The following is a 288,358-nucleotide window of genomic DNA, read 5'->3' as shown; positions in this document are numbered from 1 at the left end:
TTTACTCTTTCTAGCTTTCTTGGATGGAATTATACTTGCTTCACATTTTGACTTCTGGTAAGGAGATGGGGACTGTGTCGTGCATTGTCTTTTATTTTAGACACTTTATTCCACATTTTGGTAGATTATGCACAACTTTTTCCTAATTCCTCCTCTCAGTTAGACGGGACCACTTGAATGGGACTTAACATTTCGAACGATGTCTTATGATTTATTCCTCTTTTTCCCACCAACGTGAGTGCAATTTAAAGATTAAGTAACTTCACGAGCCACAGACTTGCTCATATATTCAATCCATCCTTCAATAACACTCATTAATTTATTTTTATCCCGTGAATTTGGTTGTAGGAATACTTTTTTGACTTGTCCAAACATAGAGATATAAGATGTTGTACGAAAGACGTTGAAGCCATGTGGATGGAAATGAGCCTTATAATTCCAGGCTACTTATGATAGATAATTAGTTGTTAAATATCATCTAGCTAATGGTTTTGCAAAAGAAAGTGGATAAATTTCTCTTGATCATTATATAAATTGATACTTAGTTCTAATTAGATAAATAAAAAATGTATACTTAGAAAGTTCTTATGACCATTTTTATGAGGAAATTTTTCCAAAGTTGTTTCCAAAATTATTTAGTTTACTGTTAATAGTTTGTTTTTTTAATATTAAAGACTTCGTCATTTTTCCTTCTCTGGACTGGTAGGTTGAAAAAAACATCTCTGTACTACATTATCTCGACGTAAACTGTAATTCTATTTGCTTAGTACAACTTGCATGACGACTTGTTTTCATTTCCATTATTGGTAAGCAATATGTTGTATTCTTTAAATAGTTTAAAAAGGCATTCAAGGACGAAAGGGAACAAGAAAATACTCTTTCCGTTGGTGTTGCACACGCACTAGCACTAGCGGGCCTTTACTCGAAATGTTGATAAAATCATGGAAAATAAAGAGATGGATCGTCATGTTAGTAATTGTAGCATCGCCATGGAGCTGAACATTGATTGTAAAATCGTTTTGAACCATTTGTAGATGTATGGATACAAAAAGAAGCTTGAATAGGAGAGGAATCGTGTTTAATCGAGACAACGCCAGGCCAAACACATATTTGATGACACTCCAGAAGCTCTGGATGCTCAGATGGGAAGTTTTTATGCATCCAACCTACAATTCGAATCTACAACCAATTGATTATAAACTGTTCTTGTATTTGGCCAACTCCCTTGGGGTTACAAGTTGGTTCTCCAATTGTTATGCCAATAGGTCCAAGGGCTTCAATGAAAAGGGCATTATGAAGTTTGATTCTCTTTGTCAACAAGTCATCAAACAGAACAGGGCATACTTGGCTTAAATCTTATATTTGTTCCACTTATTATATAGCATTGACATAGAGCCAGAAATGCGAAATTACTTTTTCCCCAAATCTAATATTTACCTATATTAACCTAATATATTATAAATAAGATGCAGCAAATAACATGGTCTTACTTAAATTAATACTGTTTATATACTAAAAATATGGAAATAAGGGAATGATTGAGCATCGAAGTCATTGCCATAGAAGGCCTTTGTAAGGTATTACACTTTATAAAATAAAATAAAAAATAGGAAAGCATTAAATTATAGATGAACCTTTTTTTATTTTGAGTTAACTTAATGCACACTTTTTATTTGCCTTCCACTATCGCCTCTTAAATAATTAAAATATGTTTTGAACAATTTAGTTTATTTTTTCATAATAATAGCAAAAAATAATCAAGTTTTTATTATTCTTTAATTCCCCTTACACAACTTTTTTAAATTTAGTTTCTCTTTTCTCTCATTCAAAGAAGATCTCATTACATCAAATTGTATAGAGAGTTAATTGAAACCCATGCATGTATCATCAATTAAATCGTAATAGTATGGTTACATTCAATAAATAAAATTATTTCATACTGTTTTGCAAAAAGTTAAGGTGAGTAAACTTTCATTAATAACTTTCTAAATAGTGAGTGTATTTAATTTAAATTCCCTATGAAGAAGCTTTTCCATATAAGTCATTCCATATAAATCAACTAATTTCAAAATGACCTGATTTTCTTACAGGATGTAGATACCACTATGATATTAAACTAATTAAAAATTGAGATCAATTCGTTCATTAGTTTATGAAATATGACTTATGAGGGGCTAACCTAAGCAAAATAAGAAATACTTTCATTAAAAATTGGCAACAAAATTTGACTTAACAATCACTTCAATATCGATTGCTCTTTTAATTTTTATCAAAATATATTCAAAAATCGTATGTAGGTTAATTAAGAGATCTTTCACGTGAGGCTTCTGTTTTCCATTGACTTGATGTTGGTGTCTCTTTTATTCATGTTTGACTTGGTAAGAAGTTGTCCCTTGTAACGTGCATAAGATCGCATTCATTAACTGGGTGACATTCTTCTCAATTTTTTTGGTTCATTTTCCTCAACAGAGCAGGACTTTGGACAATTTTGGCCGCTTCCATATAACAAGTCTTGAAGAAAAATCATTGTCAGTGGATCCTTGAGAAATTATAGAATACAAATCTTCATAAACGATTAAGTAAGGTTATCTAAGTAAATCATAAATAAAAATTTATTTATAAGATCAATAGACGATTATCTGATTATTACGAAGTAGGAATTGTCTTGTTAGATGGTTTTGGATATCTAGAAATGGGATAATGAACGATGTTAATGGGACATATTTTTTCATTTATACGAAGTTCAATGGCATGCACAAATACCGAATAACTCTGAATAATTCTCTATAAAATACCAATTTTAGAAGAACAAACGTGTAATAATTGTTAGATCCAGTGTTGCAGAGAAAAAAAAACCAAAAAACAGAAAATAATATTCGTCCATTTTTTTATTATGCCCTTAAAATGATAAAGCAATCCAATTTTGTTTTTGACTTGAAAAAAAATAAGTAGCTACATATGTTTACAGGCAATTTCCTAATTTCTAGTCATTGAAATAACTTTAATATATACCTGAATCATAAGATTGTGCAATTTGTCGCCAGGTCTTTCTCATTAGAGATAAGAATAACCCCATAAGAAATTATGATTAAATAGATAGTCCTTTAGGATCAGCTGTGCAAAAAAACTTAAAACTCTTGATGATGTTCAATGATAAAATCAAGCTACTCAATGAAATATCCGTTATACTCTGATTTTTTTTAATTTGAAAATTGACTCAAGTCCAGTTGGACTGAGTTTATAAAAGTTTAAGATCAGGACAACACTATTATTCCCTTGTTAATCACCTTAGAAATCATTTATTCTATAAATGTGAAAAAATATGATGTACTAAATCTAAACTAATTGATATTTCGTAGCAATATCATAAAATAGAAATAATAATTTATTAATCGTTGTTGAATCTAAAGAAAGGAATGATTAACGAAAAAGCCAAGAACAGCATAAACCAAGACAATATAAATTAACTAAGGGGTAATATGAGACACCCTAATATATACTTAACTATTCATTCTAGAGTTTCTTTGTTTTGACATATGGCAGTAAATAGCATAATTTTTAGCTAATTGTGCTCCCCATGTGAAGAATTTACACATTTATTATTTTTAACCCTTTTTTTAACAACTTTTTTTTTTTAAATTGCACTTTGATAGGGCATTAAGTTTGTTATGCAATACAATTATGTAATAAGTATTATTTTTTAAGATGATAGCTACAAGAGTAAAATGAGTAAAATTTTCAAAGACACTTCATTTAACTATTTGAAATTAATATGTTGTAGTATAAATTCAGCATATATAGGGTCTAAATTATCTGTTGGCTCCAAGTTTTAATACAATGGAAATTGCATTTGTAATTACATTATACTTGTTGTTATGTTGAAATGTCAATATATTAGTGCATGAAACTGTTTTAATATAAGTTGATTTTTTTTTTTTAATTATAGGCCTCTGTTTGTATACCAGCTATATAGGTGCTCTCTCCTTTTCTCTAATACTCGTTGTTCTAACCACCCATACTTTTGTGACTTTTTAGTACTTCTAGATATTAAATGAAACATAGATTCTTCATTTCCTTAGTCTAGCATTATATTCAATATAAATATAAGTGAAAACCACAGCACAAAATATCAACAATCCAATTACAAAACTTAAAACCTATTATAAATTAATAAAGTATTTGTAAAATTTATATTTACAAAGAATAAAGACAAAAAAATTCATACTCTAGTAACAATAAGCTCCAAAAGGAGTATATTAATGTCGATTCTTGAATAAGGAATTAGCTACTATCAAGAAGCAACGTGAAAGTAATTTTTTGTTCTTTTGTATATGAATCAGTTAGTCCGTGTACATTTAACTTACTATATTATGAATTATTCTTAGCTAAGACTTCGTAATAAAACCCATATTTTGGAATGTGTGCATAAAAATATGCAGTAGAATTAATATGGATTCAATAAACGTAGACAGTATTATACCTACAGTAAACTGTATGTCTTTTTAAGGGTTAAGTTTGTTTTATGATCGCTCATTAGAAGGGAAAGTCTAGACGTATGTTGATATATCGGATCAAAATTGGAAAACCGATATATTGGGGTAAATATCTAATATCTACATCGTATTGGTATTGGAAAAGATTCATAGAATTTTTGATATCTGCCTGATACTCTATATGATGCAATCATAAAAGAGGAGGGAATTGAACATAAATTATTGTTTAATTTTTGTAATTAGGGGACAGAGTACTTAAAGTACACCTTGAAGAATTAATGGACCTATAATGATTTATGTACTCTTCAAAAGAGTGCGATACCAAATTTGCCCATCTGGTCATTACATGAGATACAAAATCAATGATAAGATTTATTCAATAACAATAGTCTTGTCATGTGTGTCTTCTGTTAAAATTGATCTTATTTTTTTAAACGGTCATCTTGCCAACATTACTGAACCGGTATTAAATTGAAGTATCCAAACTTTATAGCTCGAATATTTTTATTAACAGTCTGTCCTCGAAACTTTTCCTAAATATTTGAATGGGTTATTAACCCAAATAAGATATATTGCACATAGCTTTTAAAAAAATTCATATTTTCATAATTACTATATTTACATAAATTATATGTTAACTTCGTTATATGATTCATTTCATTATAAAACAAAATAATAATACAAATAAAAAACACCCCCAATGACGTCACGAGGGATCGATTTTACTTTCTTTCAGCAATGATTAATGGAACTGGAGTGAACAGTGGTCCTGGGTCATAAATAAGGATGGACACAACATTAGTAACCTTTACTAAGGGGTAGCTTAACCGGTGTTCCTTGCTTGGCTCCTTTATACTCAGGTGTCCTTGTCCTGCTGGCGAAATTGTTCCCTGTGTCTGGCATCTTTATTCCATAATTTTTTTTTCTGATTCAGGTAAGAGAGGAGTACTAACTTTCGTTTCAAAAGTGTTCCTAAGCCAATATTTGCAAAAGAATATACAATCGACAGTTATTGGCATAAAATTATTGTTACTATGTCTGGCTGTACCATTTCAGTCATCAATGAATTTGGGCCAAATTCCAAGTCGTTGACTTATTTTCAGTTTATTATTTATTCCCAAACTACTGACAATTCCCCAATGATTTTAATTGGATATTTCAATGTAGATCTGGTTAAGCAGGCGAGCTCTTATCCAAATGCTGCAATATTGTGGGAACTTATAAAAAAGTTTAATATAGTAAATTTGAAGAAAAAGTTCGGTCCAAAGGATAATATTCCTGGAGTATTGGGGATAGATCTTAAAGAATTGATTTAGCCTTAATATAGTCTATTTTTGTTAAGCAGGTAAAAATGCTTCATACAGATGAGATCCGTCGACCGATCACAAAATTATTGAACTAACTCTTCGTTATATTCCCCGCAGTCATCAGTTTAAAGCTCCAAAATGGATATTAGGGGAATGTAATTTCAAAAAGTTTTTTTAAAATCCAATCTTTGAAAAGGTCTGCCTTATCGATGTGCTTACAAGTTATTGTCTCATATTGCTGTTAAAACAGAGAAAAAATTTATTAAATCTCAAAAAAAAAAAAAGCAATTAGGTTCTAAAAGAGTATTGAAAAAGTTTTAAATGGCTCCTCTGTTTTTTTTTTTTTTTTGCTTTTTTAAATACACCACAGATTTGGTGAATTCATACAGAATCTTTGACATTGCTGAAACTGAAATGAGAAGAAAAGTAGTTGGCGAAACTGATCCCATTCTGAGAACCAAATATTTACCTTGCAAACATAATAACACAGCCACTATAATACAAAAAAATTGTTGTTAATAATAGAACAACCGATAAACCTTCTGAAGTATTGCAATATTTCTATAAAAGGTTCTCAGAGATTTTAGGTGGAGAGAGACTCAATTTCCCGAAGAAAAGGATACCGTCAAAGGTTGAAATATTTACCAAGGCTAACATCGTAAATTATATATAAAAAATTATTTCAAGGATTCCAAAGCATCGGGTCCAGATGGTCTTTTTGGAGAATTTTCTCTCTCGCTCTTTAAGAAAAATACGCCATAACTTTTAAAAGTAGAAAAAATTCTTGGAGAAGTCTGGAAGGATTCCCCTTTCTCTTACAAAAGGAAGGATAGCTCTTATTCCTAAAAAGTGTGATAACACTGATTTCAATTACTGGAGGTCCATCACAGTTTTAAATTAAGCTTACAGAATATTGTTGGGTGTTTTAGCTAAGCAAATTGAACCCATTTTTAACAAAATATTAGGAATGAACAAAAAAGTTTCCTGAGAAATAGAAAAATCATGGATATTTCACAAAATATAGCTACAGCAATTGAATCTCTTAATAGGAGTGGCAAGCTTGGAACATTGATTGCAATTAATTTTTGCAAAGTATTTGACTCTGTACGTCGCTGCCACATTATGAGATATGTTAAAAGGTTACTCCCCAAAACGTTTTTTTAATCCTATCGGATCTTTACACGTTAACGGCTCTTCTATAATTTCGATGGACGGTAGAATGAGTGAACCCATTCTATTAAGAAAGAACTGTAGACAAGGATGTCCAGTCTCCCCCTCCATCAATGAACTAACAATGACAAAAAGTATTCAGGATTTGGTGTCTCTTTTTGTGGGACTCCACATCCAATTGACCTATATACTGATGATGTAACGTTAATGATTGAAGCCAATTGGGAAATTCAAATTCTGTATACGATCCAACTTCTTTTGACTTTTTTTACCAAATTTAAGGTCAATTCAGGATTAGAAATGATTCTAATAAAAACCTTCATCCTTCCCCTTAGATCTTGGAAGCCGGATAGTTCTACAATAATCGAAGCTTGTAGAGTTGTACCAAAGGTGAACATCTTAGGCATCGAAGGAACAACCAATGGGGTATCAAGAAGTAATTGGGTACAATTAAATATGATGGTCACAAACAGATCCAAAAATGTCATAATTTATCTCTACAAAAACGCATTGATTTATATAATTTGAGAATTGTTCCTCTTTACCTCCATTCCTTCTCTAGCAGAATCTGTAATTATGCAAGAAGATGCGTGGTTTAAGGGGCTCTGCTATAAAAAATTATATTCCTACTTTAAAGCACCCAAGGTATAAATTAATTGGTGGGCTCTGTCTTTTATCTAGTATAATTCCAAAATTTTACAAAAAGGTTGTGGATGAATTAGGTGTATACCCGTTGAGAGACTGGAAGGGTGAATTTCACGTCCTCTAAATATTATGAACGGATCCAAATGGGAACACCCTTAACTAATCGGGATTTGGAAGTTTTTTCGCCACTTCTAGCGACTATTCAGAGAATTTTATGGAAAGCCTACTTATCATTCAGAATCAACAATTGATAAAATTCACGAAAATAGGACTAAAGTGCCTCTTGTTAAAAGAATACTCTCCATGATAAAATTTTAAGTTATCATGACTTAAGCAGGAATCTATCTTTAGGGGGTGGGAGATTCCGTCTTCCTCTTGAATATTAATTCCTCTTAAATATTTTACTCCTTCGAAACCATTTAACGAATGAATTTTTGCCGAAATTTATCGGTGGAAGTGAAGTCTGTGTCAGATAAATATATGGTACAACTTGATCTTCTTCCTTCATTGGAAAGAAGAATTCACCAATCAATTTCTGGAATTTTAGACGGGCCAAAATTTAAGGCACAATTTCAAATTTCCACAGACAATATCAAATTTTATTATCCATACAAAGATTGCGCTTTTATGTTCAACTCTACCCTACACGCTTTTGCTGATTGCTCAGTTTTGAGAGTAGTCAAATATTTTATCACATTCAACGTTTTTGTTCTTCTAACTTAATTAAGGCAAATACATTATTTCGAGCTTATAAGAGAAATAAAAATACTTCTCCTGTTCACAAAGAAAATATTTTGACATCAGACCAATTCTAAGGAAACTATTTATTTTCTTTTGATTAATAGTAGAAAGAGTTATTAACTTAATGTCAAATGGAAATTATAATAAATATGGCACACTTAATGTTATATTTACTATTTATTTAATATCTTGCGGAGCCTCGGTTAGAAACCACTGTCATAGAAGCTAACAAAGTATTATACAATATTGTAAAATAGTCGATTTACTCAATAAACTATTACATGCGATACCAGTATAAAAACATTTTATATATCTTCACCTTGAAGATTTTGCCATCCAAAGTTTAAAGTCGACGCTTTGGATACATAGTGGCTGTGATTTTATTTAAAAATTTATAAATGTGCTTATAACTCTGTATAATCAGTTATGGGATATCATTGCTACAGTTTATTTCTTGTAACATTTTTTTACCAAATAAGTAATACAACTTTTTTATTTCCAAATCTCATATTTTCGAAAAAGAGAAAGAATGTTGAATATCAAATTGGGAATTGGGATGATCATATCAAGCTATTAGGGCTCCCAGAAAACTGGAGAAATATTATATTAAACTATTTGAGAGGAATTAAGGATAGCAGACAGTTTACTACTCAATTTCAAATCTCCGCTGGAATGATTATGTTTTGTATGCAATGAAAGGATTGTGGTAAGGATTTACAAAAGGATCAGGGGAGTGTCATCTGAAAACAAGGCTTTAGATTTGTCTTCACTAAACACTAAAGCCTTAATACCTAACAGAGTAACAAATAATGATGTTCCTCAGTAGCTGAGAGCAATTATTGTGCTGCCCTTTCATTTCAAGTTCCGTCTTTGGGGGAATGATTCGTGGACTTTGGCTGGAGAAGAAATAAGGTACATTCCGTCAACTTCAAGACACAATTTAAAGGCTTTACAGAAGATTTTACGACAATCTAAAATTTAAATTTGAGACTTGTTTTATTGGGAATGTCGCATTTTTTTATCTCCGATATTATTAATCTTACCAGTTTTATGTTTGAGGTTTTTTTGGTAAATTTTAGTAACATTGGGATATAATCTTATTGCGAAGCTTTAACTTTAGGCTAAAATGTTTATTTATGTATTATACATATTTCGTCTAAACTCTTGACAAATGACATAACTACACTTTAAAAAAGAAGGTTGTAATGAGTGCTTATTACAAAGGTTAAGAAGAAATAACATAGAAAAAGGAAAAATATAATCTGTTAAGCAGTTTATTTACGTTAATATTTACATAGTAATTGGGATTTGACTTTGATTAATTACTCTTTTCAATTTGTAAATATTATAGATAATGAGATTTCAGTCATCTAAAAGACTTTTCTTTATAAGTCCTTATACATAATATTTTGTTCAATGTGTATAAGTGTAAAAATGTTAATTAGTTCACTGCTACCTTTGGAAATAAGGCTGTATATGGTATTTTTATTCCAGTGATATACAGTCAAATCGAGATAAACCTAACTTCTATATTTCAGATGAAAAGTTGGATACATACGGATTTTGCTTATTTCCAAAGAATATTAAAAAATAAGTACATTCATCAAATAAACTAGTTTTGCAGCATATTACGCTATAAAACAGAGGTGTCCCTTTTCTTGCAAATGCAAATATGCAGCCTGTGATCTACAGGCAGACATCCCTACACTAGATTATCAAATTGCTTGTAATGAAATTCTATCTTAATCAAATCCTTAAATATTAAATTGCTTGCAATTAATTGTTTCATTATCAAATAATTTTACACACAAAGTAAATGTACCTAAGATTTTACATATTGCCCAATTTTCACACATTGCCCATAACATATATATATATATATTTAATGACTACAAAAACAGGTCTTTAAAAATGTATTCTACACTTTACGTAATTATCTCATTTGCTTAGTTGTAGTAGGTATGATTTGGACCGCCTACATGGGAAGGTTCCAGCCTCTCGAAGATTATATATTTCTCTTATGGGTATTGCATTTTAAATTATCCTAATACTATGCCTACAATACATTGTAAAAATAATTCCCACATATCTGGATGAAAGTAAAAAAAAAATATTTCAGTAGGACTTTCCCATGATATAGTAAGATAAAGCCAATATAAATATTCAATTTCATTCAAGATATATTTAAATTACAATTCATTCACACGATGAATTAGAAAATTTGGTTTTATTTCCTAATTATGTATTTACTTACATCTTGAATATGTTACATATCAATAAATAATTAAAATGAATGTAAGATATTTTACTTTTTGATTCGGAATATATTAGGGTATTACTCATTGTAATCTGTCATTACTCTATTTATTTAATCTTTTCATGGGTATAATATCTCTACATTATATGTCACTATGATACATTCTCCTGTTATAAATAGTATATTAGTTTCCAAAGATTTGGGTGCATATTCCAACTGTACTGTGCTCTACAGTTTTCCTCACTTACGTTTAATTAAGTGATAATCACTTCTTCCACTCAAATTGCTGTTGTGTGGTTTTTTTTTCCCCATCTTATAATAATTATTTATAATAGTTAATACTACGTATTGTGTCTCTGATTCGAACCCATTTATCATTATATTATTTACATTAAATAAAAGAATGTGATTCTTCTGGCCGGCAAGCTTTATAATAGACAAAATTTCCAAAGGCGAGTATTCCTGGATCCAATATTTCATAAAGGTTGTAGAATTTATTTACCAGAATCTTGGGATCCAGTGTCCCAAATTTTCTCAAGGTTTCACAACTTTTATAAATCCCGGAGAAAATTATATTTCCCTGGAAATCTTGCATTTAATAATTTTATAAAACTTTCTTTATGTAGCTCTCTAAATAAAAAGTTGAATACATATCTTTATAGATTCATTGAAGTTTAGTTTTTAACGATTTATGTGCTAAAAATCAAATAATATGCTTGTTAAATCATCATCAAATGATCCAAAAGAAGCCTACAAACTAGTGATAAGTTATAACTTTAACTTCTAATGAAGGAATCAAAGTTTAATTTTGGATCTTTTACGACTAATTTGAAATATATGTTTTCTTCTTACAATGAATAATAAACTGCTTGAAATGAAAAGAAATATATATTTTCTCTGGATCTTCCCAGGATCCCAACATTGATAAGTTGTCTTTCTAGTATGTTGCTGAATTAAGATTTCTCCGGAAAGGAGAAACCATATTAGATATAAATTATGATTCAAATGTAATATTTCTTTCTAAGCATTTAATATTGTGTAATACCAATAACATGATGACATTACGTCATACATCACAATGCATAATTCGAATCCTTTAAAAATTTATGATCAATAAGCTTTGACTCTAATTTATTGAATATTTTTTTTTTTTTTGCCTGAATGAATATTATTTGCTTGTTTATAAACCAAATTAATATATTGAATTTCTGTATGATTTTATACAATTTTCCTATTCGACTATAAATATATTTTATTCATACAGATTGTGCTTTGAAAATTCTTATCATCGATGTTCAATATTTTTGTACTCTACTTAAATAGATATAAAGTATGCTATTTAAAATTGTGGACTTTGGGTAAACTTTTGCATGAATGAAAAGGAGTACAACATTAACGCTTTATCATTACCACTTATATATTAAAATATCTTTCTATTTTCAAAAATGATTTCCTTTTGCTGCAACCATGGCCTCACCCCTGGGTCTAAAGTCACCGCTGCATTTCTTTTATGAATGCCTGGGACACATCAACCCACTGCTGCTTGAAAGAGGCATCGAAGAAAAGGAAATTTCAGTTAAAAGTAGCACATACTCTCATTTCGACTACGCGCCAAATAATATTGTAGAAGGCTGAACAAATGGGAGGAGGGTGCCCAAATTGACCCAGTATATTTTAACCAAGAATCACTCCAACAATTTTCAGTCTTACGCCCTAATCGAGGTCAAAGGGAAAACATATGTCGTCGTCGTTGACTGCTATTCAGGTTGGCCTCTCATAAGTCAGTTACGAAAGACTTCAACTAAGGCAGTCACTGATATCATATTGACGTGGTTTGAAGATTGGGGGCATGCAATGCATATTCGAGCTGACGATGGACCACAACTCCGGACGGAATTTGGGGACTTCTGCAAAGATTAAGGCATTAAATATGAGCTTGCATCCTTATACTCATCCGTATCCAAGGGCATGCAAAGGTTGCCATCACATCTATGAAGATGATCCTCAAAAATCAAATGACTATGATTCATTTCGTTCATCGCTCCTGGAAAGGAGAAATACAACCAGATCTGACGGACTCAGTCCAGCCAAATGAGTATTTGGCTACTCTCAAATAACTCGATTCCAATCATTGCCCATTGTATAAAACTAAACCGTCGTCTTCCGATTTTAAGGGGGTGAGAGATAGGAAGTTAGAGAAAGACCTCTCAATCAAAAAACATTACGATTGCACCTCTACAAATCAAAACCCTCTCATTCCTGGAGATCACGTTAGGATCCAAAATACAAAACAAAGCTGTGGGACACAATTGGAGTCATGATTAACAATCGGTAAGATGAAAGATACTACTTTATTGATGCAGAAGGAAAGAATACTTTATGTTATAGACGCTTCCTAAAAATATATCAACCTGAATGTCCTTAAAAACGACTTGCATTATATTAGTACTACATAATTATTCGTCCGTTCAATTATATAAAATACTAACAGAGTTGTACAATACTATACAACAAAATGCAGGTGTTAGAACGCCTACTAGATAATTCAGCATTACTTATTGTTATCTAAGCCTTAGAATTTGACAAAATGACCATAAAACCAATAAACTGCTCTAAGTGTATCCATTAGAGCTTTAAAAAAAAAACATTTTTAGACTATAATTTCAATTTAGAGCCATATTTTGGATAAAATAAGAATATAGATGAAAATTAATGGTATTAAAAATAGAAAAAAACATTCGAAAAAATAACATATTTATTAGTTTATATTGATTACAGTTCCTACAATATGTGTGTAATCATACAAAATCAATTTAGCATTATTTGCATCGTTTTTTTTGTTTTGTTTTTTAATATATTTATATTACAGCTAAAACTAAAGAAACCACTAGAAAATTTAAGAATATTGTTATATTATTATTTCTGAAGAGGTATCCAATGGAGACGAAATCGATTAAATGTTACTGCTTCTCTAAACATCTATGTTTTATTGTGTTGGTTGAGTCAAGCCCATCTTCTTTAAAGTTTCGACCTCCTTATTTCGACTCCGAGCATCTTCATGAAGATCCCAGCTTGAAAAGCGTTTGTGATTGCAGAAGAGAAAACACCTAGCTCTCAACCATTGTCAAAAGCTCTAATGCTGCGAAACTGTCATGGTTCTCATAATCAATTTGTGTCAAACCATCACATCATCCAACTTTTCCAATCCAACCATCAAATCATTGTTCCACTGCATGTAAACGGAATATATTTCAATATTCTGTTATTAATATATTCATATACTCATCCATATTATTTTAAATATCCCTAGTTATAATTTTTTTTTTTTTTTTTTTTTTTTTGTGAAAGTTTGAAAATTTGAGAATATTGTTACATTATTATTTATGAAGAGGTATCCAATGGAGACGAAATCGATTAAATATTACTGCTCCTCTAAACATCTATGTTTTATAGTGTTGGTTGAGTCAAGCCCATCTTCTTTAAATAATACACCTTATATTAAAACTTCAAAAGAGAGTTGTCAAAAAAAAAATTATATTTTGATTGATATTTTTGTTTAACTTTGATTTTCTTATAGAATGTTTAATAAATAGGATGACATACATCTAATTAATAAATATAAATAAAATACATTGGGGATGAAATATATTTAAATTAATCTTCCTGCTTCTAAAATATTAGCTACTTATAAAAATGAGTCAAATAATCGACACAACTTTTTTTATTTTTGAAAGATTTTGGCACAACCTTACATTGCTTCTTAATTAAATATTCTATAAGAGAATTAAAATTTATTATTAAATATTATATACTTAGATGTTAATTGGATTTTTTTTAATTGGTTTACTTTTTTTATGAAATAATATGAGGATTCTTTTTGTTTTTCAAATGATTTTTTTAATGTTGATTTTGATAAAGACTTCGATACACTCTCTCACGAGTTCATAGTTGAAATTTTATTCAAAAGTTGATTTGTTGATTATATAGTCAAGATGGCTGGAGCTCTTCTAACTAAATCACGAACCATAGTTTAGTATAGAAACGAATCATATCTATATTTGATAACAGAGGAGATGAGACACAAGGGGACCTTTCTTCTGCTCTGTTTCTTGTTTATGTGCGTCGACCTATTAATCCAGAAAATTCACATAAATTGTGAGATAATTGGGTTTCTGCCCTTTTGTCACACCCAAAGTGTCTTTGTTAGGTGGATGACTTGACTGCAATTTTTTCAAGGAGTACTTAAACAATTAAGTACTTCAAGATAACTTATCGTTTACTCAATGGGTTTTTTTCTTCATATTGGTAGACTAAAAATAAACAATGAGATAAATGAAATACTCAGACAATATCATGGACTAATTGAAAAGGCAAGGTCAACCTTTAAAACTAGAGAAAACATCGAGTTATTAGGGTCTTGGAATGGGACCAACTGTGCTGAAAAAAATCTCGAAGAAATCACAGAAAATATTGGGCAGACTTGTTTTTGTTTTATTATGCGACATTTAACATTAACTTCTAGGACAAAATTCAGGCTGGGAACACGTATATAATGTACAAAGTGATTGATTTTTACGAGTGACTTCCTATAGTGGATAAATTTCAACAAAGATTCTCATGATCTCCATCATCGTTTTTGAAATCAAACAAGAAAAAAATTAATATGTGAAGATAATTCTTAATCATCTGCAATATAATAGCCTTTCAATTATGGCTTTTAATGTTTTATGAAAATCTCTTGAATCCAACTGGATAGGCCAACTTTGAACGGAAGAGTACTAATCTCCCATAATTTTCGAAAAGAGGTACACTACAGAGTTCTTTAAAGGGTTCTGGAAAATTTGAAAACTTACTCGGAAAGGATGCAAACATAATTAATGAGGTCTTTGACTTGTTCTGCTCTTTTGACAAGTCCATTAAGGGGTAATTTCCTACCAGAGGTTATGTTTGTGATATAAAAGTCTGGACGAGGCAAAACAGTAAATTCAAATATCATATAAACAGAATTTCCTTCGAACGAGAAAATACTGCCAAATCGTCATCGATTTTATTTACTGAGTACTTCAAACCTTAGACAATTCTGCTAAATTCTGACATGGGACTCTTTTCATAAATACCTCTATTGCCCTGTAAGGAAAGGCTTGAGTAGTCTAAAAAATTCCATATTATCTTTATTAGAAAAATGGCTAAAATTTAGAATATTTTGTACTACTCTAGAAGTAATGTCCAAATTTTTTACTGAGATAAATGTGGTTTTTTTAGGATCAAGGGCGAGATAAGCAATCATGTTCAAGCCGCTCCAGACTTTTAAAGGATCATTTTGGTTTTTTTTTATAACATGAAGAAAGATAATTTCTGATCCTTTTACCCTGGAAAATGGGGAAGGTTATTAGCGCAGCTATAACAAAGGCTCATAATATTTTGTATGCAAACAGTGTTTCTCAGACTATGATATCTGTAGTGTTTGTCAATCTTTTCATATTTTGTTTTAAGATTGTGTACCCTTTTAACATTTTATGCAATCAAGTTTATACTTAAAATTGTGACTCCCTTTTTAACCGTGGGTTGAGTCACATCTCCGTGTCTTAGCTCTGATATAATTTAACCCTTGTATTTTTGTTAAACTATTTAATATACTCTTTTTAAATTATATACCGTCTGGAGTCACCTCTTCTTAAATTCATTTTACCCGTTGGGTTGGCGACGAGCCTGGATTAATATATTTGTTATAATATTTTAAGTATTAACACAACAATATCTATGTTTCTATCCGCTGTGAAACTTTATTTCCATATTTTAAAGCATTTAGTCTTTTTTATAAACAAACTCCACAATTCAATATTTTTGACAAGTTTTTATTATATTTTTGCGTGATAAATGAATTTTTGTTTATTAGATCTCTTTGCTTAAACTTTAGTGTATTTTTGTTTTGGTGGACTATTTATTTAAATAATTTCATTTTCATCATAATATTAAATTATTAAAAATAAGCTATGTTGGCAAGGAACCAAAAAAATAGTTTTTAAATATTATTTAATTAGATATTTCATCGAATGGTTTTTTTTTATAATATTATAATTATTTTTATTGTTTTCAGGAGTTGTAGAATAGGTCCTTCACATAAATGAAATATCCTTATTTATTTGTATGGTCTTTTTTTAATTTTCATTGTGAGATGGAGTTGAGAACATTATGGTATTAGATTTACTCTATCTGACCTAGGAATTGTCACATTAAGTATATTTTCTTCGCGACGAACGACAGAGAATCGAAACTACACACATGGAGTTCAAGAGAATAATTTATCCTTAGGGTGTAGTCCATTGAAATACGTCATTAAATTGCCTTTTTTAATCAATTGTGTAAAAATTCTTTCGAGTACGGGATTTCCAGCCAAGATCAGGGGCTGGGAAAATGCATTGCCCCCCTCCATAAAACCAGTGACTGAACAAGAGGGACTCATCGGAGGAGCTTATTTTTTTATGCTCTAAATATGAAAAATATGTAGAAGTAGAAAAGGAAAGTTTTGAAATTTTACACTTGTTTAGAAAAAAAGAACGTTTTCGTTTTAATAGTATTGTAAAACATTACAGCTTTTTGTTTAAAATAACAAATTTTGTTCAAGAAAAACTTATAAGAGAATTCCGTTTCTAATCAATATAAATGTTTTATTTTACTATTAGTATGTACTATTTTGAAACCTATGTTTATTTTAGTAGAAAAAGCTCAAGCCATGAAACAGATTATTGATCAACTTGCTCTTAATAAAGACACAATTTGTCAAAAAGGAACTGGGGTTCAACAAGCAAAAGATTTAAAAATAAAAACAAATTTCCAAAGTAACGTTACTCTTGTAATTCATTCGGATGATAAAATGATTCTAATTCTATTAAGGAACAAGAATGTTAATATTTAGTTTCATGGAACAGAATTTCAAAATTATAGATTCTTGACATAATTTTAACTGGGACATGTGACGTTAAAATTATTCCTTTATGCATAACTATTTAATATTAAGGGCAAAGTCTTCAAACTGAAGTTATGAAAAATGTGTTAGTATTGGTATTGTGTGTAATAGTTTATTTAGTAAATTGATTATTTGAAAATTTATTGGTTATTCTGGATGTATATTATATAATTAGTTTGTCAGTCTCTATGTTAGTGGTTTCTAACTGAGGCTCGTGGTGAAATTACAAAAATAACTAAAATTAGCACTTTATAGAGTAAAAAACTCCTCCTACGGTAATTTTTCCTAAATAGGATATTTTGTTTTTTAAAACATTAAGTTAGTTTGATCAAAATTGATATGTAACTTTAGTCGTAATCCTTGTGACTAACAGTCAAACAAATTAAAAGAGGGAAAAACATCGTTGGCAGAGGTAATTAATATAGCATTTAGTGGACCATATTTTTAAAAAAATATTTATTTGGGGTGAAGTTAAATAATTTTTCTATTATTAACCAAAAAAAAGAACACAAATTGTTTTCCTCTTACTGAGTTATAATCGAACTAACATTAGCTATAAACTAATAAGCAATTTGCCATATGTGTAATAATACTTTCATTAAAAATTGACCCACATCAATGTAAAAATGCAACTTAAAACAAAAAAACACAAAAAAAAGTACAAAATATATAATATAACTTACAACAAAGTAGTCATAAAACCATTCTAATTAAAATAACCCCATCTAAAACTTAATTTCCAAAATTACAACTAATATAGTTTTTACAATAATTTTAACAGCAATAACAACTTAACAGTTATTCGCTTTGAAGGAATACCACTGTAAAACAGAATGGATCTTCATTTTCTAGTAAATGGTTTGGTTCAGATCTTAAAACGTAAATATTTGTGTACCACAACATTCGGATTCAGATGCAAAACCAAAATTTGACGGATACTTGTCCCAAACTTAATTAACATTTTATCCCAAATTCGGCCCTCATTAAAATAGGATCGAGATGTCGTTTACATTTTTACTGATTCTGAAACAATAAAAAACCAAAGGTTATTATTATAGAATATAATTATTAGTTATCATTATAATTGTTGTTATAATAATATTTAATACGTTTTTATCTAGTTATACTGTATCTCACAGCCTCTCCTCCGAAAAGAAACACAAAATTTATCACTATAACACAGAAATATTCATGGTATTTTGTGGTCAACTGTCAATATTTTCTTGTAATCAGTGTTCTGAACGTTGATTGGTTGAATTATAATTATCTCCTTTTAAACTGTGAACAATTCCCAACAATCATTAAACATAAGTTCCATATTTGGAAAGAATTGGCTAAATATCAACTAATTTTTAACTCTTTTTTTTCTTTCTTTTTTTTCTTTCCGGCGGGAAAATTGAATGATATAATAAAGGCAATGAAGTGCATGATAACGGCCTGTTGAAATACGCGATGCAATAATTTATGTAGGTGTAGCTCTAATCAATAATCAAGATATATAAAGTGTATGTCCAATAACGATAACATCTTTCTTTATATATAACTAGGATTAAGTATTAAGCAATATTTTAAGCTTTTTAAGATCTTGAAAATCCCTCAGATCTTTTATATGACTTGTAAAAGTTCGGGTACTCGAAGCAACTTCGCATCTTGGATCTTTTCGGATAATACAAGTTTACTTATACCGTAAACGTGTACTTTGAATTCTGGTCCAAGGCCCGTCTTATTTTCTATTGGTAACATATCCGGGACCCTGACTGGTTCGGCCCACTACTTTCTTTTTTTTTTCAATTTTATTGTCAAAAAAGGAAATTATGTTGGAAAAATGTTCCTTTTTTATGTCAGCTTTCGAAAATAAAATTCAATCAACGTTAAGAATAGTGATTAGGAAAAAAGAAACATAAACATCAACAGCTGACACAAAAAAATACCTTTTTTTTTGTTAGTGAGGAAACACATTGTTGAATGACCACAAGTACTGCATGACCTTGCTAACACCAAACTATAGAATGTATGTAGTTGTAAACTGTGATGCTTTTGTTTCTTTTCTGCTTAATATTATTCTTTATTTAAACGGATAAATACAAACAGAAAATTTACGTAATATATGCAAACATAAATAAACATTATAGTTTAAAATTAATTTCCTATTTAAAGACCTAAATTTCTTATGATAGCTTATCATATACTAATCATTTAATCATATTTCATATATAGAAAAAAATTCCAAACAAAAAAAAAAGTCACACTAGGTTATGTAATTATATCAAAAAAACCTTTCATGTATATTCTAAGTAAAATATTTTCCAATAAGGTCAAGCCTCCGCCTAACCGTGAACAAGGTATTTTCAGTGCCGTAAGATATTTACGACTAAATAAAGTGTTAAACCAGTTTTTTCTTCCTCGATAGCTCTCTCCCCGATCGATGGGAGTACAGCTGTGACATATATCATTTGAAATATTATTTTAGTTTTGGAAAGGTCTGCCCTTTTTTGAAGTCTAAGCGTTCTCCAGGATTTACACCATTTTCGTGCTTGCCAGAGCAGAATGTTCCAATTGGTATCTGAAGCTCCGTTACTCTGCCTCTCAATGCCCAATATATTTATCCTTCCCACGACGCTACAACCATTTATTTTACTTGAAGGAATCAAAGGAGACCAAAGGCCTAAGGGTAAAATAGACGTTTTCTCTAAATTAATTTTTATTCCAGAAATTTTATGTAATTCTTTTTAAAAAAAAGCTAGTAAAGTATCGATTATCATATTTATCTGACCAACTAAATATCCATTTCCCTCCACCATAAGAATGATGTCGTCAGCGTATAGATCCAACAGGTGTTTCTTTCCAGTAAAGCAAATGCCAAATCCTCCATACTTCCGTAGCACTACACGAATCATTTGCTCCATAGCAGTAACAAAAAGTAATGGAGAAACAGGGCATCCTTGTCGGCAACTTTTCCCCAACAAGATGGGATCACTATTAAGTCCGACTATAGAAAGAGTGGAGGATCCGTTATAAAGAAGAGGTCAAATTGGGTTAAAGAATCGTCTTGGGAGATATTTGTTAACGGCGTTTAAGATAAAATTGTGATGGATGGAGTCAAATGCTTCACAGAAATCCACTGCTATTATAGCTCCAAACTTATTCCTTTTCCTAGTTGACTATTGCGGTCTGAATTTTCCGAGAAATGTCTTAGATACGTCTCCCTCTTAAAAAAACCTTTTTGCTCCGTACATAAACGTTTATTTAAAATCGGTTCTATTTGCCTAGCTAAGACCCTAGCCAATATTCGATACGCTTCGTTTAATATAGTTAAAGGTATCCAATGACCTAAGCTCGGTCAATCACCCTTCTTTGGAATCAATGAAATTCTTCCACGAGTTAGTACTGGAGGAAGTTTTCCTTTAAGTTCCACCTCCTCCTCAAATTTCAAAAGATACGGACTATGGCGTCAGAACATAGTGTAAAAAAATTTCCTCTAATTTTGTAGGGGCCAGATGTTCTATTATCCTTTATAAAAGTGGGTTATATGATATAAAATATTTTCATACAAGAACACATAGCAAGACTTTATTTTTTTAAATCTTGGAAAAGAATTCCTGTGGCATTCAACGATACTCTGGAAATTATCATAAAATTGTTTCAGAATTGATTTGGATTCTATTATACTTTTGCCTCAATAATAAGTTTCTTTATCCTTTTTTAAGTTTTTTAAAGGCTTGAAAGGATTTTGTTCAATATCAAACTTGTGCCTCATTTCTTCTTTTGAAATCTCTAAAATTGTCAAGTATTTTGTAATGTCCGATGTCAAATGGCGAGTGAACAAGGGACCTTTTTTCATTATTTTCCGTATATTATCATGTAGTTCGCTCATCGTCGCTTCCTTTTTCTTTTTTTTAATAAAAAGGATAGTAGTGTCACGAATGGATGAGACTAAAATTTGATATAATTTTTTACACGAAAAGAAAGAATCTAAAGATTTTTTTTAAAAGATTTTTTTTTCCTTTTCGGGAGCATAGGATTCACTACTGTTATCAAGACAAGGTAGATCTTCAACAAGCTCCTTACAAACAACTTTTTTTCAGTTTCTACTTTCATTGATCCCAAATATTCAAGCCATTTAATCATTTTTTTAGAACAATCTTCTGCAAGATGACCACCTTGATAACATCTAGCGTAGTATTTACCTTAGCCAAGATACGAGACTCTTGTCTTCAATTCCTTTATAGGAAGAAAACTTAGGATATCAATTGTGGGGGTCACCTTTACGAGATAGTTCACATTCATCAATCTTTTAAGTCTTCCTTCTTGAAAATAGCATTCTTTAATAAGACACATGACCTCTCCAAATTCTTTGAAAGTCTCAATAATATCTTCAACACTGATATCCTCATGTGGAGATTGAATTCAATTTATTTTTCATAAATAATAAGGTTCCCATATTTGTCTCTTTGTTGAGCTTTCAGACCTCTAACGCTCTCCCATTATACCATTAATGCCTCCATCTGGTTTTCTGATAACAAATTCGTCGTCCACATTTGCAAATGATATTACTATATCTATTTTTTTCTTCAAATCAATTAAAATCAAATTTTTAGAACCTGAGCATATACGCACTCTCCGTATATTACCCTGTTCTAAATTTGAAGGTCTCCTGGGGTATTGATCATTCTTTGATGAGGTCAAATTAACAATTAACCTACACCTATTGGCTTTATTAACTAAATTCTTCTTCAGAGCTTGTAGGTAACTAGAGGCAAAATAATTTTCCTCTGTCGTTTTTTTATACTTTTAGTAAAAAATTTAACTGGACTTTCTTACCATAGCTCTAAACATCTTCAAACCTCTCAAAGGAACATGGAGGAACCGAGAAGAATCCTCAGGATTCCACTTCTAGCGAAGCAAGGGACGAATTTAGGATCCAAACACCTAAACACTTCACTTAGCACAAAACACTTTTAACAATTCTTAAATCCTTATGAAAAATATTTTTTTAAACTTAAGGTGAAAACTTGTGTATATGCTTATATATCACTTAAGTAAATGAACTTTAATGAAACTTTTGAAATTCAAGAACATAACATTAAAATTCAAACTTTTTAAATTCAGTAGTATAACTTTCAAATTGATGCCTTTGTATCAACTTACAAATAGAGAAATGCTGTTAAAAATTGTCATTTTCAAATAGTCAAAAAAAAACCCATGAGGAGTTAAAATTGACAAACATATTTTTTCATTAAAATACAATAGAAGATTGAATTAACAGGTCACTCTAAAAACTGGACACCCTATTACACACGCTAAAATAAAATTTAGAAGAACTTGACCTTTTCTGTGACCTTTGACCTTTTATATAACCTTAAACTATACTTTATTGAATTAAAACTTTATAGGACTATAGTTATAAGCATACAATGGTTTTATTGATCACGACTTACGACTTTAGGGAGTTTTTTCTTTTTACATTGACAATAGAATAAAGAAAATACGTAATCTTGGGTGAAAAAGTAATTTTGTGGGGGTTTTTTTCTAGAGTGCTTTATAGATGATTTTACATCCAAAAAGTAGGGCAAAAATTTAATTGAATTTTAACATCCCATCCCCCCCCCCTATAAGCTCTTAAGATCCTAAAAATAAGTAAGTTGTAAGTTTTCAACAATGTATTTCATTTGTCGACCAACCATAAATCTTCGTTGGGCGTTGTGTACTGTATCCTGCAGTAAAAAAATACTTTGTACCATGCAGACTTGTAAGTGTTCAAATATAGAGTGTCAACACCAACTTAATTATTTAGTATACACTTTTTATACTTAATAGTTATTGTTCAGTCCTGATATCTGTACAATTCTTGGAGTACTTAACCATTTCCTCAGAGTCATATTCACTCATCTCATATCTTAAACTGTGGCTATGATTAAAGAACTTTATCACCGGAAAGCATTCTTTTCTAAATCAACCTCTTCGTTAATTATAAATTAAAATTGCCTACTTCCACTAGCTCCTCCTAGCTATTTATGAGCTTCTCTGTTTTCTTCGTAGCATCTCTACAAATGCATTTTATAGCAATTCTTGTCTTCTTCAAACACTTGTTTCTCCATACCTATACCCAATTAGACATTGAAGATCCCATCTCTCATTTCCTCACTGCAATCGTCAATGTGTACTACATATGATTTAAATAACCATCTCCTTTTCTGCATTACATTGTGCATTGATTCGAAATTTATTTATAATAGACTTGTTGTGATAGGGCTGTTAAAATGGTCACAGTAGTTTCTTCTCAGTATTTCTCACAGATGGGATAATTAGGACTCACGAAGCCAGCAGGAGACAGGCGTCAAAGAATGACTTCAAGTAATACCTCTATAACCTTCTAAGATTACATAAATTATAAAAAAGAAATACTGAAAGAAAAAGTTAAAACTCTTTAACTGATTCAAATGTAATTTAAATATTTCCATCATTTAATCAAACGAAATTGTTTTTAATAAATTATTCTGGATTGTGATATTTATTTTCTCTTATTAGATCATTAGAAACAAAATAAACTAACTGATAAAATAAAGCATCAACAGATTTGCATCATAAGGTTAATAAATAAAATATAGTACTTTCCAAAATAAACAATTATCAAAATTACGACTTATTTGAGTCTGCTTAAAGTGCAAAAATAATTAACATTTAATTGTCCTTTAATACACTTAAATTCATCCAAGTATTTATAAATGTGATTATGCATAATATTCACCGAATATATTTTAATAATAATTTCAAAGGGGTTTATTAAATATTTTGTAATCTAAAATGTTATATACTCGTACATTTAATAGTGCATTTTATTATTGAATTCAATGAAATCATACATAGATATTACAAGAGTTAATGGAACCAAAAACATTGACAGCCACACCAGAGTGCATCCTAAATTTAGTGGATGATGATTAATGAATGTAGCCGTGGATGGAGCTTCCACAGTTTACTTCATGCCTGTTAGTGCTAGTTTGAGTATGTAGGTTCCTTGTCTTGCTTCTATTTGTTAGTCTACACCATAAGTTCTTTTTTTATGATACGAGAGATAATACCAGTTTATCCGTTTCTGTCATGAGGTATGAAACTTTTTCTTCCTTTTGCATAATTATCTTAGTGAATTCAGTTGAACGATTGCATTCACGGAGGCTGTATACTTAGTTATAGAGTAATATTCCAGTTTACTTGACGCCCCTAGCGGACAAAAAAGTTATTGCATAGCCAACTATGTTTAAATGAATACTGGGAAGGAAATATACATTAATCCTACCCCGTATATAGTAAAGATATAAGCAGGAATTACTCCTATATCCATCCTCATTTCTACTCTCTGTCTAATAAGGACTTACATTTATAATTTCACAGAAAATCATTATAGTCTCTCTCCGTCTGTCATTAGCTCTCACATTTAATACTTTGATAAATTCTTCTCCAAAATTAAAAGGAATGATAACAGCTTTCGAAAATAAAAATACACTCTCCAGGTTTCCAACAACAACAACACTTGTACATTAAAATGCTTAGGATTTAAAGCCCTATTTATAAGTGTAAATCATGATAATACTCGAAGGGGAGATTCCGTCCTATGATCTTGCTAGTGCAGAGTGGGACTTGTGTTTATAATATCACAATTTTCAGAGTAATTATAAATAAACTAGCAAAGGGTTACATGGAGTTGCTTTGTTCAAGGAGGGAGCAGGAAATAGTATGGAGAATGGTTCATGTTAATTTTTCTAAATAATTAGTTTACTTCGGTACAGGAGAGCATAATATATAATATAATATAATATGAAATGTGGTATTAAGATTTTTTTTTCTAAAGTTGTGTTGTAATTTCAAATAATATAACTCCATATATCCATAAAAAAATTTTACCAAATGATAAATCCAACTTTTATTTTTGTCAAAAAACTACCAAATCGAAATTTACAAAAAAAAATGGAAAAAACTATTTGCATTAATTTTGCAAAAAAAAATTAATAAATAGAATTTATTGGCATTTTAAAAAACCAAACTTACCAAGATTTTTTTCGTACTTGCATAAATAAAAAATATTGACGAAAGGTTAACCCTCGATAAATAGTTCATTTTTTACAAATATTGCATAATTAATGAAAAAAAGTGTTCTGGAAATTGAAAATACTACTTTTTTTAATTTTTGAATTTAAAATTGTAAATCCAAAATGCATTGTCTTCTAGGACTTCTTCCTCAAACTTGAAAATTAAGTTTGATGAGAGAAAAAAGAAAAGAAAATTACAGATATTTCAGTGAAACATCATTTTTTATTTATCAAATTTATATGCAAACAAATTTCCAGACAAATTTCTCAAGCTTTATTTTATCTACGAATCCAAAATTGAATAAAAATCTTCTTTTTTTTTTGCACCGGAAAAATACGAAATTGAAATTTTCAGCGTTTCTTTTTTTTAACATAAACAATTTGATTTTGAGTAAATTTAGAATCTAATTGATTGTTTAGTTGTTTTTGGGACGCCAATCACTTTTTAATAATAACTGTACACCTTATCTAGTCTCCTTGAGCTCCAAAAATCATTTTTTGTGTTGGCTATTAAATAATCCCCCTTAAAAATTAATACCCCCCTCAAAAAAGGCACCTACTCAAAGTTTCAGTCTCCTAGGGCGAACGGTGTGGGCACTCAAAAGGACACACACAAAAGACTGTATTTTATATATTTACGAATTAAAAAGTAAATACGTCGTTACGTGTACAATCTTCCCATGTCCTATCATGTGGAAATTCAACTTACGAATATTGTAGCTTGTAGAATTTGTATATACAAATACAATATCTCAACTTGTATACAATGTATACATAAATTGAAACTAAAGAAGAAAAGGATACAAGTAGTGTTCTGCCAATCCTTATTTAGTACTAAAGGCTGCGGTCCTGTCCAGTTGAGTCTTGGTCTGGTCCAGTTTAGTCTTGCATATCAGTCCTATAAACATATAAAGTTCGGTCCATAGTGACGTCACTCACCTTCATTTCTTCTTCTTTTAATAAGTTATACTACTCACAGTCCAAATGACCAGTCACAAGGACTGAAAGAACCGGGTTTAAGACTTGACTGAAGCCCATAAATAAAGACTGACATAAAACTAGATACAAGGTGAGTAGAATGTACATAAAAGTAAATAATCTAATTTAATTTGAATATTGACAGATCCCTTTTTTTGATCGATACTCTGAATTTTCTACAACATAATATAACTGTATGCTTCACAACCTATCTCAATAGATGTAGACAGTAAATATATTAACACATTATCAAATGTGTTCATAGAAAAATGTCATTGTTTCTTAAGCATTGCTTATAAATATGATTTTTATTTTATTTGCCAATCAATAAAAGTATTTATCATTATAATTAAATAATACATTTTTCTTTTAATACAATTTTGGATTGTAAATGAGTCCAGCATCCGTTTTCAAGAACTTTCTTTGAAGTTTCAATGTATAATCAAATGAGGCATAGTGCTCGGGACAGCACACATAAGCTTTAATCTTCAATTCCTTTATTACTTCCAATGTTTTCATTGGGCAAAATTTCACAAATTCGCTTACATCAACAGGATGTTTGATCTCAACCAATTCCATCAAATTGTTATCAAACGTCCAAGAACCATACTTTATATTACATTCATGGACAGCCCATACGTCGGTTAAATTAGCATTGTCACAGTAAAGTCTAAGCTTTGTATCAGGAACATATAGTACCTTACCATTCGAGTAAACGACAGCATTGAACTCCTCCTGAATTTCTGTAATGTCCTTTCTAAAAGGAAAAGAAAAAGATAAAAGAATTATCAGCTAAGAAGGGCATTTATCCATTTACAACACTTGACCCCCCCCCCAGTTTAAATATTCTTACTGTACACCTGAGACAAAGATATATTTTAGGAAAGATGTAGATGATCTTAAAATTTACTTGATATATGGCACAATGTCTGGCTTCCATAATTTATTAATTGGTACTCGTAATTGATTGATTCCTTTATGATCTTCTGGATTCCAGACTAGTCTATCATCCATCCAAGACATATGAATCCATACACGACCTTCCAGAACTCCATCCAGGGATAAATCCATGCAAAGAGGGTTGGCTGTAAACTCCACTTTACCAATGGAGTTTGGAGATCCAGGATGAACGGAGAGGTCATAGTCCGAGAAGAGTTTCTTTACTAATTCTCCTTGAGGGCTTCCATAGGAGACTCCGAGAAAAAATAATGAGAGAAGACAAATCATTTTGCTATTCATGTTAACAACTCAATCTTTTAGTGACTCTTGTTTACCAGGACACAGCTTTTTATATGTACATTCAAATAATTTAATCATATGCTCATCCATATGAGAAAACTTGCTTAATTGATTGTATCCTTATTAGAATCAATTAACTTTTTATAAACTTGCTATATATACAATAGAATCAATCAATCATAATTTAAATTCATAGCGTGAGAAGCTTTTGTAATTTTCTAAATTTTGGGATTGCCCTTTATTTAACTGATTTGTCTAGCAAAATTTTAGTTATTGTCGTTCTCAAATGCTACATTAATAGGATTAACTAATAGATTCTAAATATTTCCGTCAGAAGAAAATCTATCTATCATTGGTTATAGAGTTCGATTAATTGAACCCTCTACTATTTTCCATTCAAATCCTAAAATTAATCATTTCTTGCCCTTTTTTTTCAAGATAAATTTACAAAAGTATTAAACTTAATCAATAACAATGATAAGGTGAATAATTATTTTAATGAAAACTTAAATATTTCATTGAATTTAATACTTTTCAATATGGTTTACACTTGTCTCAATTACATGTTTCATAAAATGCTTGAATTTCATAAAGGCAGCAACAAGTTAGTTTCTGGGTGAGTATCATATTTTTTGTTGTCGTACTTGAATGTTGTGAGAACGTTCACAAACTTGCTTTAAACAAAAAAATCCTGGAAAATTGTAAAACTGAGACTCAGTAACGGGGAAATCATTAAAAATCCAAAGAAGGTTGAAGAAGAGATAAATATTTTTTCTATTTTAACTTGTCTAAGTGTAAAAACAAAATCAAAACTTTGGAGAGTAAAAAAACCAAAAACTCTCATTTTTTTGTTTTGGTTTGTTTTTTGCAACATAATTATAATTATTGGATGTAAAAAAATAAATGGAAATTTGAATTTGTATTAAACATCATTTAACATCATAGCTAAAAAGTTAATTTCCTTCTAAAGACTAAAAACCAAAAGCAATTAAACAATCACAAACTGATATATACAAAGCTTCACATATTCCTAACGACACTACAATAATATAAGAACCAACTAAGAAATTGATTAAGAAACATTTTTTTAAAGCTATAAGACATAAAAAAATGTTATTTCAAATAAGAATAATGGAAAACAAACAATTTTTTTACAACAAATATTATGCCTTCAGATTTACATTTTTTTTTTTGTAATGTTTTCTATAATGTCTCCTGATAAAACTTGAGGTTTTGAAATGTCTGTGACAGAGATTGATGTATATATATTCACTAAATTTGCAGCAAAATTCCAATTTGTGCCGCGCATCTGTGGAATTCTGGTGGAAAACATTGAATATTGCTGAGATCATTATTCCTCGAATATCGTATGGTGTGATAACCTATTCTCATTTAATTTATGTGCCACATTAGCTTTAACGCTCCTGATGGCAACATTCAATGACTTTTCTTGTTCTGTATTATTTACCTAAGTAGAAGTTATCCCAAATAACACAATAGCTTTTAATATATGATTAATATCGTTGATTACTAATGCAGACACAAGTCGCTCAAGACTTTCTAAGAATTAGAATATCCTACAACTGAAAAATGAATTATCTTATAAGAACGAACGCATAAAAATAAGTTCAGAACTCCCGGTACTTTCGGTTAGTCCTTTACAATAAAATAAATATGGAAATGACACCTCTCTTTACGGCTTCTTCTTCTGAAATTTGGACTTTGGGGTTGGTGCCAAAGTAGTTAGTGAAATAATCATGTCTTTAAAAAAGAGTGCTGAGTTATGACGTTTGACAACAACATTTGTTTAACACATGAATAGATGTAAATTGAGGTTAGAGAAGAAGTTAGATCCAAAGGACACAATTATATTAACCTTAGCATATCTCAAACAAAATTTAATTTGAGTCACAAAATACAGACCTTAATCCATGTCAGAATTCTCGCAGGAATGGAGGTTTAGAGTTCATCTCAGATATTCCTCTAATGAAAAGGAAATAATAGAAAGTTACACAGAGGAATGGAAAAATATTCAAGTAAATATTTCTTAAGAACTGAAAGGAGGATATAAAAGACGACTTATGGCAGCTATCAAGGCCAAAGACCATGCCACATATGATTAACTCAATAGAATATAAATAAAAATTGTTCTTGATATTTTCTGTTGACTTGGAAAAAAAGTAACAAATTTTGGTTAATTAATTTAATAAAATAATTATTTTAGTTCTTATAATCTTTTCATCCGTTAATTCAATATACTTTAATAAGCAAAATTTGATAAACACATGAACCAAAATTCCGAGTTTTTTAAGGTGATTTGTGATCATGACCGCATTAAGGTGTACTATTTATTATTAATCTTTGATGCTCGCCGAGATTCCTACAATTTTACATCTTCAAATTAATATATGGCAAATTTCATTAGTATACACGGCTCGTTAAAAACAGAATTGACTGTTTTTATATTTGCTCTTTATATTAGGTTTGAGTCAAAAATAGTTTTGTAAGTTCAATAACTTTTCTTCCTAAAATTATAAATGAAAAATTAGTTCATCAACTTTTTTTTCAGGCCCTTAAGTGTATTTTAGGAAAGATGTAGATCATCTTAAAATTTACTTGTTATATGGCACAATGTCTGGCTTCCACAATTTATTAACTGGTACTCGTAATTGATTGATTCCTTTATGATCTTCTAGATTCCAGACTAGTCTATCATCCATCCAAGACATATGAATCCATACACGACCTTCTAGAACTCCATCCAGAGATAAATCCATGCAAAGAAGGTTGGCTGTAAACTCCACTTTACCAATAGAGTTTGGAGATCCAGGATGAACAGAGCGTTCATAGTCTGCGAAAATTTTCTTTGCTAATTCCCCTTGAGGGCTTCCATAGGAGACTCCGAGGAAAAAATAATGAGAGAAGAAAAGACCCCTTAAAAATTAATACCCCCATCAAAAAAGACACACAAAGTTTCAGTCTCCTAGGCCGAACGGTATTGGCACTCAAAAGGACACACACAAAAGACTGTATTTATATATTTACGAATTAAAAAATATATACGTCGTTACGTGTATAATCTTCCCATGTCCTATTCATGTAGAAATTCAACTTACGAATATTGTAGCTTGTAGAATTTGTATATAAAAATACAATATCTCAACTTGTATACAATGTATACATAAATTGAAACTAAAGAAGAAAAGGATACAAGTAGTGTTCTGCCAATCCTTATTTAGTACTAAAGGCTGCGGTCCTGTCCAGTTGAGTCTTGGTCTGGTCCAGTTTAGTCTTGCATGTCAGTCCTATAAACATATAAAGTTCGGTCCATAGTGACGTCACTCACCTTCATTTCTTCTTCTTTTAATAAGTTATACTACTCACAGTCCAAATGACCAGTCACAAGGACTGAAAGAACCGGTCTTAAGACTTGACTGAAGCCTATAAATAAAGACTGACATAAAACTAGATACAAGGTGAGTAGAATCTACATAAAAGTAAATAATCTAATTTAATTTGAATATTGACAGATCCCTTTTTTTGATCCATACTCTGAATTTTCTACAACATAATATAACTGTATGCTTCACAACCTATCTCAATAGATGTAGACAGTAAATATATTAACACATTATCAAATGTGTTCATAGAAAAAAGTCAATGTTTCTTAAGCATTGCTTATAAATATGATTTTTATTTTACTTGCCAATCAATAAAAGTATTTATCTTTAGAATTGAATAATACATTTTTCTTTTAATACCATTTTGGATTGTAAATGAGTCCAGCATTCGTTTTCAAGAACTTTCTTTGAAGTTTCAATGTATAATCAAATGAGGCATAGGGCTCGGGGCAGCACTCATAAATTTTTATCTTCAATTCCTTTATTACTTCCAATGTTTTCATTGGGCAAAATTTCACAAATTCGCTTACATCAACAGGATGTTTGATCTCAACCAATTCCATCAAATTGTTATCAAACGTCCAAGAACCATACTTTATATTACATTCATGGACAGCCCATACGTCGGTTAAATTAGCATTGTCACAGTAAAGTCTAAGCTTTGTATCAGGAACATATAGTACCTTACCATTCGAGTAAACGACAGCATTGAACTCCTCCTGAATTTCTGTAATGTCCTTTCTAAAAGGAAAAGAAAAAGATAAAAGAATTATCAGCTAAGAAGGGCATTTATCCATTTACAACACTTGACCCCCCCCAGTTTATATATTCTTACTGTACACCTGAGACAAAGATATATTTTAGGAAAGATGTAGATGATCTTAAAATTTACTTGTTATATGGCACAATGTCTGGCTTCCATAATTTATTAATTGGTACTCGTAATTGATTGATTCCTTTATGATCTTCTGGATTCCAGACTAGTCTATCATCCATCCAAGACATATGAATCCATACACGACCTTCCAGAACTCCATCCAGGGATAAATCCATGCAAAGAGGGTTGGCTGTAAACTCCACTTTACCAATGGAGTTTGGAGATCCAGGATGAACGGAGAGGTCATAGTCTGCGAAGAGTTTCTTTACTAATTCTCCTTGAGGGCTTCCATAGGAGACTCCGAGAAAAAAAAATGAGAGAAGACAAATCATTTTGCTATTCATGTTAACAACTCAATCTTTTAGTGACTCTTGTTTACCAGGACACAGCTTTTTATATGTACATTCAAATAATTTAATCATATGCTCATCCATATGAGAAAACTTGCTTAATTGATTGTATCCTTATTAGAATCAATTAACTTTTTATGAACTTGTTATATATATAATATAATCAATCAATCATAATTTAAATTCATAGCGTGAGAAGCTTTTGTAATTTTCTAAATTTTGGGATTGCCCTTTATTTAACTGATTTGTCTAGCAAAATTTTAGTTATTGTCGTTCTCAAATGCTACATTAATAGGATTAACTAATAGATTCTAAATATTTCCGTCAGAAGAAAATCTATCTATCATTGGTTATAGAGTTCGATTAATTGAACCCTCTACTATTTTCCATTCAAATCCTAAAATTAATCATTTCTTGCCCTTTTTTTTCAAGATAAATTTACAAAAGTATTAAACTTAATCAATAACAATGATAAGGTGAATAATTATTTTAATGAAAACTTAAATATTTCATTGAATTTAATACTTTGCAATATGGTTTACACTTGTCTCAATTACATGTTTCATAAAATGCTTGAATTTCATAAAGGCAGCAACAAGTTAGTTTCTGGGTGAGTATCATATTTTTTGTTGTCGTACTTGAATGTTGTGAGAACGTTCACAAACTTGCTTTAAACAAAAAAATCCTGGAAAATTGTAAAACTGAGACTCAGTAACGGGGAAATCATTAAAAATCCAAAGAAGGTTGAAGAAGAGATAAATATTTTTTCTATTTTAACTTGTCTAAGTGTAAAAACAAAATCAAAACTTTGGAGAGTAAAAAAACCAAAAACTCTCATTTTTTAGTTTTGGTTTGTTTTTTGCAACATAATTATAATTATTGGATGTAAAAAAATAAATGGAAATTTGAATTTGTATTAAACATCATTTAAAATCATAGCTAAAAAATTAATTTCCTTCTGAAGACTTAAAAACCAAAAACAATTAAACAATCACAAACTGATATATACAAAGCTTCACATATTCCTAACGACACTACAATAATATAAGAACCAACTAAGAAATTGATTAAGAAACATTTTTTTAAAGCTATAAGACATAAAAAAATGTTATTTCAAATAAGAATAATGGAAAACAAACAATTTTTTTTACAACAAATATTATGCCTTCAGACTGACATTTTTTTTTTTTTTTGTAATGTTTTCTATAATGTCTCCTGATAAAACTTGAGGTTTTGAAATGTCTGTGACAGAGATTGATGTATATATATTCACTAAATTTGCAGCAAAATTCCAATTTGTTCCGCGCATCTGTGGAATTCTGGTGGAAAACATTGAATATTGCTGAGATCATTATTCCTCGAATATCGTATGGTGTGATAACCTATTCTCATTTAATTTATGTGCCACATTAGCTTTAACGCTCCTGATGGCAACATTCAATGACTTTTCTTGTTCCGTATTATTTACCTAAGTAGAAGTTATCCCGAATAACACAATAGCTTTTAATATATGATTAATATCGTTGATTACTAATGCAGACACCAGTCGCTCAAGACTTTCTAAGAATTAGAATATCCTACAACTGAAAAATGAATTATCTTATAAAAACAAACGCATAAAAAGAAGTTCAAAACTCCCGGTACTTTCGGTTCGCCCTTAACAATAAAATAAATATGGAAATGACACCTCTCTTTACGGCTTCTTTTTCTGAAATTTGGACTTTGGGATTGGTGCCCAAAGTAATTAGTGAAATAATCATGTCCTTAAAAAAGAGTGCTGAGTTATGACGTTTGACAACAACATTTGTTTAACACATGAATAGATGTAAATCGAGGTTAGAGAAGAAGTTAGATCCACAGGACACAATTATATTAACCTCTGCATATCTCAAACAAAATAAAATTTGAGTCACAAAATACGGACCTTTATCCGATTCAGAATTACTGGCATGAATGGAGGTCTAGAGTTCATCTCAGAAATTCCTCAAATGAAAAGGAAATAATAGAAAGTTACACAGAGGAATGGAAAAATATTCAAGTAAATATTTCTTAAGAACTGAAAGGAGGATATAAAAGACGACTTATGGCAGCTATCAAGGCCAAAGACCATGCCACATATGATTAACTCAATAGAATATATACAACAGTTGTTGTTGAGATTTGTGGTTGACTTGGAAAAAAAGTAACAAATTTCGGTTAATTAATTTAATAAAATAATTATTTTAGTTCTTATAATCTTTTCATCGGTTATTTCAATATACTTGAATAAGCAAAATTTGATTAACACATGAACAAAAATTCCGAATTTTTAATGTGATTTGTGATCATCACCTCATTTGTGTGTACTATTTATTATTAGTCTTTTACGCTCCCCGAGATTCCTACATACAATTTTACATCTTCAAATTAATATATGGCAAATTTCATTAGTATACACAGCTCGTTAAAAACAGAATTGACTGTTTTTAATATTTTCTCTTTATATTAGGTTTGAGTCAAAAATAGTTTGTAAGTTCAATAACTTTTCCTCCTAAAATTATAAATGAAAAATTAGTTCATCCACTTTTTTTTTCTGGGCCTTAAGTGTAAGATAGGATTTTTGTTTTTTTTTTGTATTAAGTGTAAGATAGGATTTTTTTTTTTTTTTTTATTAAGTGTAAGATACAGGCGTATTATATGTATTAGATATTCATTTCATAGCTGCAAGATGAAGAATCTTTGTTTTCTCAGCTATGACTACATCCGCTTAAAGGTGGGAAAATGAGTCACGGACTGTTTTAAACTGGACTAAAACAATTGAGGATGGAAATTTCATTCTTGAGAAAAAAGATGGCTAAGGACTTCCCTGGGAGACATGTAGCTTCGACTACATGACCCGTTTTCATAACTGGATTGACTCAATCTATCGGCTGAGCAGTGGAGAAGCTGCTGCAGACGTTTGTCAATTGCAAAAAACTATTATTCAGATTCTGACATACGATCTAGGGTACAAACAGCTCTTGAGTATTAGACAGCCCTAGTGGAGTGCAGCTCATGGACCATATTAAATGTTAGGAGACCACTCCCACGACGTAATATCCTCCAAGGGCAACTATGTAATGTGATTGAGTTTTAATAGAACACGCAAATTATTTAGGACTCAACTATATATAATATTTATTTCTCATGCTCATTTTAAGTTTGAAAAAAAAAATCCTTTTAATAGGGAAATTTTGTAATACAAATTCTATAAACTAATCAAAGTATTTTTCTTTTTCTTTTATTCAAAAGTTCGCTTCTTTAATAAAATTGTGAAAGGAACTACAAAAAAAAACAACACATTTATTTCCTTAATCTTGGATATACCTACATAAACGCGTATCAGGTTATGAACTTCCATTATCTAAACATATGTTTTATTGGGAATATACAATCGAGTGTATATTCCGGTAAAAGGAGATGTAAAGGTTGATGGTTGTGCTCTTTCTTCTTTATTATTTAATGAGTTGTGGGTGTGTTCATGTCTCCCTTCTATAGAAGAATCGTCGCCGATCTTTGGTATAAATTGTTATGAAAAAGTATATTAAAATAAATGTATATGAATGTAATTATAAAATTTTCAATGCATTCATCCTATTTTAAAAGTAGAAGGTTCTCCTCTTTATAGTAACAATTCATTTTCGAAATCACATAACAGGCAGCTGATATGAACAATGTTCTTAATTCAAGTATTGTATGTATCGCTCCCGCCTTCTCCTCGCACTCTTACGCCAATTCTATATCTAACCATGGGGCATGACTGCCCAGAAGTAAATTTTATCCTTGATTTAATCCCCCCCCCCCTATTTATTTTTTAATGTTGCTTTAACTGGTTCGATGGAGTTGTACTGATTGAGTAACAGTAAACATTATAGTATTAAATTTACACCATCTAACCTAGGAATTTTTTAGTGAAATCCATATGCATAAAGTATACTTCTTTCTCAAGGAATGACCTGGGCGCGACCGTACACACATTGCATTTAAGAGAAGAATGAGCGCGTTGTCCATGAGCTACTGCGATTCCATCAACTTTTGAATTTTTACACAATACCAAGCTTGGTTTAAGATGTAATCTGCATTAAGCTGTCCCTTTTCCAGTTTATCTTGCCTGAACTCTTAATACAGGTTTGAATATATTTTAAATTACTCATCGGGGGCTTTGACTTTCAAGTCTAGAGTCTTCATAGTGTCTTAATTTCTTATCACGTTTGGTATGTAAACGAAAAGGAACTTGAAAAATAACTTTGTAACCCTAACAATTGGAAGAATATTTGAGAGGGTAGAAGCTTAGGTACGATGCAGCTCAATGGACAACGCGCTCGGGATGAACTATTCTTGCACCTCCGTCGTTTCTAGAGAAGAAAATATACTTAAAGACGATTGAATAGATGTTATACTATATACTTAATCAGTGCAACTCCATCAGACCCCTTATAGCAACATTAAATAAAAAATAAAACTATGAAAAATGCTAAGGATTTACATGAATATATATGCAAGTTGATTTATGACCATTGTATTTATATCATGAGGTTAGTTTCAGGAAGGGGAAATCAAAATCTTATGCAAATAACACTCCTTGTTTGCGGGTTGGAGAGGTTTTTCCATCCTTTGTGCAACATGAATTTTAGACATTGATGTACTTTGTCACACACATGTGTAGGAAGGTAAATACTTACTGATTGTATCAATAAGTGCCTGCTTATTAAACATATTTGTGTTTTTTAAATAATTTATAACTATTAATCATTACATAAATAATTAATGATTCATTTATTTTTAATAGGATTATAATGAACATGAATATAGAATTTGAATACTTCTAAAAATACGTTTTTTTCCACATGCAATCATCTAATAAATCCATTCAACCGATAATTATAATTAAATCATAATGAAATTTAATTGAAATGAGAAGATATGATAAAATAGTATTTGTAGGTAGGGAAAACCAGGCCGAGGGGGGTCAAAAGAAGAATGGCCCTTCACTTTTTGAGAATTTGCAGTAATTATATAGCAACAACAAAATCTAATTTTAATTTTTGAATAAAGACAATATTTCAACATCTCAAAAAAATAGCATCTTATATATCAGTTGACGGGTAGCATTTAAATGCATTTGTAGAAAAACTACAGAATAATATAGCCTTTAAATAGACTTAAAAAATAGCAAACACGGTTGAGTTTAAGGAAATATGCGGCAAGAACTGCATTAATCATGGGTAAAATTGAAGTATTAGTGCTGCAATTAAAATATTTAATAAAATGGGTTAGTTTTGGCGCAATCTTTTATTATTTAAAATATAATTATTTTTTAGTTATTTGGGCTGAACCTCATTTTTGTACTGCATGGCTAGTTGTAGGTAAACATTACAACAACTCACCACTAATTGTCTTTGAAGAAAGTATATAATATGTAGATTTTATTCTCTAGGAGTGACCAAGTTTCGACAATAAAACTTGAGCTTAAAAGAATAATTTCTTACAAGCGTGTTGTCCACTGAGCTACGTTGCTCTATCATACGAACAAATTTTTGTATGTATGTAATTTTTTACCAAATTGCAAGACAATGATAAATATTGTATCTTTTGAGCAATTTATTAACTACCATAATTTATTCTGCATTGTCATTGCAAAATTTTTGGTTAAATAAATTTAACAGCATTGATGTGTTTCCCTCAACACAACTATATGTAAATATTTCATATTATATTTTGAGGTTTTGGAGTCCAATCAGCTTCATTTAATTAAGCCAAAATTGAAATTGTTATGACTGATCCTGTTCTGTCTTACTTAGTGATGCCTTGATTACGAATCTTTAATAAAATTTTTTTATCAAATCTGACTATTGATGAAATATTATGTTAATGTTAGATTAAGTAAATCTACGATATAAAATAGGATATTTGATCCCTTGTACATTAGTTATGTATATTGTAAATACAAGTAGAATACAATTTGTTCAAAGAACATTTACATACATATGTAGAGTTTTAAATTTTATAAACTTTGAAGCCGGAAAATGTCATGGTACTCCTGACAATTGGATTGAGAGGTGAGCAGTTTAGCTATCAAGGATGTTATATTTGATTAGCTATAAGCACAATGAAAGGATGGAAATATACATTCATCCTACTCTGTATCTAGCTTTATATAATTTATAGCTATATGTAGTTATTAATTATATGTAGCAAATAATTGTGTCAGGAATAAAGACAATATTTTGAATATATGATACTTAACCCGATCAATAACATATAAAATGGATCAAAAGCTATCTATTGTTAATACATTCATAAGTTTCTGAAAATAATTTATATAACCGAGGAAAGTAGAATACAAACAACTCTCTCACTGGAACGTTACACTTTGCACTGATAACATTGACTATTCACAAGACTAAGTAATGAAATAGCATGGCTAGTGGCCATGTTCTATGCAAGAAAATAATTTATACTTTAGAGATGTTGGGTCATTGTGATTGTTTAGATAATGTAGCACGTTGGAAATTTGTGAAGTAAAATTAAAATTGAGTTAACTTTCAGGTTTCATAAATTAATAGTACTTAATACCTTTAATTTATCATCATTTAGAAAAAAACGATATTAATACTCAATGTAAGTCATACCGAAAAGAAGTTTTATTATCATAAATCATAATAATTTTTCTACCCGGAGCCAGATGGGTACAAATTTTCCGACTCCGCGCACCTGCTTATAAACCCTCAACATACCCTCAGGGGCACTCTTTCCAGAGCTTTTACTTAGATTTTTCTTTGGAGGTGGGGGATTTTGGACAAAAACTGACAAATTGGACAAATAATATTCTTTTAGGGGGTAAAAATGGACAACAATTTATATTGTTAATTTCAAAATATAACAACATACATTATTTTTTTTTTTTTTTGACAAAAGGTCTTGTGTTTGCGCCAAATTTGACACCAAGATTTTAGTAAGGGGTTATAACATCCCATCATACCTTAGACCCACGATAGTCACTGGGACTGACCGAGTCTTTCATGAGTATACACATTTTATAGTTAAATGTTCTGTACTCTAGAGTTAAATAATAATGTCAACATTTTTAAAATTAAAAATAATGCTCATATTACCAACTATAAAAAACTTTATACGCGAGAAAATCCTTAAAAATTGACAAATCTATTGCCATATATATACATCTGCATCGTTACAATTGAAGAAAAAAAAATTGACCCCAATATATTGATATATATCCATCTTCCTTTTTTCAAAAGTCGTAAGTTAGTGTCATTTTTTATTGTACAAAACCAATTATCATGTGAATCTATATACCAACTCCTACTGCATTCAATATGTAAAGACATGTGCTATTAATTATTTTTAGGTAGAATATTACTTATTATACTACATTATATTATACATTAGAAGGCCTGAATTATAAAATAAAAGGCTTGATAAATCTATTTGTATAATATATGTTCTACCTATTTGTTTAAAGAGAGAAATTTCAAAGATATTTATAGACACGAAATATGCTACTTAAATTAAATACAATCCTTGGGATTAATATAGACAATCTACATTCAGACCAAGACAAGATCAACACTTGGAAGGATAGATTTGATACTTTTAGGTAGTTATTCCCAACTGCAGTGCTGTGTCCGTACTTTTTTATCGGTCTAGTCCAATATTAGCACCGGACTGTGGGTCTTTCGGAATGTCTGTACAACAAATGATTAAAAACAAAAGAAATAAAGTTGATTGACGTCATGAAGGACGGAACTTTATAAGTTTTTAAGATTTATAAGCAAGAATGAACTGGACGGTACTGCAGTATTTATTCCTAAATAGGGACTGACATAACACCACACAACCAGTGATTCAATATTCATCTAGGGCTCCATGAGGTTATTGAGGTCATGAATAAATATATTTACCATGTAAAAGGTGATGAAAAAAGGCCTAAATCAATTATTTGGCCTAAATTAGCTGCTCTCCTCACCCCACCCCACGCCCAATAAAAGAAAACGCTTTGGGGCTCTATTGATGAAATGGTTTGAAATCCCTGCGTTCTGAGTTTGTGGGGTCCAGGCCAAGACCAATTGAGATAATTATATCCCTAAGTACAGGGAACGTTATTTACTTAAATATATCACTATTTTATTTTCCTTACATCTCCAACCATTCCCAAAAAAAAGGCCTACAAGTTATTCTTCTTTCTTTTTTTTATTCTTCGCCCTTCTTTTCGATTGACATCAAAAGTAATAGTGTACCCCACCGGAAGTAGGGTCCACATAATCCAAAGGGAGGACTAATTAGGGACGATCCTACTTTATTAGTTTTAAACAAAGAAGTCATTCTCTGTAGGGCATTTATTTATTTATTAGGAGAGGTATTCATTGATTAAAAATATATGTAATTCGAGTTCAATAAATCAATAAAAAATAAAAAGCAAGAGTAGAGAGATCAACAGTTGACAAAAATAAATAGAAAAGATTCTTGTCAGAAGGATAACGTGATATACATTTGAACAATTTACATACGAACATAAATTACCGAGTTATCTTCTGACATGAAAGTATTATTACAACACTATGGTAATGTGAAAAGTTATCTCCTGACACAGAGATGGTGCTTCAATCAGCAAGAAGTTATGCTTGCAGCTGGATGCAAGGATTGTTATGACTTGTTTCAACTGGTTTTTTCAATTAGTATGTTTATGCTAACTGTTTCATTAAACATCTTTGGGTTTTTTGTGTGTGTGTGTGTGTTTTTTTTTGTCAAATGGGTGAAGTTGAATACTATAAAATTATTAGTTTTGTATGGATTAACCCCTAAGGAAATTCATCCAAAGTTAAAGTGTTCGGAACTCTACTTTTTCCATGGCAACTGTTAAAAAGTAGGCAGCTGAATTTAAACGTAATTGCACATCCCTCGAAGATGACTCTCGTAAAGGATGGCCAAAACTGCAAACGCATCGGAAATTATCGAAAAGTTTATAGGTTAGCGTCACAATCGTTCGTAGAGAAGAAAATATAATTTATTGTATTTGGACTTCCAAGAAGATTCCTAGGTCATATAGAGTAAATTTAATATTTACTTATACTTAACCAGTGCATCTCCATATGACCAACTGAAGGAACATTAAAGAAAAGTCTATGATATCGTGTTGGACCAGAGACGATTGAAACCTTCTCGGCCAGCTGGATACCAAAATTTGTAAGAAGAGGCCTCACTTACAAAAAAAAATCTTCCATCGCCGGGACAGCGCACCTGCACACAAGATTTTTTTGCCATTGGGAAAACGGTTGGGAGATTAAGTAGAAAAATAAAATCATTGTTTAACTAAAAGCCAGAGTTTTTCATTTTCATCCTGATAACTTTTCACATTGCCCATGTATATATATTTTTTAACAATTGATGATGTGTCCATATTGTTGATTTCCCGATTTCAAATTATATAAATAAATAACTTTTTAGTAAAATCCTGATGATGTTTTGTACGGTGTGTAAAAAGCAGTGATGTACAAAAGCTGGGTTTCACATGGAAAATTTGTATAAGGAAAGTTTGTAATGGGATTACTAGTACTAGGGAAATTTGTATAGGGATAAAGCGCGCCGGGAGAGGGGGGGGAAGACTCGCATCCTTTATTTAATGCAAATAATAATCTCACTTATTTAATGACTAATGTGTTCGAACCAGAGTCAAAATAAGTAATATTAATAAATATATGATCAAAAAAAATAATCAAACACGACATCAATTCGAAGGAAATTGTTAATCACTTAATTATCCGTTATCAATCATCATAAGAATTTAGACATGATGGACTATTCATATTGCAAGATACTCATGGTGGGACACACAAGCATAGAGCAGTGATTTCCTCTTTGTTATAAGCCAGGATCTATCAGTAGAAGAGGTGGTTGGATATGGTAAGGCAATTCACTGAGAAGATTCGAGGAGGCACTCAAAAATCGGATCGTAGGAGATCACGAGGAAATGAGAGATGTAAGGGAGGCCCAATGTAGAGCTCAGTACATTTGGGGCAACCTAGAATTGAAATAGAGAGATGAGAGCTATGTTCTTTGTCTCTTCATTAATCTTCTTTCTTATTTGAAGAGTAGGAAGCAGGCTGTACTACGTAGTCATTCAAGGGACTTGAATCACCAGAGTTATATATCTAAACTGGAAATTCATACCTCCAATGGATCTCAAGCCAAGTTATGAGACCTTAACAAATGAGCTATACACTCCATTTGCTTTGATCCACACACAAACTTTCTTGCACCTCTGCAGTCTCCTTTCCTTCAGAGTGTCCGTCAACAGGTGGCATGGGGTCCTTGTGTAAGAGACAACTCCAAGTCCTCCTTCAAAGTCTTCTTGATTGTCCCCTCGTCCACATAAAACTTGTTCGAGAGGTGATTCATGGATTTTGTGGGGGTCTCCTTGATCTTCTTCTTCAGGTACCCCAGAAACTCAGAATCCCTTTTCAAGTTGTGTCCCCCACTTCCTTTTTTCTTTGAGAGGTATTTTCCTTACTTTTTAATATTGGGCACCTTCAAAATGAGGCTCCTTGAGCACTTCACAATGTCCATAATCTCTGCCACCTCAATTTTGGTACCTAAAAGGAATTCCGAATATGTAGAAAAAAATCAAACAACTTCTTGTTTTTAAATTACATAATTAGCATTTATTAAAAGTCCGCCTTTTGCTTCCAACCCCTGTACATCTTCCAACAGGGATTGGAGGAGCTTAATTTACTTGCAGTCTCCAGCCACGAACGCAACAAAAAACATATATAGTTTTTTCATGAATAAATACGGCTTTTAATCGAAATGATATTCTTAAAACGTGAGTTTTAGTTGGCAGGTTTAAATAATAGTAAATTGCGTTTTCAGACAAAATTTATTGCTTATGAAATTTAAATTGAACAATTAGTTGTTATATCATTCCATATGATCTCCCTTGGCATTGATCACCAATTGCAAACGGGACCAAAACTAGCTCTGACCACAACTAAAAATAACACGAGTTAAGCTCTGGGCATTATTCTTAAGAAGGTCCAAGTACACTGAGGAGGTCTGTTTGAGACCGTTGTCCAAAATATGAGCCGGCATGACATTCCCGTCACTGGTGGTCAAGCCAAATCCCATTATCTCCACAAGAACTTGGTCTTTTTTCACATGAGGAACATTACCTCTGTCCTTTGCCTGTCAACGGTCTTTCTTTAAATTGTAGGCAGCGTCCAAGGTGAAATTATACTCATAACTGCATAGCTATATGATTCCTGGATTTGATTTACAAATTTGTCAGAGTTTCCTGTCTCTTTGGAACCTGATGTAGGACTTCCAACTAAGGGCATCCTTGTTGGCATCCTTCTCAATGCATGATCAGCCATTGACAGTGAATGATATACATTGATGGATCTCTTGAGCCCAGACAGGAAGTGGCCAGTCTGCTTTTTGGCTTGTGTGAACCACATAGGGGATGGGAAAGCTCATTACCCGCCTTTAGTCGCTTCCAGACGTCATAGACGGTACTCTTGGGATATTTTTTGACTTTTATGATTACTTTAGCATCTTTGCCGGCCTCAAACGATATTTTAATTATTTTATGTTTGTCCTCTTGCTGATCCATGTTGAAACTGAACACATTAAGTATAAAACAAAAGTTGTTGTCTATGGATAGTAATTTCAGGTAAAGAAGTTAGAGTTAATTAAGATCAATAATATGTGTGGATACTTTGGCCAGCCCCTATATCCGTATATAGTTTACTTTTTTAGCTAAAAAGTAACAGTTTTTGTATGCATATTTGAATATATGATGTAAAAAAAAACAAATTGGACATTTCTCCTTTTAATGATTTTTGTTCCAGATTGTTTTTACGTGGATTTGACATATTTTATTTTATCAGAAAGGCATCAAAAATTACATAAGAGCATGTATGTATGTATGACAAATATCTTGAAAGATTAAAGTCCTTCATGTCCTTCATAAAACTAGGTGTGCTCCTCTACAGAAATGAATGCGTCATCATCATCATCTAGCTATGCGGAATAGTGAAATGTAATTTCAAATAGAATCATTAAACCTTAATCGTAATTAATTAAATTTGCATTTCCTTCGTGGATATGTTCACTTGGTGCATACTTCATATTGTATATCTTAAGTAGTTTGCACTATGGACCGGTTTTACGTCAGCGTTACTTTCAGGAAAAAGGTGTGGTGGCGGTAGTAAAATAAGTGACCATTATGTGGTATACAAGAAAATTACGACTCATTATAAAAACGTTTCTTGACGATGAATTGTGTACACACTATTTAGATATTAATGCGATCATGACAAATAGAATTTACATACATTTGTTTCATGGGAAGTACATATGTACGAAGGGATCCTTCCTATGATATTTGATTAAAATCTTATGACGAATATTCATTTCAGGACTTTATAAACGAGAGTCAGATTCGAGGATCAAAAACTCGAAATATTCGAGTATACAGGGCTCTCCAAAAATCTTTAGCCTCCAAGATTTGCTGCATAAAAATTTGGTGATATCGTATCCTATCTATGATTTGGTTGGATGTAACGCAATCTGGATTCAATCCTGGTCGTCTGTTATAAAACGAATGCGATTAAAGTTACTCTCTATAGTCAAGATGGACTATCTAAAAAAGCAGTATAAAATCGATATTGTGCAGGTTAATCACCGAACCAAATATTTCGAACATTGAGACTTTCAATTAGTCTCAATTCTGTAAAATATAACATCAAGAAGATTTGAACAACAGGAAATGTTCACGGCAACCCAAAAAGTAGACATCGAAGGTCAGTGAGCAATCACAAATACCTCTAGAAATCTCATTCAATAATTTACAGGAATCGTTATAAACTTTCCAAAGATATGGTGGGTGCAGTGTTTTAGGTAGATCTATAGAATAAGTTATTAAATATAGGTTACAGTTAAGGAATTTTTCTGAAAATAATTATTCTATTGTTTTACTCTATCATTAAATTGTTACTGAATAGATAAAAATTAAAAAGGTTTAAAATTATGGGCAACCCTGTATATTAATTAAGAGGATCTTTCCTACGCCTGGGAAAATTATAGGGTCGTATACTACAATTGAAACGATCTATGACCTCATCCAGATCCCGTATGAGTGCATCACAACTTAGTTTTTCTTCCCTATACAAGAAATTAGGTGACTAATATAATAAATTTTTAAAATTCTGTGAACGCGAATAACTTTAGAATTAATTATGCTTAAGTGTTATAGTTGCTTTATTTAAAGGTTCCAAATTGGTGCAATTGATTCAAATCAATTTTTCGGAATTAACTCTGGACCCTTTTTATAAGATTAAATGTTTTCATCAATTCATAACCATAAAATGACTTGCAAATCAATATTACCAACTCTGCGGCCGTTTACGCAATATTAATATTTTTCTCTTGGACATAAAATGGTTACTCCATTTGAGAATTAAGGTAGTGATTGAGAAACATGAAGTTTAGGGTTTATCAGATCCTCCCTGTTGCGTCTTGACGAGGGAGAGACGCAAGCTTATTTATAATAGGAGAGATCCAGGATGACCGAGAGACATGAGGAGAAGAATTCACGTGGAGGAATAATGTAACACTAGATCATGTGTATTCTAATTATACTCTAATATATTTACAAAAGACGACACTATTTATAATACGTAAAACTCAGTACTTATAATACATAGACTAATATACAAGAAGATAAAAACCAGAAAGGACATATTAAATACATAACACTCCCCCTACCCCCGGTAAAAAATATTGCCTTCGAAAAAAGAAATACTATTTGATGTCTTATGTATTGTGCCAGAAAGTATATTTGGGAAATATATTTCTTATGACTTTAATTAATTTTGTTTCATTTATTTAGTTTATAGACATAAATCTTCTAATTATACTCATTTTAAGCAATTGATTTGGTACTTGTAAATGTTAACCAAAATTTATAAAATTAGAATTAAGCCATTTAAGCAATATTTCTATATTAGTAAGCTTGTATTTCTTACTAACTAACACCAAAATAACATATTTTGAGGATTTACATATTAAAAATAATAAACACATCATTCTTAAAAAAACCGAAAAGGAATGTTTAACGTTGTTTCCCATAGTAATATAACCATATGCTATAATATTCTAGCTTCAAAATGCTTAATGTGGCCGTGCTAGACTTTTTTGGAATTTAAAAATATTTCATATGCGCTGTTTTTCTTATAGGTAGAACATTTTCATCATACTGCAAAGGAAATATTTATGACTTGTGATGGCCTAATGCAACCTTAAGGGGTAATATTAAAAAATTAATATGCTGTTACCATATATACTATTTAATAAAACAAGAAAATCGTCACAATGTATTTGTTCAGAATCTGGATGAGTTCAAAGTTTGTACCAATTGTAGTGCACAACCTTGTATATCGAAAATAAAATGATTATACGTCATGGCAAAATAAAATCAATTTAATTTATACTTTGATGTAGTTCTATAGATAGAGCTTCTTGAAAAAAAAGTATCATTTTTTCTAAAAAAAACGTATATTACATTTCTGTTTAAACTGCTTAGAAAGGCATTGCTTTTTTGAAAGAACTTTATTATTCTTCTAAAACTGACACTGTCCCGAAATATTAATTATTTTATCCATATTTATTTTCTACATTTTCTTGTGTATGGACCCTGGTTTTTCAATTACACCAAGGGTGTTATTGGCTCTAAGCAGGGATTTTAAATAATAACTTGTATCAATAGGTTAATTGTATACATACGCACAGAGAGAGCTTCCGTTGCAGGGCTGCACTGAGAGAAATAGAATTAAAGAATGAAAGTAGAAGAAAAAAGACAAAATGGAGGTTCTAATTCGGTAAAAAAACAGCCTCTAAATGACCTTGCAGGCCCAAAAAAATCTGAGTAAGAAGTTTTTCTTTAGGAAATTAAAGGATCCATCTATTTTGGAAGAACATACTTTTAGCAACGGAATTTTAGCTTGACACGATATTCACTCCTCAGATCTTTTCAATGACGGGAGATTCAAGTTTTCTCTTGAGAAGATTTCAGGTCTCTATATTATGCCATGCATTTTGGGATTTGAAAATGGCATTGCCAATTTTGGAAGGTGAGACATTTATACTATGTGATCTACATGGTAGAAGATTGAGTCTCCCTGAAAACTGAAGGAGTAGAATCAATTGATCATTGAGAGGAATAAAGGACGGGAAAAATCAGTGTCCAGTTACAGATTTCCGCTAATTGTATTATTTTCTTGAGACCTTGTAAGGACTGTGGTAAGATATGCAATGACACAGGCCATGATTTTGTAGATTAGCCGTCTTTAACTATTATAATGAAATTTGTAAAATTAAATGTAGAAGGTTTGATGGTTGGAGATGAAAAGTTTCAGAAAGTGATTATGAAACTATTGGACTTTTATGAAGGAAAAAAGGAGCTTGACCCGAAACCAAAGTAATTGACTTTGCTCTGCTAAACTCAAAAGCTCTTATGGTGAGCAGGCTGATGTCATATGAACCGATGGTTGTGGAAGGAGTAAGGGGTATAATTTTGGCTACATCTGCGAGATTTGTACCTTATCAATGAAAATTAAAACCATAGGAACGGATACATGGTCATAAGGGATCAAGTTCATTCCATCTATGGGATTCAACAAGGAAGAGTTTTTAACCAAATAATCAAGAATTTTAGGAAGAGCTTGTCATAGTATCATATTTTAGCGTTTTAATTTTATATAAAGCATATGATTGGGATATTTTGGTTCGTTTTAGTGAATTTGTTCTGCATGTATATTTGTAGTAGATATGGTTCAACTAAATTTAAACTACAAAGTTTTTTTTATGTATCTATTTCTTTGGTGTATTTTTTTTATCCATACATATATTAATATGAAGGAACCGAATAAGATATATATTATAGGAGCATTACTGGTTACTTTGTACGAATACTTGCTAAATTTCAGACTGATCTGTTCTACCGTTTTGGATCCCATTCGTGATAACACCAAAAACAGTCTTACAAATAAATATGAGATATGATAATATTTTGTTGTTTTATTTGGGGGAAGGGGGGGCTTCAGAAACTTTTAAGGGAGTGAAGCTCTGCCCCAAAAAAGGTCCTAACGAAACTACTGTTCCTTAGTATTTCACTTCTATAATCAGCCTTGCAAACAATACATATTTTAAAATGCTTTTTACATGGTATCTATATACAAATATTTAATTAAAGTACCTGTGTTTACCAATTGCATTCATTTAGTTAAATTATCCTTGCCACTATTACTAATTAACCCTTACCTAAAAAATTTTATTATTTTATAAGCATTTTATATGAATAACACCAAGATGGGCGGGTTGATTAATGATGGCGTTACTATTCCATATCTATGATGACATCATTTTGCAACGATTGCTCCATGGGATGCTTTTTGCAACGAATTCTGACGTATCCTTAAGATTTAGCACAGGATGTCACCATTATGGATTGATAGTTACACCAATGGTTGAGAAGTGAACTCTATTTTTACTTTTTTAAAAGTATTATTGCCCCAATGATATTTTTATCTCATTTCTCAGACTTTCCTAGAAAAATGAATTGAAAGTTCTCTGTAGTTATCCTATTACATTCCTCTTTCATTCTGGCCGAATATTCTTTATTTTATATGAAGAATATGCTCACTGCTAACTATGTTATCCAAAACCATGGACTACACAAAAGAAGGATAAGAACATCAAAAAATATTTTTCTAAGTGTTATACACTAGTCGTCATAAGATTCCCTTCTTACTTTGTACAATCAAATATACTCACTACATTGACTGTACTATGCATGGATAAGCTAATATAATTTATTAAAGAGTTTTTTCACAGCTAACATTGACTAAAATTATAGATCTTTGTGTTGTCCCCGAATGCATTAAGCCGGGTTATGAAAAAAATGAAAATATATTTAATTAAGAGAAAAGTAATTTCATATTTATCGCTGTATAATTCATTATAAGAAGTGTTACAATCATCCGATTATAGACAAAAATGTCCCGTTCTGTTCGATAACTTTTTGCCAGGGACAATTTAACTTGATAAAGTTTATAACCTTCTCGTAGAAGCCCTTGTCCCTATTAGCAAAAGAAACCCGGACAACCAATTTTCACAGGCCTCTAGTGAGGTCAAATTTGTACTCCAATCGCGTGGGGCATAGACAAAACAGGTGGTAGTCACTTGGTACCAGGTCTGTACTGTAGGGTGGATGCATAAGCACTTCTTATCTGAGCTCCTGGAGCTTCTCCTGCGTCATCAAAAATTTATGGGGCCTGGCGTCGTCTTGACGGAACACAATCCCTCTACTATTCACCAATTCTGACCGGTTTTGTTTGGTCACTAACTTCAAACGGTCGAAATGTTTGTTTTTTGATCTTTTGGGTATAGGGGAGATAACTCCCAGCCAATCCCACCAAACACACAGCATCACCTTCTTGGAAGTCAATCCTGGCTTGGCCACAGTCTGAGCCATTTGACATTGGCTTAAGTGATCCATTTTCAATCCATTTCCGAAATGGATCAATTTTGTTTTGACTCGACAACGGTTCGCAGATGGAAATTCGGTCCATTAGATTTTTAAAATATGGAGAATTTCTTCCTTTGAGACCTCCATACTAGAAGTACGATAATTTATGACTTAACTAGCTAATCGCAATACTTTTCAAAAGTGGTTGTAGTAGATATTCACATCTTTACAACACCTTATTGTATGATCCAGTGTGATTAATAATGAACAAGATATACAAGATAATGTAGACTCAGCAAATGGAGGTGTAAGAAAAAATAAATATAATATTAAAAAATGCAAATTGAATAAATTTTTCTATAACAAAGCAAATTAGGAAAATGCTTGCTATATTCTTGATCAATTTTGTTACTGAAAAGATCATGTTTGGCAAGGTAATATGTTGAAAAACTTTGATAAGAAAGATATAATGGTGCAATGTAAATATTTCTTAGCATATAAAATATATAAGCGCAATATTATTTAATATTGAAAAGTTTCTATTAATGTAGTTTTTTTGCAATTATTTATCTGTTTTTTTATCTGTGACAAATCATTAGATTAATTTTTGATGGAGCAACGGGCAAAATAAAACTATACCTCATTGTCCTATGGACCCTTCCACTTTCTTTGTACCGTTTTTTTGTGAATTTGTGAAGTGTTTACTCTTTGACCGATACTCCTCCAAAAATAGACCTAAAGGGTCAACGACAAATGATACGGACAATCGGGAAATGCCTATAGGGCTATGAGGCATAGATCTACTTTAATAGTGGATCCACTAAAAATTTACCAATTATCGACCTTTCATTTCCCGAAAAGCATTTTAAAATATTCAAATTTTGAAAAAAAAAAAAAAATATTATTTATTTGCTGCACAGAGCTAGGTTTTTTATGACAATTAATGTATTTTTCTATCTTTGCTCAATCATACCTTGTTAGAGTATCTCATGTCCAATCTGATGTAATCTGTATTGGATTTTTACAACCCTGCCTCCCAAAAAAAAAATGCAATAAATAGATCTTTTTCCTCATGTGATGATACAAATATTCCCAGCTTAACAAGTTGTAATTGGAGTTGAAGAAATCAACATTCAGTATACTAATTAAGGAAAAGAGCAGACTAATTGACAGCTATCAAGGAAACACAATGATTGTGGGATAACGACTTGTTACAAAAAGAAAGAAAACCGCTATCCAATTAATGATATATGTTTTAAGGGGGTCGTCCGCAAGGGGGGTGAGCTGAAAGAGCTAAAGTCTACCCAAATTAAAAAAAAATTATTTTTACAAGAAAATTTAGTTTTTGTTTTTTATCCAACAAATTTAATTCTTGAAAAAAAAATTTACAATTTTTTTTGTCAATAGTTGTGGATTTTCGATTTAATATTTGAAATTAGATTTTTTTTTTTTTGAAAAATTTAATTTTTAAATTTTATTCCCTAAAATTTTAATTTTAAAAAAAAATAAAAAACCAAGCCCCAACCAATGTATAATCTTGGAAAAGCCCCTAGTTGATTATAATAAGATGATTGGAATGATCTACGACAATACTTAGAGTGAAGATGGACACATTATTAATTAAATGTTACAATACGTAACAAGACAAAAATGAGAACCATAAAATGTATTTTTGCGGAGTTTGCGTGATTTTTTTCTTAAAAATAGTCGAAGGTCCTATAGCAGGATGATGTCTCACTTAAACCTCAAATGTGACACAGAAGTTTTTAAAGCACAATATGCCTTTTTGGAGAATTTAAAATAATTAAAAAAAGTTGTTGTGGCTCTTGTACAGCATGTGGACTTCGCCATCCAAGCAGTGATGCCCTAAAGAACAGAATAAATGGGCAGAGTTATTCCGAAGCTTATATTACGACGGTCTGCAAGGACTTCTGTACGAGATTGAAGACTGATTGTTCAACAAATGGGAGATATATGTAGAAGAAATATCCGTTTTTGAGTAAAGTCTACCCAATCTTCTCAGATTTGGATGGTTTTTTGACGCAGAAACTCAAATTTATGAGTAAATCAAGTGTGCCAAATTTTAAAACATAATTCACAGTTTTTCATGAGATATAGATACTCGTTCCAGTCAATTTTTGGATGATAAACAAACAATTTTCAAATCATGTTCAACTTTATAAGTAAGTGATATACCGTAACCTACTCAAATACAAATCCATGTTAGGAATTAATGTAGTTCTATATTCTTTTGTCTGTCTATTTGAATCATAAAAGATTTAAAAAAGTTTTAGATATAAACACGAACGTAAAATTCCCACAATTTCCTAAAAATAAGTAAACTATTATTAAAATCCCACCCTGGGGTATATGATAAAAAAGCCAACCTCATTCTAGGCACATTGATACCTTTACTTATGTAAAACGTGTAGCCAAGATTTAATCTTCATATGATTTGAATCTTTTTTATTATTATTATTCTTCTTGATCAAGTACTTCGCCAGTGTATTTCAGATTTTTTAATTTTATTTTTTCCAAATTAAAATAGATTAAAACTGAACATTTAAAAATTCTATTTTTTACACTATTTCTGGTATTATCATACTTTAGAGTATTCAAGTACCAAATTTCAAGTGATAATAAAAAAATATATAAAAAATAGTAGCGTCCGGTAATAAAAGATTCAAGTGGTGGTGAAAATTTTGCTCCAAAAAAAGAGACTGGGAGGATTATCTATATCTCATGAATGACTAAGATTTAAGAGCTTAAATTTGACAAACTTGATTTACTTGTGACTTTTCTGGTTACATGTCCTGGTTGATATGACATGGAAGGACCGTTTTTTCTTATAGTTATGTAAAAAGTATCAATTGAATGTATTTATTTTCTACAGTTTGTTGTTCTTGATGAAGTCATACTGCAAAAATATTTGCTTTACACTCAGTAGTATATACTCTATTAATTTGTTTATAACATTGAGCTATTATGAGAGATTATGAATTGTGATGACTTTTTTTCTAATCAAGGAATTTTGAGCTAGGGTCAACATTTCCTTCCAGTGGGATTGGTATTGGATTACATTAAAAAAAATTCGAGTCATGTAAATGATCTTTTTTACCTAGAAATGAGAAATAGATTATTATATTGAGATTTACTTATGTTTATTTATCAAGGAGAGTTATGCATATCAACTAGTTTGGGGAATTTATCTTATTGTAGTTTTATACAAATAAATAGATTTAACTTTAAGTAAATTAATAAACATTGAACCTAAATATATCTGAAATTCAAAGAATCATTTTTTTAAAGCCCAATGGACATACCTTTATTTACAATTCTGACAAACTAAAACAAACAAACATTCTAACTGAATATAACACACTCCTTAAACGTAACTGATATGAGTTAATGAAAAAAATAATAATAACAAAAACGACAATAAAAATCACAGCTTTTTTCTTCTTCCAAACAAGAAACCAAATGTTTCAAATGAATAATCATTCTTGGAAAAATTAATCGTCAAACATCGATTTCTTTCTCTATTACCCCTCCCAAATTTGTTGCTGTGGGTTTCCTGTGTTACATCTGCAATAATATATTATAACCTGCACTTTAATGATGATGGCCTTCACTTTAAAAGCCCTGGGAAGATTAGGATCGGTAGCCACTACTCAATCAGTTTCTGACGTCGAGACTTGTAGTTTTTCTTTTAATTTTACTTCAGACATTCTTACTAAAGGACTCACCCAATTACACTCGTAGAAAATATGTGCTGACATTTCTATTTTCTTGCTACAAAATGTGCAGTTCATACCCTCATCCTCGTTATTCGACTTATTCGTACAAATTGAATGAAATTGAGAGTTGGATTAATTGTCCGAAATGTCATCTCAACCAACAACATATCTAAAAAAAAAAATAACTTATACAGACCTGCAACTATTGGTTTATGCCCTGTCTTTACTTTTTTGTGAAATTTGTAATATTTTTATGAAAAATATAAGGATTGTTGTAAAGAAAATGAAATTATGTTGTACTAATTGGAATTTTCTTTTGTCAAAATTAGAACAACATAAGTAAATAAAAGTATCAATCAAATACAAACCATACATTATGAATGTAAATTCCATAATAATCTTTCAAAAGTTGTAAATTTTTTATTCAAAAAGTAATGACCTCCCATATAAAAATCCTAGCCAAGGCCATGAGCATATGCCAAGTCAAATAAAAAAACTGTTAATAAGTCTGCCAACCATTTTCTTTTCCCCAGGTATGTAGTCTTTTTAGACACTGGCCGGGCGTCCAAGGACCTCTCTATTATATCAACTAAATGTTTATTTTTATAAGTTCAGTAAAATCCTTAAAAAATACTTAATTCTTAAATATTAAAAACAAATTAATTCCCTGAATACAGTTAGGTCTGGCAAAAATAGGAAGCACCCCATTTCCTAAACATATAGTCAATGAACATCACTGTGCAATGTATATCCAAAGTTTTTGCAAGGAATATGACGGAAAATTCATCTTTACTTAAATAAAGATGAATTAGTTGGATGTTTTCGTTTCCAAAAAGATAAATTAATCAACATTTATCATAAATATATTATGTTATGAAATAAACATCTTTATTAATTAGATTATATTTGATACCATATTTTATCCAATGAATATATCACTTTACATAAAGATACATTTTTCTGTATCAAATATAGCATTTTTTTATCACATAAAAACACCATCCCTATACAAATACCTAGAACGTCGCAAATAATCCCTTGGTAACAATCACGACCTGACTCATAAAAAAAAGAAGAAGATAGATTCATGAAATCCCTTGAAGAGGAATTGAAAGTTCAACTTCAATTACGCAAAAAAAAAAAAAAGGAATTTCCAAGGACAGTTCAAATCAAAGTATTTTCCTAATTTGTAGACTATTTTTAGTTTTTATTATCATATTTTTTTACGGATATCTCTTAGACAAGATCTCATAAAATTCCATAGACTTTGATATGTCAAGGTAAAAGAGCACCTTCAAATACTCAAAAAGGACCATTTACCTTGTTTTTTTTTTGTATGCAAAAAAGTTATTATAGACATTCACAAGAAATGTCGGTATTTGTATTAGGTATAGTTTGTGCTGGAGAAATATTTAACCTTTCTTAAAGGTTCTGGGATAATCTGATATAGAAATTATAATACAAATGGATATTTTCAAAGTTCATATTGAATAAGAAGCGTAAAATGTTTGTACAGTTTACACTCATTGGGAGAGACAAGTGCAATCCCTTTTCTATTCAAATGCGTCAGTTACAAAATTTACAATAAACTGAGTGAAAAGAAAATAGTTAATCGTTTTTTCTACTATATTTCAGATATTGGATAATAATTTGATTTTGAGGAGAATGTAATTTTTTAGAGGGACAATATTTTGATAATAATAGACTCAGTCTTCTATTGATGTTGCTATAACTTATAATATTTGAATGATTGGTTCTTTTTCTATCAGTTAATTCAATATCTAAAAATTCAAAACTAACCCATAGAGGAGAAATTTGAAATATTGTAACGCTCAATACAATGGAGTCAACAATATAGGTATGATCCAATTTTTATAGCAGTACATATTTTGTTATCCAATAATTGGAACAACGACAGCTCAAAGTTGAAATTAAGCTATCACAAGCTTTTAATAATAAGAAAAGAACTTTCCTAATTGAAGAAATCCAATGCGTCACAAAGGAGAGGGATCTCGACTTTTTCGATATGTTCACACAATTAGCACTTAGAAGGTTGCAAAAGCATAATGCAAAGGATATAAAAACGTATTTTTACTTTAAACATACTGACCTCTTCCAGCCTCATCCCTCAGTCCACGGATCGACTCTGAGTGTCCTGCCCTCCAAGAGACATACTCACAGCCTCCTCTACATACCTTCCATTTAATTTCATGATCATCCACAGTGCTAATTGTCCGAATATATCGAAAAAGTCGAGATCCACGCCTCCTACAACAATAATATACTCTTTGCAACACGACGCATTTTTTTATTAAGTGAAGTTATTTCCTGATAAATTAAAAGCTTGTGATCATTGAATTTCAACTTACCGCTATCGCTGTTGCCGATTTCGAGATAGAAAGAGAAATAAGATGTTTCGACAAAATTATTCAGTGTACCCCAAATGTGTAAAAGTGAATTTCTCCAATCGATTATACTAATCAGTGATCTATAGTATATATCAAATTATACCTTAATATGCTACAATATATTGAAAGTTGAATCTTTTCTTGGAACATTATGTACTTTCAAATTAAAATTTATTAATCAAATATTGTACGGGTCGCATTCAAATGCAATTTGTAGACAGTATAGTATTTACATAATTTAAATATATGTTGGTACGTTGTATTAGATTTTATTGTATCTGAGACAAATAAGCTCAGAGTAATTGAGCCAAATACGAAAAGTGATGTAACTCTCCCCGATCTAGGGCCACTTTACAAATTATTTTCAAGAATAAGTATCATTATCCACATTTTGTAAATAATTATGCAGCGTAAGAGGAGGTTTACATATAGTCTTGAGACAAATTTTGAGGGGGGAATGTAGAAGCATTTTTTCTCAGGTTCCGCCCTTCATTGGGGGCCTACATTGGATATAATAAGAGAATTAGTCTTGCGTGATTTTGATATCTTAGGTCAATTTACTTAATATTAATATAATAAAATATTGGAAAATCGTATTTCAGTTTACAAAATTCGTTTACAAGAGAAAAAGATATATATTCCAACGTAATCTCCACGCAAGAAGGAGGTGGCGGTGTCTCTGAGGGAGCGTATGTCGGAGTCTCCTTAGAGTAGTCAGCTACAGGGGAGGAAAACTCGTCAGCTGAAGACACCAGAGAGCCACAGATACAGCATCCAAAAAAAGATTCAGCTTATCTTAAGACAAAACTTGAACCGTTTTTTCTAACAATCTTTAAAATTATTCTTTCACTCTCAAATTTTTGATGTTATCTCATAAGATGCAGAACCGGAAAAAGTAATACAAATACATATACAGGACCGAAAGTTCGAGCGATTATTTCGCTTTTGCTTTCAATTATTATTCAAAAGAATGATAGCTCTTTCGCTCAAGCATTTTGAGCGCCGCTCACTAATCCTTTGAATACAATTTGTAATTATATACACGAAGAAGAAAAAAATAAAAAAAGTGACCTTTTCCATGAAAACAGGTCATAAAAAAACAACTTTTTTTTTACCCAAACAAAGGTCATTTACAAAAAACAAAAAATATTATTTTCCAAAAAAGGAATAATGTTTTTTTTTAAATCAAATTTTAAAAAAAAGGCTGCAAACATTTATGTTTGGCCCAGGCCCTGCTCAAGGTAAACCCATCCCTTAATATACTTTATAAAATACCTACGCATTTGATAGCAAAAAAAACTCACGTTATCAACATGAGAAATCCGGATTTATAATATCAGAAGTGCAGTTTTGATAAAATAAGTGATGACATAAAAAAATATTTTCCATTATCCCTCCAAAACATTTATTTTTACAAAATAACGATTTCTCAATAAATTATAAAAATAAAAAGTAATAATGTAACAAACTTGGACAAATTTACAAATAATTATTTGCCCAAATTATTTTTATAAATAGGATCCTTCATATTGACTTTCAATCTTTAAAAATATATAAAAAACCTTATTGAACAAGGTCAAATAGAATTAATCCATTTATTTTGAGATTCATTAAATATATCGACAGAGCGTAAAATTGTAGTTTGGGTCAAACATGAAAGTTTATTCTTATACCTAATATACTTTTCAATATAAAAACTATAATGTACAGGACCTCTGGTTCGTGAGTTCGAGTGAACTGTCCTTTTGTTTTCATCTTCCAAATTTTTTCCCTCAAAGTTTAAAAAACATTTGCATTGTCAAAAAGGTAAATATTGTACATTTTATTTGTTTCTATTTTTTCGTACATTGTACATGACCTCTAATGTCCCTTTACTAATAAAATAAAAAACAACGATAAACTAGTCCACGTTCCCTCCCCCGAAAAGCTTGAGTTGATTTCTTTGAGTTATGAGATCAGCCTAGTTATAAACAATTCAAATTTTTAAATATAAGGCCTATCAACATAATAGAAAGATATAATTATTGTTCTCAAAATAGAGCCTAGATGATATTTGTACTCGTGAACAAATTATCGTCAATTTCCATCAACAACCTCCTCTAATTCAGTGGTTCCCACCCTTTGGCCCTCGACCTCAAAAGGAGTCATTAATTGATTTTGAAACGAATGGGAATATTAAATAAAATATGTTGAAAAAAGCATATTAGGAAAGTTATATAAATTAAAACAATGACGCTCAACAAATTATTGAACTTGTTTGGTTTCTGCTTTGCTTTGGTCACACCAACGCTGAACTTTTTCACACCCGTATTGCCAAATTAGCCAATTTCTTACAAAATTTAGTCTAATTTGGGAGCGTTTGAGCGACTACTATTGTATATAAATAGTTTAAATAGGCCATGAACATGGTCAAACTCTCAACAAAAAAAGTCATTACACCGGATCCACCTAATCAATAGTGGCTAAAAATGCCGTTTGGAAGTAAAAAAAGTTTAAGGAGAGGTCATTTTGACTCTCCATCATCAAAGGAATCTTGTAAATGACCTCAAACATCACGGCAACTGCGAGATTTTCTTCTCCGATGAAGAATTTACGGATTTTTTGTACATAAAAAATTAAATGTATACTGGCTATTGGATTGTTAATTCTAAAATGATTTGCTATATTGGACAAGTATATTGGAATTACTGCTCTAATTATACCTTTAGATGCCTCACAAATTGCACTACATGCAGCAAAAGTTATTTGTCACAATAAAAGAATTAGAAAATGACATATCTGATTTAAAGATCATACTGGGGGCTCAAATTAAGTTGCTTTAATCAAATGAATGTGCTAAAATATAATCATTGCTATTATTAAATATTTAGCATCATCCCATAAATTGGAATAAAGTTGTCCGTAAGACAATGAAATATGATAATATTTTTTTCAAGATTGTTTTTACACATATTAACTTGCTACATCATTATATTTCAGCAAAAGTAAATGCTTGAGTAACGAATAATAATTATCCGAATAGATAGAAAAGAATTGCAACCAAAGAAAACAAAACCACAAAGTCTACATACATACATTGCAAAAACAAAAAAATAATAATCCTGTTGTAGTGGTAACCCAATTGAATGGAGTAGTAACCTTCAGACATGGTTTCCTGTTTATGTGTAAGTATAATTCCTACTACCTACATAAAAATAAAAGTATTATCTACTCATCACCTTCTGTTTTTTCCTTGGGCATCATTTCTTCCTTACCTAGAGGCCTCCTCCTTTACTATCCAGGAAGAGATGGAGGGTGGGATGACCTAAAAATAATAATAGTAGGTATTAATACCTTTTAATAATGACACAAAAAATACTTTAAGATATGAGGAATGGGGGACTTTAATTCCTTCCTGGATTGAGTTGAGTTACATTCATTCCTCGAAATATTACTTTCCTGTCTAAATGGTGTGTACTAGGGGGTGGTTACATTTGTCCATAATATGAAACTATAAATAGTATCTCAGATAACCATTTGAAATAGTTTTGTGAAACTTTAAGCCAAAATTTCATATTTGTGCGATCAAAAATGTCTGAGCAAAACGGCATTCACAGCGGACACTGTTCTGAACAGAAGAAATGCTTGCTTCAAAAGATCAGGTCGAAGGAACCTTGAGGGCCAAACATCTAGCGGTGGTCACGGTCCTCGGCGTCGTGGTGTCTGATGGCAGGCAGATGCATCTCTACTTCTTCAAAGCCAACGAGAAAGTTAACAATGACGTCTATTACAAGGTCCTCAGGTACGATGTCTTGCCATCCTTGAAGAGCAAGTTCCCCAGAGACAACTATGTGTTGACCCCAGACGGTGCTCCAGCAATAAGGACTGACACAGTACTACTAGATTCTAACCAAATGTGTAAAAATATGTGATCTTCACACGCTTAAAAATGCGAGCATTTTCACTTCTTTATAACATAATATACAATATGGGGACTCAGTAATAGAGCCAGACGGAAGAACTGCTTCAAAAGAGGGATCAAATGGTGGTTTTAGGCTCATAATATATGTCATATTTATTTCTACATACCTACTGACTGGATCAATAGTCAATATGATTTAAGGGGAAATTGCTTCCTAAAAGTAAGTCCTACCTACAAGGAGCACATAGGTAAAACGAGTAAACATACTATGAGTTATTACACGGAAGTACAGAATATAATATATATGCCTATGAGGGCTTATTGTACCTAAATATCCTTAAATGTACATAACATATATTTTTTAAACAACGTCTGTACATATTATAGAGTGAATATATTTAAAAACTTGTAAAACCCGTAAAATAAAAAAAAAGTATCTCCTGCTTTTTTTAAGAGGGAGAAAAAAGTCCAAGTTCTTCTTCCGGTTTTACCACTATACGTATATATTATAAGATGCTGAGTGTTATTAATATAAAGAGACTAAGGGGACGCTCCTCTCCACCCCCCCATAATTTACACTTACATCCTTTCCGGAAGACTTTTCTATACAAAAAAATCATATATCTGGGGTATTTTATGAACTAAGTTGATATTATTCATTCGACTTAGAATAAAAGTCAAATTGCAATTAAGTAAAGACTAAAAGACAATTTTGTTAGAGTTAATTGAACCACGTGTTCCCCACTTTATTTGGAAATCAAAATAGACTCAATCATGCAACATTCTTATTCTAATTTGTTGTTTTTTTAGTGGTGAATGGCCATGAAATGAAATTTAGAATTGGATTGGAACCGTAGGCTAATGAAGGCCTTCGTTTTTGGAGTTGATCAATTAATTATCTAGGGATTTGATACAATATCGTTTTAAGTCAATCCTTTCTTTCATTTCAGTCCCATTCTACAGATAGATAAATATCCCCAAAGTTGGTCAAAGTTTAATAAGACGCAAGGAGTGTGGAATTTAATTTCTAAAATATTATGAACTTTATTTAGAAAAATCAATAAATAGATAATAAATAATAAGTTACTATTGAAAACAAATAAATAATAATAGTTTAGGAGGAAGAAAAAGAGGTAAATGGTAAGATAATAATAGGCTCATGGTACAAGTAACAACAAAAAAAAAGTATTTGGGGGTAAGGGGGAGAAACAAAGATTATAACAAACAAAAAATGAAACTATCACATTTTTATATTTTTTTTTGTTTTCGTTTCTTGTTGCCATGTGAGCATATATATAAATATATAGATATAGATTCAACAGAAAACGGGACTGTGACTTAATAAGAAAAATAGAAGAAAAAATATTTCAAATAAAGCAAAAGTAAGTCACAGAAATACATAATAAAAACTTTTGCATTTGAAAAAAAAAAAAAAGTAAACTTTTGATTTGATTGCACATTTGGTTTCACCATATTGTGTTCTGTGGGGGATGTGAAATGGTATTGAATATATATAATGCATGTATACCTTTCAAGCATTCTTCATGGTGGGTTTGTCAGGCACAAATTGCATATATATATAATATATATATGCATGAAAGTGTTTAAATCAAAAAAATATTACTCTTTGAGTAATGAGAATATTTTTTTGTTTAAAGCGTTTATGTATATATAAATATATATTATATATCGTATAACATATGTATTTTGGGTAGGGTTTTTGATAATAAAAAAACAGGTATATTTTGAATAGGCACAACTATTAAGAGCATAGTTGGCAACTATACTAGGTAGAGGGTGAAATGCGTCAAAAAGAATTTCCTTTCTGATTGATGTATGAAAAGAAAAGTAAAGAGAGAGAGAGAGAGAGAAATTCTAAAACAAAAATTATAGGAACTAATTTTTTTTTATATAATTAGAGGAAAATAACTGAGGTGGATATGCGTTTGGTTGAAGAGGAGGAATAGAGGTGATAAAGAGTCAGAGGAAGAAAGTAAAATAAATAAAATAATAAACAACAGGAGCAAGAGTTGCCAATTGAATTTAAAAGTTGTTTTGTCTAAGGGCAGACATTAATTCCTCAGCAGTGTAGGGACAGTCAGTGTACCTGCTTCGACACAGAGCTTGGCTCTTGGAAATTAAACCCAATTCAGCAGCAAGGTCATATTCAGCTTTGGGAGACTTGGGGTTGTACTTCATTTTCTTATTGTTTTTGCTGCAAATGATTTAGAGAAAGAGTGAGCATTAGGACAAAATAAGGACTGCAGAAAGACTTACCCGAAAAGACTCAACATGAGAAGCTCATCTTCTTCAAGCTCCGTGGAATTCTTGGCTTCCAATTCACAGATAAGTTGCTTGCCACAAGAGTGGACATCCAGGGAGGCAACAAGAGAGAAAATAGCTTCTGGGTCGGGAACAATTGCTCTAGGGAGTTCAGCAGACCTCTTGCCATAGTGACTGCTGCGAGAATAGCTAGAAGAAGGAGCCGCATAGCCAGAGGAAACACTGCCACCGCCATGACCGCCTGAAGAAGGAGCCGCATAGCCAGAGGAAACACTGCCACCGCCATGACCGCCTGAAGATGGAGCAGCATACCCTGAGGAAACACTACCACCGCCATGACCGCCTGAAGAAGGAGCGCCATATCCAGAGCTAATACCGCCGCCGCCATGACCGCCTGAAGAAGGAGCGCCATATCCAGAGCTAATACCGCCGCCGCCATGACCACCTGAAGAAGGAGCGCCATATCCAGAGCTAATACCGCCGCCGCCATGACCGCCTGAAGAAGGAGCGCCATATCCAGAGCTAATACCGCCGCCGCCATGACCGCCTGAAGAAGGAGCACCATAACCAGAGGAAACACCACCTCCGTGACCGCCACCATGGCCGCCAGATGAGGGAGCACCATAACCAGAGGAAACACCACCTCCGTGACCACCTCCGTGACCACCTCCATGACCACCACCATGGCCGCCAGATGAGGGAGCACCGTATCCAGATGAAGGTGCACCGTATCCAGATGAAGGAGGCCCATAGCTAGAGGTAGGAGGTCCGTAGCCAGAAGTAGGAGGTCCATAGCCTGATGAAGGAGCATCATAGCCATCATCATCGTTTCCCTTCAGCTTGGAAGCAATACCAAATCCTGCAAGTGCTATAGCAGCAGCTCCAATTTTAAGAGCTCCAATGGCTGCAACAGCAGTGGCGAGAACGCCAGGATTGTTGGTGAGGGCTAGGAGAGGTAGTCCAACAGCAGCACCAGTTGTAACCAGTGTTCCAAGAGAATTAACAATGGATAAAATGGCTGATATCACAGCAACACCAAAGATTACTTTGCGATTCATGTTGAGTCGTGATTTATAAGAAGAAGACAGAGGAAGGTTTCGAAGAGGGATAAGGATATCGATATAAAGGTATGTAGAGAACCTATAGAGTTATTTAAAAAAAAAGTATAAGGAATAAATATTTGATTCTTTGATGATGAATCTATCTATGTATTTTTCACCTTGCTTCTATGAATGGCTATTTTCAAGTCTACTAATTTTCTCGATGAATCCTTCCTTTAAATACTCCCAAGAAACGACGACGACGACGACAACAACAACAACAGCGACGATATCAACAAAAAACCTCATGATGATGCTGCATCATGACGTAAAAGTATACGACCGTACGCAACTTTACACCCTTACTTAGTTATGAGTAAAGCGTATACGCATTTTCTACTAGTAGTAGTAGTAAGGTAAAGGGGGAAATGTTTATTATGAGTGAGTAAATACATGCGCTGATAACTCAACCAGCTTCACAAAAATAATCCTCTGCTGCGTAGCGTACTACTTACTACTTCCAACAAAATTTAAAAGATGTGGTCAAAGGGGGGGAGGAAATAAATATGATTCAGTTCCGCTTTTCAGTTACCTAATTCCTGTTTACCTATATCTGTACAAAATAATATTTCTGGCCCGTCAACATAAATGCAAGCACAAATGGTTTTGCTTAAAATTGAACCTGAATTAGAAACTGCGTTCTCTGAAGAATAATTATCGTCCTTTTTCTTTTTACAAATTATTCCCGCAAATGGTACTTCAAGCAGCAAAAATTCACACTCACATCTTGAGGATTAGGAATACATTCTCCACTATTTCATCATAATCATGGTAAATTCATTATGCTGTAAATAGAATGAATAAAGCATCAGAAACTTATATGATTTATCCTTTAAAATATCTTCAAAATCGTCAAAAATGGTCGAGGATTTTTTAAGGTCATTTTAGTACAATACGTTGATATGCGTGGTCAGATTAGGTAGATATTATAATACTTGAATTAGAGGCTTAGGATTTATTCAAACATATTATGTTCAACGTCCTCTTAAGTATAAAATATTGAAATAGTTTGAAGAAACCCAGTATTCAATTCCTCTAAAAACCTTCAGAGTATTTTTTTTAATCAAATTTCCCTACAAATATACATTAATTCCCTCGTCAACTGGTAATTTGAGTAGGTACTTAGTGCTAGTAGCAAAACATCAAGTAACTTTTTTACATCTTTTGTAAAGCAATAAATCATACATTTTTAGTAGTACTAATAAAAACTGGGGAATCATCATGGGTAGACATTTTGATTAAGTTGTTTACTAATTATCAGAAATGAATTTGATATTTTTATTCCTAATCATACACAATTTAAAAAAAATTCTTAATTTAGAATGACTAAATATGTTTCTCCTTCCCGGAGACGTCCTCGAAGTGCATTTTGTCTGGATATTTTTTCCATAAATTCATTAAATGTTCGTTTCTTTTTGCGACAAATAGTTGGATATATGTAGACTCCCTGAAAATACCAGATATCTCTACACACTTAATAATGGATTTGTATACATGTGTGCCCGTCAACATAAAAGAAAGCTAGAATGATTTTTCTCAAAATTGACGCTAGGTTACATTTGTATTCTTTGATGAACTATCGTTCATTTCTAATAAGAAATTAATTTGATTAACCCTTTGGTTCGCTGCAAATTGGACATAAATTAGAAAAAAATCATCCTCACAATAAAATAATTAGAAATTGGTATTTTTTGTTAAAAAGGTCATATTGGAGTCAAATTAAGTTTCAAATATGCTGATAAAATATTTGGTTTCAATGAGGAAACAAGGATTTGAAAAATTAACAAGATTTAAAAGTTCTTGCACTATAAAATCAAATAAGAATCTTTTTTTTTTAATATTTTATTCTTAAACTTTCAAAATATTCACATTCCATATCTGTAGACTCCCTGAAAATACAAGATATTTCTACGCACTTTTAGGGGAAGGGGAAAAAAACCGACAGCTGTTTGTACTAGGATTACTGTTCTTGTAAAAGTTACGGTTTTAAAAGGTCAAAATATGTATAGTAACATTGAAAGACGAGAAATCTTAAGATTTATCACTATAAACGATAGTCCTTTTTGCTCACTGATACGTTCAAATTTTTAAAATAGGAGGATTAAGTAATAATATCCTTGTTAAGACAATATCCCCAATAACCAATATAACCAATATCTCTATATAAAATAAATTATAGAGTAGTGGGCCTAAGGGCTTTGTATTTATAAGAGGCTTAATTAATTCATATAAAAACAATTTCAGACTGAATAGTTCCATGATGTGTAGATTAAATGTTTGTAAGAGTCAAGCAAATCTTGTAATGCTAAGCTTGTTAAATTGTAAAATTTATTGTCATAAATTGCTATTGTTAAAATGTTTTATTGACTCAAAACCAATGCATATTCAGGTAATGCATCAGAAAATCTCGAACTGGTTTATTTTTGGAATAATACAAATATGTATTCTCAATTCTGCATGTATTTACTAATAAGGTACATGTATATTATGACAAATATCACGGAAAATACAGAATGGAGATTCAAAACATGGAGTAACATGACTTAATTGCAAAAAAAAAAATCTGTGATTTTTATGGAATCAAGAAAAGAAAACTCCAAGATAATTTATTGATAGAAATGTAAATCTGGATCTGTTTATCTGTTCATTTTTAAAAAAAAAAATCATTTTTAAATTCTATTTGTTCATTTTTTTTAATACAAAATGCCAACCACATGATCGTTTTTTTCCCAAATTTAGTTGGGTGTATAAAAACTTTTACCTCTTGAGATTTCCGTTTTAAGGTAAAAAAAAAAGTTACCTCCCTGAAATATTTGATATACCCAAATTTGTATTCCTTCTGCGGAATTGATGGAGATGATAATTAAGAATACAAATGTAATCCGGACTCACATTTTAGAAAAATCATCCCAATTTGCTTTTATATTGACGGGACAGATCCTATTGAAGATCCTTTATATAAATTATACATACAAAAATTATGTACACTAATTATTTCATATATTTAGCCCTTAATAAAATAAATAAATAAATAGTTTGTGGTAATCTCTGGGAATAAAATACTTTTTGTTTTCAGGAACTACTTAAACAACCATTTATTTAGTAGAGTTATTTTTAACAAATATACATAATTTGTGGTATTTACAATATTAATATCGATAAAGTGTTTTATCCCTTATAGGCTTAATATGTGGGGTTAATATGGCCAATTATGAGGAAAGGATCTGAGGGTCTCCAAAAAGGATTATTATAATTATATTTCCTATACATATATTAAAAGATGTCATTTATACAGCAATAAATGACAAACTACGTCTGTTAAGAATAAACTAAAATGGGGCTTTGCTTTATTAGTTCTCACTTGAGACATATGTAGGTAAAATTAAAATGAATTCTTTTTAAGATTCTTATTCTCAGTATATTTGAATTAGTCTTAAGCGAGTTTTTAAAATATTCAGAAAGTAATCACATTAAAAAATACAATATGAATCAATTTTGATTCTTTTTAGGTTCTAGGAATAATATATTTTGTAATTTTCATTTTGTTTTTTTAAGTTTGGGGTTTTTTTATTTCTAATTTGAATTAAATTTCTTGTCAATTTTCAACTATTTGTCTCACATAACACCGGACATTGTGTAAATTTATAAGAAAATTATCCGGCCATTATGTAAAATAGAATTTGTGCGTAGAAAATATGAGAGTTAATCACTCTAGGGCCTAGATTGTTCAGTTCCTGGTGCCAGATTTCCTGACCCATGCATACATTGGAACTGCATATTTAGTGTTTACTAGGATCATTCTTTAGTTGGTTTATAAATTATACCTAACATAGATATATTAATAAACCGGAGCAACTGCGTTAAGATTGCATATGCGAATTACCTGGCACTATGTGTTAGAGGGACTGATCGTCAAATCTTAACACAATTGATGTAAGGAGTTCTCGATCACGATGGGCTGAAGGCAGACAAACTATTTTCAGGGGTAACAAAACCAAGTGTATGTTATTTACCAAAAAAGGTACAATTTTACCTTTTACATGAACGAGACTAAGATACAGAGGGTTAAACCCTTCAAGTTTCTTGGGATCGTCATAGATGATGGACTAAAGTGGAATGAACAACTAAAATATGTCATGGCAAAGGCGGAGGGAAGCCTATTTGTCTTGAAGGCATTCATGGGCACTGACTGGGGACTCACCCCACTCAAGTTCAGATGGGTTTATGGAACCTATGTTAGATCGGTAGTTAGTTATGGAGCGATTGCTTTATCAGCTAAACTCCAATCTAGTGAGTTAAGGAAAACGGAGCTTTGTAAACTACAAAGATTAGGTCTTTTAGGAATCTCCGGGGCCATGCGGTCGACGCCATCAGCAACCATAGTAGTTGTATGTGGATTAATTCCTTTGCATCTTTATGTAATAGAAGTCCCTGCTTAACAAGATTAGGAACAAAACCCACTTAAATGCTTCGATCATTCACGTAAAGGGCATCCACAATACCTTGATGGCTACCTAGTGAGGTATAAAGTCCCAATCCCAATCCAATGTACACAGGTCTGGTCATATAGACGGCAGTACAAAGTGACAAGGGTATGGAATATGGAATAATATGATATAGTAGATATACAGACGGATCAAGAATAAATGGTCACACAGGTGTAGGAGTGGCCTTAACACAGCATGGCACCGTTATTGGGGAATGTTCATTCAGACTTGATGATACAAACACAGTATTCCAAGCTGATTTTGAGGCTATAAGAAATCTAGCAAGTAATTTGCCATTTGAAAAAACGAGTTTGCTGATGCTTGGCTAATGAGGGCGCAGAAGGGGGTACAACAGTTTCTATCCCAAATTCCGTGAGTCAAGCTAAGAAAGCCCTCAGAAAAGCCACATTGAATGAGTGGCAAACTATCAGGCAACAGTTGGATAGCTACCGCCAATCTAAGCAGTTTATCGTTGAGCCATACATCGAAACGAAAGTTTACAAATATGTACAAAAGACATCAAATCTCAAGTATAGTCGGTATGGTTAGTGGCCACATACAACTTATTAGACATCTTCGTAAGATTGATAAAACCCTGAGCCCGATCTGTCGACTCTTTGAAGAGGATGAGGAAACCCCATTGCATCTTATCTATGACTGTGACCGTACAATGTAGGAAATGATTGAAGTAGCTATGGAGTCTGTAGAAAAGAAAAGCTCAATGGAGGAACAATCTTTGAGGATTTTTAATATCTTGTGTAATTATGATTTATTTTATAATAATAAAGTTAGAAACTCATAGATGAACCTCTACCAGGTGATACTGGATTAAGTTTCGGTGTGGTGGGGTGCATCTATGAGGTAAACAACTGTGCTAGTTTTTTTTTTTTTTACAAAATCGACTGTATATTTTCTGTCATAAATATCTATTGTGTCTTAAATATACCCCCGAATCTGAGTTTTAAAAAAAAATAGAAAAAGAGATAATGACTTACAAAATGATAAAATGTTTCTTAGTTGACGTAAACCCAGTGTTATGGTAGGGTTTAGATAAATTTCCAAATGTTTCCAAGTTAGCTTCACGATACCCCGCAACTACAGGTACTTCTGTATCAAACAAAATGTTATTATCGACAGCTGGCGATATTGTAACTGCTAATCGGTCTTGGTTATTACCGAATAATTTAGAGATGCTCATTTTTTTTTTTGCAAACTAATTTATAAATTCATTAATAATAGTATTATATAACCCTTCTATATTTTAAATCAACCTTTGTTTTGTAGAGAAGTAAAGTATATTGAGGAATAATTTAACTGTTCAGAAAATAAATTATTAATGAATAAAAAATCGAAGAAAAAGTCAATTAATTATATTTTTTTAAACCACACATTTTACTGTTATGGTGTACCAAACAACGCACCGTGAATGGGTAACTGCGGTTCGTACAGAACCGTAGTTTTAACGTACCGTCCCAGCCGTAGTTTTTTGTCAACCCAACCTTAAAATTGGATTTTCAAGCAACATAAAACTCTATTTGTCTTTTGTAGATGTTACACATGATACTATAAACAATAGTGAGCAAATTGAATACTTTTTCCTCTATATATTTTACACCTTTGGACTCATAATCTAAAATAGTAGTTAGTGACAAAAGAAATGCTCAATATTTTGTAGATTATTTAATAAAATTATTTAAAAAGCCAGACATGTATACGGAATAAGACTTTTCATATTCATCGTTGGGGTGGATAAACAATAAAAAACATTCATTGAAACCTCGATATTTATTTGAGATATTATTAATAACTCAGAAACTTCTAATGGAGTACCATCCCCAAAAAATTATATCTAACAATTATATGATTCATTCAAAATATACATAGAAGGTGGAGCAAAAAAAAATTACAATCCGGGGCCTGGGGTGGCTGGATACCCCGGTGACTTAATGAAGGGTTAAAAAACTACTCCGTATTGACTGTATGTCCCATATAATTTGTGTTCTTTCAATCCTATTTATTCGATCCACTCCAGTCAAAGGAATAGTCCTTTTACCCCTTGGGACCTGTCATTTGGACTGTCAGTAGTAAAACTGTTTAAAATATACATATATATAGTTGAGTAACGTCATCATGGAACGAACTTAATTAGTTTTAGAACGGATATGCAGGACTAAACTGGACTGGACCCTGACTGAACTGGGGGGACGGGATTATTCAGTCCTAAATAAGGACCGACAAAGTGTTACAAATAACTTCTTAGTTAAATACCTTGAAATATTGCATAAAAATCTTTAGTCTGTGTGGGATTTAGATCGTTTATAGTGGTGACCGATAAGAGAAAGGAATAGCATACCAATTGAATCACAAAGAGCATACTGGCTAACTATAGGCTTAGGGACCCCAATCGAAGGAAATGAGCTGCTTCCCATATATTTAATTGAAAAAGTGAAGAATAATTTGATGCTGAAGAATCAATTCCAGTAATACTTATTCAATCCAAAAAGATAAACATCTCTTGGCAAGACCACACAGACAAATTTAAAGAGGCTGCGAGGGAAACAAAAAGAGTTCAAGACTTCATCAAGCGTGTTTGGGATCCTATCCTTAAATCAAAACAGATGCACTTGAAATACCGTATCTCGTCTTGGGTCTTTTTCAAAGAAGGGCTCTTCAAGGACGACCGGGCAATCTGCAAATAAAGCAGTAAAAAAAACAATAACACATAATTTCAGGGATTGCAGCGCTCTGAAGTATATAATACAAGAAATTAGCGATGGGATTTTGCGTAAAAAGGATTTGGCTAGACAAAAAAGAAAGATGTTGAATCCTTGAATGAAGGATCTTATGATTACTATGAGCACACTCCCATATTAATATTTCAATAACCTGCTCTCCGCAGGGCCCTATGCATTGTTGAACCAAAGGTCACTTTCAATTGAGCCGGATTCTCTATATAAATTATGTATAGGTAAATAGGAGTATATAATAAATAGTGTTGTGTCGATCCTTCTTTATTCGGTCCAGTCTCAAGACGGGTCCTATCAGTCTTGGGATTGGTCAGTACTAGAAGAAATAAAGTTATAATGGGCCGAAATATAATAGTTTTAGGACTGATATGCAGGTCTAAACTGGACGACAGTCTTAAAGGAGGATATGCACAACACTAATAATAAATAGATATTACTCATCTTTAAAATTTAAAAAAAATCTCAGCCTTTCATAATGTAGACCTACGAAGGAGCTAGACCTAAAAATATCACAATTTCTTGTTATTATTATTATTATTAGTTTTCAAGAAGAAGAAAAAAACAGAAGGTCACTTGCCAAAAAAAAAAAAATCAAAAAATCTCAAGTTATTCCTTCTCTAGCTTAGTTTTATATGTGGAAGTATTTATTTTTCTTCCTTTTTTTACTTCCTGTTCTTTTGGCCACCTGCTCTCATAATAATATCCAGATAATGATACATTCTTCATATCCAGTGTGAACGGGTGGTGTTGTGTACTACCCATCATTCACTCCCTTGAGGACTCACTCCACTTATGTACATTTTATTAGGCATGTATTAGTACTATTCAACAGCTGAAAATAGCAGCATCCCCTCCCTTAGCTTTGAAACTTGTAAAGGGGTGTGTGTATTGTAGGTATGTGTCAGATAATTTCATTGATAGTTCCACTAATTTCCGGTATGTTTACTCCTTCTAAAACAAATTCCATTCATTGCAGCTAGATCAATATCAGGGAAAACACTCTGAGAGACTCTAAGTGCCCAGCCATTATTGAGAATTGCCTAGAATCCCGTATTATTACATATACTTACCTTATCCGCTTAAAATTTATCCATAAATAATGAAATGAACTATTGCCAGACACAAAACAATGTTATAGCACAAGGGATTACCTCACTTACATGAAAATTTACAGCTTATTTTGATGTTCGCTATCAATATTTCTCCTTCTTTTCCTCTTATCAATATTCTGAATGGTTTAATTGGTTAAACTATAATTAGCTCTTGTTATACTGTGAACAATACATTACAATTATTATCTATCTTAATAAAACCAAGTTTATCTGTCTGTCTGTCTTTAATCGACTTGTTCAAAATTTGCCGTGGGTAAAACTAGCCGGGTGGAAAATTCACTTTCTTTTATTTAATATATATGTTAATAAAGCAAAGTTTGTCTGTGTGTACCAAATGTCTGAATATATGAAAATGAGACGTCATGGTGCGCTGTACATAGTGCACCATGATGTGTATCAGAAACATTTTATGATCTAAGAAATAACAATGTAGTCGTATTATTGAAATATTGCAAGCGTGTGCATTGATTTACCATCGAACGTGTATAAAGTGTATAGTGTTCCCTGATGTATATCCTATAAATATTTAGATATAAAAAAATAACAATGTAGCCATTTAAATGAAATATCACAGACGTGTGCATGTATAACAAGTTTGTTTTTGGTCTCATATGTATATCTTAATTCATGTGTATTTTCAGTGTACGTTAAAATTTGAATTAAATATAAACGCTGTTATGTTAAAATGATTTTTTGTTTGTTTTTATTTTTAAACACTCTAAAATACTCATCAGTCATCCCCAGATATAAATTGTTTTCTCTCAAACTCTTATTATTATACTTTCATTCTTGAGGACATAACCCATGGGTATTTAGTAGTGAGGTCTGAGCGTGCTCATGTAACACTGACTATTTCTTAGGGAGTTATATGTTATATTTTTTAGCCAAGCCTTATTACTACCAGCGATGCCAGTAATACCGCTAGTTTTATAATAATTCCCTAATTTAGGATTAATTGGATAACTACAGACTGATTTTGACACTTTGTTGAAAAGAAGGGTTACAAGATACAATATAGGTTTATAAAAACTACACCATTAACTAAGTGATAAACGACAGATGAGCGTATACATATATGGCAAGAAAATAGTAAACATAAGAAATGGAGTAGAAATTATTAGTAATTAAACGTCATCATAAAACCCTAAAGTATTCTATTTTAAGGCATTTTAATCACGGCTGCTCTCTATTCACTCCTTTTTTTATTATTTGCATCACCACCCATTTTCTTGTGACTATCACGCTGTAGACTCATTTTCTCACAGAACATAATGGATAACGACGAGCAGGGTGATTGGCTCATGCTGTCGTACTTTTGTAAGAGTACGATCAATGTATTCCTTTATCTCTGACAGTTTCTATTATTAAGAAATATTAATTTTGTTACCTTCCTTAACTAAATAAAAGGTGAATTTATCATTTTTCCTTGTAAGGTATGATATTTAGTATTCTGTTAGTTGAGTTTACCTCGTTAATAATTGTCAATAAAATGATGACGTCATGGAGGTTGTGTAATTAGTTGTCATGGTACCTTCAGCATCCTTTGAGGACAAAAAAGTATTCCTGTATCCAACTAAATTTGGACAAAAAAGGATTGTGGAGTTATCAATTCCCCACTTGGCTTATCCCCTGCTGTCTAATCTGCAAATGGAGTGGAGTTTAAGGCCCAATCTCCTATTTAATCACTTGATTACTTTTAAAACCATAGTTAATCTGTAAACATTAAAAATATATATAAAAAGAGTTAAAAAATAGGTCTAAAATTACTATTTTAATGTAAAGAAAATAGTTTACAGAATTATTATTTGCATATAATTGTCGAACGGAAGGAATTTCTACTTATTTCTATAGAAATGTATTATTGTATCTTTAAATTGGTCGCAAATAGAACTTTTTATGGTCTGTAATAGAATGTCAATTGATGTTTCACATCATAAAGTACCTACTTATCTGCATTAATCCATAATTAACCTTATTGTTAGATACAAATCGTAAGCATTTTCTATTTGAAAAAAAAAAAAAATGAAAAAACCCGAAAAATATCATAGTAAGCCTGACAAATTGAAGAATGTTCTGTAGAAGAGCTATCATGATATACATTAGATTTGATGCAAACAGCTGTGAGAGGAAGGAAAAAAACACAAATCCCATTCCGTCTCTAGCAAGGATATACATAGGTCGGAATTACTTCGATGTCGACCCTCAATTCTTATACGAGTCCAATAAGGACTCAAACTCATGACAAACAAATCTTTCAAGTTACTTTACGTCTTCCATGTGCACATTCCCCATTAGGGATTGCTTGATGCTTATATATTCTCTCTTCAAGAACTATAAATATTGATAACAGCTTTAGGTTACGAACGAAACCCAAATCTACACGTCCGAAAATGGTTAGGATTTACAATCCTATACATAGTTTAAAAAATAAGTGTTTATTTGAGTGATTCCTACCCTTTTCATCACTGTAGAGTCCCTACCTAGGCGCAGGAATATGAATATATTTTGCATGAATATTTAGGACTAGAATTTTTTTGTCATATTTTTTATTTTTTTAAAAAGACATTAATTTTCCCCATCTTAACCGTATGTCTATGACAAAGCCCTATAGCATTTTTTAAATACACTCAATAAAATGAACCCTTGGCCAGTGGCAAAGAGGGATGATTCGGATTTACAAAAGTTAGTTTTTTTTTATTTTTCTTAATATACTCTTAGTTACAGAAATTTTAGATCTTTTATTTTTTCGAGCTAATTTGTATTGATACTTTTCTTTGAAGGAAGATATGTATGTTTTATTATTTAAACGCCCATTTTAATAAATAATTTGCATATTTCAATCAATGACATTTTTAATTTTCATAATTTTTTCCGAATTAGGCGCCTTTTTCACTTTTGGCAATCCACCACAGAGCAGTAGCGAAGTGGCACAATTTGTGTAAGGGAAACGATATTTAAATGTGAACACATTTACGTTAAAAAAATTCACAAGCCTATTTCGGAACTAGTATTTACATTTATCTTTAAATTTGGCGCCCTCCAAATATTTATTTTCTTTCCTTTTTTTATATGAATTTTTATTTATTTTGAATAAAATACGAGTCTTTTAGACGTTTTTTTTATGTAAGATATAAATATGATTTTGTGGAAAGAATGGTTTATAAATATTTTATTAAATAACCTTTTTTTAGAAAATAATATTTATTTCCTTTTTTAAGGTCAATCTTTCTAGTCATTTGTATGACCTTTTTAAAATGTATAACATTTTTTTCTAAAAACGGCTTTTCGACGGAAGATCTATACAAAAAGGATTTTCATTTTCAAAATTTCTTATTCTTTTCCCGAATTTGCACCCCTCTCACTTTTGGTGCCCTAAAAAAATATGTCCTTCCACTCCCAATTTACCATCACAACCGTGGGGCTGTTAAGAACCACTAACATAACAGATTATTTAGATAAATAATCCCATTTGTATGTAAAGAAAACTGTTTTCCTATATATACATTGATAGATATATATTATGTGCAATACTTTCTTAATAAACGTATTTTGACTTCTTTCAAGTTTTTGTTAGAATCAGGAAGATGATGTCCTCAAAGAAATAAATACGTCATACATAGATATATTAGTTATTACTTGAATCCCGTCTTATGAAGAATAAAGAATAACACTCTCTGCATTACAGGTAATTCATTCATTCTCGAAACTCTAGTATTAGGGATATATTATTTTGAATCTATTAATTTTGTAGTATCTTTTCAAACGTTTTGACAGATGGGAGTGTATTTCCTAAAAGCAAAAAATACATATTTTTATATTGATGATGTACAACACAATTGTATTGTTTGGTGGTATCCCTGTACTACAGTGATACGAGGGTATTGAGTCATTTAGAACGGCATTCTTTTAGGTTAGTACTAAAATTGATACTTGCACCGAAGAAAAAAAATCTTTAAAGCATTGTCTTTTATTAAAAAGTAAGAATAACAATTGTTTTTTGAAAGTAGTTGAAAGCACAACTTGATACCATAAAAAAAGATGGATAATTTTGAAATAAAGGATTTACAGTACTTGGGATGATGAATATACCATGGATGTTTGATATATTAATGTTGTAATTTCTGACTATTTTAATACAAATTACTAAACTATAACCATTAGGCGGCACATTATAAAGTTCAAATACCCGAGTTACATTACTCAAAAACGTATAATAACCATGCAATACCATTAATCAAAATGAAATGATCGTGTCAATTAATAATTGGTAATTAGAATGATTACATAATGCATTATAAGACGGAGAAATTGCAACATGTACAGTTAACTTATAAAAACTTTAACTAGTTCAGACATTGCAACTTGTACATCACATATACATCAAATTTTGTAGCTTGCCTCAATTCCAAACAAAATCCAGTTGGTGTTTTTGTAAGTGCAAGTGAATTTCTCTTCACGACCTACTTGTTGTATATTTTTAGTCGGAAACGTTTCAAAAATTACCGAAATATCCGTCCAAGTATGTCGTGTGTCTCAAATCTAATTTATTTCTGGGATTTTATCGTCATTTGTCGTAACTGTAACCTTAACATATGTTGTTATATACTTTGATTTCAGCAGGGACAAAGTCCCTCATGGGGAACTTCACTTTAAATTGTCTAAAATCAGTATAAAAGGACGGTTGTTACAGTGGCTTAATTAATGGCTGACGAATAGAATACCGAGTATAGTGATAAATTCCAATGTTTTTGAGCCTAGTGACGTTACTTCATCTATTCCACAAGGTAGTGTACTTGGTCCCACGCTCTTTGACATTCACATTAACGACTTAGTAGATAATGTTTTAGAATATACATTCTTATACAAAGCATAAGTTTTTTAAAAATTTTAATCTGGAGCGTTTCTGAATTGTAATTTATTCAGACTTAAGAAGATATGGGTCGACTTTAGAAGGGGTATTCCCCTAGGCCCAGCTTTCACAAATATGGATATAATTGTGTAAAATTATAATATACGAGAGTTGTAAAAGTAGTGTTCGTTTTTCAATAATTGAATTATGGAACAATTCATATGCAAAGGTCATAAAAGGCTTGGCCCTTTCGAAACAAGTTTGATCAAAAAAGTATATGGGTATTATTTTCGAAACAAAAAAAAATGTCATGCTATAAATATGATTAAAAAGATTATTACAAAAGTATTAAATTAAAGTCACAAGTCCCTTATATTTAATTTTCTAAAAAAGTGAAAATCAAAATATAAAAAAGAAATGGGCGTCACATATTTATCTTTTCTCCAGGCCCTATCATTCTAAAACTGGCCCTGAACTGGCCTAGAGCAAGTGCCCCCAATAAAGCCATTACTGAGCAGAAATCCCCAGCGCAGGGCTATTCATGACCAATATTTTACAAGTTTGAGTCAATCTATAATTTTCGATCCCGAATCGAGTTTACTTCTGTTGGATTTGAGTTACGAGTATGGGTCCTTAGCTTTTGTACCTAATCATAATAACTTTATCAACATCATTTTTACAATCAGGATATTTCATTATAATTCTATTTGAGAGTATCTGTTCTCCAGGATCAAAGTTTCTAATCTCATAACTCATTCAAATACTATTTATTAAGTTATAGGTATACAAATGAGTGTAAGTTTGTAGTAAATAGAAGAAAAGGATTCTTTGGGGTCTTATCCTAGAGCAAGTAATTTAATAAATGTTTGAAACAAATCCCAAACTCTACTCTAAAAAAAAACCAAGTGAATAATACTTAAAGAACTTCATGTAATAGGATCATTGATAAAAGGAGTAGACATACCAAAGTTCTTTGATTATTTATCATTTTAAACCTAGCTGTTATTTTTCCTTGAAATTTTGAACCGTGGGAAGATCGTTTTTATGTATATAAGTACATTAATATTTCGTCAATTGCCTCAAATCGTATTAAATATGTAGTAAATGATTATTAGGGATATGAAAATCGTATAAATCCTAGAGAGTGTGTTAATAAAAACGAACAGTATATGTAGGCAAGTTTGATAGACGACAATTCTTGTTACATATGTATATCCTTATAAAAACTATAAGAATCCTTGCTCATAAATACGTTAGAATTTTCAAAATAGAGAAAAATAATTAGTCAATCCACTAATATCTTGTAGATTACCAACATATATGTGTTTTTTTTTTTTTAATATATGCTCACGAGAATGTCGACAATTTGTAATTCCATAATGATTATATTTATGCATAAGTAACATATAAAGATATAATTACTCAATTGTACATTAAATGTCTCAAGTAAACCAGTTGTGGAGCGGTGTGTCACTAACTTGTTGTGTGACAAGAATGATCTCTAATCTCTCTTTTATCAAAAGACATACATAGAAGAAAAAATGAAGCACTTGTATTTAAAAAATAATCAAAGTAATGTCAATTAAATTGAATTAGATTTAACTCCTTCAAACTTATGTCTATGAAATTGTACTATATAATTATAACTTTAGCATTTAAATCATCAGTTTTACCATTTTATATACGGTAGAGTGAACTTTTAACATTTTTAAGTGGTTACCATTTAATTTTTGCCATTTATTGTAAATTAAGATCTTTGGACTATTATAATGGATATATCATCCATTCATTTAATATAGTCCTTTTTATATTAACTCCATTTGAGGTAGCACGTGCAAACTTTAAATTCATATTTTTTCATAAGCCATCAAAGTATATTATTAATAAAGAACAATGTTTTTCAAATCCTTAAAAAATGACCTTAAAAGGCTTCAAACATAGATAAGGTTGTTTATTTATTTTACTTCACCTCGTTTTCAGTTTATACCACACTTCAAAATACAGATGTTAATTTCCTGATAATCTGTTCGTTAGTTTATGACAATAATAATGGATCAAAACCAATTGTTGTTTTAATTTGACACTGCTTCTTGATGGAAAAATACCGTTCAATGACTTGAAAAGTGGTATGTAGAATCCTCTCTGTAAAGTTAATAAAATATAACAATATATTTTTTTTTTGAAATTGAACGAAAAAAACGTGTTTTCTTTGCTAAGCAAAGGATTTTTTAGACTATGTGTTACATATTTTGAGCTTTTAGTGGTTTATGCAATGGACTATATAACTTGCAGTGACAATATATTAATTTCCAAAATATAAGAGATACGTGACATGATTAGTGTTGGTTTTAGAGGGTAGGGATTATAACTGTTTTTGGAGCTAATATTTCAGATTTGAAACTAATATACACGAAAAGTACTATCTCTTCTGAGAGAAAAAGGAGACTTGACATATTTTTTTCAATAAACGGATCGATTAATGATTTTTAAAAACTATTACAATAAGCAAACTCCAAAAAAATTGCCTCAAAAATACAATGTTTGTTAATTCAATTAGAGGCACTACAGGTATTTTGAAATCTTTGAAAAATAGTGATAATATTTATATTTGATAAAAATATTTTCTATATTTTTAATTTATTTAAGGTCGATTTTCAAGTGTTTGTTCAACAAAAAAAAAGAAAAAACGACCATTGCATGATTTTACAAATAAAAAAGAGAACAACATACTTAGAGAAACGTGGATTGTTGATATATGAAAGTATATTGATTTCATTTTTTACCCCACTTAAGTCATTGATCATACTTCTTATTTACAATATTCGTTGTAAGTAATAAGTTTTCTATTTAAAATTTAAATTAAATTTTTGTCAAAAATCATTGTTAAGATTAAAATGAGTAATAAGATTTATATTAAAAAGGCCGATCCTTAAGCTTCTATTATTAAGATAATATTAAACATAATATATTTGACCCTTATTTTACGCTGATATCAAATAACAAATACAACGGTCCACTCCTTGCTATTTATATGAACATCATCTCTTGCTTTCTTCAATCTAAAAGTATGTTCCATTAAGGAAATTATGGTATTTTATTGTTTGACCATGAGATACAATTTGATTATTTAGTGAATTGATACAATTTGACTGAATTGATTTAAACATCTGGTTGTTGTTGTTGTTGTTTTTTGTTTGTTTTCTTAAATATTGTTATTTGTGATGAAAGAGTCTTTAAGAAGTATTACTGATTCAACTTAAGAGCCATTTAACGATTAAAAAAATAATTTATGCTGGCAATGACGTCACTGGATGTACTGTATATAGTGCTCCCTCATTCATATACCAATTAACAGTATTAAAAAAGATTATAATATACAGTGGGCAGTGTATAAAAAAAAAATCCCACATCCCTTTAGTTCAACTCATATAAAAAAAGAAAAAAAGTAGGAAGTACTTTATATTAAATTAAAAAGAAATACGACTTAAAATGAGGTTTAGGAACGAGCTAAATTACTCTCTGGCCCATCAAAGATATTTTTTCTCAATCTGTTATATCAATTTTTTATTTTTATAGAGAGAATGTTTTAATATTGAGTGAGGAGCTACGTGTGAGTGTAGCACAAATGATTTATTGGGATGCTATCTTTAACATTATTAAAGCAAAACTTGTATTCTTGTCGACACCTAATAACTCCGCTAGTATACAGGGAGCAGGGATCAGATTGTCGCGTATTTTAAACCTTGATAACTTGAAGATGACATTATCAAATAAAAAACCGGTAACCAAATAAGAAAGCTATTCTCGTCAGCTGACGATACGTAGTTCAGTTAGCATCATGCCGTCATCATATGAGATAAAGAGCTATAAGTGGAACGAGGAGCTTTTGAGGTCCGCCGTAGTTATGGCATTGGTTAATAATGTAGGTGAAATCTCCAATTCTACGATTGCTTCAACCTTAGGAGTGAATTTACGGACTGTTCAGCGTATCCGTAAGAAGCTAGAGGACACCTGACAGGAAGGTCAGGGACACCGACTTTGTCGACAAGGTGAAGAAGATGGTTGAGGATTACCCTACCAGGTTCATAAAGGTCATGGCGAGGGATCTAGGCTGCCATGAGAAAACAATAAGGGACTGTGTATCTGAGGATTTAAGGTGCAGGAGCTACAAGATGCAGGTGGGCCAGATCTTGACCCAGAAGGCAAAGGACAACAGGCTCATGAAGTCAACAAAATTGCTCAACTAGCTCAATCACCCGAAGCAGCCCGGGAAGGAATTTCTGTCAAGATCAGAAGTTCAACAAGCAGAACAACAGGTGGATAGCCACCTGCACCAGCCATGTGAGGAAGGTAATGAAGACCAAGTTCCCTGCAACGGTCATGGTGTTCGGGGTGGTCAGCAGTGAAGGTCATGTTATGCCTCCCCACATGTTTGAAACGGGTCTAAAGGTCAATACAGAGGTCTACCTGGATGTTATGGAGAAGGTGGTTCTGCCCTGGATCCAAGGGGTGGCCGGAGACAGGCCCTAAGTGTGTGGCAACAGGACTCAGCACCCTGCCATGTGTCCAAAACCTCCATGCAGTGGTTAACCCAGAACTGTTATGACGTCATAACCAAGGATTTGTGGCCTCCTAGCTCTCCCGACCTTAATCCTTTTGGACTATTTTGTCTGGGGCTATTTCGAGAGACATACCAACAGACATCCCCATAGCACCAAGGCTAGCCTGATGGACTCCATCAAGGAGGTATTCGGCAACATGGACAATGAGATGGTCAGAAGAGCCTGCAGCCGGTTCAGAGGCCGTATTGAGGCCGTTATTGATGCCAACGGTGATTATATCAAATGAATGGCTACTCTATACCTATATGCTCGTCATAGTTTTGATTTTCAATAAAAAAGTTAAGAAATGTATATTTTGTATGGTTTTTTGTAGAAAAATATTTTGGCAACAATTTGATCCCCGCTCCCTGTATAATAGAAGAAAATGCCGTCTTCTTTCCAGGTATATAGAGTTCCATGATTCATCATAATTTAGAAATTAGATTGAAGACATTACTAAACAGCTAACCAGTGCCAGGTTCTGTTTCAACAATCCGTGACAAGGAAGGCAGATAAGTTTCTTAAGGGGGAATATGAGGATAATATAACAAATTTACTACATAAATCTGAATTTTAGTCTTATCTTTGGAGATGTAAATTCAGGAACGCCTAAACCAATTTATAAATGGGAGAGCATCTTTATTAAGATGACGTTAGATATTCATGAGAGCCCAAGTCTGGCATTGCTAAGCAATGTAAACTGCGTAAAAGCATATATGACGTACAAATTTAGCTTTTAAGCTAGTTAATTCTTCATATTAACTATAAAATTGATTTAGTTTTCACATAAAAGGTAGTATTAATTTGGGAGCTCATTCCTATCTATAGAAGAAAAAATGAAGCATTCATTTTTTTTACTCATATATTTTTACCTTTAACCTGTGCATATATAATACTCATAGAACCTTGGCATTTCTATTTATAGCCAATCAATGTAAAAATCTCAATAGTAATAAAAATTTGAGCTGAATATTTTTACATGAAAAACATGGAAATTTATATTTTTTGACTGAATTGATAATTTATTAAATAGGACATGAGCATGCTAAAAAATATATATTATCCATAACGAGGTGTGACAGTCTGTAGATTGGGGGCATTATATATTTTTTTTATAATTAATAAAAAGAAGTCATTTGTAAAAGAAAACTCCTCAATTTACCTCATATGACATATATGTATGCATATGAACAATACCTATTAAGCATACTATAATTTTAAATTGAATTAAAATATACAATAGTATATATTTAGAAATTAAATATAATTTTTGGGTCAAATGTTCCAAATGGTCTTTCAGGTGAAATTTCGTTTGGTCAATTGTCTTATACCCCATCAAATAATATTTAAAAAAAATTATCCAGCTGTTACTATTATTTATTTATTCTTGAGGAGAGAACGTCTAAGTAATGACTAAAGTTGACATGGTTACATAACTATTTAAAATATTTGCAAATTTCGACAAAAGTATAAAGAGTGGGGATCCACCCATTGCTTGAAGTAGTATTCAAGTAAAATTTATCCCCCTGAATATTTAATTACAATGGTTACTGGGGCTACCAAACGACAGCTGAAACAAAAAAATATATATATTTATAGCCCATGTCTCTAACCGTAAAAATATCGGAGCAACAACAAAAAAGACAACATGTGTACGATATCCTCTGCGCCGGTTTCAGTACCAAGAAGGCTACAGAGACTGTTAGCATTTGGACTTCCTACAACATCAAGAAGTCCATTACAGTCATATACAGCCAAAAAGTACCAAAACGTCTACAACAACAATATGGCTGATTTCTGGGCAACCTCCATGTGGTACTCCTCCAGCCCTACCCTGAACCCCCTGAACATTGCAGTTTGGGTATCTTGGAGAGAAATGTCTACCTCAACTCTCATTAAAATTTGGATCGACTCCAAGCGCTCATCATGACAGCGTGGTACCCCATGGATACAGCCTTCATCGTCAAGAGCTGATCATTTGTTCGTCGGCGTGTCGAGGCAGTTATTGTTTGTGAAGAAGGAAATAATGGTTTTGAGTTTTTTTTTTTGATTTCGTAAAAATCACATTTTTTGTGTTTTAGACATGCCCTTGCAAGTTTTGGCCCCCACTCTATATATTGGTGAAATCAGTTGGCTGGGATACGCTAACGAACAGACGGATAGTCAGAAGGCTATATTTCGTTGACATACTAATATCTTTCGTTCAGGCAACTAAAAACGGATTTATTAAAGATATTTATAATAAATATTTATCTATTTTCAGTTGTTCTTCCTTCATTTAATCATCCCAATGTAAAAATCCAAAAATAACAGGGATAAGATTATGTTGTAGACATCTTTTTATATTGCTTAAAATATTTCAAACCTTGTTCATCGTATTTTTCCTGAAAAGGAACACGTTTGAACCTTGAAATGTTTACTTTTTCAGCAAAAGTGAAATATTTGGCACCCTAATACATATATACATAGTTTCAGTTATATAATCCATCCAGGGGGGACAAATTGTGGTTACAATCTGAGCCCATGTCTTTATTATTGTTATTATTTTTTTTTTTCTTACTCAATAATCAAATTACTGACATTCCATTAAGAATTTATTGAAAGTTATCAAATATTTTTTTCCCTCAATATGACATTTAGTATAACACCACAAAGTTCATTTCAAAATATATATATATATCGGTCGTATTCATCTTCTTTTTTTTTCTTTTTTCTTCAAAATCAATAACGGCTACCTAAATACTTTATTTTTATTTTCAAGGGTAATCATTCAACAATAAAAATGTGTGTAGTTCACTTGGTATAATGGGTTTACTACCGTATTTTAAGGATTTATTCCAAATTACCAAGCAATTATCCTCTACCTATGTCATCATTACAGTAAATACAATATTACTTTTCTATCGTTTTTTAAAGAAATATTTAAAGAACAATGGAATGAAAGTTGGGACACATAGTTAACAGATTCTGTCTAACAGAGTCCGTCATGTAATCTATATATTAAATTGAGACCGGTAAAATTCATCCCCGGACATTTAATTCTCGCTTTGAAAAGGGATATTTAGTGACTTCATACGATTTATGTTCCTAAACTAGGAGAGCTTCTAGGGAGGACTGGGCAGTAGGTAGTCGACACTGAAGGTGAGGCAATGGAGGTGAGGGGTGAATGGGAAATGGATATTAATCTTATGGCGTTTATGGATTAGAAATGACGTCATGATACATCTGAATAGTGAGTAGGAATAGAATCCCCATCATTGGATAAAATTTATACCTTGGGAAATAGGAGTAAATCCCGCCGTTTTTTCATATCCATCTCCAATTCCTCAATAGTCATCGATGACTCATCACCCATATCCAGCGCCAACTGCCCTGCTCTACTTCTATAGCCCTACACAAAAACTACTAAGTAGTTTAGAAACATAGAGCTCAAAATGTTTTTCTAAAATGGGTCGCTATGTATGAAAGGCTGTGAATTAAATCATGTTTTTGACAAATAATCGAGGATTTTTACCTAATCTTTCAGCGAAAATGTATTGAAGGGGGGAGTGGTACTCATCAATATAGTCCATATACCTATATTGACTGAAAAGTCATGAGAAATACACATATAGAACGAAAATTTTGGCACCAGCTTACGATTTGTAACTATAAAAAAGATAAATCCTCATGGAAATCCTTCATTCTCATTCATTTCTATGAACTTGATAACGAAAAAGCAAAAAAAAAGTTAATTTGTGTTTCTTCTATGCGAAGATTTTTATGTTGTAAAAAATTGGCATCTGGAGAACGTTCCCTATCAGCTTTTTCGTATTTATCAAAAAAAATTATATGCGTATTTGACTGTAAATTGTATATAGATATAGCAAAAATCCACCTACAACAGCTGATGTTAACTTATGTGATAACAACCTCGATAAAAAAAAATTGATCTGCATATATTCTAACATTCAAACATGCATTTATAATTAACTTCAAAATGCCGGAGTCAGCAAATTATCATCACAATTGTATATTATAATAATATATACATATATTATTATAAAAAAAATAAATAATTTTTTGTCAACTTATGTTCGAGATATCGGATAAAAACTAGATTTGAGGACTAAAAGTAATTTGCTGAAGTAATAATATTTTTGTTATATAAAATAGTCCATTTTTCATTGTTTTTGCTGTAAATGATATCATGTAAATAAAATTATTGATTATTTTCCTACCAGTTAATATATTTGTATCAAAAGTCAAAACTCAATCACTGAAGACAAATTTGAGATATTGTAACACTCAGAAAAAAGGGGACTTAACCAAAAAGTCTTGCAATTTTCACAGTACTTTTTATTTTCTATATATTTATACTTCACATCAAGTAGATATGTTTTTATAGATGGTTCAATGTGCGGAAAAGGTGTTTTTGTGAGTGAATTTTACTGATCTATAATACGGATCAGTGATCTATGATATAAATATTTTATTTTTTAATTTGCAATTGAATTTATATTTAGATTGAAATATAATGATTCAACATGATAAAAAGTCTGGTTATTTATTTATCCAAAAAAAATATTTAGTTTTTGCTTGTTTTTTAACAAAAACAAACATAGGTTGGCATGTTGTGTCCAAATTTTGGCGTATCTTAGACTAAACAGCTCTGTAAATTGAAACTCATACAATAAGTATTCTTTTGCAACTCTTCTAGGTCTCTTTAATTAGTTAAAAAGGAAATCAAGGAGGAAGTGCCGATTTTGAATGTAGATTCTATTTTATGAAATACGAAAAAAACACGTTTCTGCCTTTAAATACTTCCCAAACTGCATTGACAGAATAATAATATTATTTAACTACTAGATTAATATTTTGTTGAGTATGAAAATAAAATTTTGACTAAAGAAGCAACAAATTATCATTTGAACCCTTTTTCCTTCGCTCAAATTAAACTTTGGGAGTCAAATCGTTTTTTGTTGATTTTTTTTCCACATATAAGAGAAGTTTTTTTTTTTATTATTGTTTTGAAAGATCATATTGAGCAAGAAGCACACTATGTACCTACTAAATAGGTCCATAAAGACCTTGAAACAAATATTGACTTGTCCTTCTTTTCTTTTTAGTTTGATGATAATAATTTTGCAATACGGATATGATACATAAGGATTTTTTTTTTTCCAGAATCAATTCACATACATTCGTTTTTAATTGCCTTTTTTTATAGAGAGACAAGTTAATTTATATCTTACCACATAATGTCAAATCTTGAAAATCCTGACAATAAAATTATAACTATGTGCAGTGTCTACCTAGATGTGCCTGTTTCAAATGTCATTGACTTCCAGAAATAATTACCTTTATACATATATTGTAGATGTAACCGTTACGTTATTTTCTTTTCTAGGTTGTTAAATCCTGGCAAGTAGGGTTTTTCATATTTATAGGTCCTTTTGTGGTTGTAAAATAACCTTTTATGGCTATACAATAAGGATGGGCTTTGGTAATTTTTTTTAAACGAATAAGTAATAGTAATTGAACATCAGACCCGGCTAGAATCGGATAATATTAATACCCAGTAGTATTGTTGAATCGGTTTAAAAAGACTGGAGTCCTATTCGTCCAGCCCTAATATTATTTATCAGTCCTAGGAATGGTCCTTAGTCGTGTTTTATGGTAGCTTTAACATCTGAAATGCTGTAGTTACTAAGTCTCTTCAGCTGTTCAACATAACCTCTCTTAAAGAAAGAAGATACGTGAATTTACATAATGTAAGTATGTGGCTAGAACTTATTTTTATATGTTCTAGCTGTTATTCATTATTTTCTTCGTTTTTATATTATTCAGCCCTAGCTAGGAGTGAAGAATATAAAAAGATAGGTGGGACTGAAGGACCAATGTATTGGTATTTAGGACTGTTGAATGGTAAATAAGATCTGAAAGGGGGAAGACTGATCTGGAAATCAGTCCTAAAACCCGTCCAACACTACCCATGAGTAATTTGCAGCTATATAGTATGGACAAGTATTGTTCTAATCACACTTTCTTTGATCATTTCTGAAAAATGCCCGTAAAATGCCCGTTCAGACGCTTCATTTATTTAAAGGTTCATTCGCTCTTTTTTTTTTAACAAAACGCCAACCACGTGATCAATTTTATCCAAACTGGCAGTGGAGATGTCCATTTTGAGGTATCACAAATGGCATCACGTATTGAATGTTGGATATTCTTTACAGAGTGTTGTACTAACAACCAAAAGGAGAAAATGTAGTTAAATCCTTCCAGAAACTATTAGATTATGTCCCTGGACAACAACTATCCATGCAAGTTCAAAAGACTTGCCAGCATCATCATTCTATACCATTGACGTGCCATTAAAGCTGTAATTACGTTCCATGGAATATTAAACAAAAGGATAAACCTTTCTTCCCAGGATACTAAACAAAGCCCACTTCTTCCGCACAACTAGACTCTCTGGTAACAATATACCCTCTACCTTCCAAAACCAAATAAAAACATTTCAAACAGAGTTTTTTTAATAGAATTGGCTAGTCAGTAGAATTCCATGGTTCCATACTTTTGTCAGGGAAGTAATTTCGAGTTCGTTTTTTATAAGACTTATTTAAATATATAATGTTATTTACATTTTATAATTTTTTTTACACATTTACAGTTTTTTTTGCTAAATATTTATAATAATCATACCTTATTTTACTTTTACTCACAGTAATATTTTTATATTTTACTTGAAATATACCTTTATAGACTTGTAATATGACAGTGGGTCGAAATAATTCAATCAATCATGTATAGTTCCTGGTGGAAGATTTCCACAAATTTACATTCCTTGGAACTTGTCTAGCTGGACCTTTGCTCGGATCTAACAGAGTACTAATCATTGTAAATACTGTGCATATTTTTTCTAATAAAAATATAAAACACAAAAAGGGCTTTATTTGAATTTCCCATTCTCTTACAGGGAGCGTCGGATTGATTATTGTTTTTTAAGTTGTGGGGTATTAGATAATCGGCAGTAAATATTTTTATGACTTAATAGTGCTACCATAATATCCATATTACAGTTTTAAATGTGTTAGTTCTGCCGCGCCGCTTTAGTACCCGTATACTGAACAACAATTGACCCAGTGAACATTGATTTAATCTAAGTCCTCCATATTTTAGACCGGCACTGCTTCGAATCATCAATCCATAAACACAAATATTCATTCATCTTTTTTTCTTAAGGAGGATGCTTGTTAATCTTGCATATAAACTCCTAATTTTCCGTTACGTCTCCGGTTACAACTAAGACAAATAAACATTTATAATCAGAGTTAATTACAAAATACAAATGCATTATACATCGTTTGAAATAAAGGTTGAATATAGGCTGCAGTTATAATGTGTACCTACAAAAATAGAATCAATTTACCATTCCTAAATAGAAAGAAAGAAAACACCGGTCACCTTGAACATGTAATAAAAAACACGTGCTTACAGGTTGTCAAATTAAAATACGTATTATTATCGTCTTTACTATTCATTTTGTCGTGTGGAACTTGCGATTTTATACAGCTTGCAATCCAGAAAATGAGATGACACATTTTAATTAAGATTTTTAGTAGGGCTTATGATAAAAATAATTATCATATAAGGATAGAATTTTCAATGAATGGTTGATAAATTAAATTAAATATTTGACTTTTATTATTAAAGTTATTCGTACACAAGTCATAACATGCATTGAGTTAATTTACTTGTAATTACATGATAAATAAGTAACTTTAATACATCCAGATGAAATGATGGCATCAATAAATAGTTTTTATTTTTATATGGCTTGTATTTTAATGGGGCAAGAGCGTTCTTTACTTATATTAGTTTGTTTATAAAACGATCCAAATTGGTGCCATCTTGAGGCAGAATAGTACAACTCCAGGAATGATTATAAATATTTAAATATATATTATTTGTACACATTGTTACTTTTATTGCATCACGCAACCTTTCCTCCGAAAAGTATCCCAAAAAAGGCCCAAAATCAAAAGGTAGCTAGCCAATAAGTCAATCATATCAACTGTTATTTATCTCTTAAGTACTCCGGGACTACCATTCCTATATTATATTACATATATAATTATTTTATAATGTTGCTTGGGAAAAAAATAATTTTGTATTTCCCACTCCTTTTTTTAACCAAGTATATCTTGTTTATGATTGGTCACATTGGATCATACGATAATGTGTTCTAAAAGGTATACTACAAACGCTTTTTGTGAAGGATTGCACTTGGCCGGTGCAGTTGTGAATTATCGTGCGTCGAGTATGAAGGTCTCAGAGGAAGAAATTTGCCGGTTTTTACATTTTTACTACATGAAAGGGAAACCCATATTGAAAGTGACAAAAAAAAATTACGATGTAAATTTGGCAAGATCCTATGAGCAAAAAATGAAGTCAAAAAGAGGATTAGAATTTGTGTGGATATCCAAAGGGCAAAAATATAAACTCATAGGAAGCAGAAGGATGGGTAAATACGGATCCATATTTCCGAATGCTTCGATGCCATACAAATCACCATGAATTACTTTATACTGTTGACGTAGTTCAACATTAATAATTGAATAATAACTTAATGAGTTAATATATATCCACTTAATTAATCATTACCATATATAATGTACATATATAAAATATATTGTGTAACTATAATACAATATTATTGTTATTCATAAATTGGAATGAATCCTTTTGTTTTAAAAATGCAAATCTTCAAAATGGAATGTTAATTCTCAAATAAGGTACATATTAAGGATTGTCCTTTTTTATTAACTTTTTCCCATTCTAAAGGACATAAAATAAATAAACCTTTTAGTTGGTAATTATACCTCTAGAAAGAAAAAAAAGTCATACCCATTAAGCACATATGATATTTGAGACATATAATGACTAATAAAATATATTTATGGAATTGATTTTTTAGAAATTTGTCAAAAAGATGACTACAAATCCACGGCATTTAAATTAGATAGAAACTAATCAATGAAATTAATTGAGTATCTAAAAAACTATTGGAAAAAAAAGGCCAATTTGTAAAATAAGCTCCTTTTAAGGCTCGTCTAATTCCACTGATATGAGTTAAATAGATTTCAAAAATATGTCTAAATGCCTTAGCAACATTGAATTCGATCCACTTTTTTTTTGGTTTTTTTTGGATCGTTTTGGGAAAGCTTTCAGTTTCAGTGTAAATTTGAATATTTATGTTTATATAAGATTTCCCGATGAAAAATAATTTATCAGGAATTTTGCAATAGCAAAAAAGAAAATGGATTCCTGGAGAAAATCTTTTCTTTTATACATTGAGGATGTTATGTAGAATATTTATATTTAAATCTGCAGGTATATACCAATAATTACATATTTGTTAGACATTATGATAATGCAATAATATTTGTTTTATGTAAGGTGTCATGTACATTTTATTCCCACATATTATCTCAAACCGAAGACAAACTATTAAAAACAGTTTGTCTTTCTTTTAAATTAAGAGTATTGTAGGCGGGTTCTCTAAAAAGTTTTCGACCTAACAAAGATACAAGATATTTTTTCTGGATTTTTATTTTACAACATGGTCTCCTTGTAAACTCTAGACACTTCTCCCAGCCATGCTGGCGTCTCTGTAAACAATCCAAATAGTACTCAGCATTTTTTCTCTGCAAGATAATTGTTCACGAGACATCATTTTGTTTTTGGGGCAATTACTCCGAGTTGTATTGACTTAGATGCGGTCAAATTTCAACATAACAAGCCTTTATATGTCTGTCATTGCTTCAATCTATTTAAAGTTTACACTTTCAAAAACAAATATCTAATGATACTCAATTTTATCCATTTTCACAAAAACACTCACATCAACTAAACCAAACAACTGTTACATAAGAACACCGCATCCAAAAAGACTGAAAATTGGGTGAGTAACCTTCAACAGATGCTAGAAAGATGTGACTAACTTACAACTTTACAGACCATCCTAGTATGTATAAATTCCGTTAGCCAAGTTATAAATATTAGGACCATTGTTTGGAGCTTCAGTAAAAAATGCAAATAAAGTACAAAAATGGTGCAAAGCCCAATTTGAGCCCTTTTCTTCCCTCTCTTTTCATCTGAACTTCCTCCCTTGCCCATTGACTTTGCAATGCAGAATATGTTGAAGGGAGGGAAATGCCGTTTCCAGGCTAAAGTAGGACTCCCTTTTGGTAGCTGCATGGGCAAAATATTACAAAACACGTTTTGCGTACTAGCTGCAAGACAGTGACAGGGAGTATCCGCCAAATTGTTCGGAACAAGGGCATGCACATCGCCCCTGTTGTATTGCATTGTGGTATGATTGTAATATACTTGTACAAAAGCATTATTACATATTTAAAAAAATACATATGAAGGTGTAATATTATATAATAAAGAAATAATTATTGCTAATAGAAAATAAAGGTTTAAGCTTTTTTGACACGGGATTTGTGTCTGATACGGACGTGTCTTTGATATTTAGAATAGAACGGATATTTTTTATTATAGTAAATTGTGAATTATTACTATCACCATACCGTGTATGAGCATGTCAACAAAAAACTTAGTCATTTATTGTCAATTAGCAATAATTAATTCTTTATTATATAATATCAGACCTTAATATGTATTTTTTTTAAATATGTTTTTACATCATTATACAATCATAATTTATATTGTGTAGCTAATTAATTAGTGACTACTTTTACATGAGGCATATAGTTATCTCCCATTATTTATTTTGGTCTCTTACTCATATAGAACAAAATTTACTGTAAAATTCCGGCTATTTTACAGGAATTACCACGAGATACTAAATTTGATGTTTAACTATGTTTATTTAGTAAGAAGTTGTATTCTAAACAGGGGTTTAATTTATCCCAATTTAAAGTCATTAAATGAAGTTCTCCAACATTTTCCAGAAAATTTATCAACTGCATTGAATAAAAATGGATTTCGGTTGAGCATCCAATTGGTAACGTTAGTAAAAACGCTCGTTTTAGGTTATTGTGTAACACAGAAGACAACCAAGTGATTTCTGGGAACCTAAAAGATATATCTCTTGGACTCATATCCCTACATTTTTCTATCAAAACTCTCTCTAAACAGACTCTTAGATATTTGCGAACGTCAGTAAATATATGAATAGCTTAGATAATTAGGAACAAGGTATATTTAGTGCTTTGTCGTTCCTTATTTATTCGGTCCTGTAGTCTTAGGACTGGTCCTTGGGACCGGTCTTTAATTGTCGGTCCTTGGAATATTTCATAAAGTTTGTAGATAGTGTATTAACCCAAATATGATATAAGTATTACGTAAGAATATTTGACCTAGTTCTGGTAAATTTAAAGTAAAAAAATATAGTCTCGGTCAACCAGAATTTTTTTTTAAAGTTAAGAGTAATTTGTTTCCTAACTTAATATGATGTACATATTTTATGCACCCATCAAATGAGTGGTATACCTACGAACTAAAACATAAAATACAAGGGTTTTCATGACGATTTTTGATCAAACTTGTCAAGAAAAGAAGTTCAGAACGGAATCGAGTTGCATATCTGAAATTTCATTTGTAAGTGTCAACTTAGGATTTTGTAATCAAACTTCTGGAATGAGTCGAGATACCCAAGAATATTAACTATAGACTTATTTTTTTAATTTAAATTGGCTTCTTTATGACAACTTTCAAATAAAATATATATATTTCGATTTTTTTTTATTGAGACAATGTTTTTATTGATAATTTAAGTGCAATTTCAGGCCCTTCCAAAAAAATAATGAAAATAAGCTGTCTATAGAAACTGACGATGTTTTTTTGAAAGGATACAAATGTAGTCCAGACTCAATTTTGAGAAAAAATATTCTAGCTTACTTTTGTTTTGATACAACAATATGTACATATAAATTCATATGTTATGCATAACTAATGAAAAAAAGTAAAAGTTTATTTGTTGATTGATTTGCATTTGTTGAGGTTATGTCTATTTTTTGCTCTATGAATGGACAAAGAAATACTGAATTACAACTTAAACATGCTCACTATTTATATACATAATATAGGGTCACTTTGTATTTTAAGACACGTGGCCTCGGTTTTTGTGAGATATCATTTTCTAATTAATCATTTATTATTTGGTATTTTTTTATTAAAATAATTTTTATTCTTGTTATTTTTACTTTAATTTTATTTAGGTCGATTTTCGAGCCTCTTTCCAATAAAATCGGACTTATTGATAATATATTTACATATAAACGGTGCAACTTCCTTTTTCCAAAAGCAAATAAAACAAGTTTTATTTATCAGAATAGTTTTTTTTTTGTTTTTTTTCAAAATGATAGTATATATTTAAAGTTTTGTTATACACAGTTTTGAAATCATAAAGTCATATCAAATTGGTGATGTCCTCCATCGGTAAATAAACCAATACCAAAACTTCGGTATTTTAATTACCTGTGATTTTTTTTTTTTTTTTTTTTTTATTAATTTGTATTGAGATATTTCAAAGGAATAATTATTTTATACAAAAATGTAATTTGCAGCATATTGTGTTCAATAGTTGTAGAGATGATTAGTTGATTAGTTAATTAATAATTACCCATTTTGCAAAAGTCTAAAAAATGATTGGTTTCCGGAATAAATTCTGTTACAAACACTGGATTTAAATAAATTGTATAAATTTGCATTTCTTACATCAGAACACATCTGAAGGAATCAATTTTAGCTCTTTAGCACAATTATCCGTAGCGTTCCTTTCGTTCAAACAATTTCAAATTATATATATATAAATTGTGCAATACAGCCTAATTGGTCTGTATTATAAAAAGTACTTATATTGCCGCTCCCAGTACCTCATATAAAGAGGACAAATCCGGAGGGAAAAGTAGAGTTGGTCAATTTAACCCAGTGATTCTTATACATTACGCACCACTTAAGAAAATGTAATATCTTATTCACCCTTTGTTAGTGAAGTGGGATTTAAAGGACAGAAAATTTCATAAAATTGATTCAAATCTGTTTAAAATAACTTATATCGGCAGAACTTTTTAGTTTTCTTCTTAAAAGATGCAACTTTTTGCTCTTGTAAAAATGCAATTTCTAATAATAAATCATACACTTTTCAATCTGTGATGAAGGTTTGGTGAATTTGATTAATTTGCTCCCTCTTAAGTAGTTATTTGGCTCTTTTTTTTTTTTTCCTTTTTTTCAATTTGTTACACGTGTTGGTACTTCCATATATATAACAATCAAACATATCAAAATTAATAAGAACATTTTTGTCATTTAAAGTTCGTTAAAAGTAACTAATTTTTCATCGAATTTTATTATTTAAACTATAATTATAACAATTCATATCTCATTGATGCCACAAACTAAAGTTATTAAGATTATTTTTTTAAATATAATTAGCTCAATATTAGACACTTTTAAAATTTGACCATTATTGATGGAATACTATGCATCTTTATTGCACAAATATATTTTTTGCAGGGAGAGTACGATCATATTTAGGGGGGCTTGGTTATAATTCCTTAATTCAGGAGAGGGGCTACAGCCCCTCCATCCCACGGCATACGGATACCCTTATTCTGGAATACCTTTTTTTTAATAGAAGATCTCATCCGACACACACATCCCCTACTAAAGCTTCTATGCCCCATTAAATGCACTAAGCCACAGATTATGAACAACTACTTTAATCCTATAATAGAATGTTAATTTTATGATACATGCTCATAAGAGAACATGATAAAAAGTTCAACCATTAACTGTTTCTGGAGCTCAAAATAAGTATGGTCCATAGATACATGCGAGAACACTTTGAGAAAAACCTCTCTTTCAAATAGACACTTTATATAATTATAAATATAATTTATGATGAGTCATGCTCCAATACTTTTATAATCATTCTTCAGAAGCTCTAATTTTAATAGATAAAATGTTTAATTAATTATATGAAACGAATTGCAATGGTTAATTCTTCATTGATTAATTATCGTCTCTGAGTCTATTATTCTCTAGCTGTGTTTATCATTGGACAATAAGCTTGTACAAAGTACCCCTATGGCCGTCTGAAGGGGCAGCCCTGTCAAACAATCTACATACCTAAATTCATGTACGGGATCCCCCTTTCGACTTTTATTATACCTTATTTTAAACGATAAGGGAAGATAGAATGGACAGGCTATTATAATTTCCTAATATATTACTCCTTTATTCTCAACAGTTATTCAAAGATCTAAATAGAGGTATTTCTCTTTATTATACAGTATAACCCCTTTAATAGGAACATCACACGGACGACAACGCCATCATTGGAGAGGGAAATGTTTCATGTTAGTATATTGATTTACTTATGAACTGTTGCTTGCGTTGCTTTCTTATAGGAGCTCAAGGTCAATGGATGTATTCTAAAGAGTGTAGTTGGTTGATTATATGTACACGTGTATCTCTCCGTTTCATGAGTGCTCGTACAAGAACCGACTATTTATTTAGGTAGTAGGTATGCCTCTTCTCACAAGGCATGATTTTATAGTATGTATGTACATTTTACTTCCTTGCAAGAAATGCTTCTCCTCAGAGTTGATTGAACTCTCTTTTTTCTTTTTTTTTTTTTTTTTCTCCCATTTGGTGAAATCCAATTAACGACGTAAGATGTTTTTATTTGACTTTTTCTACTGAGTGTATACATACTAAGCAACAACTCACACACTATTTGTTGTAACATGTAGGGATCATTATTTTGACCTGAGTGGGGTGAATAATGATGGGAATTACACTTAACAGCGACGTCAGATTGTCTAGGAGGATTGATGCTATGGAATGTTGGAGTAGGAATGTTATCGTGTCTATGTTTAAAGAAAACATTATAGTACTATAGTATAAAGTTAATAATTATGTATGATATTATAAGACCGCTTGTGTTGAGCTACACACTCAGATGATATTAACATAATTCAAGATTTGAAGGTAGTTAAAGGAAATAATATTATGCAATATTTCCCTAAGTAACAAACTATTTCCATGGTTTCCTTTTTCCCCTAATGTACATACATATATTGAAGCTCCAGTCCATCGGTAGGTTACACTAAATTATAAGCTTTTTGTCCGTGGAAAATCATGTATTTAGAAATAAAACGGGATAAATAACATTTATAGATCGTTCCACTCATATAAAGTTCAGAAAAAGAAGGATTTTTTTTTTTTTTTTTTTTTGAAAACTGTTTCTTCTTTAATTACTACACAGGGGAACAATTAGAGGATGGAGTGTGGGATTTGTATAAATGAATTGAAGACAATAATCAAATTTTTCTATGAGCGTTGAATCCAAAACTGATCTCCGTTTTTCTCTCAGTCATCTGAATTCTGAAATATCGGGGATTATAGTAATTTGGACTTTTATCGTTCCGGAGTACTTTTTTAACCTTAAAAAAAATCCCCAAAATTAAAAGTAGGATTTATAAAACTTATGTAAAAGGGCTTTTTATGATTAAAAAGTGTTTTTATTGACACTATACCTTGTTCCAGACTTAATGTTTTTCCATTTTTAGTCTGAAAAACCATGAAAAACAACACTCTTCTTTAGACCCTTATAACTTATAAATAATACATAGTGATGAAGAATATCAATGCTAATATTTTAGAAAAATATTCAATGTATAATTTTTAAGAAAAGATCTATTTACAAAATATACATCCCCAAGGATTTTTGTTCCATTTGGAATTTTTTAAGTGACTGACAACCCAAAGGACTGACAATCTTAAGGACCGTCCTAAGACACACTGCCTTCGACCGAATAAATAAGGGGCTGATACAACCCTACATAGTCATTTTTTTATCAGTTTCACTCTTTGTTAGTAAACTGGGATATTATACAGCCCGAGAATTATAAAAATGATTCGTATTCCTTTGAATCTACATTTTATCGCCAATACTTTAGAGTATCCTCCACAAACATTCAATTATATGCAATTATTTATTTAGCTTGATTATGCATTGTTGAGTATTTAGTTATTTTTAATCGAGGTTTAGTTAGTTTAATTTTGCTAAAAATTGCTCCTTTATTTGTTCATTGTGATTTTCTGCGTTCTACCATTTTTTCAATACAAGATCTGAGGCTTACGAGCTATTATTACGACTATAGTCGGAAAAGTTTAACAAAGATACAAGATATTTTTTCTGAATTTTTATTTTTCAACAGGGGCTCCTTGTAACTCTAGACACTTCTCCCAGCGATTCTGGCATCTCTGTAAACAATCCAAATAGTACTCGGCGTTCTCCATTACAAAATAATTGTTCACAAAAGTGATTACCGCTTCATTGCCTTGCAGTCCCATGTTTGGTCTGTAGTTTTGCTTTGAACGTATAATGGTGTATCCAGGTTTCATCTGCAACAATTAATCTACGTCAAAACTCGAATGCATTGCATCTAAACAATGCCAACAGATCAATACCCAATTTTGTCAATTTTCAGATTAACACTCACATCAACTCACTCAAACGATTTTTACGTAACAACTGCCCCTATAAAACGGCTAAAACTTTGGTGATGAACTCACAAATTATGCTAGGAGGTTGTTAAAATCAAATTCAATTGAGGCCCTACTTTTTAGATGCAAGAGCATATCTTAAGCACTCTAGAAGAAATAATCTATAATGATGAATATTATATATTGAATGAATCAAGATATAATTTATACTACAGGGTCAACCCCACTGGCCGGGGCCATGGGGAGTATGACCCCTCATTTCTTTGCAATTTATACAGTTACAACAATATTTGTGGAAATAGCTAATACATGGTTTGGACATAGGCTCCAATATATTTATATATATATATCTCGCGTTCCTGACGACCGGCAGGAGCGAACACTATAGGGGGAAAAACCAGTTTAACTATTGTATCATCAATACTTTAGTATAGATGCAAATTATAACTGATGGAATCAATTCAAATGATTTTGAAAACTATTTAGTGTGGGGTTTACCCCCACACTAAATAGTGTTTAAAATAATTATATACATTCATCTATATAATTGATCATTTTACTCAAAACATAGGTGTGACCTAGTATGTTTAGCTAGCATTCCCCCCCCCCTTTAAAGCTAGATAGATATAACTAGTTTTTATTTACAACTGCTCCCATTTTCACATCGTTGAGGTATGAAAGTTTTCGGACCAGGTTCGTAATTACCCACCTTCAAATCCTTAATTATGTTATATTGTTATAAATATAGACAAATCCGTAGTTTAAATATACTTTTTACCCTTAGGCTAAGACATGATAGTCATGTCATTAAAAATGGTTGTTTAGAACCACAATGCATTTGATCATTTTCAGTGGATAAACATACTTTATCATTGTACCTAGATGTACATACATAAATACAATCATAGGTTGTTCTGTAACCTTTGTAATAAGTTTCCTTACTTATTTTTCTATAAATTTAAGAATAATAAATGCTTGAGGTAGATTTAATTAAATTTTTAATAAAATAATTCAATTGCTACATTTATTGAACTTTACCCGAATAATAGGTAAGAAACTATGTCTTGTAGAAAGTGCGTCGATCCTGGGTGACTAGATAAGCCGTAGTATCATTAAATACATGATCCGGAAGCTTTGTAAGACTAAGGAAATTGATTGATATCCAAAATGTGTTCAGAAATCATAATTTACAGCCAACAATGCTTAGGTTAGTATGGAATGACTTGAAGATGAAAAATGTTCACCTAATTAACAATCAGAAACTCACATAGGCTATATGAGCCAGATAGGGTATGTCAATAAAATAAAAATAACTAATATGATGTTTATGCTATCCTAATCATCAATGTAGCCCCCTCGGCAGCAATGATGGCTTCCAAGCGGCCATGGAAGGCCTTGCACCCATTGCGGATGTAGTCCTTAGACATGGCATCCCAGTGTTGGTTGACAGTGTCCTTGAGGTTGTTGATATTTGGGTGACGGACGGCGCAAGCCTTGGAATTAACATACACCCAAATAGTGAAGTCCAATGGATTGGCATCTGGTGAGCAGGGGGCCACATTTCCTTTCGCCAAAAAGGCAAGTTGTCCTCCAACAACTTCTGGGACTTTTTTTGACGTAAGTGTAGGTGCAATATCCTACTGGAGCACACAGGGTTCATGTTGGAGATCCCTAACTGCTTTGCAATATCCGTCGGTTTCTTGCCAGCGTCCGAAAGTATGCGGATCAAAATTCGTTGGTCAAGTTCAACTGGCATTTTCTCGGCTTTTAAGACACTAAAGAAGATCTAGTTTTTTTCCTTTTTTTAGTATTTTACCGGAACAATTTTACCGCATTCACAAAAACCTTGATTTATATAGCAAAAACAAAGTGTAAAGATTTTTTCGCTGCACCCGGTAAAAGCAAATTTATTTTTTTAAATCTATATTGGCCCCCAACAATAGGATATTACGGTATTTTAACATAATATAAATAGTGTGTATACTTCAAACATTTAGAAGGTGATATTTTAGATTTTGTATATAGGATTTTGAAGTTTGTATTAAATTTATAATTCCATGATTTATACAAATTAATAATGTATTGCAAGAAGAAAGTTTTATATTATAAAAATTAAGAATCGTTAAAGTAGAAAAAAGTTCTACGTAGGTACAAAAAAAATTATTAAACGATAAAGTCTCCAATCCAGCTTCGTTATGCTATTAAGGTGTAAACATTTTAGATACTAATTCTGGTTTTTATTCAAGGATAATATTTATAAATATATATATATATCACTTTTTTATATAAAGACGATTATTCTTTATTTGAAATGCAATTAAAATAATTTTTACGGGGCTTGCACATAAAATATATTTAAGGAAATACTAACATATGATTATTATAATCTTGTTTACACTGTTTTTATTCCCTATCTTCATAATCTATTTTTTTTTTTACGAAAACATAATTACCTATATCTTTTAATCATCACTACACCAATAATGTAAAATCTCCGTCCCTCCCCATAACAACGCCCAGAAAGAAGACAATTGGTCAACCTATCCGATGCATAGGTTCCCAAACAGAGGAAACAAAAAGGTAATAATAACCAGTAGAAGAGTGGTACTTAGTTTTACAGGGGAGGAAAATATGAAATGTTTAGCGCCTCTATACTTTTATGGCATTTTGGCGAACGATTTCTAATTTTTTGAGAAAATAAAAACTTGTTTTAAAAAGTTTTGTTTTTTTTTCCAAATTTGACTGGGCGTCAAATTTTGAACACCCTAGAAAATATACATTGCATGGGGCCTTGGATCCCATGCAACTTCACACTATGAAAATTTACGTGTTTGTTGATAACATGTTACGTCATTTTCATCAAACTGAAAAAGCCAACTCTTACAAATTGTTTACGGGGCTCCTGACAAATAAATATGTCAAATTTACAATAGTATGCATCAAAACGCCTTTATTTTCTTAAATTTTCTTACTTATTCTCTCACATGTTAAATTTCATAATAGATACATATATGCAAAAAAATATCCAAAATTGGAGTTGGTCCAAGTTGGTTACCAAGAACTTATATAGTGGGTGGGCCATATTTAGTGGGATGGAAATTTTATTCAATATAAAATGATCGAGGGCAATTTAAGAACGATAAAGAATGTAATAGATTATTTTATAAGATAAATTAAAGTTTATTTTTGATAAGTTGTAAAAAAATATACATATTTGCTTTGTAATGGACCTAGAGAGAAAACGTGCCACGATCATTGACCTTCTCAAGGACAGAAAACTGCCATCATTTCTGCTTTTAAGGTTGTTCAGAGTGTGTGTTTGTTTTTTTTTTTGCAAATAGGAAGAATCTCTATTAGTCCAGGACAATGCAAGTTTCTCATGTAGTCCCCCAACAGTAAGGCAAAATCCTACGAGATCAATCAGAAAGCTTACTAAAGAGCTCCAAGTGAATAAGCGCGCAAAGTTATATGATGAAACAAAAATGAACTCTTATTCTATCCCTACATTCACAAAAGAAACACATACATAATTCAAGCTCAAAGAGTCAAGAGGATCAAACACGCAAAGTATCTCCAACTAGAGGTCATAAACATATATCGAATCCAGAAACCCATATCCGTAATTACCAGGGGAGCCGTAGCTTCGAATGTAAAGAATTTGTCCATTTGTAGGCATCCGGATACTGTTAAATAAATTATACTTGCAAATATATTTAAAGTTGCTCAAGACAAAAGTACAATGTCAAAATCTACTTTCGAGATTCTAGCTCATACAGGAAAAATTGTTCAGAACTGGTGTCAAAAAAAACAACTTCGAGACCCTCATGGACAAGTAATGGTGGCCTCCCGCTTCACCTGATTTAACTCCCCTTTACTTATTTATTTAAGGGGAGGTCGAGAAAAAGACCAACACTATCTTCAGACCAACCAGCAAAACGCTAATACCAGCTGCTGAAGCTCATGGAAGAAAATCCCTGAAGAATTAGTTTGTAAAAGCAGAGACTCTGTCACAAAGACTCTTCAGACTGTAACTAACTAGAGAGGAAGCAAATTTGATTAAATTTTGTGAGTATAAATTATTAGTATTATTCTTTAAATATTAAATAAAAAATACTTTTCAAGATCTTTCATATTTCTCAGTAGACGTGCATTTCTATGTCCGACTAAATATGGACCACCTTGTATTTTACTCTGGGCCTTAACATATAAATGTTTGATACTCTTGCTTAATAAAGTGTCGATATTTGTATTATTCAAATTTAGGACTTTAATTTGATATTGAGCATAATTAAGTTGATTGAAATACCGGGCCGTGCAAAATTATTTAGCGATGATGTAAATATACTTTTTAAGAGGTTTTGTGGCAACCAATCTGATTGTTTCTTATTTTTACTGTTAAAATAAACAAAAAATCCTTCCTGTGAGAGCGTAACAACTTCCACACGTGAGACCATGTCCAATCAGGAAACAAAGAGGATCGAAATTGCAGCCCTCCTCTGAGTGGGAGTGCCTCATAACAACATTAAGGAACTGGTTGGGGCCTCGTTGAAGACAATTTACAACATTTCCAAGCGCTTGGAGGCTGGGGGTGATCTCAAGCATTCCCCTGGGACTGGCAGGAAGACCACTGTCTCAACAAAACAAGTAAAGGCAGTGTTCAAGAGGACTCACAACAGGTCCATTGCCGACATGTCCAGAAAGATGGGAACGTCGACATCAACTGTTTCAAGGGTATTGAAAAGGGCTGGAGGAAAGTCCCTGTGGCGTACTGAACGCCCTCTGCTAACAGAACGTCAGCGAGAATCAGACTTGAGCGTGCCAAGAAAATCTTGAATGATATCAAGAGCTCATCTGGACGCATCATCATTTTTTAGATGAGAAAACTTTTACGGTCGATCCTGTTTTCAACAGGCAAAATGACCGTGTTGTGAGCTTTGGAGATGTTTGGCGATCCGAGATCGTGTGCCCTATACATAGTACAACAATAAATGGAAGGCCATGAAGCCGGTATGGTTCCTCACTGGCTCAGATTAACAGCGAAGGATTATGTGAAGATTCTGGCGTCCAAGGTCCTTCCGTGGATCAAATCCATAGTCGGCAACTGTCCTTGGGTTTTTCAACAAGATGGAGCACCCGCCCACGCTTCCAAGAAAAGCTCAAGAGTGGATCAAGGACAATATGAACTTTTGGCCAAGGACTACTGGCCCCCTCAGAGCCCAGATCTGAACCCACTAGACTTCCCTATCTAGGCGCACGTAGAGACCAAGGCCTGCAAAAAACGACACAAGAACATAAATGCCTTAAAGGCTGTTGTCAACAAGGCCAGGGCCTCTATGGACGGTGATTACATCCAGCAAGTCTGTGGCAACTTCAGACGTCGCCTGACCAGTGTCATTGAGTCAAATGGTGCCTACATTGATTAAATTTGATCACAAACTATTTTATTATTCTAAAAATGTATGAATAAATTGTTTCTCAAGTCATTCAAATGCCATTATTGTACGCGATATGTTCTGAACAAAAATCGGTAAATAATTCTGCACGGCCCGGTATAAGAAAATTAAGGATTTGTATATAATGGTCCTGTATATATAACAGCTAAATCCTGCACTTTTGATCTGTTTACTTAAAAATAATATAAACTTTTACAGATTTTTGCAAAAAAGATATCTCACTCAATGTAGTCAATAACAACCTCAATTAGGGTCCTGAACCTCATGCAGGCCCTGAACACTAGAGCATGATCTAAATTATTGCATTCCAGGACGATGGAGTAGATTGGAGACTTCTTGGTCGTTTTAGGGCCTATGTTGACTTTTGAATCAATGTATCTCCCGACAAAATAATCCCTCGGATACAGATTGGGAGCGCAAAGTCTTCCTTAACTCTAAAACCCTTCCACTATCCATCCCTGTCATCTTTGACCCCTCAGACTTGCTAATATCCAGACGGTTGTTCAAAAATCATCACAATAGTGCAACTACATTCTCCCTCTGAAAATGTAATAGCCTTGAAATCTTCTGTTTTTGACTCAATGGCAGTGTTTTGACTACTAAGTGAAACGTTTATATGTATATTTCAGTCAAGAAAAATCCGGATTTCGTTGTTAAATTCTGTGTAGAAGCCACACGGGACCACCTCACATTTCGTTGACTTTTTACAAGAAAATCCATCAAAAATATAAAAATCATGGGGCATTTGATGCATCCTCATGCACATATTCAGAAGCGTTTGGAGGGGTTGTGCCCCCCCCCCTCAAATTAGGGAATTTTTCCTTTTTACTAGTAATTTTTTTCGTCGTCATTCGGGTAAATTATGCAGCAGAGTCAAAAATATAATATTTGTAGTATTTTTCCCAAAAATCCTTAATTTTTTGTGAATAATTATGGATTTTTAAATTTTTTTTTCAAAAAAATTATTTATCCATACAAATCTATTGATTTTAGGAGAAAATAGGGGAAAAATTTAATATTTGAAATTTCTTCCCAAAAAATTTAATTTTTTGTAAATAAAAATTTTATATTTGAAATTAAGTTTTAATACTTTTTTCCAAAAAAAAATAATTTTTTTTGAATAACTATGAATTTTGAAATTTTTTACAAAAATTTAATATTTAAAATTTACTTTTGAAAAAAAATTGTGAATAGCTCTGGATTTTTGGAATTTTTTTCAAAAAAAAATCCAAGCCCCCTCTCAAAGATATAATCCTGCGGTCTCCCTGATATTATGTAATACTATATGTACATCAACCATGAATTTCATGAGTCGACTTCTATTTCCTAAGTCGTAGACCCATTTTGAACATCTTTTAAGGTAATACATATTATTAATAATACTATATCTGAAGAAAAAAAACAATAACAAGAAAAGAGTCTAATCGGATCTAAATATAGACAATTAACAATTCTACCAAGAACATGTAAATTTACTTCCGGTCTGAGGATTTATATATGTGTATTGCATATATAAAATGAATCCTTTAAGAAGTAAGTATATTTGGTAGATGAAAAAACTGCAAAAAAGGGAACTCTCCCTTTTTCTAGAACATATTAGAAAAAAGTGACAGTACATTAATTTACAAGTTAAAGTATCTTAGTATAGTTTAAAGTATCTTGTGAATAGCTGTGAATATTTGAATTTTTACAATTATAAATTTAATATTTGTAAAAAAAAATGAAAAATTTAATTTTAGAAATTTTATTTCCAAAATAAATATTTTTTGTGAATAGCTGAGGACTGGAAATTTTTACAAAATAAATAATTTTTTGAGTACAGCTTCTTACTTTCAAAATGTTTTTCCAAGATTTTTTTTTTTTTTTGTAACCAGCTGTAAATAAAATGAATGTTTTTCATTTTATCAGAATTATTTTACTTTCAGTGGATATAATGTATTTCTTATTCAAAACTCCTTCATTGAAAAGAAATGTGATATCAGTATAAATGGGACAGTTGTCATATGTGCTGCAATTTTCCTTATATATATATAGTTTTTTTCTTTCTTATTTTAAATAATTACTTTTCACATCAAGCAAATTTATTAGACAGAGTACGGCCCTGAAGAGTTTTTTGAACGTGCATTTTCCTATCTATAATACTGGTCAGTGATCTCTAATATAATTATTCCATAATACATTGAAACATGATCATTCAGTTTAGTTATTTATTCCTGAAAGAATATTATTCCGTCTATATTTTTAAATTTCTAATTAAAATTAGATATATCTTAACTACTCCGGCCGTCCAACAATGAAGAGGGATATTTAATGACGTCATACTGTTGATGTTTCAAAACTAGTTTGTAGTTTGTAAAAAACGGGCCGATGATGCCGCCAGTTCACGTTGGGCACCAAACAGTCGCTTGTTGAGGCCCCCAAATTCGGCAGTTTTGTTTATTGACATCCGCCGAGATGGAAATGCGCCTCATCCGAAAATATAATTTTTGGGTAAAAATGTTCATCTTCAATCAAGCGGTCTTCGGCCCATTGGGCGAACCGAAAACGCATCAGATGGTCGTGTGGCTTCAATTCCTACACTAATTGGATTTTGCCGAGGTCTTTCGTCAAAATTCGTTGCAGAGATGTGCGAGAAATGTCCAACTCCCACGAACGGTGACGAGTTGATGTCGATGGGTTTTCACTTACACTTTCGGCAACAGCAGCAATTTTTTTGATTGAGCGCACTGGACACGGGAACGCGTTTTTTGATCCATTAACGAACCAGTTTCGCGCACACGCTTCACAAATTTATCCACAGACTCCCTGGAAGGCGCTTTATTTCGACCGACGTAATTTTCTTGCAGTTTCGTTTGAAGACTCTCCATTTTGGAAGTAAGCCTTCAGTATTTTCCAATTTTCTTCGAGCATAAACTTAACCATTTTGTAAACCGGAGACCTTTTACAAAATGTTAGACACAATGAGAATGTTACTACAGCTGTTAAACATACTTTGATCTAAGAAAAAACAATGGAGTCGTATTAATGAAATGCTGCAGGTGAGTGCATATAGTATCGAACGTGTACACAGGGTACACTGTATAAAGTGCTCACTGATGTAAATCATATAAAAAAATTTGCTATAAGAAATAATAATGAAATGCTGCATGTCTGTGCACAAAATCGCTGTGTCTGTCTGTTTTTGTTACTAAGCTCTCATGTTCATAAATCATAATTCATGTGCATTTTCAGTATATCTCAAGATTTGAAAAAATATAAACGCTAATATGTTAAGATGAATTTTAGTTTGTTTTTATTATTGAGCCTTCTAAAACTAACGTACTCATCAGTCATCCCAACATATATTTTATTTTTTTAATCTGAAACTTTTATCATTATTCTTTCATTCTTGAGCAGAAAATTCATCATATGCGTTGATATCAGTATTGAGTAGTTACGTGTGAATGTGATCATGAAAAGCGGAGAATAACACTGAGGATTTCTTAGGGAAAAATACCTAATTACTCTGGGCAATGCCGGGTACTACTATTAACGGATTCCATTCCTACTCACTGTTAAAGTTTTATGATGACGTCATTTCTAATCCATAAATCTACAAATAATATCTGTTCCCCATCCATCACTATTCACTAGTCATCTCCAGTGCCGACTGCCAAGCTATTTCTGTTCAGCATTACACAAAAATTATGTGTATCCTGTATAACTTGGCTCACACGTCATACTTTCTCTTTCTATCTCAAATTGGAGACAACGACGGAGGATAGTTGAAATGCAACTCTCGCAACCTTTTAATAACAAGGAAATAAATTCGGTACTCGAAGTGAGGGGAAGAATATAAATTAGCACTTCGAAGGATCACGAAAGTAGATGGAAGGTCTCATTGTGTGGAAGAAGTTGTGAATTTTGCTCTTATGGAGTATTTGAAGGAAGAGGGGGGCTGAGTTCTATGGGAGTCCATCCCTTGACTGAGAGAGGAGGCCGGAGGAGATCATATCTAATTATGTAAGGCATTACGACTTTTTCTTATATCTACCATGATCATGACAGTAGAATTAATTTCAGGAATACATTGCAGGGGAGTCGTAGTGTGCAAATTCGTATTAGCGTTTTTCTCCTTGGACATCCATGAACTTGGATAGGAGGGAATTCAATGGATAATTGAATTATTTGTCCAAAAAAATCGTGGTCCTTATTCAAACTTACTTATTTGTTACCTCATAATAAGTCTTGATATTATACTACATTAATTATCATTTGATTTTGTGATGATTTCATCAATCCTAATTGTCGGAATAAGTTTAGAGGTAGGATTATACATTCACAGTAGTTGGTACTCTAATATTACAATAATAGTAAAATAGCAATAACTAAAAAGTAAACATATCTATAATTAGTAATGTAATTTAAATTAACCGAATAACTCGGAAAAGTCAATATCCTTCCGCTTCACTTCGCTCCTTCTCTTCCAGAGCCAATTATATTCTTCACTTCACTTCGCGTACAAAATTTATTTCCTTGTTATTAAAAGGTTGCGAGAGTTGCATTTCAACTATCCTCTGTCGTTGTCTCCAATTTTGAGATAGAAAGAGAAAGTATGACCAACTTATACAGTATACCCGTAATTACAATTTAGTTTGTAGAGGTAAACAGTATGACGTCACTAAAAATCCTACTTTAGAATAGGAATAAAATGATTGGTGAATATTTTGGAGGTAATGGATGTACAAGAAGTATAATTACGAGTCACGGTAGGTAGATATCTTATTTGGGGAGTCTAAGTTTCATCAACTCTGAGATTAATCATACCAAAAACCGTCTTTTCTAATAGAAAGATTGGAGTAGGTATGTATATAGACATATCTCAAAGCTTCAAATGATTCATATTGTTCAAATTTTACAACTCTGTATTTGTGTGTGAGAGTACGTATTTTTGCAATTTATAGAATTTGCAATGATGAAATTATTATAATCTCCCATCCTTAATTTACCAAGAACTATAGATAGTAAATACATACATTCATGCATAAAGTTGGATACAATAGATAGTTCTGTGAAAAGGGTCGTGCAATGTAAGCTTTTGCAAAAAAAAATATATATGTTTAAAAGCATGAAAGGTCAAAATATACTAGTTTCGGAAGTATGAGGGAGTGAGATAAGTTAAGTTTGTATAATTGCAAAATAATAAATCAGTCATGAGTCTCGGATTTGTTGCATCAAATGGCCTCAAGATGACCTTGATTTGGTTCCCGCCCGGCTACAGGCTCAAGGTGACCAACTTCATCATCCAGTCTAGCTCCAAGTTGATTCCATTGGTCAAGGTCAGCTTCCCCAACAACTGGATGGAGCACCCACACATCTCGCCAGTGTGACCTAGTCTTTTCTCCAGAAGAACATGGATTTTTGGGACAAGACAATCTAGCAACCATACTCACCAGATGTGAACCCTTCTGGATGCACGTGGAGAGTAAGGCATATAGCCCCAACACTGAGGCCCTGAAAGCCTCTATCAATAAGATTTGGGACAATATGAACTAGGAATTGGTTAGGAGGTCAACCTCTATCTTCAGGTCCAGGCTATAAAGGCAATCATTAAGGCTAATGGAGGTCATATTGAGCTGTAATAAACCTAAACTGTACGTAAAAAAGTAGTAATAAGATTAGACTCATAAAGTACATAGTTCTTGATTAAGTTCGGCTTTCTGAATCCGGAAATATTTTTGATGCACCTGCTATTTATATCAAGGTCCAGTATTAGAGTCCCAATAAAGAAACTTAATTTATCATATATTTTGTTGTAATTTAGAATATACAGTGTTGATCTTATGTAGTTGTACACATTATATTATTTTCGATACGGAATGGCATTGGAGTAAAATCAAGGAGGAGAACAAAACGAGATCTTCTTATCTCTGAACAGAGTAAGCTGAGACGGATAGAAAGAGTAAAGAAAATTTTAAATGTTCTCAAGCCCAAAACAAATTAAGACTAAGTTTTTCTTTTTTTTCAGTGAAAAAGGCAACTGTGAATAAGCCGCTACATCCTAGTCGAAGATCCAGACAATGTTTCAGCTTCAGTGAGACTTGTCTTCAGAACAAAATATCCAGCCAGAACCATGGTCTTGTGGGTTGTGGAGTTTGCCCTCTCATTTTTGTGCAGAGGAAGGAGCAGCTCTATGCAGATACTGATATAGAATTTTGGGATAAGAAAATACTACCTTAAACCAGAGAAAAGTTCGGGGACAACTTTGTTTTCACTCAAGACGGAGCTCCGTGTCATCCCACCGTTAAGACTCATGCCTTCTGGAAAGTCAACCTTCTGTACTTTTGAGGCCTCAACATGTGGCATCCTTCCTCTCCAGACGCGAACCCCTGAACTTCTCTATCTAGGTGTGTCTAGAGGAGAGAGTGTGTGCTACTCCTCAAAGAAGCATCCTGTCTTAAGAGGCTTCCATCAAGAAGGAGTGGACCAAGCTCGAATCTGACCAAGACGTCAAGGTTTGTAAAGGATTTAAGTCACGTATTGAGGCAATTATTAGAACTGAGGGCTCACTTACTGAATAAAAGTTGTGCCAAGCACTCTTTCAGATGTGTTTGTTAAAACAATGTCCTCACAAAACTTCTTGTTTAAATTTTACTCTTAAGAATTGAAACAATATAGTGTGTACCACTAGATAAGATCAACCCTGTAAATACTTTTTTACAGGTTTATAATTGTCCTAATTGACGAATTTACCATTCAATGTGCTTCCTCATGTGATAAGCAAATCGGTTGGGACACCTCGTAGCAGCTAAAGTGATCGAGAAGAATGTATTTTGGAGTACTTTCTTCCTACCTACACCATGCAACTGCATTTTTCTCCTGCCTTACCATGGCCAACAAATTTCAAAGGGGTTATTTCAGGTGAAGAGGGGGACAAAAAAAATTTTCCCAAAAAAGTGAAAAATTGTAATTACTCTATTTTTGAACTTTATGTACAGTGAGGCATGGGGGTACTCTTCTGCCTCACAATGTTTTTGACCTGGGTAATGAAATCAACAATACTCATAATTTAAAACGTTAAAATTAATGGGACTCTTAAAGCACGGTGACATAAAAAATTAAATTGTATCAAATTTTTGGAAGAAAGATTGCTAGATAACCCCATGATCTTTATTGGTTATAGATATTAATTATGCAAAAAAGGGATATTTTTCTCATTTATAGCTAAATTGTCCTTCAGCGAGATCTCGGGATAATCAATTTTTAAATTACGGAATCCGGGAAAATAATAAATAATCTGAAGTTTATGTAATTTGTTTAATATTTTAAGAAGAAAATATAAATATTTAGCTGAAAGATCCAAAAGTTATATAAATTTATGAAATTAGAAGAGGAAGTTATAATTAAATATTCATTTGTTGGTTTGTTATAGATGTTTTGTGCTTGATAATTATTTGCATTGAGGCATAACTCGTTACAAACTTTATCTCGAGTTAATTTTTTATATACATATATTCAACTGTTCATTAAATGATTGGAGAAGGTACACAAAGGAAGCTTATATTATGTAATAACTAAAAACAAACATCCTGGGAGATACCTCAACATTAGTATTCACAATAGGGACGCTGGCATAGAGATAATGCAAATGTAATAGGATTGCGACAAACTAACAAAGCTGTTTCAGCAAGTTTAACACCTCGTTACCTTTATTTTATCATGCAACCTTTACTCCAGAAAAAGAAACAACAAAAAAAGTCCCACAATCAACTGAAAGTTAGACAAATAAGTCAATTATACCAATTTATCTCTCAAGTATCATTAATCTAAGTAATCCTAGACTTTCATTGTCATATTAGGTCGATTTTTACTGGACAATGGGAGAAGTAGAACTATACCTCATTACCTAATGGAACTATGAAATCATACTCGACAAAATCCACGAAAAACAATACAGACAATAGGGTAATTAGGTATTGTTCTACTCTGGTTTTTCCACCACCAAAAATCGACCTATTATTTATCCACTACTTTTAAGATGAATTATATAAATGTAGGTATATTTCATAATATTAAAATCCTACATAATATTTTATTCGATACTGAATTATATTATTGCTTGGTAAATTTTTATTAAAAGCGTAGCTATACATTTTTATTTGTATAAAATTTCCAAATATTTCTTAATATATATGATAAGATAGAAAGCGTGTTTTTGTGTTACCTAGGTAACGCCTTGTTAAATAATATGAATTAATATCAAGTATTACTACATCATTGATAGACAATCCGTGGCAAGCTATAAAGTTCAAATGTTCAAAGTTATATTACTTGTAAAACATATTAATAAATTATAATTAATTTTATTAGATCAAAAGGAAATGATAGCATCAATGACTAGTTTGTAATTAAATTGGCTGGGTTGTATTAATTAATTAGAAGTTTATGAGGCGTAAAAAGTGTAACATGTACAAACAGATATATAATTATACATTTTGTGACGTATTATGTTGTAGATCCATGGTTAAACTGTGTGACTGTAAGCATTTATAGAGATGTGAAAAAGGTTTGATTCCTCGTGGGGTTAATAAATTATATGTTGCAAACTTTAAAAGACGATATATCTGACAGAGTTCACTATCGTGTTTTCCATGCTTTTCAAAGTAATTCCAGTACGTTAAAATCGTCTACTTGACTTTAAATCAATCTGGATTATTTTTGACTGTACATTTTATAATATTGGGGTGTGTTAATAAAAGCTTATTCTGTACAACTATATTTAAACTACTTTCAATAGCAACCAATACCAACTGCGTTAAGAGAGTCTATAAATTGTTGACTTGGTTTAAGCATAAAGAGTCCATTTGGCCACTCTCCTCCCCAGACTGTTCCACACTCGACTACACCATTTGGGGCGTATTCGAAAAGAGAGCTTCTGCTACTCCTCGCCGAAATTTGGATGGCCTCAAGGTCTCTGTCGATTAGTAGTAGGCAGCCATGTCCTAGGACTTCATCAAGAAGTTCTTAGTCCTAGGTTGGAGGCCATGGTAGCAGCCAAAGGAAATATTTTTGAAAAATAGAAAGATACATCAATAAATAAGTCTGTGATAAAGCCTCAATATTGTACTCCTTTTCATTCTTGCTAAATTGTACTCCATTTGTTCGCTATCAAAAAAAGTACCCGATTTTATCTAGCACACTGTAAAGAAGTATTCAACCCCTCTGGCCAACTTAAAAAAAAGTATCACGAATACCAACTACATAGGACAAAAAATGACAACATACTTTTAGTTTAGACACTAGGTGTATAGCTTTGGCCAACCATCCACACTAAAAAGATTGAATTTTCAAAAAGGGCGGAATAATTCATAAGAGTAACAATTTCTTGCAGGTGACCAACTTCTACTTTTTTTTTTAATTTACACTCTCAAGGATTCCAACAATTTTTACATCTCCAAACAAATAAATGACTTCATATTTAACTTATAATCCATGATACATAGATATATATAATACCTTAATGTGTAAATGTAGTTTAAAGTGTCAGTGACCTTGAGAAAAGGAGTCCACAACAAGAAAAGTGTGAAGAAACGTATAATTCCCCAATGATTATGAATCATAATGATGGAATCCGTTGCAGACTTTCATAAACAATATAAAATTAGAAATAAACAAAGTTCAATGACTCTTATGTGGAAAAGATCAAAAACACTACATACTATTTGTATTCAACTGAATGTGATAAGAGGATTATTTTTAGGGTCAGAAATGGCGGACAATTGACCAATAGGTAATAGTTTACAATTAGGGAGGATTTTTATATAATTAATATATGTAAAGGGACAAGGAGACTGAATGTTATTTCAGGGATACAATTCGTGAAATAAACACGAATATCTCATATCATATTCTTTCTCACTAAGGAGCAGAGCTGATTGCTAGTCCGAGTCAAGTATCGAGTCTTTGAGTTTGATTTCAAGGCGAGTTACGGCTTTTTAACTTCGAATCCGACTCGAGTCTGAAGTAGAGTTAGAACGGGTCTTGGACTCGGATCTGAAGTACCCCCGTACAGTCTAAGTAAACTTGTATTACTCAAAAAAGATCCGAAACCCTAAAACTATTTATGGATCTTAAGAAATATTTCAAGGACTTTTCTGATCCTAAAAACCTTATACTACTGATTAATATTAGTTTTTTAAAAAATGTTATCTATAACTCTATTTTCCTAGATTAATGCTTGGACCCACATCCATATAAATATTTCCATCGCACATGTCATTAATTGTATTGTATCACTCAACCTTTTTTTCTGAAAATAAATAGAAAAGAGGTCCAAAATAAGATGATAGCTAACCCATTCTTCCCAATAGTAAACTAAATTGTGAAGAATTGAGTTACAGTTGTAAAAGAAAACTTCTAATTCAACCAATCAGAACATTGACTAGAAGAAAAGAAACATCCACACTTGACAATACAATATATATATATGTACGTTTTTATTTTAGCGAGGTAGCTTGATAATTCCACACGGCGTTATCTCACAAACACAAAAATTTACACTATATTTGGTAGTCCAGTTATCGATTTTTCTCATTCTATACCTCTAATCAGTGTTCTTAATATTGATTGGTTGGATTCGAATTAGTTATTATTAAGCTGTTAACAGTTATCAACTATTATAGAACAATTATTCCATAGTTGGAAGAATTAGCTAACTAACAACAGATTTTGGGACTTTTTTTCTGTTTTTCTGTTTTGTTTTTCGCACGAGAGGTTGTGAGATACAATATAGGTAACGTCTGTTATAACTATATTAAATAACTAATATTTATGTTCTAATAGTAATAACATTTGGTTATTCATTGTTTCAGAATCAGTAAAAATTTAACCTTTATCTGGATCCTATTTTGTTAAGGTCCGAACTTCGAGTAATATGTTGATAAACTTTGAGACAAGTATCCCTCTAATTTTAGCATTAGGTCCGGATCCTATTGTTCAGTTACCCGAAATATACCCAAATATTTATGTTTAAAGATTCGAACCGATCCGGATCCGAAAAATGTAAGATCAGTTCTATCTCTAGTCTGAATTCGTAGTTTATTAATAAAGTTAAAAGTGCGAGTATATCATCTCTATTGTTCAACAAGTCATTTTTTAATGTTACTTTAATTCGTCAGATGGAGTGACACTGATTAAGTACAAGTAAACATTAAAGTATTACATTTACTCCATCTGACCGAGGTATCTTGTGTGAAATCCATAAACCTAAAGTATATTTCCTTTTCTAGCAACGACCAGGGCGCGAAAGCACATTGAGTTCAAGAGAATAATTTCTCCCGAGCGCGTTGTCCATTGAGCTACGTCATTCTATTGGTTTTTTCTTTTTTTTAACGATTCCAAGTCAAATCTCAAGTCATTAAGGTCTATTTTAAGTCGAGTCTTACATTTTTTGCATCGAGTCACAGTTTCTAGCCTCAGCTTCCGACTAATATAGTGTGCAATGTTAGCAATCATAAGCATTAAACATGCCTTCTTTTTTCTCTAATTTACTCATTGATCATTGACGTCATAAACCACTTAGTTTCAAAACGGTTTTCAGAGTCAATCTCGTCTTATTCTTTCACATTATGCCTATTTGAAGACTTTTATCTATTCGCCTGTCTCCGACGTATAGATTCCAAAACTTCTGAATGGATTCTAGCAGTTTTCTGAAATGAAAGTCCGGATTATAAAGCTTAACAAAGGGAGTTTGTGTTCATAAATGACGCAAAGTAACGCGGAAGGGTTACAAAAGTAAGTCCTTGTTGAGGATCAAAAATGGATTCACTCTTGCCTATGTCCTTGCTCGATACGGAATGGGATTTGTGTTTATTTTTATTATCTCACCGCTCCTTGCAGCGTATTTAATGAAGTGTCGTGGGAGCTCAGCCATCTCCTCCCAAACATTCTTCTAATTGCTAGGATGACTATGTTATTTTTCGACTTTCATTTTATACATAAAATGCTAACAATTTACAACACTACTTATTTCTATCTATCTTCATATTGTACCATCGTATTATAATTATGTTAACTTCAATTCATTTCATGGCCAATTAGATTTGCATGGATGTAAATGTTGCTAGTCTATTACGGAACTTATGTATGTACAATTGTTACTTATTCTTGTATTCACGTATCTTTCTATGTAAATATTATCATAATTTAAAATCATTGAAGCCAGAACATATTAATTAAATATTGTTTGAACTTTTGTAACGAGTTTTTTAATGGATTACAAAAATATTAATACATTTATAACAATATCATTTCAATTCATAGAATTTTACGGTTGTAATAAAATGAAAAATTAAATCCTTAAAATGGAACTTCAAATTGGTTATCTCGAACGTTCCATCCCTGTTATCAGTCTTTCAAGAACATCTCAAGCTTAAAAACTCCCTTTACAACTCAACATCCTTTTCACTCATAGTAAATTGACATATCTCACAGTACTGTTTGAATTAGTGGCGTATAGCTTTAGCATCTTTCGTGTATATAAAATATTCGGCCAATTAGTCTTTTTTAGGCCAACTTAAAGTATGAACTATTTTATAAACATTGGATCAATTGTGTTTAAAATTGATTGATGATGACATCATTAGAGTTGAGTGACTTGTACTGCAAAAAAGAGCTCAAGGCGAAGGCGAGAGCTAGACATATGGTACACCTGAATTAAGCTGCCTGTTTTGAGATTTCGTGAGGTGAAAATGAATTGCTGCTATACAGATGAGAACCTTGCATATCTAAATAACATTATGGGAGGGGAAGTAGTATTATTTTATTTAAATTCATATATATATTTTTTATTAAGCATTTTTCAATCAAATGAAACCAAAATAAGAAATAATGCTTACTCCAGAGGGAGAAGTTAACACCACGAGGACAGACGAGGACACAAAAAGAAGAAAAAGCAAACAAAAATTTTTCCTTTTCAAATTTTAAAGTGTTTTTTTTCCCCAACTATAGAAGTGTTATTATTATTTTTTTTAATTAATTAATTGTTTTTTTCAATTAATTAATATGACAATAGTGACAACTATTTGCGGTAAATGAGGAAAGATAATAAAATATTACTGAAAATCTGCTCAAAAATTAAATTAAAAAACAAAATCACAAGACAATTTCATTTCCACTCATATCGAATCTCTCCAGCCCTTCGTGGGATCTTAAGAGGAGTAGGTCCAGACTAGTAGAAGATGAAAGAGTTCTTACTTCTTGTTGCGTAGAGAATAAATAGCCCTTTAGTCATTAAGTATTCCATTTCGAAATGAAATCTTTGGGTAGGCGGTGACATTACCAGTCAATCCCAGATCTTTATTTCTGAATTGTAGTATTCCCTCAAATAATCCGTGGTCATGTGCACAATGTTAACCCCACTTGGGCAATCACAAAAGAGAAGTCTTGAAGTATCTAAACTGGACATATAGAATCTACAGTCTCTCTCTCCATCTTCGACTCAATATTTATTTGTAAAAAGGGTTGAAGTAGCCATCCTGTAGCGGAACCACTTTTATTTTGAGTCCATGAAAGGGTTACAAAAAAAAATCTTTAGTTTTTCAGCACATCTTCCAATGGTTTACAAAGGTGGTCTTTTATTAGAAAATACTCAACTCTAGTCAAGGCTAAAAACTAAAGAAGATATAGATTAAAGAAGGGTAATTACTTGAGATAGGGTTTTTCTAAGAGTGCGAGGAGAAGGCGGGAGAGAGACATATGGTACACCTGAATCAAGACCCTCATTAGTATCACCGGTCTGTTTTATGATTTTATTGTGAGAAAAAAAATTGCTCCTATAGAGAGGAGAACGCAAGAAAAATATTGCAATTATATTTAAATTCAAATATATTTCTTTTATCAAGCAATTACATAATGAACAAGATTAAAAAAAAAGAGCACACGTAACAATTGTTTTTTGCTTTTCTAATGTTTAAAGGTAGTTTTTTCATTACAAGCTACTCAACTGAATCAGCGCTGGAATATAATTATTGATATAATTTTCACGTCATCAGGGTAGCTTGTATTTTAACAACAGTGGTGCCCCACCACTGTTGGGGTTTTTTCACAATTTGGACGAGATGTTTTTTATAAATGCCAAATTTTAGCAAAAACAAACAAAATTCAAAGATTCAAAAACATTTTAGCGTAGAAAAACTAAATTTGAACGAAATTGAATGATTTTTTCCCAAAAACTTAGACATTTAAAATTTTTGATACATGAGGAAATTTTTTTATTGTGATAAATATAAAAAATCGGCAAAAAAGGAGGCAAACACCCCTTGACCGCTATGGTTCCGGCAACACTAAATCACGAGCTGATAACTACGATAACATAACTTTGCAAAAGTATATTTTTAGGGACGTATTTTTTATTTGAATTTTAAATATTATTGAATAATAATTTTTTTACATATTTTGATATTGTTCCTGAGCAAAAAGAAATTAATTTTATTACCACAAAAATTCAGAACATTATTTACAAATTCAGATACACTTGAATGCCATCGTCTGATAACTATGCCCAAATTTTTGATATATGTATAAAAAGATTTCCTTTTTTGTGTGTGTGCAAAACTAAAAAAAGTTGTTGAGAATAATGTCGTCGATAAAATTACCCTCGGTTCCTGTTTCATTTTTGCAAATATTGGAAAAAATAATGCAATAAAATATTACGGAAATTGATCAAACTATTGTAAAATGGTTAAGTATTATAAAATTATGTCCAAATTCTAACGTTTTGAGGCATTTCTTCTTAAAAATTGAAAATTGACGTTTGATGAAAAAAAAATTCAAAAATTATTCAGAAAATGACAGATATTTCAGTTAGACATCAATTTTTACGCTTCAAATTTATTTACAAACGAATCTCTAACCAAATTTCTATAACTATTATTCGGAAATTTATTTTGAATAAATTTTACAAACGTCATTATTCGTATAGTTCTTTTTTGAGAGACTCATGCCCCTATTTAGTCCCCTTGAGCTTCCAAAAAACAATTTTTGTGTTTTGTGTATAGAGTAAGCTCCCTTTTTTAACATCTTTACAGGTATATGTTTTGATTATTCGACTTAACACTCCAAACTCTAGAATAAGACTCCTACCAGTGGTTGTATAGGAATCCGTTCTTCTATTTTTAAGAAACACTAGTAACTCGGTTTAAGAATCTAAAAAGGCAGATAATAAGCCATCTCCTAGATCATGTGCAAGAAACAACAAATCTCCCATTTACCAATCAGGAGTTAAATTATCTACAAGAAGTAAAAAAAAGAAAAAAAATCATTTAGTTACAAAATATGGTTTTTGTGAAAATTGTCTAAATCCTCGTTAGTGTTTTAAAAAAAAGTATACATCGGTAACTAATAATTGATAAATGAAAAATGTGGTACGTCGACAAAAGAAAAAGACAATCAAGAATAAGATTGATTTTTTTACTTCATATTGACAAAATAACCGTATTTTTCATGGACATATTTGAGTCACTTACAGGCATTGTATTCAAATGTGTGGGATTAATAAAGATTCCCTGAAAATGTAGCAATACATAGTTTAAAACCTTTATTTGATTTAAGACATATATTGGCCCACATATGACCTTTCAAATAAAATGTATCAAATTCTCATTCTTATAAAGTGACGATCCATTTTGGCTACTTTAATTGCAATTGGCTTCACTTCAATCAGAATAATTTGTTGATAGAAATTAAGGATATATAGTTGCAAAATGCACATTCAATTTTGAAAAAAAATAACTCTAGCCCTCTTATGCTCAATATGGGTGCGAGTAGCGAAAAAAGACACACTCTATTATATACATACAGATTAAACTGCAATGAAGTCTTCATTGTATAACTCTCGCAACCTTCCTCAAAAAGAAAAAAATGTACGAAATATTATTCCATGAATAAAGAAATAAATGCTTTTTCATTGAGGATGCTTAAAAAAAATCCCGTTGGAAAAATAACGACGCCATATTTCTTTTCTTCGTTTATCATTTACAAAATTCATTAGTATACATTTAATCATGGAGCGATATACACTTGATCAGGGATTGCAAATTTTCCAAATTTGTTATCAAAATGATCGTTGAATTACAAAATCGTCTTCAGTGATGAAGCTCATTTTTGACTGGCTGGGGGGGATTATTGTCCAATCTTTTTTTGTTGATGATGATAATTGCCACGTTGTTGTAAATGGAAATTGTTATTGCACCATAATCACTGATGTGTTGTTTTTTTATTTTTTTTGACCCAATTGCAAGGTATGGACTTGGCAAAGATTCAGCTGCAGCAAAACTGTGCCACTTATCACTCAGTAAATGTTACAATTGATTCATTGCAAATCAAATTTGGTGAGTGCGTTATTTTGAGGAATTAATTTTATTGATTGGCCACCTTGATCGAGCTATTTAACGCCTTTAGATGATTTTATGTGTGTTCACGTGAAGTCATTGGTCTACAACAATAAGTCGGCGACGTTAGAAGACCTACAAAAATATATGAAACGCACAATTGCTACAACGTCGATTTATTTATTGGAAAATGTAGGGGTAAATAGGGCTCAGGGATTGGATTTCTGTAAACGTGCTCGTGGTGGTCACGATGAAGAAATTAATTTCCATAAATGTATATGTTTATAATTGGTACTGAAAAACAAATTAGGCAAAATTTTTAATCGTTTGTGTTGTATTAATAAATAAAAAGTTGAATTGCTATTAATGAAAACCCCTTTACATAGACTCCTCCAAAATTACAACAGCCATATTGCTATCCTTAATGTTTAGAAATAAATGGATTCTACTGTGTGATAATAGCAAGAAACTAAGAGTGATACATACAACTGATAAAACAGAAGGAATAGAGTGCAAATGAGATTTTAAAGGTCCAACATTTAGGGTGTGATTGTTTTCTCCAGATAGACTGTTCATTTTCCCATTTATACTCCAGTTCGTGCCTAAATACCATCAGGATAGTTCATATTTATTATTTTCTTGCCCTGATAACAAAACAGCTGTCATCTTGCACTTATTTGATGAATGAGTCTCGTCATATTATATTCTTATGTATCTAGATTAGAATCATAGATTATAACAAAAAAAAAACAAAGCGACAACAAGATGTGTGCAGGATTGTTCCATAGACTTCAGCTGACAAAAAGAGTTTTATAAAGTATGACGTCATATTTAGAGCACAATATTCAACTATTTTTGGAAAAGTACAGTTTGAAACTATCTTTAATGAACAAATCAATAAAAAAAATAATCTTATACTAGCTGTAGTTTATGTAAGCAAACTAAAGATTTTTGATCTATAACTGCCGACCGAATGCCGACCTTTAAATCGAAATCCCTTTGACTCCTTTATGTTTTTCTTAATCTATGATAATACTTACTTCTTTGGGAGTTAGTGAATTATGTTTTTTTTCTCAACAGTCAGACTATAGACAATATTTACTGGTGTCATAGATAAGATTGAAACATTGTCATGTTGCAAGCAAGATTTTTCATAAAGCTATTGCACCAATTAATGAAAATGACCTCTATAACAAAAAAAATATTATGATACGACGAAGTTCAATTGTCGACGTGCTTGGATAAAATTATTCTCTTGAACTCACTGTGCGTAGGTTTGATTCACAATGTTTCGTAAAGAAGAAAATATATATTGAGGGTATGGAATTTTAAGTCACATGGAGTTATTGTAATACTAGTATGTTTTTTCATACTTAATCATTGCAACTCCAATGAAAGGAACATTTTTTTTAAATCTGGTTTTGCGGTTTACAGAGTGCCTTTTGAATAATATTTTTTTTTTATTGTTATTCTTCGCCTTGAAATATCTTCAAAAATGGAAAGGCATAGAGAATAAAGTTTGTAGGATCATTTTTATATTCAACTATTCTTATATCTATTTTTGAATCAGAGAAAATACAAAATAAAAATTAGCCCTTCTTTAAAAGTCTAATAAATGATCCATTTTTGATCGCAATGACAATAATTACAGTTTGTCGTACAGTGAAAAAGCTTATTGATAGTAAATAAAATATTGTACACCATAGACCACAAAAATAGACATTTTTGTACACTAATAGTTATATTCATACTTCTCGAGGTAAAATAAATCAAGAACACATAATCTTAATCCTTTATCACTCATTGAATTGGATCCAATTTTAAAATAATAATTCAAGGACGTTGTTTTCTCATTTAATATGACACAATTTGAATCAAATATTGTTTTTGCAATTTTGATATTTTGTCTAAAATTTGAGCGTAAGAAATTATACAAACTTCACCAGGTTTTTTTATATACTTGATATTGGAATCTGTTATTATTTTATCCTTGCTCTACAGTTCAAATGGTTGGAAAAATATTGATATCAAAGGTTCAATTACTTACGGAAATGTCGTTTGATTAACAAAATGTCACAAATATTATCACTTTGCCAATAAAGGGTTAATTCAACGGCAAAAATGTATATAATAACAACTGAACAAGATGTTATTCGAAATTAACAAATTAACATGCGTAAAAGGATAAAAGTAGACCATAAAGAATGTTTTTTTTTAAGTATACAACATTTAACAAACAAGTTAAAAGTAACTTTTCATATTTGTAGGATAATGCGTATATCACGGAATTACTTCACGAACAAAAAAATACACAGTGTATTTTGTAGTCAGCCGTCGATGTGTCTACTTATTTTCTGTTAATCAGTGTACTGAACTTTGATTGGGGAATTAAAATTAGCTCTTGTTAAACTGTTAATATTCCTAAAAAATTACATATGGGAACACTCATTTTCTACAAATAAATTCAAGCCAAAAAAAAATTTGTTTTTGAGGGCAAAATCCAAAACTGATCTCAGTTTTTCACTCAGTCATTTAATTTTTGCTCCATTTTGTGTTTCTAAGGGATCCCATTTTAAAATATTAAAATGCTCTACACATCGAGTATGGATCACTTTATTGTTTTGATCCTGGTATCTCATTCTGAGAGAAGGTGTCCACTCTACTTCTTTATGAGGTCTGGAAAGTTTTCCTTGGACTCCTCTCGTCTCTTGTGGAATTTGGAATCCGAATTTGAACATCTCTTGAGATGGAGGATCAAGTTAGAAGTATCTTCCTTCGATTGTCTCGACCTTCCTGTTATGATGCATGACGTCCATAATTGCCATTGAAATAGGAAAAAATATGATGATCATGTTGACTATTTACTAGTACACCCCCATAAAAATGGGATCACTACAAAATGGATCAAAAATCATGCATATTATTTAAATAGATCTTTTTTTTTAAATTATACGTTGACAATTTTTCTACAATATAAGCTATGATTTTCCTCATCACTATACATATATTATGAATAATTATAAGGGTCTAAAGAAGTGTGTCGTTCTACATCCTTTTTCAGCCTAAAAATAGAAATATATCGAGTTCAGAACAAGATACAGAATCAATAAAAATACTTTTTTAATCATGAAAAACTCTTTTATATAAGTTTTGTTAATCCTACTTTTAATTTAGGGATTGTTTTATGGGTAAAAAATGACTCTGAATGATAATAATCCTGAATTACTCTAATTCCATATATTTCATAATTCATATGACTGAAGAAAAAAAAATCAGTTTTAAAGTCTGCACTCATAAATAAATTCAATTATTGTCTTCAATTTATTTGTACAATATCCCCTCCCCCCCCCCCTAATTGTTCTCTTGTGTTATTGAATGATAATTCTATAGTTGGAAAGAATTGGCTAACTACCAACTTACTTTGGGTCTATTGTAAGTTTCTTTTTCGTATGCAAGGTTGTGTGATACTATATAGGTAAGGAAGTGCCTCAATTAAAATAATTTTTTAATGCAAAGTAGATGTATAAATAATAATATGTTCTTTGTAAGTTGATGGATGATGAAATGTTGTTTTTATATTAAATATTTCTCTTCCAAAACGCCATTTTCTAAGGAAATAATAACAATAGACTTTTCAATCCTATGGTCAAAAAAAGAATTAATTAAAAAAATAGAATTTTGTTGATGATGGATTTCTTACAACAAGGACTCATTACTTATGCAATTTAAAGTCTCTCAAGGTAGAATCTTGCTCTGAAAGGAAGTACAAATATAAGTTGGTATGATAGTGTTCAAGATTATCTTACCTAAGAATACCAAGATTTAATGAACCAAGATAAAGTCCTTGGCAGATCAAAACGTAGACACATGGGCATCGGAAGAAGAAGATAACAATTAAAAGTTGCGTGACTATTTTGTCAGTATTATGTCATGTCATTTTTTATTGCCAACAGTCAAAACTTGTGAATTAGTTCTATTTTTTGATTAGGGTCACCATATTTTGATATCTACAAAAGAGGGCACTGGGTTGGAGCAGGGGAGGAGTCAAATGAGATATTATATACTTATACAGGGCAGGAATTTTCAATCCAGAACAAGTTTAGACTTCAATATCTTGGTAACCCTGTGGTCTATGTTTATCAAAGTGTGCTCATCAGATTTCGATGACAAAACTGTATAAGTAAATTACAAAATCCTTGAGATATTTTTCGAATAAAAACACTGTGCGGCCATAATCGAGTACCTTTGCACCGGATACACGCCCAAGTACGAGAGTACGCTCCATAGATAATGATGCTGAAGAGCTAGTAATTTTAAATTGGTGTAGTTTTTCCAAATTTAGTCATTGGAAACCAGATTTAATGTGGAAAACCCTACATTTTTAGGACTTTATCTTTTGGTAAAAGGAAATGGGGCCTGCTAGCTTGCCGGATCAGAACCCCTTGGATTATTATGTGTAGGGCTTCTTGGAGAAGGAGGTCAATAAACTTGCGCATAACACTCCTTATGGGCTTCAATTCTCAAGGAAGTTGTAAATATGCACAAATAGTTCCTCATTAGGGTCTGGTTGGAGGATGTGGTTGAAGCTGGAGGCTGTATGTTTTAGTCATCAAGTTCTCTATGGACTCTCCATGTAAGAACAAAATATATGTTAATGCTAAATTAAAACTAAAAAATAAATTGTAGTACATATTATCCTTAAATTTTTCGGATTTAAAATCCCACCCTGTACTTATAAAAGTCTCTGGACAGGATGTAAAAAGAGGACATATCTGTGAAAAGAGAACAGTTGGTCGTCTTATTCTAGACGAGACTAAGACGATGTAATAGAGGGGAGATGAAATTATGGAAGAGCAAAAGAAATAGAGGTCGATAACCTTTAAAAACTTTTATCATTTGGTAAAGAAAAATTTATAAAGGATGAAAACACCATCAATAATAGTAGCTTAACTGAGATAACATAATTAAGTCATAACTAAAAATAAATAACGTTCTAGTATTCAGAAAAAAAAATTAACCCGAGGTGATGTTTGAATTGGCTAACAATTTGACTTGTAAAATTGAAGGATCTACAAATTGTAGCTAGGTTAGGGAACACGGAAAGAGTTCCACATATTGAAACAATATCAGAGAAAATAGCCTGACAATTGGAAGAATGTGGGGGGGGAGCAGCTTAGCTGTGCTGATCTTTTATTGCACAGGATGATTATATTTTTGCGGGGACTTAGTTTTCATATTCTTTCTTTTCTTTTTTTTTATGTTTGAAAAAATATTTTTTTTTGGGAGAAAAATTTTAAAAATTAAATTTTTTGGAAAAAAATTCCAAAAATTAAATTCCAAATATTACATTTTTGTAAAAAAAAAATTCAAAAATACAAAGATATTCAAAAATTTTGAAAAACAATTAGAAAAAAAAATTATGATATTAAATTTATTACAAAAAAAAAAAATATTACATTTATTGCAAAAAAAATCAGATTTTAAATTTATTACAAAAAAAAAATATTAAATTTATTGCAAAAAAAAAATCAAATATTAAATTTTGTTGTAAAAAGCTTTGTTGAAACTCCTTAATTTTGGGAGGGCCACAACGCACCGAACCCAACCCCTGCAGACGCTCCTGTATTAGATTAGCTGCAATCATCTATGAGAGGAATGGAATAAAAAAAATCTTGAAGAAATAAATTACTCCAATGTCAATCCTTAATTATACTCTGAGAATAACAAGGATTTACCATCCTTTATTCATTAGCACACCTCCTTATACTGAAATATTTTTTCACGCTCAGAATGCAACTACAACAAGTCTTGCACTCGTCTAAAGTTCTATTTTATACAACTATATATGTCGTGTACAAGATGTAAATATGTATACAAATTTTAACTTGTACTAACAGATTGTAAAAGTTGAAAAACAAAAAATGCGATGAAATAGTTTGATAGAAGAATTTATAGTACATAATTGAAATGATATAGATATTAAAGGTGTATATTCTTTGAATTTTTTAGTGAAGCATTCTGTGGCATGTTATATGGTTCAATTGTCCATGGTTCTATCGGTCGTTATGCAGTAAAGAAATGGCAACTTGTACAAAACATTGAAGGGCATTTTAAAAAATTGGAAGATTTATATGCGAATTTAATTTTATGGGACACATTATTAGGATAGTGTTACCCCGCTTACATTATCATTTACTGGAAACAAGAAATCCCCCAGGACGACTACCCTCTCCCCGTCATTTTACCCCTAGGATGTATCTCTCCGTGCCATCAACCTCTCTGCACTTCGCCCCATCCCTTTTATCTATATTACTGAGAAATACAGATAGTAAACGATAGACTGCCAAGATCCGAATGAATTTTATTGTTGTAGGGAGTGGTTCTTAGGCTACTTATGAGTTCTAGTTAGAAAGGAATTACTCATTAGGAAATGCAAGCATGATCAGTAAATATTTATGTGTAAAGACCAATTCATTCGACTCTGGGTCTGAGGGACCCCTTCGCAGAAAAGACCCAGACAAAATATGTAAAAAGACTTGAACCCTTGAGCCTTGGGAAATCATTTCTTCATTTAAGTCAATGAAAAGATACATAGTGGGAATTTTTACACAATTAAGTCATCAACGTCTGAGGTTAAGGGCCAATCACACTTCACTGCCTTCTTGCCACTTATTAATCAAAGATGATATAAAATTTGAGCTTTACCTAAATCTCTCATTAGATACGAGCTGTTCTATGGGTAAATAGAAAAAAAAACACTCAATCCTTCAATATTTTTGGTTTTGTTTTTAGCTTGAAAATAATTTTATGAGGTAAAAAACTTTCAGAGAGGATAATATAATTAAGAAAAAATTATTTTTGAAAATAAATATTGCTCCTAGCATGAATTGGATTTGAGGTTATCTATATCCAAAATGAAATTATAATAAAGTTTAAATAAGCTGAGGTCACTACTGATTATGTCAAGGGAAGTCTTATATATATAAAAAATAATAGCTACGTCATTAATTTATTGTACAAGATTGAAGGATTGGTTGTATGGTTGCTATTTATGTAAAAGGGGATTAAATGATGGTGGCAAATTGCTTGAGGAATGAAATCCTAGAAGGTAATTAAAAGGGTGCTCCCTTGGGGTAAAAAGAGGGTGTAGTCGCCGGGGAGTAAGAGCCCTAGACCTGAATTTAATTTAGTATTACTAATTCTCAACAAAAAAAAAGTACAATATAATAAAAAACAATATTGCACATGTGGTACATCAACATAAAAACAATAGGTAAACATCTTTTTTTGAAGGCGTGTTTTTCTTTCCTCTCCAGGAGACTTCTTGTTACACAATAAATATAAAGTTTCCATACTGATTCAATATTTTTAAAACCTACATTACCCTGGGAGTATACAAACAAGATTTTGCATGGAACAACCGTCTTTATCCCCAAAAAAAAGTTGTACTGTTTCCTTTGCATTTCTAAAATGACTTTTTCCAAAAACGGAGTGTACCGAAAGAGATGGATGACTGTTGAAGCACAGTCATGTTCCATATTTTAATCTTATCCAGGATAACTATTTGGGGTTGGTCATACCAATTCGTCACCTTATTGCCAATTTCAATAATCCTCTCACAGTTTAGGACCATAGTGCCGGCCTCACTTTCAGTCATAGATAAACCTAAGAGTATTGAACTGTTGAAGAATTTTAAGGAAGCGAAAAGGGTCTTCAAGGTATAGTGCACTGAGCTTTTATTGACAATCAGGTCCAAACATTCCACAAATTTATCTCATACCAGAAACCCTCCTCTTATCTTTATTGGCAGGTCATCCCTTTCCTCAGAGTAGTAAATTGATTTAATCGTCTGCGTATAGCAATATCAACTGGGCGGACCGGTACTGATTGTAACCCTTTAAGTGTACTTACAATCCGTTTACAGCAATATGAAAAAGATGTGGAGAAAGAGGATCTCCTTGTTTGCAACCCCGAGTGATTTTGAAAGAATATATCTTCTCCCCCGACTCCAGTATCGTTTATGAAAGTCTCAGAATTGTTGCTATCATGTAAATAAACAAAAGTGAGAAGCCGTATTTCCGGAGCTGCGAATGAACAAACTTGAATAATACGGAGTCAAAGACATTTTGGAAGTCAATGAGCATTGCTGTATATATTTTCTATTTTTGCTGTTGTCAAGGTCTACGGCGACTTGAATAGAGCGAGCAATGTCCTCAGCCCTTCTCTTTTTCATAAACCCCTTCTGGGCATATCTGATAAATTTTGGAAGAACGTTGACCAGCCAATTATTTAAAATAAAAGTGAGTTTCTTGTAGAAAGTGTTCAACAGCGTTATTTGTGTGTAGTTATTCTAGATTTCACTAAAGCAACGATCCAGGATTGTAATTTACTAACTAGTTTTGGGCTTCTTTTTTTTTTCATAAGAAAGGTTGCGAGATACAACAATTGTAACGATGTTTGCTTGATTGAAGTAAAGGAAGATAACTATTTAATACGGTTATGACTTATGAATCTTAGATCATGCACGTTCCAAATCTTTATGAGCAAAGACCTTTTTAATATCCCGTAATATTTTTTAACAAAATGGCTGATGATATTTACAAATGCACCGTTTTTTTGTCTTACTCACAGAACAATTGAGCCATAAACATATGCTCACCGGAACCCGATCTAATAATTGTATCCTCAGGCCTAAGAAAATATTATCATCCGCCATAATTATAATGATGATAATTATAATAGTTCATAAAAATTAAAAATGGCGATTCCTTTGAAGTAGAACGTAATATCATGAAATTAATTGTTGGTCCTTTGTTTTTTTGTAAGTAAATACCTAGACTGGAATACGTCATGGGACTAGCAAATTAAAGGTAAAACTAAAAACCTACAAAAAATAATCAAATGTACTTATAAAAACAAAAAAAATAAAGAGGGGAATTAATACTTCCTATTTCCGTATTCTTCAATTTAAGGAACATGGAGATTTTTGTTTTTGAATGTGTGTGTGTGTTTCTCAAAGGACAAGAGAAACAATTAAAAGCACACAGACACATTGTATTACTCTTTTTCTTTGAGGTATCAAAATATGTGTAACAATCAACTTGCAGTCAGGATAGAACAAAGTAATCCAACTATAAAATATACAATGCCGAAGCTTTAAAACAAAGTCATAAAACCCGTCTTTTAGCTTGAGCAAGGAACGTGGGATGTCTGGAATAAAAACGGTATTTTTCCTTTTCACATATGAATAAATTACTTATTTTAATTTGTTTTTAAATAAAGTTTCACTCCAGAGTAAGATCAATTCTTGTTTCCATCAATCCAAAAGATTAGTTTAATTAACAGAATTAAGGTATTTCATTATCTGATCATAATAATCAGTTAACAGTACTTTATTTTGAGAGGCTCAATTTTTGAAAAAAAAATGTTAAATCTTTTGGCCAGCCCCTGAACTACCCAATAATTTTACGCTCTAATTCACTTAGAAAGGCTACACTTACTAATACAGGGACCCTAATTATTAAGAAACTACAAAATTTAAATAACATGCACACTGTGCTTACTCCTTTCCAACTAATTTTAATCAGCTAGCAAAATCATCTATACTTAATATCTCAAGCAAAATAGGTATACATCTATGGAGAGCTCCACAAGTTTCGGGACACTGACCAAAGTATAAACTAGGGCGAAACTTATATATGAATAGAGTATTAATTTGCCTAGGAACAGCGTCTATTTTAGCTGCCAACCTAGGTAAGTCATGTAAAACATCTTTTGACAATACTGTAAGCTACAATGTTCTTTTAATTGGCAAAGTCAAAGCTACATATCTCTCTAAGAAACACATTTGATCAAAAGCTGTATCCTTGCTAGGGACTATAAAACAATCTAAAAGTATGAACTTTTTCCTTTCCCCATTCTCCATTTTTTATTTTTCCCACAGAAAACGCCTCCTCTAGCTCAAACCTTGCTTGAGGCCATGAACCAAAGGTATACTATTAGAATATTCAGTTAGTTAATACAATTTGATTAAAACATATGTGCTTTAGCAAACAAAATCTTGCTAATCCTCGATAGAAACTCTTTAAAAACTAACATTGATTCAATTTAAGAGTCAACTAGCTAGTAAAAAAGTTATTTATCGACGGTTGAAAATATGTATGTATATCAGATTCTTTTTTTTATCTAAAAAAATAAGAACAGTCATATTAAAGAAATCTGACATGAGCTTGTATGTAGGATAGAGTGTGTGTACAGGGTGCACTGCATATTGTGCTCTCTTTTCCATATAATATACCTATTTTTGATCTATGAAATAATAATGTAGTCATATTAATGAAATCTCGCAAAAAAATTACATTTGTCATTGAACGTATATACAGGGTGTACTTTATATAGTGCTTCCTGATGTATAGGGTAGACTTTATATAATGTTTGATTTATGAAATAATAATGTAGTTATATGAATAAAATCTCGCAGGCGTTTTGCATGTAGAATCGAGTGTGTGTAGATACGGTTCAGCCAGGTAGTGCTATAAAGACGTAAGTACTCCCCAGCTCATCCGGGGAGTCATAAAACATCATACTTCAATTTTTTTTCTCAAGCTATTATTACTATTCTTTCTTTCTTGAGGAGATAACATCTATCATCTATGTATTAAGTAACTACATGTGAGGGTGCACATAAAAAACAGTGAATAACACTGAGGATTTCTGGGTTATTTTGTAGGTAATGTCTCAGCAGCCTTATATAGAACAGACGTTCTATATAAGATTGCTGGGACTAACTATACTCCGGTCGATTGTTCAGTGAGAGAGAGAGAGAGGAGAGTTAATTTTGGGGTTCAAACGTAATATGAAAGTAGTGGACTTGTTTAATTTTTTTAGCAGAATATGCTTCAATTATTTTAGAAATAAGTTTATTTGGGTTATTATTATTTAAAAGTAATAGACTAATATTCTATATTATTAGAAGAATAAGTTGTTGTTTTTTTTTTAGATGAGTAACTTATCCACGTCAATGATATTATTGACTAATAAGATTATGCTGAAAAGCCCTTTTACAAAGATTTTTATTCGTAGCTAGGGCTGTAATAATACTAAGAATAAGAATTTAATGTCAAGTATAATCAAGTGGTTATGATCTTGTAACCATAAAAACATTGGTACATTATATTTAATAAGAGGATTTTGATCAAGATTAGTGGGTCTTGCTACATGGGTTATTATTCTATTAGAATTATCTCAGCCGGGTATATAATCAGGATATTCTCAAGTTTATAATTTTATTGTAACTGCTCATGCTTTTATCACATCTTTTTCCACTATTAATTAGGGGATTTGGTAATTGATTAGATCCTTTAATATTAAGAGCTCCTGATATACATAGAGCTTTCCCTTGGCTAATTATCAAACGATGACACACAAATAACATTTGCACTTATCTTTTTGAAATAAAAAAACATATGAGCATTAGTTTGCTCCAAGGTTAATAGAAATACAAGGTTATACCATAACGCGTTTACGATGAATGTTTGACTTCCACCACGCTTTTTAACATTGACGTCATAGTGTATAAGTGGTCGTGTTTTTTTGTTGTTCTTTTTTTGGTTACTATAGTTTATTTACATTCTACAATACAAACAGTGTCAATAATGAATACACACAAAAATTAGAGTAGATCATATAAATAAAAAGCCACAGGACAATTACGTTATAAAAAACAAAAAAAATAAATGAACATTATAGTTCATATTTAATTTCCTGAAGTAAAATAACCTGATATAATATTATGTAAAAAAAAATTATAAACATCAGCTAAGGTTAATAAAAAATGACGATGCCTTGACTTGATGAGATTAAAATATTGATCGGACCTCAAAGGAACAAATTTAATGATATTTCATGCCCATACCCACGACGAAGATAATGACAGAGAGATTTTGATAGAAAGTGCTGAATATCAAGCAGGTGCGCTCATCATTATAGGTCTTAATTCTTCCACATGTAATGGAGAGTCAATCGTTAATTTTTTAGCAATCGATGGTTTAATATTTAATAAAGGAAACTCCACAGCTTTGTGAACAGGATAAGTATTTTTATTTCTCTTATCAGTTCCAAATAATATATTTGCCTTTATTAAGTTAGAAGAAGTATCTTCTGTCTCACAAACTTTGAATTGGATAAAATATTTGACTTCTCTAAATACTGAGCAATCAGCAAAAGTGTGTAGGGTGGAGTTGATCATAAAACTGCAGTCATTGCACGGATAATAAAATTTGATATTGGCAGTGGAAGTTTGGAATTGTGTTGTAAATTTGGTCCCGTCGATGGCGGTTTTCATTAGATTCATTTCTATTCATGAAATTTGATCCTTTACAGAAGTTGTAATTCCGAATTGACTTCAATCATTAATGTCACATCATCAGCATATATGTCAATTAGATATGTAGTCCCACATAAAGAGGCACCAAATCCCAAATACTTTTTCGAAATGGTCCTTGTTAGTTCATCGATGGCAGATTTTAATAGCAAGTGGACGATTGGACATTCTTGTCTACAGCTTTTTCTTAATAGAATGGGTTGACTCATTATTTTATTTTATTTTTTTCAATGTTCCTTTAATTGGTTAATAGAGTTGCACTGATTAAGTAGAAGTAAAAAATTTAGTGTTACATTTACTCCATCAGAACTAAGAATTTTTTGGTGAAATCCATATATGTACATCAAATTGCATTTCAGTTGGGAAACTTCGTATACAAAAAAGAAACCATTTATCTGCGAATGTAATCTCTACAAACGAAGGAGATGACATTGTCTCTGAGTGTTCTTAGAGTAACCAGCTACATGAGAGGCAAACTCGTCAAGATATAACATTTGAAGAAAAAAAAAAGAGAACTTGAACCGTCTTATCTGGGAATCTTTAAAATTATTCATTAACTCTCAATTTTTTTGATATTATCTCATAAGAGGTAGAAACGGAAAGAGTGATACAAATTTATAAATAAGACCAAAAATTTGATCGATTTGATCACTCTTCTAAAATGGCGAGCGTACTCTCACTCAAGAATTTTTGACATATTTCAGCTTTTTTCATGAGTTGGCAATTGTATGATTTAAAGCAGCTGACTTTATTATTTAAAAACCTAAAAAGGATAGTATTTATCGGACTTTTATTTTAGTTTATATATATCAAGAACTTCAATTCAAAGTATATTATATCATTAGATAATGAAATATTTATTTATCAATAAATCAACTGAAGTAGGAAATAAGTTTTTTAAATAATGAAAGACAAAAACACAAAATAAATTATTGAAATAAAACTATAAAGTCAAAATATTTTTATTAAAAAAAAGCGAAATACAAAGTATTGTAACTAAAAAGCCAAAAACAGGAATCATTAATACTTTATTTTAACATATAATTTGCAAAAAATATCTTCTTCTTCCCTTCTATATAGGGATAGGAACGGTTAATACCCGTAACCGGAGCATCAATGTACAAAATTTCCACATATTACCTACACAAAAAACGAGTACCTGACGTGTAATCACAAGACGATATGTACAATTTAAAAAAGTATTCATACTTTTCATTCTTATGGCTTTTAAAAATTGAATTGACTAATAGAGCCCTGTTCTGGGTTCCAACCACTCATTAGTAAATAAGATGCATTACTTTTTGGCAATAGTACAGATCTTCCGAACTAGACTTTCAGAGTCTGTTACTCTAAGGGCACCTTAAAAAAAACAGTAATGTACTCCTCTTTATAAATATCAGAGATACGAGCGGAACCTTTTAAATGTATATGTAGTTGCAAATTACTCAGGAGTATTTTAATACTCACTAGTTATACTCGAGTCCAATGATAAATTACCCGGTTAAACAATACCCAGAACCCATTCCTACTCCAAAGTCAAATGTCCACTTTTTGAAAATCAAAATATGGTCACTTTATAATTGATGAAATGATAATATTAATTAGGGTTTGATAATTATATATAGGTTTTTCCGATTCCTCACTTTACTTTTTCAAATAGTTGAATAGTAAGTAAACACAAAAATTAGATATATACTGTGTATTTACTAAAAATTAATGCGTCATTGGTTATTTATTTTGTTTTTATCATTATTCAAATAAGAATTTGTATATACAGTAAACTCAAAAAGTTTTATTTGATCTGCTAGGTTTTTGTCCTTATAAAACGTTCAATTTTTTTTATTTATTTGATCTGTTAGGTCTTTGTCGATATATAGCGTTCTGAAATTTTTTTATTTTGTCTCCTAAGAGTTTTTGACTAATATGTATATACAATAGCAGTAATTTGAGTTTCCTCTAACAAAAAAGTTTATAAAGCCCCCTAAAAACTTTTATCATATATATATAAATGGGGTAGGGTAACAAACCGGGGACTGTTAATTAATGTTTATTTCAGCATTACTATGAAAAGGTTTAGTGATTATTTTTTATATTCAGTTTCCACCGTCCTTTTTACATAAACAAACGATACTAATATTCAATCATTTCGTCATCATGAGCGAGCAACAAGCAAAAAGGCAGCGCATCTCAATTATGCTGGAGTTAATGTGATGAAAGTTACGGACATTGTTAAGTGTTATAGAAGACCTCTCCAGAATGTTGGAAAGTGGAGGGTATAATTTGAAGAGGGATACAAAGTTCTTGTTAAGTTAGGAGAAGAATATAAAGAAAGATAGGTCCGTAGGACCATCAGGAGAGTTATAAAGCACAACTCAGGATTTGTTTCTTTCACAAGGGCCCCATGCCACATTCTAACAGAGAGCATGAAAGCCAGGAGGAGAATTAAATCCTGACTTGGATTAAGGCAAATGGGTCAATTGTGAAAATTTCCTCGGACAAGAAGATTTTCATAGTTGATCAATTCCAAAACCGCCGGAAAAACCACTGCCTTACGGAAACAAAAGAAGAGTTTCAATGGGTTTACCATCCCAAATATCCGGGTTGGTGCCCTCTGATGGAAAGAAGATACTTCTGTTTCCATTTCAAGGCTGAACAGAAAATCGGCCAGGAGGCCTACTATAAGTTGCTTAGGTACACCATGTTGTCATGGCTGAAAACTAACTAGCAGGAGGGTAACTTGGTATGGACTCAGAACGATGCCCCTTCTCACACATACGCCAAGTACCAAAAGTTCTGAACAGATAAAACGGCTTGATTCTGGTCCAAAGAGATGTGGGCCCTTGCCTCACCAGATTTGAACCCACTGGACTTTTCCATATGCGGCACTTTGAAGAAGGAAACCAACAAGACCTCACACCCAAATGTGGACTCACTGAAGTCCTCCATAGTGCCGGCATGGGACAACTTATCAGATGTTATTCTGGGTGGCATTCAGGCGACATGTAAAGGCTGTGATTGATTATGAAGGTGGCCATATTGAGTGAAAAAAGTTTTGCAAAAACCTGGTCTACATGTTTTGTTAATATATTTTTTTTTTTGCTTATTATTGAAGATATAAAATTATTGATGTATTTTTAAATCCATCTCTCGAATCCACGTTTTGCTGCACATAACCTGAGTGTATATTATAATAAGACTATTTATATAAACAAAAAAATTTACTCCACAATTTTAAATCTCCACAGGATGTTTATTTTTTAATTCTCCTTGCAAAGATTGTGGGAAATTATTTAATACATCAATATATGATTTTGCTGACTGCCCTGCTCTTTGCATTAAGAAGAAATTGATTTCCCTTCACATATCTGGACTGTAGGATAAGTTCGTAACACCTCTGCTATTATTCGGAGTCACTTCTAATGTTGCTAATAACTCCAACCTTGGAGTTTGCTCTCTCATGCTATAAAAGTAGAATAGCTGGGATTTAACTGAAGGAGAACCAGTCAGAAAGGAAGAACTGAGAGCTATTTGCATTGGGACTTCTGCAAGGTATTCAGCATTCACAATCAAAATCCCTGATCTGGATGGTCTATCGTGGAAATATGCAGAGGATCTTATTCGCTACTACCCTTCGAGTTCGAATAAAAATAGGAAGTTTCTTCATCGCCTGATACGCATCCACAGACAGCTTAAGAAATTCTGCGCCTCAAAAGTTCAATAGTTGTCTTTTTTTTTATTGCCATTGAAACTTGAGTTTTGTTTCTCTTTTATTTTTATTGTTAATACTTTAATATGAATTCTTAGGATTATTTTTATGTTTTTTTATTCCTATGGACACATTTTATCAATATTTTAGAGAAAATGTATATAAAATAATGTACGTTATCTGTTTACCATGTTTATAATGATGATGTCTTTCTAGTTTAGGGATTTAATTATAAACTATAATGTTTTTTTACATATTTTTTGCATATGTAACTTGTGTATATAACCAATAAAGAGAAAAAAAAATCTTTCTAGAATACCCTAATAGAAACAAAGAGAGAGAAAAAGGAGAAAAAGAAAAGATATATTATAAAATTTGTTATATATTCCCACCTTTTATTTATTTTTAGTATGTATAGTAATGACGTATGGATTAGCTTTAAGCAATAACCTATGCATGTACCTTTTATCAAGAAGAGTTCAACTTATATATATTTTTTTTATATCATATATATATGTTCCTTTAATTGGTTAGATGGAGTTGCACTGATTAAGTATAAGTAAACATAATTGTGTTAAAATTACATCATCTAACCAAAGAATCTTTTGATTTCTTTCTCTAGGAATCACCGGGGCGCCAACGTACACACACCAAGCTCAAGAGAATATCTCCCGAGTGAGCTGTCCATGAGCTATGGCGATTCCATTAAACTTGAATATATGTTTTTTTTATTATGAAACTATGCACATTCTTTTAAATAAGTAACCCCTTATAAATATAGTCCAGGTTATGATTGTACCGGCGATCTAGCCGTCTCCATAATTAGCTTTGCCTCCGGTCCATTACTTCCGTCTTTTAAGTAGCGTTCGTGGAACACTAAAAGTGGCAACAGAGGTGGTAAAATTATTACCAAGGCTCACGTTTGCGGAGCTAAAGTGTGAATGTTACATGTTAGAGCTTGGAAGTTAGGATGAGTTGAGGGTCAAAAAGAAAATGGACAATAATATGGTCATTTTGTACCACATCTATCAATGGAAGCGTCTTCCCTTCACGGGTTGTCGAAGAAGGACGTGGTCTTCTCGTGGTCTGAAAATAGACAGGTGAGTTTTCAAAATACAAAGTCTGCTATAGCGAACTCACCTGTTCTCACTCATTTTGATCCATCTCTGGCGTTGGTTTTGTCAACCGATGCCTCGCCTGTTGGTCTTGGGCCATTTTAGGACAGTTGGAAAATGGTATAGAGCGCTCTCTGGCGTTTGCTTCAAGAAAGCTATCAAATAGCGAAGCTAAATACTCTCAAATTGACAAAGAAGCAACTGGAGGTATGTATGGGTTGAAGAAGTTTAAAATATAATTGCTTGGTCATCAAATAAAGACCAAGACGTACCACAAACCACTTCAATATATTCTCAACCCATGTAAAGGTGTTGTCTCTACACATCTTGCTAGGTTTTCATTGCTGTTGTCAGCGTTTAATTATACAATCGAACATGTGAAAAGCATCTGTCATTCCCATACGGATGCTTTTCTCGCGTAAAAGTCGACGATCCTCCGTGTCTGGATGCCCCCACAGAGTTACTACAATGAAAAGTTATCTTGAGGTTATGTTCTTCTGAATCGTCCCTCATGTGCCCTTTATAGGAGAATCAAGGGTTTTGCAACGCTGTGGAGACTGCTAAATCGTATGTATGGGACAGTGTCATCCTCAAGGCCTACTCCCAAAGAAAAAACAGTTTGTCTCTCAAGAATGGCTTGTTATTTTGGGTGTCCGCCTCATCGTCCCTCTTCTCTTGAGAAAGAAATTTGTTGAAGAGTTGCATTTGACGCATCGAGGCGTGGTAAAAATGAAGTCCGTGGCTCGAAATACGATTTGGTGACCCAACTTGGATAATAATATTGAAGATTTCGTATCGGCGTGTCGCAAATGCCAGTAGAGTTCTCTTGGCCCGGCATCACTATTCACTCCTTTCTCGCCTCCGAATGAATGGTAGAGAGTCCACGTGGATTACAGAAAAATAAAGGGGAAAAATGGTCAAGCAGAGAGAGGAGTATGAATAATTAAGGACTCTATTTAGAATAATCTAGTAGCATCATTGGATGAAGTACTTTTTGCTTAATGAGCAACAGCATGGTCTTTGGTAAAACACCTGCAAAATTGCTATTCGCACAGCCAATCTGCACACGGCTAGATGGTTACCTTCCTTCTTCTTCTCCTTCCTTTTTTTCTTCACGACTCATTATTGAAAATGAACATGGAAGTTTGGTGTAGGACCTTTATTACAAAATTAATTCAAAAATAAGCCTTGTCCTTGAAATATAGTCGTGGCCTTATCTTAAATTGGCAATGATATAGAGAATTTTTAGAAAAGGTCTTTTTTTAAATTAAAGCTCATACTTTAAGCTATCCAATGAGATACTTTTAAAAAATTTTAATCAATTTGTCTTGAAGCTATGAACCTTTGAATAAAAAGAACCAATTATGCACAATAAATAAAGATAACTTGAGTTATAAGTTAGCTACAGACATTTTAAAAATATTTATAGAATTTTTTTACATTCACTTTTTAAAATGTTTATAGAATTTTTTTACATTCACTTTTAAAATGTATTAATGCAATTTTTAACCCTATCTAGAACACCAAGGGCTTAAAACAGCTTTAAACATTAAAAATATGCCAAAATAATAAAAAATATATTGTCTTTTCCTGAAGGCCACGAGGCTTTGAGAGAAAAAATAAGGCTATATTTGGAATCAAAGGATCAAACTTTATTAAATTGAGCATATACTGGTTTTGTTCTTTTTTTGCTGTTGTACAGTGTTATCTACTTCAAAATCGATGATTTCCCGTATTTACACGTTATAGCAAAGTACATATTAAACTCAGTTAATTTTTTCTTTTTTTCAAAATTTAAATACACCATTACTGTTGAGAATATGGACTTGAAATTTGATATAAGATAAAGAAATTTTTCTAATCTGCATATATGTATATATAATAAATTTTTTCGGTAATTGTCCTTTGTGATTCCCCAAAATTGTTGGGTCTAGCAGGCTGAAATATTGAATGAGTGCCTCTTTGGAACTTGGTCAGGGTACTGACCAATGGAGAGGCGAGTCATATAAGGGGTGCTTATTCTATACCAAAAACACAAAAATTGTGAAGACTATATCGGGGTTGAGTTATAAATCAAATAGTTACTGGCGTCTCAAAAACAACAATATGGGAAAGGACGTTTTCTAAATCAAAAAGTTGTGGGTAAAAAAAAGAAATCGATGAAAATTTCAGGTACAAAAATATGCAAGAAGAAGATGGATTGGATTTGTAAATAAAGTTTTTAGAATTTTGTATAAAATATCTGAATTTTCAATTATATTATACTTACCTATTAAGAATTTTAGTTTATTTCATTAATCAACAGAAAATATTTATATTATATAAAATATGAGTTGAAATATAGAACAATAATACTAATACCTATACTATAAAAGCGGCTCTGCATACTCTAGTCAATGCTCTCATTGGAAGTGATCTCATTAAGATCCCACTCTGAATTTGAGATACGTTTGAAAACATACACTGAGACTTGTTCTACCAAAATTAAAACAACATCGGTTTGTACTGCTTGGCAGGGGCGCCATTTTGAAGGCTGCACCAGAGCTGCAAAGTTTTAATTTTGATTTAAATAAAATTATGATATGATATATATTATAGTTTATGCTCTTGTGCCGTACAAAAAGAAAAGCTCACCAAAAATCATCATATGTTGACATGTTATTTGAAATTTGTAACACTTTTTTTTTAATTCATAATAATACACATATATATGTACCATTATAATACTCACTTTCACAGAAGAGCTAAACATTAAGAAGAAATAACATTGACCATTGGCCCTCCTTAGCCCGGGCAACGCCGGGTTACCTTTTGCTAACATATATATGTATGTATAATGAAAAAAGTAACTTCAAACGCCACATACTTTACAGAATTAATTAGTTAATAGATTATTTCAATCCAGATAAATCCGAGAAAACCAATATTTTTTCATGTGTAAGTCTGTCACAAATTAGTTATTAAATGAGTGAATGACTTTTATGAGTAGTTAAACTTTAAAACCTCATTAAATAGAGCATGAATTAAAAGTCCAAATGAATTAGCTTTTGATTTTTGACTCCTTGTATAATAATTTGATGATACCTTATTTTTTTCACCGATTTTTTTTTTTTTTTGAAAATGATCTGGACAGAAATAAACTATCCTCCAAGGTTGCAGCAGACTGCTCTGAAGAACCCTAAAGTTCTTGAAAAACAATGTCTATGAAAAGTTGCGTCATCATAGTGTGATTCATGGTCATTTAATAATATAGTTTCATTTAGAATGAGCACTCAGTTGAGCGCAAAAACTCTCTCTAAAATCAAATTGAGTGATGTATCTCAATTTGATCCAAAGTTATGTGGATTATGCATTTTGATATTTTGTGTTACCTTGACGTTGACCTCTCAAAATTTTATGACCATTTATTGCCATTATATATCATCTGTGTGCCTAACAAAATCGATAAATAACTTTTTACGTAATCCTGGTGACAAACAAAGGCAAGAACCTCAATGCCGGAATGTATTTGCAAGTGAGGAGTCCAAACCATATAATAATGACCTGAGGGATAGGTACATGCCATTTGATAAAAATAAGTCATTCCTTTGACCTTATTTACGTACACTTGGTGATAGCGTAGAAAAAGTACACCATTCATTATTGAGCGCATAAGCAGCTAAACGAGGGGAATTGAACGATAATGTCAAAAAATCCTTTTTAATTGTTGTCCAAAGACATTTTTTTATTTCAGGGCCAAAGTTAAAACAAAATCGAAGCTACAACCATGTGATCAATTTTTATCCAAATTTAAGTTGATACAAGAATACATTTTTGTTCTCTTGGAAGACTAAGACTATCATAAATTACTTCATTACTAACTATGAAACCTCCATAAATCACAAATTACATTCTGGTAAAGGAATAAAATATTGAATACGTCTAAAATATAATAAAATGACGTCATCACATCAAAAGTGATCAATCTCAAGGAAAAAAAAAATTGTAACCGATTAAATTTGGTCATAAAAATGAACAGATAAATGAAAATTGATTAGCGAATAAGCACTCAAACATCATTTTTAAAGAAAATGACGGATAACAGAAAAAGTATAAATGGGATCTAAGTCTTCCTGTACAGAGATGCCAATTTTACTTAGAACTAACACCTTGTACAATTTACATAGATCAACTATCTACTTATTTTTTAATATATAAATATGATATAAATTCATTAAAACATGTATGATTAAAGATCAATAAATGATTAGAATAAATTACTTAGGCCTAAGAGGAAAATATTCATAATAATTCTGAGAACTGGCACATGAAACAAGATGAGGAAGACTTTTTTTTAATTTTTTTCTAAGGATTATTACATCTGATTGATCATAATAGAAAATGCAAGGGCATTCTAGATCCTTGGACATGATTATTAATTTTATTCCTATTATATTTTCAAATCCCATCTTAAGTTCCAAAATATCGTCATCACTATTAAATCCACTGGATATTAATTTTTTGTTTCAAATTTAGAGTTTGAATCGTGTCCAAAAAGTAAACGCTAGAGTATTGGGCCCAAATCCGATCCGATACATTAGTAACTCGAGTCAAATTTAATTACTTTACAGGATACTGTCGCCGACTTTTAACATATTAATATATATACGACAACTTGAAATATATCGATTTCAAATGAATAATATTTAGTGGGTATGGTCTTAAAGTAAAATCTATCCAATAAAATTAGCTATGTTATGTTATGTTAAGGTACGCCTACAGCCGATTTCGGTGCTGGATTCTGGCTGTCATTGCCACTAACAGCAATAACATTGAATATATAGCTATAGACTGACCATGACTACGTTGGAACTTAAGGCATACTGTATTAATTTAAATGAATATAGTTTTTGTAAATTGCTTCCATAATAGTCGAAATTATTTTGAAACTAGAAGGTAGCATAATGGAACTTTAGAACATTTCAAATCAGTTGATCATAACGTTGTTGTCGATATATTAAGAATTAAAAACGGGAACAGTTGAGGATCCCCTCCCTCGATAAATTTGAAGTTAGAAAATGTAATGGTCCCAGAAATGTTGAATGGGAATATTTTAGTCTGACTTGACCAGAGAAAAGTTTAGCAAAAAGTAAGCCCCACCAAAAAAAACAAAAAAAAAAAACAGAGACGAGTTTGTTAGTAAATTTTCTCTAATCTAATGTCAATTAAAACTATTACGTAATAGTATTTATATCTAAAGATCTCCCAATGCTTACGAATGAGTAAACTCATTAAAAACGGAAAGTAACACTGAGGATTTCTGTAGGAGTTTTCGTCGATATTATTGTAGTAAAAGTCATTTTAATTCCTGAAGATATTTATAATACCAAAAATAGACTTATATAATATGTATGATCTTTTTTTATGGGGGGGGGGCTTTCATAAACTTTTAAGGGGTTAACCCCCCTAGGGCGATGGCGACGCAACTGTCACAAAATATAGCAAATTAATTGCCCGAATATTGTTAGGTATACAGTATTGCATATATGTTGTAATACAATATTGCATAGGTGCCAATTGCCCATCCCCACCCTTAGTAATCTTAACTTACTGTACACTCCAAAAAAATATTTCTCGCTCATATTCCATTTTTTCATGTTATTGACATATCTATGGTAATAGAAGTTATTTCGTATTTCCCGCCCTGTTTATAGTAAGTTTATCTTGTTTATTATTGGTCTAATTCGAACATAGAATAAAACATTGTAAAGTTGTGCGTATATACTTCTAACGCTTGCATGATGGTATTGCGCTTGGCTGGTTCAGTCGTGAATTATCGTGCGTCAAGTATGGAGTTTTCAAAGGAAGAAATTCGTCATATTTTTCATCTTTTACCCCCTCAAAGAGAAAAACACGTCGAAAGTGACCAAGAAAATGTGCGATAAATACAGAGCCGAGGAAAATGAATCGGGTTTCATTAAGACAACGCCAGGCCGCACACATATATGATGCCCCCCTGAAACCCAGCAGCTCGGATGGAAAGTTGTTATGCTTCCATTCAACAGTCCAGAGCTTGCACCAAGCGACTACAACCTGTTCCTGTCTATGGTCAACGTACTTTGGGTTAAAAATTTGGCCTCAATAGAGTCCTATGAAAATGGTTGTCCGAGTTTTTGCTAATAGGGACATGGGCTTCTACAAGAAGGGCAGGATGAACTTAGATTCTCGTTGGCTACAAATTATCTAACAAAATGAGTCATACTTGGCTTAAATTGGATGATTGTAACACTTATTATAAAGCATTGAAATACAAAAACAAAAAAATTGTCAGTATATTTTTCCCCAACCTACTACTTAGGAGTAATTTATATCACTGTGTGTATTGGATCTTTATAATGTGCCAAAGAGTACTAATCAATTAGTAATGATCATAAAAAGGCAAAAATTACATAATTAATAGATCTAACATCAAAGGTATTCTCAAACTTTTCATAACCGCGAAGCCCCTATTAGTAATTTCTTTTTCTTTTGAGAGAATATCTAATTTTGAACGATCATTTAGACCAAACATTACTTTTTACCCATCTTTTTTATGACTTTAAAAGAAAAAAAATCCTTGAAATTTTGGGACTCACTGATCAATAATTTATTCAATTATTGAACTATTTTTCAAAAAAAAACCTGACAAAAATCTTGTCAAATTTGTTATAAATAAAAACAACTTTAATTGTCCACTTTTTTTTTTTTTTGACACAATTTTCAAAATTAAAAATATGATTGCTGTTAAATTTTCTAAAAAAAATATTTAGTCAAAATTGTAATAGTATAAGTTTATCCTCATCACTATTATTTTTTTCTTTTTCAATTATTCATCAAATTTTTGAGTTGCAGCTTGTACAATTTACTTTTATATAAGTACCAAATGGTTTGTGCATGACATAGGTGTCCGTCAACCTGAAAGAAAGCTAAAAGGATTTTTCTAAAAATTGTCTTTGGGTACATTTGTATTCCATGACAAGTTATCAACAATTTCGATGACCAAATTATTAACCCTTTGAATGTATCTCAAACCCAAATTGACCAAATTGATTGTCACAATACAAATATGAGAAATGGATTGATTTTGTTATAAACAGCCCATATCGGAGCTAATATAAGCCCCTTAAATGAAAAAAGTTCTAAACTTTTGCTAAAACTATTGATATCATAACTCATCCCACAAATTTAATTTAAGAAGTCTATAATTGACTGTGGATATATAGGATTTTTAATAAAACCTTTTGAAAGGTGAATAAGAACAGATTAAACAAATGTTCAATATAATCGCCTTTGGCACCCATAACGGTCTGGAATTAACCTTGTATACGGTACCATGTCTTGATAACAGTCTCCTTTGGCAGATTCTAGAATTCGTCCAGGATCCTGGACATCAGCTAATATCTTGTGCCACAGAAGGATCTGTTAGTTTGGCTTTCAAACTACGCCCCACAGAAAGAAGTTCATGACTGTTGCGTCCCGTTGAGCTACGAGGCCAAACACTGTGTCCAACAAAGTTATTTAAAAACTCAGACAACCAGGACAACATTATCGTTAGAGCCTGACATGGAGTCACAATCACCTCCACACTCTTCCAATTCTTTATTGAATCTCCAAACAAAAGATATCATCAGTTGTATGAAGTTTGCAATCTCAACATTGTTTTGTCCGGCAAAAAGGACCTTTTCTACAATTATGGAATAAATGCTCTTTTGATCGATGCCATTTTGTATTTCTCACGCAAAACACTTCTGGTTACCCGCCAAAACAACAAACAACGTCCTACCTACGCAAGTGCAGCTGTTGCAGGTGCTCAAATGAATTTGTTAACCAATGGCCGCATGCTATATCAAGGGCGTCCATAGGATTATATATTTTTTTGGGTGGGGGTAGGCTTGGTTTTAAGATATTTTTTTACATCCAAAACTAATTTTTTGGGAATTTTTTTTCAAAATTCCAGAGCTATTCACAAAAAAATTCAAAAATTAATTTTTTTGGAAAAAAAATCCACATTCAGAGGTCTTCCAAAAAATTAGATTTAATGGGAAATTTTTTCAAAAATTAATAGATATTCTCAAAAAAAACATTTTAAGGAAAAATCGAAAATTAAATTTGGAAAAAAAATTACAAAGAACTGTTAACAAAAAATTTCAAAAATTAAAATAAAAATTTGAAAAATCCAGGTCTATTGACAAAAAATTTCAAAAATTAAATTTTTTGGAAAAAAAAAATCCACATTCAGTGGTCTTCACAAAAATAAAATTTAATTGGCAAAAAATTCAAAATTTCATAACTATTCTCAAAAATTTATATTTTTAGAAAAAAAATCGAAAATTAAATATAAAATATAAAACTTTTCGGAATTTTTTTTTAAAGATCCAGAGCTGTTGACAAAAATTTTCAAAAATTAAATTTTGGATATAAATTTAAAAAATCCATATTTATTCAAAGAAAATTTAATTTTTTTGAAATTTTTTTTGAAAACTTAAATTTAATATACAATATTAAATTTTCTAGTAAAGAGCAAAAATTCCTTTATTTTTTACTTCGGTTTATTTTTATTTTTTAATGGGTTTTTTTCTAAATTTTTCTTCATATATAACGTATTAATATTATGGGCAATGACATCCAAGAGAAGAAAAAACCAATCATAGTAACACTGACGCTTAGAATATAATGAATTATAATATTTCCGATGAGTCACAATTTAATTTTGTGTAGTTATATATTTGTTGGAATTTTTATTATTATTCCTTCAGATTAAATCATTCTTTTTTTTTTTTTTTTGTGTATACTCTTTAGGTCAAATGACTGATTCAAACTTTTATTACAGATTTATACAATATTAATATTATACAAGTACATAATTATGAATAAAATATTTCCTCTTCTTTTCAAATGAAAAAAAAACACCCTCAAGTGTCCATTTGACCTTGAAGAAGAATATTTTATATTGGTACAAACATTCAATACATATAATATCCATCTTGATATCATATAATACATTACTGGGTGTCCACGATAAATTGGAACTATCTTAAAATTCAACCTGTTTGATAAAAATGGAATTTGGAGTGTATTTGTTAATATGAAAAAGTTAGACATGATAATAAACAATAAATTTGTTCAACATGTCCTCCCTCAGCAGCCACCATCTTCTCCATCCTGCCCCTAAAGGATTGGTATGCCCTGATGACTTCTGCGGAATCGACAGCATTCCACTCCCTCGTAATGGAGCCCTTCAGGGTCGCGATGCTCTTGTGGCTGACCTTGCACACCTCCCTCTCCAACTTCCCCTACCAGTAGTAATCACACGGATTGAGGTCGGGTGAGTTGGAGGGCCAGGTGTTGCGATCCCGGAAAGTGATGTCGTGGGAGTTGAAGAGGTTAGTGGTCCTCATGGCGAAGTGTGGGGGAGCTGAGTCTTGTTGGAATATGAACTCCCTCCCAGCGGCCGTATCCTTCATCCAGGGGATGACGAACTCCTCCATGACTTCGCAGTACCTTATCGCGTTAACCCTTTCCTTGGGATTGAAGAAGAAAGGAGGCATCACCTCACCGGTGCTGCAGATGACACCCAGGGTCATCACAGAGGCCGAAAACTTTGTGGTGAAGACTGCAGGGACCTCTTCTATCTCCATGGCAAGCCACCTGTCATTCTGGACGTTGTAGCTTCTGTCGACTGCTCAGTTCTTCTCGTCCGAGAAGAAGATGATTCTTCCTCCATGGCTCTTCAGGTCATTGAGGAGACACTTACCGTTGGTGAGCCTGGTGGCCTTCATGGATGCCGTGAGGATGTGTTGTTTGGCCATTCGGTATGACCTGTACCTGAGGTCTCATTCACTGCCTTGGAGACCAGCTGCTTCCTCACTCCACGGTTCTTGGCTAACCTGGACAAGGAAGTCCCGGCAAAGCCTTGATGGAATTCCGGAGGCCTTCAAGGAAGCGGAGAGTGCGGATTCGGTCACTTCTCATGTTGTGGGCCTTGCGGCAGACCTTCTTCTCAACCTCCCAGGCATTGAACACTCGGTACACCGTGGTCTTGGGGTAGTTAAGAAGCTTGTAGATAGCAGAGGGCTTGTGTCCCGCGCGAGCCAATTCGAGGATGGCGTCTCTCCTTGCTTGTTCCATGAAGACTATTGTTTGTTTTCAAAACAATTGTGGTGAAAGTTATAGTGTATTGTTCATGCAACCTTTTATATTAGTATGATTTAACGCCGAATATCCACATTATGGATATAAAGTAGTTTAAAGTAGTTCCAATTTATCGTGGACACCCTGTATTTTTTCCAAAAAAAGAAAAAGAAAAAAGCATAAGTATATTTATACAACAAGGGATGAAGACATCCTTCACAATTATTCTAAATAATTTTGTGTATATTTAGCGTAAATATTTTAATTAGGAAGATATGAAGAAAAACGAATTACTCCTATAAAGAAAATATTGTAATTATAATTAAATTCATATATGTTAATGTGATTAGTAAACATAACTTATTACCCAAAAAGATGAAAGAGCCCACGGAACAACAGTTTTTCCTTTTTGTAATTTTTAAAGGTAGTTTTTTTATTTCCAAATACTCAACTTTTGGACCATTTCCAATTCAAAATAAGAATACTCAAATTCAAAATAGGATAGTCCAGTTCAAAATGGGAATTATCCAATTCAAAACATAAAAACATGTACAATCAGATTTTAAATATTGCAACCCTAAAATAAGAAAGTTTTAAATATTAAATTTATGATAGATTTTTCAGTACTTATGAAAAAGTTGTTATATTACTACTAAAAATATTTAGGTATATATTTAAATATCTAATTTGACTATTCTCATTTTGAATTTGACTGTTTTCTTTTTGAATTTGATTGTTCCCATTTTAAGTTTGACAATTCCATTTTGAACTGGACTATTCCGTTTTGAATTGGAAATTCTCATGAACAGTATCAAAGTCCGGAGTAATTTTTGAGCTGGCCCGTTTTTTTGGGTTTTTTTTGGAATTGGTAAACTGAAGAATGAATTAACTTTTCATTAGCAGTTGTCATCATTATTTAATTCCTAAGTAATGAACATTCCTTCCTAAATAGATTCAATTATATTCAAAACCTGATTGAACATTCCTGTGTGCTCATAAAAGACGGAGTGTAACCCTGAGAATTTGTTGCAAAGTTATAATTATATGTCCTTGTTGGACTCAGAGTTGAATTGGGTATCGACATAGCAAGTCGTTACCTTTATTGTATAATGAAACCTTTCCTCTGAAAAGAAAGAGAAAAAAGGCCCAAAATCATATGGTAGTTAGCCAAATAAGTCAATCATACCAACTGCTATTTATCTCTGTCATATGATTTCTTCGCCATTTTTAAAATGAATTATATAGGTATATATATATTTCTTAATATTAGAATCTACATAGTATATTATTCGATACCAAATCATAATATTCCTTCTAATATTTTATTAGAAGCTTAGCTATAAATTTGTATTTCTATATGATAGCCGCCAAAATTTCTCCACATAAATAATAAAATGGCCAATATAAGCAACGATGGATCCACAAGAAATTGTATTCTTGTTCTTTTGGAAGCGGAGCATAAGTATAGAACAGCTTATTACTTTGATTATTTATCAAAAAGAATGCATTATGAAATAGCCATGACGTATCAAGCGAAAGGAGGGAATCGATAGCTGACAACAAAATCCGTGATAGGACTAATTTTAGCAAAGTTCTTTGTTTATATCCTTTTCCCCTTCCTCCCTTGTCACAGATGTTTGCAGCTGACCTAATGAAACGTCCATGAGCTAATGCTCATGACGTTTCATTATTTTTCTCCTCCAAAATATTCTTCAAATTGTTAGGGTTGCCACGTTGATTTTCGGTTTCTTTTTTTAATAAGCCCAGACTAGTTTGGTGTAAATTGATTCAAAAACCACTAATCAAATTAATATATAAGAATTGAAATATAATTATAATATTTTCCAAATAGTAGTAGTATTTAAAATGTGGAAATTTCTCCTCGTCATAGCAGTAATTCATATTTATATAAATATAATTCAGCCGAAATTAATAATGGTCTTAATTCAGGCGTACCCAATGTCTCGCTCCAAATATACACATTTTCAAGAAAAAAAATCAATTTTTTTCCTAAAAATGTAATATTTTAAATTTTTTGTAAACAGCTTTGAATTTTTGAAATAAAAAATTTTAATATATGTAATTTAACTTTTGAATTTTTTTTTAATCACACGTAGATGTTTGGATTTATTTTCCAAAAAATTGATAATTTTGGTGAATAACTATGGATTTTTGAAATGTTTTTTCAAAAAAATTTAATATTTTGTTAATAACTCTAGATTTTTGAAGTTTTCTTCAAAAACTTTCAATATTTGAATTTTTTTACTAAAAAAATATAAATTTCATTTTTTATTTATTATACAAAGAATTTAATTTTTGATATTTTTGTTTATAGCCATAGAGTTTTAAAATTTTTGATTTTTTTTTTTTTTTTTTAAAGATTCAAAAGTCGCTGTAACACTGTAACGTCATACACTATGACGTCAATATTAAAATGCGGGGTGGAAGTCAAACATCAGTCGTACACGTGTTATGGTATAACCTTTTATTTATATTCACCTTGGGTAAATAGTAAATACACATCACTACTCACCTCATACTGAAGTTTAGAGATGTCATTGGAGGATTAATTCACTAATTAGCCGGTCTCAGATCTTTGACCCCAAGTTCGATCGTTAGTCTCAAGTATCTGTATAATATATAAAAGAGAGATTGTGTGTGTGTGTGTGTAAAGATGTCTTGCCTACATTCCCACACTACTGAACCTAGGAGGCTGAAATTTTGCAATTTGCATGGGTCCTTCTTTTGAGCTGTGACAGGCTACGACAAGGGTGTCGATTTTCGGGAGGGTCACATAAGGAAGGCTTATACTATACCCAAAAACCGCTTTTTGGAGCTCAAGGAGACTAGATAAGGGGTTGAGTTATTTATCAATAAGTGATTGGCGTTTAGAAAACAACTATACGAATTACTACTTTTTCTAAATTTATTCAAAATCAAAAAAGTTATGCGCTAAAAAAAAATCGGTGAAAATTGTAATTTCTTTTATTTCAGCTGAAAAAAAAGAACTTCCAATTGAATATGGAATTAGTAAATGGAATAAAGTTTGTAGAAATTTGTCTGGAGATTCGTTTCGATATAAATTTGCCAAATTAAAATGAGGGTTTAAATGAAATATCTGTAATTTTCTGAATAATTTTTCAATTTTTTCTCTCTTTCTTTTTCCATCAAACGTCAATTTTCAGTTTTTTAAGAAAAAATGCCACAAGACGATGCTTGTTGCGCTACTATTACCAAATATTTTCAATTTTCAGAACATTTTATAGCATAATTTTTGCAATATTTGCAAAAATGAACCAATTATCGAGTGTTATTTTTTCGACAGCATTATTCTTCATAACTTTTTTGTTTTTTGCAAGTACAAGAAAATGTTGCTAGGTTTTTGTTTCTTATACAATTCCAATAAACGCTATTAATTATTTATTTTTTTGCAAAATTAGTGCAAAAAGTTTTAAGCAATTATTTTGTTCGCGAATTTCGGTTTGAAAATATTTTGAAGTAAATAAAAAATGTACTTCTCATCTAGACAATTTTTTAAATACATAAACTTTTGTATGTTATTTCATGTTTATAACGCATTATTTTTTTTATATTCATAATAATTCTACTAACGTCACAAGAGAAGAGGCAATAATAAGAGGTGTTTTTTTGGGTTTTTTTGAGGGGGGGGGGAGTTGCGATGATGAGACTTTGTAGATTACCTTACTTAATCAGATTGATATTGTGTGAAGAATCCAAGAGAATTTGAATCATTAGGATATTTTTCGACAACGACGAAACATTCATATTATAATTATTAGTATATAGAAGTATTTTCTGAATATTTTTTTAATTTTCTCAATTAATTTGACCATTTTCAATGTGATTTCCCTTTTCCTCCTTTACTCGAGCAACGCCGGGTAATCCTTTGCTAGTATTAGTCGTAGTCAATATACCTCATTCAAAATGATATAGATATGATAATATAAAATTATTTTCAGATAATGTGATTTCCTAACGCTACTCTGAGCTGTCATTTACGAGTATTATCAAATAACAGACTATTTTTGATTTTGTATATTTCAACTATGACAATTATTAATATCTTGTTAATGTATATAAAAGGCGTGAGAAATACAATGTGATGTATGGGATGATCGGGTAATTTCCTTAATGACCTTTTAATTTTGAACATTTTTTTTTTTTTTTTTTTTTGATAGAATTCCTTTTTAATAAATCAATAAATTCAAATCCATGTTACTTCACCGAATATACAATGAATATGTAAGGTTCATTCTGAATTGGGAGAGGGGACATTGTTGCCCCCTCCTCTTAAGTTGTTGAGTAATGTTCCTCTCTAAATTGGTTTAGGAAGACATAAATTAACCTATAAAACCGGCTTTATATCAATAAATAAACTCATTCAATTTGACACAACGTTACTCAATAAAATGTTCCTTCTTGGAATAAATATTATATCCAATAATAATATATATTAAACTATTCTTAAGGGAATGCGTTTTATTTACTTAGATATTTGGCAACTTCATTTTCTAAGATGTCGTAAAAATTTAGTTTGTTGTTAATGTTTAGGATCTATAATAATATTTTTATTTTCAGTACTAGAATAAAACGTCACCAAAAGCCGTTTTAAAATCTTACAATCATGGAAATGATTAAATAATAGATAAGTTTGATTTGAAATGGTCCTTTAGCGAAATTGTTTGGGCCAAAAGTCAATTAACGTCTTAAACAGGTGGCAAGATCAGACTTGACTGTATATATACTTGTATAAAATACAAATATAACTATGCATTTTGTAAAAATGTGTATTTTTTTAAGTTAATGTATGAAGAAATTGTCAATACAGCTAAAATGTACCCCGGAACATATGTAGCATTGAGGTACCAGAAAAATAATTTCCTGTAGAAGAATGTACATGAAACTCTCGGTAAAAAATGTATTTTATACTCGTATGAGCCTTCAGCCTCCTCTTCTTCCACACAAGACAAGATGAAGATAAAACTAAGCACTTTGTTTCGTCAAACACATATCGTCTTGTCACGATTTGTTTCTTTCGTCTTCATTTCAGCAAGAAGATAACAATTTTGTTTTATTTAATCAGACGAAACAGAAAAATAGATGTATCGTCTTGTCTTGTCATGAAAAAAACCTTCATGGCAAATATATATTTTGTCTAATCCTGTCTGAAGTAATTTAAACTGTATTCAACAAATATATATATATATATATATATTCAATGGTCATTTAAGTTTATGTTCGACGGCATTTAAATGATTTATTATATAAAATTAGGAATAAAATATACTCATTATTGAAATAAGGATTACTTATTCGTTTTTTAAATATAAATTAAGTATGATAAAAAAATATAATGGAAAAAAAAGTAGTTAAAAATGAAGTACAATAGTGAAAATTTAGACTTCCGAAAGAAATACGACCTTAATAGAGCTGCATGGAGAAGATTAACTGTTAAATTGGGAAATGATATAATCGGTTGTAAGTTTTCTTGAAGTTAAGATTCTTCTTTATTAGAAAGTATAAGTTACCCCTTGAATCAAATGGATTCAAGTTCATAAGCATTAAAAAGTACAGCTAGGATGTAGTAAAAAAAAAAAAATTAAAAACACAGCATATTACTATAAGCGACGTCTTCAATATATCATTACAATGGACTCGAAAAAAGTTCAGGTTTAAATTGATGTGAAGTAATATCTAAACTTATATTTCCTTCAGAAATGATTGAAGTGTAAATCATAGGGAAATGCTGAATCCGTCCACTTGACCATCCCTGTCATGGAAACAAAAGAAGTAATAATGAATTAAATGGGCTGTAACCAATGCCACTAAACACTCACTATTGTTAAAATGGTTGAATCCGTCTCTTTCAATCGATAATGAAAGTCCATTCCGATGGGATATTCCTCAGGTTCACCACGGATTAAACCAATTAAACTCAGACTAAGTATAGGGCGATTTGATGAGCAAAATAAAGCGATTAAATCCGAATTATGAAAACCCACAGCGAGCCTTTCACCTATGTTATCCCATTTGATGGATTGAACTTGTCCTTTAAAATCCTCTTCGTCAAATGTGAGCTCTACAATTGGGACTGCCGCTGAGGCACTTTCTCCTGATGATCCAAAGGTGATACAAAAAAGCTGACTTGCCTCACTCGTTGAAAATAGAAGATACTTTCCACAAGGGGACCAAACTGCGGAATTTACATATCCATTTTGAATATTCCAAACTTCATCACTCCAATGCTGATTCACATTCCAAAGACGTATTTTGTTGGAAGTGGAGGCTGTGAACGCAAATCTTCCACACGGTGACCAAGAAGCAGTATGATACCCTCCTGAACTAAATCGTCTTAAGATCACATAGTCTTCCTTCCATGTATTCCAAATTGTGATATCCTTTTCACTCGGCGAACAAGCTAAAAGATACTGCCCAGAAGGATCATACTCTAATGAAGATATGGGCAACTCCCTTCCAGGAGAAAGCTTTGTAACACAACTCGCTGACGGACGTGCCACAACACTAGAAGGGTCTACAACCCATATTAATATTCCCGATTCAGTACCAACAGCGAGTTCACTAGAGGAAAAGGGTCTCCAAGCAAGACAAGAAACAGATTTTTGCAACTTGTACTTTAAGATAGGCGATACAATCAATGAAAGACAATGGATTTGTATGGAGTCATCAGAGAGAGCAACTGCAATCTTTGAGGTCTGAGGATGCCAACGTAATGCTCGAATGGGGCTATTTTTCCAGTCTCGTGTTGATGAATAGCGTTCAATAAAAGTAAGAGGTTCAACCTAGCATATTCAAAAGGAGTATTACTAGATATTTGGAATGGACTATGAGCGTCGACTTACAGAAGGATAGGGACTCAAAGAATCCTTTATTTGAGAAAAAACCTGAAGAACTTCTGAAATAATTTTAGATACAATACTCCGTTCTTGATTCGAACCCAGTTTGTTCCCTAAATTTTCGAGTCTATAGGATTAAAACCTCAGTTATAATATAAAGATAAGCACTTGAAATGTTGAATTACCCTCGAAGGATGGAGTGAGCCTTTCCCTCCATATTAGGGGGATGAAGAAAAGCGTCTTTGGAGGAGAGAAACGGAGGTGTGGACTTGCTCGTTGGACAAACATTCCCATTAGGGTTTGTAGGGATCGGTGCAATGTATGGAAGGTGTGCAATTGCATTTTGAATCGAAGGAGAAGAGGAAGGAACGAGACGAGCTTCGATTTCCGCCATCCTTGTTTTTCAATTTTTAAAATAAAGGTTGAGTGAGAAGAAATATTCGTTGCGACATTCAATTAGGGCAGCTAGTTACAAATTTCATATTCCGTCACGCCACTATTGAGTCATATATATATTGCTGGATCAGCCAAAAAAACTAAAAAACTTCAGTCCTATCAGTGGGGTCCTAATAAAATTTGTCAGTACTAGGTCCTAATTGGTCTTTTATGTAAACTACAACAGCTGAAATTATAATTAATCATTCAAATAACAGTGATTTTATATTAACTATTAGAGTACTTTCACAGGCGTAATAAATTCCATCATAATTGAAAGAGACGCCATTTTGGGGCCTCAAATTGATATTTTATCAAATAATATGAAGAAATTTCTAATAAATCTTGATTAATCCTTATCAAAAGCTTGAAGAACATCAAAAGAATGAACCTGCTGTATGGCAATGATAAACACTGATATTTGAATTAAATATCAAAAAGTAATATGTATTAAAAATGGCTAGTTTTGTATTTTTTTTTATCGATTAGGGACGAGAAAAGAAGAGTAAATGGAGAAAAATATCTAGTTATTTCGAATTGTAATAGTTAATTTTTATCTTGTCTATGGAAATAAGATTGTACCACGATGGAATAACTTATTTTTATTACATTTTAGGTCAAATATATAAAATAATAAAACTAGGCAATATAAGGAAAAGATACCAATGAAACACCAATGAAAAAAATGTTTTTATTGTTATAAAACTTGGTTGTTTACGCCCCTGAAGTGGCCGACATCAACAATGATAACGTCGCGTGAAAACACTCAATATTTTCTATTTTTAAAACTTTCAAAATTGAGTAATCAATGTCTCAGGTATTTAAAATGTACTATATATTGTAATAAATTAAAAATAATCCATAATCACTACACAAGTGACAACCTGACTCACAGTAAAATTTGATTCAAATGAAAGAATAATTAATTAACATTAATATCTAGAGGTGGAAAAAATTCCTTCGTACACTACAAGTCCAATGTATAAATACTATATTATTAATCAATATGAATTATACTAAAACAATCTGGGCCTGTCGTCCCTAAAAAATGTGATGATGTTTATATTTGATATTCGAGGTTGCATGATTTGTGGACGGTTTATCATCAAAATATATTAATAATTTATCACATTGATTGAACATTGAAACAATTTTGTGATTCCAATTAATTCCACAGCTTTTGTTGAGAACATAGTGAGGTCATGCTACTACGAGCTCCTCTTCGCAATCATTATATTTCCTACCTCTGGCCACATATAGCTCAGAAACACGGGATAAAGCTGGATGGCTCCAAGCTTCCCCTTTTAACCTCTGAGGCCTTTTCAAAGGCGAAAAGAACTTCTGATAGATTGGCTCTGGCTTATGCAGCAGTCCAAGAGGAGAAACAAGTGTCATTTGTGCCAAAGGCCATCCAAGACATTTTAAAAAAGGATAATTTTTCGAATTCCGGAGACTATCTTGTCCTGGGTTTACTCATGCATACTCAAAAAGATGGGGCTTACACACTGAGTTCCACAGAGGCTTCCATGTTTCAATTTCAGCTCTACACAATCCTTCTGAATAATATATACAGCCCAGCTGAGCTTTGCCTCATTCTCCCTATCTTCAAGAGATCTGATATTAAATTAGAATATCAGGGACTAAGGAAGGAGCTATATCATAGATTGCACCAACTTGTGAAGCAAAGCTCCTTTGATTCAATCACACTCTCTTGTATTGTCAACCTCGCAGTCATATTAAACAAGGATCCAATACTTATTCTCAAAGATGATTCCAAACATATATTGAGTATTTTAAATGAAACTAATTACTCCAAAATGTCTATACAGGCGTCTATCAAAGTGATGTCTTTAGGGGTAACAAGAGGACTTACTATCACAAAGGGTTCGAATATCAATCTTAAAAGACTCGAAAATGGAGAAATGAAACATCTATCTCTTCGTGAGGTAGTAGGAGTCCTGTATTATTACAAAAGAACCAATTTATCAAAGGACTCCGCCATTATTAAATATGCTCAAGAATTACTTCCAATCAAAAGTGTAGACTCAATTCAAGATGCCATTGACATAATTCAATGTTATAGTTATATGGCTGATATGGGTGTAGTTGACGACTTATTTTACGAAAAGCTGGTTCAAGTGGTAAATGGCCTACCACTCATTCCCCAACTCGATAAGGCCCTTGTCTGCCAAAAAGTAATGTCTGTATTATCTCCATCATCAACTTTGAGTGAAGTAGGTTCTTCTGATAAATGTATCAATCTCTTAACATACACTCTCCTATCCTATCGATTCTTGAAAACAAATTTGCTGCCTAGCCCTGATCAAAACAAATTGGCACATCTGTGCCGTTTAGTCAGAAGACATTTGCCAAAGAATGAAATTGAATTGAAAGTGTATCAGGAGTTCTTGAAAAACTATCTTAATTCAGATCAAATTTCTTTTGCTTATATTTTACCTCATATGTCAAGTCCAAATCTTGTGTTTGGTCACTTGAGCGGAAATTCCCTTTATATCCCTTCCTATTTATTAGAAAACTCTGGTCATGTTAAACCTGTTCCTGAAATTGGAGAGTGGTTTGTCATTATGGGGACTAATTCTTCAAAATCCATTGATGAAGGTCAAATTTCAAATGTGGATGAGCTTTTATTTGGGAAAAGGTTGATAAAGAAGAATCAATTGACGGCATTGGGCTATAAAATCATCGTTGTCTCCTCAAATGATTTAATTATACACCAGGATAGAATTAGTGAAACAATTTTGCGTTGGTCATTTGAAACTTAGTCATTATCACCATGTGTTTGTTTTTTCTGATGTCATTTTATTCATACATTCTGACTTTAATTAACCAAAACTTCTGATTAAGTGTACACTTCCATAAGGTAGTATGTTAATGTAAGTTTTACTAATAAGACCATTTAAAATTACACCGAAACTCCATAATTTAATCTTACTCAAAGGAAAAAAAGACTAAACTCTAAAATTTTATCAAATATATATCCATTGTTTTAAAAACTAATTTTTATGAGCTTTCGAGTTGTTTTTGTGCTGCAATTAAGTAATGGTTCCTTTCAAGATATCATTTTAGTGAAAGCAGAAAACAAAATAAGACTAACCTTTATAATAAATAATCTCCTCTTACAATTTACTTCAAACTGACTCTATCATTGAGTATGTATTACTGTTGAGACTTGGCCCCCAAGATAAATTAATTTTAGTCTGTGAAAATTAATTACCTATTAAAAAAATTGCCACTGGAACCACTCTTTTTCTACCCATGAAATTTATTTTCTAAAAAAAAAAGTTATGATCAGAATAAAGCCAAATTTTACAACGATATGAGTCCGAATCGAAGTAGTAAAGAATATAAAGGCGAATTAATGATAGTCTAAATGAATGAATACAACTTATTTCTAATCAAGTCCGAATTGGTATTTTTATTTATGAAATTTAGAATTTTGACAATGTTTTTTTTTTTTTTTTTCAAATGAAGCACTTCCACAATTAGACCCATAATCATATGTGAGCTGCACACAGTACAGGTTGTTTTCTAGATCAAGGAAAATAATGAAAATGCTTCACAGATTTTTTAGGTACTGTTATAGACATATGTATATATATGTTCTTCCATTCCAGCAAGTCAAACACAGCATGATTTGTTTAGCAATATTTAATAAAACGAACTCCACGAAGTCCAACTTCCTTCAGGGTCATATTTATGTAATTAGGGGGTTTGATATATGACACCATGATTATTAAGAGCTTTGAGTTGTTAAAGAGTAAACTTCGATACGTGTTGACTGCATTTCACCAACCCGGTAAAAACCGGATTATTGACCAGGACTTACCTCCTTTTTCCGGAAGTGTTCCTTACAGCTTTATATCCATTACAACCTTAGATATATATACGCATAAGAGACCTCATAATCTGATAATTTCTGGTCAGATGATATAAAAAGTAGTAGTAGTAAATAGGGAGTTGTTCAACTACATAGCTTCACTTCCAATTTCTTTAATAATCGTTCAGAGTGTTATTACTGAAAACCGACAGCCTTTTCAGAAACACGAGGTACTCTTCGTTTATATATATTCAAGTTTGCGGACTAACTTGACAATGCAACGAAAACTTAGGAGCTTGCCGTGCTTTAGATTAGTTATCGTCGTCTGTTCGTGCAATGGTGTCCGAGACACGAAGTGGGAGGGACGGCAGCAAAAGGATTTTCATAATCCTGTGTATATGGGAAATATTTGTCGATACCTGACAACCTGCTTCAATTTCTCCAATCACTAGCAAGCTAAGTATAACAATTATATAACTTCTTCTTCTCGTCGTCCTCTATGTTTAATCTTTCCTCTTAAACAATAAGAACATTCTCTCAATCATCAACCAGGACAGAGGAATATCAACAAGACATCCGTGTCCAAATCCGTGTATAATTTTCATCATTCTCTCTTCGCCGACAATATAATGCAGCTTTATCATCGAAATTCGATACTTCAATAAACATCCGTATCAAATACGCAACAAAATGGACTTATCGTGAGCTTCAACTCTCGTTGCCATTTACGTTTACCTAAATTACAGTCACCTAAAATTGAGAAAGGATAAATAAATATATTAAGTTTGACTAAATATGCCGTTAAATAACACCTACAAAGGCACTGACTATGCCTCTCAGCTAGACATCTTATCCAGAATCACAGATCCCAGTCCCACACATTGACAATTCCACTGGAGAAACTGGTTAGCGAAGTACATAAATTGTACTTCAATTAATTAACCAGTCGGGGTAACTTCCCTCCAGTCGCAATAGTCCATCAAGAACTACTGCTCCCCCTAAAACCCATTATTTATAATAGAATACACCTTCATATGAAAGCTAAATGACAAAATTACAGTAAAACATGAAAAAGATCCAAACAAAATCTCTCCCGACAACTTATGGAATCCTTTCTTACGCAGAAGTTGAGTATTAAGTCAATATTTTGAATAAAAGCAGCATTTATAATATGTACTTGATTTTAAATGCATGTACATGTCTGCTAATGAATAAACTACATTTTTTTAAAAGCATTAAGTCAATCACCTATAAGTAACTATCTAATTTTAAAAACAAGTTATTTATTGAATTAAACCGGAGGAGTCAATTTCAAGCTTATATAGAAAATATATAAATATTGCGGTATTTTTCTTTTCGTCTAAGAGATCTTGAAGATATAATGATATCTTAATGATACTTATAACAGACAAAAGTAAAGTAATATATGCATTCATACGCATAACTAGAGTATGTGAGGACATTATTATTATGTTGTTGTTTTTTTACATGATTTAAGTATTTAAATGCTAATTAGCTTATGATGGAAATGGTAAAATGAAATTTTAATTTTATTCGTTCTCAACAGAAGTCTTATGATTAGTCGACTCCTCGTCGTTATCAGATTTACGATCATCGCCATTATTTCCATGTTCTTCCTTGGGCGAATTATCACCATTCCTTGAACTTGATCTACTTCTAAAATTAATAGATGCTATAACTCAAAAACTAGAATATTACAAAATATTACCTAGATCTACGTCGTCGGGAGCTTCTTCCATTCTCTTTTGAATCATCCACTGATTTAGACCTAGATCGTGATCTAGACCTTGATCTTGACTTGGATTTTGATCGAGATTTTGATCTAGAAACAGATTTTGACATTCTATCCCTTGATCTATATTAGAAAAAAAAATGAAAGTTTTCCGCTTTGTCGATAAACTAAATCTACCTTGTACTTCCACGACTCCTACTCTTCCTTCCTCTAGTTTTTGATCTAGATCTAGAGCGCGATCTTGACCTAGACCTAGAATGAGATCTCTTTCTTTTACGATCGGGGACAAGCTTGATTTTGCGACCATTCAGTTCCGTTCCATCAAGTTTTTCCATAGCTGTCTTTAAGTCATCTTCATTAGCAAATTCGACACAACCCTCATTTCTTCTATTTTTATGCGCATCAGCATATGTAACTTCTCCTGCTTGACGCATATAGTCCTTCAGATCCTTTATTCGCAAAAAATAGATATATTAATCTCCGCCAGACATTTTCACTTAAATTAAACCGGTGTTAAAAAAAAAAAAAAAACTTTTAAAAACAAAATAATACTTCACTCCAAACGGCATTTGTGGTTCATCATATTTAAAGCTAGTTTTATAAGATATTATTTCTCTTTTAGATGAGAATCTTTATAAGAACAAGAGCTAATAATAATACTGAATGAATGAATGACAATAATTGGACTTATGTTAATAACCAATGTTTCAGGAATGTAATATAATCTTGATGCATACCAATATTATAAATAATTAATTGCTTTTATTTATGTCCTGAAATGGTACAAATATAAATTATGGTAGTAAAAAAATATTTAATTTTAAACATAAACATCAAAAATTGTGAATTGAATAAATTTAAAGTATATAATGACTACCATTATCATTTAAAAAGTGAAAACAATGCAAGCTAAAAGGAAGACGCATATGCTATATCATACTACTACTTGAAGTATTTCAGAAACAAAAAAACCGTAGTTTAAAGTAAGTATCATTTTGTGAGCGTTTTGTATTTGTAAAAAGAAGGAAACTAAAAAATATATTGATAGAAAATCGACACCGGATTGGATCAAACTGAATTGACGTATTTTATCAAGTTTTTATTTTTAAATATATCAGACATCATCTGAAATATTTAATATATTATAAATGATGACATACAAAATATTTCAGTTGGAGTTGAGTAGTTTGCATGCTCAATAGAGAATAAACGGTTTTTGGAACAGATTTACCTGTTAGATGAATATGGAAATCATAGAAAATGTTGAATTTCTCTTTTGTCATCATCTAACATCAGAAAGGAAAGGGTGGGTAAATAAGATTGCATCTTTTTCTCGATGATGAAGGCCATCTTTGTTTGTTGTTGCTGACTGCTAACTATGTATTATAAATTGCCCCTTTTTCTTTCCTAAACTATTTGTTCTTTTTGAGACTTCATCATCTGAATCATTGCCCTTAACCTCTTTATAAAAATCCCCATTGAATGCTGGATTACATTTTAATAAATTATGGATTGTGTGTGGAATTTGGCCTCAGATCAAATATTGCTACAAATTGTTATGAACCAAAATAGTGAACATCGCTGGGATTTCGCACACAAAATATAAGCAACCCGGTAAGCAGGAATTGGCATCTAGTGTAACGGATCATTTTGGGGAAATTTCAGCGAATAAGTTGTTTTCCTTTGAATGTCTCACGGCCGGGAAGACTCAGAACACTGCGATCACAAAGTGCATTGTCAAAAAGGTCACAAATACAGGAAAAAACCCTATTTGATTTAAATTGAAATTAAAAAAAAAGTGAATAAAATGACCCATATAATACATACAATTTGGACAATTAATTAAGTTCTAGAGTTAGTCTAGCTAGCCACTATTTTTTTTTTTTTTTTTTTTTACTTTTGAAATTTTCCAGTCCCAAAAAAAAAATAATGTAGATATCTGCATACCTGCCAGCTAACTCTGCTTGACAAATTTTCAACAACAAGACGGAAATCGGTTCGAGTAGGGGGACCATATTTGTCCAGCCATCCTGGCCTACTGCTGGATTTCGAGTCACGGCGTCGCTTAGGACTTCTTTCACGGCGTCCAGTACTTCCTGTACCCCAGCGCTCACGATCACGACCATGAGGAGTACCCCGGGCAAGTTCTACAGTAACCCTAAAAAAAATAAGCCAATTAGTTCCAACTAATTCACGCATATATCCTGTATTATTCTTTGCATAAACATGTTTATATATAAATTAATAATAATGGTCCACCAACACAAAGGAAGGTAGAATAATTACATTAGTACTCTAGGAGGAATTATAAGTCAATTTTCGTCAACAGATAATTACGATTTATCCGTTGGAATTGCCACTAAATACACTACATGTAGTAATTCAAAATTTATCAAAAAATTTATTTGACTTTATCAAATGGTTTTAAGAATAGAAAAGACTCTAGACCTATATAGACTACTATGCAGTAGTATTTGAATTAAGTCAAATGTACTGAATCTACTTTCTACAACTATTAATACTTTTTTAAATCGATTGGCGATAAGAAGAGAAGAATATCTTACTCTATGCATTCTATTACTTATTGTTTAGCCATCAGATAATACATTTTTCATGGACAGAAAGGTCCCATTTTGACATTTAGAATAGACTATTTTCCTTAATATTAATGAGAAAAGGAGATTTCATCCCCAAGTTGCCCAATGCTGACGTGACATAAAAACAAGGCTCTCGATACACCAAAAATAAGTGTAATTCGATGACTGAATTTCTCGTGTAAATGGGTAAAACTGTTCTAAGATGGAACAGGGTTAATTCCAATGTTGAGGCTGACTCATCATTACCTTTCTCCCATGAATTCCTTTCCATTGAGATCATAGCACGCATCATCCGCGTCCCTATAATCGTCAAACTCCACAAATCCGTATCCATTTTTCAACGAGACCTCTCTCACCTTTCCGTATTTCCGAATGAGCTTCTCCACGTCGCGTTCCCTGACACGGTGACTCAAGCCACCCATGTAGACTCTCGTCGACATTCTAAGAGGAGGCAAAAGAAAAGGGTATTAGGACTTAGCACGAGCGAGCCAAGAGTTTCAAGAAGAGACGCAATGACGAGCCGCCATCTTGGATTCATCTCTCTCTAGTTCTTTTTATCTTATTATTACTTATCAGGTTTTTTATGAGAAGAATATAAATCCATGAATGTACCTTTGTGTAAGGGATATTCCTCAACCACTCCACTATAAAACAATATCTGCACTACCTACTACTTCTCCAGCCACTGATTTACAACAAGAAATCAATGAATATCCTCACAATCTCTGTCCAGGAAAAATATTAATATACCAGAGCAATGCCACCAATAGAACAACAAGAAGAAGATGACGCGACTCAGGAAAGAGGCTAAACAGCTAGGGCTACACTTTACTTAGTTACATCTAATAAAGAGAGAAATAAAGGAAAGATAACAATAATCAAAATAAAAAAACTCACACAAAGACTCAAATAATATGTACGTACAACGTAAAAAGAGGAAAAAAAAATCTCAAAAAGAGACACGTTGCTCATTCCCAGTATTACCAACTCCTTTATAGCCAACAAACACTCGGCTATCAAAAGGAGCTTTCTATACATCTTCCTCTAATATACACCAAACATAATGTACGATGATCAAAAACGACATACTTAAATATGCATCACAAGCTCCAAATGCATTTGGTATCCATTCTCCTACTCAATGGTATACGACAAAGCTGAAACGATGTGTAGAGTTAGGAGTCATGGGTGATATATACATCAAACAATTCATTAACTTTGTTAAGAATAAATGACTAATTTGCAACCAAGAATGTGGTCTCTATTATTTTACGTCCTTTATTGTCAACTACACTTATGTTACTTTGGATTCAAATAATATATTATGTATGATTTATGGTGTTATTATCTGAAAGACTTTGAGGAAATATGAAGTTAAAAATATTTACATGTAAATCTCCTATCTACAGCTATACTAGATTGAAATTTAAGAATCAAATTAAGCTAGTAAAAAAGAACAAGTTTATATTTTATTATTCCGGCATCTCAATTTCCTTCATTTTCTTCAAATAATTAATATCTTAGGGGTTTGAAAATACGGATTCGTGTACACGAATACATTAAATTTGATCACTTATAATATTGAGCAAAGTGATAGACTGTTTATGGTTTTAAACAATGATAAATACACCTTTCTGGCTGTTGAGTTAATCTGTTTCAAAAAATATGCTTCGTGTATCATTTTGACAAACTTATGCTATGAAATATATTATTTAATTATCAATTAGAATCAGTCTGAGGTAGTATCATGTTAGTTAGTAATATATTACTGCAATATTACTTTTGTAGTAAAAAATAGTAGAACGAAATTACTTTTTAATTGACTAATAATATATAAATTATTATATATATGTATATTACTTTATTTAAACTGTAAATACCTAAGTTATTAAAAAAGGTCTTAGTCCGATCAGAAGACGAACAAGAAAGAAGTCAAATACTGTCACTATGTTATTCTTAAAGACATAAGTGAAAGAATCTTTATTTTTTAGTTACATGAAAAAAAAAAAAACTTTTTGAAAATACTAAATTATTAACTGTCTGTCAACCAGAGAATAAGTGGTTAAGTAAATTAAGATTGTAAATTCAACAATACAAAGTTAGAAACTGCTGCTTCCATATACAAATACTTTATTATTCTTTAAAAAATTATGTATAAAAATATTTTTTCTTGTTTATTTCTGAGGGCCAAGGACCAAAAATAATTAATAATTTAAAAAAAATGTTAATACAAAATGTACAGAACAGAAATATGTTTTGAAGAGTATATTAATTTACAAATATTCACTTAATCATTATTCAATGTCCAAAACTCGCCAAATTGATGGTAATATTGTACATTTCCTAAGGGGATATCGAAAAATAAGGGATATAATGTAAAATAATACAATTACTCTTGATTCTAAGTAATATAAGTAAATACTTTTCAACGGAACAATACGTAATAAGTTACTTATTACTCAACTAAGTAATACTCCTAATGATGTGCAACGAACAAAGCTCGTCAATTAGTACTTGAGTTGTATGAAGCAATGAAAAAGTGAGAACCAAAAATATTTACTCGAAACTTGTCCAAACTTGGGGTTCCCACTTGTTCTTTTTCGAGCACATTTTAGCATGTAAATCTTCCTAAACTGACTTCCTTTCGCTTTCAAATGTAGAATTTATGTTTTCCCACAGTCAACACAAAGTATAAGTAGTTTGATTTTTGTGCAATGTTGTCCACACAACAACGTTTAATAAAAATGATTTTTTTTTTTTTTCGGATTAAAAAAGGTTTGCGTCCACACGAAGAAGAAATCTGCTTAATCCAATCTGGTTAAAAAAGTTTAAGTATCTAATGGGAATCTTATAATTACTTAATAGAAAACGGTTTTTTAAAATAATGAATAATTATCTCTTTATGAATGAATAAGTAAAAAATAAATGTTATTTATTTAAAAACTTATACTTTAAATACCAAGGGCGTCCGTAGGAGTATATATTGGTTTTTGGAATATTTTTTTCTCTACTGCATAATTTGTTACCTTTTTTTAAAGAAAATAAATTTAAAAAAAAAAAAAAGATTTTTTAAGTAAAATCATATTTTTTTTGATTTTTTTGGAGGCAGAGACTACATCTCCGCCGCCCCCTCCCAGCGGATGCACCTGAATACATATCATGAATATGCATTTATATTAATAAGCAATAGTGTCACTAAAAATGTATAAATTAAATATATAACCCGCCTATAATAAACTATTGTTGTGTTGATTATATGAACTCTGGAATTAAGCTTATGACTACGATTGAAATAAGTTATATACAATTTTCAAGTTTAAAACATAAATTAGGGAGGGGTTGGGGATTTAAATGACAGGTTTTCAAAAATTGATATAAAAAAAAAAAAATTCACGAACGTGTTTGTTAGCACGCAAAAAGTGTTAGTGCGAGTAACGTCTGTAGTTCGTAATTCCTCGAGGTGTTTTTTTTTTATAAGAAACTCGAAAATACTCAAACAGCAAAATTACCCAACAGTGATTTGCATTAATACAATATTAGTTTGATGAAGCTGATAATATTATATATATCTGTTGTGTCTTGACGAGGTGTGTTACACAATTTAATTAATAACAGAATCCAGGACGACCAAGAAAAAGAGGAAGAAGGAGGAGGAATAAGACGAATTAGGAAAACGTGTATATTATATTCTGGATAAATACAAACTGAACTACTTTAAATCATGGATTTCTCAACACCTGGATGCTCAAGTTCCACGCAACTTTTCTTTGACATACCGTTAACAAACTTTGTTTACATTCAGTTCCGTGAATAAACTATGGATTTCTAATCAATGTCTAAATACCTAAAGGATAACGGGATATTTATACTTTTAATATATATGACACAGTACTTTACATATATATATATATATTTATATAACCAGGCTTGTTGATCGGGGTTTTATCAGCTATCAATTGCATATGGTGATATTATATCGCTGATCGTAGTATCGCAATCGGTCCTAATCTTTATATCGTAACAGAAATACCAAAAAAATTGCGATTTGATCAATTTGTAGAAAATTACATATCATGGAATAGTGTTGTAGTTCTCGAGACTGTTTTTTTATAGTTTTTTTTATTAGTCTCTGTCTCGATACATCACAGTCTTGGTTTTGAGTCTAATTAACTCGGTCTTGGTCTGGAACTAAAAACACTGGTCTCAGTCTTGATTTTCGTCTCGAACTTTATAAGCTCAGTCTTGATTTTCGTTTTGAACTTTATAAACTCGGTCTTGACATGATGTCGGTCCTTATATATGCCATGGGAACTGTTTTTGGACGATATTTATAAATATAATTTTTAGCACAGCAAATACTTAAGAGTAATTTCTTCACCAAACTTCCTAAAAACATGGATATGGCCAAGCAGGAATTGGAAAGATAAATAGCTGATGACTCTAAAGGTCTGGAAATGATCTTGGTCAAAATGTATTTCAAACATACAATATCGTGCTTCCCAGTAGGGCAAGTAGCAAGAGTTTGTTCTCCAAGGCCAAACAGATCCTCAGGAGAACTAGACAGAGTCTGAGAGACGACAACTTTGAGAAGCAGCTCCTGTTAATGTGAAACAAAGAGGCAAAAGAAAAATAATTTATTTAGATATTTTATAATTCACTGGCAAACTATATTTAAGTTTTTTTCCACATATAATTTTTTTTATTATAGTAAAATAGTGTAAATAAATACATTTGAAAAAGGTTTATAGATCGATTATTTAAATTAGAAATGTATTGACAAAAGTTGGGAATCGGATATTGCCTAATATTTTTTATTTGCATTTTATTCCTTTAAACAAGAAAATTATCACCAAATGTCCAAAAAACGGTCCTTCATGGACGCGTTTTCATTTGAAAATCTGTAAAATGTTGAAAAAAATTAAATTTTGATGTTATATCTTTAAAATAATTGATTTAAATCAAGTTACAGGATTTTTATTTTATTAAGTATTATCGATGAAACATATATTTTGCAACAATATTTTAATAATTCTTTTCTAACTTGCCTCTTAGGATGAGTATCTTAGTTTCAAGCATGCTGCTAATAAATAAATATTCTTTTTTTGGTACCGCGTGTAACGCGCATTTATTTAGACGGTTTTTCTTCATTTTAACTACTGAAATCTCCTTTTTCAAGGAGAATATAGTATCAAATATCATATTTTTAATATACTTTCATTTTTCATTGATGCCAAATGAGACACCTTATTTTACTAATTTATAATTTTGGACTACAAAAACTCCTAATAAACTTTTAAAAATACAACCTTTTATTTATTATTCCTTAATTTCTGGGGTTAATTTGTGTTTATTTAGAAATATTTTTATAATATTCTATTAGTTTGATATTTTCATTAATTATTCATATTTAATCTTCTTTTTTTCTCAAAGCAGTTGACTTTTAGGAATGACTATCGTGATAAAAGGCTCAGTGGCGTTGTTCCAATCCTGGATATTAATGATTGAAGTAGCATCCCTAGTAAGGTTTTCTGAAGAGTATACCCTACACTGATATCTCTCAAATCACTTCGATAATTTATTTCGAAGCAGATTTGCCGCTGTTCAGGTTCTGGTTTTGCACTTTTTCCTGGATTTTTGGACTGCAAACAGCCCGGAACAGAACCCATGCAATTTCTATCTCTGTGAGAATGTCGAACATGAGGCATGAGTCCAGTATAATTCGTCTGTGGTAGCCCTGAATAAGTCCATTACCGTGCATTGGCATGGCTACATCCGAACGATGTCGCCCGGGCCTGCCAAAGCTCACGGCACCTTTGTGGACCAAGTTATCAAGAGAGGTAGATCTCATTATAAATAATTGAATGTCATTTAATGTAGCTTTCAAATAATAAAAAAGATCCGCAGATTACAAATGTTGGTTCCAAATCCGATCCCAATAAATTGATCCAAAAGTAGAACGGATCGTTCTACTTCTAATTAATATGATCTGTTTTAACATGTATCAGTTGTTCCCGTGAGTATTCCTTCCGGGTATTTTAACCTGGTAAAATTTGTTCGGTTATGGGGTATCATATTATTTATATAAACTTTATACTTTTCTTGAAGTATGGAAAATATGGTATATTAGTTATTGTCCTAGCAGTCATATGTTTAAGATGATATCTCTCCATATACCTATAGACATATTAAATTAATAAATTATAACAAGTTTTTCTATATATAAGAAACACAACTCCAATACATATTTATTAATATTTTCAACAAAACTTTTAGAAAAAAAAGGTCCTTATAAAGAAAAAATAAACCAACGACTTGTGTGGATAAAAAATATTTTGAAAATACACATAGTTGTGACTTGTGATCTCAATTTTTATATGATTGTTTGATTCTTTAAAATGAATAAAAGTGCACAAGGAGTGTAAAAGCATGGATATATAAATACTAAAGGTTTTGTAAATAGTATTATGTATGACACAATGTATGTATGTACACTGGGAATAATATATTAAAAACTTGCAAGAGACTTGTTATGCATGAAGTCCAATGTCGGAAGAAGTTCATATTGAATTATCTCGCAACATAGCTGTATTTTATAAATGGTAGTATATTATTTTATACATAGTTCACACTGCACACATGTACGTATTGTATTGCATTCAATAGTAGTTTTAATAATCTATTAGTGTACAGAAGTTTCTTTATTTTAATACACTCCCTATTTCAATCATCCCTCTCCTGTGTCTAGAACGTAGCTAGGGGGTTAAAGGCGCAATAGCTAAAAAGAAGAAATACAGAGACCCTTTGTGTAGCTACTGCTAAGAGTATGTAAAATTGAGATGATTATACTGTAGATCCTTCATATTGAGCTCCAAAGAATAAATACGTTACAAGCGCGCGAGTGTAACGTGCACTGAGTCAAACTTCATGTTGCTCGCCCAAAGCCCTTTTTTGTTTTCTTCTTCTTCTTTATGTGCTTACTAGTACTGGAGTCTGTCTTTCCCTGTGTATGTGTGTGAGTGAGTGAGGATTTGTTGTGTCTGATATTTTAATTCATCAGTTTCAGTTTCTTTACTTATGTTGTGTTCTGCTGTGTATTTGACGAATTTTAAAATAATATTTTATTAAATTAATTCATTTAATATATGGGGTTAGTTTCTCTGTTGTGCTTCTCTGCTCTTTCTTTGGAATGTTTCAAGCCATAAATGAGGTATGAAGGTGTCCTTATCTTTTTTTCTTTTTTTACCTGTGAATGTACATATAATATTGAGAAATGTTTTCGTATTCCCTTGTCAAATAACAAATAAAAACTACTCCTCAAGAAAATGATTTCTCCTCAACTTTGTCGATTATGATAATGACCTCTACAGTGTGCGCGTTTGAGCCTTGATGATAAACGGCCATGAGACTGCATTCTTTTTCTTATTTTAGGCAACATCTGCACTGAGCACATGTTTCCTTCCGATGGAATTCATTATTATTATGTTGTATTGAATCTTTAGTTGATTGAGCATTGTCAAAGTTAGGTCATATTGTATACACGTCTATTATTATAATCCATTGGACCACAAAGTTTGTACTTTTTTTAGAGATACAAAATAATCTTAAATCTAGGTATGTTTTAGGGATCAAATACCTCTCGTTTAATTTAGTTTTAAATCTATTATGGATGAAAATAAGTCGAAAACGGAATAGGGGATCATTAAGATTGAGTAGAGGTAGAGATAAGGCGATGAGTTTGGTCCGAATGACATTGAATTCTTGAATACACTTGTGTTTTTTTTTAAATTAAGGTGTTAACTTTTCAATGACTGATTAAGTCAATAATCTCTGTCTCTTACACATAAATATTTGTCCATTAAATTAGGAATGTACCCAAAAACAATTTGCCCAATATCAATTAATCGATAATAGTAAATCGGCCGATTATTTATCAATTTTCTAGTAAGTGCTGTTTTAAAAATGTCTGTCAATGACAGAAATACTAATAACATTTACAAGTATCAATGGAAGCACTGTTTTATCATTGCACAGTCACTTATGTAGTTACTTGCTTGATCTCGGAAGATACATGTCACAAATGGATCTTGAATCGCCCCGTTACTTAACCTACATTTCAATTAAAGGAAATTATTTACTTTGTTTTAAATGATTTTAATACATAATCTTAACAGATCATATTCTTAAAGTAAAGTATTTAAACCAGTATTAGATAAACCACAAATAAACTTCATTATCAGCATTTGCCGATTACCAATTAGTTACTGTTTAATTGATACTACTCTTCATGAAATTCAAAACTAACTACAAAACGTTTTCCATTTATGTTACTTAGTATAATAAGTGACATACTGTCTTTATTAACTTTTAAGACTGTAATTTAGATACTTTTAAAGTCAACGGTGAAGTGGGCCTTTGTACTTTGTAGTAACATGTGTAGAGAATAAAATAATTTTTATATCTATTGCTTAATTGATTCCCCCTTCCTTAGGACATTGAGTACATTTAAAAAAATTATATCCTTCCATTAATATATCATCATAGCTTTTTTTTAAATTGAATAGGCTTCATTATTCTAGTTAATTGTTCATTTAAGAAATGACATCATGACCTTTTTTCGTTCAATACAAAACATATCATAATCCTGTGACTCACCCAGATATCTTTATCTTTAATTAGTTTATTATCGCCATATCTTTATAATACTATCTGCAATGCCTTCATTGCTTAATTATATCTTATTCCTCAATAAAAGGAAGGGAAACCTGAATAAGGTGTTTTCACTGACATCCTAAATTCCATCATAATAAAAACGACGCCATCTTGATCTTGGGGGCTCATAAAAGAAACTTCAACAATCGGCTTTTTGAATGGTACTTGATGGCAAAGAAAAACAATGATATTTGAATTGGTACCTGGGGTAATATGAGATGCTTTTTTAAAATCAGCTATATTTTTTAATTTATCATAGTAGCTAGAATTTTCACAGTAGATGTACTTCCATTCTATTCATTATTTCTTTTTATCACTTATCTCTAACCAATCAATACTAAAACAATAGTTGTTTCGATATTATTTCTCTAACACACAAAAATATTCGAAGTAAGACGCCTTTTTTTGAAAACCTGCAATTGGCTCATATTACCACATGCTCAAGTTAATACGGACCATCAAAGTGGATTAGTATAAGGGAAAAGGAATAGGTTAATTGTTAATTTTATTTAGTTAGTAATTAGGGAATAATACATAAACAATATTAAATGATTGATAAAATCACTTAGGCAGCACATAAAGTTTGCTACTTAAGTGTTTGTTAGGCTTCATATAAGCTACACTAAGGTTAATAGAAATACAAGATTAGACCGTCTGATTAGATGCATTGTACCGACTACTGGGCAAGACAGGCAGATTTTCACAAAAAAACGCAAGCACTCATAGTCTATGACGTCATCTTTCTAGAATTGTCAATTTAATGTATTGTACAGACTGCTGAACAAGAAAAACAGATTTTGAAAAAAAACGCAACCACTCATTTATTTACTATGACGTCGAACTTAAAAGCGATTGGACGTCAAACATCCGTCGTATAGTCGTTATGGTATAACTTTTTATTTCTATTAACCTTGGGGTACACCTCTTACATTGAATTTTGTGATAGATCTGTCAAATTTTGCAAAGTTTTGCCAGATCTGGATGCACTTCCAACAAATTGAGGATTTGGAAGACTCATGACAAGAATCAGTAACATCCACAAAGCCAATATTGCCCCAATTAGTGTATCTCATATTATCCCCACAGAGCCATTTCATATATTTTATTATGTTACTAAAAAATGTACCATCTTATAAACTAATGCTTATTACCTGATAATTTTCCACATTGTTTACTATTTCATCTTTGTTTGCTCAAAAAATTTAATCCATTTATAGAGTGCCATTAAAAAATTTAAAAAATCTCTGGAAAAAAAGATAAAAATAGTAAATACATACCTCCTTCTCCTGGGAGACAATTAGCTTGAATGCAATATGGCTGAAAGATTATGTCATTTACTGCCACATGTCAAAACAAAGTAACTCTAGAACAGTGCTTCTCAAACTTTCAAATATAGCGACCCATTATAGAACAAGCAATCCAAAACGACCCCCTTTTTTAGAAAGAATATCTTATATAAAGATTTTTTTTGTATAACCAAATTGTTTTATATTGTGTTTATGAATTATAGATTATTTATTCGTGAAGTAATTATACACTCCACAAATTCTTCAATGGAGAAGAAAATCACCTGGTTGTTATAATGTTTGAGGTCATTCAGAACATAACAACAACGCTTTATACGGAATTGTTGAGTCTTTTGAGTCCAGAATGACCTTTTTTTTAGAAGCCCAATAGGCATACCTTTATTTATAATTATGACAAACAAATATTTTAACTGAATATAACACAATCACTACACATATCTGATATGGCTGAAAGAAAAAACAATAAAAGAAAAACAACAGTAAAAATCACAGCTTTTTCAATTTGTATACACAACCACCTAATAATCCGAAATATTCTTCAAACCTCTTTGAATTCCGCACAGCAGCATTGGCCACTATTGGCACGGTATTCTTATAAAAAATATTTCCATTATGTGAGAGAAAATCTGGCAAAATTTAGTAAAATTAGTTTGGCAATATTCTTGGGAGGAGCAAAATGGTAGTGCGATCAAAACAAAATATAAAATAAACTTGTTCAATACTGCACCAGACGTTATGTTTAGTGACTTAAGGAACTTTTAAATTTAAAGTCATAGTTTGAATAAATATAACTGTCTAATCATGTTTTTCACTGAGGTTGATATAATATTTATATTCGTCTAAAGTCAATTAAAGACCCCATTCGGGGTCAAGATCAATAGGTCAGGAACCACTGCAGGGGCGTCCACAGGGACGTAGGTAGAGGCAAGGTTTTTGGTTAAAAAAAAATTCCAATATTTATTTACAAATATAATTTTTTTTCTTCAAAAATCCACAGTTCACAAAAAAATTAATTTGTTTGGAAAAAAAAATCAAATCATAAATGTTTCGGAGAAAAATTTCAAATATCCAGAATGTAAGGTTAGGTCCTTTTATTTGTAAGTTTGTTATTTTGACATTCAAATGAAAAAAATCTGGAGCCCTTCCCAAATTAATAAATTTTTGCCTTTTACTAGAATTTTTTGCCAGGCTCATAAATTTTTACGCAAAAATACTGGTAAAAAAATATTTTTTTAATGATTTATTTTAATTAAAAAAAAAAGTCATTCAGGTAAATTATGCCAAAAAATTTAATTTTCTGTGAATATCTGCTGATTTTTAATTTTTTTCCAAAAAAAATTTAACTTTTTTTTCAAAAAATTCCATAAACCAAGCAACCCAAAAAAAAAAATAATAATAATTATAATATATCCTACGGACGCCTTTTGTTCAGCCATTTTTGTTAATCAGAATATTAATTTAAAGTTTAAAACCTTAATTTGACTTATAAGACTAGATTATGACTTTTTAAATAAAAAAACATTGAATTTTTGCTACATGAAGTAAGTACCACTTGCGGCTCTTCCAATGGATGTATTAGAATAATTATCATATACGACATTGATGATAATTCGTTGAAGAGTATAAATGTAAATTAGACTCTATTTTGGAAAAAAAAAAATTAATAATCATTCCATTTTGCTTATATATTGACGGGTCCGATTATATTTCCTTGTTGATATCCTTTTCCTCAATAAAAGGAAGGAAAGTTTCAATTTTGTATAAATAAATATTGATTTTATTATTCAGCAATGACTCATTTCCTTACTATTTATACTCTTTGAAATGGGGCCTTTAACTTATTTACACCTATTGTTATATCAGATAAAAATCCCCTTTTCTGTAATAGAAGGATATATTAGTGTTATATTTCAGTTATAACTATCGAGTTCGAGTAATTGAATATTGAGTCGAGTCAAGTCGACTTTGATCTCGAGTAAAGGTATCTGAAATATACAAATATTTGTTCATTGAATTGATAATTTTAACAATCAAGTCAGTTAGGCAGTCAAATAACTAGGTGACAATTGGACTTAAAGACAAAATCTCTGGCTACAAATATCATCATGAAATTTGTAAGGAATTACTCGATAAAAAGTAGTGATGGGACGATTAATCGGAATTGGGCGTTTATTCTGGAATTGGAATCGGGAAAATAATGTTTAATTTGCGACTCCGATTCTTATTTATTACTGGTATTTAACGATTTATTACTCTTGGAAGTTATGAAAAAAAAAATAAATAAAATAGACCATCAAATTAGACAATTTTTGCTTTACACTGGAAAATTTAATGTTTGATATTATTTAAAAAAAAAATTATACATGAAATTTAATTCTTCAATTATTTTTTCCAAAAAATGTAATTTCCATTGAATAACTGTGTTTTTCTCCAAAAATGTATTATATTAATTTTATTTTCAAAAAATGTTATATTAGAAAATAAATTTTTGAAATTTTTTCCCAAAAAATTTATTTTTTGAGAATAGCTGGTAATTTTTCGATTTTTTTTTCAGAAATAATTAATTTTTTGTGAACAGCAAAGAATTATTTTTCAAAAAAAATTTAATTTTTTGTGAATAATCTGGGGTTTTGACATTTTTTCCCAAAAATTTAATTTTCTGGGAATAGTTGTGGTTTTAAAAAATTTTTAGATATTAAATTGCATATTTGAAATTTAATTCCAAAAAAATTAATTTTTCCATTTTTTCCAAAATATTCCAAAAACCAAGCCCCTCCTAAAATATAATCATGTGGATGCCCCTGATACTAAAAGTGTATTTTTCAATTATTATTTAAAATATTTTAGAAATCGAAATCGACATCGGAATCTGCATGCATTTTTTACTTTTGTAAACTTGATTTGTTTTCGAGCTCAAGCAGTACTTGCATCCAACACTAAAATTTATCAAAATACGATTTTTTCCACTGATCTTCTACATTCAGAGCCAATAATACTAACATATTATGTTATGTAGTCCCCAAATGTAGTACTTTTTTTTAATACAGAGAATGAAATAAATAAATAAATATCCCTACTAGGTCTTATTTTTATTGTCATAATCTATACTTTTGTATCCCCTGACTTTGATATATTTATATGTGTAAGTATATTTTCGTAAAATGATTCTGCTTATCGTACTACAACTATGTATATGGAGTCTTTCTGTTGAGAAGAAATTGTTCTCCGTATCAGCTTTATCAGACTCTCCTATCCTCCCTTTGTCATTGACCTTCATATTCCCATTAACTTTTATTATCTCACAATTGACATACATAATATGTAATTAATTTATATTCTTTAGTAGTCCTTCAAATAATTCATATGTTAGCTGCAATTTTCAAATTGTTTAGATAAAAGTTAAAAAGAATGACACATTTTTAAAATATGTGCTGAGGCTAAAAGTTTTCATATAATTAATCACATTAGTCAGCAAAAAAAGTATGACATTCGATACCTAATTATATTTTAGTATTTGGGGAGGTGGGAAAAAGTATGTATCTATATTGCAAGTCGAGTCTCGAGTCTTTGCTTACAAGTCCAAGTCCTGTAATATTTTCATCAAGTCCAGTTAGTCCTTGAGATATATGCAGTGAAGAAATTGAAATGACTGAGAACATTTTCCTGTGGGAACTATATACATTTCAAGTATTTATAATTCCAGGGGGTAGGGACTATTTAAAGTCCAACACGTCTTGTCAGCTGATGTGAGGCACTAGTATCGCTGCAAAACCTCAAAGATTTTAAACGATACGGATGTCTGGAAACATTATGAAATGTAAAAAATCCAGCTCAAAGAACAGTTTATATCATAAGAAAATGATGGCACGAAATAGTTTGAATTTTTCCAGAGAAATTCTACACCCTGTTCAGTGTTCTTCAGAATATGGATCCAAGTCGTGTCTCAATTCTTCAGAATATATAGCCAAGTAGAGTCGGAAGTCTTTATTCCAAGTCCCCAACTCAGGTATTTGGCACGAAAGTTATACATCTCGTTAGGTTAGATAATCTATGGTCGAAAAACTGCCTGTTTTTTGTTTTTTTAAAGGTTTGATTTGGAGATGAGTAACCTTCGATTTTCCCTCTGATTGAATTGTAAATAAAAGCACGAACTTATTTGAAACATTGATCTATATTTTCCAAAAAGCTCCGGTTTAGCAGAAATATTATTTAATTAATTGCTAGTTTTTGAGGCAAAAAATCCATAGTTCACTTTTTCAAATTTATTTCCATTCTTGATTTTTAATACTATTCACTTATGATATCCCTCATTTAATGATCTAACTTATGTTTGATATAAGTCGTATCAAATGTTAAACGATGATTTGATACTTCAACTGAGTTATATGAAAAATTAACATTTTATTTTTAATGTATCAATTGTCAATGATGGCAAAAATATGTATGCTAAAACTACGATTCTTGTTTTTTTGCAATCTTTTATTAATGGACTTTGTGCCTTATGATTCACTGAAGAGGAAGAGATAGACAATATTTAAAAAAAAAAATCATTATTATATAATTATAAACAATTAATTTGCAATTAATTTATATAAAATATGACGTATTTTTTGTGGGAAATTTTGTTTACGTGTCAAAGAAGGACTGTTTATTTGTCACTCTGCTTTTTTGATAAATATTCCAATATGGTATGAGCAGTATCTACTTGATTGTTTGTTAACTAGACTCAAGATACCTGCGACATCTTACGGCAATGAATATATTTTTTAGTTTATTCATGCCCAATTCACTTAATGTGTTAATTTCTGACCTAATTCTACTTCAGTCAATTTTATCTTCTATCTCTAATTTAGATTCATTCTAATACAGGGCTATGGAATTATAATATATTTTGCTCCTTGGAACTAATTGATTATTAAGCAAATATTTTACTGTGAAGTAGTTCACAGAGTGTGTGTTGTTCTTTACTAAACTCGTCGCAATGCCAGGGGCCAGGAAGATACGAACGTCGGGAAGAAGGAATGAGGCTGGATTGAGATTTAACAAAAGGGGTAATATAAAGACACCATACACACGAGGACTGACAACATCCTCGTGGAGATTCATGCACTGAAAGTGTATATGTAAAATAACATAATGCAAGATAAGGTACACATACTCAAGTAAATAAAAGTGTAGACTTATACTAAGAGGTCAAGTGGGTTGAGTGCGTAGACACTACAGTTTGGAGACCCAATACTAGCAATTGCATTGAATTACGATTTTATCCACATCTTGGTATCTCCATCCGGACTGCTTTCAACATAAGGAAGTCCTTTACAGCCCATACATCCAAGAATAACCCAAAACTTCTACACCAACAATATGGGTGACGTTGGGCCTGCCTCTATGTGACCCTCCTCTATCCCTGATCTCAACTCCCTGTACTTGGCAGTTTTGAGGTGTTTTGGAGAAAAATGTTTTCCGCACCTCTCATTCAAATTTGGAGGGGGGCTCCAAGCTGCCGTCATGACAGTGTGGTACGCAATGGACATGGCATTCACTGTCACGTGCTGCTAATCTGTTTGCCGGCCTTCAAGAGTGCTATTGCATGTTAAGTAGGACATATTGAATACTAAATGTAGCTAAATATTGTTGTGAAACAAATCACATATAGTTTTTTTCTTGATTTTATACAAATCACGTTTTTCGTAATTTATTCATGTTACTGCAAGTTTTGGGTATCCAGTCTGTACATATTGTGTAGTACTGGGCTCAGGAGCAACGTTTAGTTTAGGTAAAGATATTTCCCAAGTAATTGCATAGACACTCATTTCATGTCCATTTATTACATGAATAGTTCAAGCAACCTCAACATTGATCTATAGTTGGTGGTGTAATGATGTGCAAGCAAGTGAGGAAAAGCTAACACCTACACAAAACTATTTATTTTCAAAGAATAAATAACGACAATTTATCAGGCCTGTATTTTCAGTTATAACACTGTCTAAATATGTATATTGTATAACACCGTTCTAGTGTTTTTTATTTTTTTTCATCAATCTGATTTACAAACAGTAGCCATTATTTTAATCTTTATTATTTAATCCAACTTCATTGGAAGGTTGTCTCATATGTTTAATGCCCTGGAGCCTTGACGATTTTTTAAAATATTAAGTTAAGATTAGCTATATCACACAACTTGTTACGATGAAAAACTTCATTTTTGACCATAAATTATTGTTGGGAAACAGTAGGAATTTTACACAAACATATAACTGATATAACTTGTTTCAATCATCATATTGCGTATAGCAACAATACGTAATTTTTTTAAACAACCTTTACATTTTGGAGTAATACTTTAAATATTATATTAAATGATATTTATATAATTAACTGGATGACTATTTTAATAAATTTAAATAAGCATGTCACGGAGCACTTAGAGAATCCCTGATGGACTGGAAGTATGTATATCTCTAATCAGAAGGATTTGGAGGGGACTTGATCTGAAACATGGAAAATATTTAAGTTTCGTACATACTAAATGCTCCATTCAAACATATGTTCCTTTATGAACGTCAAGTTGATGCATTTTTAATTGAATTAGAGTTATTTTAAAAGTTGTTTCTTCAGACACTTCAAAAATATAGTATAATACCTAATAATATAAATATTTGTATTTTTGTTGTCAGTTATCAATTTTTCTGTTTTTTTCCTTTACTATCAGTGTTCTGAAGGTTGATGATATTGAATTCGAATAAACTCTTGTTAAAGTGCTGTGAACTATTCACAACAATAATTATCTTCGCCATCCAAGGCACGGCAGTTAGGTAATCGCTTCCATTTGTTAGTAATCCTGTTAGTAGTTACAGACCGATTAGGTAAAACTTTGTAGCAATATATAAACATATATATATTAACAATAATAGTAAATAAATTTTGAGAGGTCAAAGGTCAAAATCCCACACATCCTTAAAAACAAATCATCGATCATAACTTTGAAATGATTTTAGGTAGAGGTTTACGCTCTAACGTGTACCCATTCTAGGTGAAGATTAATTAATTACATTAGTTGGGAGAATGGTTAACTACGAACTGATTTAAGGCCTTTTTCTGTTTCTTTTTGGAAGGAAAGTTGCGATATACAATAAAGGAAACGACGTGCTACATGGTGGTCTTTATTAACACAAAAGTTCAACTGTATTTTGTTATCAGCTGTCAAATTTCCCCCACACACACACTTATCAGAGGGTGAACGTTGTTTGGTTTAATTAGAGTTATCATTTGAAAGTTTGGTTTAATTTATTAAATTAGTCGCTACATCCTGATTGTGGGCCTTTCCACCTTTCCCTCCTGGGTCTTTTTGAAAGAAAGTTTTTGAGATACAACAAAAATAAGGAGACATTAGCAATAAATAATTTCATAAATGGAAATATGTATCTAATATTTGATAATGCGATATTTATTAGTTGATTATTCAGCCAAGTAATATAAATCTTAAACTTCTTATGAATGTGTGTCTAGTCAGCTTCTTTTCTTTTGTTATACCTATATAAATATACACATAATATCAATATAAGTATTGTACATCATCAATATTATATAAAGGTAAATCGTAATTTGAAACCATTGCTGGGAATTAGCGTGTTTTTAAAAGGAATTTTTGTATCAATAATATCTATTTTAACATCAATATTATTTATTATGATCATTTAGCTACTCTTTATTTATGGTCATACAAGCTGGTACCTATTTATGATGAAACATAGATAATGATAATATATGTGGGGGTAGGCACAACAAACAAGTTCACTTTGAATAGAGGTGACTATCATTATCACTAAATTGCATTTATCATTCTGAGGCCTACACAATAGGGCTTTTATAAGGTTCAGGCTAGGGTTTTGTTGATGATGCCTTTAAGGAAAATGATGTGAATATGTTTCTATATCAATTTAATTTTTATAGTGAATTATGCCCATGTAGCCTACCTTCTCAAAAGTTAATATTTTAAGTCTTTGGAGATTGTACTAATAAGCAATAAAGGATGTTAAGTGCATAATAAGATGGCGTGTGGTACTATCAATTATTATAACCAATCAAAAGGAATTGTCAAGTCAATTAAGTCATTGAATTGGCTAATGTGTTTGAAAGGAATGATCCACAACGGAGTTAGTACCTTGCTATCAGCCTCGGTGCTACCCATAGAGAGTATATTGATGCGACAAAGTGTTTACCGAGGAGGGTTTTATCGACTGGAGATGACGTTGTCGTCAGCTGTTATATGCCATGATGTAATAAAATAATCTGTATATATTTTTATCTTTCTTGTTCTATTATTATTTTCATAGAATATATAAGGTATTGAGACTGTACAATAATAATCACTAGGTTGCCCTATATCTAATCGAAAACAGGATCTCAAATTTTAAACAATAAGAGGAAGTGGAATTTCTGTTTAAAAATTCAAATTACTTTGCGGCATCATTTTCTTGTGATAAAAATTTTGCTTTGAGATTAGATTTTTCAAAATTCTCGTTTCAAATCATATTGAATGTGCCGCGATATGAGTGCAGTGCGTCTTTTGCTTGGTTAAATTCAATGAGCTCTCGTTAAGTTGAGAACAATTCCCACCAATTATTGAATCATATTTCCATGGTTGAGAGTGAAACGGGTAACATCTACCAACTGATTTTGGGACATTTTTCTGTTTCTTTTTGGAGGATTGAGTTCATGTCAATGGTAACAACTTTATAATAACAATTGAATCACCAGTGAGATCATATTAATGTAAAATTCAGTTCATTTTTCCCTATAGGACATGTTTGAAGGTCTACTTATCCATATATACATATGTATAAGTATTAATGGTCAAGTCGTGTTTTGTTGTGGACATATTTTTTATCAATATGAAGCCATTTTATGGAGGATATTAATACTTTTTAACGAGAATAATATCCTTCTTTCGTTAATCTCTGGCTCTCTTTTTTTTCCGACTAAGTTCTTATTTAGTATTGTTTTTGTCACACGTATGAGACATGTATTCATGCAGATGGTCTATTTAATCCCATATTTGAAAGGTTGCCGTCGTATCATGATTATTTTTTTAACTCAGCCATTTTTTTTTTTCATTTACTTAAGTAGTTCATATAATTCTTATAAAAAGTATAAAACTTTGATGGAACCCATTTGTTGCATACATTAAATACATTTATTTTTTAGGAATTTGAATGCCCTCAAAGTTGATTTATTTGAAACTTTGAATATCTGCACATATTCTTTCGTTTTTATTGGGTAACATCACATTATATAAATTAAAAAGTAAGGAACGGGGTATGAAATTATATTCAAAAGAAACTTCAAAATTAATTTTATACATTATTTTAACTTTTCAAGTTTTTTTTCTTCAATGCATTAATCATGACCCACTTTGCACTAAAAAAAAATAAATGGATAAATATTTTATCCACACTGCTCTGGAATATTATTTATTGGTAAAAGTTAGAATTTTTATATATAAAATTTGTATCTGATTTCAATGTAAAGAGTTAATAGTAAAGTCAATTAAAATACGCATTGCATAAAATTCTCATATCTCCTTCTTTTGAGTTAAGATTATGCGGATTAAAAAACTTTTGCTGAATGATATTTAATCATGTAAATAGGAATATTGTATCCATACTTAATTAATTTTAAATATTTTTTTTCGCCAACAGACTGTTTTTTAGCAGACTCAATTTTTTATTACTTTTGTATCGACATCCACAATAATTGAACTTTAATTAAAAACAGCCTAATATTCTACATACATACTTATTTTATTAGTAAAAATATCAAGTCGAGCATCGCTGTAGCTGACTATTATAGCTAAGGAACGTGTTGTCGAATATAGGGAAATCTTTTATCTCGTTGCGTTGGGTTTGTTCTTAAAGTTGATACCTTAAACTTTGAGACTTTAAAGGGGTCTTGATACCTTGGGTATAATTAGTGATTTAAATCATGGATTACTTAACATCTGGATAAACTATTCACTTTTTAAATCACACAACCTCTGTTTTGATTCAATAAGTTATATTATTTTATCGTTAATTAGTTATAAATAAATATATATTTAGTATACAAAGTAATTTTTCTTCCTCAAAGTGAAATATGCCTGTAACTTGTGTGGTTCATTGTTGTCACACAGGTAAAGCATCCGGCTTTTAACCTGCATGGTGTCCCTGCCATACTCTTAAACAACCCATGGGCTCGAGGTTCATTTTGAAGTATTTAGAGGAGGCCTAAATGCTTTGTGAAGTGATGGCCGTGGTTTTTAATCTGCTTGATGCCCCTGTATTCTTAATCAACCCATGGGCCTCGGGTTTATTTGGAAACATATTGAAGGGATTCATATGTTATATTTGGTGGGGTTTTTAGCCTGTATGGTTTACCTGCTGTAGTTCCATGGGCTCGGGGTTCATTTTGATGTATTTAGAGGGGCCTAAATGCTTTGTAAAGTAGGGACAGGAGTTTTTAGGCTACTTGTTGGACTTGCCATTACACAAAACAAGTTTTGGGCCGAGGTATTGTGATTTGTTAGTATATGGCGAGAAATTTTCCCAATGGCAATTTTCTCTAGGGCATTTTCCATAGAATCTAATTATTGATAGGTCGAACTCTAATTATTTCTTGTGTAGGAATGAATACAGTGTCCAAATGAGAATAGTATAAACCAGGGGTTGGTAACCTATGGCACGTGTGTCACTGCTGACATGCGGATGAATATTTCCTGGCACGCGTAAATTAGAACGTATTTCTGTAGTTTGTATGTGTTTTTTACCATTGTTGTTCATAGTGGCACACTCATTGATTAGAAATGTTGATGTTGACACTTCATGTCTCAATGGTTGCCTATCCCTAGTATAAACTATTATGGAGAATGAGGATATGGGGGCCACTAAAATTCAAAATACTTTTGTATAGTAATCGTCAAAATGTGAAATTAATGTAGTCAATGCCATCTGTCAAAAATGTCAAACTTTATATTGTATTTTCTTTACATTTAAAAAAAAAAATGCTTGTTTTTTTTCCTGATATTTGACTTAGAGTTAGTAATCTTATTCCTTGTTTTAATAATGGAAGGTTTTGACAATAGAGTTGGGAGTTATATTGGTTGTACTTTGTTTATTTTAATATTAGGGGTGTGGATTTTAGGGTATATCAGTTAATGATAAAAAGTTTAGAATGGTGAGATTTATGTTAGAAACACATTAAAAAAAAAGGGAAAAGATTGGAAACATCTTTGGCTTAAATATTATTCCCTAGAGGATTATCAGTTTTTGTATATTCCTTCAATTTATTGAAGTACTCAATATTAATAGTTATTATTTTTAGATTAGTTTAATAAAAGTGAATTAAATCAGACCGTTATTTAAATATAATTTTCGCTAAAATTATTGACCTATTAATGGTGCTTCTACGTGAGCTAAAGGAATGATAATCTTGTTTCATCCAAAACCGTTTTGAGTACTTGAACTTTTACGGGTCTTAAAAAATCTTATAGTATTGCTCATTAAAGAAAAAACAGTTCTTAGATCTGAATCCGAAGTACTCGTGTACGATATAGGTAATTTTTTTTACAAACCGGGATCGAAATTAGATTCGTGTACACAAACTTTTACGGATCTTAAAAAAGATCCAATATATTTTCTGGATCTGTAAAAGCTTATAACCTGTTGCTGAATATTTAATCCTAGTATTGAAAAAAAATAATATTATCTATGTCGAGTTGACACATAAGCTCTATTGATAGACAATCTACATAAATAAGTGCATCACCTGGTTATTCAAATGTTAGTTTATTAAATAATTGTAATAAAAACTAATAAATATGTTGCAATAGTAATAACATTGGCTTATTCATTGTTTTGGCATCAGTAATCATTTAAAATCCAACCTTAGTCTGGATACTGAACGGTCTATGAAAAGCTCAACTAATTTGAGACAAGTATCACCCCCCCCAATATATTTCTGCGGACACCTTGGACTTATAAACATAATTTATTTATATTTTTAGCAAAATATCCATGATCCAAAATGTCCTAAAGGAAATGGTTTAAGTAAAAATAGTTTAACCCAATATTACCAGGTACTCTTTATACAAAACGCCTAATTAATTGGACAATTTTGACCCTAAAATACTGGGTTTTTTTCCTAACTAAAATAGCCTGTTTCACCCCATAAATAGCCCTAGAGTCCGGTATGCTTTGCTAGTCATTTTTTTGATTGGGGTCAGCAGGAAAGATCATAGTAGAGGGGGAGACATATATAAAGGCGAAATCGTGGCCATGTATTATTCACCCTTCACCAAGTCTTGTATGTGGATTCACAGACCATATTTTGATGATTAGTTAACCTTCTATTTATGATGATGTTTTCCCATGTGTTTCGTTTATAAATGTGAATACTTATATATATATATATATATAGGTATGGTATACACATAGTTATCTTTTAATATCATATGATTTACATACATATATATGTTTATTTAATGGTCAATTAAATTATATTTTCCTCGTATATAAAAGACAGGCTCTGTATGTGAATATTAGGGCGGGCTGTCTTTAACCTTTTTTCGAATTTCGATATGAGATAGTGGGAAAAAGTTGTCGCGGTGTAAGAAAAACACATATTCAAAATGTCATTAGTCTACGATGCCACCTGCATACTGTATGCAATCCACTTTTATCGGGGGTTCCCTGCACTCCACTTGCTTCGACATAGATTTTACTCCACTTTAACGCAACCACTTCAACATGTCCTGTACGACAGGTTAGTCAACACCTGTTCTAAAGTCTTGCTTTACGCATGTGCGAGAGTTATAAGTAGTAAGTATTGACTGTCGATGTAAATTTGTTAAAATAAATTAGACACAATACAACTGTGTCATATGTCAAAATAAACTATGGGATTAGGACCACTTTTCTGTTTGGACACTATATTAACCTGTCGGACGGAACTATTTGACTGTGCCGGACGGTCGGACAAGTGTTAATGTAGAGCCTGGTACATGATGTCAACTTTTTAGTACTAACCATAATGTAAATTCAGTCAAAGTTAAAAGACAACACGGGCTAATGTGCACACTGCGAGTTAGTTACATAAATTCTGTTTACAAAGGGTTGTAAATGTCCTCCCGAGTACGACCATCGTGCAGTGATCATTGTCGCCCTCCGTGCAGGCCGTGCACGCAAAGAGATAATCAACCTTCTAAAATTGGCCCCTGCCACCGTGTACAAAGTCATAAAGGAGTTCAAGGAGTCTGGAGGGATGGGAATACCAGCAAGGAAGAAGGCAGATCAATCTGTGAACAAAATTGGCTTTCGGAAAATGTTGAGATGTTCTGGTCTAAGCAAATGTGCCGCCCCCCCCTGCTCCCCGAACTGAAATCCTGTGGACTATTTCGTGTGGGGCGTTTGGAGTGTGATATTAACAAGCGTGCTCACAACAATTTGGCTCCTCTGAGAGCCTCCATTATTGAGGCAGTGAACAATATTAATAAAAAATCAGCTGATCAAGGCGTGCAACAGGTTCTGCGCCAGGTTGGAGGCCGTGGTTGGATTGAATGATTATGTTCATGGAGGGTCCCTCCGTTTCTATATATGTATAGATTTGTAAATATCTCTAATTTAAGAAATAAAAGGTTTATGTGGTCTCAAAAATTCTTAACTATAAAACCATCTTATAAAAAGTCTATCTTTTATTTTTGTCAAAATTGCCAAAACGACATTTGTGAAGAAAATTGGAATTTTTTTTGGTACTTGCATAAATAAAAAAGTAATGGAAAATAATGTTGTCGAAAAAATCACTCTTGATATTGCAAAAACTATGTGATAAAATATTATGCAACTTGAAAATACAGTACTTTTGTAATGAAGGGGCTTATAATTTATGCCTAAAATACATCGTTATGGGGCACTTTTTCGTAAAAATGGAAAATTGACATTTGATGAAAAAAGGGAAAGATTGAATAAAAATGAAAAATTTATTCAGTAAATGACAGATATTTTAGTTAAACATCAATTTTTATTTGACAAATTAATATGCAAACGAATATCCAGACAAATTACAAAAAACTTTTCTTAATTTTTGTCTACTTGCATTTTTGTACACCTTAAAAAAACCAAAAAAAAAGTTTTTACTGATGTATTATTTTGCCCATAACTTTTTTTTTCTGAACAAATTTAGAAAACGTGCTTATTCGTATAGATATTTTTGGTAAGGCCAGTCATTTTTTGATTTATACTCAATCTATTCTCCTTGAGCTCCGAAAACATTTTTATGTTTTTGGTATAATTAATCCCCCCCCCCTACAAATCGTTAACCTCGTTTTAGCCAAACCAGGTTCAAAAGAGGCACTCATTCAAAGTTTCACCATCCTAGGCCTAATGGTGTGTGCACCCCTAAATGACACACACAACCTGAAACATATGTTACCGGCAAAGTATGAAAATCTGGCATTATTTATAATACCTAGGTTATGTGTATAATACCTGATGGTCTCAGGCAAAGTATATCATAAACGACATTTTATATATCTAGGTATTATGTATAATACCGGGGTCAGATATCTGCAAAGTATATATAAGTTACAGACTCTAAATAACAATACAAAGTCAAGTATAGTGTATAGGTACTTGTGCTTTGTGCGTTTTTTCTTAATTCCTGTAATCAACAGCGTACAGGGTGTCCACGATAAATTGGAACTACTTTTAACTTCATCCTGATCCATAATGAGGATATTCGGGGTTAAATCATAGTAATATAAAAGGTTGCGTGAACAACACACTATAACTTCCACCACAATTGTTTTGACAACAAACAATAGTCATCATGGAACAAGCAAAGAGAGACGCCATCCTCGAATTGGCTCGCACGGGACACAAGCCCTCTGCTATCTAGATGCTTCTTAACTACCCCAAGACCACGGTGTACCGGGTCTTCAATGCCTGGGAAGTTGAGGGGAAGGTCTGCCGCAAGGCCCACAACATGAGAAGTGACCGAATCTGCACTCCCCGCTTCCTTGAAGGCCTCCGGAAGTCCATCAAGGCTTCGCCGGGGACTTCCTTGTCCAGGTTGGCCAAGAACCGTGGTGTGAGCAAGCAGCGGATCTCCAAGGCTGTGAATGATGACCTCGGGTACAGGTCATACCGAATGGCCAATCAACACATCCTCACGGCATCCATGAAGGCCACCAGGCTCACCAACGGTAAGTGTCTCCTCAATGACCTGAAGAGCCATGGAGGAAGAATCATCTTCTCCGACGAGAAGAACTGGACTGTCGACAGAAGCTACAACGTCCAGAATGACAGGTGGCTTGCCAAGGAGAGAAAAGAGGTCTTCACCACAAAGTTTCCGGCCTCCGTGGTGACTTCATCTGCGCACCGGTGAGGTGATGCCTCCTTTCTTCTTCAATCCCAAGGAAAGGGTTAACGCGATAAGGTACTGTTAAGTCATGGAGGAGTTCGTCATCCTCTGGATGAAGGATACGGCCACTGGGAGGGAGCTTCATATTCCAAAAAGACTCAGCGCCCACACACATCGCCATGAGGACCACTAACCTCTTCAACTCCCTCGACATCACTTTCTGGGATCGCAACACCTGGCCCTCCAACTCACCCGACCTCAATCCGTGTGATTACTACTGGTAGGGGAAGTTGGAGAGGGAGGTGGTCCTCATGGCAATGTGTGCGGGCGCTGAGTCTTGTTGGAATATGAACTCCCTCCCAGGGGCGGGAGATTTATTGTTTAATATCATGTCTAACTTTTTCATATAAACAAATACACTCCAAATTCCATTTTTATCAAGCAGGTTGAATTTTAAGATAGTTCCAATTTATTGTGGACACCCTGTATTCCAATCACATACTCATTGACCTGGCATGAATTAAAGCAGTTGAATTGGAAAAAGGGGGTATTACAGAGGGGTAAATTGTCTAAAGAAGTACTGCCAAAATCATAGGTACCTGTGTAAAAAAGAAAGTTAAGTGCAATTCAAAATATCTCTCTTGCGGACATAAGTAGTATATATAAGTCAATTCCTCTGAATGTAACAATAGTTTTTAATCGAAAGGTGTATTTGTGTCTTACATCAGAGTGTCATATACATTACGTAGGTATTCTATATTCTAATTATACATATTACCGGTAACATATATACAGGTAATACTGTAGGACATACTATGATAAAAAGATGAGTTTTACTTAAAAAGAATGATATAATTTTATTTATTTATATTTTGTTCAGTTGCATTCAATGCTTTGATAAATTGTTTTGTACGTTTTTACGTTTGCATACATACATACAATATCTTTTTTATCATAATTTGATTTAACTCATAAGTTGAAAGCTTTTTACTTCTTCTTCATATGTTTCATATCCTACTATTATCCTACATACATACTTATTAGTGTTGGGCATGGTCTGAAAGTCCTAATCCTCTATGGGAGCGTTATACTTTTAAATAATTCAGTCCAACTTTAGGGGTGTCTGCAAGGGGTGGGATGGAGTGGCTATAGCCCCCCTGCAAATTAAGGGCTTTGTGCTAATTAATAGAAAATTTAACATTTGAAATTTAGTTTAAAAAAAAAAAAATTGCAAATTTTTTTCTACTAAATTGATTTTTCTGTAAATTACTATAGATTTAAGAAATTTTTCATCAAACAGTTAAATAATTGAAATAAAAAATGGACTTTTGATTTTTTTCCAGAAAATTTAATTTCTTGAGAATAGCTATGGGTTTTTAAAATTTTTTTCAAAAAATTTAATAATTGAAATTCGATTTTTGAATTTTTTTTTTGATAATTTTTCCCAAAAAGTATATTTATTTTGGAATATCTGTGGATTTATGAAATTTTTTCCCTAAAAACTTATTCTTCGTGAATAGATCAAGATTTTTGTAATTTAAAAAAAAAAAAATTAATTTTTCAAATTTTTTTCTATAAAATTTTAATTTTTGAATTTGTTAAAAAAATCATAATCCAAGATCAAGCCCCCTGAAATATAATCCTGTGTATGCCCTGACATTTGGTCTTGATCTGATCCCTCGTCTTTTATTCTTTCTTTCTTTATAAAAGGAAATTTTGTTTTCCCAAAAATAAATTCGGTCTCGAACTGAGTCGCAACACCAATTTATATGCTCAATGTATATGCATGTATTGTACTTATAGAGAACAAAGAGATGTTGAGCTAATATTTATAGTCCTATTTGTCTCCAGTTGCTTTCACATCTAATTTCATGCTCTTTAAATAAAAAAAATTCATAAATAGATTATAGTTTTGTTGTAAATTCTATGCACTTTGGACATTTACAAAAAGATAGTTATAAGATTTTTGGGAGAAAAACAGCTTAGCGATCATGACGTTTCATGAAATTAGATGCATGTAGCTATACACAAATCCTACTCAGTTTCTAGCAGGAAGTACTCCGATGTTGATCCTCAATTCTACTCAAATTCTTAACAGGATTTACAATTATAACTCTTTCACAAATCCTCAGTGTTACTCACCATTTACATGAATAAATGACTTTCTACTTGGATGTTCTCTCCTCAAGAATGAATGAAAAATGATAACAGCTTTGGAGAACACTAAAAACCCTCTACATGTTTAAACTACAAAAAATATCACACTCGAGAAAATGCTTAGAATTTACAACTATACATATTTATAAGAACAAGTGATGTTCAGATGATGTTTAGTTATGATCACACATTATTTTATATAGACAATCAAGAAAGTTGGGAAAGAGGATCACGTAATCAATTTTTGCCCAAATTGTGTTGACTACGATAATACTTTTTTGTCTGCTAGGGGAACTGAAGGTGCAATTAATTACTTTTTTGTATAATTAGCTACGCAACTTCTATTAATTCTCCCCTTTTAATCAGCAACCGTTCAACAGGGGTGTCTTGGTGATATTGTTTCTCCCCCTCTTTTAGAATTTAAAATTATCACACACCAGCAATGCATGTATTTTTTGTTGAAATTACAGTTATTGTCCAACTATTTTCAAAAACAATGCACTGAGCATGTTAATTGAGCATTCACAAGGTGAATTCTGCAAAGAAAAGACAAAATTACATACGTCAAGTGGAAACATGATTAAAATAACGTCGTTGATCGTAGTGCAGAAGTGACCTTTTACAGGAAAATGTTAACTAGAAGCCAAGAAAATCTATTGCTATTCAACGTATCCCTCGTTCATGGTGAAACTTTACAAACTGCAAGTCTTCCTAATCTTAATGTACGTATTCGGGATCCGTAATCCGATCAGAAACTATTTGATTATGCCCCTAGAAAAGGTACAAGTCTGGTTTGTGTAGATGTTTTTTCATTTGGAGATAACGACGACTATCCATTCAAAATGAAAAGACTTGCAGCCTCATCGCTCTATACCAGGGGTAGGCAACTTTTGTGACATGGTTTGCCAATTTCAACATTTTAATCAATGTGTGTCCCACTTTCAACAATAATGGTAAAAAAACACACACACAAACTACGAGAATATGTTCTAATTTGCGCGTACCAGTGAATATGCCCCGCGTGCCAAAGGTTGCCGATCCCTGCTCTATACCATAGATGTGCCATTAAAGCTGTAATTACAATGTACACAATTTTAAACAAAAAAATTGGATACTAAACGATACTCTCAGATCAAAACACCATCTACCTCCCAAAACCACATAAATACATTTTCAAGCATAGTTTGTATTGTAGGTCTGCTGATCTCTGGAATTCCATACCTCTATGCTTTTGTCAGGGAAGTGAGGCTGACCTCACGTGTTTTCTTGTTTCTTCTTTTTTAATATGACATATTTATATAGATATCCTTTATAATTTTTTTCTTCTTCTCAACCTTAATATTCTTACCTAATATGTATTAGTTTTACTTTTTATAATATATTTTACTAACTATAAGTCGACCATTATAGGCTTTTAATATCATCACTGAATATAGGATATAATATTTAAAATTAATTTTACAAAGTTTATTTTTACTCATTTAAAACTATGGGGCTCATGCAATCAACTCAGAGGGGAATTTCATTGTCTTAAAAAATAGAAAGCTCTATTTAAATGAGTCATTAATTATGAATTCAGGAGGTGTTTTTGATGAAAAGTAGGAACCTATATATTATGGGGAAATGGTCAATGTTTTAAATGTTTTAATGTCTTTGGGTACCTTATTATCTACAAGCGTACAGCTAACGTAAATATGTGTTGTGGTAAGATAACACAAAAACGATTTTTTAGCAAAAATAAAGAAAGGTGAAAATCCCCATTTTCTTACATAATAATGACGTACGAACCAATATTTCATTTACATAGTATTTGGTCAATTATGAGTTTTGTATTCAAATTTCTGGGATGAGTTAAGACAGCCAAGAATGTACGCTATAGTTTAACGCCTTCATTTTATTCATAATACTTCATGGTGGCCCGATATGACCCTTTCAAATAAGTACAATTTATAGGTTGCTAATTTTTTCATTGTCACATGAATGTTTCCTACTTTCAGTGCAATTTACAGCGCCCTGAATGATGAATGAGAATAGTTTGTTGATAGAAATTGGTGATAATTCGTTGAAGAATGCAAATGCAAAAATCCAGAATCACATAACTTGCTTTTGTGCTGATGGGATACATATAGAGGCTTATGGTAATTTATGTTAGGCTTTTTTGACAGAATGATTCCTTGATTTTTCTTCTCCAAGCTAAACAGGAACTTTGGATCCCTCTTCAAATTGAGCCCTACACTTTCCGATTTCCTGGAGAGGTGATTTATAGAGAAGGCTCATGAAGCACTTCTCAATGTTTATAATCCTCGCCTCATCAACTTCAGTATCTAGAAGATCTGAGATATGCTGCTCTTGGCTTTTTGCTCACTTATAATGGCAAAATGTTTATTATACATAGTGTTTTTATGGACAAAGGATGTCAAAAAATAGTCACTGAACCTTCCTATATTAATGAGAAAATTTACATTAATTAACAGTTTTGATGTCCAACCCTCATGTGGGAATAAAAATTATGCGTGATTATTACAGGCCTTTAGAATTCCACAGCCTATTATACCAGAAAGACTATACATTTTTTACACTAAATAAAAATCCCCCTAAATAAAAATTCGTATAGAAATGGGTAATCTCTTAAATCGATACTTTTATGAAGTAAATCTTTGGCCAGTCTCATAAGATCCCATAAGTCGATATTCTACTATACCTGAATTTTACTGTATTTATTATTTACTAAGAGGAACCCGCTCGTCGACAATTGAAACCCTAGTTATCATATGGGTACATAGATTTTTGACGGAAGGAAAGTTCATTAAAAGGCTTTTTTTTTTTTTTTGAGGTATTAGTACTTCAGCTCTACTTGTCTTGGGTATAAGCACTTTTCATGAGTATTGCTCTTAGCTTCTATGTACATACTCTGCCATTTTTTTTAACTATTAGATTTTCCAAAGTATGATTAATTTTTAAACTTTTTAGTTGAGTTTTATTTTTTATATGAAAATATTTAGTTATTTATCATAAGTTTGTTAATTATATGAAAACATGAAACATGAGTAGAGCGAGTAGTTTTAGAAATGTGCTTCAGGGGAAGTTACAGAAAATACGTAGATAGATACATAGTAAATAATTATTGTTGTTCCATGGATCCTATATATGGTATATACTCATAGAATCTTCTAAATTAAAATTTGTATCCTGTTGTATCTTTCATGTACTAGAAGAAACTTCTTCTAACAATTTCAAAACCTTTCTAGCGCTTTGATAAAGTATACGACAACTTTAGTACGGGGAGTCATCACTTATCGCGGTTTTTGAGAACTAGAAATATCTGCGTTGGGTGGGGACTTTTTTTAGTAAAACAGGGACGTCCGCCATATTGTATATTATTCAAATGTATTGAAAAATATATAGTTTGGATTTTTATTTTGAAAAAAAAAATCCAAAAATAAATAAATTCCTAAAAATCCGTAGCTATTCATAGAAAATGTTTTGGAAAAAATGTCAAAAATCTATAGCTATTCAAAAAAAAATTTTTTTGGGAAAAATGTCAAAAATCCAGTTATTTCCAAAAAAATTCAAATATTAAATTTTCTGAAAATAATTTCAAAAATTCAAATTTATTCCCCAAAAATCCTACTTTTTTGGAAAAAAATTCAAATATATATTTTTTTGCTCTGAAGCCTACCTTCCCTCCATCACATCTCCTGCGGGGCCCCCTGACTAATATCTGTTAAATAGAATATATGTTTTTTCAATGCCTACTCTTTACTATTATTCTATTGTTTTGTTTTTATTATGTTTAGGACCAGTGGCGTCGCTAGCCCCCTTATTTTGGGTGGTGGGATTCAGTCTCTTAAAAAGTTTTTGACCTCCCTCCCCCCAATTTTCTAGCATATCGTATAGATATTTATAAGTCTTTTCTTAGTGTTATGACACAAAATAGTCGGACAGATCAGTCTGAAATTTAGCAATTAGACATATAAAAAACCAAGTGTGTCTCCATGATATTTTTTTCGGTCTCTGAGGTCATTATGAGGCTATTTTTGACTGAAAAAAACCTTCTTTCCCTGCTCTCTTTCCATATTTCTCTTTCTGTCTCTTTCCTCTGATCTTTTCCGCCTGTATCTTTCTACATCCCTCTCTTTCTATTTTTTCCCCACCTTCATTCTTTGTTTCTATTCCTCTCTATTCAGCCATGCCATGCCGACACCCTCTGCTGTTATATATATCTATATATAAGTAATTATATAGCGGTGTTTATAATTTTGGGGGATACGTCCCTCCAAATGTTGAAAGCTAGCTGTACCTCTGGTTAGGACAATAGAAACGTTTTATTCATAATAAATTATTAAAAATAATATATGCCAGACAGTATACTTGTAAAATAATTGCATAAATCATACTGCACTATACGAGGAGTCAGTTTAATTCCAAACAATGACGTAATGCGAAACCGGCAGTGTTAGAAACCGTGTAGCAGATCACTCCTTGATTCAGGGATGGATAAAGTACAGCTAAGACTTCTTTGTTGGGACCAAAAAGCTACTATAAAGCTTCTATTCAACTACATTAATATAGTGTTAAATATATATTAATTGAAGACATGATGCAAAAATATACAATTGTTCTCAGCTGTTCATCTTTCTGCTTATTATCTTCTAATTAGTGTTGTGAACGTTGATTGGTTTAATTATAATGAGCGTTTGTTCTGCTGGGTACAGTTCGAAATAATCATTGAACTCTAGTTCCATAGTTGAGGAGAATTGACTCACGTCTACTAACTGATTATGGGCCTTTCCCCCCATGTTTATTTTTAGAGGAAAGGTTGTGTGACACAATAAAGGCAACGGCTTGATGTATGTGTATTTATTTGCAGACTATCCAAAGAGATCATTTGATAATTACACAGTTCCTTCCCTTTGTGAAATTGTTTTTCCACAATTGTTTGGAATCTTTCACAGCTGCTTGACAACAACTAATTCGATTTCAGCAAATCAAAGTTCAGAAAACTGATCAATTGGAGTAAAATACATGGGGAATTTTAATTTTTGATTTTATGTCAAAAGTAACTACTTCTTAAAGCAAGTGTCGGTACTCGTCGTTTTTTAGCGATAATAAAGTGTAAGTATGAAATTATATGATCCCCACCTCTGCCTGGTTCAACTAACAGGTAGTCCACCAATTGAGGAAAACCGAAGGACTTCACATCTGAATGTGATGTTTTTAAAATTGATTTTATTTGTTGATTTTTACTGTAACTTGTTTAAAACGTGATACAAAATGAGCTCCCCCCTTGTTACATTCTTTTGTAATATAACTTTAACATCAAATATACATTACAAAGTCTTTCTAATTTAAATATTTATTCTGAAAGGATTTTGCAAGATAATAGAGTAGTCCCACGGTTTAAAATTTCAATACTTTTCCAAGTTTTATTGTATACGAGCAAAAAATAATGGATAAATTTGTAGCAAGAGGGCAAAGCTTAATTAATTGGTAGTTTTTTAAAAGGTAGAGTTAATTAATTTTGTGTATTGTGTATTCTTTTAAATTACATACCTATATTTTATTTGTACGTTTTTGAGCATATCCGAAAAGGATGTTTCTGCAATCCTGGAAACAACAAAAAAAGTATCAGATTTAACTAATTTAATTTCATAAAAAAATCTTCCAAAAATATATTTTCCTTCTCCAAAAGAAAAAGATACATTAAGATCATATTACTTTTAATCAATATGGTGTGATAATTAATTAATATGATAGGAGAAAACAAAGAATAATATATTATCCGCAAGATGGCGTGAAAGTCCTCGTCTTGTTACATGAACTAGTTGTTTAAAAAGATGGGGAGATTCTGAGAAGAACTTTCTGTTTGAGTAACATACACCATCAGTTTCCATTAAAAAATAATTTAATTTTATTATTCAGAGAGTTGTAATATTTTTCCACTGAACGGCTCTGTTTGATACAATAATGAAACAACTTACGTTAAAAAAGAGAAATTAATAAACATTCATTAAATAATCTGGAAAAATTTACAGTCAAATGATTTGTCATTCTGGCTCGAATGAAAGAATTCACACACACATTATTTTACACATTCGATACCCTGTGTACAAAAATCTATGTCACGGAGTCACATTACAATCCTTTGATTCCGTAATCATTCAATAATATATATTTTTATTGATAGCTATGTGAATCAACGCGTGTGACGTAATGTTATTTCTTTATTGAAGAAGAATTTGATTGTTGAACTGAATTTCCAACAAAAAAAGCTGAATATTATTAATGATCAACATTTATATTTAATAATCTATATATACATTTTGATACCTCAGTCAAATGAAATTTTATCTACATCTCTAGTCCAAATTAGTGCTCTCAAAGGTTGAGTGCTTGAACTAGAATCCGCTCTGATTAAGCCGTGAACAATTTCCTATTATTAAATGAAAAATAGTTACGTAGTTGACTCTGTATTACGTCACTAACATAGAAATTGACACTGTATTTTTTTGTCAGATGTCGATTTGTTTGCTTCTTTTCTTTGGTGTTTTGAACGTGATTGGCTAAACTTGTGTTGCCCTTTGTTAACCTTTGGGTAATTCCAAACAAACATTGAATAAGAATTATAACTGATGTTTTATCTTTTTTCTGTTTCTTTTCGAAGGAAAGTTTGCAAGGTACTTTCAGATTACCAGGTGTCTTAGCCATTATTATTACTCTAACCGTTGATTGGTTAAACTCAGGATATGTTTTGTGAAGCTTTGAGTGATTCCCTCATCGCAGATGTGAAGAATTGATTTACTACCTACTGATTATAGGGTCCTCCCCCTCCCTTTTTTTGAGGAAAAGATTGAGAGATAGAATGAAGATTGCATGTTTAAGTGTACATATATAAATGATATCGGGAAAAGAGTGGCTCTCGCACAAATATCATTAACAGAGAATAAAACTTTTAAGAATCTCTCGATGATGCTTCATATATCTTTCCTTATGAATAAGCTTGGGCATTTTGTTGAGCACGAGGAGAAGGTGGGAGTGAGACTTATTATACTACATAATTGAATTACTGCTCTAGAGAGGAGCCCCTTTAACATTTAAAATAGCATAGGTGCAGTGAAATTATTGTAAAAGTATATATTATAATATTATTTTATTATGTGCTGGCTTTAGTACACAATATTCTCAGGAGTTATTAGGCGTCGATGAGCAGACAAACTTTGTTTTAATAATATAAAAGATATCCTAAGCATTACTCTCCATTTTTCATGAACACATTCACACATGTATTTGGCTTAATATTTAGATGCTTTCTGCTCAACAATACGAGGATCTGGATCATCACGTCATATTATTTTTAATATGACGTGATGATCCAGATCCTCGGGCTAAGCTTTAGCCAGACACTTTTGAGTCAGATTCATTATTTATACATATAATGTACTTCCCATTTTTTTCTTTTTTAATTTGAGTTGACCTAAAAGCCTGCGAGATTTCATTCATTTTTACAAGCCGTTTTTATACAACTCTATTCATACAATCTTGTTTTTTTTCTCTCTAAATAAATATTACTCGCACGCTGGATCCTTTTGTTATTTTTTACATCAAGCTTAGTCCTAATACGCATACAAATAAGACTGTATATCATACATTGGCACACACATACATACAAAGATAAAAGCTTTGCTTTGTTAATAGGCGGGAATGTATTACAATCATAAATACAGAGAGGATTTATTAAAGAATGAGCAAAAATAACAATAAGATCAACCGTTTTTCCTTTTCTAATCTTTAAACTGCTATTTTTCTCTACATTTTGCCCATCTCTACTACTAAACCATCTCACTTATCCACCAATGAGCTTCTCTAAAATGAGGAAATCATATTCAGCATCGACGTCTGTGGTCATTAAATGCTATATTTTCTCAACTTCTTCCCCTAAAGTCCTCATCGTATTATTAATTTACCCTCAGTTACCTACAACACACTCCGTGTGTATTAACGTATATCTATGGGATTATCTCGATCCCTAAGCAAGAATGAAGATAAATATGATTACGGAGGGGACGTTTTAAATATATGTATATACAATTATGTAGATATGAGTATGACTAAAGGCAAGGAACTTATTTTTGATGTGGATTAGGATGATGCGAGAATAACATTTTCTTTTTTTCATAATCCAAAATCATCTAATTTATTAGTAGAAGTTATGTTATAATGATAAATAAATAAATTTCTTGATTCAAATTAATGGCCTTATAATACAATAATTTACAAAGTATTTTGCTCACAGGTTATCAGTGTTTTGAAAGTGGATAAGTTGAAATCAACTTACCAAGAAAACAATTCCCAACAATAGTTTACCCTCAATTACTTACAACAAAAAGTACTTAATTAGTTTCTAACCTATTAATAAATTACGCGATTAATTATAATTGAAGTTACAAAGAAGATTATTCTTGTTCGTAATATTTATCTACTACAACAATGAGTATGAAAAAGAGGGATTGAAGTCAAGTGGGATATGTATTATTCTATTAATAATATTTATTAAAATGGAAACATTAATATATCCTTCGCAGTTTATAGAACTTAATATCCTTTTCTTCTACTACTTTTTCAGATTATGAATTCATAGGTATTAAATATAATAGAAAAAAGTATTCCATTTGTTCAAGGATGTTTGATGTTGAAACTATTTGCGTTATGATTTGAAGGGAAGTAAGAGAGTGTTCGATAATGATTACAAAGAAATGACTGACCACCAACTAATTTGTGGACCTCCCCCCTTCTTTTTGAAGGAAAGGTTTTGAGGTAGGCTCAATAGAGGTTTTAAACGATGTGAATGACTAAGAACGTAGTCTGATTACCTATGCCAACGAAGTTGTCAGGAGGTTATATGTATAATCACCTCAGTTTATCTGCCTTTTTGTTTGCAGAATTAAAGAAGAAGTTTCAAAACAACATTGGTTAAATTTTGTAGGAAGATTATATTTCGTTGACCCAGGTCGAAAACATAATAACTATTTGGACAAAAGTTTAAACTGATATGTGTATTTTACTTTCAATATTTGCGTGACTATATCTTTGTCACTATTGAAACTAGGAGGTTCAATTTACCTATGGCCATTAGTATCACCTAGTTACTGGATGTCAGTTTTTTAAATTATTGTAATTGCTTTGTTTATTATAAAGCTTATCAAATTCATTTACCAAATAGTACATTTTTGAATGCAAAATATCCTAAAATCAGAGCTAAACTGCGCTATCTAGTTTTCACTTATCGTGGATTTTAGAAACAAAAGAAATCCGCGTACTGCAGGGGATTTTTTAGTATGAAAACATGTAAATTGAGCGATATTAGTTCGATTTTTGGAGGACTGACGGGCAAAGTAGAACCATGCTTTATTGCCTATGGACCCTTCCATGTTGTCTGTATCGTTGTTCGTCGATTTTGTAGAGTACGATTTCAACCAAAAATTGACTTATTATTAGTTAAAGTCCACTTTTGACTATTTTTCCTTTGATTTTTGGTAAGGATAGAGTAATAAAAGCATTTTATTCATTAAAACTATTTAAAATAATGTATGCAGACATGATACTCATAAAATTATTGTAAAAATTAATCTTAATCCATTATTTATTTGATTTTTAATCCGGTCATTTCAATACTCTAAAAGTTAAATAATTGGAACTTAATAATGTTTATTCACCAACCTTTTTAATTTGAATTTTGTAAACAAATGAATTAACCAACAGTTATAAGTCTAGGGTATCAAATCAAATACTTACAGGAAACTCCCCCTATAGAAAATTATACTTTTTTATTATATGAATATATAGGTGATTGTATGAACAAACTCATAAACAACTACAAAAATGACTGTTTACCTATATATATTTTTATAATTTATTATCATAATATAAAAAATCCGCCCTATGATGGGAATATTCTGTACTATACGAGGAATCAGAGTAATTCTAAACAGGGTATAATGTAAAACCCGCGGTGTTTGAAACTACTATACCTAATACATGTAGCTATTGAATAAGATATTGTAATAATTTATTTGTTAATTGTTGATTTCATACAACTGTAGCTACATAAAATAGTCACAATTTATAAACTTTTTTTTTTTTTTTACTTTATAAACTTGGAAATTAGAGCTTCTATCCTCTCTACCCATGGAACCGAGCAGACTTTTTAAGTTTTTAGCACTGACAAGTTGACACTCGCTGTATGTTAAAGCCACTTAACATGGTTTGCTATGGATAACATTAATAGCAATTAACCTATTTTGCTTTTAAAATATGAATAAACATTGACTTATGATTTCTTTTTTTTTTTTGAAGAATCAGAATTTTCTCCAATAAAATTAATTTCTCTAATTAAATAAATAAATTAATTGTTTTATGTTTTGCCATTTATTATTTTTTACGCTGGGTCAGTAATAGTCTAGTGTTGAAAATCATGTGTATAATACCCATGTTAAAAAAGAAACAAAAAAACAACCCAAAATCTACATTGAAGAATATTTTTGAGATCAGCTACAATCAGCTGTGACAAGGGAGGAGGGGAATAAGGAAATAAACAAGGAAATTGACTCCGATTGTCAAACCTCATTTTAACTTCCAACAAGGATCTACAATTATAACTCCGCGACAAATCCTCAGGGTTACCCTCTGTCTTTTATAAGGACTTACGAATGTTCAATCAGATTTTGAATATAATTGAATCTATTTAGAAGAGGATGTTCACTACTCAAGAATTAATTATTAATTACAACTACCTAGGAAAAGAAAATTCATTCTTTAGATTACCAATTCCTTACAAATAAACCAGGTAAAAACACATACGATTTACATTACTAGCGATATGTTAAGAGTATGATGACATTAAAATTAAAGTGGCAAAGGTCACACAAAACATTCAAAACGCATTCTCGACCATAACTAACGAACAAATGGAGATATATAACTAAAATGAATGTTAATTGTTAGGAAAATGTTAGGCTCTACCGAGCGTTCATTCTAATTTTTCTTTATTTTACGCGTAAAAAAAGAAAATAGATTTCTGGTCAATGAGTGTGAATTCTATTTATGGTTCGAGTAGGTAATAATAACTATTTTGACAGGATGATAAATATCGATTTCTATATTCTTTGTTCCTACCACCACAAATGCATTAGACCTTCAATCTATTGAAGATTGAATAAATTAATTATATGGTTTATTCTTATTTGGGGGAAAAGGCTTGTTACTTAATTATATTCTTATTAGGCCGGTTGTTTTGTCAACTTTCTTCAAATTTTGATTACACGGATGTACGGAAAAGTTATCCTGTTGTAACAAAATATTTTATGCAAAATTGTTTTGTAAATAAAAATTCAAATAAAACACTATTCCTTTATTCATCGGTTTGGGAGTCCCTCACAGTTGGATCCTTTACGAAGGATCCTCGAATATATTAGTGGAACTTGATTCAGCTCAAAGTCAATCGATTTCAATTTAAATTATTGCAAAATATTGAAAATGACGTTTTTGTTAGAGCTTTAACCTTCTCATTCCATTCTCATTGATAAGCATCCCAAAAATTAGAATGGAATCTCAATGGAATAATCTTCATTTAAACATATAATTTGTAAAATTAATTTTTACCATAATTGTAAATTCATTATTTTTTTAAGAGGGGAAAAATGTGCTCACAGCAGTCTAAAATGTGCCGGACAGTGCTCTTCAGTTGGAATAAACACCCAGAAACAGATTTTACATGGAATGCCTTAAATGTTTAAGTTTAATCTTTAATTGAAAAAAACAAATAATTACTTTTTTCAAAATTTGATCGAGACAAATCAAATTGTCCATAAGGTATTTTCTTATCACATGACAATTTTTCCGCAAAGGTGGTCATCGAATCCCCCCTAATATATATATTTTGCGATTTAACTAAATCTACAAAAAGTACATGCATAATTATTAATGAGGGCCTATCTAATGATTCCCTACTAAATAAATTATTATTTTTAAAACTTTTAATACATTTTTCAAACTACTTATAAGTTCTTGGTTCTACTTTGGTTTTCTGCTTACTTGGATGTGTATTAAGTATTTACTTAGAAAGCTATTATTATTACGTAAAATACTTAAGATATTTCATACATGTTTTTACGTACGTGGTTATTGGAAGAATTGACATAGATATGTACCTATGACGTCCTTTGATAGTTGTTACTCGTAAAAATTTCCAGTATTTAAAAAAAAACACTAATAATTAAATGGTTGCTCTGACAATTTGAAGCATTTTTGGTGGAGACCAGCTCAGCTATCATGACGTTTCATTAGATCAGCTTCAAGCAACTATGAGAAGAAAGAAAAATCCACAAATCCACTCCATATCTAGTAAATACCTAGGCATAAATGTTGTTGGGTCCACGGAATTACGTTTGTAACTGTAGTTGAAAATAATATGCCCTTCAAAGATGTTAAAAAGTTTATAAGTTACAAAAAGTACTCAATCATGTCACATAGTACCTCCGGCAATGGTTTTTCAACTCCCACAACTGCCTGAATAGCTCCTCTTCGTTCACTAACTTCATTCGTTGCTGAACACTGCCACCCACAATTTTTCCTTGTACTTTTTGATAAGCTACAAACGGGGCCAAAAGGGTATGAGATCCACACCGACCTCACTATCGTTTGCCCTGATGCCTCCCTTAGTAGTACAAAATTCTTTAGGTGGGCTGATCTGGGATTGCTTTTTTTAAGCTCGAGAAAGGTGTCTCATCAGAACCTTCTTGGGAGTCAAGCACACCCAAAAGCACATCACCAAAGTAATTGGACTGGTAAAGAACAAACCTCAATCGAGCGTTCGAGAGGTCTTAGCGAAGCTTTCCATACCACCTACAGCAGTATTTAGAGTCTTGACTGATGATATCCACTTCAAAAACCTCCTCAGCGTGTGGGCACTCCATATTCTCTCTCAACCCAGCAAGAAAAAGCGAGTGAAGTGCCGCAAGGTCTCTGATTAAGCTCCACCATGACCATGGGAAGCAGTTTTCGGTGTTCCATTAATCTTTCTGATTGATTTCTCTTCTGTGAGCTGAAGCACTTGCTTTGAATTACGATTTTGATAGCCATGAAGACCTCACACGCGCCGTGCCACGGGTGATGAAGTTAATGAACAAAGATGAGCTCTTCAGACAGTTCTGGGAGTTGGACAATCATTGTCACGATGTTATCCGAGACGAAGGAGACTATGTGACATGATTGAGTACTTTTTTAAAACTTGTTACTTTGTTGGACCAAACTAATTCGGTCCAACAAAAAAGCTCGGTCTGGACCGGTCTGATAACAAAATTTGGTCTAGATCCGTCTAAAGGAAAAATTCGGTCTAGATCGGTATCAAAAAAATCAGTCTAGACCGATTTTACAGATAAATTGTTTATAACATGACCTCATATGTTTTTTCAAGTACAAGTACGTTATACGAAGTTTTAACAGAGATAGCTCGGATTAATTTTGATCCTGCCGTCTCTTATACTGTATACAGTATTTGTTCAAGAACACATCATGTAAAAAAAAATGTGTCTAACAAAATATATGATACCTGAATCAAAATTGGTCCATAAAGTGAACCGAAAAAAATCTTTCCATGGTCTGAGACGCGGTCTGGACCGAAAAATCGGCCTAGAAAAAATAACTTAAGACCGAACCGGAAAAAAAAATCGGTGATGTACCGAATCTCATCACTAACAAATACCTTGTCCCTTAAGAGGCAGTTGTAGCTTTAAATAATATGTCCTGAGCAGCAGTGCACAAGAGGATTGCATTGACAATCCTTTATAGTCTCATAATTATATTAATATTCAACATCCTTATAAGAAGGTATACAATATTGTGCTTTATATGTATATATATATATATATATATACATTTGCCTGTCATCTTTTTATCTTACAACATAATAATATGCATCTATTATTGTTTCAAGTATTGTTCAATATCAATGGAGGACTTTTGACTCACCTGGTTGGCTTATATTTTTGATACAGATTAAATGGAGATGAAGTAGAGGATTATAAATGTTTTGAAGATTTCAAAGGTTATGAATGTGAGAATAGAGAGTTTGAACTCAATAAAACTTTGATGGAGTGAGATTTATTGCTTTAGTGATGTACAATTTATGTTTATTTATTTTACTCAAAGACTTGGAGACTATGTTTACATATTATATTCTGTACAAGTTGCGATTTCTTCTTTTTAATTTACCTTATATAATTCCATCCCTCATCTTTTTTAATTAAAACACTTTACACGGATACAATCATTTCATTTTAATCTATTAAAATGAAGAAATATATTTATAGTAAGAATATAACTGTAGGCATTTAGACTCTACAGGTGTTTCTATGCAACAAACCTTTCTTGGGCAAACGCGGATACGAAGTGGTGATTTTTAAAAAAATTTTTTTTTTTTGGGGTTAAATATCTTGTCCAAACCTGCACCAATTAAGTAAAAATTGAATCAATTGACAATTCGTCGTCCCAAATATTTGGAAAAGGCACGTAGCCCTCCTTGGCTCCTCGCCAGGAGCGACATCATAACAATTCCTCGTACTCTGGGACTCTGTGAGACGTTGGTTCACGAGGTTATGAGTGAATTTGAGGCCTCTAAATTACTCGGCTTTTTGCAACACCTTGAAAAAAAAAAGAGTCTTAAATGTCTCTATGCCAATTTTGACTTCATCTCACCGGGCTCATAGCCTCCAAACTGAAAATGAAAAAAAAAAAAAATCAAATATACAAAAACAAACAATAAACAAATATACATTAATGAATAGCTTTGTACGAATAAACACATTTATCTAATAATTAATACGTATGTTATGTGGTTAGACTCCTTTCGTTATGGAAATGTACCAAGCATGGAGAATGGTTTATCAATTGAAGACATATTTATGATATATTTTCTCCACGGGACGACTAAGATTTGATAAATCATTATTTGGGTTGTAAGAATTTTTTAAAAACCAATCCCTTCCAAAAGAATATATATACATAATCCTGCGGACGCTCCTTATATGGCTTAATTTAGCTCCAATATGGACCATTCAAATATATCAAATATACATACCTCTAATTATTTCATGATGACGATGAATTAATGTTACTTTAATTTGTAATTTGGGCCACTCCAAAGGATTAAACAGAATCCTTTAAAATTCAATTTAGAGAAAATCATTGTAGCTTGTTTTTATGTCAACGGTCTTCATATACCTAAATATTATATTTACTAGTGTTGAGCAACGAATGTTTTTTTTCCAGTTCGGTGTTAAGGGATTTTTTCTAGACTGATTTTGAGCGATTTTTGTGTTCAGACCTGGTCTCAGACTGTGGACCGATTTTTTTTTCGGTCTCTGATATTATGAGAGGCCTTTTTTTTCTAGATCAACTGTCATTCATTTTTTTTTTTTTTTATTTTAAATAAAATATAAAAGTCTCAGACCGGTCTAGGATTTCCAGACCGAAACCTAACACTAATATTTACCCAATGTTACCCAATGTGGAAAGGAATTAACAGATAGTTGATTATAATTTATACATATACACAGATATTATTAATCATCTTATATAAACATAACTCTCTTAATTATTCCCCTCAGTCTGTTGAAAATAAATATATATATTAATTTGTAATAAAATAGTAGTCAAATTAAAGTTTATACTTTTGAAATGGAGTTAATCGCTCTGGAGATGATAATCCATTAATGACATTTGAGATGTTGTTTAGTTTTACAAATACGCATATCTTTATTATCTGTTCCAAGGATTCAAATACGTTGTTGTTGCCATAGAGTAGAGGTTTGGGATTACTTTTTTAGCGTTACCAAAAAAAAAAAAACTTGTAGTAAACTTAATTTATACCAAACTAATCCAGGGATGTCTGCGGGATTATATAATTGAGGGGGAGGGGGGGCTTATTTTTGGAAGTTATATGTGAAAAATAATAAAATTTCAAAAATCCATAGCTATTAACTAAAAATTGAAATTAAAAAAAAACAAACCCCGCCGTTTTTCATAAAAAATTATGTCATTTTTTAAAAAAAAAGTTTGAAAAATTAAATTTCAATAAATTAGTTTTTTTTACAAAAAATATTAATAATCAATTTTTTTTTTCAAATTTGAAAAATTAATTTATTTTTAAAAGACAGTTCAAAAATCCATAGATATTCTCAGAAAATTAAATTTTTTGGAAAAAAATTTGAAACATTAAACAATTTCGATAAAAATTTAAAATATTAAATTTTCTATTAAAGAAAAGTTAAATTTTCGACAAAAAAAAAATCAAAATCCATAGCTATTCAGAGAAAATTAATTTTTTTGGGGAAAAAATGGAACAATTCGGAAAATAGAATTTCAAAAGTTTAATAATGAAAAAAATTTAAAATATTAAATTTTCTATTAAATACAAGTTTTATTATGAAAAAAATTTAAAATATTAAATTTTCTATTAAAGAAAAGTTTAATTATAAAAAAAATTAAAATATTAAATTTCCTATTAAAGAAAAGCTCAATTTTTGGGGGAAAAAATCAAAATCCATAGCTATTCAGAGAAAATTAATTTTTTGGGGGAAAAATTGAACAATTCGGAAAATTGAATTTCAAAAGTTTAATTATGAAAAAAATTTAAAACAATATATTTTCTTGAAAAAAAAATTTAAAAATTCGTAGCCATTCACAAAACTTAAATTTTTATACCATATTTGCCGTAAGTTTTTCATCCTTACCACTGAAAACTAAAAGAAATCCTTGATTTGGTGGGAGGCTACATCCCTCCATCCCACCACCTGCGGACGCCCCTATATATCGAAATCATTACACGTATAGTAATGACGTTTGGAAAACTCTATGCAACGAAATGAAGCTCTTGGAGCTCCTGCAGGCTAAAAACCACATTTATTATTGTTATTGAAGCTGTAGAAAGCTGTAGAACACGAATATAACCCTTAAAACTTTTAACGGATATTCCTTTAGCCTTTGAAAAAAAATCAAATACAATTTTAAAAAAATGTTGATTTTAATTGATTTTTGGTGAATTTAGTTTTTAATATTTATTAAAATATTTAAATATAATAACATTGTCATGTTGAGTAAATCAAAAATTGCAATAGTATTCTGGATTTAAAAAAAAAAAATTATTATAATTTATATCAAGATTATAAATAATAATTTATATGTAAGGGCTTCATATTTTAAAACAATTGATTAATTGAACTCATAAGCGATTCAATTTATATTTACTTATATTATTCATCTATATAGTTCTTTCATGTGAAAATATATGGATCACAATATATACCTAAAAACTTGATTTTAAATAAAAGGCTTTAAAGGCCAAACTTATATCCAATGAAATTTTTATTTGTCATATTTTTGTTCTACGACTTAAATGACAACAATAAATGTTGGGACTCAGGCTGTAGGCAAAAATGCTATTGCAAAGTGTAATTGTTCACAGCACAACAAGATAAAATTTTTCTATCAACCAATCAATGTTCAGAGCACACTAATATTTTGACCAATCTTTACTATATTTTTTTAAGTAATTTGAATGTATATTGAGTCACAAAAATTTATATCACCTATATAATTGGTCTTCTATCATTCAATTTTTAAATTCCACAATTCATCCTTGAAAAGTAAACATCGTATTCTTTTTAGGAAGTCCATTGAAGCTTACCTCCACTGAGATTCTATTCGTATTGAGGTAATATGTAAGTGATAAATACTAGAATTATTCTTCATCTTTTTAAACAGTCGTCACATTCCGTTTTAATGACCCCATGTACGGATTCCTCATGCCAGAATGGTTCAAATTCATTTATGTACATGCTGGGAGGTCCATCATGTAAGTTTGTAGTACATACTCACTGTTCGTTGTCAATAATTTAGGGACAGCTGGTGCATGCATTCATTGTATTTATAATTGAATTTAAATATCGTAGTAACAAAACTATATACATATTCATATTTCATATTTAAAAGTCAAATTTCTTTGCAGTTTGAAGAGTTTTATGTTTATTTATTTTCTTGCTGTTAAAAGATCTCAACTGTCAAAAAAAGACTTTTAAGTAGATCTATTAAATAGATTCATCACCTGAATCCCAGACTCACTCATCTTGTACTTTTAAACTAGGGTGATCAACTGTTTTCTTTTCTACATACATGTCCTCTTTTTAATTCCTGTCCGATGATTTTTTTATAAATTTATGAAATATTGTATTTATGAGATACAAATTGGCAATGTCTTAAAAATCGACTTAAATATAAGAAGGATACAAATCCAAAATATCCTTTGTGAAACCTGCAAACTCTAAAATATCCTTTTCTTAAAAATGATACAAAAAGGTTATACAAAATAATGCAATATATATGGCGCGTCAACATAAAAACAATTTGGAACAAAAAATAATTATGTCTTGTTCCATATTTGGGATGAATTCTCTGACTGCTACCGACTGTTTTTAGGCCTTTTTTCCATATTTATTTTAGAGAAACGGTTGCGAGTTACAATAAAAGTAGTGAATTGTGAGGTAGGGACTTTGGCTTAATATTTGTGATAATTATCTCATTCAAAGACCTTTTTCAAAAGTGATACGTTTGACTAGGATCTACATATGTATAAAAGGGACGGGCCATGAGTTAAAGTCCTTTATTAGAACGGATACAACTCTAATTCAATGAGTCAAGTATACTTTTTAGTATCATAAGGATTAAATATATTATTCGTTTGTTTTAATTGAAAACTATTATTATGATCAATGCCTTGTTCGGAACTAGCAAATGAACGATTGTCATTCATTCATTAATACTACAACAGTAATTATGACATATTCATATAGGTATATATATATATTTATGATTTATGAATATAAACGAGGATCGCAAATCATTTTTCAATGTTGATTATAATAATTATTTAACGAAGAAATGAATGATGATTTCAATTGTAATTTGTTGTTTTACGTTGATGGATATATTTTCTCACGTTGGGCTCATTATAAGAAATATAGATGTATTAGGAGCACAACCATTTAACAAAATTACTCATTACCTGCTTGCAATATAGTTTATATACATTATACACTCTGATTATATTATTAAGTTTACCTCTTTTGAATATATTTATGCAGCATACTTCTTGTTTGAGTCCCCCGTTTTGTATATTATATATATAACTGCTATGATCGGTCCTAAGTAAAAATTCGGTCTAGTTCGGTCCAAAAAAATCGGTCCAGACCGATTTGACAGATAAATGGCTTATAACAAAAGATCATATGTTTTTCCAAGTACAATGACGCTATACGAAGTTTAAACGGAGATAGCTCGGATTAATTTTGATCCCTTTCTAGAACTTATATGGGATTTTTTCGAAGAAAATGAATTATAGTTGATCCAGAAAAAAAAAATTGGTCTCTTATAGTATATGAGATCGAAAAAAATCGGTCCATAAATTGAGACCGAAAAACAATCGGTCCATAAAGTGAGACTGAATCAAAATTGTTCTACAAAGTTAGACCGAAAAATCGTTTTTGAGACCGCGGCCTGGACCGAAAAATCGGTCCAAATCAGTCTAGAAAAATCACTTAAGACTAAACCGAAAAATAAATTTGGTGTTGGACCGAGTTTCAACACTTTCTAGGATGTTACGCCCCAGGAAGTTTCGCTCTGCGGAAGTTACACCCTCATACATATACATATTATAGCAGGGTTCATCAATACTGCAGGCCTGATAACTGGAATAATGACGTGCATGGGCTGCATAATCATTCTGTTGAAGACTTGCGAGCTAGAACGAAAGCTGTGAAGAAAAAGATGAAAAGCTCATTTTAGGATTCCATGTTAATCATGGGTGAGTGTACAAATACAAAGCGTATATTTACGTACTAAACACTGTATGAGGTAAAATGGATTGTGTTAAAGATCAATATTCTGATGGGAAATAGAGAGTTGGCTCACTAAAAAATGGGGGATTGGAGAAAAAAAAGGTTAAGAACTCCTGATCTAAAACAATTGATGGAACCATCAGAGTGAATCATGAACCTTGGCGATGATTTAAACAAACAATAACAGAATCCTTGAAAATGTATGCCCCAAACCATATCTATACCCCTCTGTGCAAATATGATATTGTATTTAGAGAAGCTTTCTAAACACATTTCAATACTGAGTGAGTTGTATTTAAATTAACAATAGCTCATATTCTCTTTCCTTTTTATCAAAACACATTAATATTAATCTAATCTTTCTCACTATTTTTTTCAGGTAAGATTTAAATTTCTGATATTTTGTTTATGTCATATGTCATCATATTCCTTGAAGACATTCACATACATACAGAGTTGAGGAATGGATTAAAACTGTTGGAATTTTGAGGAAGACATTTTGAAAAAGTTCCTTCTCACTGATGTCATGTCGTAGGCAGTCGAGTAATTGTACCATTACTTTTAACAACTTTTATTAGGCACTTAAAACAAGAGTTAAACTCATTTTGTCTGATTTTTTTCTGTGTACAAAATACTTTAACCTAGATATATGTATATTTTCAAACAAATTTACATATTTTTTTAGTTGATGTAGTATTCCATTATTTTTATTAAAATATGTAGTCTAAATCTTATCTACAGGGATCATATGTCTTCATCTTCCATTGGGTTTCATTTATATTACTATGAACTTGTTTATACTACATACATATGTTATGTAAGTATTGATTGAATGTAAACTCGAATGATTTAGATCAAAGGTCATTTTCCTCGTGACTATTTCTACTTATATATTGTCCACTAGAGCAGTTCGTTTTTTAACTTTTTTCCCCCGAATTTTGAATACGGCTATTGTGGGGAAATGTTGGGATATGTTATGAAAAATAACCATGGAAAATTGCATTACCTCCTGAAGTCATCTTTAGCTCGCACGTCTTGATCAAATTATGAAAATAGGCAAATACTCTTTACTAAGTGAATATAGGTACACAGAAGATATTTTAAGTTATTCTGCATAAAATAATTTTGATAGACATGTTTCTAACTTTTTAAATATATTTAAAAAGTTAAAAAAAATTAATTTTTTTATGGAACAAGAAAAGAGAAAAAAGTTATGAGAATTTGATGATCCGCGTATAGGTTGCATCTTTTTTTTTTTTTTACATTTCTTATGTTATTCCCTCTTTCGATGCAAAATAGTGATCAATGCTGTATTTTAATCTTTATTGAGCATATAATGAAATTGTTGTCTCATTTCAAACTTTGAACTAGATGTACTAGCTAAAGATGATATCGTAGGAATATGAAATTTGTATAGGATATATTATCTTACGTCATGACAACTTTTCCAAACTAGCTTTTATCGAAATTCGAAATAAGTTGGGGGAAAGAAAAACCCCACCGTATTGTAGAGTTCTTATCTCTTTTAGTATTGTTTTGATATAATACTACTGTTAGAATTGACATTTTTGTAAGGGAAAAAAGAGGGTAAGGAGAAGGAGAGAGCGAGACGTCCACCTCCAGGGGTGTCTGCAGGAGGGGGGGGGTGCTGGAGCTCCTTACCAAATGGAAAAATTTGAGAAAATGACTGCTGTAAGAAAAAAAAAAAAGAATAATTTAAGGATGTTTTCTAAAAAAATAAAATTTGTGAATAATTGTATTTCTTTTCTAAAAACAAAAAAACAATCGTGGAAAAAATATTCAAATTCAAAAAAGGAAAGAAAAAAAAAAAAAAATGATAGAAAGAAGTTCTTAGTTTATTTTCTAAGCCAGATGCAAGATCCAAAATTGTCTTAAAAAGAGCTAATTTTAAAGCCAAAAGACTGTAGAATGTGTGTACGTAAGTTTTTGGCATTTTTTGCTCTTACTTTGCCCTTACTTTGCCATTGTTCATAATTATCCATATTGTCTTCTAATTTTCCTCAATTATACAGCTATTAGATACTGATTGCTACCTTGTTAGCAATTTTTTACATTTTAATTTAATAAATTGCGGAATATAATTATGATTATTAGTGTTAATAATAGCTTCAATTGTTGTCGAAGCAATCATGATTATAATTTATGATATCATTTAAGTAAAGTCAATTGTGTTTAATAATCATAATGTGTGATCAGTGGATTCGTATTGTTATTTTGAAACCTAACATAGATAGTACTAAAGATGGGATTCAGTGGAGGTGGTAATTTCCATTGAGGTGGTCGAGTACGTTTTTGATACTGGACCTCCAAAACGTGTCATTGCTCTGGGAAATGTATCCCATCCTTGCCATGGAGATATCGTTCCCAAAGGTAGCCTAAAGGTTTCTCCTTACTTTAACGCTTTAGTGTATCTGGAAAACAGGGATGCAGTTGGAAAGATTGACGACATTTTCGGAAATCCTATGAGACACTTCGTGTCTGTTAAACTCTCGGACACAGTAAAACCCAAGTCTTTCGATAAGGACCAAGTGCGCTTTATTGATCCTGCCAAAGTTGCTCACACTCATGAGGTTCCTTCCTGAAGGAGGCCAGAGGGATGGAGGTCGTTGGGGCTTTTGAAGAGGAGAAGGCGGGGGTTTTTGTGTTTGTGGTGGAGCTGGATTCGGTGGCCGTGGGGGCTTGGGTAGTGGAGAACGAGGCATCTTCGGTACAGGAGATGGAGGCAGTTTTGGGCTAGGTTGTTCATGTGCTCTAATGATTATCTCTCTCTCTCTCTCCCATTCACTCAGTTTATTTTATCGCTTCGTATTTACCTTCACTACATTTCCTATGTAACCCCTGCCTCCAATTCTCCTTGACGCACTTTTCAATCAACTCGATTCTATGTTATACTGTTTATTTATTCAATAAATTCATTTTCTTCGTTTAAAAAAAACAAACTACTAATAATGATTGAGGAGTTAAACCCATTAAATATGCTCAAATAGGTAACTAACATCGCTAGAGGAGGGTTTCATTAAGGTGTATAATCAATTAAACTTCTTACGGAGCTCTCAATTTTTGAAATATTTATGGTGGGATATTTTTAATCTTGATGGGGAACCCCCTGCTCCATTCATCATCATCGTGTAATAACATAATTCAATCAGGCTCTCATTGCGTGTGAGGCTAAAGTATTTATATACTTGATATTAAACGACAATTATGGATTGTTTTGAGTCTTTATGGGTTCGATCTTAAAAATTGTGGTTCTAAATCAGATATTTGGAACTTTTTGATTGAATATGCGTCACTACGAAATGCATTATGTGGCGTGAGAGCGGAGATTTGATTGTAAATTTCCCACTATTTATTTGAAACTTGAGAGATTGGAACTTTCTAGGTCCAGACTGAGTGATTACGTTATTAGTTATTTTGAACTAGAAATTTAGTAATTGATTTTTTTTTCAAAAATTTAAATTTTAAATTTCATTTTTCAAATTTTTTGTCCAAAAAATTTTATTTTCTGAGAATAGCGTTAGATTTCTGATTTCTTAAAATAAAATAACTTTGGATTTTTGAAATTTTTTAGAAAGCAACTTTGGATTTTTGAAAAAAAAATTCCAAAAAATTTTATATTTAATTTATTTATTTTCAATTTAAAAAAATTTTTGGAAAAAAATATTAATTTTTTGTGAACAGCTGCTTATTTTTTTCCCCCTGGAGATACTTTGCCCTTTTTAAAAAAAAAAGTAATATATGAATTGAAAAAAAAAAAAAAATAGAAAAAAACTAATTTTTTGTGAATAGCTGTAGATATTTGAAATTTTTCTCGATTAAAATTTAATATTTGAAATTTAATTTTTAAATTTTTTTTCAAAAAAATTTAATTACTCAAATTTAATTAATTATTTTTTCAAAATAGAATTATTCTTGTCATTTCATGTTACCATGGTTCCATAGGAAGTTCAAATTCTATAAATATTTATAGAATAAGAATATATCAATAATTTTCTTTGATGATATCCCTTCTTTCAAAGCTTCTACATAATATAGTCAAGCAATATTATTAACGTAAATTCACTCCGTAAGACGTAGTTTGCCTTTATCTATGTGTATATATGTACATACATATTTACTTTCAAAACAACGCAACAATAACATTTTCATCGTCTCAACTTTCCAAGTGACTAATTGGATATCCACACATAACATCATATATGTATGTTTTGAAATAATAATATCATGTGGATCAATATAATATAATCTACCTATATGTAGTCCCTTAAGAAGTCTCTCCAAATTTGATCAACAAGGGAAGATGTTTATGAAAACAAAGTGGATCAAACATATTATATATAGGGTGAAAACTACAAATTTATATAGTTTGTATTTATATATTTCCCATAGAGTGGTGGAACCCCCAAAACTACAAATTTCGAAAAACGTTGATTTGGGTGGAAATAGAAAAGAGAACATGTTTAAATGATATATTTCTTATTCTATATACCCTTCATCACAACCTATAACATGGCTGTGGCAGACATTCTTCTGCAAGACAAAGCAAACTGCAAAGTTCAGAGGGTTGAGATCAGGTCTGTAGGTGGGGCAGTGGCTCTGATATTCTTACACTTATAGACATGGGATAAAAAAAAACTTATTCATTTATTTTTGTTTCAGCTATCAATTAGTTGTGTAAAAAATCTTTTTAATTAAAAATATCTGGAATAAAGCCTAATTAAATGCAAGTTTTGCTTCCCCATTCTGTAATATATATGTTAGAAAAATATTTCTTGTATACAAAACTATTTCTATTACGGTCAGCTAGTGTTGTTGTATCAGTCCTTATTTATATGGTCCAGTCCATTCTTAGGATAGGTCCCATCAGTCTTTGAGACCAATCTATAAGAAAAACTGTCATTACTAGAACTGATTAAAAAAAGAAAAGAAATATAGTTAAGTGACGTCAGCAATTACCGAACTTAATAAGGGTTTTAGGAGTGAAGTGCAGGACTTAACTAGGTCAGACGGACAATGAGCTCGACGGGACTGTAGTCTTCAGTCCTAAATGGGGACCGACACAACACGACTGTCAGCTACTTCTCCATTCAATTATGTTACTATCGGCGCATACTATTGCAGTAATCCTCCTACGAAAAGAGATACGATTGACAGATGTAGTCCGTATCCATTTTAATCTAGGCATAATCGACAGTTGTCTTCATAGACCTTACACTTCCATGGCGTTCTCTACATGCAACAAGAAGAACTATTCAAGAGGATTAGCATCTGGGCTATTTGTTGGCCACTTTGACTTCTCCTCCTGATGATGTGCTTGAGGTTATCTGGAGTTTCATGCCACCTATATCCTTCCTTCAAAGTTCATATTCTCACCCGCCTTCTTTTTTAAATTACTCCTTGCCACTCCCATTAGCTTTGACATCTCAGTTGGAGTATAACCCAGTTGGAACGAAAGCTGTGCCCTTGAATTTTGTCTCCCACTCCGATAGGATTTATAGCTCAATGTAAATAATAAGAAGTAGCAGCTGATATTTCATGGATACGACGTAGTTCTGGAGTCTTTAAAGTCAAGTACCTTATAGCCTCCGAATTTTGAAGTGAATGAGTGTATTTTTTTAGTTTCCACCCCGTATTATACTGAAGTATTACTTTTACTAAATACTTTCGCGTGTATGTATCTGTATTATACAAATATAATAAACTTTTGTAATCTTCTGATGGATCTGAAAAAGTTTACATACATTGAATCGACAACAAAAACAAAATCTAGAGTTATGATATTCATATTATTAGACTGGTTCTTAAATGTGTTTTATTCGAAATGTTATTGGATCATAGTCCAACAATCTATAAAAAACCCCGAGGGAATAGTTTGAGCCTTATTGATAAATGTTCAGCGGTTGCAGGGACCTTTACAGTTGTAAATTTCACAATTTTATGAACATAAAAAAAAATCTTATTTGAATAAAATGCAAAATGGAGCAAATTATAAATGATAAATATTATAGATGAATAACTAATCTTTCAAGAGTATTATTATAGTTCTCCTCTAAAATGATTATTTCTTATAAAAGAAATAATAAAATATTGTTGTACCGCGTACTTTTTTCCTTCGTTTGACAATTAAGGAACTGCTCATAGCTCGAGGAACGATAGAAATGTTTTACAAAAGTGAGGTTGTGTTATATTTTAAAATTATTTCTAATGTTTTCATTTATAAATATTGGTTGTATCTTGAAAGACGATTAAATGAAAGGCAATTAATTATTTTGTTGGAAATGCAGGAGACCCCAACCAAGATTGCCAATTACCTCAGGATCAGCCAGGCATAGGTCTATGGCATTAAAAACGATTTGACATCCAAAGAACAGTTGCAAGAAAGTCTTGTCAAGGTTGGAAACGAACAATAAAAAAAAACCCTGATTATGCGTGTCAAAAACCGACTTGCTTGAAATCCAGTGAGGACGATCTGCAGTATGACCAAGAAGATGAAAGGGAGCGAGGTTACGCACCACTGGACCATTAAGGATGGCTTGGGAGCAAAATAAAGAGCAAAAATGAATCATAAATATCTTTATGATGGCCACAGAGGAAAAGATGTTGTCTAGAGCCAAGGTTCTTTTGAATGTATTCAAGAACATGTGGCCTCCCAACTGGATTATTCCATCCAGACAAAGGTTGAATGAGCTGCCTGTAACAAGCCACAGGTATCAAATAGTGTGTGCGGGGCTTAAGAAGAGGGTAGAGGCTGTCTTTGAGGCTGAGGGAGGTCATATTGCCATTCTCAGGGTTCAACTCTATTTTTTCAAATAAATTGTAAAGTTGACAACTTCAAGGGCTCTGACCCACCTTTAAACATGAATCAATATGCCTTAAAATAAAGCCTATTTCTATATTTTGTATCAAAAGAAATATTTTAAAAACCACATACTCTCTGCATTATTTTGATTAAAAAACAAAACTAATTTTAAGAGCCAGTCTGAAGTGTATACTTAAGAATCTAATTATACAATGTATATTAATCAATACTTTGATTCAATTATCTCATTTATAAATTTAATAATAACATGAGATAGATTTATTTGTTGGTATATGAATCGAGAAGGAAAGGAAATATGATGTATGGAATCAATTAATATTTGATCATATGAAAGATGTGCTTCAAGTCTTTTCCATATACATATTATCATGTAGTTTCTAAATAAGTTTCCCGTTCTTGTTTTTCAAACTACAAAAGTATATTGTTTTTCCTACTCTTTGATCTATGATGACCCTTATTTAAGAGTACTTATATACTTTTTGATTCACCCTTTTTAAAGTATGTTTCTCCCCTGGATATTAAAATAATATACTATCACCGATCTAGGGTGGCATGGGGAGGAATGACCCCTTCTTCCCTATTCACTAGTGTTGGGGTTCGGTCTGAGACCATTATACTTTTTGTTCGATTGAATAACTTCGGTCCAACAAAAATGCTCAATCTGGACTGGTCACATAAAAAATTAATCTAGGTCGGTTCAAAGAAAAAATTCGGCCTAGTTCGGTTCAAAGGAAAAATTCGGTCCAGTTCGGTCCCAAAAAAATCGGTCTAGACCGATTTTACAGGTAAATTGTTTATGAACAGACATCATATGTTTGCTCAAGTACAATGACGTTATACGAAGTTGAAACAGAGATAGGTTGGATTAATTTTGATCCCGTTGTAGAACTTATCGTGTACTCTTGAGATTTTTTTGAAAAAATGAATGATAGTTGATCTAGAAAATAAATAGTTTCTCATAATATATGAGACCGAATCAAAATCGGTCCATAAATTTAGACCGGGGAAAAAATCGGTCCATAAATTCAGACCGAAAAAAAATTGGTCCACGTTCTGAGACCACAGTCTGCATCGAAAAATCGGTCTACAAAAATCACTTAAGACCGAACCGAAAAAAAAATTGGTGCTCCAACGAGTCTCAACACTACTATTCATATAAAATGTAGCTAAATATTATTTTAGATTGTATTTATTTTAAAGCAGGTTTGTTTATGTGCATTGTCGTCAAGTGAATAAATTGAGAGGAAAACCCATAATCTTTTTACTAGTAACTCCAAATCCAAAGTAAATGTTGAAAATCTTGTTTTCGTGTTTACTATAATAGTGAGTTAATACAAAAACAATATTGAAGAAAAAAAACCACGAAATGATCATCTTATACAGGGTAGTCCAAATAAATTGGTGAAAAACTTTAAAGGCAAATAACAAACTAACTACAAAGTGTAGAATCTTATCATTTTTTATTATTTGGAAGCTACATTTAATGACATTCAAATATTTATATTGAGATCCGCCTTTCTTAATAACCTCTGCCTCACGGCGCCGGAAGCTTTGGTAGGTCCGGACTTCTCTGTGGGGATCAGCTTTGTTATTGTACTGATTCTTTTTTTTTTTTGTACTTTTAATTTACATTCCCTGGATGGATGCAGTAGCCCAAGGAAGAATTGACACCTTCCAACAAGACAGATGGGCCAAAAAGTGCAAGATGTCTTGCCCACAAAATGTCTTCTCTTTTGGAGTGCATGTTTTGTCTTGAAACAGCCCGGACCCATGCCATTTTTATCTCATGGGTAGAGTTAAAAATTAGGCATGTTCCAAGTATCATTTGTCTGTGGAGACCCTAAGGAAGTATATTACCCGTACAATGGTAAAGATGGATCCGCATGAGATTGCCCGATATATGTTTACTACAGACCAATATTTCATGATATATTCCAGCCAATGATAGGCTTTTGAAATTTTATTGCAAAAATAATATTTTTTGAAATTGTTTTCCAGAAAATGTAATTTTTCGTAAATAGCCACGGATTTTTCATTTTTTTCCTCAAAATATTTAACTTGTTTTGAACTTATTTTCTAAAAAGTTCAATATTTTGAAATTTTATACCAAAAAGATTAATTTTTGAAAAAATTTCGGAAAAAAAAGTAATTTTTGTGAATAGCTGTGGATTTTTGATTTTTTTTGCCCAAAAAAAATTTAATTTTTCTAATTTTATTACAAAAAAATTATTTTTTAAAATTGTTTTCCAAAAAAAAGTAATTTTTGTAAATAGCTATGGATTTTTGGACCAAGTTCCTTCCAGAATATAATCCTGTGGTCCCCTCCCCCCCTGTTATACTCCCCTAACCCCAAAGGGGTTAGCGGCGCGACTGCTCCCCATAACACCAATTTGGTACATATATAAATGAGGAGAATTATATAACTCTTTATTCATGTGGGGGTAATATTTTATATTAAGTAATTATGTTTGTGTCCTTCAGCTGAAAAAGAGGAGAGAGAAAATGAAAGAATGTTCATTACATTTGTATTTATATGTATTGTAGTCCCATATTTTTGCTTTATGACAACTCCAGTATAATCATGAAATTAGACTCATTATTATTTAATGAAGAAAATGGGTTTAAGAATGTATGTGTGTACAATTATGTACATAGATTGATGAGTGGAAGTCTCTCATGGGAGGAGAGTAAGGAATTTGAACCATCGCTCTCTTTCTCTGTGTTTGTGTTTATAATACAGAGGCGTCTACAGGGTTATATATATATATATATACATCTTCGTTTTTGGATTTTTTGGAAAAAAAATATTCCAAAAAGTACAATTTCAAAAATGAGCTATAAATATAAAGTTTTATAAATTTTTTGAGAAAAGATTTCTAAAATTAAATTTTAAATTTAAAGTTTTTTTGGCGAAAATCCATAAAAAAAATGTCTAAAATTCATAACTATTCACAGACAATTGAAAAAAAAGTTGAAGAAATTAAATTTTTTTATAAAAAAATTTCAAATATTAAATTTTTTGGAGATTTTTTTGAGAAAAATTTCAAAAATCTATAGCTGTTCACTAAAAAAGAATTTTTTTGGAAAATTTAATTAAAAATAAAAAAATTTTGATTTTTTTTCTCTCAAAAATTTAGAAAAAAATATAATTTTCAAAACTAAATTTCTTAAATCAAGGGCTATTCTAGGGCAATTAAACTTTTTGAAGAAAAAAAAATTAAAAAATTAAAATTGAATTCAAAATTTTTTCAAAAAAATTCAAATATTATATTGATAAGTTATAAACAAAAATTCCTTTATGTTGGGGCTACAGCCCCTCCAGCCTCCTTTGTGGACGCCTCGGTAAACTAAGGGCATATGTATCTGCAATTTTTCCGGAAATCCTTGTAACATCCCAACACACTCACTGCATCATTACCTGATTAACACAAAAATATAGAGTGTATTTTGTTGTTAGGTGTCAATCTTTTTTCTTATTCTCTCCTAATCATTGTTCAGATCGTGTTTTTGTTGAATTAACATTATTTCTTGTTAAGATGTAAACATTCCCGACATTTACTTTTGAATAGTAATTCTATAGCTAACAACAAAAACTGATTTTGGGGCTTTTTTCTGTTTGTTGTCGTTTGAAAGGTTATGTGATACAATAAATTTAATGACCCTAAATACCGTAAAATGATCAATTACCTATCATTTTTTATATATGTTATTAGACACCTAAAATTTGTATGAACACTACTGGATATCATATCAATGGATCACACAAAAAATGATCCATTATTGTGTGCATTTGCAGAAATTACAACCTGGAGTCTATTATGTCAGGCATAACTGTAAATACGGACCACCTTCATGGGAATGTTGTCAAATGCCTAATTAGGTAGGCTTTCTGTAGATCCAAATTTGAATTGGGGCTTTTGCTGATCCATTCCTCCAAAATGGAGTATACTCCAAAATCCCTCTGATTCAAATCCAGACTGAATAAAGAGTAAACGTTCTTGTTCCAAAAGCTAGAGAATGAGTACAACACCATTTCCCCTTGATATTAAACATGTTAGAGGGACTAACATCTTCTTGTTGAAAGGTGTAAGAATCTTCTTTAAGTGGGAATTGACCCATAGCTAGCGACATATCTAAAGAATGGTGCTCAGGTCATCAATGTTGTTAATTTTGAACACCGAGAGCACAAAGATAATGTCCGTCTTACAGGACCAGCTAATGACTCCCTTTACCGTCACTGATTCAGTTTTCTCTTTTCAATAGATCCTATAGGACAAATCAGATCCACTTTGTATCAAAAGCTGATCATTTTGTGATTTGTATATGAAATCCACAGAAAAACTTAATTATAAGTTTTAATTTAAGTTTCATTTATAGTTTTTATTTTTACAATATTCAAGGTCAAGGTCCACCCTAAAACTTTGAAACTCAATATCAGCTCCTTAACCAGACCGATATCTAAGGAGAGGCCAATATATGGACTTGGATTTTTCTTTGGGCGTTGATAAGCTTAAGACGATGCCTTTTTTTTTTTTTTGTCATTTTATTATTTAGGAAACACGATTTATTTCATACAGTTATGTAATTAGTTCGAGCCTCAGTAGTTGCATGCCTTGAACATTTAAAAGTACAGGAATATTAAGGAAAAGAATCAAAGATGTGGTCCCAATGCTACAGTTTTAGTTTAATATAATTTTATTTATGGGGTATTGGTAAAATAATCGATTTTGGGGAGGCGTGATTTTTATTTTGAAAAAAATGAGTATAGGCTTTTTGATATATCCCAAACAGTATTAAAGAATTTTCTCAATACATTTTTGTTGATTATTTCACGTTTTCTTTATAGAAATGAATGTTTTATTTTACTTTTTAATGACCTCCTTTAAAAAAAAAATGTAAAAACTTTTTTCATAGACTATGCAAAATTAAATGAATTTTTTTCAGAAAGTAATATTTATTTATAAAAAAAGAAGATATGAATTAAATTTTCAAAAGGCCTTCCAATTTTATTAAAATTTAATTAATAAATAAACCAAAATTCCAACTAATATCCTATTTGTACGACAAATGTACGCAGGAACCATGGGAAATATGTGGATATTGTGGATAGAATTTAGTTTTCACATTTTGGAGACGTGTTGTTGAATGCAATGATGGCGGTGCTAAGGTCTTCAGACGGTCTAAAAATTCAACTCCGTTGTCTGATAAATGGCCTGAAAAGTCCTGTACTTCACTCATAGATTGTGCTATTTTTTTTTAAATGTTTCCAAATTTCATTTAATACCAACCTTCAAAAAACAGCTGTCAAAATGTCATGACAAACTGCTCTTTAGTTTGCGAGTTATTGTACAGAGGGTGACGTCACTTTTGTTATTCCTACAACAATGGATAATAAAAAAATGTAGTTTAATTTTACAATGCTGCTTGATGGGGAAAAAATACTATCCAAGCAAAGAAACGACTTGAAAAGTGTTATGGGGGAACCGTTCCATGAAGTGGGAAAAAAATGAAATGTGTTGTCTTCAGCTACCCTTATTAGTCAAGGTACAACTATTTCTGAAATTAAAATCGTTATTTGAACTAATGCACCAGAAAACACAACGTTGATTTTATAAATCAATTAATTTTTATATAATCCTGTCAGGTCTGATTCTACTCTATTAAATACTCTGTTTATTGTATACATAAAAAAAACGCCTTTAAGTAGTACAAAGCATTGGCGGGATGAATCAAAGCTATGGCTTTTATTTCCGGTGTGCTTTTTTATAAAATATTGTTTACTATGTTCCATTCTCCATGCCAAATTAGTAGTCTAAGATATATTGTGTGTTTGTTCTTTGCGTAGAAAGAGCCTTTTTAAATGTGTTGTTCGCAATTTATTTTGCAATGTTGTGTTTTGTTTTGATTTAAAGTTTTTCGGCCCTGTGTTCTGATTTTATTATTTAAAAAAAAAAGCAAATATTTTTTAACTATATTTACAATCACAAAATAGAGTAGATTTTTTTTTGTATTTTATTGAACTGTCAATAATAGCGATCTAAAATTTTTGTATTATTGTACATATATCGTAATTGTATATTTGTTTATTACAATTTAAAAAAAAAAGAAAAACATATACATACAAAGGAAATGAAGTTAAAAGTTGTATTTCTAATATGTGTAAATTTTTTTTTTTGCTTCAAAGGAATTTTGTGTTTTATTACTTGAGTGTCATTTGAAGAGCAAAACCTTAAGGGATCATACATAAATCACGTTTATTCTCCCCTACTTACATTTTCTGTTTTTGCAAATATTTTTCCCCTCTTTCATATGACGTCATTTATCCCATCTTGGCATATTATTAGGTTAACGTGGTTTTAAGTTGGCATCCACTCTCTTAGAAGGATACGGTTTTTTTTTAGATCCCTTCCCCTTTAGTAGACGTGTGGTTTGTGAACGTTCTCTATGCCGGATTATTTTCTTAAGCCGGATGACAACTACCCATTCGTACAGTCTCTGCATCTAACAAAGTAGTAAATACGTGAGATTGGATCAAGAAGGATTTTTTTGCCCTCTGAATTTTACAATGAGACCAGTCTAGACCGAAATTGGGCCGTATAAGTTAAAATTATAGCGATTCTAGGTCAGTTTTAGATGCCTCCGCAAGATTATATATATATATTTTTGGGGGAAGAATTTTTGCGGGAAAAAAAATTAAAAAATTAAATTTTTTTGAAAAAATATTTCAAAAATCCATAGCTATTCACAAAACATTGATTTTTTAAAGAAATTTTTCAATAAGAAACCTACAGCTATTCAAAAAAGATTATTTTTGTTTTTTGAAAAAATAAAACAAGAACAAAAGTTCAAATTTTATCGAAATGCACCTAAAAGTTGTAGTCAAGGGGTGTCGTCATCAGTGCTGTTGGGGACAAAAGTGTGGAAAAAGAGTTCAAAAGAACTTAAAAACCTAATTTTAAAGAGTTTTGCGTGGGAGGAGATGGGGTTCTTTCATTGCTGGTATCAAAAGGTTCCTCTCTACCCTCACAAGCCTCTTTCCACCCACTTTTTTAATAGCTCTTTGGAATGTTTGGCCTTTTTGACATATCTCTTATTCCTTAGTATATGACGGCGGAAACAGTGATCTTGCAGACGCCCAAGTGCATGGAGTGTGCGAATTGAAATTCGTCTATCTCGTTCAAGTGCCAAGTTCTCGATTTGTACGTAATCTAAAGAGCTCAAGTGTGTTTTATTGTATAACTAATTGTTTATGCTTTAATATATCGAAATATGAATAAATTTCAATCACTCATCTATTATTAATTATTTAATAAGTAAATGTTCAGATTACAATGGACCATCCAGTACATAAGTACAAATCTAATATGAAGTAAGTGTGACTATAAAAATATCCTCAAGGCCTCTTATAATATGTCTTTGGAGCCTGTAATATATTAACATTTAATGAGGGTCCTTTTTTTGTACTTGACGAAGAGACATCCTTGCTTCAAGTTATTCTACATAAACATATTTTTTTGTCAATGATTTCCCCTATATTTCTATTTGACATACATAAATTATTTGCGATATTTTTGTTTCAATGCAGGGATTTGATTCGTAAATATCCATTGACACATCATTTGTTATTATAATCCCTTGAGACTAGGAGCAGGGTCGTAGATTATCTCTTTTAAAAAATAGCTGTCTTCCATATGATCATGGATGGACAAAATATTTCACTGCTTTATTTAGGAGACCCTTCAATATTTTAAATAAAATTAGTAACGGGATAGTAGGATCATTATATGTAAATATATTGTGTATTTTTTTAAAATATTAGGCATTTTTAAGGAATTAAATACCAAAGATTAATAACTCATAATATTAACTGGGATATCAAGACAAGTGGGAGGTAACTATTTAGATGCCTTATTTCACCCATTAAAAAAAAGCATATATAAAATGATTTTTTTGAAAAATATTTTTCTAAAGATAGAGCTCAACAAGAATATATTATATATTCCAGAACTATTTTGCAGATACATTGTTTTGCCATATATGGGTAGAATAGTATATCAACTGCTTTTCCTTTGCTAATCTTAAAACGGTGATTTTTCTTTATGTTTTGCTCATCCATACTTTGTTGAAAATTAAATAAAAACATGAGTTTCCGGTATGCTAAAAAAGTGACGCGGTAGTTCTGACTATTTTAAGAATGTTATGAAGGATAAGCAGGTTAGCTGTCGTGATGTTTTATATTGAGCTTTGAGAAGAAGAAATACACACAATCCCAACTCAATATGTAGGAAGAACGTAGGCAGGATTGACTCTGAAGTTGATCCTTAATTTTACTCGAACAAGGATTAGCACGTATAACTCCCCAATAAATCATTCGTCTTACCCATATAAGTCATTCATGCCTATTTGCGCAAGTGATACTTTATACCATGTACGGCGAAAAAATCTTTACACTTTCAATCTAGAGCTTTATGAAGATGTATTTCAGCAACCAAAGCAGCTATAATAGGCTATGTTAATAAAATAGGCATAACTAATATGATGTCTTTGCTACTTAATTGCCGATGTAGCCCCCCTCCCACCCCGTGGCAGTAATGATGGCTTCCAGGCGGCTACGGTAGGTCTTGCGTTTATGGTTTATAGATGTAGTCCTCAGACTTGGCATCCCAGTGCTGGTTCCCCTTGGGGTTGTTGTTGACATTTGGGTGACGAACAATGCAGGTCTTGGACTCAAAATGCACCCAAAAAGGGAAGTCCAATGGGTTGGCATCTGGTGAAGAGAGGGACCTTATTTTCTTTGGCCAGAAAGGCAAGTTCTCTTCCAATCACTACTGGGCCTTTTTGGACGTGTTAGCAGGTTCGCCATCCTGCTGGAACATCACTTCATGTCCGAGTAGTTGGTCTGGACCCATCGTTAAATCCATTGGTTTCTGGTGCAAAAGTGTGTGAACCCAAATTCGTTGGTAACGTTCATATGATATTTTCTTGGCTTCTAAGACACTTAGGAAGATTTTGTTTTTGTTTATTTCATTTTTCACTATTTTAGTTTTTGACTAGAATAATTTTACTGCATTCACAAAAACCTTGATTAATGTAGAGAAAAGGAGATCTAAAGACTTTTTTGCCACACCCGGTACTTATATAGATGCTATCTCCGCAAGAATGGAAGAATAATGATAAGAGCGGTGGAAAATATATTGATTCTACGACTCTACTCTATTTCTTTTTTTTTTTAGAATACCGGCAGGTTATATTTTCTACAACTATACATATATGTCATTTATGCATTGGGTTAATAATAGATTTGTATTATTTTTTCACAACAGCGGATATCTTCATCTTAATTCAATGTCGCTAAACTTCTAGGGCATGAAATAATGAAATCCTGTTTGATGCATGATATAAAACTGCATTTCCTTATAGTCAACTCATTTCCTCTTCCTAAGTATCGAAGTCATAGGAACTAAGGGGGTGGGCGGTAGAGAGGATTGAGTCTTGATTAATCATATTTTGAGCATACTTGTTGAAATATTATTTACAACGTCCGGTTAGGTCTATTCATGTATCTCAATAATTAAATTTTATTTGACTTGGGAAGTCAATATTGGCTTATATTTATGGAAGTTCTTTTTTTCTCTCACATGCATGCAATTATAGGCCTGTTATTTTTTTTTCTAGCGTGGCACAATTGATATATGTATAAAACGAACCTTAAATGAAAAAAATAAATAAAAAAATATTCCCCTGAGAAAAAAACAATCACTTTCTCATATGTAACTAAATATGTTTAAAAAAAATTGGGGAAGAAAGCATGTTTGTAAGTCGTAATCAAGACTAATTCTTAAAAAAAAATCCCTGAGGGGGAAAATAAATGAAACTACGTTTATTGGGACTTCTTTTCCCTTTATCAAAAGTATTACTTCCTTTTTCGAAGAAAAAAAATAAAGTTTTGTTAAATTACATAAATAGGTACATATTTAGAAAAAAATATTTAACATTTTTTTTTTTTTTTAATTTATCAAACTATATGGTGTTGAGTTTCAGTCTGGGCATCCTAAACTTGTTTGAGACCCTTAGGTTCTAACTAATTTGTTCTAGAAAAGTCTTATAGTTATAGATGGAATTTGACTACATACAATGCACCACTCTGTATAGAGGCTCGAAACTACGTTCTAAATGGCTGCAGGAACTTCAATGACTACATTGTTATGTCATAGATCAGAAATCCCTTAACTTGGTTCAAAGATGCTTACATATATATAGAGATACACTTTGATACAAGACTTACTCTCATTCTAATTGAATATTTCTGCCAAGGTTTTATTTTATTTTTTGATTCACATTGAATCTTTAAAGAAAGCAAAGCTTTTTTTCCCCCTTAACATTCAAGGATCATACGACAAAAAAATGGTCCATGTTAAGACATAAAAATGTTATGTCCTTTATTATTATTATTATTAAAAAAATACAAGATATGAGTTTGATCGATCAAACATGGGTCTAAATATTTTTTTTCTGGGTGTCGTGTAAATGAAATGTGATTTTGAAGTCCAGTACACCAATCAATCAGCTTGACATATGTAAATTATGTATTTTGATCAACTTAGCTTTCATTTTTTTTTTTTTTTAAATTTAAAATAATATTAAATTTTAAAATGAAATGTTTAAAAAATTCCTCATATCAAATAAAGAAGAAGTTATAATAGACTTTCTTGAGTTTGTTGTTGAAAAGGGGGTTTGAGTAGTGTTGGAGTCATGTCTCTTTCGAGTTTGGTTGAGCTCAAGTTTTTGAGAATTTGAACTTATTAGGTAGATTTTTGGTGGAGGAATGGGCAAAGTAGTAATATGCCTTATTGTCTTTTGGGCACTTCCCTATTGTCTATATCGTTGTTTTGGATTCTTTTGAGTATGATTTCATTGTTCTACTTTGCTCAACCCCTAATATGAACGTAATGTGATGTTAATGTGGAATGACACATAGAAAATGGTTTACGTACAGACTAGGCGTCCTGTATTTTTACAAATAAGCCCGTGGTGGATACGAAAAAGAGAAATTGTTATTTTTGCTTTCAAGAATTAGAAACCTCGTTTCATATATTCAAGGAATGTGTAATAAATTAACCCGATCCTTGAGATGGTGGAGGACAAAGTGTGGATAAACTTAGGATTGAGACTGAGTCCCTAAAATTAGCTTATTGTAACATCATGACTGTATGATGATAGGGCGAAGATTGCGTGGCTGTTCTTCAAAGTACAAATATGCAGTGAAGAACCAAGAACTCCTTTCGTGCCTCCATGATTACGTCTCTCAAGCAATTATAATCCTAAACTCTCTCTCCATCGATGGTAAATTCACAATATAGAATGTTTACGAACAATTATTTGTTAAAACTATCTGGAAATCCTTTCTTCATGATATGATTAATTTAGTTATCAGGTCTCTGGTTTTGACGGGGTTTCCTTTTTTGTGCCGTTAAAGTAAGTAGTAAAGTCGTGTTTTTTTTACAAGTTCAAGTAATATTAGATCCTGCCCTAGTTTTAACTTTATATCATTATATTTGAGAAGATTTAAAGGAGTCCTTGTAGTATATTTTGAACATAGTACTACATTGAATCTATTTTCCACATATTTTTTAAATGATTTCTAAAACAACTATCGAGTTGTTTTATTTAAACATATAAGTTTATAGTGAAATATAAGGCATTGTGAAACATCTAACAAGTTTGTTTCTGAACAAATCAAATCAAAATTTGGTAATTACTTAACTCTTGAAAATAATTACGTGCTTTTTTGACCTTTATTTACTCTTCATTGACTGTTTTTTTTACTATACCAGCCCATTTCTTGCTGCATGTTGGTAAAAAAATGAATTTCCCAATGTAATTAATTTTTTTTCATAAATATTTTTAAAAAAATAAATTTTAAATATTAAATTTGTGTAAAAAAATTTCAAAAAATCTACAGTTATAAACAAAAAATAACTTTTTTTTTTCCAAAATTAAATTTCAAATACCCATAGCTATTTACAAAAAAGTAACTTTTTTAAGGAAATAATTACTAACATTAATTTTTTTGGAAAAAAAATTAAAAATTAAATTATTAGGAAAAAACTTTCAAAAATCCATAGTTAGTATTAACGAAAAAAAAAAAAAAATGGAAACAAATTTCAAAAACACAGCTATTCACAAAAAATTAAATTTTTTGGGGAAAAAAATCAATATTAATATTTTTGGAAAAAAAATCAAATATTAATATTTTTGGAAAAAAAATCCAATATTAATATTTTTGGGAAAAAAAATTAAAAATTAAATTTTTACGAATTTTTTTTTCAAAAATCCATAGTTAGTATGAACAAAAATGAAATTATTTGGAAACCAATTTCAATCGTTAAATTTTTTGGAAACCAATTTCAAACATTAAATTTTTTTTATTATCGACAAAAAATAAAGATTTTTGAAAAAACAAAAAAACAATCAAAAATCTACAGCTATTCACAAACAATTAAATCGTGATATCAGTCCAAACATTCTTCAAAATGTTCCACAAATTATTATTACTTGTGGGGCACTTTTCCAAAACTTTCGCATCAAAGTGTTCCCACAATAGCTCTATTGGGTTCAAATCATGAGATTGAGCTAGCCATTGCATAATAGATAAGATGTGAGAGGCTTCTTTCTTTTCCAATAAAGTTTTTACAGAGCTTTGATGTATGTTTTGGGTTGTTGCCTTGATGAAAAACACGTTGTGGAACATTTTATAGAACACTTAGAATGAATCACACATGCTTATTTTGAAAAAGCTAACAGCAAGAAATACAAAAGTATGTAAAGCAGTTATAGCGGCAATGGGAGGATTTTTTGATGAAGCTAAAATTTAAACAAAAATAAATGTTATACCCATATTGAACCTTAATTTGTCTTCATTTTAATAGCCTAATTACTGTTTTACCTGATGATTCTAGTCATAGGAAGTTGGATAAATAATTGAAATTCCATTTTTTCCCAAACTTTCCCTTGCTAGTGTGTAGTATTCTGTTTGTAAAAGTATCAAAATATGCAGGTACTTAATTTGCTTTGGAAACTCAATTCCTCTTCATCTCTTTAATCCACTATAAATATACATATATGTTCAAAAATATACCTATTCAGTTATTTATATTATAGTGTCTCTTAAATTGTGTGTGTTTTTCCCTTAAATATATGGAGGACATTGTCCAAATATGGGGTTCTTGATGAAAAAAATGAAAAAATATAAAGTTTTAGCCATATTAATCAATGTGTTCAGAGGTTGTACATCACCCTGAAATTGTGATGTAAAATTCTTACATTTTTACCTAAAAAATAGTCTATATAAGTTGAAATGAATAATTTAGATTAATTAACTATGTGTCATAAGATTTAATATCATTTTTCCCACAAATGATTATTTCTTATAAAACTAGACACTACGGTAATTTTTTTTTCCTAAATTTGATTTTTTACTGTATAAAACATCTTTATTAGACTTCGATAAGGACACCTATTCTAGCTCTGTACTTAGTGTCCTTATTCAGGACCGCGGTCAAGTCCAGTCTTACTTATTGTTCTTAAAGAAGGATAAAATCGATCCATCGTGACGTCAATGTGTGTGTTTTTCCTCCTTTTAATTATTTTCTCATATAGTATTAAATTATATAACCAAATAACAATATAATATTTTCGTATTATATTGTATTATATGTAATGAAATATATTATATTTTTTTGCAAGATATGTGCAATAATTTTAATACATATTCTAGATATCTTATTTGCCTTAATAAACCATCGATATTTTTATAAAAAATTCCAAGGACCGGTCCCAAGGACTGACAGCCCTAAGGATTGGTCCCAAGGACCGACGGTATTAAGGACTGTTCCTAAGACTGGACCAGATAAATAAGGACTGGCACAACATTGCCTGTACCTCAGTATGTGCCAAAGTTATGGTCGATTATGTATTAGTAACGTTTTGTGCTACCTTCAATTCTCAAAATTGAATGGCCTCTTACTGTGAGCATATATGATTTTCCAACCAAGTCAAATTAAAATCGAACTGTAACTTTTGCCATAATCCAGGTGAATAACAGACAAATAAACATAGGTAAAAATGACAAATAAATTATTGTTGTACTGCATATAGTGCGCATTCTTTTTTTTTTTGTCTGCTGTGGATTATTTTTGCAGTGTCTTTTTCAAAGTCAAAAAGTGCCAGTCTCCCAAACTTGATCATATGAATCAAATTTTTACCTTACATTATGACATTTATAATTTAAGGACCACTCTAATGTAGTATAAATATCAATTTGAAAAAATAGAAAAATGAAATTGGATTTTTTTATTTTTCTGGAGAAATGCGTAAGATATTCAATAATTGTGTGCTACAACTATTGTGTTATGTTGTTTAATGATGAATTCATTTTTGAAGGAATTGTATTATATGGTAATAGGTTGGGGGGAGATCGCTCGAACTACTGTGAACAAATCGAACAAATTTTTTGGGTCCCTTTCGACGCGTTTTTTCCTTTCAGGTAGTAAAAATGTAATATAGGGGGAATTTCTTCCTTTGAGACCTTCATACTCGACGCACGGTAATTCACAAATGACCCCTCCAAGCGCAATACTGTCCAAAAGCGTTTGTAGTATGCACTTACATCTATACAAAGACACAAGTTATTTATTTAAAAATAAAGAGGCGGGAAATACGAAATTACTTTTTCTCCACCCTAATTTATCAATTTTTATTTTCATTTTTTCAGTTTATAATGAACCCCCCTCCCCCTTTAATTTGTCCATTATGCTATAATTATTATTATGATATTTCTATTCTTTGGATGATGAAAAGAAAGAAGTCTCTTTCGGATGGATGTAATTAAAATAATGAATATTACCTTTTTCTATGGAGATAAATCTCTCATTAATAATGTATTCTTCGTATGAAAAGAAGAGCTCTTACTAACAAACTACTACCAAAGAATGAATGAAGGGGAGGCAAGAAAATAAAGAGAATTTATACTGTCCATTACGTTTATAACCCTGATAAAACAAAGCAAAAAAATGTACATTGTACTACATATTCATATATTGTCCGGTACATTCATATTATTTAATCATTCCTTTCATCAATATTAATAATACGAGTAAAACTACTCATCAGCGATTCCATTAACACATAATGACGTAATGAGTTACACCACCATGTGTTCGTTCATCTCCCCTTTACGATAAGTCTCTCCCTTGTTTTCATCAATATAAATTATATCCTATTAGTTTTGCTTTTATTTGTTAAGGCTGTAAACTAACTTATTATTTGATTTTTATAATTTAATTGCTTGTGTATCTTTATTGAGTTTACGAAGCTGCCCAAATCAACTGTATACGATGCAAACATGGCTTTCAAGTAGTTTGTTCTTAGACTCAGAGGCTCTGAGATCTTGTCATATAGATTATATGGCGTGGACATCAATCAGTCTTGCTACAATCCCCAAAACACAAAAGGCCTTCCATTTTGTTTTTTGATTTAATATATGATTTTCTTTTGAGGGATTGAGTCGCACATAATTGAATGAATGTCCGTACTTACAGTATGTTCCTCTCTTTCAAAGTAAGACATGCTGCTTCTAACGTTTTGTCCATGGTTTTTGCAAAGTTGCGGATTTTGTTGATGACATTAAAAGAATGAAATAAGATCATGAAACTTTTCATGAGGAGTCTCGTGTTTGATTCACATTAGGGGAAAGAATAAATGATAAAAGGACTTTTAAATAATGAATGATTTTCAAGGTAGTCACATTAGTATCCCTTGAAACTCTTTAAAAAAAAAAAAAGTGAAATTAGGACTGTATTTTTGTAGGGAGTAATTTATTGGGATCTATCAATTAGTTATGTTGTTTTTCCTTCTCTTTTTGTCTTCATCAAGATGGACCCTGGTTGATTACATTACAGCCTTATTAAAACGCCATAGTTTTATGTTATTAAAGGATCTATGAACACGGCAAACTCATTCTTTAATGTGAAGGAGAAAGCAGTCTCTGTTCTGAGTCATGACTCAAAATGATTCACCATCTTGGAATTACAATTATTTTAATTCATCTTCTTCACTCTTCTCAATTTGTATTTCAAAATTATCTGAGCCAGTCCATAAATAGTATATTTCTTTATTAGTGTTCTCCCGGGTTCTTTTATTGGAAGGGGGGATCTACCTTGTGCCAAATTGGAAATTTATAGCTTCTTAGTTTCTATTGTATATTGTTTATAGTCTCGTTTTGTCTTTTCTTTTTTATTATTTGTCCCGACAGGAAGTTACATCCTCATTCTAAGGTTTGTGTTTTAGCCTTGCCTTCCTTTGCAACAAGAACCCGGTATAGGCCCTAAGTACGTCATAACGGGGAAAGGGAAACTTACAACATTTGTATAGCCAAATTATTTGACGTTGGCTTCGACGTAGGCATGCAATAATGTTGAAACTTTTTTCGATTGAGTCTTAAGTGATAACGGATCTGGACCGATATTGAATCAAATTATTTATAAATCAAAAGGTCGTAGCAAAAAAATAAATAAATAAAGTGGATTTTATTTTATTTTTAATCTGATTAAGACCTCCTTCTTTTGGGACCACTCTAGACAGAATTTTACTATAACACGGGTCATGATTGATACGTTACGCTATATAATTTCCAGTGGATGAAATCCAACACTATTAAGCAGTGCCATAAGAACCATGGGGCCTCCATCTTATATTAAAAGTACTTGAGCCGTACTATCTCAAAACGCTTCTGTACCTAATTAACCATGATGAAAATAGTACTATAATGGAAGAGTGCCAAGTTTTTTGTAGTTGTTCATTGAACATATGTTTTTTTCTTAACTTTCTAAAGCTGTTAATCATTATTCTTCCATTCTTGAGGAGAGAACATATTAATCGTATAAACTATAAAGTGTAAACACCAATTTGTTTGCTCATGAATGACGGAGTGTAAGGTTGAGGAGTTTTAAGTGGATAAGAATTGAGGATTCATATCCGGGTAATTCCTGCATATATTATTGGTAAATACGTAGTGTTTTTTTTTGTTTGTTTGTTAATTTCATTCATCTTAGAGCTGCTCGTCATGAGTGCTAAGCAGCTCGCCTCCCAAAAATTCTTATAATTGTCAGGGTGACCAAGTTAATTTTCATCCATGTATATAACGGAGCTGGAGGCTAACTTTTATAAAGATGCAGAAAGTCACAGTGTTTTTTGGAGATTAGAAGGATCAGTCTGGGACTAATTTATTTCACACATTTGAACATGTATAGGTATATTTTAAATATATTATTAAATATACAACATGCGTTCCCTAGGTCTGTGTCATTCTCTGGTGTTGGCAAGGTTCCTAGAGGAGAATATATACAAAGACACATATTCTTTGTGGCTGTATGAACTAGCCCAAAATAAATTCTCTTTTATGCAGTCAAATCTTAATAAAGGAAACTACTATTTCTCAAATAAAAAATTGACTATATCTGGATTCTTTATATACGAAGTATATATATATATAACCATAATTTTGGATTTTTTTCTAGGGGGTCACTCTTTGAAATGTATCCGTATTGATTGGAAATCAATGATATATACAATTTGAAGTAAACATACTAAACAAAAAATGTTTGCGTCAGCTTACGATTACTATCGAACAAAAGGATTAATCCTCATGAGAATTGTTCATTCTCATGAATTTCTATGAAGTTGATAACAAAAAAAAAACCAAAAAAAACAGGAAGAAAAAGTTGCCTTAACGGGGATTTTTTTACTTTGTGTTTCTTCTAAAAATTGGTTTCTGTACGAACGTTAACAATAAGCGTATTTGTATTATATCTGGATTTATCTGTATGTCAAAAAAAATAAAAATGTTTCTTTGTTCTGTCAAAAATAAAATCCTACAAATTTATGACAATGGTGTGACACCATTAACTAAAATCTTACCTATGGGCTCTGATTGGTTGAGGCTGACACAGTGTATAATAGTGTCTGTGACTTTTATCTATAAATAAAAGAAATATCTATTATTTTTTTAATCCATGATTATATAAACTTTTTATTAGAAAGCTCTTAGCTCATTTGATAATTTTTATTCATTATTTTTGCAGGTAAGACAAGGAGAGAATCCCCAGGTGACTTAATTCATGAAGAAAAAAAAGTATTTTCTTGCAATAATGATAATAACTACTTATTCCCTTGAATATTTTGTCAATATTGCGAGTCGTCGTTAATTAAATTATAGAAATAAATTATTTATTTTCTGACAAGTTTTAGTTTTAATTATAACTGTCTTTGTACAATTTTTATCCCTATTATTTTATACATTTTTTAATATGTAAAATAGGCTTGAAGATTTGGAGAGATAAATTGTAACTAGAATTGATACATATTTTTTCCCCTTCAAAAAATCCTTTTTTTTAAGTGATGGATATATCATTTCAAATTAGATAAATGGAATCCAGGAAAAATCTATACATGGAACACGGTTTCTTTTGAAATGAAAGAAGGAATTGAATAAAAAAATGGTGTAATGAGTGTTTTAAGAAATTAAAATGTTTTTTTTTAATCAGATTTATTTAGTTCATGTCATACTAATAGTAATAAATAGGAAAAGTTATTTTAATTCCTTAAGATATTCATCAAAAGGTTGTTTTAATTCAATTTTTTTAAAAAGACACTTTTTTTAACACTTTCAGGAGAAGGGCCAATATATTCCTTTTGACCATTTCAAAGACAAAAAAAAAAAGTAGTCGTCTGTTACTTTTTAGTATTGTTTATTTATATTTCAATACTTGCCTTCAATTTGTAGGCACAATTGCTTTAATCGATATATTTTAACTAAATAACGGGTAAGTTGAAAAAAAAAACCCGAAAGGAATTATTCTAAAGTCTGAACAATAAAACAATGCCTTGTAGCTTGTGATGTAACAATAAGAGTAATACAATAAAAGGTAACTTTTTGCAGTGAAAGTGAAAAATGCTGAAATCCCGGCAAGCGTAAAATAAAGAAGTAGAGTGTATCAAGGGTGTAACTTGGAAAATGTGTGTACTTTTATTAATTACTTGTGGTAAATTCCGGCATTGCTTGGAGTTCATAGGCATCGATGAACGTACAAATTTTGATTTGTACGTTAATACGTCCCAGTAATGTCATCTATCGAACTTTGCACGGACTTTTCAAACGACCCTTGTACTTAACCCTACGAGATTTTAATGATTTTTACATGACAGCATTTTATATTTTATAGAACTCGTTAATATGAATAGGATTATACATCAGAAAGTAATGTGATACAGTGCTACTTGTATATTTTACTCATTTTTTTCTTTATACTGTACATATAGGTATATGCTATACATCAGGGAGCACAACCCCTCCTTTGCACATGCCCGATGATATATTAAAAACGCATACAACACTTTATTAATATGACTACATTGTTGTTTCTGAGATCAAAAGTCCATTTCTTTTTTTAACATCCATACAAACATAATCAAAGGAAGTATCTACACTTTATAAGATTAACACGCCCTTAGCAAATATATAGTTGTATATGTCAGCTAATATGCCTCTCACATCTCTTTAAGTTACCCTTTTTCGACAACGTCTCAGGCGGAATTCCAGAAATGTTTACATATGTGTTCCTTCAAACCAAAAGACCAGTTAAAATGATTTTTCTCAAAATTGAGCCCAACAACATTGCTAGTCTTTGTCGAAGAATAGTTATCCTTCAATTCTATCAATAAACTACTCTGATTAATCCTTTTGACATGCCCCAAATGACACTAACAGATTCAAAAATGCATATTCACAGTTAAGATATTAGAAATGGGCAGATTTTATTTGTAAGACCTTATCAGGAGTAAATTTAGTCTCATAAGCCAAATGAAGCGGTTAAACTCTAGCTAACATTAACAAGTATCTCAAATGATCCCATCAAATTGAATACAAAGCCTATATTTAACGAAAATATGTTCGTGAGATATAGGGCTCTAAGATAAAAAAATGTAGTTCTTTTCTTTTTCTATTTTTTGTGCAAGATTGTTTTTGTGTTAACGATCGACATATTCTGTTACTATTTGTGAGAAGACTCTTTGGTTCAAGGGATCGATACTCGAGCTTTTCTATTTGTCTATCCGGATTTATACAGTATCGCAGAAAAACATATTTAGATGTATAAAAGGATTGATTGTCCCATTATGAATATTTATTATTAGAAATATGACTGTTGATTGAATTACTTTAGCTTTTGTAAAGTCATTATAATATGTATTTTGAAATCTGTTACACTCATCGGAATTTTTAACCCCTCCCTAAGGAAAATTTAATTGTCATTTGTGTTAATGTCTTTAAAATAATCTACATTTGGCTCAAGCTACCTACTTTGTTTATGCAATGACTATATATAGCGCATAAAACAAATCGCTTTCGAAAACAAACTGAAACAATTGAATTTTTTAAATAATACTTACAACATATGTTCGGAGAGTTTATTACCCTTTGAAATTGCTTTGTCTAGAGGATTTACTATTAATATTGTGCCTCATAAATATTGCTCTATCTACCTAGGTGTGAATTGAATACCCAAAAAATGGAGTAAGGCAATGCTTCGAAACTTAAATAGGTAATAAGACTACAGGTCATTATTATAGCATGCGTAGGTAGAACGTTGTTTTGGTGACTAGGCAGAAGTGTTTGGCGTCAGTTAAATAAAATGACATCGATCAACAAAGTATTTATTCTGAGATATGCAAACTTTGTAAACCGGGACAGGTTCTTTGTCTGGAGAGTCTGGAAGGACATGCAAGAGTCTGGAGGTGATTACACCTCTACTCAATGCTACACTGTAAAGAAAACGTTGACTTGGTGGTCTAAGTTTTCAAATAAATTTGTTGGACACAGTGTTTGGCCTCGTAGTTCATCGGATACCAAAAGTCATGGATTTCTTTCTGTGGAGTGTAGTTTGAGCGATCAACCAACAGATCCTCCTGCAACACAAAATAGGAGCTGGTGTCCAGGATCCTGGGGGAATTCCGGAATCTGCTAAATGAGACTGTTGTCAAGACTTGCTACCGTTTCCGAGGTGGAGTCGGTGCCGTGATTGACGTCAGAGGCGATTATATTTAATAATATATTTTTTTTAAACTGAACTTTCATTCAACATTGGTTTTCATTAAAATTGGATGATTAGTTTTGAAGAAAATGTTTGTTTTTTAAAAATCGTGTTGGTTGTTTAACAGAGGTTGCACTCTGTATATGACATACCACAGAAGGATAAATAATACTAAGAAAATTGCAACTTTTTTTTTACTTGTGCTGAGGGGGAGTTATTTTCTTGAACTCCATGTAAGTAGGCTTGATACTCGGTTGCTCCTGGACAAGAGAATATATATTATGTTTACTCATGGAAATCATGTGTATTTTGGTTATGTAAGAAAAAAAGAAACCGAAAATCAATATGGATAATTTGAAGAATGTTTTGCTGTAGAGCAGCATTCATTAGTTTGATTAGATCAACTACAATCAGCTGTGACAAGGTAGGAGGGAAAAAGGGAATAAAGAGGGTCAATGACAAGAATGACTCCGATTGGGATCAGGAATTCTACGCTGAGTCCAAAAGAGAGTTTTCAATTATAACTTTGCAACAAATTCTTCCGTCTTTTATGAGCACACATCAATATTCAATCAAGTTTCGAATATTTACTACGGAGTTAGATAAGAATGAAAACAGATTGCAGTCTGGGCCGAAATATTGGAGCCTTAGACGAGCGTAGGGTAGGGTTAAAAGGCATAGAGATTATCTACACTTATCAGCAGATATTATTCAAACTGAAGAAGAATAGGAAATATAACTAATTGAAGTTGAGTATTGATATTCTCATAGTAATTATTATTTTCTTGGGATTTTTAGGAAGAAATATAGGAATATTATAAAATTATTATTTTCACGAGGATTTCGACAATTTTCACATGTATATAAGTACCTACTGAGAACTCTTTCCCTCGTTCATCCATTCAACATAACTACCTTCTTCCACACTCATTTTTTTTTTATTGATGGAAGCACATTTATTTTTCATTAAAACCATCAATCAAAGAATATATTATTTGAAGTGCTGAGATTCATAATATATACATATACTATACGATTAGCTACATGAATTGATGTGTGCCACAAATATACATACATTGTTACATGTACATTAGTTTTGAGTAGGTAAAAATAACAGGAAAAGGTATTGTAAATAAGAGCATTTATTTATTTCTATATAGTTGTAAGAAATATGAACTTTGATGCTGGGAAACTTTTTGCAGTTTCGACCTGAAACGCGGGTTTTTTTTTTTTTTTCCCAAAGCAAAAATCATTATTTTTTCTTTTTTGTGGAGGGAACATTTATATATAAAGTCCGGGAGCTCATGAATAAGAGAGAGAAACACTGATAATTTGTTGGGGAGTTATTAATAGTGATGAAAATCTCGGGTATTTTGGGCATGTTAAAAAAAAAACCCAAAATCAATATGGTAACCCTGATAATTTGATCAACCATCAACTGTGCCAATGTGGAGGAGAGAAAGAAATGGTCAAGATCATTGGCAAGAATTACTCTCATGTTGATTCCCAATTCTACTCTGAGTCCAACAAGGACTTACTCCGATAACTTTGTACTAATCCTCAAGGTAAGCACAGTCAGGTTTAGAATATATCTAAATGTAGTAGAACTGAAGTTCACTCCTGAGGAATTAAATAATAATGACAACTGCTAAGGACAAAAAAAATCATTCAAAAAAACCCGGGTCAACTCAAAATATTCATACGATTTTCATCACTTGTAATAAGGAACACGAGTAGAATTAAGGATCGACATTGGAGTCAATCCTAGCTATATCATTGCTAGATACAGAGTAGGAATTGTGTTTATCTCCTTTCTCTCATAGCTGTTCACAGCTGATCGAATAGAACGTCATGAGGGAGGAGCTGCATGTCTCCCAAACATTCTTCAAATGTTCTGGCAGAGCACGATAATTTTCGCTTTTCTATTTTTATAACTATACATATCTACTAGTTTTAGGTCTCAGATTGGAAATCCTAGAACGCTCTTACCCCCTTATAATTTTAATGAAGGATGTCTTTCTGTACGAGTTTCATAAACAAACAAGAAGAAAAAAAAATAGGGTCAAAAATGATGTTTTAATAACACCAATTTAATTGTTACTTGTATTTTAAATTGTTGGTACAGACTGGTCTTGAATAAATCACTTAATAAAAATAAAAAGATGAAAACTACGCCCAATTTTGGGACGTAGTAGGTATTCATGCTACACATATAAGATGTTTGCTAGAGATGTTTGTTTGTGTAAGAGTGCGAGGAGAAGGCGGGAGCGAGACATAATGCTACATCTGAATTAAGACCATTCTTAATATCACCTGCCTGTTTTATGATTTTGGTTGGATAAAATAAAGAGAAGAACCTTTTACATTTAGAATTGCATTATTGCAGAGAAAATTATATAATTATACTTCAATTTATATATATTTATTTTATTATGGATTTTTAAATCAATTCCTACCAAAGATAGGCAATAATTATTCTTTCAGATGAAGACGTTATTGTAATATGACTTATTAAATAATGAACAAAAAAGAGCACACGCTCAACCGTTTTTCTTTTTCTAATCTCTATTCTTAGTTTCGCCTTTACAGGCATCCCTTTTTTAATCATTGCATACCTAGTCACATAGTATCTTCAATCAAGAAATGTATTCTAAAAAAATAATCGTAATTGAACATCTTCAACAAATTATCAAATAAATAAAAACATTTTGTTTATATTTTGAACAAAATAAAACCTTGTCAATATCCTGATACGAATCAAAATGCCTATTTGAAACAAAGAAAACTTGTCAAGATTTTGAAAACAAGAAAATCCTTAACACAAATGGTAGATTCTTTTAACCAGATAATATCAAGAGATATGTACTTAAATCAGACAGGCAAGAGAGAATAACGAAAATCCTTAGAATACCCATCTTAAATTCTAACATAAAAAGTAATCATTTCAATTTAATTGTACAAAAATTAATAAAATTTTACTTTTTTGAAGATACAGTTGACCCCACTTAAGTCGGATATCAACGGACAGACAAAATTTGCCCACAATAACAAAAGTCGCTTATTGAGTGAGTTATATACTATATTGTATCTAATTTGAGACTTTCATAAAGCCTGTGATTTTAACTAGTTCCATTGTATACATTTTAGATTCCGTTTCTAATTATTGTCTTTAGTATTTTGATCAAAACTGGCTTACTCTAAACCAGCGTTTCCCAAAGTGGAGGATACTGTCACCCTGGGGGCGGTGCTTTGATATTGGAGGCCGTAATGCGAAAAGAGAGAATTGGGGCGGTATAGCAGATAAGCAATGATTACATATCATTGTATAAAACAAAAAAATGGGACTACAATGTAGCAGGATTGAATATTATCCGGTTGATACGATAAAAGTACGTTATATTGATATTTTATTAATGTACGTCATTACAGGTGCTTATATATTTTATCATATACTCAGTATACTGTTACTCTCAAATACAAAACGAATACTTAAAATAAATACTCATACTTTTGTTTAAAACGTGGAATTACAGAAAAGTAAGATCCAACAACTAAAGATCAGGTTATATACCCTAAAATCTCAAGCTAGAAATTAAAATGCATCCAGTAGTTATAAAACTGTATTAAGAGTATATTTTCTTTCTGTAACTATTTAAACCAAAAGTCCTTGAGAGTCATGAAACCTATTTCTCTGCTGCTTCGAGGAATGTTAAAGGCACAAAAAACCATTGAAAATATGGGTTTGATCACTTCACAACAATCCATTAACGGTTTGCATGCTTCTTACAACGTATATTTGTTGATTACTGTAAGGCTTACACGATTGGGCAGTATGTAAGATTATGCACAAAGTTGTACATAAGTTACCTGACCAAATTATGAAGTCTATACTTATCAGTAATAACTCAGCTTAAGGAAGAATATATGAAATGCCTGAAAACATAGGAAATAAATTGTGCAACATTCTTCAAGGTTACTTTAGCTTGCAGTTAGATGCGTCCATTATACTAGGAAACGAATATGTACTTCTTGCTTTTTTTTTTTTTTCAAAATGAAAAGTTGGTTCCAGAAATGATATTTGTAAGAAATCTAATAATAAATACTAAATGAGAGTCGATATTTTATAGGATTGATAAATTTTTCCAAGAGAAAAATATTTCACTTACAAACATTCATCGTTGCTTCATCAGTTTCTTGAAAAGCTGTATCTGGTGAACTTTGCAGTGCTTTGTGTAAACCACAGGCAGCGTCTGGTATCCTAAAAATCTTTGTGGTCGGCTTCACAAATCAATTAATGCTGTTATCACAGCGGTAAATAAGATTCCCTTAATTCCAGGCTGTTTCGTCAGCTTGGCATTGATGTAGAGTTTTAACGTTTATTGCTACACACAGAAGTTACTGTCAAAGGGAAACTTCATCAAACTTTTTTATTATTTGTTTGACTCTAAAACAGGGCATTGTGATGATCTAAAAAACATCAAAGATGACATTGTTTATTGTCAGATATATTCACAAAGTTCAATGAAATTAATTTGTAGTTGCATGGAAATTATACCAGTCATATCTAAGTTAGATCTGTTATGACCACCTTCCTATCTAAGTGTAAGTTATTCAAACCAAATTTAGCCCACCATGAACTTTTCCTTGTACATACCATAAACCATTAAAGTAAATTGCAGGATGACTGTAATTTATATCAAGGAGACAAACACTATGTTCCTTTAATTGGTTAGATGGAGTTGCACTGATTAAGTAATAGTAAACATTACAATAGCTCCATCTAACCGAGGAACCTTTTGGTTAAATCAATATACATATGTAGTATATTTCTTTCTCTAGGAATCACCGGGGCGCGAACATACACACAAAGAACTAATGTTACTATCCCCCATTTTTTTCATTTTGGAAGAAGAACTATGTTTTTATGGAGGGGGGCTAGAAATTAATATTAAAGGAAAGGGGCGCCAGCCTGTAAAAGTTTGGGAAACCCTGCTATAAATAAAAAAATAAATCAGGTTTTTATCGAGACTGATAACTTCCTTTGTCCATCTACTTGCTTTGACCTTGGGTTTGACTCAATGATCAAGACCAATCCTTAGAACTACGTCACTAATAGTTGTGTTACTTGATCCCTGGATCACGAATCTGTGATTTGTTATTTTTTTATAAGCATTTTTTTGGTTACAAAAATATATTTTTCATGTTTTGTTCATATATTTATAATGATTTAACCTTTGTGTGAGCTCTGAGATTTTGCGTTCAATTAATGATATTCTCCACATACGGTTATCAGCAAAATAAATTGAGTTTTGACGTAAATTTAATGTTGTTTTTTGAGAGGGCTTTGTAAATAGTCAAAAAGCGTTGACAAAGGGCAATAAAAGATAGATTAATTGACTTATTAATGGGCTTTTGCAACTGTTTATGACGGAACAAAAAAAATGGGGAGGGGGAAACCGTCACTTTTCAAGAATACATATATCTGTCATTATTGTTGATTTGTATACCGGTACTTTAGTGTAACCAGAGTATTGGAGCATTTAAAAGGATACTATACTAAACTGATATTAGAACAGACACGTGCAGTTCCGTTACATAATTAAAAATTGGCTCAGCAAGGACAGAATCCCTCAAATTTGTCCTCTATAAAAAATCTTATTAATAAGGCATTAAAATAGAAAAAAAAGGTAGTACTTTCTATTCATTTAAAAAAAAAAAATTAATGTGACTTGAAATGAAGTTTAGCAAAGAGCTCCTTCGCTCATCAATACATATTTTTCTCTCAAACTGTTGAGTATTGAGTGAGTAGCTACGTGTGAGTGTGCTTATGAAAAACAGAGAGTAATACCAAGGTTATTTTGGGGAGTTATCATTTATATTAATAAAGGAAAATTAGTATGTTTGTTGACCCCTAATAACTCGTGGCAATTTGGGGTAATAACGCAGGTTATCTTATAAAATAAAGTCATCAAATTTCTAAGCTAGCTCCCACCCAAAACAAAAATTCTTAGGACACCCTTGTATGCGAATGTAAATTGTCCTTTAACAACATTTAAAAATAATATCATTAGTCGAAAATGTATCAAAAATTAGAGAAATACCGATATTTATATTATTACTGGAGCCGGTACGAACAAATGGTATCGTGACACACACTGTTTCTATATATATTTTTTTGTAATGAATGGAGTTCATGTATTGTATTCAACAGTGTATTTATTTGATTTATAATAATGCTCAGTGATGCATAATATTAATCTTATTAAATCTTAATCTATTATAATACATTGAAATTTAAAAATTCAACATCATAAAAAGACTAGTTATTTATTCTTTAAAAATAGTATTTAGTCTAATTTTCCTAATTTAGAGCTCCAACTCGATATTGTTTCACTGTTTATGGGTAGATGAACAGTTGTAACCTTTGAATGACCGCATTCAAATGCAATTTCTGGAAAAACTAGGGATTTATATAATCATTAAATGAATGCAAACAATAGGAGACATCGGAAAACGATCTTTGTATCAAGAATGAAGAAAAGGAGAAACCCCCCAATTAATTTTTGACTTCATATATACATACTGGTCCTTGCAAATGAATTACGACTCAAATTTAATACATTGGAACTAAATTTTTTGTTCAAGATTATTTTTATGCTGACGCACCACAGATAGTATGTTTTTGATTAAATAATTTATTAAATATTACTAAGACGTACCCATATAATATATTTTATTTTGAATTATTTTATTAAGACCTTATATAACTTGACCCAGAAGTGGTTGGACCACAACATGTAATTCTGGGACAAGAGCTTATGACCACCACAGAAACCAGATCTCAATCATCTTGAATACTCTATATGGCGGCACATCGAAAGTCAGGCCTGTCAAGTGCGCCATCCAAATATTGAGGACCTTAAAGCCTCTGTCGACCAGGCCTGGGCCGCAATGTCCAAGGACTACCTCATCAGGGTATGCCAGGGCTTCCAATACGTCTGGAAGACGTATTGGAAGCTGAGGGTGGCCATATTTGATAATTATATAGGAAATCAATTATTAAGACACCTTGGTTTCAATAGAATACAGAAAAAATGCCTTCAAAATGAATAATTATATGTCTTTAATTATTTGTCCACAAAGAGTCTCAATTATTTTGCACTGACTGGTACAGCTTAATATTTCATAGGGATATTTGAGTCAATTGTTGTATGGGCTATATTTATTTAATTAAAAGAAATGTTTATGATATTTAAAACTTTAGAGTTATGAGCCGAGAAATAACATCATACTACCTATACAACAAATATCCCAAAAATTCATAGACATATTTTATCAACTATTATATTTGTTTACAACATACATTTGATTTATGCTTAGGCTAATTTTGCCTTGATATGAACCCTTTTAAATAAAGTAAATCAATTTATAATCCTTTCATTGTGACAAATAGTTTTTGTTACTCCTTTAAAACGAGAAATTGTTGCGTCTTCAAAGGATTCATCCAAATAATTCGTTGATACGAAATCAATCACAACATTTCGTAGAATAATACAAAAAAATATAAACCCAGACTGAATTGTAAGAAAATTCCATTGAATTTTCTGTAAAAATTTCCTGTGTATGAGTCAATCTAGTTCCGAGTAAATGAGACAAAAAGAAAAAAATTAACAGTTCTACTGTTTCAGTAGATGCCATTTTGACGATTGTTGTGTCATTTTTATATATTTGGTCCTATCTGTCTTTGGGATCGGTCCTTAAGACTCTCAGGTCTAGAGCTGATTAAAAAAAGAAGAAATTTAGTTGAATGAGAACGGAACTTTATATGTTTTTTGGGACAAATATGCAGAAGTGAACTGGATTGGAGCCTTATGACCTAAACAAGGACTGTCACAACACTAATTTTGACGGAAATGAAGAACATTTACATAGTATATTGTCAAATTATTTGAGGTCATAATAATCTGTATATTTTATACTACTAATTCACTCAAAAAGTATTGAAGAGAAAGAAACAACGACGAGCCTTGCTTAATACATGAAAATATACTGGGAGAAGAAGGAGAAGAAGTGAAAAAAAAGAGCGCACTCACCGTGGTTTTCCACTTTCATAGCAGCAAACTCCTTTTCCCCTTGCTGTCTACGGCTTTTCCCATCCTTCCTTCTATGTATGTTATTACTGTTTCTCCCGACACATAGATTTTGATATTCAAAGTATCGTACTTAGTAGTAAACGTCTCCTGTTCAATCAAACAGTATTACACAGCTTTACTCCCGTGAATATTAATATCATTCCTGTTCTTTGAATCAATTGTGAGCTTCATGCCACGGAACAACATATTATTATTTCGAGGGACATTTCTCATTTAAAGTAAGATGTGTGTTTTATGTTACTTAATTTATGTCGTGTTTATTGCCGTTTGCGAGGGAAAAAGGGTTGTAAAAGTCAACAAAGAGAGATAGAGGGAGTTAAATGACGTAGTCTTGTTTACTTTTTGAATTAGGCATGACAAGATGTCATCATAGTTTGTGTAGGTTCTGTTGTTGAATTATAATTAATTTACTCACTCAAGCTACTTTTTCGCTACAATCCATTTTTTCTGCTATTAGGCGAAATGTACATTATATTTGGATAATATACATAGAACAACGACATTTTACCACGTGAACTAATTGTAGTAAACGTACATGATGCTCAGATCACATATTACATAGGTTGTTCATAATGTTTAATTTTAATTTAGTTGAGTGTTTTTTTTTATTATTAATTTTTGTACTGAAGTACAATTTTATTTTTAAGTCCAGTATTTCAAAGAAAGACATTTAACCTACTATTTACAAGTTTGACAAAATATTTTATAAGCAATAAGTAACTCAATTAAAGAGAGGCAAGTGTTAGAGAGAAAAAAACAAACTGGCACAAAAAAAAAAAAAAAAATCCTTTATCAAATGGGGTTTAGCAAGTTATTTATAATTAAACTAAAATTTTTGGTAATTATGTTTTCGTAGTTTTAAATTTATACTAAAACTTTTCTTATACTAAAATTGATTTAATCCTGGTGAGGACCAATGTATATAAAGGATTAGTGATTTAAAATTAATTTTTTGTGAATTACTATTGATTTTTGAATTTAAAAAAAAAAAAAAAAAAAATTGTGAATAACTGTAGATTTTTGATATTTTATCCAAAAAGTTTAATGTTAGTGAATAAATATGGATTTTTGAATTTTCTTTAAAAAAAATTTTTTAAATAATTTTTGGGATTAGCAGTAGATATTTGAAATTTTTATTCAAAACAATTCCAAAAACAAAGCCCCCCTCAAAATATAATCCTGCAGACGTACCTGAAGTTCAACCAAACTAGTTAAAATTAGAACGTTCTCAGACCGGTCTGTGATTTACAGAGAGTGTAAAACTCAACATTTCTAGTCATGTATACTTAAGCATTTTTACCCCCTCTTCAAAATAGGTTTTTAATGATGTAGCATTGTGTGATCCCTAGATTTTTTTGCACAATTCAGTATGTCCTTCCTATTGTCCATTTATCAGCTAAGAAAATTAAATTTTGACGAAAATTTAGTCGTATTTTTTGAGGATGAGTTAATATTTTATTATTATTTTGAGATACAAAAACTACAGTCAAACCAGTTATAAAAGGCTGCCTATCTTGAGTGTGTCTCTACACTAAACAACCTTACCCAGTTTCCAAATGTAGAATTGTTACAAAATAATAATTTTTTTTAAGTAGTCACCTGCACTATGCGATAACTTTTTCAGTTAATACAGGTTTGACTTGATTTACAAAATTGTAGGAGAACTTATAGCCACGGCTATAAAAAAGTAGTTTTGCTTCATACATTTTGCACTATGCAAAATAGTTTTACAATGAAAAAAGTTTTTTTGATTTTTTTCTCTTTATTTCCCTTTACTCATCATTTTTTTTTGTCTATTTGCAAATTTGTTCATTGCAAGAAGATTGCATTTTTTTTCATTTTTCAAAAGGCAAAATTGTTATCAAAATGTATTTTTGTTAGTGAAATTCCGTTTGTGCATCTTTTTCAGCCTCCTCGTGTAGTAAAATATGTAAGATAATTGCGAAGAAATATGCACTCTAAAAAGTTAATTTCGCAAATTTGCAAATGAAGGATTTTGCTATTGTTTTTTTGAGCTTCCGAATGATTCATTATTATATTCAATTTGCTTTATTCATAAATATATTTGTTAAAAAAACATACAATGTAACTTGATATCTTAGTCTGTTTTCTTAATGCATTCGACTTTAAAATATAAAAAAAATCAATTAAAGATAAAGGTATTTCAATTACTTCACAGAAGTATTTTATGAACGTGAGCAACGTAGGATAATTCTTCATGTTTTTCTTCCTTATGATGTCTTTTTCTTCTATTCAAATCATTTTGATCAAAATTGATTGAAGATTACAATTCCAGTTAATTTCTTTTGATTCTGAGCCTTCAATTTTTGTTTTATTGAGTGTATTGATGAAAAATGATCCTTTTATTTAGTGGAATGATTAGAATTGTATTAAAATGTGCGATATTATCGGCCTAACATTTTCTTATAGCTTGAAGTATGTTCTATTAAATTATGTTAATTAAGTAGAAAGAAACATTTGCTAATTTTATATTTTCAAAGTGATGTCACGTATTTTTTAAAGATGCATACGCCGAGAATAATGATGAAAAAATTAAACAATAATTTAATTATATGATATTTTTGTGTCATTAATTAAATTCGTAATAATTCGTAATAATTTTCAAATATTCAAAGTTTGAAGATTCTATGTCGTTAAATAAGGATTTTATAGGGATTTGAAATGAGAGTGTGTTTTCAGCAGGGGATTTTTACACTGATCCGTACTTGAATTTTCCAATCTTTAAACAACCATATCTCTGTTTTTAATGGAGATATGGTTTTGAAATTTTGCATAGAGTCCAGTTTTATTGGTTCAAACACAAAATTTGTGAGATAAGAAAAATCCGTCTGATGAATTGTTCTGGAATAACCCATAAGTAATGATGTAAATCGGTGTGTTTTTTTTAGGTGGCCCGTTAATTTGTAATTGGTAATCTGAAGAATCAATTTTTTTTTCCTTAGCAGTTGTTATTATTATGTAATTCACGAGTAGAGAACATCCTTTCTTAAATAGATTGATTTATATTCAAAACCTGATTGAAGATTGGCGTTTGCTCATAAAAGACGGAGCATAACCTGAGGATTTGTTGTGGAGTTGTGATTGTATGTCCTTGTTGGACTCAGAGTAGAATTGGGGATCGACATCTGAGTAATTCTAGTAAATGTCCTTGTTTATATCCTTTTTTCCTTCCTTCCATGTAATAGCTGATTGTAGCTGATCAAATGGGATCAAACATCATGAGTATTATTCTTTTTCTCCTCCAAAATATTCTTTAAATTGCCAGGGTAACCATTTTAATTTTCGGTTTCTTTTCTTTTGACATGCCCATTACCGGATGATGAAAAAGTAATGAGACCTTCTAAAAATACAGTTTTGAATAGGTGTTGTTGATTAAAGTTCCGATTATTTTGGAATAATTTAGATTCTAAGCCTTTAATTGATGTACATTTTGTAAACAAAAAATCTGTATATCTCGCGATGGAGGCAAGATGAGCCGTCATAGGTAATTTAATCCTTGTAAGGAGGACCCCCTCGGAGATCATGAAGGCTTTAAACCTCATTAATGCCACAGTTTGTCGAAGTTCAGAATTCGTTTGTGTGATTGGGATAATCTTAAGGACAACCCCAAGAGTAAAACACCCACCAAAGTGAAGCCGGAAGACATCATGGAGGACTTTAAGGTCAAATCAAAGTTGAAAACGTCGGAAATCGCCAAAAAGAAGAAAATGCATTGGTCTACTGTAGGCAAGGCCGTCCGAAAGGCTGGGGGAAGGTTGCTTAGAAGAATTGAGAGGCCACTCCTGTCTCAACGTCAAAAATAACTCTTTTTTTCAGTGATGTCAACAACTTTTGAATGATCTATAGCACAACAGGAACAAGGCAATTTCTTTCTCTTATGAAATGACATTTACCGTTGACCCCGTCTACAACAAGCAAAGTGATCTGGTAGTATGATTTGGTAAGGCTGACAACAGCATCAGGATAGTCACCAAGACCAAACAGCCTCCCTCTGTGATGATGTTTGGGGTTGTGGCATCAACTGGAAAACAAATACCTCGAATTTGGTTTCCTGTTGGATACTGGATACCCCAGCCGATTTCTTGATGGTGTTGAAGGCAAATGTGGTCCCGTAGATCATCAAGACCATGAAGAAGTCCAACAAGGCCATGTACGTGTTTCAGCAGGACGGGGCTACTGCTAAAATTGTACAAGATTGGATGGGTAGCAACATGAACTTCTGGTCCAACAACCTTTGCCCCCACAGAGCCCAGATCTGAATCCTTTGGATTACTCATTTGGTGGCAAATTGAGGAGAAGACCTGCAAAGTCTGACACCTGAATATTGCTGCTCTTAAGACCTCTGTTAACCAGCAGTGGAGGAGCATGGAAAAAGACTACATTGCCAATGTGTGTATGGGATTCTGTAGGCGGTTAGAGACTGTCATTGAGGCTGATAGTGGCCAGATTCATAATCATGTAATTAAAAATTATAGTAAAAAATAACATAAAATAAAATTTTCTACGTATAGCATCATCCTGATCGATTATGAGTATTTTAATGACTACTTAGAGGTAGGTCTAAGTACTTCTTCTACAGCCGGTATACACAGAATTTTCATAATTAGCTATAAGTATTTTTATCGTTACATTTTTTTTGATTTTTGTTTTAAATATAATTTAAATGGTCATCACTTAATCAGATGTTAAGTACAAGTGGATTTCTACATAGTTACATGTGTACCTGTTTAGATTTTAAACTTTAAACAATTTTTCTAACAAAATATGGAGATTAATTGATCAAAAAATTTACTTATTTTCTAAGGGAAATTAAATACAGAATAAACAAATATTTTTGGTAAAGGTTAAGATCACGACGGGAATAAACATGTCAGTCACTAAATGTGACAATTTTCTTTTATAAACAAGGAATGATATCATGCAACCTTCATATTTTGAAATTGTTATAATAAGGTTTTTATATTTTTTGCAGTATTATTTGTAAATTTAATAGAATAAATTATATTGTGCACAACACCCTATGCAAGAACTCACCTTTAATCCTATAACTCCCACTAAATTCATTCAGAATTTTTAGATTTTTAAAAATCCCTTTTCAGATCTAAGAAATAAATTTTTTTTTTGCTTATTTTTGAAGAAAAGTAACATCAATATTGTTTAATTTTCTCTTAAAAAATGATTTTTTTAAATAGTCTCAGTAATAGACTAACTGCTTTTTCTGATATTTATATTTTTTTTTTTAATGAATGAATTTCTCCATGTAAAACCTTTAAAATTTGGCAAATAATTTTTCGAAGAACACGCGGTCGTAGTAATTTTTGGTTGTTGACAATACGCTTGTAACACTCGAAGGGATTTGTTACTAGCACTTGTATCTTCTGTGCTCTAGTATAAAGATAGTACTGATTTACATTTTCTTGGATCTGGGTCGGTTTGGATCTTTAGACCTAAATACTTCAGTAATTCCTGGTACCAAATTAGAGCTATACTTTTTTCCCCGAATTTTATAGACATTTTACCCAAAGGACAGACATAAATAAAATATAATCTGGGCATTTTTACAGATCACTGAAGCTGAAACAATAAATAATTCGATGTTGTTAGTATTAGAACATAATGGTTTTTTAAATGGCATTGGGTACGTCGTTATCTCTATTGTATATCTCAACCTCTCATCCGAAAATAAACAGGAAAAGGCCCAAAATCTCTTAGTAGTTACCCAATTCTTCCAACTATGGAATTATTATTCAATAATAGCTGGTAACTGTTCACAGCTTAATTAGAACTAATTCGGATCCAACAATTCAATCTTAGGAAAACTGATTAGAGGAAAAGAAAATAAACTTGGACAGCTGACTACCAAATACATTGTACATTGTGAGCACGGAGTTATCTCAACAAAATAGAAGGATACAGTGTATTTTGTAGTCAGCTGTCAGTGTTTAAGCTTCTTTTCTCGTAATCAGTGTTCTGAACGTTGATTCGTTGAATTGTAATTACCTCCTTTCAAACTCTGAACAATTCTCAATAATCATTCAACATAAGTTTCATAGCTGAAAATAATTTACTAACTATCAAAGAACATTGAAACTCTTTTTTTCGTTTCTTTCTGAGTTAAAAATCCGTTGATAGTTAGCAAATTCTTTTCAACTATGGAACTTATGTTGAATGATTATTGAGAATTGTTCAGAGTAGCATTATACAGTACAGGGAAATACGTGCGAAATAACGCCGTGTAGAAATACGCGATGGAGCAATGGATGTAATTGTCGCTCTAATCCATAATCAAGATATGTATATAAAGTGTATATCCGATAACGGTAACGTCTTTTTTTATATATATAACTAGGATTAAGTATTAAGCAATATTATAAGCTTTTTAAGATCTCAAAAATCTCTCGGATCTTTTATATGAATCGTAAAAGTTCGGGTACCCGAAGCAAGTTCGCATCTCTGATCTGGACGGATAATAAACATTTACTTATACCGTAGACGGCTACTTTGGATCTGGGTCCAAGCCCCGTCTTATCTCTTCTCTGGCAACATATCCAGGCCTGTAACTGGTTCGGCTCACTATTTTTTATTTATTTTTTCAATTTTTTATTTATTTTTTCAATTTTTTGTCAAAAAAAGAAAGTTTATTGGGAAAATGTTGATATTTTTTGTCAACTTTCTAAAATATCTGTTCCTTTATTTTTTCCTAAATAAAGAAAAAATATTTCCTATTATGTAAAAAGTATGAAAAATGGTCAGAGTTTCCTCTGTCAAAAAAAAAATCCTAGTTACTGAGCATGTCCGTGTACTTAAGAGCGAACCGGAATAACAATCGATTCTCAAACTTAATACGTATGGCGTTAGAGTGTTTTATTCTATTCTTGGCAATGTTCCTTTATAAGATTTGTCACATGAGGTAAAAGCGTGACTCAATGTCTTTCAACCTTGACCTAGTGTCGTCCAAGATGTAGTATACCCATTTGAGCGTATGTACGTATCATGAACTTAGTCTATATATTATTCTTCCTTTGAAAGTTTGTTGTGCTCATTTTTTTCTATGCATATTGAGTAAAAAGTCGTTAGAGTTCCCCCTCCCCCTCTAATAATACCTTTTCACTACTTTGATTTCTCTATATTTATAAGTAAAAAAAGTGTAAGCTTATTTTGTCAAAGACTTAAAAATATAATTTTCAAATAAATAATTTATAGACTTTTTCAAGGAAATTATGTATTATTATTATTTTCAACTTCTATAATTCAACTTTTCATAATTTATTGCCTTGTTGTCTGTAACATATACCAAAGGTATGATTTGATTCATAAGGGACTATTAGTTATGTTCCATTCATTATCTTTTGTATGTATTATGAAATGAATATTTGTTCCATCAAGATTCGAAGGGAGTTTATTTATAGGAGTATACTTAACTTTGTACATTAAATTAGTTCCTTACTCTTTTTGGGTCTTAAATGTTGGGTGGACAGGGTCAAAAAATGCTATTTTTGATTTTTTTTTAAATGTAAAATCCATTTTCTGAGGTTTCAAAAGGCCCTTGAAATTGAAAATTTAAGACAGTTTTATTTTTTTTTAAATATATGGAATTCTTAACTGAAATAGTCCACATAAGGAAAAATGGATCAATTTCTATAAAATAAATATTTTAGATGTGTAAACAATCTTTCAAAAGTTTTAATATAGTTTTCCTTTAAAATGATTATTTCTTATATAAAAATGATAAACAAAGTATTGTACTTTCGTTTTATTTTATTTATTAGGTAAGATCTCATCTTTTTTTTAAAAGCATGAAAAAAATGGCGAATTTTTCTTTCAGAAAAATGGATTCTAATACTAGAATTAATATTTAAGTAATATATATATGGTTTAGTGATACGTTTCATTGTACGAGTAGGAAGTATCTAATAGACATTACAAGTATGCAGTGATTATAGTGTTTTTTAGTACTATCTCTTATGTTCTTGGCCTCTACTTCATAACAAATAATCCCTGCGAATCGTGAACGAATTTCCATGCTTAAATTTATCAAGATTATCAAAAAATTTAAGGGATTCATTCTACATGTTTCCCCTCACTTATTGCATTCTCTTTCTATTTCGAAATTGGAGATAGTGACAGAGGATAGTTGACATTCAATTAGTCCAACCTTTTAATAATAAGCAAATAATTTCAAGTGCAACGAAATGACGCTTTGCAAAACGAAGAATATATAGAAGGATCTCGACTCAATCGATTGCTCAAATAAGTTTCCATGTAGGAAATGAATATATTTCTATTCATATATGTTATAGTAATTTTCTGTTTCAGGTCTTGAGGGATTTGATGGCATAAAAGCTCATCTCCATGATACTTGCATGATAGATACAAGAAAAAGTCGTAGTGGTTTACTGAATGAGGTGTGATTTCCCCCCGCCCTACTCTCAATTCATCCCTCTTTCCACGGATACACTCTGAGCCCCCTCCCCCTTCAGAATACTCCATAACAGACAAATTCCTACTCTTTCATGGTCCTCCAAAGTGCTAATTGTCCAAATATCTCGAAAAAGTCGAGCCCACCTCCTTTTAATCCAATAACATATATTCTTCACTATCAGAGCTTATTTCCTTATTAATAAAAGGTAGAGATAACAACTAAATTTTAACTATCCTCTCTCACTCTCGCCAATTTCGAGATAGAAACAGAAAGTGTGGCCACTCTTGGTCTCCACCATGGCATCGATCTCAGTCATTAAGGCTTTGTAGGTCTTTCTCACGTATACCTCTCACACGTCAGCTCAATCCTTTAAAACCAATGAAATTTCAAAACACTAATACTGGTAGAAATATCGACAGTTGACAGTAAAAAAATATGAGTTGTCAATGATTTGAGGGATACCATTGTGAATAGTAAATGATTTTCTTCTCAAAATATTGAATATTTTTATATCACATTAGAAAATTTATTTTCCTGAATCTGCCCCTTTAAAAATTACAATTTCTACAATGTAGGCTTTTTATTGAAAAGTGGGCACTCCTCTGGTTTGAGTTACGTAGATGGAAGCATTACGGGTGAAAGTGTGCACCACTTTTCAGTCGAAACAAAAAACTTTCCGTTTCATTTTACTGGATAGACAAATTTCCGGTTACACCAAGTAGTTGTAACCAATTATGTACATTTATGAAAGTATCATTTTATGTCACTGAAATACATTACAAGATGAAATTTAAGACAAATTCAACAGTTTTTATCTGTGGGACTTTTTTGTCACATCTGCGGTACCAACTGACTTTTTTGGTTACGTAATGCTGTACCTTAAATATCGTATATACCCAGGCAATTTTGCGTTCAAATCATTAGTGTTACATTGCGTCAACGTCTCATACGTCAAAAAGACATTGAACATATTATATTTTATATAAATATTACGAGGATTTTTAAATAAAAAATATTTTTAAAAGACAAATTTTGCAATATTTCACTTCCTGTGTAGCTGGGGAATGGCTTTTAACAACACTGACATTTCTAAGTGTGGAACACATTTTCAATTGCAGAAACAACCCATATATTTAACATATTCCGTAAAGCTCTTTATGTCCTTGTCTCTGATTGGACAAAAGGGTAAAGATTAGGATTTCCCTTCGAATCTAAGCCAATCAAATATCTCTGTTTGAATACCAAGTACATACGTAGTTTATATTTTGTGGTATTCTCGGCTACTGAATTTTCACAGGCCTAGTAAAAAGAAACAAAGAAATGAATAGCCCCGTTGACTTGTGGTTAATTGTAAGGACCATTGAGGTCGGGTTATAAGTAACTGCGTATGTTCAAAGCTAACTAAAAATTAGGCTATTTCCTCACAATATTCAGTTAATTTTCCTTCGATCAATTTCTTAGTACCTGCTGAGATATTTTAAACAATGTTTTACTAAATTGCTATCGGAACCAGTACTTACAACACCATTACGTCATGAAAGTATATGACGTAACCTCACAAATGTATGAGGTAGTCAAAAAAGAAACATTTCTTATACAAAAAAAAATAAAAAATGGAATGAAATTCCTTAGCCACCTATAATATTGTGAGTTAACTATTTTTCCTACTAATTACTACACTCAAAATAATCTTTTTCTATTTTCTAGCTGTTTAAAAATAATAAAAATACTACAAAGTTTCATGAAACTTTGTAGGGGAAGATAATTTAGTTTGTAAATGTAATATCCTCTACACAGCGGTGGTAACTCGTAGGACAATATGTTTGTCTTGTTAGGTATATTGTAATGAGAGTTGAAGATATTACTCTACACCACCCCTCCTTTCTAACCCTCTTCTGGGAAGGGATTTTTAAAAATTTCCTACAGGAAATTCATATTAATTACTGTCCTATTTTTTGAAGAAAAAAATTGATTAAAAAAAAATAAGTGAAAAACAAACTGTTACCATTTTTGAAAGAGAGTTGGTTACATAGACGGGGGAGAGAGGAGCTGAAATATTATTACTTAACCACCATGTCGGGAAGTTCTTCATAAAAATCAAGAAAACTTTTAAAGATTATCTTCCTTTAATATTTATACCTATATATATATTTCACAGATTTTCTCAATCTGTAGAAGAAAAAAGTTTTTTTTTTTTACATAGAATAATTAACAATTGCACCCTGTTCTACATATTAGTTTTAGGTAGGTACAACCCCCTCCTAACAAACGTACACACACACACATAGATTGTAGCATATTGGAATATAAAATGAGCTACATAATTAAACATTTCAATATATCCTTCATAAGTTTTTATTATTAATACCTAAACCATTTTTGGTATGTCCATTGTTAATATGTTTTGAGCCCTAAACAATGTGTTTTTAATGAAGTAAACACCTTATTTTCATTTAAAGGAGGAAAATGGTGAAATCCGGCCGTATTTTGTATTTCTATTATTCAATTCAAATATACTATTTTTCGTTGTCATCAAGTTGTATTCAATACAAACGTGAAGTTTAGCCATTTGATAAAGTTTGCTCAATTTTTTTTTTTTTTTTTTTTGAGGAATAAATATAATATCAACTCAAGCCAAATTAAGAAACACATATTTGTCCAAACACATTTGGTAACCTTTTTGTCCGTTTCGGGCTTTGAGTATACTTGAATATTACTCTCTAACTAACTACGCAAAGTCCATGAATTCACTCTTTTTACATAATGGGGCATGGTAGTGGTTTACTTGTATTAGTTACTAAACAAAATAAAGCAGCGAAATCTTGCAGGGGGTGGGGGGAGTAGTTCTCATACAACCTAAGATGTAACAAGCTAATAAGCGTGTTTCACTACTTGGTTTATAGCTTTGCAAGCAATTAACACTAAAAAGGATGTACACACGCCTTTTTACTGCTCCTAAGCATTTAACTTGCACTTTTTCAACAATACATATAATATCTTAGCGAAGAAAAACCAATTCCTACTTTAAAAAAATCCACTTTTTCTATCGTAGATATCTATAAACTCTTCTAACGGGAGGTTAATTATGCAGAGTAAGCAAGTATGTACGTAACTGCAGTGAGGGAAAAAAAAGAAAAGGCAAGGAATGAGAGGCCTAAAAATCATTATGTAGATAAATGAATATTCGTGTAAGGATTACTTTTTCGATAAATAGATATAGCAATAAAAATTCTTATCTAGATAAGTCAAGGATAGTGAAGCAATCAGGGTTATCAAAAAAGGAATAAAAGATTGGCTCAATCACACGACATACCTAAAAAATATAATAATCAAAATGGTTCATAGTTATGTGGATAGTCCGACTATACAATTTCTAACCAAAAAAGAAATCCAATAAATTATGTTGTTGTTAAATTTGATAAACCAAGGTGTTTTGAAATGTTTCTGACCTTAAATTGAAGATGGGAGAAATCGTAAATAAAAGCTAGTCAGATCTATCTAGCATATGTTGTCAGTTACTTACCAAAGTTTCAATCATTTTAGATGCACGGTTGTCATTTAACAGTCGTTTGAGTTAGTTGATGTGCGTGTTTTTCTGCAAAACATTTCTAAATTTATTTTTCAACATAGTCTCCTTGTAAATCTAACTCTTCTCCCAGCTATGCCCCCATCCCTGTAACTCGTCTGGTCTGTAACTTTGCTGGGATATGTGTTTAGAGTTAGAAAAACTATTTTGAAAAATATAAGTCTCTGCAAAATAATTGTTCACGAAGGTGATTATCTATTAATTTGACAAAAATCTTTACTAGTGCACGTTTGGATAATATTTTTGTTGTATCCAAGTTTCATCTACAGTAATTATTCGGTGACAAAACTTGGATTTATTGCCCCTAAACTCTGCCAACAGAGCAATACTCGATTTTGTCCATGTTCACAAAAACACTCACATCAACCCACTCACTCAAACGACTCTTACATAACAACTCCGTGTACAAAATGGATCAAACTTAGGTGAGTCAACAGATACTGGATAAATGTGACTAGCTTTTATTTACGAGTGGTGCCATCTTCATCCAGAGTTTGGAAACCTTAGAAACTATCATCATATACCTTTACCGCAGTATTATGTACTTCACTAACACAAATATATTTACACTATATTTATTATTCAGCTGTCGTTTTTTCTGCTTCTTTTCCCACTATGAGTATTCTGAACGTCCATGGGTTGAGTAACTCGAATAGGAGCTCATATTAAGAGTTGTGAACAATTCCTAATAATGATTGACTAGTTTGAGTGATCGGTTAACTACCAACTCATTTTGAGCCTTTTTTGGTTTCTATTAGGGGTAAAGGTTTTGTGATACTATACAGATAACAAAGTTGACTTAGTAATGGGGTTCTCAAGATTGAGTTTGGTAAGAGGATCGATATATTTTCGCCCACCACTTTAGACATGCTATACTTTTTTTTAAATCACATTGTTGACAAATATCAGGACAGAAGAGTTGTTTGTTTGGTCTTTATCTATGAGAATATTTAATGAGAGATTTACTTTTTTGTGATCCTCTTTGAAAGAGGGGGGAGAGGATTTAAAAAAATATATTAATACTTTTTATTAGTGATGTGCCGCGAGCTGAATTTTACAACATGAGTATTTACAAGTTTCTAAAAAAAATTACGAGCTTTACTCGATACTTGCTTGAATACTCGTTACTTGCCTCAATGCTCGATGATACTCAACCAAAGACGTTGCTCCCTAAAAACTGGTCAATCTAGAAAATCCTATTTTTTAATGAATTATTGAAACTTGTCATTGACAAATTTGTGTAGTTCTCTAGAGGATTCTGTATTTGTTTTTGAATATTTTCTATATATACATATAAACGGATCTTATAATAAAAATAATACTGGTATACCAGAAGGGCCTTTAATAAATGGTACTGATGACCCTACAAATTGTTTTGTAATTTAATTTCCACAGATTAATCGAAAAATTAGTTAAAATTTATTTGAATAATGGTCATAAGCTTAATTTAACAGTTTATATTGTCAATAATTTAATTTATTGACACTGATGCTTACTAATATGAATGCATATGAATCATAATATATAGAAAAAGTTTTTAGACGGCTATGTCATTCCTAGTAATGACAAGTACTCCCGCTAGTCTTTAAAAAATCAAGCCAAGATTATTTTTAAAAAGAACGGGGATTATGACTCCACAATGCAGAAAAATTATGTTATAATTGGCTCAAAAAAGGAATTTTTGACGAGTTCCGAGTTATACTCTGCTTTTTTTGGGCACGTGCCGAGTTTTTAGTGCCCTGTTTATTTACTTCATAAAGCCCGAGTACAATTGAGGAGTTTTGTTCGAGGCACATCACATCTTTTTATTATGGATTTATATTGGGAAACACTTATTCAATGATTATAAATAATGTGTGCTGTTGTTTTTTATTATTTTTATCTTGTTTATTTCTTTATAAGTTATTGAAGTATGTTGCAGTTATTCAGATAAAAAGGAATCTTGGTTAATTCACAATAAAGTAATTTTCTTTAAAAAAAAAAATCGGAAGATCAATATTTGATGTTCTTCGTCTTGATTCTTGACTCTGTATTGGTATTGGGGTTGAACCTTTGAAAGTCATGACATCCTTGTTAAAATCTTTTTTTTATCTCCCTTATTTCAACCCCTTAACTTGGTATTTTCTTAGTCTCTGATGGAATGTTTTTGACCACAACACTAGTAGAACCTTTTTTGAACAAAGTGATCCCAGATTTACTCAGATTTTCTAAGGTATCATCTCGTTAATTAGAATTAAACAATTCTACTATTTTCTGTTCCTTTGTTTAATTTAAAAAGCAATGATGTTCACTCAAAGATAAATTTAGAGAACATCCATTCAACTGCCGTAGAATGATGTATTATTACATAGTTAAAAACTTATTCATATTTCGAAGAAGAGATGTAGATGTAAGCTATCTACATACTCAGACATATTTCTTATAATTATTTCAAATAATAACCCTACCCTTAATTAATTTTAATGAATATTTAAAATTCAAAATTATTTCTTCCATGTACATAGTTGACGTTCTCTTCCCAGCTGTTGTATTTATCTATGACAACGAGAGAACAATTGTGTTCCACTCCCAATATGTGTATAACTATTTTTATTTTATTTTTAGAAAGCTATTGTTATTAAATTTGAGTTGACGTAAGGTGAATATTTCTTCATTTTTAAGAATTACTTAAGAATTCAATGGACATCAATCGAGACTCTTTACCAAATAAAATATATAGTAGAAGGAAGAAGCCTTTGCTTGTGTAATGAAAGTCAATAAAAAATGTAGGATTAATTTTATATTATTTGGAGCATACTAAAATCTTGAGCTGTTTTTTTTTTAAAAATCAATAGCTATAAACCGGAACAACCCATTTATAAATGGTTTTTTTTAAAATGATATCATCGATTATGTAACTTTTTATTTTCTATTGTCTTTTAAAAAGAGTTATTTGGACACCTATGATCATTACGTAGTTGAATGTACAAATTATATTGCTCTTTGCTGACTCATTTATGTAGCTCTTAGTTTCCTTAACTTTATTGGTTAATAAACTTTCTTGGGCAACCCAGGATTTGAATAATTTTATACCTTTATAAAACACTAGCGGAAGTACCCAACATTGTATATCAGGCGTCAACAAACGGACACACTTTGCTTTATTAATTTATGGGATAACTCCCCAACACATCCTCGGTTTCATTCTCCGTTTTTCATGAGTACACACACTCGTGTCTACACTTTATACTTGGATGTTCCCTCCTCAAGAATGAAAGAATATTGATAGCAGATTGAAAAAATAAAATAAAAAACATTGTTCAGGTTGTCAACATCAACAAAACTCGCATGCTGAAAAATGCAAGGGATCTACTACAAAATATATTTGTATTTATACAAAATAATAATATGGGTTATTATTTTTCTCTCACGACTGCTGACAGCTGATCTAATGAAACGTCATGTCAGCTAAGCTGTTCTCCTCTAAAACAATCATAAAATTGTCAGGGTGACAACCTTATTTTTTTGTTTCTTTTATTTTTACATACAGGTGCAGGGGCATTCACAGGGGGTGGCTGAAGGGGATGTAGATGTAAGGATTTTTGCATTGGACTATAAATTTTTTTTTCTCTATTCGGGCAAATTATGCAGCAGAATAAAAAATATAATTTTTAAATTTTTTTCCAAAAAATTTAATTATTTGTGAATAGCTATGAATTTTAGATTTTTTTTTTTTCAAAATATTTAATATTTTAAATTTCATTTTTGACATTGTTTTCCAAAAAAAATCATTTCTCTGAGTTGCATTGGATTTTTGAAAAAAAAAAAAAAAAATCTAGAAAATGTAATATTTGATTGATTTGATTTCTTTTTTTTCAAAGATTTAATATCTCCGAATAGTTTTGGATTTTTGAATTTTTTTTCCAGAAAATAAAATTTTTGAAATATTTTTTGGAAAAATTTAATTTTCTGTAAATAGCTATGATTTTTTTTCCATAAAAATTCCTAAAAACCAAGGAATTTCCAAAATATAACCTGTCAAACGCACCTGTAGTGGCACATATATTATGCATTACTGATATATTGTTAAATGAAGAATAGTCCAACAGTTGGGAAGTATTAGGATTGGGAGTTTTGTTGAGGTAAATGAGCATGTCCACAATTGCTATCTGGTTCCTCTGTTTCATTCGATCAGTTATTTGTTATTGGCAATAAATAATAAACAATAATAATAAAACGGATTAAAGTACTCGTACGAACTCTTCTTTTTCTTTCTGCCTTAAAGTCGCAGTCCAAATAATATCATCTGATACTTTTGTGCTAAAACTTTTAAGTTGATGAATTAGTGATTTATTTCAATACTCTAAATTCGGCTCAAACCCTTTAAAAAAGGGTAAAAATTCTCAAAAAATGATACTATTTGTACAAATTGTTCTTGTGAGGGAAAAATTGTGGAAGACATCGATCAAAGTATTAATCAAGCAATTATCTAAAAATCAATAATTAATTCAAAAGTCATTTTTCTTTTTCTAAAATTTTATGCTAATTTCAAAAATTTGCTTATATTTGATGTGTGATTATAAATTTATAAGAAAATGCAATTTAAAGGTTATAAAATCACAATTTCTTTATCTTTTTGTTTGAAATGGAATAACGCCTGGGTTTTTAATTGTTTTTACGCCAAGGGAACTTGTTTGTACTATAAATAATTAATATTTTATTTACAAAAGAGTAAATGGTTCTTAAAGGTCTAGTTAATCTGCAATATTGATTTGAATGTATCCTTTTTAATTCAAAATTTATCGATGCTCAGTAATAAATTTTTTAAAGAACGAAATAAATATATCCAAACTTTAATTGTTAAACAATGGAATTTTATATCTGAAAATTTTTAAGTGGATTCATTATTGATTTTTGTTTGGTTTTTTATATACTCAAAAGTTGGTTCAAACTTAAAAATGCTCAAAAATTTCAAATTGTATATTCTTGAAAATCAGATATGATACAAAAAAAAAAAAATTACATATTCTTTATCAGTTTGTCAAATACTACTAGATTTGAATATAGATTTTAAAATAATTATTTACAGTTGACTTGTGTAGTAAATTTTATTTTAAATATATATTACTACTACCAGTCAATCTAATATATTTTGAGTACTGTCTATATATATCCTAGCAAAAATATTCTCTTTAAATACGTATATGTAATTCCTTATAAATGACCCTCTATCGGAAATCTAATAATTATGAGTATTGCTCTATGATGCTAAATAAATATGATTAAACTATCAAAGCATCAATAAAATAATCATATCACAAGGATTCATATAAATTATACCATCATACTTAATTGGCATTCATGTAGCATGGAATTTTGAACAGTCATTTTGCATAATATGTTTGGTATGTTTAAAATACAATGCAGTAACAGACTAATAAATATGGGTTCTTTGTAAGAGCGCCAGGTGAAGGCGGGTGTGAGACATATTGTGCTCCTAAATTAAGACCCTTGTTAATATCCGCTGCCTGTTTCATGATTTTGGAGGGAAAAAATGAACTACTACTATAATTAAGAGAACCTTCAACATTTAAAATAGCATTAGTACAGAGGAAATATTGTAATTATATTTAAATTCATATACATTTATTTTATTTTGCATTGCTATATATATTTACACCAGAGATAAGCGAAAATTTTTCATTATGTTAGAGGGAAATGTTAACACACAGACGAATGATTAAATAATGAACTTAAAAAAAAAGAAAGAACACACGTGATACTGTTTTTCCTTTTCTAATTCCTATACTTAGTTTTTTCTTTACACACATCCCATCTTAAATGATATAATACTGCTCTATAGAGGAGAATCTTCAATATTTATAGTAGTATTATTGGCGGGAAAATATTGTCAAATTAAACATTGATATTATCATACATTTTACAAAAAATATCAAAAGTAGAGGATAGTTCATCATTCAGAGAAGGACAATCTATTGAAGAAAAAAAGACGATAGGAGCAATCTTAAAATTGTTAGTTTTCTCTACGTTTTGCTCATCCAATCCCAACCTTACTGCCTTTTATTGTGGACCCAATACAATTTGAATAAAAATTCCGTATTGTTCTACCATTATAGTCTGAGTTGCGAGATCTTGCACGTCAGTCAGTTTGTGGTAGTAGATGGGGATTTGATAACGGCCATTTTTATGGCCGTTATAAAAGACTCCAATATTGAGAGGCTGGAATGCATTTTTTTTTTTTGGTTAGTTATGAAGAGTGGATCCTTAGTCAGTCCTTGTTAGAAATCATTGAACAAACTCAGGTCAACAAAAATAGTTTATTCAGGAATTCAAAATTGCCCAATTGATTAAGTTTTAAATAATGTTGATACTTGGTGATCTTGATATTTTGAAATTGAATGTAAAAAGTTTAAGAACCACTGGTCTAAGAAGTGGGGGTGATTCTTTATGACACTTTGTTGGTGCATTCCGTCTACATATGTACAAATAGCAAAGGAGGTCAATTTTTTTAAGTCTGAGTCTTTGAATTTTATTGTTTTATGACACTCAGTTCTAAGTAATCTACATACATATTGTCACACCAACCATAACAAGAGTTTCTACTCGAAAACAGCAACCCTATGTACTCACCCCCCTTCAGCCTCTCTCCTGGATTTTGCTTTGTTTATTTGTTTGTTTTATAGTTATTTAGGTCTTCATTGATTCCCTCCTCGTTCTGTGAGGGATGTAACATATTTTTATACATACATATACTATAGTCCTACATATAAAGTTATTCGTGTTAGAGAAAAATCAAGGTCTTTAATTGCCTTTGTTCAAACTTGTTGTTTGTATGTATATCATTTGTTTTTTTTCTCCATAAAAAAAATAGTTAGTGATTGTTTACTTTTGATCTCATCTATACATGGTCTATACATACTAGAGTTCCCTGCAAAATTTATAGATGGGTTTCAGATACTTCTACAGTTAAGTCGGATAACGGAGAAAAATTCTTTGGAATAAAAGAAAACCGTCTTATCGAATTAATTAGCTATATAGACTTTCATAAATATCATATAAAAAAATTCCATGTAAATCCGTCCCACAAAAAAATAGAAAAAAGACAAAGTTGCTTTAGAAAGGAATTTCAATTTTCAACATGCTCAATTTTGAAGTACAATCTCAAGCAAAATCCTTATTTTAGAAAAGTGCGCAAATATGCGCAGGTTTTATTATTCAATACTCTTCATTAACAATGTATCTAACTATCCTCCATTTGTATTTATTGTGCACACTTATTCTTCTATACTAAAACATTAGGTATATAAATAATTTTATGTATGGAAATAGTAAAATTTTCAAAAAACAAAAAATTCTTTTTTTTTAAATATAATATTTAAATATAAAATTTAGGAAATAATACTGTAAAATAGTTACTTCTAACTAATGCATTGACATGGTGATATTTAAAATTGTGTAAGCCTTCAAACTTTAACTCGATTATATTATACATATAATAGATATATCCTCATACGACTAGTATACTCACTAATTAAGTTATAAAAAAACAATTTGACTGTTAATTAAATTGTTTTTTAATGCCTGAACAACAAAATATAAGCACATTTTTATTAGATGTATACAAAAGAAAAAATCAAACAAATAAAAAGTATTAATATTTAGGTGTTTGTCCATTTTTTTCTGTCAAATCAAGCACTCTACGGCATGTGGAGGCTATTATTGCTTGTGAAGGGGGACATGTTGAATACAGCTAAATATAGTATGTCAACATAACACGAATGTGTTTTGAGTTGTCAGTTCTTACAAATTCCATACAAATCATGTTTTTTATCATTGCTACATCAAGCTTTAGGTTCTCATTCTGTATAATTATTTTATCATACATTTTAGAAAAAATACACCAAGGGTAAGAGGGAATTCATCATTTAGGTAGAGATGTTAACACCACGACGATCAATTAAAGAATGAACTAAAAAGAAAATAGAGCGCATGTATCTACCTTCCTTTTTTTTCTTTCCTTTTTTAACTGCAAAATTGTATTTTTCTCTACTATTTGACGAGACTTACTACTTCATCATAAATTGTTGGGAGAATGGAATCATTTAATGTCCTTTTATTTACTTTTATTAAGATTTTATTTAGTAGAGAATAAGAGGAGAGGGGAGGATAAGAGTCATATTAATAGATCCATTCCAACTTTAATCGAAGAGGATGAAGAGTCTTACCTTCTGCTAGTCCGCATATCCTTGCCCACTTTTATACCTATTACGTATAAATAGTATTGTATTAATATGATATATTTTAGTAGATCCCTTCTTCCTTCCCCCCTTCTCATTCTTGTTTGTTTGTTTCATGTACAGTTTCTTTATCTACTTAATAAATTTATATTTTATTATTTCTACAAATATAGTGTACATAACCCCATGCTATCTGTCTTCCAAATGACCCCGTATATTGAACAGATTATACTCCACAAAAAATGATTGGTAATCCATGATTTATGTTGTAGAGATCCAGAAAATGCTATCATATGAGGAATCTTTAATATATGTCAATGTATATATAGTAATGGAATATATACCGTCCTTATTTGTAATTGAGTACAGCCTTGTCTACTTTCTTCATATCAGGGACATATCCATATCAAAATTTTGACGTCCATTTCTGACTTAAATCAGTCTTGGGTCCATCCCAATCGGACTGAAAAGTCGTCCACAGAAACGAGTCTAAACACCATTCACATGGGGAGCTTTACTCTCCATGAGTCATAAACAACCTTGTACACAAGGATCTTACACACGTCTTCAGCCTTATCAAGGTTCTTGACTTTGTGGCCTTTGGCCAATAGAGCTTTAACACGTTTAAGTGTATTTCCATTTTTGCTCATAACGTAGCCAATGAAACTCAGATTTCGACGTGTAATAAGAGCCGTTTGAAAGCCTTATTGTGATTATTTTTGATCAAGCAGGACTTTAACATTTATATTCAATGGATCCTTTCGTTAATTGTGTTTTAAACAAATTAGGAGATACACCTAGTGTCCTCTGGGATAGACCTCAGTGCCCAAGAATGGTGCAATTAATAGCATCTGACAACTTTACCTCTCGTCTAAAGATTTAGCAGGATAGATCTTAGTATATGGTCACAGGGTGCCATTGCATTTTGTATCCGTTAATAATACGAAATCAACTTCATCTTGATTTCAAGAGCCAACCATGAATTTGATACCAACTAATGTTGAATTATTTGAAAGATTTATTTAAGGAATTTTAAATGAAGTATATATTGACTTTGTAGGTCTTAAAAACTTTCTGCGTTAAAAAACTTTATTTTTGTTTTTTATAAATAAAAAAAACAAAAACAATATTGTTAAAGAAGAATAAAAATGAAAGAAAACATACTTTTAAGATACATAAATCTCTACTACATACATTTGTGGCGTGTCATGTATCCGATTTCAGTTACTTGCTTCTGACACTTGTGCATATGTATGCACCGTTCATACACAATATGTATATTATATGTTTCTATGCCTTGTTTGTCAGCTCTATGTATCTCAAAAAACAGCTGAAGAGTTTTAATAAGAAAGAGTTCATCTTTAAAAAAGAATAAATGTAATTCACTCATACATTGTCAAAACATTCTCATTTAATTAATGAAGATAATTGAGAAATCGAGACAAGGAGCTAAAACTATAGAGTGTATTTTTTGTCAACTGTCAATATTTCTACTACCATTTCTCTGATAATTCTTCTGATTTGTGGAAAGGCTTGTTAAGGTGCAGTGGACGGTTTTACCCCCACTTACAAGTGATGTTAAATAAGCTGTTATTAGAGCACATGTGATCACAATCCCTGTTATGAAATGAAAAATAGTATCAGAGTTGTCTGATTACTAATTTATTTTACACCTTTTCCCGCTTCTTTTTGAAGTAAAAGTTATTAAGAGATACAATAAGGATTACATTGTGTAAATGATATATCGACAAAGGAATGAATTTCGATTGACTGTTTGCCATAGTAAGGCTGTAATAGATTAAAATCTTTACTCTGCAGCAATGAATATATTTAACAAAACCTATTGTAAATGGTAGAAACACAGTGTACAAATTATTATCAAGACGGGAGCTGACCCAGAGTTGCTGTCGGAATACGAGTCACTGCAAGTTTAATTTTTTAAATTCATTTCTTTTGGGATAAATTGCTCTGACTTATGAACACCAGGCCAGAAACGTATCAGACTCGAATGTCAAGGAAATAATGTATATTAACCCGGGGGAATAAATGTGTATTATAAGTTTAACGTCGTCAGATAGGAGATAGAAAGAGTGTGAATTGAGTAACTTTTTACTACACCATCAGAGTAGTATATCATTTCTCTAGTTGGAATTTCCGATTGTGTATAGAATACTCTATTATACCTCTTTGTCAGCTGATATATGCATATTTTGTCGCCTCTATAGGTGTACCGATGTACTCATCACTTAATGCCTCTAAAATAAAGCCCAATTAGAATTCGCTAAAAATGTTATTTTCTATTAATTAATTTACTTAACATAATTATGGATTGAAGTAAAGGCTCCTGAATTGATATAATTTCTTTATTAAAATAACTTAAAGTAATTGTATTTTCTGACTCATATTTGGTAGTATTTACTATTTAATCTTATCTCTCTAACTTATTATATGTATAATATTTGTCTTCCTAGGTTGAGTGACTCTTAAAAAAGAAGATTTCATGAATGAAGAGGCTAGTAGTAGGACCCAGGAAGAATCTACGTAACAAATGAAATGACTGGTGGAGGATAAAGTCTGACTACATCATTGCTCAATTATCAACCACAACGATCCACGCACGCTTATTTATTTTTTTTGTGTTCCTCTGCTCTTAGTGAACGGATAACAGATACACTACATTGCGCATTACCTTCAGAAATGGCATCTTACTCCCTGATTGCAACCCTTCTTTTGACTTTTATATCCCTTTCTTCATCTCGACGACCCATTGTTGTGACAAATGAGGACATGTATCCAAGTCCGAGGATCGTCGTTCTAGGTGCCACAGGAGTTGGGAAATCCTCATTAGCGAATGTTATTTTAGGAAGGAATAATACCTATGATGGCTCCGGTCACATGTTTGGTTGTTTTCAGGTAAGATACTATTATCTTAAATCATCATAATTATTCATTTACACACACACACACACAACACAATAAAAGAGATTAATTCAAGCATAGTGTTGAAGATTTCTTTTTTAAACAACTTATTGGTACTTATTCACTAGTGTTGGATTCAAGATTTACTCAAACTCGAGATGTACGAGTATAGATTAGTCTCATTCTAATTCTCTTGACATTTTTATTAAATAATTTATTTGAGTTATAAATGTCATATTTGTAATGGAGATTTCTTCTTAAAGAGTCTAATAGTTTTTCAACTCTCATATTGACGTAGTCAAACTGACTCAATTGTTGGAATTTTTATTTTATATATTCAATTAAAAAAAAATATTTATCTCTCCTTCATCTGAATGTCTTAGCCTCCTAGCTGCTGCTCTTGACTCAATGCTCGAAAACTCGAATCTAACACTACATTTAATTAAATAAAACAAACGACTAGCTTTGCGTTCAATGTTCCTTGGTTTTTATGTCTTTAATATGTATTAATAAAGTCCATGGTAAAAAAACATGACTTGTCTTATGGCTTTGCAAGACCTTAAAAAGTAAAGAAACTTTTTTTTAGCTCTAAATACTAAAGCTAAGCTAAGTTGTTTTTGCTTGTAAATTTGAATTACGTTGTTTTCAAGTCACGAAATCCATCACTCTGTTTTATTATGCGCGTAGTCCCCATTAAGCTTTTAGTTAATGACAAGTAATGACATAGCTTTTTTAGAGCCGCCTTAAAATGTCACAAAATAAATAAAAAAACCACCAACTTCAGTCTGAGCTCTGCTACTAAATTTTTCTTTGAACTAATAACGAAAAAAATATATAAATAAAGAATTGTAAAGTGAAAAAATGAGTTATTTCTCTTTTCTCTTCTGGTATAGTAAGTATGTCAGTTTCATTTGTCTTTGCCATCATTAAATTTATGAGATCAAAAAAATATATATATAGTTACAAAAGTACAAAAAGAATCTCTCAAAAGAGAATCTTCCTTTTATGATGTTAAATATTCAATTTTAAATATACATCATATGTAAAATATAGGTCTGTTTGTATGCATAACGGACTAACATCAGCCCACCCTTTTTGTTATTATATCTACAACCCTTCTCCTCCCCTCTTGTAAATAATTCAAATATAGTCATCATTTTAAATCGAATCTTTTATTTCTTTTTCTAAAAAAATACAAATAGGTACTGGGTCTGAACGGTGGAGGCTCTGTTACAAAAAAGACTTGTCCAGATAAAGGCCATTTTATGGGAGATCTCAAAAATCCAAAGTTTACCATCATAGATACTCCAGGATTTGGAAATAACCTTATTGAGGAAGAAAAGACGATTGAATCCTTGGTTAATGTTTTAAAGGATGAAATCAAGTTCATCCATGCATTTGTAATTTGTTTCAAACAACAAGACAATCGTATGACTGCCTCTCTTCGAAGCATGTTGAGTCTTCTTCAAAAAATGTTTGGTGATCACTTTTGGGACAATGCAATCCTTGAGGCGACGCATTGGAACTTTCATGCCTCGAATGAGGCTATTAGGTGAGGTTCTTAAGTTTTTGTATATAAGTAAAGACATAATAATAACTATTTCCTTTCCTCTCTCCTTTCCTACACCTAGACAACAAAATAACCCTCCTATTACAAAGAAATGGTGGAAAGATACCTTCAACGACATTCTTCGCGGTGAATTCAAAATCAATCGTCCTCTTCGTGCTGTTTTCATCGATACCTTCTATGATCCCAAGGATCCTTCTCAAGCCTTAGAGTTTCGTTCCAATACTCAATCTCTCTTTGAGTTCTCTCGCTCCAACACTCCTTTTGAGTGCAAAGACATTCAAATCGCTCTCACAGAGATCCGCCAGCTTCAAATAGAGATAGAGAGTCTCACCAAAGAGAAACATAAAAAAATTCAAACTATTTTCACGCTCAAGGAACGCAATCGCAAACTGGAAGTTGAAGTGAGTAAAAAACAGTTGGCGACTCCACCACCCAATATCTACCCTTCAAGTCTTCATAATCGCTACTGCATATCCCACAAATGCTACACTCCCACAGAGTTTGCTCTATTTGGACTCGGTATATGCATTTTAGGAATTATGATTGGAGTTGTGGCCGTAGCCTGGCTTCGAAATCAGTGCAGTTCCGAAGAAAAACTCTATGAGTTTGGAGTTGACGATCCAAGTACTCCTCTTCCACCCCTTCCGCCACCTAAGAGTGGAGGCTCTTTTAATGGCGGTGCAGGGATGGAGGGACATTGTGGAACGCATCTCCTCTCTCGACAAGACTCTGGTGGTTTTAATTCCCGGGGATTTAACTCGGGAGTGAATCAAACGAATGCAGCCCATAATGGCTTCATTGATAAGAGACAAACCGTGTTGCACTCCCATGGGGAGAACGTTATTTCTGAGCTTGTGAGTGAGCCTTTAGAGACGACTATGTGAGATTGGAGGTGCACCTCTCCTCCTTCTTCCAACCCTGTGTCTCCGCCTCCCTTATTCACGACGACGACGACGACAACATGGAGCTCTCCCTATCATCATCTTCCACCTACTGACCAACGATATCATTCGCATCCCTCTTGTTGTTTATATAACTGTAATTAATGGGTCATACATACTCATGGATATTACGCTGTACATATAATTTCCCTCGCATTTATATACAAATTTATACATTCATATTAGTTATATACATACAACAAACTAAATATATTCAAAAACTTCTTTGTATATGATGAAACAAAAACCAATAATACTTATTACTTATATTTGTCACTAGTTGTTGTTTTTTTCCATTTTTTTTTTCCATTTCAAGTGTTTTAATTTGATTTTTCCAATTTAAAAAATACAATAATACAAAAAAACCAAACTATTTATCGATTTATCCATTTACATATTTTGACTGTGTGTCCCACAAGGCTATTTATTTATTACTAACTAATTCATCATTATTTCTGATATACTATATATAATTAATTATTTTTATAAAAATATGTATATATAGATATATTGAAACATGATTTGAAACGTCTTTGCCCCCCTTAATTACATCTTTTTACAAGTCATTTTTTATATTCACAATATCCAGAAACCCACCCTTGTAACGAAATAATTAAAAAAAAAGCAACAACACAGCATCAAAATGTCAGAAATTTCATTTAATTCCTATAATTAATTAATGAATATACCTACATACATAAGTACGTTTCATAATACCGTAGATGTCATCCTTTCCCCCTCCTCCATCTTTAGACAAAGTCCCCCCTCACTTACGCTATTAGGACATCATTTGTAATTACGTTTACTATTCTAATTATCATCACAATTTTGTTTTACTCTCTTTCTCATTTGCCCTCCAATATTTTTTGTAAAGAAAATAAAGTGAAAATGTATTTGGATTCTTGTCTTGTAGTTTCTCATTATTGATACTCTACTTCCGGTATATAAATACTTAAATGGTTAAAAAGGTTTCCCCAGTGTAGGTCGGTTGAAGGGGCTGTAGCAAACCAAGGAATCCTCGCTTTTTACTAGAAAATTTAATATTGTTTGAACAGTTGTGGATATTTAAAATTTTTTTCTAAAAAATTTTAAATTTGTAAGTTTCTGTGGATAGCTGTGGATTTGAAATTTTATAACAAAATCTAAAAACCCGCAAAAAAAAATAGTATAATCCTGTGGACGCCCCTGTGCAAGGATACCGGGCCTTAAAAATTTATTGGAACATAACTAACAAAACAAAAATTATTTTTTGATTTTCAGAAGAGACTAAATTTTATACGAGTAACATTTTTTTTTACAAAAAGAGCAAATTGATTCTATTTTGTTCGAAAATTAAAAAAGATTTCATTAGATAAATTTTCTAAATTGTGATAACTTTAAAAATTGCCCCTTATGGTCCTGGTGCCACTGGTTTGTTTCCATAAACAGTACCGTAATCATGGTTTTTTCATTGGGAGGGATTGGTTGTAGTGACTATGGATGACTCGCCATAAATTGAACACGATAAATACCAGTGTTGAGACTCGGTCGAGCACCAAACTTTTTTTACTTTTGGTTTTAAGTGGTTTTTTCGGTCCAGACAGCAGTCACAGACCGTGGACCAATTTTTTTGGTCTCACTATGTAGACCAATTTTGATTCGGTCTCACTTTATATACCGATTTTTTGTTCCGGTCTCAATTTATGGACCGACTAACTTTCCTTCGTTTTTTTTTTTTTTTCAAATCTCAAAAGTACACGATAATTTCTAGAACGGGTTCAAAGTTAATCCAATCTATCTATGTTGAACTTCGTATAACGTCATTGTACTTGAGCAAACATATGATGTCATGTTATAAACAATTTATCTGTAAAATCGGTCCAGACCGATTTTTTTGGGAACGAAATGAATCGAGTTTTTGCTTTGGACCGATTTAGTGTAACAATTTAAAGATTTTTTTTGTACACACCTTATGTTTAGTCTTACTTTTTGAACAACCCATTGTATACTAGGTAGTTACTGAGAATAGAACATGAACAAATTAGCTAAAAATTTATAGCCTCAAGATGGCGCTGGTATACTAAGTCATTACACTTTGTCTTTCTATCTGCAATTCCTTTTGTATTAAAGATAACGTAGAAAACTAACTTTATACAACAATACCTTGTTCAGTCCAAGTCTCACCACAGTACCTTCGATTCTTCATTTCAAGACTATTAATTCAAGACTCTTTTATTAGAAAAATAGTCAGAGATCTGTCGTGTCTTATGTTCATCTTGGTTTGAAATTTAACTTCCTAGCCTTTGTGATCGTGTTAAAGATTATCAAGCATATTCTTTGAATACGGATGGGAGTTTTTCTGCAAATTTTTGGTAGTTCCATTACCTGAAAACCCCTCTCTGGGTGACCCATTCTAATGTCAAATATATTATTCGAGGTTTAGAGACTGAGGTAAGAATATTGCGAAAATTATAAGGGAAAATATGAGGATTTCATCATATGGAAATACAGTCGGATATAACTATCTGCAAGCTCTGAAAAAGAAGTTAGGTTCTAAAGCCAATAATAAAAGGCTTATTATAGTCCTGAAGTCTATATTAGGTGATCAGTTCCCTAACAGACCTACTAACTATGACATTGTTGAAATTCTTAAATTTGTTGGTTAAACCTTACTTCATGAAAAGCAAAATGAGCTTATAGTTTTAAACAACTTGCCGCCCTTAAAATATATATTTTTTTTCATCTTTTATAAAGTAATGTATAATCAACACACGAAATTATTTTTCATCCATTTCTTGAAAATATCTCCCACTTACTCTATTCAAACGAATGCTAAACAGTAATAAATAGACCGATCTGGGTGAAAGTTGGTGTGTGTTCTTCCAAGAGATGCTACTAACGAAACATAACCTCGATACGCCCTAGTAGTGCAATCTCTCGGAATTCTTATGGATTTTTCAAACTATTATGGTAGATGGAATAATCTTATTTTAAGGAAGGAAGAATAAATTCTGTGAGGGAAGGTAATCTTCTGACTCAAAGAGGGAGGACAAAGCCATCATAAATAAATGTTCTCAGTCCCTTTTTAGAAAACTCTTCTTCAAAAATATAGGATGTGGCTCGGAAAATTCGACAAAACCAAAGAAGTCCCAAAAAACTTGCAACTGTAAGTGAATATCTAATATCCTCGAGATCGAAAACTATATCAACCCCTAAAAAATAAACGCCTGACTCTGGGTTATCCCCTGACTTAAAATAATTACCCTTAAAAGTTCTTAAGAGCTAGTTTTGTCGTTCATTTTATTATTTATTTTTTTAACATGATACATTTTAATAAACTTCATAATCAGTCAAGTCATGGCAAAATTGTTGTCAATAATGAAGTAATTACAAATTTGAAATCAATTCTTAGAGTGTTTTATAATAATAATCAGTAAATTTAGGGATTTTCTAAACATATACTATAACTGCCAATAGTATTTTCAATGATAGGAATATTGAAAAAAATATGGGCATTGGAAAGTTCATGTAGTTAAATACGAGAGGGGGGCAAGAATTGCTTATCACGCTATGCTTTAATGAAAGGATTATTATCAATTTTATCCAGATATTAAATGTCTTCAGCACAACAAAACCAAAGTATCCTCGCCATCTAAGGTTGAATGTACCTTCTGTTCTCCAAGACAGTTTAACTATTTGTTTACAAACTCGGAATCAAATAAAGAAGTTCTGTCCGTGATTTCTAAATCTTTTTGTGATGGCAGATGTACCAAATCTTACTCAAGTACAAGTGACCGCCATAAAATTTAAATATCCACGGAACAAGGTAAATTTGAATTAATTTGTATTTATGTTCCAAACGTAAAAAGTCAATTATTCTTCCAGACCATTATTAACTATTGTTATTTGTCAGCAATTTATATCAGAATGAAAAAACATCTGGACTCAACATATTTGTGAATTAAATTTGAATGACTTAACGGCATATTTTTGGTTAAGTAGTTGTGTCTCATGGAGAGGGGGACCGATCTACGTCACAAATTGATTTAGTACTTACGTCAAAAAATTATACAAAAATACATATTATGCCTTCTGTCGTTCTGAAACACAGTCGGATCACAAGTTGGTGGTGGTAGTTTTGTACTCAAAACTTCTTTAAATCCCCGGAAACTCCCTTTGTGGTTGATCGATGATGAAAAATTCATTAATAAATCTTACATATCAAGCAGGTTTAGTTCTTCATTTTCAATAAAATAGTTAAGTTACAATACGTAGTACGTCCAGAGAATTTATTATAAAAAAAGGGATTATTGATTTTCACGATAATTTGGAACGTACATTGAACATGGATTAACTTTTTTTAACCAAATATAACGTCTGAGTTATAAACAACTCCTTCTGGATTACGGAAATCGCAATTTTAAGATCAATTATAGAAATACTACCAATCTGCTTTTTTTAACCCGCTCAGGTCACTGCTAGTTACGGGATCATTGACAGTAACTGTTGGAAGTAAAGAGAGAAGACCGTTTTACCTTTGTAAAAGTTATCAGTAGGGTTGTCCTTGAGCCCTTTGCTCTTTGTAGCTGCAGTAGAAGAGCTATGAGCCGCCATGACAAAAAGGATTTGGTGTCAATTTGGAAATATTAAGCATCTAATACCGGGCCGTGCAGAATTATTTACAGATTTTTGTTCAGAACATATCGCAGACAATAATGACATTTCGAATGACTTGAGAAACAATTTATCCATACATTTTTAGAATAATAAAATAGTTTGTGATCAAATTTAATCAATGTAGCCACCATTTGACTCATTGACACTGGTCAGGAGACGTCTGAAGCTGCGGCAGACTTGCTGGATATAATCGGCGTCCATAGAGGCCCAGGCCTAGTTGACAGCAGCCTTTAAGGCATTTATGTTCTTGTGTCGTTTTTTGCAGGCCTTGGTCTCCACGTGTGCCTACATAGAGAAGTCTAGTGGGTTCAGATCTGGGCTCTGAGGGGGCCAGTAGTCCTTGGGCCAAAAGTTCATGTTGTCCTTGAGCCACTCATGAGCTTTCTTGGAAGCGTGGGCGGGTGCTCCATCTTGTTGAAAAACCCAAGGAGAGTTGCCGACTATGGATTTGATCCACGGAAGGACCTTGGACGCCAGAATCTTCACATAATCATCCGCTGTTAATCTGTAGCCAGTGGGGAACCATACCGGCTTCATGGCCTTCCCGTTGGAGGCCACAAGACCCAACATCATCACCGGAGCAGGGTGCTTTGTTGTTGCCACATAGCGGTGCTGATCTTGCATATCTCCAAAGCTCACAACACGGTCATTTTGCCTGTTGAAAACAGGATCGACCGTAAAAGTTTTACTCATCTGAAAAAATGATAATGCGTCCAGATGAGCTCTTGATATCATTCAAGATTTTTTTGGCACGCTCAGAGGGCGTTCAGTACGCCTCAGGGACTTTCCTCCAGCCCTTTTCAATGCCCTTGAAACAGTTGATGTCGACGTTCCCATCTTTCTGGCCATGTCGGCAATGGACCTGTTGGGAGTCCTCTTGAACACTGCCTTTACTTGCCTTGTTGAAACAGTGGGGTTCCTGCCAGCCCCAGGGGAATGCTTGAGATCACCCCCAGCCTCCAAGCGCTTGGAAACGTTGTAAATTGTCTTCAACGAGGCCCCAACCTGTTCCTTAATGTTGTTATGAGGCACTCCCGCTCGGAGGAAGGCTGCAATTTCGATCCTCTTTGTTTCCTGATTGGACATGGTCTCACGTGTGGAAGTTGTTACGCTCTCACAGGAAGGAGTTTTGCACGTTCCGGTATATCTTTATGCCGATGATGTGACCGTGGTGATAGAAGCGAACCCAGAAGCACAATTACAAATAAGTATCGAAATTGTCTTATCTTATTATACAATGTTTGAAAAAAAGTCAGGATTGAAAATCCATCAATCAAGGCCTGTAATCCTCCCGATTGGCTTATGGTATCGCGGAAAAGCTTTAAAATGTGAAATGGTTCTATCAAAGAAATGATAACTGTTTTAGGTATTAAATTTTTGGCTCCGGTCCCTCAGGATTGAATTGGCTTGAACTATAAAAAAAGTAACTTATTTTATCAATGGCTTTTGTAATTTTAACATTGAAACAAGAATTGATCTCTATAACACTTTTGTTATTCTTAATGTTTTGTATAAGACTATTTATTTACTAATTTTGGAGGAAGGTGCCTTGTTGGATGATTTTTTTGGTTGTGGGGTCTTTTTTCTCGAAATAACATTGCAGCATTAAAGAAACCAAAAAATTAATTGGGTGGGGGCTCAAATCTTTTGTGGGCATAATAGCAAAAAATTGTTCCAATGATTTGGTTGATATAACAAAGAATCCCAATATGGAGTAAAGATATGTGATACCATCAAGTCCACGCTATGAATATATTATGAGTTATCAGTCCTCAGTTACATATTCTGAGATCATTTCTTTGTTTAAACCTGAGGGGCCTAGAAGAGAATAACGTTCGAATTGAAAATTCCTAATAGGTGCTTCGACTATGATATCTGATATTGTTAGATATCATCCATCAAACTCATCTATACATTTTTGGACGTTCCAGAAGAGAACGAAACTTTTTAGAAAGAGCTTGAAGAAATGGGGGAGTTGTTATCCTATATATGTACAATTTACTCTAAATATTTCAAATTTATATTTTCATGATTGTAGTGGCTGTTTGTTATTTACGTATTTATTTCTATGTTTATAGGAATTGATTTAAAAATGGATGATTATCCTATTATTCTATATTATTGGTTTTTATTCAGATAATATTTTATGCATATTTTGTTGTTCAGATGCTAACGTTTTTAAATTGGATTTATTAATGTTTATATATTTTTAACCCTTAATCTGGTGAAGAAATCTTAAAATATACATAATGTTTAAATATTTTTATTCAAATGCATCATCACCAATTTTTTTTTTTAGATAATTCTTATATACTATTTGATATCTAAATAAAGATATTATTAAAAAAAAGTCTCCCATTTCTTTATGAATATGATAAAAGGTTGGTTTGTAGGACTAACAGTCTCGGAACAGTCCTGGTTATCGACGGCACCCAATACCAGACTGTTTGCTGTATTTCTGTTAACATATACATATGTATTATCGGAATTTTTTTTCCTAAATTAATTTTTTTAAATAGCTATGGTTTTTTGAAATGTTTTTTCCGAAAATTCCAAAAACCAAGGCCCTCTCCAGATAAAATTCTGCAGACACCCCGGATAAAAAAATAAAATTTCCATTGGGGTAATAATGCAAAACATTTATTTTCAAAAAAAGATGCAAGGAGAGACAGAAATATAAGGAAAACCACTAATACATTAGTCCACTCAAGAAATCGATAGCTCGCTACCACTCACTTACTAATTTTGTGAGCCCGCTCCGACTCAATTAAAAATGTGCGGTACTCATTTTTTCCCTGGTATTAGAGCATTTGAATTTCAAAATACTTTTGCTTAATGATTGCAATTAAATTTCTGAAATATATATATATATTATTTATTCCAAAAAATGAAGAGAAATAAGGTACAAGAATAAATTTAAACTTAAAGATCTAAAATTATATTTAAAATTTAAAATAATACATAAAATGACTAATCCAATGTTGTATCTATTAAATATTTGATTCATCGACAAAAATAATTTTTTTTTCTTCAAAGTTTTCATCTTCTAAGCTCTGACGTATATTCTTAAATAATATAATCAGCTGAGGAAAGTAGTGTATAAATCAGAGGGTACCATTCTCGCTTGATTAGATCTAACGGCAACTCTGCTAAATATTCGAATTACTTTTAATAACAATTATTATATTGATATAATTCACATTGACACAAATCAGATAATATTAAGTGCTAATGAGTAGTGATTTCCAAACAAGGTATCTTGAGGTATGTTCAAGTGTGCCATACGATTTGTGACATATATTATTCACAATACCACATAATAATCTAAATAATTGGTTTAATTAAAGGAAGTGTGCGTCTCAAGAAATTTGTATTTATTTTTTGGTGTGCCTTGGGTACTAAAAGTTTGGGAGCAACCGTTTTAGGGGACATGTAATAAAGAGATTTTGTGCAGATAAGCCTGATAATTAGTTTGAGTTTCAATAAAGGACTTTCAAGTTTTTGAACTTATGTTTGTGTAAGATTTTGAGATCTTAGGTCAATTGAGTACCTCAAAATATAAGAAAATCAATTTTCAGCTGGAAAAATTCGTTTACAAAAAGAAAAAAAAAATGATCTTCCAACGTAATGTCCACACACAAAGGAGCTGGCTGTCTGGAGAAACTTGCGTGAGTTTTCTTAGAGTGGCCAGCTATATGAAAGATTAACTCGTCATCCGATGACACCAGAGAGCCACAAATACAGAATATAAAAAATATTCAAGCTTATCTTGGAACATAACTTCAACAGTCTTTTCTTGCAATATTTAAAATTATTCTTTAACTCTCAAATTTTTTGATGTTATCTCATAAAAGGTAGAAACGGAAAAAAATCACACAGGTTTATACAAATGAGTGAATATTCGAACATTTTTTCGCCCATCTAAATTGACGAGGAAATTTTTTTTGAGCGGCGCTCACTATTGCTTTGTAGACATTCATAAATGTGCATGCATACATATTTAATTTATTAACTCAATAAGAGAGGGGTTTTAAGACTATAGCCAGTCACTCCTTCTTTTTTTTTTTTTTGTACTCAACCGTCAAATGAAGTTTAAATAAGTGACCGTGAAAATCAGATTAATCCATTAACCCATGTAGTGCCTATGTAATAATTTGTGTGACCCCTGATCGGGGATTGCAGGGGATGAATAGAGTTTTGTATGTTTTGAAATTCTTACGTGGGAATTATATATAGTGGCTTAGTACGGTGACACGCCTAAATCAGGTGACTGTTAGACCAAGTTTGGCTACATATATTTTTTATCGGTATGTAAGTGTACCCATAATAAATCAGTCGATATTCAGTAACTATTTCTCCGTTTAACTTTCTTATCCGTCTCCGCGTGTCTTTTCTGTATTAGACACGACGAGGTTTTCGATCCTTATTCTCTTATATTTTGTTAGGAGACTACTGTATGTACTTGAAAGACACACCTTCCATACGTTTAGAGTACTTAAATACTTTATGTATCCCATTAAGTTTGCAATTATTATTACATAACAAATTGACGGATGTACTTATGTTTTTTTATGATCATATTTGTATATACCCACAAGAATAAGTTAAAAATTCCCATAACATTTGAATCCAGATAGTCCATTAATTATCTACTGATGTAATATTCTGAGAAAAACATTGCTTTTAATAGATACATTTGTACTTATGATTTTTTACATTGGAGCAAAATCAACGAGGAGGACAACATGACATCTCATCTTTGAATAGGGCAAGCTGAGTCTATTTGGAAATTTTCTCAAGGACAAGAAAAATTTGGGCAAAGTTTGCTCTTTTCTATTGAAAAAATTTTCACCGTTGATGCCACTGTGAATATCCAGAAGAACCGTTATACCACAACTGAACATCCAGATAATGTCTCAGCTTCAGTGAGGACATGTCTTCAGAACAAGAAATGCAGTGGCCGTACAGGCGAAGTCTGTCCTCCCATTTTTGTGGAGATGAAGGAACAGCTCAATGCAGATGCTACAATCGAACTTCTGAATAAGTTCCGTGTCATTGCGCTGATAAGACCCAGGACATTTGGTACCTCAACATGAAACTGCCCTCCTCTCTAGATGCAAACACATTGGACTACTCTATCTATACGTGTCTGGAGGATAGGGTGTGTGCTACTCCTTACACGAGTGTCCAGTCTCTGGAGGCTTCGATGAAGAAGGAGTGGACTAAGCTCAAGTTGCAGACCTTGCAGAGTCAAGGTCCTTAAGGGGGGTATGCCTCGTATTGAGGTAATTATTAGAGCTGAGGTCTCACACACTGAATAAAAGTCGTGCCGAGAACTATTTCCAGATACTGTTAGTAAATAAATGTCCTCACAAAACCTCTTGGTTAAATTTTACTGTTGAAAAAATGAAATGTGTACCACTAGATAATATCAAACAAACCTGTATATATTCTTAACTCTTCGCGTTGTTAAAAATTTAATTATTTTTTTCATTAAAAACATTCCTTATTTTGTAATAGCGGTAGCACTGGGGCATTCTACTGAATTATCAGGCGACGACGAACAGACACATTTTGTCACAAAACTATAGATAAGAAATCCTCTACATTACTTTTTTTTCATGAACACAGTCACTCGTATCTACTCAATACTTTGATGTTCTCTCCTCAAGAATGAAAGGATAATAATAACAGGTTCAGATTTTTTTATATTAATAGGATGTGATGAGCCTGAGAGTATTTCAGTCTTTGGAGTACTCACTGGTTGTACTTTACCTAAAAAACACTCGTTACTAAACCTCATCTATATAAATTCACAATTTTTAATGTACACTTCGTTTTTTTAGAGGAGCTCCTTGTTAAAAATGAGTCTTCATCCGACACGCAAATACACATACAGCCAGACTTTGCCTTCTCGAATGAAAATAGACTTAACCCCAAAAAATAACCTGGGAATATAATGAATTTACAATTTATCATTTTATCAGTCTTTTGAACGTTGTTACGTGGAATTCCAATGGGGTGTTGTCAAGCAGCTATGAAAAATTCCTAACAAGTATTGATTATGTATTGTCTGATATACAAGAATACTATTTTTGTTCACTCTTATATTCTGAGAATAACCACTAGGGCGCCCTCTATCCAATCAAAACCTAACAAGATCTCAAATTTTAAACCCTAATAGGAAGTCGAATTTCCATCGAATAATTCAAAAAACTCCGTTTTTTTTTTTATATTAACTTTACGTTGAGCTTCAATTTTTCACATTTGATAATGTTTTAGTCAAAATCATCGTTTAAAATTATATTAAGCTTTGTCGCGATACCAACGCCTTACATCTGCAGAAAAGTCGTGTCGGATGTTGAACTCCCTATAATAACTCTATGGGCCCGGTAATTTTGCCTTACACCATTTCGCCTTAAAGTAACTTTGCCTCAAGGATATTTATCCTTAATATATAATGAAATGAAGTTTAAACGTTGTTATTGTATATTTTCGTTTGAAATTGATATTCCCTCTGAATATTTGAAATAAAAATATGTTATATTTATTTCTATAAAATGGATTAAATGACTATTTTTTGTTGGAATAATGAGGAAATTACGCTTTTTACTCATATTATTCTTGTTTGCCAGTCCATAATTTTTTTCTAGTATAAATAATCCATAAAATCTAATGATAATTACTAAAGAAGAAGTGAATATAAATTTTTTGTATTCGAATTCTATTTTTTTCCCTTTCTTATTATATTTATTTTATTACCTAATATGTCTTTTGTTCGAATTCATTACATCATGAGATTTTGTTGGTGTATGGATTCAAATTTAGGGGGATGATTCCATCATTTTCCCAAGAGAAAACAAGTATTTGAAGTGTTTTATAGTTATAGACTAAACATAACTTTATTTAAAAATTCGAAAGGAACATCAATTTTTACCAAAAACCAAAACCAAAATGACCTATCAATCTTATTTATTAGGCGACATATCCTTCAAAACAAAATATCTTTAGGCAAAATTGCCTACCCCCTAATTATGTATTAGGGAAGATTTTGTTCCTTTTTCTTCTTGGTGGACAGTTTACAAGATACTATAAAGGTAATGACGTATTTAGCAAGGGATTGAAACTGCTAACAATTCCACAAACTTTTTAACTCATAGTAGTCCCATGTGTATTTTCTCTACCTACTTTTGCTTTTTTATATATTAATTACTTGAAGAAAGTACTTTCCACCATTTCCATGTTATAATAGCCAATAATAATTAATCATTCAGTCCTCGCTTTTCATACTGCATAAACGATGTTTGTGTGCAGACTTACGTTTGTACATTTATGTAGAAATGATATTTATGTCTTGTATCATTTTATTTTTCCTCAAGGCAGCAATTCAATTCGTAGGAGATTACAATGACGACGATAAAACCGGAATTGAATGAAGGAACATTTTTTTATCACATTTGTTACTAGTGCATATTATTTTTAAAGGAGAACGAGGAGAGTTTGAACACTTAATGATTATTGACTAGGTTTAAATCAGTATTAGGAGAGTATTTCTCGTCAGCCTTTTTTTCTGACAGGTCCAGACTTTTTCACCCTTCATGAGTCCTAAAGAAAGATAAGTTTGTTCTGGATATCTTTTTATTTTCTTCACTCCTAGCTTGGACTGAAGAAAAGAAAACATGATAAATCGATTCAAAATTATACTTAAATGTTATATGTTGTGGCCACACACCTCCTACTTTAAACTTGAGGTATTTTGTCTCTTTGTAAGATCCTATGATAAAACTTCAAACTTAAACAGTTGAAATGACGTAGTTATTAACTATGGCATTTAAGCTGTTGTAGTTATAACCTGATAGATTTTGCAGTCTTATTAGTTTTTTTAGACGAATTCAACTCTACTTTAGGAGCAATTAAGCTTTTAAACTAAAGATGGGATGTGTGTAAAGAAAAAAGTAAGTATAGTAATTAGAAAGTATACTTATTGTATATGGACTTCAAAGAAGATTCTTAGGAAGGTGAAGTAATTGTAATACTAAAATGTTTTATTTATACTCAATCAGTTCAATTCCATCTGACCAATTAAAGGAACATTTAAATATATATATATATATATATACTAGGGTGGTCTAAATAGTTTCCAACCTAACAAAAATACAATATATGTTGGTCTGAATTTTTATTTTTTTGACATAGTCACTTTGTAACTCTAATGACTTTTCCCAGTGATGCTCCGATCTCTGTAACCTATCAAAGTAGTACTCGGTGTTTTTTTTTGCAAAAGAATTGTTCATGATGGGGATTGCCTCTTCATTTCATGAAAATCTGTACTTGTCCGCTGTTTGGACTGTATTTTTGTTTTGGCGTATAATGGTGTATCCAAGTTTTATCTATAGTAATTAATCGGCACAAAATAGGATTTATAGCCCCTAAACTGCACCAACAGAGCGAAACATGTTATTTTTTCCCTTTTTCACTAAATCATTCACATCAAATCACTCACTCAAACGACGTTTAGGTCATTCCGCGTCAAGTGTACACGCTCTTTTGCAATTTACGGCATGATCATAACCGATTTTTATGATTTTTGTGAGCTAGCTTTTCTATATGAAAGAAGAGGGTGTGTAAAATGTTAGAGTTCTGTGACTCACCTGGGTCGTTCTAGGCCCACTCAAAGCTGGGGCAAATAGGGTGTGTGAATTTTTTTTCCAGAAGACCACAATTCCTTTGATAGTGGCTCGATTTTAGTAAAAATTACGTCAAAAGATGCACAAGAACACAAACTATAATTTATATAAATCATTATCTTATTTAAATCAAAATTAAAACTTTGCAGCTTTGGTGCAGCCTTCAAAATGGCGCCCCTGCCAAGAATACAACCCGATTTTGTTTTAATTTTGGTAGAACAAGTCTCCGGGTATGTTTTCAAACATATCTCAAATCCAGAGTGGGATCTTTATGGGATCACTTCCAATGAGAGCATGGACTAGAGTATGCAGAGCCGCTTTTATAGTATATTAGTATTATTGTTCTATATTTCAACTAGTATTTTATATAATAGGTATACATATTTTCTGTTGATTAATGAAATAAATTAAGATTCTTAATAGGTAAGAATAATATAATTGACAATTTAGATAGTTTATTAAATAGTTATTGTTTGTCGACCCCTAATTACTCAGGCCAATGCAGGTACTACTGTTTATTGTATAATAATTTGTTTATCTGGAAATACGTTTTAAGACAAACAAGTATACATGCAACCATAATTTAGTTACGAAGTGAAAAGAGATAATTGAATTAAAAACATCGTGCAATGATTGTCGTAAGGTATTAAAGGACTTTTTTTACTTCGTTCATCTATATATTTTATGTCATCAGAATAATAATTAATAAGTATGGTTTTTATAATTCCTGAAAACATTCTTTACATGATTGTTTTAATACAATTCTGTCTTTAATTTCATTAATATTCTACTAATAGAAAAAAGGAAACAAAATCACCTAAAAAATCTTGTTAGAGTATTCCTTCCTTCAAATTAGAGTATGGACTTCTAAACATCTTGCAGGATATTTATTTTTTGTTTGACATATTATTGTATTTAATAATAACATTGGTAGAGAGAACAATTTAACTCTAGCCTTAGCCTTTTTAAAACTTTCTATAGATTTAGCAGAGTTTGAAATATGGGGAAATAACTAATTGGAGATGAAACTATTACCACTTTTTATTTGTTTAGTTAAAAGATGGGGAAAAGTGCACTTTATATAATAAAAATATGAAATATAGTATATTCCATAGTGTCCAAGTATCCCACGATTGTTTTGTTCGGGCCTACAGGAAGAAAAGCCCTATTTGATCTGCTGGCATATATTATGAACATTTGATTGCACAAAGTTCTGACCTTAATACATTGCACTACTCTATATGGTGGCAAATACAGCATAGTAATATCCAAGATCTAAAGTTAATTATCAACAAAGAATGGATTTTTTTACTACAAGGATCATATTTGTAAAGTTTATATAACTTTCCCGCCATTAATGACAATGGAGATCATATTAAAAGTTGAAAATGCTCTACAAATGTCAAATAAATTCCTAAAAAAACAATCTATGTTGAATTTCTTCAAGCTGAATTAGAGGTTTCAATGATTAAAGACTTTTTAAACATCCAACACATGTTCTGAAAAGTCCGGGCTTAACAATGAAAACATGTTGTTATTTTTTTTTGTTCAAAGTTGGGGTTTCTACAATTATTATTTTTTATAAGTACTTTTCAAGCATTGCATAGCTTGAACTATATTTTTACCCATCAATAAGCATCGTAAAATTAAAAATTAATAGAGATCTTAGAGGTGTTACGTCAATGTACTTTATATGGGCATCGTGCGTTGTATATGAGATTTTTTAAATTGAAATATTGATAAATAACTTAATGTTATTAAGAAGTGTGTATCATAATATTTTCATTGGAACAAATACTAAATTAATTTATTATTTTAAATTTAAGAACTCAATTAGAAAAGATCCAAAATTCATCAATTAGTTTAAATTATCTCGATTTCAGAACAGGCTACAGAATCAATAAAAACACTTTTATAAACATAAGAAAGACTTTCACTTACCTTTTATTTATCGGACATTTAAACGTGAATGACTATTATACCAGATTTTTCTAAAATAGGATGCGTCAGAGAAAAAACGGAGATCAGTTTTAATTTATGTGGTAAATGATACAATCTCGCACATTTTACAATTCCAGATTTCCACAGTTGGTCCCTTTTTCAAAAGTCCATTCAAAGATTGCAAAAAGCTTTTTGATTGTTTTCGGCTTTCATTCGTTGAATGCTCTTTTGTGGCAATACTTGAGAAGTTATTGCCATTCAATATGGATATGACAGACCACTAATACTTAATAAGACACTAAGACATAATAATTAATTAATGTAAAATAATTATTTATACGGTATTTGAATCTTTATTGACGAAATAAATAACTTTTGTCTCTTTTCAAACTTTGAACTAAATGTGCTACCTAAAGATAACATTTTAGGGCAATTAAATTATTTATCAGTTTTGTCTTTTATCATATAACAAATTTTCCAAACTGCTTTATATTGCAATTTCGAAAAAAGTTGAAAACAAACCCCTCTAGTGTACCTACATATACCATCAACAATATGAATAGAAACCTTTAAAAAAATCAATGATTGTTAGAAATTTCATGTTCCCAGTGTAATCAATCAATGCAATGAAAATGTCCTGTTGCAAAAGTCACCATCACCTCATCATTGAGTGGACCATATGAACCATATTGAACATGAAGTTAACTAATGATCACATGAATTATGTACTTGTATAGATATGTATTTGATAATTGTTTTAACTCTGGGAACTACGCCACAAGCGGATCAATTTGACTATGATAAACATAATTAGAAACTTGGCAAAAGTAATGACGATTTCCGCTGAGACATATATATATATCTACAATATACTCGTATATACATTAAACTTTTTCAAAATGCAGTCACAATATGATTTTAAATGGAAGATAGCATTTTCTCTGTACTTGGGGTCAGGCTAAGATACTGTAGATAATTTCAATTTATAAGATGTGGATATAGACTTTGTGCATTGGGTTTTAAACTTGGTTATTTGTGTTTTTGAACCATTCATAATTCCTTTAAGAATTTACGGATTATTAAAATTTAAAATCATTTAAAAAATTTGACTCAAATTGAATATTTGTTATTATATAAAAATAGCAGAATAGTCAAGTACTTCTACAAATAAAATGCTCATAAAGGTCAGTTCTCAGTAAATCCTCTACTTATTCCAAGACTTGTTA

General features: G+C 31.5%; 6 protein-coding genes across 12 annotated transcripts; 1 reads left to right on the top strand and 5 right to left on the bottom strand.

Moving 5' to 3' along the window:
- Positions 1–26,938: 26,938 nt before the first annotated feature.
- LOC121113693 (neuronal acetylcholine receptor subunit alpha-6) lies at positions 26,939–27,906 on the bottom strand. The gene is made up of 2 exons (XM_040707538.2): positions 27,556–27,906; positions 26,939–27,402 (listed from the first exon to the last, which is right to left on the bottom strand). The coding sequence occupies exons 1-2, from the start codon at positions 27,882–27,884 to the stop codon at positions 27,015–27,017; spliced, it is 717 nt and encodes a 238-aa protein (XP_040563472.1). The 5' UTR covers positions 27,885–27,906; the 3' UTR covers positions 26,939–27,014.
- Positions 27,907–31,565: 3,659 nt separating this feature from the next.
- Positions 31,566–32,535, bottom strand: LOC121113694 (neuronal acetylcholine receptor subunit alpha-10). The gene is made up of 2 exons (XM_040707540.2): positions 32,178–32,535; positions 31,566–32,026 (listed from the first exon to the last, which is right to left on the bottom strand). Exons 1-2 carry the CDS (start codon positions 32,504–32,506, stop codon positions 31,639–31,641), a joined length of 717 nt encoding a protein of 238 aa, XP_040563474.1. The 5' UTR covers positions 32,507–32,535; the 3' UTR covers positions 31,566–31,638.
- A 28,602-nt stretch (positions 32,536–61,137) lies between these two features.
- Positions 61,138–63,703, bottom strand: LOC121113695 (uncharacterized). The gene is made up of 3 exons (XM_040707541.2): positions 63,621–63,703; positions 62,396–63,541; positions 61,138–62,333 (listed from the first exon to the last, which is right to left on the bottom strand). The coding sequence occupies exons 2-3, from the start codon at positions 63,457–63,459 to the stop codon at positions 62,162–62,164; spliced, it is 1,236 nt and encodes a 411-aa protein (XP_040563475.1). The 5' UTR covers positions 63,460–63,541; positions 63,621–63,703; the 3' UTR covers positions 61,138–62,161.
- An 88,799-nt stretch (positions 63,704–152,502) lies between these two features.
- Positions 152,503–154,362, bottom strand: LOC121113696 (aladin). Its single transcript, XM_040707542.2, has 4 exons — positions 154,063–154,362; positions 153,884–154,004; positions 152,861–153,823; positions 152,503–152,793 (listed from the first exon to the last, which is right to left on the bottom strand). Exons 1-4 carry the CDS (start codon positions 154,269–154,271, stop codon positions 152,668–152,670), a joined length of 1,419 nt encoding a protein of 472 aa, XP_040563476.1. The 5' UTR covers positions 154,272–154,362; the 3' UTR covers positions 152,503–152,667.
- Positions 154,363–159,595: 5,233 nt separating this feature from the next.
- On the bottom strand, positions 159,596–163,806 carry LOC121113697 (serine-arginine protein 55). Of its 5 annotated transcripts, none has more exons than XM_071886741.1 (7): positions 163,590–163,806; positions 163,070–163,342; positions 162,747–162,941; positions 161,851–162,061; positions 160,081–160,352; positions 159,880–160,026; positions 159,596–159,827 (listed from the first exon to the last, which is right to left on the bottom strand). In XM_071886741.1, exons 2-7 carry the CDS (start codon positions 163,102–163,104, stop codon positions 159,701–159,703), a joined length of 987 nt encoding a protein of 328 aa, XP_071742842.1. In that variant the 5' UTR covers positions 163,105–163,342; positions 163,590–163,806; the 3' UTR covers positions 159,596–159,700. The 5 variants fall into 5 exon arrangements, with proteins under 5 accessions (XP_071742842.1, XP_071742844.1, XP_071742843.1 ...); XM_071886743.1 differs by having other exon boundaries at positions 163,113–163,342; positions 163,590–163,790; XM_071886742.1 differs by lacking the exon at positions 163,590–163,806 and adding an exon at positions 163,398–163,486 and having other exon boundaries at positions 159,596–159,824.
- Positions 163,807–169,161: 5,355 nt separating this feature from the next.
- LOC121113698 (uncharacterized) lies at positions 169,162–272,124 on the top strand. Of its 3 annotated transcripts, XM_071886740.1 has the most exons (5): positions 169,480–169,707; positions 253,999–254,099; positions 268,890–269,331; positions 270,540–270,889; positions 270,969–272,124. In XM_071886740.1, exons 3-5 carry the CDS (start codon positions 269,116–269,118, stop codon positions 271,789–271,791), a joined length of 1,389 nt encoding a protein of 462 aa, XP_071742841.1. In that variant the 5' UTR covers positions 169,480–169,707; positions 253,999–254,099; positions 268,890–269,115; the 3' UTR covers positions 271,792–272,124. The 3 variants fall into 3 exon arrangements, with proteins under 3 accessions (XP_040563480.1, XP_071742841.1, XP_040563481.1); XM_040707546.2 differs by lacking the exon at positions 253,999–254,099 and having other exon boundaries at positions 169,162–169,707; XM_040707547.2 differs by lacking the exons at positions 169,480–169,707; positions 253,999–254,099 and adding an exon at positions 246,225–246,370.
- Positions 272,125–288,358: the final 16,234 nt, after the last annotated feature.

The sequence above is a fragment of the Lepeophtheirus salmonis genome, chromosome 2 (genome assembly GCF_016086655.4).
Source record: "Lepeophtheirus salmonis chromosome 2, UVic_Lsal_1.4, whole genome shotgun sequence".
Taxonomy (NCBI): domain Eukaryota; kingdom Metazoa; phylum Arthropoda; class Copepoda; order Siphonostomatoida; family Caligidae; genus Lepeophtheirus; species Lepeophtheirus salmonis.
Note: the sequence above shows the minus strand (reverse complement) of the source record. Positions and strands in the feature narration are given on the sequence as shown.

What these genes read in the sequence shown, in the direction of transcription:
- LOC121113698 (XM_040707546.2), top strand. Translation starts at nt 269,116, where the DNA reads ATGGCATCTTACTCCCTGATTGCAACCCTTCTTTTGACTTTTATATCC. An exon ending in ACATGTTTGGTTGTTTTCAG is followed by an intron (nt 269,332 to 270,539) that starts GTAAGATACTAT and finishes AAATACAAATAG; the next exon opens with GTACTGGGTCTGAACGGTGG. An exon ending in GCCTCGAATGAGGCTATTAG is followed by an intron (nt 270,890 to 270,968) that starts GTGAGGTTCTTA and finishes TCCTACACCTAG; the next exon opens with ACAACAAAATAACCCTCCTA.
- LOC121113696 (XM_040707542.2), bottom strand. Translation starts at nt 154,271, where the DNA reads ATGGCGGAAATCGAAGCTCGTCTCGTTCCTTCCTCTTCTCCTTCGATT. An exon ending in GCTCACTCCATCCTTCGAGG is followed by an intron (nt 154,005 to 154,062) that starts GTAATTCAACAT and finishes TTAATCCTATAG; the next exon opens with ACTCGAAAATTTAGGGAACA. An exon ending in CTTTGAGTCCCTATCCTTCT is followed by an intron (nt 153,824 to 153,883) that starts GTAAGTCGACGC and finishes TGAATATGCTAG; the next exon opens with GTTGAACCTCTTACTTTTAT.
- LOC121113694 (XM_040707540.2), bottom strand. Translation starts at nt 32,506, where the DNA reads ATGAATAGCAAAATGATTTGTCTTCTCTCATTTTTTTTTCTCGGAGTC. An exon ending in GACATTGTGCCATATAACAA is followed by an intron (nt 32,027 to 32,177) that starts GTAAATTTTAAG and finishes TTTTCCTTTTAG; the next exon opens with AAAGGACATTACAGAAATTC.
- LOC121113697 (XM_071886741.1), bottom strand. Translation starts at nt 163,104, where the DNA reads ATGGATTTATATTCTTCTCATAAAAAACCTGATAA. An exon ending in AAGGAATTCATGGGAGAAAG is followed by an intron (nt 162,062 to 162,746) that starts GTAATGATGAGT and finishes TATTTTTTTTAG; the next exon opens with GGTTACTGTAGAACTTGCCC. An exon ending in TCCCGACGACGTAGATCTAG is followed by an intron (nt 159,828 to 159,879) that starts GTAATATTTTGT and finishes TATTAATTTTAG; the next exon opens with AAGTAGATCAAGTTCAAGGA.
- LOC121113693 (XM_040707538.2), bottom strand. Translation starts at nt 27,884, where the DNA reads ATGAATAGCAAAATGATTTGTCTTCTCTCATTATTTTTTCTCGGAGTC. An exon ending in GACATTGTGCCATATATCAA is followed by an intron (nt 27,403 to 27,555) that starts GTAAATTTTAAG and finishes TTTTCCTTTTAG; the next exon opens with AAAGGACATTACAGAAATTC.
- LOC121113695 (XM_040707541.2), bottom strand. Translation starts at nt 63,459, where the DNA reads ATGAATCGCAAAGTAATCTTTGGTGTTGCTGTGATATCAGCCATTTTA. An exon ending in CTCATGTTGAGTCTTTTCGG is followed by an intron (nt 62,334 to 62,395) that starts GTAAGTCTTTCT and finishes AATCATTTGCAG; the next exon opens with CAAAAACAATAAGAAAATGA.